This window comes from Hylobates moloch, unplaced genomic scaffold, assembly GCF_009828535.3.
Source record: "Hylobates moloch isolate HMO894 unplaced genomic scaffold, HMol_V3 SCAFFOLD_1, whole genome shotgun sequence".
NCBI lineage: Eukaryota > Metazoa > Chordata > Mammalia > Primates > Hylobatidae > Hylobates > Hylobates moloch.
Genome location: NW_026652276.1, coordinates 216,501,339 through 216,780,310, shown reverse-complemented (window position 1 = coordinate 216,780,310; position 278,972 = coordinate 216,501,339). Strand labels below are relative to the sequence as shown.

General features: G+C 42.7%; 5 protein-coding genes, 1 long non-coding RNA gene and 2 pseudogenes across 10 annotated transcripts; 3 read left to right on the top strand and 5 right to left on the bottom strand.

The window, feature by feature from the left end:
- The first annotated feature begins 35,430 nt into the window (after window positions 1-35,430).
- FAM180A (family with sequence similarity 180 member A) lies at window positions 35,431-55,582 on the top strand. The gene is made up of 3 exons (XM_032761858.1): window positions 35,431-35,739; window positions 48,289-48,389; window positions 50,861-55,582. Exons 1-3 carry the CDS (start codon window positions 35,664-35,666, stop codon window positions 51,203-51,205), a joined length of 522 nt encoding a protein of 173 aa, XP_032617749.1. The 5' UTR covers window positions 35,431-35,663; the 3' UTR covers window positions 51,206-55,582.
- Window positions 55,583-56,983: 1,401 nt separating this feature from the next.
- SLC13A4 (solute carrier family 13 member 4) lies at window positions 56,984-103,911 on the top strand. Of its 3 annotated transcripts, none has more exons than XM_032761854.2 (16): window positions 56,984-57,773; window positions 63,608-63,736; window positions 76,752-76,888; window positions 78,709-78,881; window positions 79,359-79,413; window positions 82,088-82,124; window positions 83,200-83,280; window positions 85,698-85,882; window positions 89,426-89,545; window positions 90,675-90,776; window positions 92,493-92,594; window positions 93,266-93,363; window positions 93,572-93,696; window positions 99,224-99,385; window positions 100,639-100,776; window positions 103,202-103,911. In XM_032761854.2, exons 1-16 carry the CDS (start codon window positions 57,675-57,677, stop codon window positions 103,337-103,339), a joined length of 1,881 nt encoding a protein of 626 aa, XP_032617745.1. In that variant the 5' UTR covers window positions 56,984-57,674; the 3' UTR covers window positions 103,340-103,911. The 3 variants fall into 3 exon arrangements, with proteins under 3 accessions (XP_032617745.1, XP_032617744.1, XP_058283035.1); XM_032761853.2 differs by having other exon boundaries at window positions 82,085-82,124; XM_058427052.1 differs by lacking the exons at window positions 56,984-57,773; window positions 63,608-63,736 and having other exon boundaries at window positions 76,451-76,888; window positions 82,085-82,124.
- Window positions 89,728-106,987, bottom strand: LOC116814397 (uncharacterized). The gene is made up of 4 exons (XR_004371246.2): window positions 106,645-106,987; window positions 97,581-97,654; window positions 95,869-95,993; window positions 89,728-93,340 (listed from the first exon to the last, which is right to left on the bottom strand). It is a non-coding gene; the product is annotated as an uncharacterized LOC116814397 (long non-coding RNA).
- A 3,246-nt stretch (window positions 106,988-110,233) lies between these two features.
- On the bottom strand, window positions 110,234-122,245 carry STMP1 (short transmembrane mitochondrial protein 1). The gene is made up of 3 exons (XM_032761857.2): window positions 122,146-122,245; window positions 112,059-112,112; window positions 110,234-110,775 (listed from the first exon to the last, which is right to left on the bottom strand). Exons 1-3 carry the CDS (start codon window positions 122,158-122,160, stop codon window positions 110,701-110,703), a joined length of 144 nt encoding a protein of 47 aa, XP_032617748.1. The 5' UTR covers window positions 122,161-122,245; the 3' UTR covers window positions 110,234-110,700.
- LOC116809847 (U6 spliceosomal RNA) lies at window positions 119,054-119,153 on the top strand (annotated as a pseudogene).
- Window positions 122,246-124,155: 1,910 nt separating the features above from the next.
- LOC116814395 (large ribosomal subunit protein eL15-like) lies at window positions 124,156-124,770 on the bottom strand. Its single transcript, XM_032761856.2, has one exon. The coding sequence runs from the start codon at window positions 124,768-124,770 to the stop codon at window positions 124,156-124,158; it is 615 nt and encodes a 204-aa protein (XP_032617747.1).
- A 7,958-nt stretch (window positions 124,771-132,728) lies between these two features.
- LOC116811768 (protein max-like) lies at window positions 132,729-134,650 on the bottom strand (annotated as a pseudogene).
- A 2,057-nt stretch (window positions 134,651-136,707) lies between these two features.
- On the bottom strand, window positions 136,708-230,414 carry NUP205 (nucleoporin 205). Of its 3 annotated transcripts, none has more exons than XM_058427035.1 (43): window positions 230,161-230,414; window positions 216,208-216,350; window positions 213,327-213,498; window positions 210,726-210,870; window positions 210,012-210,171; window positions 209,106-209,334; window positions 208,201-208,380; window positions 202,084-202,259; window positions 199,456-199,572; window positions 199,156-199,293; window positions 195,546-195,696; window positions 193,951-194,156; window positions 192,415-192,597; window positions 190,188-190,238; window positions 189,407-189,616; window positions 186,268-186,367; window positions 185,589-185,726; window positions 184,104-184,293; window positions 182,651-182,771; window positions 180,880-180,961; window positions 180,203-180,367; window positions 179,749-179,873; window positions 173,052-173,166; window positions 171,252-171,401; window positions 170,588-170,659; window positions 170,063-170,220; window positions 169,630-169,710; window positions 168,709-168,900; window positions 167,623-167,890; window positions 167,348-167,446; window positions 164,325-164,473; window positions 161,932-162,123; window positions 160,926-161,047; window positions 159,173-159,311; window positions 156,841-156,967; window positions 151,739-151,815; window positions 149,342-149,470; window positions 148,721-148,847; window positions 142,528-142,694; window positions 140,857-140,980; window positions 140,289-140,417; window positions 139,666-139,739; window positions 136,708-137,201 (listed from the first exon to the last, which is right to left on the bottom strand). In XM_058427035.1, exons 1-43 carry the CDS (start codon window positions 230,186-230,188, stop codon window positions 137,049-137,051), a joined length of 6,054 nt encoding a protein of 2,017 aa, XP_058283018.1. In that variant the 5' UTR covers window positions 230,189-230,414; the 3' UTR covers window positions 136,708-137,048. The 3 variants fall into 3 exon arrangements, with proteins under 3 accessions (XP_058283018.1, XP_032617743.1, XP_058283023.1); XM_032761852.2 differs by having other exon boundaries at window positions 208,216-208,380; XM_058427040.1 differs by lacking the exon at window positions 230,161-230,414 and adding an exon at window positions 229,555-229,565 and having other exon boundaries at window positions 136,710-137,201.
- Window positions 230,415-278,972: the final 48,558 nt, after the last annotated feature.

Below are 278,972 nucleotides of genomic sequence, written 5' to 3'. Positions count from 1 at the left end.
TCACTCTTTTTGGACTCACAGCATCACTGGGCGTTATTAACATCCCTGACTCACAAGCCCTGAATGAGCCTCTCTCAGGCAGTTCCCTACTCACCAATTTGCAAGCATGTCTGTGTTTGCATTTTGGCCCTCCCATAATTATGTGTGTATTTGTTTGTACATCTCACATCATACCACTGTTAGGACCTTGACCTTTGATTGAATTCGGTTTCAATCAGGTGCCCAAACTTCATAGAAATTACATCTTTTCTTAGTCAACTTTTCATGGAAGACCAATGCTTTCAAATTGCCTTACTCAGAAGGAAAAAGCAGCTCAGGCTAGAAATATTCTTCCAGAAATACACTCCCTGTCCCAAACCAAGTCAACATGGAGAAGGAGTCCTTGGAAAGCCCAGGGCCCAGGAGGGGTGGAGTAGTGGTGGGGGCTATTTTTAGGCTGTGATGTGGGCTCCTGACAGCCACTGGCATCAGAGGGTGAAGGAGTGCCGGCCCACTGGACTGTGTTCCTCAGCCCACACTCTAGGAGCTGCTGGCTGGTCATAGGTTATTTTCTACAAGGAAAAATGCACTGTCCAGATGAATGGTGGGTCTGTCTAGGACTTGCTAAAAAAGATCTTGGTATATTTCAAATGAAATCCTGGCTCAGGGACTAAAGAGATTCACTAGCAGGTCTGCCTGGTCTCTTCGCCCTCACAATCCCCCACTCTACTCCTTCCCTGTCCCCCAGTGCCTTCCCTCATCATCCTCCCTCCTACCCTTCGATATCCCACCAGAACAGGAGATGGGAAAGGAGGGAAGTGGGGGATGGTGAGGGGGGAAGAGACCAGGAAGTCCTGCCAGGGAAGACCGCCTTGGCAAGGAAGGAAGGGGGACAGCCACCAGAGCTCCATGTGACTCCACTCAATGGTGAGCAGAAGCAGCTGCAGCCCACATGACACATGATCCCTGCCAATCTTCCCTTGGCTACGGAAAGGACGGGACCAAGTTTACTAACATTCGCTCTGATTGTACCCAAATGTTCCCTGGTACACGTCTCACATCACATCCTAGATTTTGAAATTTAAAAATCGTATCATGTCAGTATAATGTAGATGCAAGATAAAAGAACCCTGGGGCCAGGCGCAGAGGCTGATGCCTGTAATCCCAGTACTTTGGGAGGCCAAGGCGGGTGGATCACCTGAGGTCAGGAGTTCAAGACTGGCCTGACCAACATGGTGAAACCCCATATCTACTAAAAATACAAAAAATTAGCTGGGTGTGCTGGCGGGTGCCTATAATCCCAGCAACTTGGGAGGCTGAGGTGGGAGAATCACTTGAACCCCAGAGGCAGAGGTTGCAGTGAGCCGAGATGGCGCCACTGCCCTCCAGCCTGAGTGACAGAGTGAGACTGACTCAAAAAAAAAAAGAAAGAAAAAGAAAAAAGAACCCTGGAATCAGGGTGATTGGTTTACACAAGACTAAATTCATGTCAAGCCACCAAATTTGCGAGTTAGGGGTCTATACATTTTCTCTGCCTAAAATATGGCCCAGCTCAATCCTGGAGCCCAGCATTGGACTGAGAATGAAGATAGAGACTACGAGCCGGCCCCGTCTTTTGGGATGGGAGAGTTCAGACAGCCAAGCTGGTCATTGTGGAGTTATTTTTGGTAACTCCCCAGGTGAAACAAGGAACATGGGTGGGCCTGAGCCTCCCTGAGGATGCCTGAGGTCCTGATCCGGGTCCACTCATCTCCCAAAAAGGCAGCTAAGGGTCCTCTTGCCCAAAGTGGTAGTCATCCAGCAGCCTACCTTATATAATGTGTCTCTTAGGAGGCTTCCCCCAAGTATCTTAGCATCTATTTATGTATCCCTGAATAAAACCCTATTTGGTTTTGCACATTTGCAAACTTCATATAAACAGAATCACTGGGTTTACATTGGTTTGCAAATTGCTTCTTCTACTCAACATTGTGGCTGAGATTTTTTTTTCCAGGTTAATGCATGAACTGTAATTCATTTATTTTTCACCGTATGTAGCACAATGTATGTGTTCATTTTCTCCTGGGTGGACATTTGTGTTGTTCCCAGTTTTTCTGTTATTAGCAACAATTCTGCTATGAAAATTCTCGTGCATCTCTCCTGGTGCTCATTTGGGAGAGTTTCTCTAGGGTATAATAGTGAAATGTCTGGGTCATGCGGTTATTTTGCAGCTTTCCCTTTTCTAGATAATGCCCATTTTTTCCCAAAAGTAATTGTACAAATGTACACTTCCACTAGTAGTACTTTGCTCCTCACCTTTGGTATTGTCTGAATTATTGATTTTTGCCAGTTAGGTGGTATAAAATAGCATCTCTGCTTTGTTTTAATTTGCATTCTCCCAATTAATAATAAAGTTGAACATTTCTTCATATGCCTTTATTCATTTGTGTTTCCTTTTCTGTAATGTTCCTATTCACATCTGTCTTCTCTATTTGCATATCATGTTCTCTATCTTTTTCTTAACAATTTTTATATTCTGGGTAACGATCTTTTTTGTTCATCTGTGATACAAATATCTTCTCCCTCTTTGGAGCTTTAAATTTTCACTCTTTTTGTAGGGTCTTGTGATAGTTCTTAATTAAAGTAGCAAAATTTATCAGTCTTTTCCTGGATGGCTTGTATGCTTGTGTCATGTTTAAGAAATCCTTCCTTATCTTGAGGTCTTAAAGATGTTCTGTTTTTTCCAAAAGGCTTAAAAATGCATTTTGCCGTTGACTTTTGAGTCCTTAGTCTAGAATTAATTTTTGTGCTTGGTGTGCTATAGGACTTCAGTTTCATTTCTTTCCCATGTGGATAATTATCACATAGTCTAGCACTTCCCCACTTTTCTTAATGCTTTTTTTGTCATCTATCCAGTTTCCAAATATGCTTAAGTCTGTACCTGCCTCTCTATTTTGTTCCAATGGTCTTTTTGTCTATCCTTGCACTAATACCCTACTGTCATAAATACTATTGCTTTATAATGAGACTTAATAGCTCGTAGGCAAATCCCTGCACTCTGTCCTTTTTTCTTCTAGACTGTGTTGGCTATTCTTGGACCTCTGCTCTTCCACGCAAATGTTAGAATCAGCTTGCCAACTACCATGAAAATCCATGTTGGTATTTTTATTGGAAATACTTTAAATCTAGAGCTCAAAGTTGGAAAAATGGACACAATTTCCAAGACTGTGAACTCTCCATTTATTTATGTCCTCTATACAGACTTTCAATAAAGTTGGACAAGTTTATCGGTGTAGATTTTACACATTTTTATTAGATTGATTCCTAGGTACCTTACATTTTTATTGCTGTTGTAAATGATAGGTTTATCTAATTAAATTTTCCAAATGTTACTGGTGTATAAAAATGCAATTGACTTGTTTATATTGGGCTTATAGTTGACAAACTTGCCAAACTCTCATTAATTCTAACAAATTATCTGTATTTCTATGCAAAAATCATATCAGCTATGAATAACAAGTTTTGTGTCCTCTTTTCTAATCCTTGTACCTTGTAAACCTTTTTTCTTTTTTTGCTTTATTATAGACTAAGAAGTGGTGAAAGCAGAAGCCCTTGACTATCTTTTTAAAATTTTTAACTTCTTTCTAATTTTATTTTTTATTGAGGTAAAATATATATGTGAAATTTATCATCTTTATCATTTTTAAGGGTACAGTTCAGTGGTAATGAATTTATATTCTCAGCTGAGCAAGGTGGCTCATGCCTGTAATCCCAGCACTTTGAGAGGCTGAGGCAGGCGGATCACTTGAGATTAGGAGTTCCAGACCAGCCTGACCAACATGGTGAAACCCTGTCTCTACTAAAAATATAAAAATTAGATGGCTGTGGTGGCACGTGCCTGTAATCCCAGCTAGTCGGGAGGCTGAGGCAGAAGAATCTCTTGAACTCGGGAGGTGGAGGTTGCAGTGAGCCAAGATTGCACCACTGCACTCCAGCCTGGGGCAACAGAGCAAGACTCCATCTATAAATAAATAAATAAATAAATAAATAAATAAATATTCTTCCCCCCTCCCCTTATCTCCCTGCCCTCCTCTTCCCAGCCTCTGGTAACCACCAATCTATACTCTATCTTCATGAGATCCACTTTTTTAGCTCCTGCATATGAGTGAGAACATGCAATATTTGTCTTTCTGTGCTTGATTTATTTCACTTAATATAATGTCCTCCAGTTCCATCCATGTTGATGCAAATGACAAGATTTCATGCTTGGTTATGGCTGAAAAATATTCCATTGTGTATACATAGATAGATAGATATAGATAGATAGATAGATGATAGATGGATGGATAGATAGATAGATAGATAGATAGATAGATCCACATTTTCTTTATCCACTCATCCATTAATGGGCACTTAGGTTGATTCCATATCTTGGCTATTGTGAATAGTGCTGTGATGAACATGGGAGTGCCAATATCTCTTCAATATATTGATTTCCTTTCTTTTGGATATATACCCAGTAGTGGATTTGATGGTTGTTCTGATTTTGGCTTTTTGAGAAACCTCTATTCAGTTTTCCATAGTGGCTGTAGTAATTTACATATTCACCAACAGTGTTCCTGTTTCTCCACATCCTCGCCAATATCTGTTATTCCATCTTTTTTCTAAAAGCCATTTTAACTGGGGTGAGATGATATCTCTTCATGGTTTTTATTTCATTTCTCCAATGATTAGTGATGTTGAGCATTTTTTCACATACCTGTTTGGCCATTGATATGTCTTCTTTAGAGAAATGTCTGTTCAGATCTTTTGCCCATTTTAAAATCAGATTATTTGGTTTTGTTTTTTTTTTGGCAGTTGGGTTGCTTGAGCTCCTTATATGTTCTCATTATGAATCCCTTGTCAGATGGACAGTTTGCAAATATTTCCCCATGTTCTCTGGGTTGTCTCTTTACTTTGTTGATTGTTTACTTTTCTGTGCAGAAGCGTTTGTAACTTGATGTAATTCTAAGTGTCTATTTTTATTTTGGTTGCCTGTGCTTTTGAGGTCTTACACACACAAAAATCTTTCCCCAGATCAATGTCCTGGAGCGTTTCTCCAATGTATTCTTCTAGTGGCTCCATGGTTCAGGTCTTAAAGTCTTAAATCCATTTTGATTTTGGGGCATATTAAGAGACAGGGGTCTAGTGTCATTCTTCCGCATATAGTTATGCAGTTTCCCAGCCACATTTATTGAAAAGACTGTCCTTTCACCACTGTATGTTCTTGGTGCCTTTGTCTAAAATGAGTTGGCTGTAAATGCATGGATTTATATTTGGATTCTCTTTTCTGTTCCATTAGCCTATATGTCTGTTTTTATGCTAGTACCACACTGTTTTGATTACTAGAGCTTTGTAGTATGTTTTGAAGTCAGGTAGCGTGATACCTCCAGCATTGCTCTTTTTGCTCAGGATTGTTTTGGCTATTTGGGGTCTTTTGTAGGAACTCTCGTCTTATTCCTGCTTTTTCTATTTCATCATTAAGTATAGTGTTTGTTATAAGTTATTGTATGTATATAGATGTCCTTTACCAGGTTCAGTTTTTTTAATTCCTGGTTTTCTAAAAGTTCTTTTCATAAATTGATATTTTATTGAACAGTTTTCTGCTTTTTTTGAGAGAATGCCATGTGGATTTTTTCATTTGACTTGTGAATATGGTCAAGTATATCAGATTTCAAGTGGTGAATCAATCTTCCATTTCTAGGATAAGCCTCTTTCCAATGTAGTCATGATTGGTTGTCTTTTATATGCAAATATTATTTGTTCAGTTTGCAAATATTTTGTTTAGGATGTTCACATCTAGATTCTTGAGTACGATCAGCCTATAATTTTCCTTTCTCATATTGTACCTATTTGCTTTTGGTATGGAAATTTTTTTACTAGCTTCATCAACACAGTTGGGAAGCATTTCCTCTACTCTATTCTCTGCATGGGCTTCTGTAGTATTTTAGTAACCTGTTTCTTGAAGTCTGATAAAACCTTCTTCTAAAACTATCTAGGTTGGCAATTTCTTAATGGGAAGATTAGTTATACTAGTCTTATGTATTTAATGATTATGGAACTATTCAAATTTTCTTTTAATTTTAAATCAGCTTTAATAAATAAATCAGCTTTAATATTTTCCTGTTAATTTGGCTATTTCTCCTGTTTCTGCTTTATTGGCATAAATTTGTTTACAGTAGTCTCTTATGATTGTTATAATCTCTGCTGCATCTGCTACCTGTTCCTTTTTTTATTCCTAATATTGACTTTCTGTCTTCTCTCTTTAGATCTTTATCAATATTGCCAGAAATTTGTTAATGTTATTACTCCTATCAAAGAACTAATTCTTTGTATTAATCATTTTTATTTTGTATTTTAGTCTATATTTGTTTACTGTTTCATTAGTTTCTCCTCAAGTCTTTCTTGTTTTCCTCATTCTATTTTCTTTGGGTTATTTTAATGTTCTTTTACTAATATCTTAGATGCTCAGTTCCTTGAGTTTTAGCCATTCTCGTTTTATAAGCATTTAAGGTTATAAATTACCCTCCAAATGCCATTCTAGTTGCATCTCACAAATTTAGATATGTAGTATTTTATTATTTTACAAATAAAAGTATTTTATTTTATGCAAAACAACATATAGTCCACGATTCATTTTAAAATGAGCTTTCAATCCTACCACTTTGGGAGGCTAAAGAAGGTGGATCTCTTGAGTGCATGAGTTCAAGACCAGCCTGAGCAACATGGCGAAACCCTGTCTCTACAAAAAATACAAAAATTAGCCGGGCATGGTGGTATGCACTGGTAGTCCCAGTTACTCAGGAGGCTGAGGTGGGAGGATTACATGAGCCCAGGGAGGTCAAGGCTGCAGTGAACTGTGATCGTGTCACTGCACTCCAGCCTGGACAACAGAGTGAGAGACCCCATCTCAAAAAAAAAAAAAAGAGCTTTCAAGTAACTACCAACTAGGTCAAGAAACAGAATATTGCCTGTACCATAGAAAATCCCTGAGTGTTCCTTCTCATTCACTATACCCTCCCACCCTCCACAAAGCTAACCATTATCCTGAATTTTATGATTATCTTTTCCTTTTTTTTATAGGTTTTTGTTTTTTGTTTTTTGTTTTCTGTTTCTGAGATGGAGTCTCCCTCTGTCACCCAGGCTGGAGTGCCGTGGTGTGATCTCAGCTCACTGCAACCTCTGCCTCCCGGGTTCCAGCCATTCTCCTGCCTCGGCCTCCCGAGTAGCTGGGATTACAGGCACATGCCACCACGCCTGGCCAATTTTTGTATTTTTAGTAGAGACGGGGTTTCTCCATGTTGGCCAGGCTGGTCTCAAACTCCAGACCCCAAGTGATCTGCCTGCCTCGGCCTCCCAAAGTGCTGGGATTATAGGCGTGAGTCACTGTGCCCCGCCTGGAATAAGATTGTTAAATTAGATACAAAACTGGCTCATGTGCTATGTGCTGCTAGAAGCTAAAACCATAATGTCTGGTTCTCTTTCCTACCAGAAAGAAATTATTTGCATCTCTACTGCAAAGGTCGACAAGTGAGCATGTAATTTCACAGAGTCGGGGCCTTTAATAAGTGATTGAAAGTGAGTCAAATAAGGGTACATTCCCCTGGATACTTAACCCTGAGGGGGACTAGGGGCGGTAACTCATGCCTGTAATCCCAGCACTTTAGGAGGCCAAGGCAGATGGATCACTTGAGGTCAGGAGTTCGAGACTAGCCTGCCCAACATGGAGAAACCCCATCTCTATTAAAAATACAAAAAATTAGCTGGGTGTGCTGGTGGGCGCCTGTAATCCCAGCTACTCGGGAGGCTGAGGCAGGAGAATCACTTGAACCCAGGAGGCGGAGGCTGCAGTGAGCCGAGATCACACCACTGCACTCCAGCCTGGACAACAGCAGTCTCAAAAAAATAAAAATTAAAAAAATTAAAAAGAGCCCTGAAGGGATTAAACACCACTCCAACATGACATTGAAAGAAACAAGGCCTTCCTTTGGCCTTGTGTCCAAAACTGAGATAATTTTTCTTAACAGCCAAATCCCTGTCGGCTAAAATGAACCACAGCAGGAATGGTACCACATGACTCTGGCCTGGCCACAGCCTATGTCACAACTTTCCTAACCTAGTCTTCTCAGCCTCTCCACCAACTATTTGGTGTTGGAACATCCTCAAGGCTCCCCCTCAAACTAGGCAGCAAAGTCTACCATTTTGTGGCCGCCATGTTTGTCCCTGCTCATGCCAAGGAAGTGAAAGCTGGTCTACAGAGAAAAAGCAGCAGGGATCAAATATGAAAAAAGAAACAAAGAGTCCAGATGACCAAGTGAGAGAGAGTCAGAGAGAGAAAAGTGAGGATGAAATAACCTCTTGAATAGGTTTTTGAAGGTTTTGTACTCACTTTGTGGTTCCAGGTCTTCACGTAGCTCCGGCTGTAGTTCTTAGCCTTGGGTTTTGTGTGATACTCCAGGACTCTTCCAATAAATTCCCTTTTATGCTTAAAGGAAGTTAAATGAATTTTAAAAACAAACAAGTCCGGGCGCAGTGGCTCATGCCTGTAATCCCAGCACTTTGGGAGGCCAAGGAGGGCAGATCACTGGAGGCCAGGAGTTCGAGACCAGCCTGGCCAACATGGCAAAACCCTGTCTCTACTAAAAATCAAAAAAAATTAGCCGGGCATGGTAGCACGCACCTGTAATCCCAGCTACTCGGGAGGCTGAAGCACAAGAATCGCTTGTACCCGGAAGGCAGAGGTTGCAGTGAGCCGAGATTGTGCCACTGCACTCCAGCCTCGGGGACAGAGTGAGACTCTGCCTCAAAAACAAACAAGAATAAGCCACAATTTGAAAGCCCAGAGAAGTCAAGACAGAGAACAACGAGAGTTATCTTTCTGATCAACACAGCTCCACAAGTCCAGGTGCAAGACCCCCTTGATATGTCAGAAAACATCAGTTCTTATGAGCTTCCTGTTAACCAAGGGTAAGGCTACTCTGCTATGCAGAAAGTGCCACACAGTAGACAGTTAATTAGGACTTGCTTTGAGCCAAGAACGCCACTGGGCTGAGCTCATGAATTTATTTACACAACACACGTGGTAGATCCAGGAACACAGTCACATCTCTTTCCTGCTCCCTATTATGCATTCATACCGGTTCCTGCTGGTATCTAACAGCCTGTGGCGTGTCCTCCATTGCTTCTATTGGTATAAAGCAAGCCAACTACATCTCCACAGCTTTTTAGCTTCATTTATCAGGTCAATTCAGAGGGGTGCAATTATGAAATTAAAACACCCGCATTTTAGGTGGATATTTTTCACTTTTATATTGAATTTTTTTTAAATGTTCAAGCTTCCAATACTAAACACTAGGCTAGCTCTAGAAAGACCCAAGGAAAAGGAAAAGGGACCCACAGGGAGGCAGTGGTAAATAAATAGCAGGTGGCTGCAGATCTCGGGAGGGCCCTTGTGAGGAAGAGGAGGTGGGGCAGAGATAACATAAATTGAACCTGATAATATTAGAACAAAGAAGGGAAAGACAGATTTTACCAATCGTTTACCCTGTATAAATCTTTTTTAAATTATCTTGGTGCATGTGACAGCAAATAAGAAACAAGAAAGGGACTTTTACGAAAAAGCTTTTTAGAATGTGTGAAATAACAAAAGGTCTAGTTTTCCATCTCAGCTCTTTTGTGCAATCACATCAAATAGAAGCTCAGCAGGCCCGAGGGCCACTGCTGCTTCTAATTAAGGCCCCAAGGTAAGGCAGCACATTAGGGGGCATCATCCCAGCAAAACATAAATTCTACCTCTGTCTTTAGCAGCAGAAGGCCGATTTGGGCTCAGTATGCCGTGTTTGTTCTCAGCTTGCATTAGAAGTGGCAGGCCGCACCTGCCTTCCAGACACCCTACAAGCAAGTTTATTCTGACACTGATTCTCTTGTTCAAACAACTCGAAGCATGGCTAACAGATGGTAAACAGAGGAGGAAGGAGGAGCCAGGCATTCTTCCACTTTGTGTGTACTTTTGTGTGTGCGTAGATGAAGGGTGTTGTACCTAAAAGTTACTATTTCTTTCCTTTTCAAAAATGAGACCTCACCCATCACACAGGTGTCAACTCTGAAATTTTGGGGGCTGGTAGAGGGCCTTATTGCTGTCATATGTCTCAAAGAGAATGGTTTTCCAACTGGAGTGATCATTAGACTCACCTGGTGGGCTTGTTAAACATTCAGATTACCAGCCACACCCTAGAGTTTCTGATTCAAGAGGTTCAAGAATCAGCATTTCTGACAATTTCCCAGGTGATGCTGGTGATGCTGGTTCAGGGACCACACTTTGAGTATCATGGTTCTCAGACAATAAAAAGATAGAGAAAAAGCAAAGAAACATCAGCTAGGCCTCCAACCCAGCCTTTTTGATTTTTTGAGACACAGCTGGTAGACAAAAAAGAGACAGCTGTGTTTGCACGGGGGCAGATATGCAAAAGGACAAGCCAATGGCAGGCGGAGGACGGCTCTAAAAATGATTAGCACGTGTGCAATGATTTGTTATGAGGAGTGGGATTCACATTTGCTGTAGGAGGGGCTATGGGCCTCCTTCAGTCCAACCGAGCTTCCTAAACTATGAAGGCTGTAGGTGGGGTCCTAGCTCTTCATTTCCTCCCTGGCCTATTATAGAAGCTCTGCGTGCCTGACACCCCTGCTCCTCCCTGTCCCCTCCTATCTCCCCGAGTAGAAAAAATCCAGCTGGTGGAGAAGGAGCTTCCTCAGCTTGGTTCCTAGGGAAGAAGAGCTGGGAGTCAGCACATTCTAGGTTCTGTTGTTTTAGGCCTGAGCTACAGGACACTGTCTCCAGCCCCGTTCCCAGCCTAGCATCCCTCACACCCAGTTAATTCTACCAGAGGATTAGGGCACGTTGTTAATTACAGGGGTTGGGAGTATCTGTTCTTAAGATCTTTGAGGGGATCTGTCAGACAGCGGGAAACATGAATACAGTATTCAGTTTTCATGTGGTTTGTCCTTCCTTGCTGATGCAACTTCTCCACCTCGTCCCCAGTGAGATAGTACAGGCTGAACTAATGAAATAGCTGAGGCTCCTGGTCCCACCATACGAGTAGGAGTCACCAGCAGGACCAACTACTTAATGTTCAGGGCCCAGGACAAAATGAAAAGCCAGGGCTCCTTGTTCAAAATGTATTAAGAATTTCAAGACGGCAACAGCAGAACACTAAATTGAGCACAGGGTTCTTCTGTGTATGGGGCCCTGTGTGACTTCACTGGTCACAGGCCTATGGAACCGGGTCTGTCATGGGATTGTCTATGAGTGTATAGACTAAGAATCTCCTCGTTTAGGCTGGGATGCTGCCCCCAGTGGGGTAGAGGGAGCCTCTCTGTAGTAGACTCTCTAGAAGGAATGGAAAGAGGAGTGAAGCCAGACACACAGAAAATACAGTCCTAGACCTCAGAGAGCTCTCTGTGGCCCTGGGAGGCAGACAGACACTGTCGCTAAAAAATAGATTTTTGGAACAACTTCACATGGACAAGATGACATGGTTGACCATCCATACATCTTACTCTGCTTATGGGCACATTTCCAGTGAGGTTATCAAGGAAAGGTAAACACAAGAGACCCTTCACTGTCAAGGGCAGGGGAGGTAAAGCTGAAGTAAGGAAGCTCCAGCACCTTCTATGTGATTGCTGCATTTTGTGGTCAGTTTCTGGAGGCCTCTGACAATATTCAGAATTTTTTTTTTTTTTTTTTGAGGCGGAGTCTCGCTCTGTTGCCCAGGCTGGAGTGCAGTGGCGCAAGCAAGCTCCGCCTCCCGGGTTCACGCCATTCTCCTGCCTCAGCCTCTCCGAGTAGCTGGGACTACAGGCGCCCGCCACCACACCCGGCTAATTTTTTGTATTTTTAGTAGAGACGGGGTTTCACCGTGGTCTCGATCTCCTGACCTCGTGATCCGCCCGCCTCGGCCTCCCAATGTGCTAGGATTACAAGCGTGAGCCACCGCACCTGGCCCAATATTCAGAATTCTTATATGCAAATCAGGGAGTTGAAATAACTGACCTCTAGGTCTCTCTCAGCTCTGTTAACGTGTGCCCAGCCTTCTCTACAACAAAGTTCCAGGCATCTGTGACATAGCAAACTATTCTAAACATTGGTAGCTTAAAACCAATGTTAAGGATAAATATATATGAATATAATAAAACCACCATTTTATTATATGTCACCATTTTGTGAATTAGGAATTCACACAGGGCTCAGCCATTCAATTTTTCTGCTCCATATGGTAACAGCAAAGGTCATTTGATAGTGGATGGGCTAGGCTGGAGGGCCCAGGATGGCCTCACTCATGTCTTGCACCTTGATGCCTTGATGGGGATGGCTGGGAGGCTGAGCTCAGCTGGGCACCAATATGTAACCTTTTAAGCATGTGAACTCCAAGTAGTAAACTTCTTGCATGATAATTCAGGGTTCTCAGCAAGGATTCCAAGGAACCCAAAGAAGAGTTTAACCCCAGCCATGGAAATTTCAGAATGTCACTTCCACTGCATTTTACTGGTCAAGAAAAAAGCCAGCCCAGATTCAAGCAAAGAAAAATTGGACTCCACCTCTCATTGTGAGGAGTTGCAAAGGATTTATTTGTGGCCGTTATTGGATCCATTATGAAAGTGGCTCATACAAGAAAGAAGAGAAGGAGCTCAAATCAGCATACCTGTGGTCAAAGAAAAAGCCTAGACTCAAAATATTAGGAGATAAATGCACATTGGATGTTTTAAGTTAAAACATTTAAAATATAGGGGTCCTATTTTTGTACTGATTCCTCAATTTTTTTCCCCCTTATTTTGACCTATCACTTGACTCAATTGTATGGAATAAGAATCTCTAAGTTTTTTTTAAAAAATTCAAGAACTTAGATCCGTGACAATACCTTATTTGTCCTTAAGGATTCAAAGCGCAGAGTGTGTTTACTAATTCAATATAAACCAACAAACAAAAACTAAGTGCCCACTTTTGTTTGCACCAGAGCTTCCCGCAACAACCCCTGTGGTTTGTCCTGTGAAGCTCCAATTCTTGGTGCTAACTTGCCTTTGTTGTGGGCCATTTTCACCTCTTTCTTCCACTGTCACCTTAGCTGCCTGCCATTTTCCAGGGCACACTTTGGCCACATGTTTCTCCAACACAGAGGCTCCCTTCCTCTGCCTGCTTCTAGCTTAAGCTGGGAGATACTTCTTACACCATACTTTCAGGGAAAACCAATGTTTTCCTTACGCGGATGTCGAAATGCTGGCCATCTGCTAACCTCTCTCATGAAGTCATCCTTGCTCAGGCCCCTGAGAGTCTCCCTAATGATGCATCCCCAGGTGCCATCATCCCCTCATCTCCTACAGACCTTACCAATGCCCATCAGAACCTGCACCTCAGTGGTCCTGGCATCCTTTGTTGCCATAGTAACCATCTCTGGGCTTCCACACGCCCTTTCTCATGCCCAGAGTCCCTTCTCCAATACTCTCTGGCAAAACAGAGCCTATATTTTTCAATCATTCTTCCTCATTAAGCCTTTTCCAGCTCACATCACCCATAGTTGGCCTTTGCTCACTGAATCCTGGCACTCCTTGGCCCACTCTCCACGCCGTCTCTCTCTTGCAGCCCCTGCATCACCTTAGAATTCTCCTACCTTCCATGCCTGTGTGTCTTGCCACTCCCCACTGCAGTGCAGAGCCTTTGAGAGCACAGATCGTGGTTAATGCGTGTGTGTGTGTGTTTGTCTCATACAGCATAGGAAACAGGACTGGGCTTCACAGTCTATGCTCTAAAGAGACATACTGAAATTAAATGTCTAAAAAAGGTGCATAACTGGTGCCAGGTGCTGAACTCGGCCCTTTATAGTATATGAACTCTTCATTTTCACCTCATACCACTATGGCCTCCTCTCAGGTCCCAGCTTAACAAAATTCCACAACAGGAAAGAATTTGGAAGTCCCACGTAGTTAATTATAATTAGATTTTTTTTACTTTTATTTTTAGATTCAGGGGGTACATGGGCAGGTTTGTTACCTGGGTTATAATGCGATTTGGAATCTGGTACAAACACAGCTCAGAATGCCAAATAAAGGCATGAATATCATGAGGTGGGGTCAGTGGCACAACTTGTTGGCAGGTGAGCTTGAGCTTACGTGGCTCAGACTCCAGGCAGAGAGAATATTCTAGCCTAGAGAAGCCTCAGCCCTAGGAACCAGGCATTTGTGAGTGAGGAGTGAGAAAGAGGTTCCTGCTCTTGAGGAGAGGAACCGTGTAGGAGTTGTGAGGAATGAAGCCGTGGAAGGGAGGGGTGGATCCCAAATCCCATGCCCTCAAAAAAGTCAGACTTTGATTCTTATGTATTTTACAAAAATTGGAACCAGTGAGGAAAAGAACAAGCCACAGAAATTCATTCTTGGCTCCTGTCAGACAATTGAGCCCCAAACCATGATCTTAAAATCTGTTTGCTATTGAACAGGCAATTGGAAGACCAAAAGGCGCTGATATGTCTCGGGGCTCCTGGCTCAGCTGCCAGCTGGAGGGTTGGAACGGTCGCCAGCAGCCTGCTCTGGTACACTCTGTCCCACTCTGTCCCTGCCCAAGTCCACTGCAGTAATTAGCTCTGCTCATTAGTTTCAAGTAAATGATCTCCTTGTCACAGCTGGGATCCTTTACCAGAACAGTGGACATTAGGGTTTACAGAAGGAAAATGATTTTTTTTTCCCCTGGAATTCCCTGGAACACTAAATCATGACCCAGTAATCTGAATGAGGCAAGGAAACTTCCTAAGACATCAAAAAATTCCGAAGAACAGTTCTGCTTAAAAGGTGGAAGAGTTGGGTATTTAAAACAAACAGCCAAAATACAATAGCCACCGCCACCCTTAGAAGTGGATATTGATTTTTTTCTTCAGTTCAGTTTAATGGCTCAGATCATCAAAATGCACAAAGTATTTGTTAAGGGCTGATATTGAGGTATTCCCAACCCCGGGAGAGCATCCAGTCTAGGCAGAGAGAGAATGACAAGTAAATTGGTCTAAATGCACTAATAGCATTCTTGCACTAATAATGCATGCAAACAGCAGAATGCACAGAGTGAGGGCACTTTAAGCCAGCCTGGTTCTTCAGGGATGTCCTCCCAGAGATGTGGCGCTGATTTGAGAAAGATGAGGAGTGGCAGCCAGGAGTGCCTCTACAAGAGGGCTTGCACTGAGGAGGCACGGGCTGGATTCTGAGGTTTTCGAAACAACTGGCAAAATACATTTCCTTATCCTTTTGTCCCTTGGTATCACATCAGTTTTCCCACTTTGAAGAAGGGGAAAGTGAGAAGAGAAACTTCAGCTCTGCCCCTGGATGACCTGTGGAGCTGGGGCTCAGGGGACAGCTCTGACATTGTGGGGCAGGACCCCTGCCAGCTTCAGGAAGAGCCTCATGGTGACAGGGCATCTCATCCCTGGCCCCTTAAGCTCTGCCCTCCACGTCCCCACCCTAAGGATTTCAGGGGCATCTGCAGCACCCTGAGTCATTGCCAGAGACGGTGCCCAGTCTGCTCACAAGCCTGCATGGGCCACAGCTCAACACCAAATGCCAATCTCTTTCCAGTGTGGCAGAGGCTCGCTCTGGAGTTTAACACAGGGTTGCCCAAGAGCAGAAAGGAAACATGGGTAATTCAAGGACAAGAGGGATATGTTTTCTGATAGATTGATTGGAAATTACAAGAAGGGAAGACAAGGTAAAGAGGTAAATAATTGCGTGGGGGTTAAGAGGATGAGCTTTGGAATCAAATGGTGCTGGTTTTCAATCTCAGCCCTGCTACTTCCTAACTGCACAGGAATGTTCCTTGACTTCCCTGAACTTCAGTTTCCTCATCTGTAAAGTGGGTGAAATAATAGTACTTACACCAGGGGGTTGTTATGAGAATCAAATGCAGTAATATGTGTAGCCACTCCATGCAGGGTCTGGCACACAGAGGCTTTCAATGAACATTACCCATTGTTTTTTCTGTCCGTTTACATCTCCCATATCAATGCATAGGATACCCAAATCTAGCAGATTTACCTGAGTCATCTAGATAGTCACCTTCATTTGATCATTTTGGAGATAGCCAATGATATTTTACACTGGTAGTTTTTTTTTTAGTTTTTTTTTTAACCAGAAAATGAAAAGATACTTTTAGTAGCAAAGAAGAGTTTCTAGGAAGATCAGTGCTAGAGACAAACAATGGTATCCAAGTTCTCATGTCCTTTCCTGCAGAAAGGGCTTATTTAATGAAACTTTGACTAACTGGTACCCATCCCATGCCCTTGGGCACACTTAGTGATATGTGAGGTCCCTGAATGGATAATCCCTGTGAACAGCCTGGCTGGACCACAGCATCCCACGTCCTGGGATAAGCTGAAGTCGAGATGAGAAGGCCTTTACCATTTGTTCATTTGGATTAATGACATAAACACTTAGTGACATAAACACTTAGTGTCACTTAGTGACATAAACACTTGTTCTTTAATTAGCAGCTCTTACATTCAAGGCGCTGCTTTAGAGACCACTGCCCTCACCAGGGACCATAGAGGCAGAGCCACCGAATGGGCTTCCCTTTGATTAGGAAATTGACACTCTCCATCCACAGCTGTGGTCACAATCAGCAAACTCCACTTATTGACAACTGGGTAAAGCCCAGCCTGACCTCCCTGTGAAAGAGACAAACCGGGATTTTTACTCCTGTCTTGCAGAGCAGGAAACAATCATGCTTATTTGATGCCATTCTACTTGACAAGGAAAGAAACTAGGGCTTGCCCCCTGGTTTTCTGATTCTAAAGTCCATATTGTCACTGAATCAGGTACTTTTGTCACATGGAGGGGGAAAGCTACACATCCTTTGCCCTTTAAAACCTAGAGGACACATTTCAAGGACAGTTGGCAATAGGCTATGGTCCTGGAACCTCTAACCTTTATTCATGCCATGATCTAGAGAATTTTGCAACTAGTTTCATCATGCCCCAAATTGTGCTGTTACCTGAATTAGAAACATTCAGTCAGCTGGACAAATGAAGCAGAGGGAAAACGTTGGGACTCAGAAACCTTCTAGGAGGACAGAGACAACATGATTCATTCTCAATGGAAAATTGCATGGGTGGCTCCAGCTAGTCTCCCACTTCTTCCATTTTCCTGAACTATCCAGATCCTTCCGTTTCTGAGCTTCCTTTATATTCTCTCTCATGTGATCAACCTCTCGGTCACTCAGGACCTATAAAAATTACCTGTCCTAGGATCCAATAACTTTAAGACTCTGCTTTCAGCCAAATGTAGGGTTAGAAAAATTCCAAAGAACAATTTTATTCTAAAGGGATAATAACTTAATATGTTGTGTTTCTCCAGAATATTTGCTTTTTCTTTTTTTTAAAGAGAAGGTCAGGGGCCAGGTGCGGTGGCTCACACCTGTAATCCCAGCATTTTGGGAGGCCAAGGTGGGCGGATCACGAGGTCAGGAGATCAAGACCATCCTGGCTAACATGGTGAAACACAGTCTCTACTAAAAATACAAAAAAATTAGTCGAGCGTGGTGGCACGTGCCTGTAATCCCTGCTACTCGGGAAGCTGAGGCAGGAGAATCGCTTGAACCCGGGAGGCGGAGGTTGCAGTGAGCCCAGATTGTGCCGCTGCACTCCAGCCTGGGCAACAGCAAGACTCTGTCTCAAAAATAAATAAATAAATAAATAAATAAGAAGGTCATTAACCTTAAGACTACTGGCAGAACTTTAGGCATTACGACAGGTGGTGGGGCAGGCAGCACCTTACAGCAAGGGGCTCTCTCACCACACACATGGGAGGCTGTTGTAAATTTCCTTTCTCCCTCTGTCCAATATGGTCAGCCCTAGGTCACTCTTTTTCCTCTGAAATCAAAATCTCATCCAGCTGCTGGGAAGGCAGAACAAAGCTGCCAACTGATTATTATTCAAGGACAAAGCAGACCATTTATTTTAGCAGGTTCAGAGCCATTATCTCCCCAGGACACGAGCTACAGTGTGTGCCGGCTTTATCTACCCGAATTTCCTTCTGTCCTCAAATCCTTAAAGAGGGTGCTGTTCCTCTTGCTGGAGCAAGACAAAAGGGAACAGGAGAAAGAAATTTCTTATAGCAATGACCTATGAAACTTCTCTCTCCCTCCTTTGCTGCCTGGGCTTCTCAAAGGCAATAGGATTTCCTGACTCTTTGAGAAACTACAGACAGATAAGAAAAGGTATGAGAGAAGCAGGCTTGGGCAGGCATCTTCCATTTGAAATAAGGCAGAAGGCTGGGCATGGTGGCTCACACCTATAATACCAGCACTTTGGGAGGCCGAGGCAGGAAGATCACTTGAGCCCAGGAGCTTGAGACCAGCCTGGGTAACATCGTGAGACCTCATCTCTACAAAAAAAAATAGCCAGGTGTGGTGGCACACACATATAATTTCAGCTACTCAGGAGGCTGAGGTGGGAGGATCACCTGAGCTCAGGAGGTCGAGGCCTCATTGAGCCATGATTGCACCACTGCACTTCATCCTGGGCAACAGAACAAGACGCTGTCAAAAAAAAGAAAGAAAGGGAGAAAGAAAGGAAGGAAGGAAGGAAGGAAGGAAGGAAGGAAGGAAGGAAGGAAGGAAGGAAGGAAAAGAAAAGAAAAAAGAAATACGGCAGCCCAACACCACCAACCTCACTATTCACTATTTTTTTTTTTTTTTTTTTTTTTTTTGAGACAGAGTCTTGCTCTGTCATCAGGCTGGAGTGCAGTGGCGCCATCTCAGCTCACTGCAACCTCAGCCTCCCAGGTTCAAGTGTTTATCCTGCCTCAGCCTCCTGAGTAGCTAGGACTACAGGCATGTGCCACCATGCGCAGCTAATTTTTGTATTTTTAGTATAGATGGGGTTTCAGCATGTTGGCTTCTTTGAGAGTCTCAAGAAGGAATAGCCAGATAAAACACAGGATGCCCAGTGAAATCTGAATTTCAGATGAACAGTAAATAATTTTTCAGTATATGAGTATATCCCATACAATATTTGGGATATACTTATACTAAGCAGTCATTCAGTGTTCATTTTAAATTCTAATTTAACTGGGTATCCTATATTTTTATGTGCTAAATCTGGCAACACCATCACATCATATTTCTGCCCAATCTCCATCCCTCCCCAATAGCTGGCTCTGCCCCTACTCAGTCCCATACTGGTCACCAGAAGTACAGAAGAATTCCTTTGTTGTAGATGAGGCTTTGGAGGGGTCCATACCGGAAACACATAGGAATGATATAGATCTGCGTTCAGCATTGAACAGCATCAAAGATAAACCTCACTTGGAGTCACCTCCTGTCTGGCTGCTTCAGACCTTCTTGCCTAAGTGACATTGAACACCTGAAAAATCAATAAATTCATTTTACGCTATTAAACAGGGACCATTTTCTCCAAAGGAGATAGTGACGTTTTTGAGAAAGGTCTCCCACTTGTGTACAGAGAAGTTTCTAGAAACCACCCCTCTCTGTAAGCCTCATCTGAAAATTGCACGTTTAGGCCAAATTCCTGAAGTCCCTGCTCTAAATTCTGTGAGTCTGTGCACCCCCCAGCTCCCTGACCACTGTGCTGCCCAGGCCTGCTCAGTCCCAGGCCACCCAGGGGTCCCACTCCTGCCCCAACTCCTTCTCTCATGGGTGTCCCTGTAGCTAACTGCTTCCCAGCTGTTCCTGAAGCATCTGACACTTCTCTACCTTCCTAACCTTGACCTCCCATTCAGAAGATGGGTCCTGCTTGAAGATCCTCACTGCATTTGGGACCCCAAGTCTTCTGGCCTTCCCCCGGTCATGGTTTATCTCCTACTTCCCCGGGAGTAACCAGTCAATATTAACACTCATTATCCCTGATAAATAGTCACTTACCGGAATTTAGGCTGAAAAGCAATCATACTAATTCTGACACGGTAAAGACCAACATGTGGGCTTTATGCTGAGTCCTTCACGCACTTGGTAAAATTCACTTTTAAAGTAACACGAACCCAATACCACCCAGTTGTGCTTCTTTTTTCTTTTTTCTTTTTTTTTTTTTTTTTTTTTTTTGAGATAGAGTCTCACTGTGTTGCCTAGGCTGGAGTACAGTGGCACAATCTCAGCTGACTGCAACCTCTGCCTCCGGATTCAAGCAATTCTTCTGCCTCAGCCTCGTGAGTAGCCGGGACTACAGGCAAGCGCCACCACGCCTGGCTAATTTTTGTATTTTTAGTAGAGACGGGGTTTCACCATATTGGCCAGGTTGGTCTCGAGCTCCTGACCTCATGATCCGCCCGCCTCGGCCTCCCAAAGGGCTGGGATTACAGGTGTGAGCCACCGCGCCCGGCCCCAGTCACACTTCTAACACAATTATCTTCCCTCTCACTGCCAAGTCTTTACTCCTTTTTTTGTACTGATTGCTGTTTTAACTGTGTTCTCTTTCCAAATAATTTGTCCATTTGAATTAATCGACCAGTAAAGTTCATGAAAAGTCAGCCCATCCTTTTATTCTTAAACTGATTCTCTCGTAAGATCTATCTAACTGATAGCTTGTAATTTTTTTCTCTCACTCGGTCTCTTCCATTTTTGTTCTGCTCAAAGTACACCCACCCTTTCAAGATGCACTGGAATTTGTATTTTATTATCTAGCATACAAGGTCCTCTGAAGACACTTTTTTTTTCTTTTAAACAAATGAAGACTCTACCGTCTGAAGCATTTCATCTTCTGGAAAACAGACACAAAATTATTTAGTCATTTCCCCAAAGTCAACATTGGTGAAAATTTCTGGGATTAAGAAAAACAATATGACAGGATTTTGTGGTAGAGAGGTTGCCTTTTATGTTTTACTTGTGACTTTTCCCAGTACCAAAATTCTATGACTCTATGATCAATATTACCCCATGGCTCTCATGGCTGCTAATGGCTGTGTTTGGGGGACTTTTTCTTCTAACTGTAAGAGTCTCGAGGCTTAACATTCCAAAGCGCTGGCTACATCCCCAGTGGAAAAAAAAATTTCTACCATGTAGTAGCTATTTCTATTGTTTTATAAGAATGAAAAGAAGCCACATAATTAAGCCTGGAGCCCAGGGAAGGGAGCTCAAAAAGATGCCTTCTGTGGTGCCATGATAGTGGATGACAAAGCAGATAAACAGGAGTCCTTCCTGTCCCACAGATAGAAGGTCATATGAGTCGAGTCATTCTTCTGCATCTCCTGCCAGGCTACACCCGGCCAATGTGCTTATATAATACTGGATAATAGTGAATGAAAGTTTACATCTCAGGGTCTCCCAGTGAGTTTGTCCATTCGTTCATTCATGCAAACCCATTAATTGCATCTCTCACATGTCAGGTACTATGCAAGACACAGGAAACATAAAGGTCAATAAAACCCTGTCTGGACCCTCAAAGAACTGCAGACTGATGCATGAGACAGATCCACAAATAATAATGCATCCCAGTGTATCTCTCAGTGTTGAACTAAAAGAGTGGGCTCTCTGTCACAGCAACTCTCAACCAGGGCCAATTTTGTGACCCCAATCCCACCCTGGGACGTTTAGCAGTGTCTGCAGACTTTTTTGTTTGTTTGTTTGTTTTTGTTTTTTTTTTTTTGAGACCAAGTCTCTCTGTCACCGTGGCTGGAGTGCAGTGGCAAGATCTTAGCTCACTGCAAGCTCCGCCTCCCAGGTTCACACCATTCTCCTGTCTCAGCCTCCCGAGTAGCTGGGACTACAGGCGCCCGCCACCACGCCCGGCTAATTCTTTGTATTTTAGTAGAGACGGGGTTTCACCATGTTAGCCAGGGTGGTCTCGATTTCCTGACCTCATGATCCACCTGCCTCGGCCTCCCAAAGTGCTGGGATTACAGGCGTGAGCCACCATGCCCATCTGCAGACGTTTTTGATTGACACAGCTGGGGTGAGGGCTGCTACTGGCTTCTAGTGGGCAGAAGCGAGGGATGCTACTGGCTTCTAGTGGGTAGAAGTGAGGGATGCTACTGGCTTCTAGTGGGTCGAAGCCAGGGATGCTGTTAAACATCCCACAGTGCATAGGACGGTCCCACAACAAGGAATTATCTAGCCCCAAAAGTCAACGGTGCTGAGGTTGAGAACCCTCATCTAGTGGGATAAAATATGATGTAGTCTGCTCTGTCTGGTCATCTCTGGAATTTGGGCCAACTTGATCACTTTTGTTCTTTTCATAGTTGTGTCATTGATTGGCTTTTGCTCCTAAGCAAGTTACTGCACCTCACTTGGCTTAAGTTTCCTCATCTATAAAATAGATTTAGAGTCTCTGATCTCTAAATCCATTCTAGCCTAAGAAGCTATGGTTTTCTTGGGCCAATATTTATGCTTTCACTGAACCCTGCTTCCGAGAGGAGAATGCCTTGGCCAAAGACTGTTTACTCCACTCCAGGTCAAGGAGATAAACTAGTTTCCTGTGTTGATCTGAAGTCTCACTCAGGAAGGGCAAGCATGACCTCTGCCCGAGGACCCTGAGTTAGGACACTTCCATCTTTGGAGTTTTCTCATCAGCAAACAGGAACTACTTAACTGCTCTGCCTCTGTGTGTCCGGAGGAAACCTTTGAGTCAATGAAGAGATGGAAAATTACCCAGATGCTGTTCCTGTGACTAGGTCCAAACCACAAATGCCACTTTTCTCCCTTTGGGGGGCCTGTGGCAAGGACAGGGTGGGGAGACTCTGTGCTGTCCCTGTGGTGTAGGCTGGTTGGCTGGGCTGGGGAGGGGTAGTGTCTCTTTATATGTCTGTGGGGCTGCCTCAGGGAGGACCTTCGTCATTTCTCTCCCTGAGGACAAAAAACTTCGATTCTTGGCCACATATTTTAGGCTCTGGGGACTGGGTGGGGATCTGGTGCCCTCGAATTCTCACTCTCTCTCTCTCTCTCTCTCCCCCGCCGTGGCTTCAGCCTTAGTCACCAAACAGAAAGAGCTTTTCTGAGCCAGCCGGCTGGAGGACAAGAGCAGCGACAGAGACCAGTGGAAGCCAGGTCCCCACAGGACGGGACGCGCTCCTGCCTGGGCCTGAACAGAGGTCTCTACAATGCTGCTGCGGTGCTGCTGTAACCAGAAAGGCAGGAAAAGGGAGACTAGGGCGGGGCTGGAGACGAGGACGGGGTTGGTTTGGCAGCGACACTGAGTTTGGTGTTACTGGGCTCTCTGTCTTGGCAGAAACGCATCAAGGACGGCAACTGGAGTATCTTCGTGTCCTCTCCCCTGCTACACCAGTGCCACCTGAGGTAGCAGATCCTGTGTGTGATGAACAAATGAACTGTCGTTAAAAAAAAAAGAAGAAGAAGAAGAAGGAAAGAAATGGAAAAAAACTACAACTCAGAGACATTAAGTAACATGCCCAAGTTATTTAAACTGCTAGTCAAGGGGAATTTCTATCAAATTTGCTTCACTGAAATTATCAACAATAAAAGTTCCAAATCAGACAAATATTTCCCACTCTGTATGTTTTCATTGCTTGGGATTATGGGGGTTTTTCTGGAGGCAGCAGGGTTGGTATGATTTACATTAAGTAAAATGTGCGAATCTTAAGTACACTGCTTAATGACTTTTATATACGTATATACCCAAGAAACATGTTCCCAGATGAAGATATAAAACGTTCCCATCATTCTAGAAAGTGCCCTTGAACCCTATTTCAGTTGATAGCCACTTCAAGAAATTTTTCTACTTCTGTCACCATAAATTAGTTTTGCCTGTTCTTGAACTTCTTATTATCACCCTCATATTGTTTTCTTCAATATAATGTATTTGGGGTTCATCCACATTGTGTCAGTAATTTGTCCTTTTTGATTGCTGTGTAGTATTTCACTGTATAAATATATCACATTCTGTTTACCCATTGTTCTGTTGATGGATATTTGGATTATTTTCAGTTTTTAGTTATTGTAATACATTTATCCTAAAGCTATGAATTGGATAGGGATAATTTTTTGTTAATTTGTCTCAAAACATGTGCCTATTTTAATTCCCCTTCAAACTCTGATAAAAGTCATCCTCCAAAGCTCCCAGAAGTTGAGATAGAAAGAAGTATTTATTAAATTACCTCAAAGATCCTTTCAGACATGAAATCCTCTAATTCAATGTCTTCTCTAAGAGCTGCTGTTAAGCACCTACTTGCATGAATTCTAACATTTTCTCTGAACTGTAATACAGACAGTGGTTGTTTCCTTGTAGAAACAACCCCTGCATCTATAAATTCACCGACAAAGACTAGAGAACTTATTCAAGCACCAAAAAACATACTCATATCTCTTCACCAGATGGCACCTATTTCCAAATGAAAGATGTTCTCCCGTTCTGCACACTGGAAGCAACTTGGGAGTGATCAGAAGAAATGGTGGAATGTAAATAAATATATCTACTTCATTTCAATCCTTTTCTCCTCCATGGAAAGCAACGGTGGTTTCTTTCTTGAGATAGGTGGGAAAGAATGAAGCCCACAATGGACTATTCACCAGGCCTCCAAAGCATTTCTCAGAATTTTCAGATCCTGCAGTGAATTCCTACCACCCATTGTATTCAGATTTCCATTTCATCTAACACTAACTCTAATGAGTCTATACCATACCTGGTGAGCCGAACTGCAGTGCACACTCCATCACACCATCAGTCTTCTATTTAACCCAGACAAAGCGTCTTTTATACCCTTCCTGGACATGAAAATAAAAGATTAGAAACAATCATTTTAATGATATATTTATTTAAAAAAAAACTATGCCTTAAGATTTGTTCAACAAATATTCATTCATTCAGCCACAAGGACTGAACTCCCAAAGCCAAAGGTCGGAATCACCACTATTGTGGTACCTAACATCTTGTATGATGTCTAAAAGAGGAAAATTCAAAAGGAAATTTGCACAATGGCCCACGGTGGCTGTAGTCAGACATGTAAGTAATAAAACCTAGGCCTGTAAACTAAAGCTGACTTCTTGCCTGTGTAACTGCAGTTTGTTACATACTTCACTGACAGGTACTGGTTATAAACCTGTTTACCAGCTGTAGAACAAAGACAGGATGCAAAGAGTTGCCCTTCACCAGACCCTAAGGCACCTAACCTTTCTCCTACCCGCTCCACCATATATTTACCTTATCTTATGGACAGTGTTACCGAGCACCAATCAGAATCACAAGAATTCAACTACTGCTTCCCTCCTCCTTTCTCCTACCTTCTGTGCCATGCCTATCCCCCATTAGGAAATGTATCTATACTGTGTGCCTCCTGTAACCCACTTAGAGACACATTCTTAGTCTATACTGAGTCTGTGTTCCTGGGCTTCCGTCTTCAAGTGTGGCTCAGAATAAATCTAACCATGACTTCTCTAAGTTCTAGTACCTGTTATTTCACTTTTCAGCCAATGATGTATACCATCCAAACGCTGAAGTCCTACCCTCATCACACCTAAGACTGCAACCAAAAATACTATGGACAGGGCGGTGAGGCACACAGATTCCATCCCATCCCCTCTCTGTCTTCTCTCATCCCTCTTGGCTCAGCCCTGATCTCTCTTCTCCTCTCCCCCTCCTCTTCTATCCCTTTTCCTACTTAGTCTCCTGTCTGCCAATCTCCAAAGCCCTTTATGAGTTCACAGAAAAAAAGAAAAGGGGATGGGGGAATGGGGAGAGGACACACAGATGTAGCTGTTACAACTAAACAGCATTTATACTCAAGCCATTCAGATTCCTCTATCCCGCCTTTAGGTACTATTGGTTCCTCACCTTACCCCACATATAGCCCAGGAAGACCTTATCTGCTCTCCAGCTGGCCTAATGCACCATTATTTTCCCCAGCTCCTTCACATCAAGACCCAAACCTCCCTCATCCCACCCACTTGGCTTTACCAAGGCAGGGAATGCAATTCCTCCCTGGGACCCTAATGAGCGGTGGTAGTCCCTGAGCTGCCAATCTCTCATCCTCACAACAGGCAGGGGTGGTGCTTGTCTGTCATTACACTTGACTCCTTTCCCTTCCTTTCCCTAAGCTGGTCTCGCCCTTTTCTTAAAATGACAACACTGTGTAGAATCAGCTCCTGACAGCCTCACCCACCCCAATCAGCCCCGGCCAGCCAGGGCTCTGGAGGCGTCATCTGAAAACCAGGGTAATTTTTTCTAACCTCTCACCGCCCTCCACCCACCTCTTGTTCTTTCAGGAACAAATTCTTTCCCCAGGGTTTCTAAATTAAGAGGAAAAGAAAAGGAGTTTCTTCCATTTTCATCGTGGATGAAAATAAGCCAGTTGTCAGTTATTTACCCAAAATCTGATTCCGAAATGACCCAGTCCTAGACTGGATTTAAATTTTAAAGGCAAACCTAAAAAGAGTTTCTGAGATATTTTTTAAAAATTCACCAAAAGTGGCCAGGAGGTGAATTTGCTAAGCTGTGGTTATTGGCAAGACGAACTGCAAAGGCAGGAAATTCTCTGCATAACTAGCCCGTCTTCCCAAAGCCTGCTGGGAGCAGGAACAGGAGCTTCCAACTCCTCCCTGACTATTTCTCCTGAGTCCCTAGTCCAGGCACCCACTGGCTCTGGGCACAAGCCCGCCAGCCTCTTATTGCAAATCACAGCATATGTTCACATCCATTCATCAAATCCCATTTGGCAAGAGTTCAGGCAAGAAGGTGGGATTAACTTGCGAAGACACCAACCACTCCCTCACTACAGGCTGCACGATGTCCTCTCCTTCTATGTAATCCAGCCAGACAGCAGCCAAGATGCCCACCTCAGGGAACGTTCCACTCTGGAAAATTCCTTCTGAAATCACCCCATTCTGTTGCCCCACCAACTCCACCTCTCTGACCCAACTCCCACCACACACAGACAGAGTGTATTAGTCAGGGCAGGCTAGGTGCTGCAACAAACATCCCCAGCATCTCAGTCAATTAGCACAGAGAGTTTATTTATCTGTCATACTTAACATCTGAGCAAATATTGCTATGATTTTGAGGATTTTTCCAAATTATACTTCTAGCCTTCGAGGTCTTAATTGTTTGAGGAACTGTGACTTATCCATGTTTATGGAACAGAGATGTCCCTCTTTATAGTTTGCAGTGTAAAGAGCATACTTCAAGCAGGTCCCAGATGCAAGGTTTGAGCCTTCAAAAGCTGGTAGCAGCCGGAAATCCTATATTTTTATTTAATTCTATATTTTACAAAATTCCAATTCCTTTGCTTTTATATATCCAAAAGTATCTGCATTCTTACCAGTAGGTAAGATAGATAGGAAATGGGAGGAAAAGATGCAAAGGAAATGAGAAGTCAGAGAGGGATCCAAACTTATTCAGCCCTATCCAGCTCTGCCAAGAACAGCAGCAGGCTGGTAGCTGGGTGTGTAGTCAAGATAGACAACATACTCCCTGGAAGCCATAGTAGTGACCCTCCAGGGCTATGCTCAGTCAAGAAAACTACACTAAAGATCTAAGCCCCTTCCCACAGGGACTCTTTCAGCTACTTCCCTGGGTGAGCAGACCCCAAGAGACCTGGATCAGGATGGGGTTCAGCAAGCACCTCACAGATCCAGAACCATTTCTCTCTTCTCTCCTGCCTCAGTCAGGTGGATTTATCAGCTCTCCCTGTCTATCTATCCATCAGTCTAACCACCTCAAACCTCCTAGTAACTTCATTCTGGGGATCCAGTTTCCTGACTCTGCCACTGGCCACAGTTGGAGCCAGCATGATGCCCATTCAACAACAGATCTCCCTAGTTCTGAATCTCAGGGGAGGGTGTAAATGCCTATAGTAGATTGTATTCCTGTTCACCAATGATGCCATCTTTCCATGCTGTGGAAGAAGTATACATCCCTGCCCTGCTGGACTCAGAAATTGCCCTGCGACTTACTTTAGCCATTAAAATGGGTTGGGAGCAGGGGGGATGGAAATGTGGAATGTGTGCCACTTTTGAGCAGAAATTATGACAGCCAGAGCATGGTTTACTTGACCCTTTTTCCCTCTGTCATGATGACCAAGCAGTGCTTCATATAGAAGCTGCTGCATTAGCCCAGGTCCCAGAATGAGGACAACATGGAGGAAAGCCATAGCCAACCCGATGAATACGTTGCATGCATGAGAAATAAACCTCTACTGATTCTTGTTGTAAGCCCTTGGAACTTCGGGGTCATTTGTTAAAGTGGTGGAAGCTTGTAGATCCTGACTGATGAAGTGAATGTCCTGCCCTCCCTTCCCAGAATGCTCTGGGACTCCCTGTGTACATTACACCACCTTCTCCCCAGAGCTTTTCATACCCAAAGAGGCTTCTCAAAGAAATCATTTTGCATCTTTTCTCCAGGTCTGCTGCCTGCCTTCTTTAGCAAATAAGGAAGTCACAACATCTGCCCTGGCACGCCCTTCTAGTTTGGCCTCTATAGAAACTGATTGGCAGTTCCTTTTGCTAACGAAGGAAAAAACTGTAATCTCTGAGGGTACTGCCACTACCTACGTTTGCCCTACTGTGGTTTGTGCATGGTAGACACCAGTGGATGTTTGTTGTTGTCTGAAGAGAATGGGGATAATTTTGAGGAAGAAATTGGTAGCATCATTAGTAAAATTTAAAAGCCTGAGAGGTAGGTGGGACCATCTAGAATGTGTTCCATCTAAATTTCTACCCACACCATGTCCCTGTTTTAGCAATCTCCCTCAAACCCCTCCCCGCCATAAAAAAAAAAGAAGCACCTATAAGCAAAGGGTGTAACTCAGTTATTTTTAAACTGAAAATACAAAGATCCAAGGCTTTGGGACAAGTCAAATAAAACTGCAATTTTTATCTCCCTGTCCTCCCCTAGACAAAGCACTTGCATCTGGAGTGGAGATTACGCAGGCATTTGGTCTAGGCAAAGCCCAGAAGCTGAACTGATTGCATTGCAGATGCTTTAGGGACACCTAAACACGGCTTAAGAGCCTCCACCAGGGCAGCTGGTGTGTCCATCAGAGAAAAGACCTGGCCTACTTTGCTCAACTGGCCCATCCATTGGCGGTCCAGCATTTACTTTCCTGAATCACTGCTCTGGCTAGCGGGGCTGGCAGCAACAACTCGATATTCAAGCCTCACGTAGACACAGGAACTGAACTGCCCCAATGATTCTTTGATCTAGCGCAAAACATGCTATACACGGTGGACTCCACGTTGCAGGTGGATGTTCCGGCCCGGCCTGGCAGAGGCGCACACGTATCACCAAGTCGTATGCTGGCAACCCTTGAGGGCCAGATGAGTTTTCTGCTTTGGAGGCTGGCACTTCATAATTACAGCTGTGTTTGTGTTGTCATACCCAATTACCTCACTTACAGCCCTAAAATAGAATCCAGCCAAAGGTGCTGGCTGCGCAGACAAAAAGGGAGGCTTCACAGGACTCAGAACCTGGGGACTGAGCCAGAGGGGAGGGCTTGAAGCTAGACACAAACGTCCTAACTCTTAAAAACCCAGGACTCCTTTCCCTCTCCTCATGAGGGAAACAGAACAGTGCCACAAGACTATAATGAATGAATAGGAGCATGATGGAGACAGAACTCCAAGTCAATCTTGTTTCTAGTTTGGAAACATTCATTTACCCATGAATGAAGTCAACCAAAGAAGGGATCTTAGGTGTCCTGTTAGCTAAGGGAGAAAACCCAGAAGAGTTCTGTCACTGTGTTCATATGTCCCTCCAATGATGGGAATACTGCAGTCCACAAGTGACTCTTCTCTCCAAAAAGAATTTCTGCCATCTGCCATCCCCACAGCTGCAGGCCACAGCAGAGAACTCAATGCAGAAGAGAGCCCTCCAATTACAGAGCAAGAGCCATTCCCTAGCCAGGTAGGGAAAGAACAGCAGCTTATCTCTGAGGGCAAGGAGGAAGCAAACCTCTGTAGAAACCAAGTCGTAGCAATGCCCAGCACTCGCCTTGCTCTCAAGCTTTCTCCACAGAAACCATAAGCCCCTGCTCCTGAGCTCTCCGTCTAGGCTGGGGACACTCCGGAATTTTTTTTTTTTTTTTTTTTTTTTTTTGAGACAGTCTCACTCTGTCTCTCAGGCTTGAATGCAGCGGTGGGAACATAGCTCACTGCAGCCTCGATCTCTCAGGCTTAAATGATCCTCGCCACTCAGCCTCCCAAGTTGCTGGAACCATAGACATGTGCCACCACACCCTGCTAAATTTTTTACGTTTTGTAAAGAAGAGGTCTCACCATGTTGCCCAAGCTGGTCTCAAACTCCTGGGCTCAAGCAATCCTCCTGCCTTGGCCTCCCAAAGTGCTAGGATTGTAGGCGTGAGCCACCGCCCCTGGCCAGAACTTCTTGTCTGCTCCCTCTCTCCCAACCCGTCTCCCCCTCTCAGACATCTGCGCGTTTCTGATTTTATGTCCTCAATCTTTCTCAAATCCATGGCTTCTCTCCTTACCACTGGCTCCTGCCCTGATTCAGGTCTTTATCATCTGTCCCTGGAGCTTGGCATCTTCTTGACTGGTCTCCATCCCGTCAAATCCACCCTCCACGGCACAGCCAACCATAAAGCTGAACACCCCACCCCCCTGCTGGGACCCTCCAGGACTCCCAGTGACCGGCAGGGTGCAGTGCACATTGTAGCCCATGACTCTCCACCAGGCCCTCCTGGCCCACCAGCCAGCCTCCTACTGCTTCCTGGCTCCTACTTGATCTTCCAGCAAGGCTAAACGGCATGAGGTTCTGTACCTACATCAAGTTGTCTCTCCCCTCAGTGCTGTTTTTCAGGTTGTCCGCTCCCTCACCATTCCTTCTCCCACAACCTAGTTAAATCCAATGCATCTCTAAACACTTAATTCAGATTTCAGCCCCTCCAAGAAGCCTTCCCCGACACCTCTCTCCCTCTCATTTTCTACATGAGAATCCTCCAGCATTAAATGTAACATCCTGTTTTCTGGATATCTGCAGAGGAGTCTATTGCCCCCATTGTTATGAAGATTCTTGACAGCAGGGGATCTGTCTTATCTGATGTGGTGTATACCTGCTGCTGGCACAGAGGAGATTTCCAAAACCTAGATGAATGAATGCACGAATGAATGAGTGAAGGACAAACAAAGGGGTATTGACTGAGCCACTTTTGTGTTACAGCCTCAGAGAGAGCAGAATCTTCCCCCTCGTTACCATGAGAAGGGCCCAGACCAGAATTCCCTCCAATGCATTGCACTTCCCATGTCTAGAAGCCACAGCCACTCTCTCGTTTTTTTTGTTTGTTTGTTCTTTGCTATTATGGTGGGTTTTTGTTTGTTTGTTTTTGAGATGGAGTTTTGCTCTTGTTGCCCAGCCTAGAGTGCAATGACGCGATCTTGGCTCACTGCAACCTCCGCCCCCCAGGTTCAAGCGATTCCCCTGCCTCAGCCTCTCAAGTAGCTGGGGTTACAGGCAGCCGCCCCCACGCCCAGCTAATTTTTTGTATTTTTAGTAGAGACGGCGTTGCACCATGTTGGCCAGGCTGGTCTTGAACTCCTGACCTCAGGTGATCCACCCTCCCCAGCCTCCCAAATTGCTGGGATTACAGGTGTGAGCCACCGTGCCCAGCCTGGTTTTCTCATTTTCATCTCAGCCCCTGCTAGGCAGCATATGGAAGTGTCTACCATACAGTAGTTGTGTGACCCTCGTTACTTATCCTTTCTAAGCTTCAGGTTGCCATATGTTAAATGGACTGTATTTTAGTATCTACCAAATAGAATTCCTGGGAAAACTGAATGACATAAAATGAGATGTGTAGTCAGAACTCAGTAAATGGTAGATGTAACTAAGCTGGAAAATTGACTAAGAAATACAGGTAGGTGGGCCGGGCATGGTGGCTCATGCCTGTAATCTCAGCACTTTGGGAGGCTGAGGCAGGTGGATCACGAGGTCAGGAGATCGAGACCATCCTGGCTAACACAGTGAAACCCCGTCTGTACTAAAAAATACAAAAAAAATTAGCCAGGCGTGGTGGCGGGCGCCTGTAGTCCCAGCTACTTGGGAGGCTGAGGCAGGAGAATGGCGTGAACCCAGGAAGCAGAGCTTGCAGTGAGCAGAGATCGCACCACTGCACTCCAGCCTGGGCGACAGAGCGAGACTCCGTCTCAAAAAAAAAAAAAAAAAAAAAAAGAAATATAGGTAGGCGTAGTGGGAGTTCAGAGTGAAGATGCATTGGACAACTATTGTCTTCAGTAGAACACCTCCCCCTAAAGTATTCCTTACATAATCAATAGCTCTCAGAAGCTCCACTGTCATGATTTTACTGTGCTCTGCTACAAAAGGCAGTGTTATCCATTTCCTTACCAGTCTCAACCAGTGCACTCAGGATTGTAGCGGGAAAAAGAAAAACATGGGGAGAGAAAAAAATCAGTACTGTATACTAGGCCAGGCCTTTCTGAGACTTCAATCAGGCCCCTTGAGAAGCTGTAGATGTTCGCCTCCTGGTGCCAAGGTGTAGTGGTGAGAGAGAAGGCCTGGCTCATCATCTTAGGAAATGAAATTAGTTACAAACACATTCATTCCCAGCCCAAATCCAAAAGTTAATCCTCACCCCAGTTTAGTAATTAGTAGGTGACAGTTTGGAGATTTGAGCCTACAGATTCGAAAAGTCTGGGACTGGAGGCCAAGATGGTGATTTCTGGTCCTGGATTCCCCATGGCCTGGCAAGCCACATCCATCTTCCTCACTCACAAGAGTGTCGGCAGGAGAGCAGGGAGGCCTGAGTCTTCTTGGCTTCAGCATCAATCAACAAGTATTCAGTGGGCAACTGCAGGGTGCTTGCTACCCTGTGCTAGGTCTTTGGGCAATCCTTGCAGATTTACAAAGTACAAGAAGAAAACATTACAGCAGAAGCAAAGATAGTTAGAGCCAGTAAGACTAATCTGATGAGTAGAGGCCATTGCGTGTTGGAGCCAGCTCCTATGGACTTCCTGAGAGCCGATTGCTAATATTTCAGAAATTTTGCAAGCCACTTGTTAAATTATCAGTAGCTTGAAATCAGCCATGAGTATTTTCACCAGGGGAATTGGCAGGCACTACAAATCAAGGTTTCTCCCCACCCCTCTAGAACTGGTTTACCAGCACTCCAATAAGCAGTTCCTAAAATATAAGGCTTTAAGGCAGGCGAGGGGAGTGGTTTTGCATGCGGGCTATGAAATCACATAGATCTAGGTTAAAATCCCAGCTCTGTTAGCTGGATGACCTGGGACAAATTACTTAACCCCTCTGAGCCTGTTTCTTCATGTGTATAGAGCTCACATGTATTCAATACTTAGTATGTACTGGATATTATTCTCAACATTTATACATATTAACGCATTGATTCCTTGAAACAACCCTATGAAGAGGAAATTATTATTATCCCCATTCTATAGATGAAGAAAATCAAGCCCAAGATAGATTAGGGAACTCCACCAATATCACACAGCTAGTCAGTGGCACAGCTGGGATACAAAGACGGGCATCTTGCCCCAGAGCCTGCCCTCTCACCTTCTAGCTCTGCACTGCCCGATACAGGAGCCACTGGCTGCGTGGAGCTATCAGGTACTTGAAACAGGGCTGGTGTGACTTGAGAAGTGCTGTGAGTGTGAAATACACATTAGATTTCAAAGACCTCATGTAAAAAATATATATATATAAAATATCTTGCTAATACTATATCACTTACTTATAGAAATGATAATATCTTGGATATATTGAATTAAATGAAAGATATTATTACTATTCATTGCACTTGTTTCTTTTTACCTTTTTTTTTTTTTTTTTGAGATGGAGTTTCACTCTTCCAGGCTAGAGTGCAGTGGCACCATTTCGCCTCACCTCAACCTTCACATCCCAGGCTCAAGAGACTCTCCTGCCTCAGCCTCCCAAGCAGCTGGGATTACAGGTGTGCACCACCATGCCCAGCTAATTTTTGTATTTTTAGGAGAGATGAGGCTTCACCATGTTGGCCAGGCTGGTCACAAACTCCTGACCTCAGGTGATCCGCCTGCCTCAGCCTCCCGAAGTGCTAGGATTACAGGCATGAGCCACTGCACCCAGCCTCTTTTTACTTTTTTTTTAATATGAGTTGTAGAAAATGTTAAGTGACGTTTGTGATTCACATTACATTTCTGTTGGAGAGTGCTGCTGGCTAGTGCCCTAACCTCCTAGTTCGGTGGATGCATTAAATCAGTTAATGCAAGGAGGGCACCTAGCACACCGCCTGAAACAAATTAAGCACCTAATAGCTATTATTAATATTAGTGAGAGTACTGGTTTTCAAATGTTGTAGTCCAGTATTTTTCCCCCCCAAAAAAATGGTTTTTTAAATTTTTTTTAGAGAAAAGTTCTCACTCTGTCACCCAGGCTGGAGTACAGTGTTGTGATCATAGCTCACTGCAGCCTTGAACTCCTGGGCCTAAACGATCCTTCTGCCTCAGCCACCTGAGTAACTAGGGCTACAGGCACATGCCACCATGCCCAGCTAATCTTTTAATTTTTTTGTAGAGACAGAGTCGATTTTCCTTAGGTTGGTCTTGAACGTCTGGCCTCAAGCAATTCCCCCACTTCGGCCTCCCAAAATGTTGGGATTACAGGCGTGAACCACCATGCCCGGCTCCCAAAAAACTTCTTATAACAGATAAAAGAGGAGCTTTTGCAGTAGAGTAGAGCTTTGAGGAGCCCCCTCCAGGAGCCCATTCACCCTGGGCAGCACCTCCACAAACTGGAAAACCCACAGGATGACAGAATCTTTAAGTGTCCTTCAAGCTTTAGCGTTCCCTGTCTATCATTTCAGGGAAGTTGAGGAGGTGATATGGGAAAGAATTAAGGTGTCTATGGCAGTATATTACAATGATTATGGAAAAACACTCCCATTTTGCTTGGGAAAATCAAAGTGGCTTGGTCCCAGGCCTAGGCACAGCCCAGAAATGGGAGCATCACCAATGTGAGTTGGGGGTCCCCTGTGGGCTCCTGGATCATGACCTATGCACGTTCACACGGACAATACCGATGCACCATGTCACCTCTCCACTTCGACTCAGTCACAACCTGCCAACTCGCCACCCACCCAGAACCTGGGCAGACCAGACACAGGCTCTAGGTGCCAATGTCCAAGTCCAGCTCCAGGGCCAGGCAACAGTGACGCTCAGCCCAGGCACCACAATGATTTTGCTGTCCTGAAGGCAACTTAGGCTCAACCAGCCCTGGTGTCTGCCAGGCAGGCTCCCAACTCTGCCTCCAGCCCTCGCCCCTGGCTCTGGTATCATATGTGTGGACGGGGAGAGCAGCCAACTCTTCGCCGGGCTCTCTAACAAGTTCCGCGGGTCTGTTTGTTAAAGAAAAATTCCAGTGGGTGCATCCAACACATGGAACTCAAGTACAGAAATTATATTTATCCGCCCCACTGCCAAGGAGATCACATGCCCCATGAGTCACTCCAGATGTGCTCAAAAACAGAGTCTCTCTGTGGAAGCCCAGTCCCCCAATCCCAGAGAGAGTCAAATGAAGAGAGGTAACGACTCCTGTCCCACCCAGGACGCAGCCTTCAGCCTCCAGCCTTCTAAGGCAGAGTAGGCATTTCTGCACATCTGCAAAAGGAAGGGAGGGAAGCACTCCATCATCTCACTGGGAAGAACGGCGCGGGCATACCTGCAGCTACTGGGGTTCCATTGGGCTTGAGGGTCCATTTTTCACCTTTTGAAGGACGAGATGCATTGGAAGATGTTGCTGCTTCTGCTGTTGTATTACAATGCTGAGGCTTCTATGTGCCACAGGTGGAGCAGGGGTGAGTTGCTTTTTATTCATTTGTTTGTTTAATGCTCATTAGTCTTTCATCAATGCAATTCAAAATTTGGAGGGAAGGACGTCAGAAGCCCTGCACTCTCCTTTTATCTAATCTCTGTCAATTGCTTGATGCTTCTTGACATGTTCTCCCTTCTTAGAGGGTGATGGGGAAATGACACTGGAAAAAATCAAAGCCCCTGAGGGAACTAGGTCGAGGTGGAGAACCCAGAGAGCATCCTTTTCTGGCATCCCAGAGAGAACTCATATCTGCTTCATAGAAAGTAGAACTCATTTCTTCAGCTGCCCCCACCACCTGCAGCAGTTGGGCCAGACCATCTGGAGAGCAGGTGCCGAGGTCAGCTGCTAAAATGACGGAGTGATGGGGGCTGGGATGCCAAAGGCCTGCTCCCTGGGGGAACCAGAACAGAAGCTCTGCAGGAAGTTGCCTCCTCACCGGGAGGGGATGCATGTCTGCAGCCAGAGGTGGGCAGGTGAGGAGAGCAACCCTTCAACCTCCACTGCACCCACTGGCCCCGCCACCTCCTCACAAAGGAAGGGGCCCCAGCAAAGGCTGTTCTCTCATCACTGACTTCCTGCCCCTCAGGATGTAGTTCCTCCTAGCTGGATGGCATCTTTTCTCCATTTCCCTGGGACTGGCTCTGCTTGGTAAACACCGGGAGCACCTCGAGCCAGAGTTTGTCACTGTTAGGAAAGGAGGGACCCACAGCACTGCCCGCTCTTCACCAATATGAACGGAAATCTTTCCACTACCTAAAGTCAACTGAGTTAACTCTCCTAGAAAGAAATGCAAGAAGAATGGGCTCCTTCAAGTCAGGCCAGTAGGTGTTTCTAGAGATGCAAAATTGGAAGGCAACTGGCATGGTGGCATGGATGTGCCTCCTGCTTGCTTCTCAAGGACAGTGTCAGGGAAGGAAGGAGTGGCCAGAGTAGGGACAGAGCAGCGCAAGAGAAGGATCTGAAATGGGAGGGAGGCAAAAGCTACTGTACTTATGTTGGGTTTTATTTCCTCATGGTTAAACCTGACATTAGGGACTTACATCTCTAACAGGGATATAAGTCTTTTGAGCTGAGCTGTGAAGTGATCATTGCCCAGAAACAAATAATACAGCATTCTTCATTTTTCTCATAACAACATTGCATACACATGCACATACACACGTACACCCCTCCCTTTTCTTTTTTTAATTTTTAATTTTTAATTTCTGTGGGCACATAGTAGGTGTACATATTTATGGGGCCCATGAGATGTTTTGATACAGGCACGTCACATCATGGAAGATGGGGTATCCATCCCCTCAAGCATTTAGCCTTTGTGTTACAAACAATCCAATGATACTCTTTTAGTTATTTTTATTTGTTATTTATTTACTTATTTATTTATTTTTGAGACAGAGTCTCACTCTGTTGCCCAGGCTGGAATGCAGTGGTGCAGTCTTGGTTCACTGCAACCTCCGCCTCCCAGGTTCAAGTGATTCTCGTGCCTCAGTCTCCTGAGTAGCTGGAATTACAGGTGCGCACCACCACACCTGGCTTATTTTTGTATTTTTAGTAGCGATGGGGTTTCACCATTTTGGCCAGGCTGGTCTCAAACTCCTGACCTCAAGTGATCCACCCACCTCAGCCTCCCAAAGTTCTGGGATTATAGGCATGAGCCACGGTGCCCGGCCCTCTTTTAGTTCTTTTTAAATGTACAATTAAATTGTTATTGACTGTAGTCACCCTGTTTTCACACCTCCCTTTTCATGATGTGCACAAACTTTGAGGTAGCACTTGGAAGCAAAAAGCAAAGAGATCTTGGAGTTGGGGTCTGTCATTCCCCTCTTTGTCACACTGGGGATTTGCTTATTAAACGGAGTAATAGTGCCCACTCTTCCAAATGCACAGGCTATTACAAAGCCAAAAGGGATTATTTGACTTGCAATATGGCTTGTAAACATGACAGCCACATCATGAGCTGCTCTGCAAGGGTCCAACATCTTGGAGTGACTGTACATTGTGAAATTGTACCTCTGGATTTTGACATTGATCAAATAGAGCTATTTCTCACCCACCACCACCTCCAGCCTCTCCAGTGGAGATAAGTTTATTCTCTTTAGCTTGCCTCACACGGGGAGTCAGATCTGGGTGGCTGCTGAGCCACTGAGATGTCTGCCCTAGATCTGGCTGCACTCCAGCAGCTATCCCTACCCCTGCCCAATGCACAAGGTCAAAGCAGCCACAGAAATGTGAGGGGCAGCACTGCTTGGGCTGGTGGACCAGTACAGGGGTGGGGGTGAGGAAGGGAGGGAGAGACACCCATCTTTAAGATTCCTGTGCTTCCCACACATACATTCTAAATTTTACTTTTTAAATGGATTGGTAGGACCTCTTTTTTAGCTTCTAGATATTGATCCTTATCAGTGACATTCATTGGAAATTCTTTCTCCCATTTGCTTGGCTTTCTTTTTTTTTTTTTTTTTTTTTTTTTTTTTTTGAGACAGGGTCTCACTCTATCGTCCAGGCTAGAGTGCAGTGGCTGATCACAGCTCACTACAGCCTTGACCTCCCAGGCCCAGTTGATCCTCCTGCCTCAGCCTCCCAAGTAGCTGCCCTCCAGGAGGCTGGTTCAAGTTCCGTCTCTATCTGGCGATGTGATCTCAGACAAGTCTCTTAACCTCTCTGAGCTTTCACTCACTAACGGGTAACATTAACATCCATCACGTCAATAAAACCCTCATGGTGTTACTGTGAGGGTCATATTCAAAAGTATAGATGAAAATACTTTGTAAATGACAAAGCACAATATAAATATTAGCTATTGCCTACTAGTTTTTGAAAAATAAAGATTTTTCATTAAAAGAAGTTTGAGGCTCTTAACAAGGGAATCTACAGCAACATTTTGGGAGCAGCTTCTCTGGGCCATGTCCTTCTGCATCGGGGAAGGTCCTTCCACAGTGAGTTCACGATCCGCTGGCTCAAAGCCAGCCCATCTGATATTGAGGCCACTGTGAGGCAGCGGATGTGACGTGCTAGATTAATGGCTCAAGTCAGCGCTGATCAACAAATGATATGGAGTCCCTCCAACCATCATCAAATGTCTTCCACGTAGTTGATTTTTTTTCATTTTTAACATTTTTTTCTAATTATAAAAGAAATACACAATTCTTGCCATCTTTTTCCAAACGTATTATTCATTTCACCTTCATCCTTATCCCCACCCTACCTCCAGCCTCAATTCAAAGTACTCCCTTTGGAAACAGTCTTAGGGCAATCTCTTCCTGAGATTTTCCTCTTCCACCCCCTGCCCTTCGGGCCCCCAGCCCCACCACTACCCCGTGTCCATCCTCCCACCCTCCTGCTCCAACATGTAAATGTAGATGTAAACCCACAGGCAATATGCACCTTGTTGTTAGGACTGTCTTTTTCCTACCATCCTCCCAGCCTTTCCCTAAGCGCTCTCTAGGATTCCACCCTGGGAGGCAGCTTTCCACGCCAGGATCCAGGATCACCCATTTCAGCCCCACCAGCTTGATGAAGACCAAATGACTCACCTGTGGCCAAGCCAGGAAAGCCACATCTACACACACACACACACACACACACACACACACACACACACACACACATACACGTGGCCCACGTCCCAGCACATACCAGGTCCTGCCAGGGCACCACTGGAAGGGGGAGGACTAGCCAGACTCGAGAAAGAAATATGCATCTATTAAGGATATGAAAGAAATATGCATCTATTAAGGATATGAAAGAAATATGCATCTATTAAGGACATGAATAGCTATGCTTTTGTTGAATACATACAAATTATTTTTTAAGTAGTTTAATAGAGCAGCCCTTCCATTTTTTGGTGGAACTTGTGTCATTTTCAGGTGCCCACTTAAGGGTTGTGTGTGTCCTCAGTCATGAATGTTCCATGAGGGAAAGGCCTGTGGTCAGTACTCAGTAAGTACTCACTGACTGCCGGGCATGGTGGTGCACGCCTATAATTCCAGTGACTCAGGGGACTGAGAGGCCAAGAGGTCGAGACCAGCCTGGAAACATAGTGAGATCTCCCATCTCTTAAAAAAATTAAAGTTAAAAAAAAATTAGCTGGGTATAGGAGCATATGCCTGTAGTCCCAGCTACTCAGAAGGTTAAGGTGGTAGGATCACTTAAGGCCAGGAGACCAAGGTGATAGGATCACTTAGGCCCAGGAGGTCAAGAACGCAGAGAGCTATGATTGCGCTACTTCACTCCAGCCTGGATGATGGAGCAAGACCCTGTGTCCAAAAAGAAAATTGTTTTAAGTATTCACTGCCCAAGTGCCCCATACAGAGCCATCTCCTCGCTCCACAGTAACTCCATGAGGCAGGTGCTATCCTGACCATTTACAGGTAAGAAAATTGGAGAGTGAGGCAAGAAGTGAAGTGCCCCAGCTCCCCCAGCTGCAAGGGCAGAGTTGAATTTGATCCCCCAGGTTCACCTGCTGGCAGAGTGCCCCATCCTCATTCATCCGCTCTGCATATTTCTACATCCCCCATGGGCCACTCACCTGTTCCCGGCAGCCCCAAGCTCCCCTACATGGTGGAGCTTTCCAGCCAAGAGGAGCCAGCTGCCGGGGCCCTTTCAGGAGCTCTCCCAGAGGACCCCCACGCACAGGGCCGAGACCCTGGCTCGCTCAGAATAGCACTGTGTTTCCAGAGGGCTGGCCCAGGAGTCAAAAAGTAAATGACATCAGTCAGATCTGGCAAAAGATCTTTTACAAATGAGAGCTTTTCCTTTCCACACCCACTGTCCTTTCCATCGAGTTACTTCAACTGATTCATTAAAAATACAATTGGAGTTTGGCTTGAGATGGTCTGCAGCTTGAATCCTTTCCAACAAGCTCTTTGCCACAAATGCTATGCACAGTTCCGGGGAAAGCATGATTAGCCTGAATACCATGCTACTGAACATATCGGAGGGACGGGAGGAAAGAAGAAGAAAGGACTTTTAACCCAGATTACAGAAAGTCAAAGAGAAGGTCGGGCTGCCAAACAAAGGCAGGCTACTCCATTGGAGCGCCTCTGGCTGTTTGTCTAGGCAAGAAAGCTTTGAAGGGCTAAGGTGTGGGGGAGGTAGGGGACAGCACTCACTGAGATCAATTAAAATATAGCTTGGTCCGGGCCCAAACAGGGACTCCTCAGGGATAAGGGGAGGGTGTGGTGGAGACAGAAGTCAACATCTACTTTCTGATCATTAGCCAAGACCGAGAACCACAAATAAACTCTAGATTCACCCTATTAGAAAAGGAAGGATTTTGTAGGCACTCTATTTGGAAAGAATAGAGCTTAGTGACCAGGGCAGGTAACGTGTTCCTGTGGGATTATTTATTCATTTGACAAACAGGAAGGGGCATAATGCTAGGCACTGGGAATACAACAGTGAACAAAATAGACAAAATCCCATACCCTCTAGTGAGGGGAAACAGGCAACAAATATATTTATATTTTAAAATAGGTGATTTGTTGGATGATAATAAAGTAGGGACAGAGGCTAGAGAGTCCAGAGGGTTGTAATTTTAAACAGAGTCATCACAAACAGCGTTTTTCTCCAGCCACATTCAGGTGCACAGAGGCAGGTGTGGAATAGGTAGAGCTGGATTGTGTTTTTGCCAAGTGATTGCCAAGGAACAATAAGGGGCCGGGTGTGGTGACTCACACCTGTAATCCCAGCACTTTGGGAGGCTGAGGCAGGAGGATCACTTAAGGTCAGGAGTTCGAGACCAGCCTGGCCAACATGGTAAACAACCCCGTCTCCAGTAAAAAAAAAAAATACAAAAATTAGCCAGGCATGGTGGAGCCTGTAGTTCCAACTACTCAGGAGGCTGAGGCACAAGAATCGCTTGAACCTGGGAGCCAAGATTGCACCACTGCCCTCCAGCATGGGCGACAGAGCAAGACTCTTGTCTCCAAAGAAAAAAAAAAAAACAATGAGGGAGAAAAGGAGAATCGATGCAGGAGAGTGATCCTAAAAGTAGTCCTTTGACCTTGCATATCACATTATTATAAGTCAAAGTCAGAGTTTTGAAAAGTATGTGTGATCCATTTAAGAATACGTTTTCTATCAAATGCATAGGCATTCATTCATTCATAACTAACTACCATTTATCCTTTCTGTAGTTATTCAGAACTGAAGAATGCCCACTCTCTGGGCAGAGGTACCTACAATAAAGGAGCACTGTTCACTTATCAGTGAGATTGGGTTTTGGAGCCTTGGAGATCTGGATTTTAATCCCAGCCCTACCTCAAATAAATTGGATAGCCTAGGGCAATTTTCTTAACCTCCAAGTTTCTTCATCTATAAAATGGAAAGTTCATATTTACCTCACAAGGTACTTGTGGACAGCACAAGGCACACAGTGGGTGCCCCTGAGCTCTTACATTATTATATCTGAGCTCCACGTGTTAAGAGCTTTAGCCTGAGCTCCAGAGGTATCGCTCAGCAGAAGACATGGACAGAACACGCTATAACACATGAATCAGGAACTCCGGATCCAGCTCCTGGACAAACTTAGTCCATGTGGCATGACCTTTAGCAAGTGAGTCACTTGTTCTATGCTGGTCGGTCCCATGTGTCCTAGATGCTCATTTGTCCAGGGAGTCGAGGAGGAGCTGAGCAGCGCTTGGTTTCCCCACCCCCCGGCCAGCCTGGGCAGCCAGCTTCCATGCAAGCTGACCACTGAGTCTCAGAGCCCCTAGGACAGACATACCGAGTGGCCCTCATGGACACATTCACCTCCTGAGGAAATGCCTGGACAGTGGACTGGGCAGGGAGCATTGAATAGAGAAGAAGGTAAACAAATGGGCCCAATTGTACACAAGCAAAAGATGCACAAAGTCCATGCTTCTGACAAACACATCACACCAGCCTTCTTGTCTGAGGTTCAGTGCTCAGGCGGCACCTGGGAGGCGTGGGACCCTCCTGCCAGTCTCTGGTCTCTTGACCCGGCTCTTAGAGGGGCTGCCGTTGCTAACAGGCATCCAGGGAGGAGCACACAGGCCTCCCTCCCATCAGCCTTGCAAAGGCTGGGCTGCCCAGAGCACTTAACTCACAGCTCACAGGGAGCAGGGAGCTGAACTTAAAGCGACCTCCGTAAGTTTGAGAGATGGGACAGAAGGAAAAGGAAGAAAAACCAGCAAAGCCCTGAAGAGTCTCCAAGGCTGTTGTTTTGGTTTGGTTTTACCTAGTTTATGGTTTTTTAAACCATTCCAAAATATATCCTGAGACTGCACCCAGAGCATGGCATTACGTGCACACAGAGGTGAAGCAAAGGCTGCACACAGCTCATTTGCTCCCTCCCAGGGCCTGGCAACCCTGATGAAACTTTCCAGGGTGGTGTGCAGCAAGATGCAAAACATGCGGCCTGGATGCAGAAAGATAGAGATAGAGAAGGAAAACAACCGTGTACAGTGGGGTTCCCAGGAAAGGCTTCCTGGGGAAACAGGATTTTCTAAAATATAAGAGCAAGTCTAGTTTCCAGCTTTGCACATATACATCTTGGAGTTTGCCAGCCCTTGTTTCAGCCATCAGCATTTCTGGTGGGGTCCAGCCTTCGTCATTATGGACAAGAACATCTTGGAGTGACTGTACATTGTGAAATTGTACCTCTGTATTTTGACATTGATCAAATAGAGCTATTTCTCACCCACCACCACCTCCAGCCTCTCCAGTGGAGATAAGTTTATTCTCTTTAGATCTTGCCTCACACGGGGAGTCAGATCTGGGTGGCTGCTGAACCACTGAGATGTCTGCCCTAGATCTGGCTGCACTCCAGCAGCTGTCCCTACCCCTGCCCAATGCACAAGGTCAAAGCAGCCACAGAAATGTGAGGGGCAGCACTGCTTGGGCTGGTGGACCAGTACAGGGGTGGGGGTGAGGAAGGGAGGGAGAGAGACCCATCTTTACGATTCCTGTGCTTCCCACACATACCTTCTAAATTTTACTTTTTATGGATTGGTAGGACCTCTTTTTTAGCTTCTAGATATTGATCCTTATCAGTGACATTCATTGGAAATTCTTTCTCCCATTTGCTTGGCTTTCTTTTTTTTTTTTTTTTTTTTTTTTTTTTTTTGAGACAGGGTCTCACTCTATCGCCCAGGCTAGAGTGCAGTGGCTGATTACAGCTCACTACAGCCTTGACCTCCCAGGCCCAGTTGATCCTCCTGCCTCAGCCTCCCAAGTAGCTGGGACCACAAGCGTGTGCCACCATGCCCAGCTAATTTTTTTTATTTTTAGTAGAGATGGGTCTCACTATGTTGCCAAGACTGGTCTCAAATTCCTGGGTTCAAGTTATCCACCCGCCTCAGCTTCCCAAAGTCCTGAGATTACAAGTGTGAGCTGCCACGCCTGGTACACACTTACTTTTTTTTTTTTTTTTTTTTGAGACAGAGTCTCAGTCTGTCACCCAGGCTGGAGCGAAGTGGCATGATCTCGGCTCACTGCAACCTCCGCCTCCCGGGTTCACGCCGTTCTCCTGCCTCAGCCTCCTGAGTAGCTGGGACTACAGGTGCCCTGTAGGTGCCCACCACCACACCCAACTAATTTTTGGTACACACTTACATTCTAAAGCAATAGCCATTCCCCTTGTCTGAAGGCTGAAGCTATTTCTAAGACTCCACCAAATTATGTTACTATTCAGTAGGAGACCAAGAGCTGTTGGAAATGACAAAGTTTCCATTATCAAGCTCAGCTTTGAACCAGGAAGTATTTGCTTCTTGGCTCTTTGAGAACTAGGGGTCCACCTGGGGTGAGCATGTTAAAGGCATGTTGCTGTTCTCAGGGCAACAACTGAGTGAAGAAATTCTAGGTCTAAGATCATGAATAACTTCCAGGCAGGCAGCCACAGGCTGGCTGTGATTACAGGGAGCAGAAAGGGCTCCATGCCCTGACATTCCCTCCCTATCGCCGTCATCTGCTGGGACTGAGGTTTTGTTTTTTTTTTTAAGGTAACAATACCTTTAATTTGGCAATAAGAGATAAATTCTAGCAGAATTAAAGAAGTAAAGTCGCTCTTAGATCCTATCCTAAGAAGGGGGTTTCATCCACCTCCTTTCTTCCTGACGGGAAGAAAAGAAGAGCATGAAGAAAGAAACAGGCCACACCTTGACCTAGGACCAACTCATCTCATACCAAGGAGAAAGCAGAGACAAAGTCTGTGCCCTCTTTGTGCCTGCACTCCTTATCTCCAAGAACATGATGACCTTGGTCTCTTCAGATGACCTTGTAAGGCCCCATCAGATAGGCAAGAGCTCTGAATTGTTTTATGGTAGAAGGACACCATCGGCCTGTCTGTGTTGTGGATAACACAGATCTGGCTGCCTACTGGAGCCTGGGAGCTGGAAAAAGTCCCAGTGCCTACATTTCACTCCCAGAGATGCCCACAAATTGGCCTGGAGGCATTTGGGTTTCTAAAAGTGCCTGGATGAATCGAATGTCTAGTCAAGGCTGGGAACCACTGATCTAACCAGAGAGCGGCCACACAGCCTAGGGTCAGCGTCTTCCACACAATTTCAGGTCAAGCTCACTCTGACTAGGACAGTAGTTCTCAACCTTGGCTGTCATTAGAAGCACTTAGGAAGCTTTACAAAACCGTAATGTGTTCATTGCCCTCTGGTTCAATTAAATCAGAACTCTGGAGCCGGGTCCAAGAAACCGCTTTGGTGACTCTAACTGTTAACTAGTGGAGTCACAGACACCTCACTCTCCTACGTTCCACCTGACACTACAGGCATTGGCAACGGACAAACAGGGGCAAAGGCTTCCTCAAGCCCTAAAATCTATGATTCTGTGGGAAACTGGCGCTTTTTTGGCAAAGAGTATAAACTCTGCTGAAATGCCGGGCTAGAGAATACTGCCATGGAGCTCATGGCTCCTTCTCTGAGCATGGTCTGGCGAAACAGAGCTGGTCACTCTGCTGGCCGAGGCGACCATTAGTGCAGGGATTTGGTCATCAACAGCTATGCCTGGCACACACCCCAGAAGCCTGGCAGGCTCTGCCACAGGTACAGAAATATAAAACTGTATGTACCTAAGCCCTTGAGGAACTTGTGGTATCGATCATAGAAGAGTTACTGAGAAAGCAATTGACAGCAATACTGTAATACATCCATCAGGCTTTTCTGGAACATGGAAGATCCCTACCAGTGAGCTTTTCAGGAAAGTTCCTCTAAGTTAAAGATGTTTCCTTTTTTTTTTTTTAATCACTTCCGATGGCAATCCTTCTAAAATGATTTCCATCCTTCCCTGCCTTTTTTTTTTTTTTTTTTTTTTTTGGGCGGAGGTTTTCTTTCCACCGGGGTGGGGTGGCGGGGGGGGGGTTTTGGTCACGCCCAGCCCCGCCCCCCGGGGGGCCAGACCTCATGATCTGCCTGCCTCAGCCTCCCAAAGTGCTGGGATTCCAGGTGTGAGCCACCGCGCCCGCCTTTTTTTTTTTTTTTTTTTTTTTTTTTTTTGACCAGGCTGGAGTGCAATGTGGCACGATCTCGGTTCACTGCAAGCTCCACCTCCCGGGTTCAAGCAATTCTCCTGCCTCAGCCTCCCAAGTAGCTGGGATTACAGGCATGCACCACCATGCCCAGCTAACTTTTGTATTTTTAGTAGAGATGGGGTTTTACCATGTTGACCAGGCTGGTCTCAAACTCCTGGCCTCATGTGATCTGCCCACCTCGGCCTCCCAAAGTGCTAGAATTTTAGGCGTGAGCCACTGCGCCCAGCCTGCCTTTTTTAACTGCGTACACTGAACATAATTTGACCTTTTCTCAATGGCTCAAGGGCACTGTTATCAACTAGCAGAGCTGCCATTTATGATTAAGCAAAATATGCCTGTACAACTTCAAGGGGTGCCAACACCTTGTAGTCTCCAATTTTTACCGTTATTTCCCCAGTTTTCTGGTAGATCACAATCAGGTGTCTTAAAGAAGCTGTACCTTTTTCTGTCAGCTGGCGGAGGGCTTACCAATCATTTCTGCACAGTGCCTGCTCCCCAGAGAGGCTGTGGAGGTGACTGGGGCTATTTGCTCCTAGCCTGACATGGTCCTGAAGAACTGCAATTTATAATGATCATTCCTATACCCTCTGATGTCTGTCTTCTCCTTCACTTGTCCCCAGTCAGTGCCTAATTCTTGCTGTCCTGTGTACCTCTAATAGCAATTCATCTTCCTCCAGTTACCACTTCTACATGCAACCACCGGGGAACAGCATTGTCAAGTCACTGACTTTATACTAAATGCATTCCTAAAGGGCACGGTAGCTCATGCTTATAATCCCAGCACTTTGGGAGGCTGAGGCAGGCGGATCACTTGAGGTCAGGAGTTCAAGACCAGCCTGGCCAACATGGTGAAATCCTGTCTCTACTGAAAATGCAACAATTAGCCGGGCATGGCGGCACACACCTGTAATCCAAGCTACTTGAGAGGCTGAGGCAGGAGAATCACTTGAGCCCACGGGGGGCAGAGGTTGCAGTGAGCCAAGATCGTGCCACTGCACTCCAGCCTGGGAGACAGAGCAAGACTCCATCTCAAACAAACGAACAAACAAAAATCAGGCAGCCCTTGGGGAAAGCTCTGAGTTTGACCCCACAATGATGCCCTAGATCCAAGGGCCTGGGTCTCGTGCAGCTCTCTTCCTTTATTTTGTCACGTGTGTTCAGATTCTTGGCAGCTGTATTTTGGATGCCTGAGGCAGCCAGAAGCCTGACCTTCTGATTAAAACGGGCAGTGAATCAACATAAACCAGCACTTCATACTGATATGAATGTGTGCAGTACTATTAGGGAACAGTGTTTTCAGGGAACTCACTTACTGACTTTGGGGCTTTTTGTTCTCACTCATTTCTACTTTCTTTATTTTGCTTTGGTTAATATAAATTCCCTAAGGCATGCATATCCCCAGCCATATAGATTTTGCAAAACTTTCTCAGATGGTTCTTCCTTTTTCTTTTTTTTTCTTTTCTTTTCTCGTTTTCTCAGACTGTTCTGATGAGCAGCCAGTTTTTAAGCCACTGATCTGATATGACTGAGAGCTTTCTGGGCCACACCAGGGGAGTACGTCACCTCTCTCCTCACTCTGTGTCCACCACCACTTTCCAGTCAGTCCTTTTCTTTTCTTTTTTTTTTTTTTTTTTTTTTTTGACATGGAGTCTCGCTCTATTGCCCAGGCTGGAGTGCAATGGCGCAGTCTTGGCTCACTGCAACCTCCACCTCCTGAGTTAAAACTATTCTCTTGCCTCAGCCTTCCACGTAACTGCGATTACAGGCACCTGCCACCATGCCCAGCTGTTTTTTTGTAATTTTAGTAGAGACGGGGTTGCACCATGTTGGCCAGGCTGGTTTCAAACTCCTGACTTCAGGTGATCCGCCCGCCTCGGCCTCCCAAAGTGCTGGAATTACAGGCATAAGCCACCGTGCCTGGCCAAGTCAGTCCATTTTTAAGACTCCTTGACTACCTTCAAGGTGGACCAGAGGGAGAAGGTCTGGGTGCACACTGCAGCCGGGAACTCACTGTTTTCTTTCTTTCAGCTGTGCTCTTCCCTGCTGCCCACCGGCCAAAGAGGTCCTCATCACTGCCATTGAACCCAGTCCTGCAGACCTCCCTGGAGGAGGTGGAGCTGCTCTACGAGGTAGGCAGAGGGGAACATGCTCCATCCAAGTCACCTAAAAGGCACTGCACTTTCTCTATCTTTTTTGGAAAAGGAGAAGTGACCTCTCAGCCCCTGACCATGAGTGACCACTGCTGTGGTAGAGAATAGCCTAATTTGTAAAGGTCACAGAACCTGCTCATTCGTGAAGTATTCCTCATGCCTCCTGTCTTTCCCACATGCTATAACAGAGAATGATGGCATTAGGAGTTCAGTTCAGTTTAAACTAAAGATTAGGTTTGGCCCATAGGCGTCACTCCTGGCACCCAGGCCCCAGAGTGTGGCAATATTCCCAAGCAAAGTCCTTGAGGCAGGACCCGCCAGGAAATGCCAAGCCATTGTCTGGGTGCAGCCTGTCTCCAAGGCCCCGCATGCTACGATGGCAATGCTGTCTGGCTGAGCTGCCAGCCCAGCTGGGTTTCTGGAAGCCACAGACCACCCTGCAGGCTCTCTTCCACTACCTCTCACCTTGCATCACTGAGACCCCACTCCTCCTCCAAACCACAGGGTCAATTTCCCGAGGCCACCCAGATTGGTTCAGTGTTATGATCCCAGGCTCAAGATCTGAGCTTTAGTCCTGGCTCTGTCACTCATCCACTGTGCCACCTTGCATAAGCCACTGTTTCTCTCTGGGCCTGACTCTCCTCAACTGTTAAATGAGAGAATTCAACTAGGCTGTCCAAAATTCTCCTCCAGCTTTGACATCCTCTGACTCCATGCACTAGGACTGTCTGGTTAAGAAAGAGACAGCTGGGCCAGGTGCAGTGGCTCATGCTTGTAATCCTAGCACTTTAGGAGGCCGAGGCAGGCAGATCACCTGAGGTCAGGAGTTCGAGACCAGCCTGGCCAACATGGTGAAACCTCATCTCTACCAAAAATACAAAAATTAGCCGGCCATGGTGGCATGCACCTGTAATCCCAGCTACTTGGGAGGCTGAGGCAGGAGAATCTCTTGAACCCAGGAGGTGGAGGTTGCAGTGATCTCAGATCGCACCACTGCACTCCAGCCTGTGTGACAGAGCGAGACTCCATCTCAAAAAAATAAAATAAAATAAGAGATAACTTGCTGTAGCCATGCAGTTAAGCGAGGGGGAGAGATTTCAAATCCTGCCTTGGGAACCAGACTGGGAAATGCAGAGTCTTTGCCTAGGCTTGAACATGGGAGTCATACGAAGAGATCTATATTTTGGAAAGATCATAGACAGTGCCATGGAGGATGAATTCAGGCAAGGGAAGACGGAGACAGAGAGAAGAGTGAGGATTTGGAGTCATTCCATCCCTACTGTGAACCTGGCACTACCCAAGGATGTGCATGGCAGACCCAGCTCCTACGCTTAGTGGGCAGGTCAGAGAGGAGGACAAATCTCTGTGTCCCACTTGATTCCTAACACAATCCTCTGCATCCTTCAAACTCTGAACATTTTTACAGAGGTCCTATAGTAAATATAAAGAAACTAGAGCTATACCCAAATAAATATATTGTTTACCAAGGACGTACTTCTTGACTTTTCCAAAAGCTGCCAAGAAGAATCAGTTAGAAAATCAGTCATTTGGCTCGGCGTAGTGGCTCATGCCTGTAATCCCAGCACTTTTGGGAGGTCGAGGCTGGTGGATCATCTGAGGTCAGGAGTTCGAGACCAGTCGGACCAACATGGTGAAACCCCATCTCTACTAAAAATACAAAAAACTAGCCAGGCATGGTGGCAGGTGCCTGTAATCCCAGCTACTTGGGAAGCTGAGACAGGAGAATTGCTTGAACCCAGGAGGTGGAGGTTGCAGTGAGCTGAGATCACACCACCGCATTTTTTTTTTTTTTAAGACAGGGAAGACTTCATCTAAAAAAAAAAAAAAAAAAAAAAAAAAAAACAGAAAATCAGTAATTTTATGACCTTTAAGTCTGAACTCCTCTTTTTTGAAAGCTGGTTTAACACAGAAGAGAAACAGGAAGGGGCCCACAGCCCAATCCAATCCAGTCACACCTTGTCTTTGAATAGAAAAACCAAGCTAATGCAGAAAGAGTCTCCCAGCTTCTGCCTTAAAATTATCGAAATAGTTGATGCTTTAGATGATCTTTGTTGGGTGGGAAAAAGAAAGGGAAGAAGGAATTTATCTAGGACACTAGAAACTATAATTAGTCCCTTAAATACTGGTTTTGAACCAGACACTGTATTAGCTTTGTCCATATTTGTCTCATTTACCTCCCACAATATCCCAGTGAAGTAGATGTTGTTACTAATTATTTACACTGAGAAGGAAAGTGAGGCTCAGAGAAGTTAAGTAACTTGTCCAAGGTCACACAGCAAGTGAGAAAGTCAGAACTGGAACTCAGGTCTCTTGAGTTCCAAAGCTCTTCTGGCAGCTGCCTCCCTAAGGGAAGGTGCGTGATAATGAATATAACTGTGCCCTCAGCAATGCCTCACTTCATATTTTTGCACATCCACATTTCTCACCAGTTCCTGCTGGCCGAACTTGAGATCGGCCCTGACCTGCAGATCTCCATCAAGGACGAGGAGCTGGCCTCCTTGCGGAAGGCCTCGGACTTCCGCACCGTCTACAACAACGTCATCCCCAAGAGCATCCCAGACATCCGCCGGCTCAGCGCCAGCCTCTCCAGCCACCCTGGCATCCTCAAGAAAGAAGACTTTGAAAGGACAGTGCTGACCCTGGCCTACACAGCCTACCGCACAGCCCTGTCCCACGGCTATCAGAAGGACATCTGGGCGCAGTCCCTCGTTAGCCTCTTCCAGGCCCTGAGGCACGACTTGATGCGCTCCTCACAGCCGGGAGTACCTCCCTGAGACACTGGCCCACACCAGGACCTCGGAGCAGGGACCAGCACAGTAATCCAGAAAGACTTCATTCTCTACTCCATTTACAGAGACCAGCAACAAAACACTTACTGCTGACACAGAGCAGCAGAGATCAAACAGAGTAACCCCGATGCTCTTTTCTCCTTGTAGTTTCCTGGAAGACACATCTGATTCATGCCATCATGTGACCTGGGCTGGAAGAAAGGGCTGGAGTGGTCATTCAAGACGCCTCCATGGGCAGAATGGTTTGCCTATGGCAGGCAGAGCTCTGATATGATTCAACCCAGAGCAGTGGCCACACACACTCAAGAGTGAGAACAGGCCGGGCACAGAGGCTCATGCCTGTGATCCCAGCACTTTAGGAGGCTGAGACAGGAGGATTATTTGAGGTCAGGAGTTCAAGGCCAGCCTGGGCAACACGGTGAAAACCCATCTCTACTAAAATCACAAAAATCAGCTGGACGTGGTGGCGCACACCTGTAATCCTGGCTACTCAGTAGGCTGAGGCAGGAGAACCAGTTGAACCCAGGAGGTAGAGGTTGCAGTGAGCTGAGATTGTGCCACTGCACTCCAGCCTGGGGAACAGAGCCAGACTCTGTCTCAAAAATAAAAATAAATTTTTTAAAAAGTGAGGAATGAGCTAGAAGAGACATCATGGCAAGAAGATGGGGGACAGATTCCTTTGGTCCTAAGGGACTAGGGTGCTGGGTTGAATGAACATTTTTCCAGAGGTTCTACAGTAAATATAAAGAAACTAGAGCTATACCCAAATAAATATATTATTTGCCAAGGATATACTTCTTGACTTTTCCAAAGCTGCCAAGAATAATCCATTAGAAAATCAGTAATTTTATCACCTTTATGTCTGAACTCTTCTTTTTTGAAAGTTGGCATAACACAGAAGAGAAATAGGAAGGGGCCCACAGCGCAGTCCAGCCATAACTTGTCTTTGAATAGAAAAACCAAGCTAATGCAGAAAGAGTCTCCCAACGAACAAGGTGGCATGAAGGCCTGTGCCTGTCTGTCTGTCTTCATGCGAAAATAATTTAGCATCATCAGAGAACTAAATGCTCCAAATAAAAATGATTTTCAGATGACAGAATTCCCTTTCGAATGCCAAAACTTTCCTTTTAGAGATATTGACTTGATATCTATTTAAACTATATATACAAATCACCTTAAGCTTTTGTTTAGTGTAAGATCATCATTTAAACATTCTTGTGTGTGTGTGTGTGTGTGTGTGTGTGTGTGTGTGATGGAGTCTCGCTGTGTCGTCCTGGCTGGAGTGCAGTGGCACTATCTCGGCTCACTGCAGCGTCCGCCTCCCGGGTTCAAGTGATTCTCCTGCTTCAGCCTCCCAAGTAGCTGGGACTATAGGCGCACACCACCACACCTGGCTAATTTTTGTATTTTTAGTAGAGACAGTTTTTCGCCATGTTGGCCAGGCTGGTCTCAAACTTCTGGCCTCAAGTGATCCACCCGCCTCAGGCTCCCAAAGTGTTGGGATTATAGGCGCGAGCCATTGCGCCTGGCCATATCATCATTTAAACATTCTAATGAAGGAGTTGGATAAGATAATCTCTAAGACTCCTACCTATGAAGTTCCTACAATCCTTTAACTGTGGGATGCCACAAGGAGAGCACCTGGATCTAAGAAGTCTGCTCAACTATTTGTACTGACCCTGAGAGGTCCCAGACTGCTCATTCTGTGTTCAGTTCTGAGTTTTTCTGCCGCCTCCCTCACTGGCAGACTATTAGAGCATATTTTTCTTTGTTACCAATGTAACTTGCCCTTCAAGTCTGTTCTTTCTTAGCTGGCCGTTGCCTACAAACTACGACAGCCAGGCTTGTTATAACTCTATGTTAAATAAGAGTTAATAGATGAAGGCCTCTGCTAGGGGTCAAGTGTCTGGGTGCTAATAAGGATTCCTCATTAGCTCAGAGATCTTTCTGTCTTCTCCTGTTTACAGCCAAGTTCGGCAAGCAAAAGCTGCAACAAGTCTGATCTTTGAATGAGTGAGGATTTACTGGGCTAAATTTGATTCTGAAATGGGTATTTAACAGTTGTCATTTGATAATGATGAGGTCTGGACTCCTTCAAAATCTTTGAGCAAATAAGCTTTGTCTAGCAGTGCTAGCCGCATGATCTTTTTGGAGAAATACTAGGATGCAGGAAGAAGGTATTTATCATCAGAGAAAAACACAGCTTTGCATCCTGATATTCTCAGGCTCAGAAGATTAGGAAGTCTCAGTCTGTCTTTCTCATTGCCTGACCATTCTGCTCTTTTACCTCCTCCAAATGCAGATTCTGATATATGCTTTTTTTGTTCAATCTTTCTCTTTCTAAATGTACATATTCTGTCTGACACGGTCACTCTGCTTGTCTCTGTCTTTCTTTTATTTTAGTTGGTATCTCTGCTGCTCTATATTTGGGCCCAATTCCAAATATCTTTGTATCTGTTTTTTGATGCATCTCCAAGACTCTTCTGCTTGACTTTTGCTCTATCTCTGCTGACCCACACTCTAACACTCACTGTCTGTCAGTCTTCTCTGGGTATCATTGTCTAAGTAAAACACAAATCAGTGTACAGACAGCGTTGGGATCGCCCAGAGGCAGATAAAGATGGTAGCCTATCTTCACAGTTTGTACTTTTCCTAGATGTCAGGTGGGGAGTGGATTAGCAATGGCCTCAGTCCCTAGACACTATGCAATACCCTGATAGTCAGTCTTGTATCCCACCCTGAGGCTCCACTCCCTTGACAATGGATCTGAAAGCTTTCTTGTACTCAGAATCATCAGATGGAAAGGCCCACCCTTGTAGTCCCTGACCACCATGTTATGTAGATGGCTGCTCCCGGTAGTAAGAAATCCATGAATGGGAGGATGGTTCCCAGGAACATTCACCCAGCAACAACAAAATTAAACACAAATTGGGGCCTGAATTTCTGTGGCAATCAATGACTGAAAAAAAAAATAGAAAAAAGAAGGACATGACCTTTTTAAAGACAAATGAAGACTGATTTTCAGTAACTAGAATCTTAAAAACTATTTTAATCTGAATGCAGATAATTGTTTACCCACAGAGAGTTTTATAACAATGACTTCACTGACATGCAGAATCAAATATTATGATCACCACCAGCAGCCAAAAAACCCTATTCTTTGCCCAAGGAATAGTAGACATGTAGACTAGACAGACAAACAGGGTCTCCTATTTTGCCTCATTAGTGCCACACTCTACACAACTATAGTCATGAAGGGGTCACATTTGGTTATAATTACTATTAGAATAATATGGGAGTGTGATGTTTGTAGTGGAAACTTGCCCATGACTTACATAACCATTTCTGCTGACAAATTTTAGGATCTAAAAACTTTGTGGGTTTTTTGTTTTGTTTTGTTTTTGTTTGTTTGTTTGTTTGTTTTTGAGACAGTCTCACTCTGTCACCCAGGCTGGAGTGCAGTGGCACCCCCGCCTACAGTGTTCAAACGATTCTCCCACCTCAGCCTCCCAAGTAGCTGGGACCACAGGCACACATCACCATGCCCTGCTAATTTTTTTGTATTTTTAGCAGAGATGGGGTTTCACCATGTTGGCCAGGCTGGTCTCGAACTCCTGACCTCAAGTGGTCCACCTGCCTCAGCCTCCCAAAGTGCTAGGATTATAGGCGTGAGCCACCGTGCCCAGCCCAGGATCTAAAAACTTTCTAAGTTTCCTCCATCGTTGGCATCCTCACAGCTATCTCCAGTGTCACTCAAGAGACATCAATAGACATTTAACTGCTGCAACCTTCATTGCTCTGTCACCTCACCTTGAATCTAACAAATCAAAGTATTTTTGCAGGTCCAACGGTCTAAAATCAAATGCTTGTTAAATGACTTTGTACAACACCCCTTACTTTTCTAATCCATTTCAATATCTTATTTTTTTTATTGTGGTAAAAAACACATCACGTAAAATGTACCATCTTAACCACTTTTAAGCATATAGTACAGCAGCGTTAACTCCATGCATGTTGTTGTGAAACAGACCCCCGGAACTTTCTCATCTTGTAATTCTGAAGTTCTATACCCACTGAACAACTCCCCTTTTCCCCTTCCCCCTGCCTGCCCCAGCTCTTGGCACCATTATTCTGCTTTCTGTTTTTGAGAGTCTGACTACTTAAGATACCTCATACAAGCGGGATCTGGCTTACATTTCTTGAGCATTGTATTCTGGAAAAGTGTTTCCTTCCTCTGAAAAATGGATAGAGTTCTGAAGGAGAACTACTGGTCTTATTGTGTCACTTGCTGTACCTATTTTTATTTAACAAATATTCATCTATGGTGTAATAAAGATGTCATGATTGAGTTGCTCACTGGAATCTTTGTTATCTCAGAGTATCTCACCGAGGAATTTGGAATGGTTCATGGGTTTAACAGTGGATGTTGACTTCCACAGCTGCTTATAATTATCCGGTGTCTTTAATGTTTGCGACCAAAACATCACACACGTGGTACTGTTCATTCTGAGTTTCAAAATCATAACCAAAAAAAAATGAGGCCAGAATGTAGTAAATACAGTAGCCAGTCTTTAACATGCATTTAAAGAGTTGAGTCATCCTAGCCCATGATGGCAAGATAATTTCAAAGGGGACCTGGGTTGTCCACAGTCGCACCTGCCTTAAAAGTCAAGAAGAATTTGGTTTTTGGGTCACTTCCCTGGTCACTTTAGCCTGGGGATCATTTCCAAGTAGTATAGCTGCAGATCTTGGAACGCCATTCCTGTGTTCTGTGAATTCAAGACAACGTAGGTTTTATAACCCTTTGACTCTGCTCAGCATCTCCCAGATCAAGGTAAGGTAATGTTGCCAAGAACCACTACTTACAGAATGTTTGGGCTTTTGCTTTTGCTTTTCTTCCTTGCCCCAAATCCACACGTCCGTTCTGAGAAAAGAAGCTAACAACTTCTTCCAATCTGTAAGCAGGAGAAATTCCAGAGTTCAACTGCAGCTAAGACCTTGTCCCTGAACTTGTCAACTTCTTCCCGGCCCTCCCACCTCCTCCTTTTGTACCAGCCAAAGAAGGTCTTCGGTTCCCTTTTTGGAGAGCCTCAGAGAGAAACATTTGAGCACCTACTTTAGCCAGAGAGACCACTGACATCTGGGCATGAGACTGGCATCTAGACTTTGCCAGGGAGGCAGCTATACTTCCCAAAAGATCTGGGGTCTTTCTCACGGGCTCATACCCTCTGCTGGCCTAGACCCTTTATATTCCCCCCTCGGTGCTGAGGCAAACGATCTTTGCCAGCAGGGAAGTCTGAAAGGCTTAACTTTGTACACTCTGAGGCAAATTCTCCAGAAGTAATGTTGCATTTTCTCCCTGCCACCAGCCACATTCCCTTCCTAAGGTCTAGATCAGCAGGTGGCCCTCCCGGCGAAAGCTCTGTGTCGTATGATCCGAAACAATAAAGCTGTGCTTGGGTACATGAGATTATGTTTACAATGATGGTCATCACTCCAGCCCTAGGAAGTTTGAGAAACTGAAAAATAAGCTTAGCAGGCTGCCTAGGTTCTGCGGAATCAGCAGGCCCCCGCTGTGACCAATCAAGAGCGGCCGCGGGGAGAGAAATTGACTCATTCTTTTCAATTTGCTGATTGGCTTTGAGGAGTGGGCGGAGCTACTGCCTCTGTCCCGGCTTCCCATTGGTGGATGAAAGTTAAAGGTGGGCCTCCAGCAAGTTTTTGTCCTTTGATAAAAAGGAATGTCTTGGGGACTTTTCTTTTCTGCTTTGCAGGCCCAGGCTCAAGGCAAATTATAAGTAGGGAACCAATTTGAGGGAAAGACATGTGAACAGAGTTAAGGTACCAGGTCCTGGGAGCCACCAGCAGCCCCACCTGAAGTCCGCATGCAACTCTGACAAGCTCAGGTGCTTGTTTTAAGGAAAGGGGCTACTAGATTCTTACCAACAGCGAGCCCAGGTGGGAGATGAAACAGGTACTCCCCAAAATAGGTCATCCGAGGGAGGAAAACTGATGGAGAGCACAATATGCTCTGAGCGTTTTTAATGTTTTTAAGCTTTTAAATGATTTCTTCAAGGCCGAGCAGCAGCAGCAGCAAAGGTGTGGTTTAAAGGATTAAGGGGGTTTTTGCTGACACCTACAATGAAGTTACTCTATTACTAATCAAGCCGAGAGGAGGCCCACTATGCCCCCGTTTATCATCCTTTCCCAGTTCCTTTTTGCTGGTCACAAAACGATGCTCATCAATCCCACCTAAACCAGGAGGCCGGGAGCCCAGCCTCTTGTAGAAGCAGCGAGGGTAACTGCCCTCCCGTTCTGCCCCCAAGACGAAGGAGGACTCTTGGAAGCCAAGAAAGGTTTAAGAAGTCTTTCTGGATAGAGAGCAGTGCCCAGGGAGAAAGCCTTTCGCCGGCAGAGCGGAGTCCCAGAACGAGGTGGAGAGGACAGAGGCGCGATGGGCCTGCTGCAGGGCCTGCTCCGAGCCCGGAAGCTGCTGCTGGTCGTCTGCGTCCCGCTCCTGCTGCTGCCTCTGCCTGTCTTCCACCCCAGCAGCGTGAGTACCGACCTGCGCCCGCCGGGGGTCGGGGAGTCTGTGGGAGGGCAAAGAGGGGAGGTCGGTGCCTCAAAGTGGCTTGTGGTGGGTTTAAAGAAATGGAAGGATTTTTCTGGAGGAAACCAAGACACCTTCTTCCTAAAAGCTGTCATGTTCATCTCCTATCCCAGTCCCATTCCCCCAACCCCATGGCCCCCACCAGGGGTCAGGACAGAGTAGGGGCCTTGGCAGAAGTGACTGATGGGTGTTGCACCAAGCAGCAGGCCAGCCCGCCCCAGCAGCGGGGCCAGCGACACCCATGCAAACGACGTGGTGCACCTGTGTTTGTTGGGAGTTCACCTGGGACTCTGGTTATCTGAGAGCCCCTGGAGACACAGAAAGAGCTCCCAATAGTGGCACTGAGGAGAAGGCTGGGGGAGGAAGAGAACCGTGGAGCCAGTCCGTGATCTGTGGTTGCGTCCTGGTGGGCTTCAATGACCACAGTTGAAGCTCTAATCCCGAAGGCTCCTATCAACTTCAGGGAATGAATGTTTAGAGAAGGAATGAAAGCAGAGCTTAGCAAGCTGCCCTGCTCCCATGCACGTGGCCTTGAACTATTTGTGTCTTCTGTGTTTTCTTCTCTGTGCTCTTGAAGGACAGACAAAAGTGACACTATAAAAAGAGATAAGAGCCTCAAACTCTAGCCCGTGACCTCATTCTTCACCTGGTTTGTGCGAACAGAGGAACCCGAGCTCTGGCTCCGCATCCAGCTTGCCTGTCACACCCTCCCCATGGTCACCTGCTTCCCTTCCCTTCCCTCCGCTGTTCTCTTCCTCCTGTCTGTGGCTTGTCCCCTTCCCCCAGCTGGCACTGCCCTGGAGACTGTAGGAAAAATAAGCTAAAACAGGTTAATCACGTTTGTAGGAGGGGGAGCAATTCTTCCACTCTGCTCCTTAAGTAACTTGGTAACCAAGATTAAGTTAAAAAATTAAACAGAGGGGATTAAGATGGTTCTTCTTAAAAACAAACTGGCTTAAATCTTGCATAGAATAAATACTCCAGAGTGCCAGGGAGACGCCGATTAAAACTGGGCTGGGATTAGCAGACAGTGATTGCTGCTGACATTCTTCCTGGACTGTACCCTAGTCAATTTTCTGCTTTGTCCAAATGGGCCTGATTTTTTTTCTTTTTGTGACTTTTCTTGTTTTTGTTTTCTCTCAATGTAGGTTGATATAAGGGACTGTTACCAAGAGACATATTAGCCTCCTCTCCCAAGCAGTATCAGGAACCTTTCATATCTCCTTGTTGAGTCGGCCCCATCTTTGGGGACCTTGGCCACTGCCCATAGAAGGCACAGACTAGGTGCCCAGCAGGTAGAGTGTCTTTCATCCATCTGTCACCCCTTTCATCAAACTTTTTTTTTGTAGACTCAGAGTCTCACTCTGTCACCCAGTCTGGAGTACGGTGGCACAATCGTAGCTCACTGCAGCCTTGAGCTCCTGGGGTTAAGTCATCCTTGTGCCTCAGCCTCCGGAGAAGCTGGGACTACAGGCAAGCAAGCACCATCACATGCAGCTCATTTTAAAAAAAAATTTTGTTGTAGAAATGGGGGTTTCACTATGTTGCCCAGGCTGGTCTCAAACTCATGGTCTAAAGTGATCCTCCCAAAGTGTTGAGATTACAGGTGTGAGCCACCGTGCCTGGCCTGCATCAAACTTTTAGATTCTGATATTTAACCCTTAAAATTCCAAATGGATTTTCTTGCTCTGGACTGGAGTTGAGAGCAGTGATGGAGTACCTGGGCAAGAGCTCCTGGTCTGCAGTTTTGATGGTTCTTCTAAGTGACAAGCCTCAGCTACATTTTAGGAGGAGTCAAAATGACCTTCCCCCTTTTTCTTGCCCAGCTCTCTAAAACTAGAGGTCCAGACACTGTTTATCATGTTATAGAAGAAGAGTGTACAAGAGAGGGCATCCATAACTAAGCCCTTCCTCAGTGCCCCCAGTGGGATAAAATTGCATCTCAACCGCCCAAGCTAAATTTTTTTAAAGGCGCCCCAGTCATTGATAATAACAGATAACAGACTTCAACCTCCTTCCCGTGAAGTTGGAGTAAGATATCATTGGGGTAGTCAAACTGCATGGAAAAAGAGCAGTTCCATGCCTAAGTTAGTAGCTGACTAGGAAACGTCCTACATAGGGAAATGCCACTTTCAAACTCTTTCCTTTACTTGTAAACAGGAGCCAAAAAATAGTAGATAGCACTGTCCCTTGAAGACATTGTCTGAACACTCACTAATGCCCAACCCCCACACAACTGTTACAAGGAACCAGTGATGTTGTTAAAGAGCCTGGGGGTTGCAGAATATTCTCTCCAGAAGATGAGCAAGAAGTGACAGCCAGCAGAGAAGTCCAGTGCAGGTCAGCCCACATGAATTGAGCCACCTGCTAGACATGGGATAGGCGTTGGGGACATGGGACTCCTTGTAAGCAAACTTTGCAGTATTTTTGGTTGTCTGAATACAAGCTTACCTCCTGAATTTTGGGAAGCTTTAGATGGGGAAAAAATGAAGTTTATGGAGATTCCATGGGTGAAATTAGTGGAAACTATATGGAAAGACTCTCTAAAGGTGTCTCTTGTCCATTCTTCTACTCTAAGGAAAATCCAGGTAAAAAAATTATAGTAATTAGTCCTGTCCTTAATACTGCTGGGTGAAAGTGGCCTGATGACTTACTTCTTCCAGTAAACTAGTCGCATGTCTAACAATATTTACAACCAAAATGTTTGCCTTATTTTACCCAAATTCTCCTAATTCAAAACTAAAGGTGCCTGACAGAGGGAAAGTCCTCTCTCTTTCTTTCTCTCTCTCTCTCTCCTCTTCTTTCTTCTTTTTTTTTCAAGACAGAGTCTCTCTCTCTCTCTCTCACTCAGGCTCTGGAGTGCAGTGGCACCATCTTGGCTCACTGCAACCTCTGCCTCCTGGGTTCAAGGGATTCTCCTGTCTCAGCCTCCAGAGTAGCTAGGATTACAGGCATGTGCCACCACACCTGGCTAATTTTTTTGTATTTTTAGTAGAGACAGGGTTTCGCCACGTTGGCCAGGCAGGTCTCGAACTCCTGACCTCAATTGATCCGCCCACCTCAGCCTCCCAAAGTGCTGGGATTACAGGTTCTTTTCCTCTTTCTCCTTTCCCTTTCTCTGCACCTTCTCTCCCCACCTCCTTCCCCTTAACTTGTAACTTATAGCCCTGTAATGACCAGATCAAGAAAGACTAAGGGTTCCAGGAAGAAATAAGGGGTCCCCAGTGAGGGGCAGACATTTTGTCTCTCAACTCTTTCTCTTCAGCTGTAGTTAAGATCTGCCACTCTGTCTCTTTCCCAGAAAAGAGATGAGAACACGTGGGTTTGAACTCCTTTAGGTAGTTTTATTTCTACAGCAAACGAGGTATTTCTCTAAATTGAATTCATTTCCAAGTGGAGCCTTTTTTTTTTTCCACCACTGGTTCTGTTGTCTTATCAGCACTTCCAAAAGTTTTATCTTCCCTCTGATCTTTTGGCCCCAGAGAACATCTCAGTGGGGAGCTACAGTCAACAATTGTTGGGCCCAGTTCCCATTTCTCAAACCCCAATCCCATAATCCACGAATGTCAGGAGGGCACAAGGTCCTTGCCAGCCCAGCTGATTTAATCACTCCTGCTGCCCCTCACTGATACAGCGACCTTTTGTAACTTTTATGCAAGAGTTTGAGGACGCGTGTTGTGAACTCAAGGGGCGATAAACAGCAAGATTTGTCAGGTTCCTTGATCAGCAGCCAGCCTCAGGGCAAGACAGACACGAGTCCTGACGGTTTAGAACTATGTAAAAATTGAGGAGCCCACAGCCAACTGGGATTTTCTATAAATGCTCTTCTGAGTCACGGAGCTTGGTGATGTTACCATTAACAAGGCCCTTGAACTGCAGCCTCTCCCTAGAGTAAGCCGGTAACGTAACAGCATTCATCAGCGCAATTCAGGGCAGTCCACACAACTAGAGGGCAAGCTGATGGAGGGCTGGCTTCTGATAAGAATGTTGTAGTTAATTACCCTGTGCACCCCTAGGTTGTCCAGCCAGCAAAGTAAGTGGGCTATGGAAAATGCTGGTGAATTTCCAGGCCTCCCCTTCCAGATAGATGGCTGTCTTTAGTCTTTGTAGATGGATGTTTCCATGGTGTCAAGCGGGTAGAATGGAGTCCAAGAGCAATGAGAACCAGACCCTGGTTAGGGCAGTGGCTCTCAAGCAGGAATCATTTTACCTCCCCAAGGGACATTTGGCAATGTCTAGGGATGGTTTTTTGTTGTCACAATGGAGGAAGTGCTACTGGTATTTAGTGGGTAGAGACCAGGGATGCTGCTCTTTTACAGTGCACAGGACAGCCCCCCTGCAACAAGAAAGTATGTGGCCCTAAATGTCAGTAGTGCCAAGGTCGAGAAACACTGAGTTAGGAGGTGATGCTTCTTCATCCGAAATGAGAGTCCCATGCTCAGGATCGCTGCCTTCCTCTTCAGTCTTCCCTTCCCTCTCCCAGGGAAGGGAGCTCCTTATTAACTCTTACAGGGGCCTTTGGGAGAAGGATTCAGTTTCTAGATGCAAAACAACATGATAGGACCTCAGATCCCAAACTGAAGGGGGAAATGGTCAACCAGTTCTTGCCTAACAATTTGTTTGATTAAAATTTACTACTGAATCAAGTTGTTTCAGCAAATAGTCTAAAACGGGGGATTTAACTTTGTTTATTCATTTTTAAAGCAATAAAGCTTTTTTTTTTCAAATCTCACATGTAATGTTCATATATGAATCAAATAAGAACAAAGCTACTCCATTTGGGATGAGGCTGGAGAGGGGGTCCAGATTCCAGGCCTTGCTGATCTCCCTGGGATATTCTTGAGACACACCCCAGATGCCCAGGGCTGTAAGAGCACAGTCCAGAAGCCAACTTTTGGATTGTTTGTAAATCTCACTTCTTACTGATCCACTTCTCTTCAGTCAGGCACACACCAATGCCACATATCTTAGGCACATGTGTCAAACTCAGGATGACTGATCTCAGAGCTCACAGGTGAACAAACTGTTCTTTTTTTTTTTTTTTTTTTTTTTTGAGACAGCATTGTACTCTGTAGTCCTGTAGTCCAAGCTGGAGTGCAGTGGCACATGATCATAGCTCACTGCAGCCTCAAGCCCCTGGGCTCGAGTGATCCTCTGGCAACAGCCTCCCAAGTAGCTAGGACTACAGGCCTGTGCCACCACACCTGGCTAATTTATATTTTATTTTTTAGAGATGGGGTCTTGCTATATATTGCCCAGGCTGGTCTCAAACTCCTGGGCTCAAGTGATCCTCCCACCTTGGCCTCCCAAAGTCCTGGGATTACAAGTGTAAGCCCCAGCCCCTACCACACATAGTGATTCCTATCTCCAACTACCCCAAGAACTTCTAATATCCAGTCAACTTAACACCAATTACATCCCAGTCCAAGTTAAAGCTTTGAACTCCACTTGTATGGTTTTGTGATCATGGGTCTGGTTACTGCAGTTAAGTTCAATCCCCACCTTGGCAGTTTCCAGAACCCTCAGAGCTGCCTGGCTACACACCAGTGCAAGGCCAGGCATCAGTCCCCCAAGGAAGAGCCATAATGTCACCCACCAAAGGATGGACTCACCATATATTCACCATGCTCACCTGCCAGTTCGGCTTTGGTCCCAGGCCTGTATGCTAGTACCCGCGTTAGAGTCTGAGTCTGCTGCCTCAGATGCCAGGGTTGCATCCGGATGCTCAGTGGCAGTGACTATTCCTGTGAATGACTGCCCCTTTCCTTCCCTTGCAGGAGGCCTCGTGTGCTTACGTGCTGATCGTGACTGCTGTGTACTGGGTGTCGGAGGCAGTGCCTCTGGGAGCTGCAGCCCTGGTGCCGGCCTTCCTCTATCCGTTCTTCGGAGTCCTCCGATCCAATGAGGTTAGACCACTTGTAGCCCCACCCCCTGCCTGGGTCCCTGCAGGGCCCCTGAAAGAGAGCCTCCAATGAAGGGAGATTCACCCAGCACCTGACGATGAGGGGGACTTGTCACCCACTGGAATGACCCCTTAACACTAAGCTTTGGCACCTGCAGTTCTAGACCCTGAATTCCTCTCCTTCCACCCACGATCCTCATCTCCTTCAAACTGGCTCAAATTGCCTCTTTCAGGAAGCCTTACTTGATGAAACACATCCAGTTGCTCCCTCCGTCTGAAGCCTTTTAGGAGCTGAGTGATTGATGCCTAAAACTCAGCTGCTATTGACCTTTTTCAGACTCTGCATGTCTATTTAGACGATAAGCACACAAAGGCAGGAATCAGACCTCCCATTAGAAAGCTGAGCCTGTATACAGTAGGTGCTCAATGAATGTTTGTTACAAAGAGACTTACCGTGTTTCCCTGAACCCTGACAATGTTTTCATCCACCCCTCCAAAAAACAACATTTCTGTTTCTTCTCCCCCGACTTAAGGTTACTTTCTTTCTTTGCGCCCTCCCTAGAGTGAGCCCTCTCCATTCACTATCTGTGGCATTCTCAAAAGCTCAAACAGAAATTGTCAGTGGGAAGCCCAGGTTGTGGCAAAATTTCAGAGCAAAGTTTAAGCCTGCCATGAGTAGGGAAAAAGAAAAAACAAAACAGCCAGGACCCGGGAGCAAAATGAATGATGATCTCACTCCGTAACACCTGGTTCCATTCAACTGTCTCATTATTAACACCTGGTCTCTGCTTAGGGGTTTTGATGAAAAAGCCTGAATCACAGAGATGGGGTAAGGTTATGGGCAGAGGCACAGAAGGAAGAGGAAAGGAAGCTCATATTTGAATGCCTACTAAGCGCCAGGCATTCTATCAGAAGTGCTGCATTTGTTATGTAATACTCCCAAGGGCTCTACAAGGCACATGCTAATATTTCCATTTTACAGATAGGCTCAGAGAATTAAGAGACTTCCCCCAAATCACAAAGCTGAAAGTAGCAGAATTAGATTCAAACCCATAACTATTAGAATTCAAAGTGTATACATTCAATCACTACACCATAAGAAAAAGACTCCATAAAGTGGTATACAGCTTCATGGCACTATGAATACATGGAGTTATTACTTAGAACTGTGAGTCTCTTCGCTTCTGTGATATGAGGAAGAATGGAGCTGGGCCTATGGATGCTTTAATGGACAACAGAACTTTCCAAAAATAGAATTAGGCAATCCTCTAATAGTTGTGCTTGATTGCAAATGAACACTTTGTCTTTCTACTGGATAGATTTAATTGAATAGTTTTTTGTTTGTTTGCTTTTAGGTTCCTTTTCTTTCTTTCTCTCTCTTTCTCTCTCCCCCCTACTCCCTCCCCTGTCTCTCCCCCCCGGCCCCATCTCTCTCTCTCTCCTCTCTCTCTCTCTTTCCTTCTTCTTTCTATCTAGCTATCTATACACACATATATATATGTGTGTGCGGCTATATATATATACACACACATACACATACACAAACATATGTGGCATTGAGTAGCCATAGCCTCAGGCTCACCAAAAAGAATAGAATCCCCAAAGTTCTCAGCAGTGCTTTCATTCCTGGAGATGGGTACAACCCCAATATCCTGGGGACCCATGTAAAAGCTAATCTGTGACCAGAATCACCGGGTGGTTGTTCTAATTGCCCCCCTTCTTTTGTGAAAAAAGGATAGGTAATATGGGGTTTTGTGTCTGCCTAAAGAAAAAAGCAATCTAAATGTGACTTTTCTTGAGAGCTATACAAGCTTGTTCTCCAGGCTTCTCTTTAAAATTGTGGGTTGAAAGTAGACAGTAGAGGGAAAAAAAATGACGTTTAGAAAGAACTGAATCCTAAATAACCTTTTAAAGTGAGAAAACTATTAATTAAGAAACCTAATCTTTGTATTTCACTATAGGCAGCCCAAAAGCCAACAGCATGCCTTAGCTTTCAAGCAGACAATGTCTCTATTTCTCCAAGGGCACAGGAGAGATGTTGCCAGGCAAAAGTTATCCCAGGGACGCCCCTTTGTCCAGAGAGGAAGGCCAAACCCGTAAGGAGAGTCTGCAGAGGCAGTCGCTTGGGAGGGTAACAAGACTCTGTGAGAAATAAAGGAAGACTGTCCAGGGAGGGACTGTGTGTCACTATTGCTAGGAGCTGGAGGAGCCAGAAAGCACATCTTATCATTTGAGGTGAAAAATCCAAATCCACCTGCCTGATGATGTGGCTTTGGCTGATGATGATATTTAGTAGTTGGGCTACAGGGAACAGCTTAGTCCAAATATAGTCTGTTTAGCTGACCTTCTTAGCTCAGATTAGAGGGAAATGCCAGTAAGGCAGAGCACATGGGTTATAGCCCTTTGTGAGCCAGTTAACTTTGCAGAGAAAACACCCATTCCACAACCACCTGTGCACCACTGTGACACCAGAATGTGCCATGGCTCACAGGGGGAAGCTAGGCTGGTGATCTTTAGGAGCCCCCAAATCCTTGTCATTCCCCAAACCCATCTACTTCTTGACCGTCCTCTTACTGCGACTTGGGTTATTCTTCCACTTTGGAAAGTTCTCTCCCGTTCTTTGACCTTTAAAGTCCTACTCAATTACTCTCTTTGGTGAAGCCCTTCCAATGACCAAAGGCTGAAAGTGTTGATCCCTTCTCAATGAGCCTATTTGATGTCTTTATCTTTTAAATGGTGCATCAGATACACCAGATATAAACTTTTCATAGACATGTGCTCTCCCCACCAAGATTCATGCTCTCTGGGATGTACAATGTCTACGTATATGGCCTGTCTGTAGCCCAGCACCATGTTTGCATCAGTCCTCATTCACAGCTCTTGATTGCAGTGTTTCTTGACAATGTGTCAGTAATGTCAACTTCAGTGAGGGAAGGAAGGCACGTGAATAGGATCAGTGTGACTCTGGGACTGTGGCTGGGTTCCCTCATGTTATTCATTTCACATTTAGAAAACAGTATTTTCTGAGTTCTACATCTACCAGGTGCAATATGGGATGATATGGGTACCCTGAGGGTGACAAAAATAAACAAAATGTCATCTCTCCCCTCTTGAATCTCATATCTGAGCTCTCACTGTCTGAAGCTGGATATGTTCTGCAGTTTCTCCAGAGAAACAGAATGAAGAGGAGACTAGCGTGTGTGTGTGGGGCGGGGGGGGAATTGGCTCACTTGATTAATTACGGAGGCTAAGACATCCCATGAGCTGCCACCTGCAAGCTGGAGACCCAGGAGAGCTGGTGATGTCACTCTGTGTGAGTCCAAAGGCCTAAGAACCAGGGAAGCCAATGGTGTACATCCCAGTCCCAGGGCAGGAGATGAGAGATGTCCCAGCCCAGGTAGTGAAACTGGAAAAAGGAGGCAAATTCCTGCTTCCTCCGCCTTTTGTTCTAGTCAGGCCCTCGACAGATTGGGTGATGTCTGTCCAGATGGCAGAGGGCAATCCACTGATTCAAATGCCAATCTCATCCAGGAACACCCAGAAGCAATGCTTAATCTGGGCACCCCATGGTCCACCCAAGTTGACATGCAGTTAACCATCACATGTACATATAAATGGTCCATTTTTACAGTGATGATTTGTCAGCCAGTGGGTATTAGGAGTTGTGTGCAAAGCTCAGACTCAGGTGCTGATAAGAGATACAAAATGACAGAAGGGCTCCTGACCTGGAGAAGTTTCCATTTTAGTAGAGAGAATGTACAAACCATGTGGAAAAATACAGAATGCCCTATGAAGTGATGCCTCATTTTCTGGCATTGCAGAGGATTTATACAGCTCCTCAAGAGGGGATGTTCTAGATAAATAAAATTTACACTGCCAACTGCCCAAACTTCATGTTGACTAATTTTTGATTACAGTCTTCCTAATGGGTTTTATAATTTCCTTAGTCTTTTAAACAGAAGTTATTAAATATAATTTAACTTATTCCTTGGAGCCTTCAAAATTTCCAGGGGGGAAAAAAAGAATTTCTCACTCAGAGGAGCCAGAGTGGGCTCCATGAGAAAGCACAGTTGAGTAACTTGAGGGCTGGGTGAACAGCTGAACCTAAAGAATCTTGAATAGCATGTTGGCATCAGACTAGGGTGAGATTGCAGTCGAAAATATAAAAGGCTTATTATCAGATTTGCAGGTGGCTAAGTTGGATGCGCTAGCTGGCTAATGTACGGTGCTAATGTACGGTGGCAGAATGAGACATGTGAACAGGAAGAGACAATGGACTGAAACTGACAAAATGAAGTCTAATAAGGATAAGTGCCAGCAGTTCATGCGAAAAAGACCCTTGGCTTTTAGCTAAGTACAGGCTCAGCATGAGTCACCATCAGTCCAACGTGGCTGCCAAATTCCGAGTGTTTACCATATGCCAGGCACCGTGGGAGGTCATTTACACGCACTATATAACTTAATCCTCTGTGAAGGAGCTATTATTTTTATCTTCATTTTAAAGAGGAGGAAACTGAAGTTCAGAGAGGTTAAGTAACTTACTTACCCGAGGTTATGCAGCTACTAAGTGGTGGAGCCGGGACTTGAATCCAAGATTGTGTGATTCCAGAACTTGAGCTCTTAACCCCCTAGGCAATGTGACCAAAATCTTCCCGTTGAATTAATAAATTATAGGCACGGTGGCTGACGCCTGTAATCCCAGCACTTTGGGAGGCCAAGGCGGGCGGATCACCTGAGGTCAGGAGTTTGAGACCAGCCTGGCCAGCATGGTGAAAATCCGTCTCTACTAAAAATAAAATAGAATAAAAAATTAGCAGGGTATGGTGGTGCATGCCTGTAGTCCCAGCTACTCAGGAGGCTGAGGCAAGAAAATCTCTTGAACCCAGGAGGCAGAGGTTGCAGTGAGCTGAGATCATGCCACTGCACTCCAGCCTGGATGACAGAGCGAGGCTCCACCTAAAAAAAAATTTTTTTTAATTTTAAAAATTAATAAATGATGTGTCCAGTGCATCAAATTCTGGATAAGGCACTCATCCAGAGGTGGGTGGCCAGGATGTTAAAAAGCTGGAGCCTGAGTCACATGAGGAATGAAGAGAAGACTTAATGGGACATAAGTCCAGGCTTCCATGGCTCCGCACTCCAGGCCCAAAGCGTCACACCAGAACCAGAGTCAGAGTGCCATAAAGGAATTTCCCGTTCTGTATAAAGGAAAACTCTGAAATGAGTTGCCATGTGTGGTCCTTGTGTTCCTGTCCCTAGATGTCTGAGCCAAATGACCATGCCAGATACACTAGACACAGACTTTGTGCCTTGGGAGATGGGTTAGACTCTAAGGTCCCTCAATGATCTTGTGAGCATTCAGCTGCTACTTCCTCTGCTGATGAGTCCTGTATTTTAGGTTTGTGTTTGTTTCTGTTTTGGCTCCACTGTGACTCTCACTTACTGTCATTATATCTGCCTCTGAAGTCCTCTAAGCCCCTTCTAATGTGTTGCTCCAAAAGTTTATAGCCTGGGCATGATACCCGTGTCAATCAAGTTAGCTAAGATTTACTGTCTATAGGAGAATGGCATAGAGGTGGGCACCACAGGGCTCTCTGGTGGAGTAGAAAGCATGGGTTGGATGTTGGGGATTGGGAACAAACAGCTGTCCAGGAGGCCCAGGGTTAGGGTGTACTTCAGGGAGTAATTGCATGTGCTCTTTATCTCTATCCTTTCCCCAGTACACACACACTCGCACACACTCACACACTCACATACACACACACTCACACACTCATACACACTCACCCACTCATGCACACACACACTCATGCACTAATGCACATTCACACACATTCACAGACACACTCATTCACACACGTTCACACATACATACACACACATACACTCATACACACGCTCACATATACATACACTCACACTCAGACACACACATACACATACGCTTACATATATGTACACTCACACACTCAGACATACACTCATACACATGCCCACACATACACTCATACACATACACATACATACACTCATACACACACATACACACTCATGCACACATACATTCATACACACATTCACACTCATACACACATATATACCCATATACACTCACACACACAGACACACATACACACATACTCATACACACATTCTCACACCTACACGCATACACACAAACTCACACATGCTCACACACACATACACTTATACACACACACATTCATACACACGCATTCACACACTCACACAAATACTCATACCCTCACACACACATTCACACTCATACACACTCACATATACACAAACACACACTCACACATACACACACATACACACACACTCTCACACACACACCCCCACCTCCGCGCAGCCAGCGGTCTCTGGCCCTGCGCTGCAGGCCTCGGGCTGCTGTCACTCAGCTTCCAGCTCCCGCAGGGGCAGGAGAGGAGTACAGGCCGCGCCCGCTGGGATAACCCGCAGCCTCTGCCGCCCGGTGCCGGTGCCGCTGCTGCTGGAGTCGGCTGTCATCAATCCGCTTCCCTGCTGGCTCCTGATCTTTCTGACCCGCCAGATTCCTGCCCTCTGACTCGTTACCCTGACTTTCTCTGTTTGAGTAAGCCTGGGGGCATTTCATAAAGCACTCTCAGCTCTGCCTTTCCCACCTCTCCTCGCCATGGAGGCTGACCGGTCCTCTGCATGCGGGCCCGTGGGCATGTGGGCTGGCCATCCAGCTGGCCACCTGCCTGAACCCCAGGCTGCCCTCACCCTCAGCCACCCAGACGCAGCCCAGAGCTGAGCTCCACACTGGGCCTTCAGTGGGAGCCTACAGGCCTTGCAGCCTTTCGAGACCAAGCTAATGTTTCTGGGGGGAAGAGCAGCGCCCTGTGAGCCACAACCTGACCAGCAGCCCCTTGGCTCGTGGCTCAGACCCCTGCCTCAGCTTCCCCATCTGGGTAGTTCATACAGTCCCAAAGGAGAAACTGGGCAGGGGTGGTGGTGGTTATGAATCAGTGTCTCCAGTCATGCAGGAGCTGGGCCAGCCTCTGGGTCATGCCAGCACCCATCTGGCTCTCTCTACTTTAGAATTCTCTAGGGCAGGATTTGCAAAGAATGTGTTCTTAAGCAATGAAACCTTTTCTTTAAACCAAATCTTAGAAGACTCAATATATAAAACAGATGGAAGCAGGAATGCAAATCAGGTGATGAGAAGGGTGTCTGAGCCCCTGCTGGGGGCTTACCCGGCAGAAACAGCATTCCTGCCCCCAGGGAAGGTGGAAAGGAGACACTGCTGGCGTGGCTGCGCTGCTTGGACACTAACTGGAATGGAGTCCTGTGGGGCTTCAGCCCTGGCGGGGCTTAGCTTAGCACTGAGTGGGAGCCAAGCCAGGTATCTGCTCCCAGCGTTCAGAGAACTTCACTGCAAAATTGTTCAGATGAGGCTGGGCACGGTGGCTCACACCTGTAATCCCAGCACTTTGGGAGGCCAAGGCAGGAGGATCACAAGGTCAGGCGTTCAAGACCAGCCTGGCCAACATGGTGAAACCCCGTCTCTACTAAAAATACAAAATTAGCCGGACACAATGGTGGGTGCCTGTAGTCATAGCTACTGGGGAGGCTGAAGTAGGAGAATCGTTTAAACCTGGGAGGCCAAGGTTGCAGTGAGCCAAGATCATGCTACTGCACTCCAGCCTGGGCAACAGAGTGAGACTCTGTCTCAAAAATTATATAAAATAAAAAACACACAATTTAAAAAAATAAGAACCTACCTGCATTATCTTATGCATAAAGCCCATGTCACAGCAGATTAAATTAGCTATGTAGCATCACTATGGCCCTTAAAGAATTGGTGACAGAGGTACAGAGGTTCATTAGCTTGTCCAATAGCAGGTAACTCATCTGAACTTCAGAGCCCAGGATTGCTATAGCTATTCCTTGTCAAGGGGACTTCCTTGAGCCCATCTTTCCTAAAACACAATCCAGAAACACCTCTGCTCTCCAAGTTCAGTGAGGTGGCATACTGAGAAAAACCACAGAGCAGAAAAGCAGAAAAAGCAATCAAACCACCAATGCAAATGTCCTAAAATCCATGCACTTTACTCCTGGGGAGGAAGAGCCATTTGGAATCTAATTTCTCTTTACAAATAACGCTAACAAGCTTCGTTATCTGGCTTCCCAGCTCACAGGATATGAGTCTGGGAAATTAGAAAATGGGGAAAGGAATGCTAATGGCAAGCATCCTCACATCGGGAAAATGCAGCCGCCTGAGAATGAGATGGGAAACCAGCAAAATGCAGACCCAGGGACCAGAGAAGGACCAGCAGCCTGGACAGCTGGCCAAGGGCAAGAGCGATAAGGGGCTCCCTGGGCAGAGGCTATGATGAGGAGAGTTGGCACATGCCTCACAAGAAGCCGGGGAGAATGCACAGGGTCTGTTGATAAAGGCAGGAAATCTGCAACACACTCTAGAAAACAATTACAGTCATCCTCGACAATCCTGGAAGTCTGGTGTTCCCTGGGAGGTTCTGAATAACCCAGGTGTTATTGTGAAAGAAAAATCAATGGGCTAGAAAACTAATAAAAACCACCACTGAACAGAATTTTAATTTCTAAAAATGAAAAAGCAGCCCTGTGGCTTTGCTCTGTGCATGGATGAGCCCACTCTGTGTGCTAATGGCCTCAAACCAGGTCAGCCTTTAGATGGAGCACTTCACAACAGGAAGAGTCACCAGGGATCCTGGCCATCAATGTGGCAGGCCATGCCTGCTGGTTTGCACGTGTCATTTAATCTCTGTAATAACCTTACGAGGTAGGGACTCACATAACCTTCCTTTCTTTTTTTTTTTTTTTTTTAGATGAGAAAATGAAGCCCAGAGAGGCTGAATAACTTGTCTAGGGTCACACAGTGGAGTCCCGGCTGACTCCAGAGTCCTCCCTCTTCCCCACTCAGTGATGTTACCTCTGTAATCACAAACTATATCCTGAGCCCCAGGCCATGTCTCCCGAGCACATGGTATCACTTACAAGAGAGCAGGAAAGACATGAGAATAGAGCTGAGCCCACCAAACACCCAGCACAGAGCCAATATCCCACTGAAGCTGGGCCTGGAGCTCAGACTGACCCTGCCCTGAGCATTTAAGGCCAGTGTCAGGACTGCGATTATAAATGAAGATAAAAAATGTGTACCAGTGGGCTGGGTGCAGTGGTTCATGCCTGTAACCCCAGCACTTTGGGAGACTGAGATGAGCAGATCACTTGAGGTCAGGAGTTTAAGACCAGCCTGGCCAACAAGCTGGTTAAAGCTCGTACCTACTAAAAAAAAAAAAAAAAAAAAAAATCCAAAAAACTTAGCCAGGTGTAGTGGTTTCACTAAGGAGGTTTCCTTAGTTTTTCTAAGCACCTGTAGCTCCAGCTACTTGGGAGGCTGAGGCAGGAGAATTGCTTAAACTCAGGAGGCAGAGGTTGCAGTGAGCCGAGATTGCACCACTGCACTCCAGTCTGGGCCACAGAACAACTCTCTGTCTCAAAAAAAACAAAAACAAAAACACGACAAGAAATGTGTGCCAGCTCATGCTGTCTGGGAGACCCAGAAAATCCCCCTAGAGTGGAATCAGATGGGGGTTTCCAGTCGGCTCACCGTGTGGCAGGCTGTCTAGGAGGCTTCGGATTCAGAAGGCCCTGGAGTGATATCCTGCCTCTGCCCTTACACTGTGACCTGGGAGATGCTCCTTAAACCCGCAGTTTCCTCATCGGTAAACTGAGATACGGATAGTGCTGCTTCACAGCATTGTTGTGGAGTTCAAATGAGAAAGTGAACCCAACATGCAAAATGCCGGCACTGGAAGGCTCTCCATATTCCTGGTTCCTTTCCTCTGCCTCCAAGCAGAACCCAGAGAAAGTGGCCCACCTGTCATTTAGGCACTGAGCATCCTAAAAGGCCATCACAGCCAAACCGGTGTTCTAGAGTGGGATATGATAAAGAGGCAGAAAACGTAGCTCTTGTCAGTCATTCCCCGGGGAAAGTAACCCCAGTCGCGCTGACTTGAAAAGCTTCGCAGGGCTGTGTCATGGGGCTGGTGGAAAGACCATCTCCCACAACAGTCCTGCATCTTCTGTGGGTTTCTCTCCTCGCTAGACAAGAAAATAAAGCTCCGGTTGTGCCACAAAGCCGCCTCCACAAAGCCTGGGAAAGTAACCAGGGAGTGAGAAAAGCCCTTGACCTCCAAGTTCAGCCGCTTCCCTAGGACAATCCTGCAGTGCCTCCTGCTCCCGCTAGGGGGCCGCTCCCCAACCCCACCCCCGCCCCCACCACCATGATCACCGCCCTCTCAGAGTGGACTGTGCCATGGAGTCACAAGCTGTCCAGAGCAAGGGGCCTTCCTTGCCCCCAGGGGGCATTCGTGACAGTAGTCCGCTGAGGAATGGGCTTAGAGACAAGAACTGGGTTAACCAGAAGCAGGGGCTCTTCCTCCCAGGAAATGGTCACAGTGAGGGCAGATGTCCCTTCTCCTACCCAACCCTCATCAACCAGATGCAATGAAATATCCATGGGGCAAAAGAGAGAGAGGAGAGATGGAGCAGCCTGCCTTTACTTTGGTTTTGATGTTATCAAAGTGTTTCGTGCACAAAGTTGAAAAATCAAATACTTTAATACTGAATGCTAATAATGAAAAGTCAGCAGTCTCTTTCCTCATCCCTCCCACTTCCCCCCCTACCAAGTCCCACCCCACCCTCAGAGTCAATAACTTGTAAATTTGTTAACAGCTTCTTCTGTCATTAAGCTCCATTCCCACATGATATTCTTATATGAGTCCTTGAGTTCTCACTTTAAGCAGCTATCAGTTGACTTCTTGTTATAGCAGATGAAGATTTTTTCTTTTTGTTTTTGTTTTTGTTTTTTTTTGAGACCAGTCTCACTCCGTCACCCAGGCTGGAGTGCAGTGGCGAGATCTCGGCTCACTGCAAGCTCCGCCTCCCGGGAAGATATTTTTCTTTTACATACCCCACTTCGCCTTCCACCATCCTCCCAATATGCTCATATCACAATTTTTGTTAATTCAATAATCCAAATTAGTATGATTATGTACATATTATTTCAAATGCTATGTATTTTACTATATATTTCCTTTCCTGTTGAATTTTTATTTTTGCTACAGTTAAAAATGTTCTTGTTTTCTCACTTTAAGAGGGTTTTTCAATTAGAAGTTAAACTTTTCTATATCGTTTCCTCTCAATTTCTGTCATGGTTCCTCCAGTTGGAAGCAATTCTCATGTATGTGACAAATATTTATTGAGCATCTACTTTTGCATATTATTCTACTAGGTGTTAAGATATATAGAAGGGAACCATTCACAGCCGAAAAATTTAGTTGAGAGGCGAGAGGTATACATACAAAAATAAACGGACAACAGTACAAGCAGGAAGCAATCATTCAAGCATTGCTCCAAGTGCTCTGTGGTGTGTGGAATTAATGGTGCCCAGGAGGAATATTCTGGAGTCAGCGGCTAGGGCCACAAGAAAGGTTTTTCTGGAGGGTGCCAGGCCTGAACTGGGCTTCAAAGTCTGATTGGAATGTACAGGCAGAGATGGAAAGAGAGAACGTTCCAAGTGAGAGAATCAACAAAGATTTGGTCCATGAACCTCAAACATGTGAAACATCTTTTTAACTGCCCTATGTCTCAACTTCCCCATCATTAAATTAAAAAGTAGAAAGGAGTTTATAACTGGTACTGTGGCCACTAAGGAAGAGAAAATCCCTATTCTTAGAATATATACCCTGAGCCTGGGAGGTTGAGGCTGCAGTGATCATGCCACTGCACTCCAGCCTGGGCGACAGAGTGAGACCCTGTCTCAAATTTTTTTTAAAAAAAAGAAAGGAAAATATACACTGAAGTATTTAGGGGTAAAGGACCAGCCAAAATGTACGTAACTTACCCTCAAATGGTTCAGGGGAAAAAAAAAAAGAGTGTATAGGTATTCCTTATACTATTTTCATTTTTGGAATTCATTGGAACTTGAGAATTATTGGGAGTTATTTAAATTTTTAAAAATAAGGCTGGGCGTGCTTCATGCCTGTAATCCCCACACTTTGGGAGGCTGAGGTAGGAGGATCACAAGGTCAGGAGATTGAGACCATCCTGGCTAACACAGTGAAACCCCATCTCTACTAAAAATACAAAAAAAAATTAGCCAGGCGTGGTGGTGGGCACCTGTGGTCCCAGCTACTCGGGAGGCTGAGGCAGGAGAATGGCGTGAACCCAGGAGGTGCAGTTTGCAGTGAGCCGAGATCGCATCACTGCACTCCAGCCTGGGCAACAGAGCGAGACTCCATCTCAAAAAAAAAAAAAAAATTGAGCAAGACTCTGTCTCAAAGAAAAACAATAATGAGGATATGATGTTAAATGAAAAAAAAGGCAAGATATGAAAGTATACATACTGTATAAATCCATTTATGTATATAGATATAGGAAAAATGGAAGAAACTATAAGTATTTACAGTAGCATGATTAAGGGTAATTTTGTCTTTAACTTTTGCTATATTTTGAAGTTTTCCATACTGAGCATGTATTAATTTTCTAATAGAAATGAAATGAAAATAATTTTCTAATATTTTCTAAAAACATTAAAAATTAGGTTTGGGGAGAAACTTAGGGTTATTTTAAAAGATCAATATAAAATTATATGTGTTTATTCTTTAAAATCATATTCACATCATATTTAAATACAGTGGTTTTATGTTTTCCAAAGTGGAGAAGAACATCTATCCTATAGAGTTACTGGCCAGATTGAATGAAATAATCTGTAAAGTACTTAGCAGAGTGCCTGCCCACAGTGAACGCTCGGTAGATATGACTCTAGGATGGTCAGCTATTTCAATAATCCTCACCTCCCTGCTTCCTCTTCGCCAGCCTCTTTGATTGAGAACAGGTTTTATTGGGTATGGCCCATTCTCCCAGCTGGTGCTGGGCCCTGGGTCCTTGGTCCGGGAGGGTGGCTGACCTGCCTGGCCTCCCTACAGGTGGCGGCAGAGTACTTCAAGAACACCACGCTGCTGCTGGTGGGGGTCATCTGCGTGGCGGCTGCCGTGGAGAAGTGGAACCTGCATAAGCGCATTGCTCTGCGCATGGTCTTGATGGCCGGAGCCAAGCCAGGCATGTAAGTCTTATTTGGGATGCCAGGCCATAGGGCATCCTTCTAGCTCCCAGTGTGCCACCAGGACAGTGGTCTCAGGTCACTGCGGGATGTCCACTTCAGCCTGTTTTTTTACCAAAGGGATGGGCTGACACCAGAGCCATAGGACCCGTCCAGGGAGAGGGTCTGTGATCATGGAGTAGAGATTTGAACCTGTGACCTTGCTATCATTATTCAAAGAACTTACCCATTGACCTAGGCTGCAAGGGCAGCAGCTTACAACATATAGGGGCCCATTAGGTAAAACAGGATGGACCAAGAGAAATTGTTTCCCAACCTGTTTCCTGTGTATCAGGCAACAGGCTGGACCGGAAGTGGCTGTCTTCTCCTTTGTCACTGAAGGAGATGTGAATGTTTCCTCCCATCCACCCTGAGTTTTTGTCATCAGTTCAGACCACAGACCCAGTCAGAGACACTGCATTTGACTGTGATGTGAGAGGGAGTCCCACCCTCAGGGAATGTGTTGCGGTGTCAAGGTTGAGTTTTGTGTTAGCTTCACCGATGCTCCATTTGGATTCCCCTAACTGTACCTTCCCTTTTGGAATATCCTGCCCACCTCCTTCTAGTTTACAACTTTCTTGCTATATTGTATGTAAGCTGCCCTGACTCCTAGAGGAGTCAACGCAAGTATAAATAAATAATATAGTATTGGTTCTCAACATGAGTCATTTAGATGACTATAAGTTATGCTTAAAAGCATGTTCCTGTCTCCCAGATTGTCAAACAGGTCTGATAACTATAGCTTAATCCACCCCCTACCTCAGTAATAATCTTGTCCCTACACTCAACCTCCCAGGCACACAGTGGCATTTCGTCATATCATATGGAGATTCTGTGGCTCTTTAAAATCTCTGTGTACTATCTGCAAGAATTTTTATCCTCTTGCATTTCCATTCCTCCCTATTTACATCAGTCAGCAAGTTGCCACCCCCATAGGCAGTTACCCGTGTAGGTACAGAATCGGCAAAGTCATGTCGCTGTCAGCCAATGGAGTCCACATGATAAACGTACTGTCCCCAAATTGTGCAAAGTCAGTGATTCCACCTAAAATAATAAACACAGTAGTCTTTATGTTGGCTTATCTTATGGAAACTAGGACATGTCTGTACAGGCACACATTGCACAATGTTCTCAAAGCCAAAGAGAAATAATTAGAAGGTTAACCTTGTTAGTGTTTTTCTCCAAGTGTTGACGCTTTAAGATGTCAGCTGGAAAAGTGCACACAAACAATGACACAGGACACTTCTGTGATTTTGGGGGCTGTGCCTTCAGCATGTTGACAGGTAGTGTGGGTGGGACTGTGAGCTCCAAACATTCATCTCTATTGGGTCACTGATAACTATGGTGACTTGGCAGCAAAGCAAGGAGAGCCATGGCACTCACAAAATTGCTGGCTGCGAGGGCAAACAAAGTATTCCCTTCCACACACAAACACACATCACCGCCAAGCTCTAGCCAATGTCCGCAGAGACAGAAAAGCAATATTAAGTCTACACCCTGTGGCCCTACTACCAGAGCTATTCTTTGCTTCACTAAGGACTTTTTTCTGGCTAAGGCCGCTAGTCCATGAAGTGTGATTCATTCATTCAACAAGTATTGCTTTAATACTTATGCTGTGCCAAGCATTGGGAGTACAGAGCTGAATGGCACCCTGCAGGACAAATGCCTGCCTTTCCAGCCACAGCTGTCTAGACCAGCCCCAGCAGGTTGGTAGGAGGCCTGCTGTGGGGCCGCAGGGATGCGTGTTCCATGGACGCTCTGCCTCAACCCTCCCTGCCTTCCAGGCTGCTGCTCTGCTTCATGTGCTGTACCACGTTGCTGTCCATGTGGCTGTCCAACACCTCCACCACCGCCATGGTGATGCCCATCGTGGAGGCCGTGCTGCAGGAGCTGGTCAGTGCTGAGGACGAGCAGCTTGTGGCGGGCAACTCCAACACCGAAGAGGCCGAACCCATCAGTACAGTTTGCTGGAGTTCATCTCTCCTTTGCTCCTCCAACCTCCCCTGGGGTCCTCCTGCCTGGCTCCTCTAGGGAGACTGCCCAACTTTGTGCCTGTCCCAGAAATCCCTCAGCCATGCCCCCACCTTCCCCTTCCTCTTCCCTTTCCCCTCTTTCCCATCCCACCTCTTGGACTCTGAAGCTTCCCTGAACTCCCTGTTCTGGCTCTTCCTTCCTCCTTCACTTCTGGGCTCTTTTCCGCCAAATGCTCAAGGGCACACACTGCTCTGTGCCCCCAAATGCTCAAGGATCACTACAAAACCCTGGGGCCAGTCTGCATCCATAAGCCCCACTCTACTTACAGAGCAACGGGAGGGAGAAATGTCACCCACTCCATATGCCCCACCCCTGCCCTAAGTCCTTGAGCTATGCTCCAACCCACAGGGTCAGCCCCAGCCTCCACCTCTCACATACTGCTTTTCTTTGCTACTCGTAGGTCTGGATGTAAAGAACAGCCAACCTTCTCTGGAACTCATCTTTGTCAATGAAGAGTGAGTATGACTGCCCTCTTCCCAGACAGAGCCTCTCAGAGTCCATAGGGGAGGTCAGAAAAGAGGGGACCTGGACCCATAAACAGCTCTTTGAGATGTACGGCCCAAGCTCACCACCTTGCCACACCTCCCCCCACCTCCCCCATTTCCTCTCCATACCTAGGAGCCACCTGTCAGGACCTGGAGAGTCACTCCCTTAACCATAGTGTTACAGTGATGAGGAAGAAATGAAAAGGCCACACTGAATCTCAGCGGATATATGAACTGTCCACACAGCCACCATGCAGAATCTCATCTAAATTCATGTCCCTTTTAGGAAAATAGTATGTTTAATTTGTAAATGGAAAACCATTCACATCTCGATGCCACTGCAGATTCTTGGAGAATCATGAAATATTTTCTAGATATTAGATAAGGTCTTACTAGATTTGGTCTTGTTAGATATGGCAAAGAAAACTTAGGTGACAGGTAGGGGATGAGGGGACAGGAGGTGAGAGGGCCTTGTGATGATGGGAAGCAGAGCTGGAAAAGGAGAAACAGCCTCAGACATTCCTGGGAGGAAGCTCCATTAACGGCTGATTCCATTTGGAGATTCTATTTCAAAATGTGGCCCACAGGCACGCTGCAATGAATAGTCCACATTTAAAAGCCAGATTTGTAATACAGCTCAGCTCTGTCATTTGCCCGTCGTAAAAAAGGAGAACGCATATTGGGTGAAATCAGCGTTCGCAGTGGGGCAGATGCGGAAGGGTGCCATCAGGAAATCGCTTTATTTTTCTCCACCACTATCTTCAATCATAGCATATTGGATTTGTTGATGACATCACCCTTGATGATATCTCAGGCAAATCCCATAGCTCTCCTGGTTCCTTTCAGGTATTATAACAATCTCATGTTCAGACATTTGGGAGACTAGTCCAAATTCAAATCAAAACTTCAACTTCTCATCCAAAGCTTCTCCCACACCCACCCACCCCTCACCCTAGGCCTGCAGAAGAAAGAAGGTGAAAGTAAGTGGGGGAGGGAGTTGAGCTTCTTTCTGTCTTCCTCTACCTCCCTCTTCTCCTCCTCCCCTAACTGCACCCTCATTCTGCTGCTTCTGACTTTTCCGGGCTTAGGACAGCAGCTCTAGGGTACAGGAAAGATAAACTGGTGAGAAGGGTCTGGACGGGGACTTATTGAGGTCTAGGATTGGTGCCCTCTCTGAGATTTCAGTCCCTGGCTCTTTCATCTGTGGGGCAACTGCCTTCAGGGGCTTTGGAGCATCCCCTTATGGCGCCCTCTGCAGGGCCTCAGGCCTGATGGCAGGGCCTTGCTCTGGGATTAACACTCAGCCACCCTCCTGGGCGTGTGCTCTGGCGGTTAACTCCCCCACAGCCCCTGTGTTGGGGCTGCCTCTGCCTCCGGGCAGGCCTTTCCCAGGTGACCCAGGAAAAGGCCATCCTCACTGTGGCCTTTTCTCCTCCCTGTGGCCTCTCTGGCATCACCCTGCTGGCTTCTTGCCTTTGCTCTTTTCCACACAAAAATGTATCCCCAAACTCCAAAAGAAAAGCCTGAGTTGTCCCTAGAACTCTAAGCATCTTTTGTGCTGGTGGGAACTGGGTCATTTGCTGGGTGTGCAGACAGCACTCTTGCGGCCACCACCTCCCATGCTACCTGAGGATCCTCGCCTGCCCTCCTCACCCGGTTTGGGAAGAAGGGAGGGGAAACATCACAGCACATTCTCCTCCCAGGCTAAGAACTCACTCCAAAGAACACTTCCCTCTGCACGCCTGTCAGCTTCTTATCCTTCCCTGACAGAGCCTGGAGAGGGGCCATGGCCGCAGGACCCACATCCCGCATGTGTGTGCCCAATATGCTGTCTTCACAGTGGCTGAGCTGGTGGCTCCCACTGTCCTCGAAACTAAGACAAACTGGAAACATTCACTGATTACTCAGTGTGTCAGTTACACTGATGGCTAAGTTCTCATCTTCTTCTGTCCTCAAGGCAAAGGTTGGGGACCAGCAGGGGTGGGAGAGACTCGCCCCCTGAGGTGTACTTGCTGATCAGAAGTCCTCCCCCTCCCCCACCCTCCCTCTCCCTTGACTTTCCCTGAGTACAATCCAGGCCCTCCCTGCTCCTGTCACCTCAGATAGGCATATCACAAGTTCCCTTTTCTAGATAGTGGTCTTCCCAGAGTCAGCCAGTGAGAATATGAGAGTCAGCCAGTGAGAACATGATCAGGGGGCATAGGATCTCCAGAGAGACAGACTCTTGGACTCCTACCCTCCTCCACCACTTAGCATCCCTGTGCTAAGTACTGGTGTAAATGGAGGTATGAATGCCAGGACCATAGATCTGTGATGAGGATTAACAATGCCTGGGGGTTAAAGCCCATATATGTGCACTCTGTATCTAATATCCACTCCACGTCTGCTGTTAGGACGATTGTTAATATCAAAGGAAAGTGTTGCCCCTGCCCTCAGAAGGAAGCAGGCCCCTGGCCCCACTAATCTTTACAGCATCTCAGAAGGCAAGGAAGACAAGGGAGAGATTAGTCTTCTTTGGAGGCTAGAAAACTGGAGTCCAGAGAGTTTAAGTCCCTTACACCAAACGCCTGATGCAGGGGGACCTCCCCTCCCAGGAGTCAGCCTCACTGACGTGGCTCCTGTGTCCTCTGCTTGGTTCCAGCAGGTCCAACGCAGACCTCACCACTCTGATGCACAACGAGGTATGGCCTTGGGGTTTTTCTGTGCTTTGGAATCACTTGAAAATCCCTCAGCACTTCATGGAAACCCAAGATTCAGAACCAGGTTTTCAACAGCCACAGATCCACCTCAGAGTTCCTTTCAGTGAGGATCCCATTGACAAAATGTTATTATTAAAAAGGACACATTGGCTGGACGTGGTGGCTCATGCCTGTACTCCCAGAACTTTGGGAGGCCACAGCAGGAGGATCACTTGAGACCAGGAGTTCAAGACCAGCCTGGCCAATATGGTGAAACCCCGCCTGTACTAAAAATATAAAAATTAGCCAGGATTGATGACAGGCACCTGTAATCCCCGCTACTTGGGAGGCTGAGGCAGAAGAATCACTTGAACCTGGGAGGCAGAGGTTGCAGTGAGCCCCAGATCGTATCACTGCACTTCAGCCTGGGCAACAGAGCGAGACCCCCATCTCAAAAAATAAAAATAAATAAAAATAAAAAGAACACATTTACAGGGGAAAGCAGAGTTTACCTGCACACAGTTACTCGAACTTACTTCACTCCCCCAAGTCTGGTTATACATCTTTTCATGAGAACTATAAAAGGCCAATAAAACATTGGACTTCAGCTGGATACAATGGTGTGCACATGTACTTCCAGCTACTGGGGAGGCTGAGGCAGGAGGATCGCTGTGGCCCAGGAGTTTGACCCCAGCCTGGACAACATAGTGAGACCCTGTCTCTAAAACAAACAAAAAAACTGTGGACTTGGTTGTGATTTTTCATTTTCTTTTTTTTCATCTTATATATAAAGGGTTCTTCATTAGCTAATAAAGTCCAAGAAAGGCTGGCTCTCCTCTAAGGGCAGAGCCATGTTCTGCCTAGTTTCAAAGTCTCTTCAAGTGGAGAGCTTGACACCAGGCTGGGCGGGGCAGGCCTGGCTGAGGTGCCCTGGTGTACATGCTCCCCCTGGCTTCTGGCCTCTGGTTCCCACAGTGCTGAGGCATGGGGTGGCCCTGGGATGACTAGGTAGTCCTTCTCGAGGCACCTGGCTCACCACTTCCTCTTCCTAATAGTGAGATGGCCTTTGTCCCAACAGAACCTGAATGGTGTGCCCTCGATCACCAACCCCATCAAAACTGCAAACCAACACCAGGGCAAGAAGCAACACCCATCCCAGGTAATAGAACCGCCCCTTCTGGCCCTGTTTCCTACATGAAACGCTGTGAACTGCTTCCCAAGGGCACTGGTCTTGAAGTCGTAAGAGAGTCAGGCTAGTGAGCTGTCACCAGGCACTCATTACCCACATACATGTCTGGCCTGTGTGCACCATGGAGATGAGACATCGAGCTCACTTGACTGTAGCAAGACAGTCCACTGCCTGAGCCCCAGTGTCTTCAACTATAAAAGCTGAGAGTTGGTGTAGATCAGAGGTCCTCAAACTAGTCTTCAAAGGTGCTTCAGGGACACTGCAAATATTTTATTTGAGTATCCTAAGATTGTAAAGCACCTGCTTTTCTGCACTAATTGTCTTCCTGGCACGATTCCTCTGAAACAAAATGCAGAAGTCAAATGAATGAATGTTGAGGCTTGTATAAAATAGCAACTGTCACTTACGACCCTTGATTTCAAATGTCTGTGTTCATCAGAACAGTCTCACTTGTTTAATATCCATCATCATAAATAACTGCCACCATATATTAAATGCTTATTATGTATCAATCATTGCAGTCAGCATTTTTCTATGGTCTTGGCTCAATGAGGTAGCGATTTTGAGCTCCATTTTTGCAAACAAGGCAGAGATGAAATCATAACCCAAGGCCAAGGAACTAGATAGGGGAGCATTCTGATTCAAATCCAAGTCTCCTTGACCACATGCAATTAACCCATCAATATACTTCCAATTACAAAATTGGATGCATGCCAGCCAGGTGTGGTGGCTCAGCACTTTGGGCTGAGCTCAGGAATTCCTTGAGCTCAGGAATTCAAGACCAGCCTGGGAAACACAGCCAGACCTCGTCTCTACTAAAAATAAAAGTAAAATCATTAGCTGGCATGGTGGTGCATGCCTGTAGTCCCAGCTACTCAGGAGGCTGAGGTAGGAGGATCACTTGAGCCCAGGAGGTCAGGGCTGCAGTGAGCTATGATGGCACCACTGCACTCTAGCCTGGGCAACAGGCCTGTCTCAAAAAAAAAAGGATGTATCCAATTGCTACACTTATACTATTCTGTGTAAAATTTCACTAGAAGAAAGGATTGTGGAAAACCACTGGACCAAAGAATCTCTGAGGTCTCTTCCAGCTCTGTTGATCAATGGATCTTTTAGAGGTCTGGAAGGGTCAGCCATACTTCGGCCCCACTAGGAAGACGGGGCAGTGGGAAAGGGCTTTGAGAGATGTGGCAAGGTGGCGCTTCCCCATTGGTTCTTTCATGACTTGACTTGCTGACAGTTGCACCAGGACTTTCCTAGTCTCATGAAGAATCAATGAAGGTGGCCAGGTGTGAAGGGAACAGGAGGGACTTGCTTCTTCAGACAACACTTGAGACCAGAGTTCAGCAAACTCTCTGACCCTGAAAGGCTGTCATCTGGAGCAAGCAGGCCCAGAGAGGACCACAACTAAGCTGAAGTTTATCTGCAAGGGGGAAGAAAAAAGTAGAGAGGAAAAGTCAGGCAAGGAGAAAAGAATCACACTTCAACCCTCTTCCCAATGAAGACTAGGGTTTTTATGTAATCCAGGTGTATTTTTTAGTCATCTCTCCATCAGGGCTTGATGGACTCGAATGGCCAGATTTGAGAGATATTCAGAGGTAGCTTGATGGGTCTTGGTAGGATTAGAAAGGGCCTGAGGGGAAGTCCAAATCCTGTCATTCTAACTCTACAGGAATAACATCTGTTTGTTATTCAAACACAATGTGGAGTGACACCAGTTTTACTGGAGTTCAAATAAAAAACAAGCCATGCTGTCAATAATAACATTAATCACAAAAATAGGCCGGGCATGGTGGCTCACGCTTGTAATCCCAGCACTTTGGGAGGCCAAGGCGGGTGGATCACGAGGTCAGGAGATCGAGGCCATCCTGGCTAACACAGTGAAACCCCGTCTCTACTAAAAAATACAAAAAATTAGCCGGGCGTGATGGCGGGCGCCTGTAGTCCCAGCTACTCGGAGAGGCTGAGGCAGGAGAATGGCGTGAACCCGGGAGGCGGAGCTTGCAGTGAGCTGAGATTGCGCCACTGCACTCCAGCCTGGGCGACAGAGCGAGACTCCGTCTCAAAAAAAAAAAAAAACATTAATCACAAAAATAATAATAGCCTACCATTCATTAAATGCCAGGAAGTGTTCTAAGCGCTTTACGTATATTACTTCATTTACTCTTCACAACAATTCAGCAGAGAAAATACGGTTTCCACCATTTTACAAAGAAGAAACTGCAGCTCAGATGCATGCCCAAGTTGATAAATGGTAGAAACTGTGATTGTCTTTCTGACACCCAGGCTCAAATCCTTTCTGCTGTACCATGGTGCCTCCTGCCTCTCATGCTTCAGCCAGACAGCCCAAGCTGGGTTGGAGAGATTCACTGATTTTCCTTTGTCAGGAAAAGCCACAAGTCCTGACCCCCAGCCCCAGGAAGCAGAAGCTGAACAGAAAGTACAGGTCCCACCATGACCAGATGATCTGCAAGTGCCTCTCCCTGAGCATATCCTACTCCGCTACCATTGGCGGCCTGACCACCATCATCGGCACCTCCACCAGCCTCATCTTCCTGGAACACTTCAACAAGTAAGTGATTCACTTGGTCAACAAATATTTACTAACCACCACTGTGTGTCAGGAACTGGACTAGGTGCTAGAGATATGGTAGAAAATGATAATAGAAGAGTTTCTGTAGAAAGAGGGAAAAACAGGCTGAGCACAGTGGCTCATATCTGTAATACAGCACATTGGGAGGCCAAAGCGGGGGGATTGCTTGAGCCTAGGAGTTCGAAAACAGCCTGGGTAACATAGTGAGACCCTGTCTCTAGAAAACATTAAAAAATTAGCTGAGCATGGTGACACGCACCTGTATATAGTCCCAGCTACTCAGGAGGTTGAGACAGAATTGTGGAGCCCAGGAATTTGAGGTTACGGTGAGCCATGATCCCACCACTGAACTCCAGCCTGAGCGACAGAGCAAGACAGTGTCTCTATTTAAAAAACAAAAACAAAGAAAAGGCTGGGCGCAGTGGCTCATGCTTGTAATCCCAGCACTTTAGGAGGCCGAGGCGGGCAGATCACAAAGTCAGGATCTCTAGACCAGCCTGATCAACATGGTGAAACCCCATCTCTACTAAAAATACAAAAATGAGCCAAGTGTGGTGGCGCACACCTGTAATCCCAGCTATTCAGGAGGCTGAGGTAGGAGAATCACTTAAACCCGGGAGGCAGAGGTTGCAGTGAGCCAAGATCGTGCCACTGCACTCCAGCCTGGGCGACAGGGCAAGATTCCATCTCAAAAAAAAAAGTCCCAGCGTGGTGGTTCACACCTGTAATCCCAGCACTCTGGGAGGCCAAGGCGGGCAGATCACTTGAGGTCAGGAGTTCAAGACAAGCCTGGCCAACATGGTGAAACCCCATCTCTACTAAAAATACAAAAGTTAACCAGGCATGGTGGCAGGTGCCTGTAATCCCCACTACTTAGGAGGCTGAGGCAGGTGAATCACTTGAGCCCAGGAGGCAGAGGTTGCAGTGAGCTGAGATCGTGCCACTGCACTCCAGCCTGGGTGACAGAGCAAGACTCCATCTCAAAAAATAAATAGATAAATAAAAATTTAAAAAAGGAAAAAAAGGGGGAAATAAGTCATTATAGCTAAGTGAGACTGGAGAAGTCCAGGACTCTGCAGGGAGAGCCTTGCTGGGGGAGCTCGCCCATTTGCAGGGAGGAAATGCCTCCCTGAAGAGGCGACCATGTGGAAACCTGAAGGACGGGAGTAAACTAGATGAAGGGAGATTATCCAGACAAAGAAAACAGTGCGTAGGAGGGCTCCGAGGCAGGACAGCAGAGCACATAAAAGAAAACGACAGAGGGTAAGAGGAGGCCAGAGAGCTGGACGGGCAGATCTCCAGGGCTTGGCAAGACCCACTGAGGAACTTGGACCACATCTGAAAGGCTCTGAGATGCTTTTAAAGAATTTTAAGCAGGGAGTGAGGTGGTCAGATTTATAGTTTTGAAAACTCATTCTGGATGAAAAAGAAAAAAAAAGGAGAACAGATTGGAAAGGAGAAAGCAGACAGCAGGAAGGCAATTCAGGACACTGCTGCAAAGTTGTCCAGGGCAGCCGGTGGCTTGGCTGACAGCGCGGTGGGGAGGAGGAACAGTCAGGTTTAAGGGAAACTCAGAGGTCACTTGCTGGGTCTTGGGAAGGTTAGACAGGGCCTGAGAGAGGGACAGGCCGCGTCTGCCTCTCAGGCTCCTGCCCTTGGCAGGTGAAGGAATACAGGGGAAAGAGGAGGAATGGAGTGTTGGAAAAATTGGCATAGAGGCTGAGATGTCCAGGTGAAAACAGACCTGTGAATGTCAAGGGAAATATTAATGTTTAGGCTGAAGGCATAGACTTGAAGACCCCTGCAGGGCTGGGGTCATGGGCGTGCTGCCTGCACAGGGACACAGGGCCACCATGCCCAGACAGGCGTCACACTTGGTTTAATGCTCTGCTGTCCCTGCCTGGATATTCATAATAACCTTTGGGTAAAGGGGCCACATATTCATTTTGCCTCCTGGTAAGGGAAGCTACGGGAGTGGAAGAAACTACTTAGAATATACAGAGTAAGGAGAACAGAGGACATAAATATTAAGCTCACATATTTAATGGACAGAAGGAGACAGTATTAGACAGCAGAGAGGAAAGGGAAATCTGGTGCCACTCTACCCAAGGGAGGAAAGTATTTCAAGAAAAAGGAAGTGCCTATAATATTTAATGTCAATGAATGATGATGCAAAGGAAGGATGAAAATGTATCCATTAGATTTGGTGACGTGGAGATTACTAATGATGTAGGCAAGAGGACCTTGGTCAAGTGGTAGGAGAAGCAGCCAGATTCTGGTGAGTTGAGGACTAAGATAGAAGTGAGAAAATGGAGAGCTGACTGTGAAGGGAAGGAGAGAAGTGGGATGATAATAAAAGGAAAGCAGGGGACGGGCACTGTGGCTCATACCCGTAATCCCAGCATTTTGGGAGGCCAAGGCAGGCAGATCACCGGAGGTCAGCAGTTCGAAACCAGCCTGGCCAACATGGCGAAACCCCGTCTCTACTAAAAATACAAAAATTAGCCGGGCATGGTGGTGTGCTCCTGTAATCCCAGCTACTTGGGAGGCTGAGGCAGTAGAATCGCTTGAACCCAGAAGGCAGAAGTTGCAGTGAGCTGAGATCATACCACTGCACTCCAGCCTGAGCGACAGAGCAAGACTCTGTCTCAAAAAAAAATAAAAAATAAAAGGAAAGTAAAGCAGGGTCAAGATGGAGTTTTCAAGATGGGAGACATTTAAATGCTGGTAGGGATGATCCAGAGGAGAGGGAAGGTAAAGATCTGGGAGAAGGTATCATTGATAGAGGGATGTCTCACACCTTGAGGAGTTTTATGCCCAGCCCCAAAAACAGAGACCCAAGGAAAACACAGCATAGGTCATTTAGGCTTGAGCCTTGCCTAGGCAAAAGCCACAGCTCTCGCGTGGTCCATCCAGGCTCCCCAGGAAACAGCACTTGGGCTGGGAGGCCACAGCTCTGCCTGCTGATGAATGAGCAGTTCCTCATACAAATCCCCTCTACCCTGAGACCAGTGGATGTTGATAAAGATGTGGAGACTCCAAGTCCTGGTTCTCTTATGGGCACTGTTAATATCTAAAAACTTCATTAAGCCCTAGAGCTCCAGATTCTCCAGAATTGTCCCCCAATCAAAACTTACATTCCTTTGGTGATTTTAGAAACAAAGTATACCAAGCTGCTCCATTTTCTGTTGGCCTTGAAAACAAGATGAATAAACTTAGCAGAATCTTTAAGGGCAAATACGTCCTGAGTCATTCTCTTGAGTGCAAAGTATATACACTTTAATGATATTAATTTTAGTTGCTTTGATTCCTTTTGTTAGCTAGTTTCATGATTCTTGTCTGGGCTCTGTACAATTGCAACTGTCAACTAAATGAGTCCTAGACAATGTTTTACCATATCGTTATCATTATCTCCCCACTTAGCCCAGCTATATGTTTTAGGGAGCATTTGGCATACTACCCCAAAATACCATAAGGAAACCCTTCCTTTTCTAATTGCTGACCTGGTTCTTTACCCTCCAGCCAGTATCCAGCCGCAGAGGTGGTGAACTTTGGCACCTGGTTCCTCTTCAGCTTCCCCATATCCCTCATCATGCTGGTGGTCAGCTGGTTCTGGATGCACTGGCTGTTCCTGGGCTGCAAGTGAGTCCCAGGGCCCTTTCGGCAAAGCACTGAGGCCCCCCTGTTGATCCAAAGGCCATGGCATGGGCCCTGGATGGCTCTGTGCAAGGGTGACTGCCAAGTAACCACAGAGGATGCCCAAGGAGAATGCAGTGGTCTGGTCTGAGAGTCAGGCGCTGTCTCTTCTAGACATTCTAAACATTTGTGAACTCTGCACTTCACTCTCAGCTCTACAATGAAACGTTCTTAATTCCAATTAAATGGTTAGAGAGCCTGTCCAGTTTATACAAAGTCTGACGTGAAGAGTATTTAATGTCGTTTTATTGCTCTCAAAGCATATAGAGCACTTCCAATTACTCCAAGAAATAGGAAATAAAAAATATGACTCCAAGTAGAATTTGCATTAGGTTAAACTTTATAGGCATGGGTGATTTATACTTAGTAGCCTGAATAAAATATGCTCATATGCCTCAAAATAACAAGTCAGTCTACTCCAAATTTCATCAGTTTCAAACACATAAGGGAAGATAATATAATGTTTTGCTATTAGTCCACATAACCCAATGCTCCCATTGGTCAAGAAATGTTCTCTGACTTTTCTTTTTACTCAGACTGTTGTCAAACCAATGATAACTATACACTTCTTAACGCCAGTATTGCTAATATAAAACTAACACTGTGTGTTCCATATATGCAGATGTTTGTGTGTTTGTTTGGCTAGAGACAAAGCTTCTCTGGAGTAAAAATGTTAGTTATACATCTAGACACATAGCGGAATAAAAGTTTTAGTTTATACATCTAGACACATATACCACATTACACTGATTATTTTACTTACGTAAAAGACAAGTAGGTAGAAATGACCCCACATGAATACACTTGCACAAGTCCCTGAGACATCACTTCACACCAGTATACCAGAGACAGACCCAGATGGATATCCCCAGTAGGCTACGGGAGAAGGTTGATGAGAGGCCGGATAATGTGGCAGATAAAAGCCATATGAATAGGTGGCGGATAGAGGGATAGAGCATGTGAAAGAGGAGAAAAGTGACCACAGCAGGCAAGTGGTTTAGTATTTACCTAATATTTGATCTCTGGGCCTCAGAAGTGTGTTTTCTTTAATCATTTGCTCATTCTCCCTTCTCAGTTTTAAAGAGACCTGCTCTCTGAGCAAGAAGAAGAAGACCAAAAGGGAACAGTTGTCAGAGAAGAGGATCCAAGAAGAATATGAAAAGCTGGGAGACATTAGGTAAAAATCAGCCATTCCTCTTCTCTCCTCCTCCAGCAGAAACACAGCAGGTAAAGTGAGCACAGGAGCAGCCTTGTTCTTGACAATCCCTGACACTGGGAGAATTTTCCACAACTCTGAATCAGGCCTTTAGAAGATGCTATTTAACGCCAAAGCCAAGCTGGCCCAGATTTCAGGTGGCCACCCTTCCCCTTTGCTCTATTCGGAGTCTAAGGTATAACCATGGCATGGGGTGGAGTGCTGACCATGGGGCAGACAGAGGCAGAAGAAGGGAAAGACAGCACAGCCACCCTCTTGGAAAATGTGAATTCCTTCCAAAGCCAGGCCACCTCTCATTGCTCAGACGCACCACCACAGTGGTCCAGTTATCACTCCCAGGGAGATGGGAGACTCTGTGCTATATTTAGGGTATAAGGCAGTATCAAAGACAGACTTGGAGAGAGAGCGTCCAAGAAATCACGAACCAATCCTCAGCCACTTCCATCAGCTTTTCCACGGGGACCTAGCTTCCTATTTAGTGCTATTTCTCCTTTTATAGCAACTGGCACATACAACTTTGCATAAAACAATCCAGGTAGACACTGTCTTATTTACAGTTTTAAGTTATAAAAGGAATACATGTTCATTATAGAACATTTCAAAAATACAAGACAGTACAAGAAAAAAATTAAAATTGACTGGATTCTTAGCACCCCATGTTAACAAATGTTAATACTTCTTTCCATGCTTTCTTGTGCAAAACTCTTATGTATTTTTGGTAAAATTCAGTCCACACTGAAACTGTTGTATACCTTGCCTTTCCCAAGCCAACATTGTACTCTCAGTACAGTATGTTCTACATCCTTAACTCTGCTGTGGAAATGGAATTATCAGTGGATGCATCTCATTTTAACATAGAGTTGTATCAAAATGTATTCAGTGTCATGAAATATCATTGGATATAGAGGATGCTTCCATTTTTTAATAGGTAATTAATGTCTCAGTATGCATTTCTGGTTAGATGATGGGAATGACCAACTTTTTTTTTTTTTTTTGGAGGGGGGATGGAGTCTCGCCCTGTTGCCCAGTCTAGAGTGCAGTGGCATAATCTTGGCTCACTGCAACCTCCACCTCCTGGGTTCAAGTGATTCTCCTGCCTCAGCCTCCTAAGTAACTGGGACTACAGGCACGTGCCACCATGCCCAGCTAATTTTTTGAATTTTTAGTAGAGATGGGGTTTCACTGTGTTAGCCAGGATGGTCTCCATCTCCTGACCTCGTGATCCGCCCACCTCGGCCTCCCAAAGTGCTGGGATTACGGGCGTGGGCCACCACACCCGGCCAGGGAATGACCAACTTTAAGGCTTCTGATGTGGATCATCAAATGGCCTCAAAAACGTTGTAGCAATTCCTCCTCCCACCAGCACAGTGTTTGGGGCTGCCTATTTCACTGCACTCTCCTTGTAGGCTGTATTTGAAATTATTTTACAAATGTACAGTGCTGTGTTCTCTTGCCCTTTCTACCGAAGTTTCTCCAGGAACATGGTTAATGTCATATTTTCTGGGGCCACTCAGTCTTCTCCTCATCTCACTGTCAGCCATTCATAGTGGTTAGGCAGTGAGTGTGTTTTATGTCTAGGGTATTGAAACTCTAAATACAGAAGCTTCCAGAAGCAAAGTGAAAAAGCTAGGAGAAATTTCTCAGTTCCTGAGTGGGTCTTTCTGTTTTATTTTATAGCTACCCTGAAATGGTAACTGGATTTTTCTTCATCCTGATGACCGTACTGTGGTTTACCCGGGAGCCTGGCTTTGTCCCTGGCTGGGATTCTTTCTTTGAAAAGTAAGTGATATCATTTCCTCCTTAAGAACAACCCCCTCACCCCAATTCTTCAGGCAAGACCTCATAGACTCTCAGGGGCAGATACGAAGCCAGGAAGATTTCATTCCCCGGGACTCTTTTTAGGGAGGCTGCAGTGTGAAATCAGGAAGGAAAAACACTCTTTGAAGTCCCGGTCTGGGGTTGGGATCCAGTGCTGCATGTAGTCTCATTACATAAGCTCTTGGAACCTTGGTTACCTCATAGGTGGTTATGAAAGTTAAAGGAGGAAACATCTATAAAGTACCAACTGTAAAGAAGAAATCAACTTCTCACTTGAGAAGGGAGGCACATGGAGGTGTGGCCTTCATAGGAAAGAAGTCTCATCCTCTTCTATTCTCTTTTATCTAACCAACTCCACTCCTGATCACTCCATCTAGGACTTGCCCCAATTAACCGGCTCACAAATTCACACTAAGACATCTACTCTAGCCAGGCCCTGCCTCCAGACATTCACCATTGCCCATTAAATCCAAAGTGGATAGCGTGGCAGCAACTGGCAAGAAGTAAGGTTAATGTCACCTCTAGATAAGTCCTAAAAAGAGGCACTGTGTTCAGACAGACTGCTCCGAGACATCATGTTACTCCTGAAAATTCCTGACCCTTCTCCTCAGCTATGCTTGTCTCTTTACTAGGAAAGGCTACCGCACTGATGCCACAGTCTCTGTCTTCCTTGGCTTCCTCCTCTTCCTCATTCCAGCGAAGAAGCCCTGCTTTGGGAAAAAGAATGATGGTGAGAGAAGGGAAGAAATTGCGGGTAGCTCTAGTTGAAGAATACCCAAATCAGACTAATACTCCCAAAGAGATTTACCAAGGTCCTTCAGATTCCCACCCCCCCCAAATAGCCGTATCCCAAATCATCCACTTCACCAATTAGGCTCCTATCTCCACAAATCACGCCGATCAGGGTTTATCTGGCTTTACATCTCTCTCTAATCCAGGAGAGAACCAGGAGCACTCACTGGGGACCGAGCCCATCATCACGTGGAAGGACTTCCAGAAGACCATGCCCTGGGAGATTGTCATTCTGGTTGGGGGAGGCTATGCTCTGGCTTCTGGTAGCAAGGTAATTCTTGAATTCTGTTTCTTTGGGTTTGTTTTTTTTTTTTTGTGGGGGGGACAGAGTCTTGCTCTGTCGCCCAGGCTGGAGTGCAGTGGCACAATCTGAGCTCACTGCAACCTCTGCCTCCTGGGTTCAAGCAATTCTCCTGCCTCAGTCTCCCAAGTAGCTAGGACTACAGGCGTGTACCATGATGCCAGCTAATTTTTGTATTTTTAGTAAAGACAGGGTTTCACCATGTTGGCCAGGCTGGTCTCGAACTCCTGACCTCAAGTGATCCACCCGCCTCGGCCTCCCAAAACGCTGGGATGACAGGCATGAGCCACTGCACCCGGCTTGAATTCTGTTCTTATGGGTCAAATACTTTTCCAGCATCTTTACCTAATGAGTCATTATGGGCATGGGAGGAAAGACTCAAAGCAGCTGAGAATGTTCACAGAGTCCCTGGGAATGGAAGCAATAGAGCAGGATGGATGTCCTCGCCTGCCCTAAGCTTCTCAGTTAGCACTACTAGGAACAGAGGAACAGATCAGCTGTGCCACACAGTCATGACACGTGGGCATTGATAGTTCATCTATGGGGCCCATGCTGCTACAAGCAAAAGGTTTATTAGAGTTTGTAGCCATCTCCTTCTGGGATTTGACAGTGGCAATAGGAGATGGTAACAGGAGATAGACATAGGTAATAGGTAATAGGAGTGGTAATAGGAGATCTCTGTAAGGGACCAGAGGTGCTCCAAGTGACACATGGTGAACTGTCTGTCCACAATACATAGACTGAGCCCCTTTGGAAAATCTAGGCTAAAGCTGATGTAAATGCTTCTTGATTTTCTGATTGGGAGGATTTTGGATGAGATCTTTTAAGTGAGGTGGGGATGTGAGGGGATGGTTGAATTTCCTAAAGTGTTGGCCCTCCATAAAATAGAAAACAATCTTAAGAATGAATTAGGTTAAGGTTCAGACTATTTCTCTCTGCACCTTGTCTACATGCATTATCCCATGCTAAACTTGGTTTTTTTTTTTTTTTTTTGAGACAGAGTCTCACTCTGTCACCTAGGCTGGAGTGCAATGGCGCCATCTCAGCTCACTGCAACCCCTGCCTCCCAGGTTTAAGCAATTCTCATGCCTCAGCCTCCCGAGTAGCTGGGATCACAACACATGCCGCCACACCCAGCTTAATTTTTGTATTTTTAGTAAAGATGGAGTTTCACCATGTTGGCCAGGCTGGTCTCGAACTCCTGGCCTCAAGTGATCCACCCACCTTGACCTCCCAAAGTACTGGGATTGCAGGCACGAGGCACTGCGCCCGGCTTGGTTCACTTTTGATGGCCCAAAATACTATCTGCATTATTAATAATAAGGTCCCAGAATACTACACTAAGGAGAACCTTAGAAAACAATAAGTCCTATCTCCTGTCAATGGTGAGATTCCCCTCCATGGCACCTCTGGCTTGGACACTTCCACTGACAAGGTACTCCCTGTGCAGGGAATGAGAATAATTGTTCCTTATTTCCAGCTCAGGTCTTCTGCATGTTGTCTGTCCACTGTTGGCTCCAGCTCTGTTCTCTGGGACCTGCTCCTAGCTAATAATTATTAACATGAAAAAAATCAAGAAGTAGTGACCCATACCATCTGGTCTCTCTCCTCAGGACTCACTACACTTGGCCTTATTCAAACATGGTCCACGAGGTGGTCAGTCTACTGCCAAGTAGAGTAGTTATATTACCCAAGCCCCATCTCTCACCTCTGATTCAAGCAGCACCCTGCATTTTTATGGAAGCTTTCATAAAGCATCCTTGGCACTCATGACAACAATTATATTAAAACTGCAGTCAATTCGAACCCTTCATTCTTTTAACTGTTCATCATTGCTGGACCTTCAACCCATCCTATATATATGCTATCAATATTTCTCATTCCAAGTTGGGGATATTTATATTTATCTTTATTGAATTTCAGTTGTTAGTTTTGGCCTCTGACAAGATTGGCCTGGCAAGATTTTATTTTTTTTTTAACCAAAATTGGGCTGGGCACAGTGGCTTAAGTCTGTAATCCCAGCACTTTGGGAGGCCATGGCGGGAGGATTGCTTGAGTCCAGGAGTTTGAGACTAGCTTAGGCAACATAGTAAGATCCTATCTCTACAAAAACAAAAATTAGCCCAGTGTGGTGGTGCATACCTGTAGTCCCAGCGACTCAGGAAGTTGAGGTAAGAGGATTGCTTGAGCCCAGGAATTCAAAGCTGCAGTGAGCCAAGATCCCACCATTGCACTCCAGCCTGGGAGACAGAGGAAGACCCTATCCCCTGCCACCAAAACAAAAAACAAAAACAAAAACAAAAAAACAAAAAAACCAACAAAAACAAAATTGTGCACACATTAGAGATAGTACAGTTATTTCTGTAAAGCCTACTGCCTCTACTAATTCTAATAATAATTTAGGTAGCATATATGTGATTCCTACAGAGTTTGAAATAATTTCAGTTTTGACATTAGTGAAGAAAATCCATTGTGAAATGTTTTCATACCAAAAGTTTAAAGAATTAAGACTTCCTTTGATTGTGTTTTTGTCTAACTTTGAAGTCTAATTTATTTCAAATCATAGTATAAAATAGTTCTGCTGGAAAAATAATTGCCAATAAATTATTTCACTTTACTAGGCTGGGCATGGTGACTCACGCCTGTAATCCCAGCACTTAAGGAGGCTGAGGCAGGAGGATCATTTGAGGCCAGGAGTTTGAGGCCAGCCTGGCCAACATGGTGAAATGCTGTCTCTACTAAAAATACAAAAATTAGCTAGGCGTGGTGGCGGACACTTGTAATCCCAGCTACTTGGGAAGCTGAGGCAGGAGAATCACTTGAACCCAGGAGGAGGAGGTTGCAGTGAGCGGAGATCGCGCCACTGCACTCCAGCCTGGGTGACAAAAGCAAAACTCCAGGGACTGGGCACAGTGGATCATGCCTGTAATCCCAGCACTTGGGGAGGCCAAGGTGGGTGGATCACCTGAGATCAGGAGTTTGAGACCAGCCTGGCCAGCATGGTGAAACCTCATCTCTACTAAAAATACAAAAATTAGCCGGGTGTGGTGGCAGGCGCCTGTAATCCCAGCTACTTGGGAGGCTGAGGCCAGAGAATTGCTTGAACCTGGGAGGCAGAGGTTGTGGTGAGCCGAGATCACACCACTGCACTCCAGCCTGGGCAACAGAGTGAGACTTCCTCTCAAAAAAAAAAAAAAATTTAGCCAGGGATGGTGGTGCATGCCTGTAATCCTAGCTACCCGAGAGGCTGAGGCATGAGAATCACTTGGACCTGGGAGGCGGAGGTTGCAGTGAGCTGAGATGGTGCCACTGCACTCCAGCTTGGGTGACAGAGCCCAACTCTGTCGCAAAAAGAAAAAAAATTATTTCACTTTACTTACCAGTACTATTTGGATAACATGTTAAGTAAAACTCCATCTCTTCATATAATGTACCATTTCCATTCAACTAACTGCTGTTCCTCCCCTGCCTCTGTCCAATGAGCGAGGTTTAATGTGTTACCAGAGGGAACAATTACAGAGTTCCTGGAGGCCTTGGGGCTCTGAAACAAGCATTAATTGATGCAGTCTGCACATACTGGGTTTGTAAGCTCTCAGTGAGTTGAGAGGAAAAAAAGGAAGAAAAGTTCTACAAGGTGAAGTGGCTACAACAAAGAGAATTCTGAAGGCCTTTGGTCCTCAGTTGTCTATGAGCTTGCCAGGAGGTGGCCAGGGTACTCTAGAGATGAAATGAGCTTTTGATGAATTTGGAAGAGAGGAGAAAAAGTAACATGCTGGCAGTGTAGGGAAGGCAGTCTTTAATAGTAAAACATGCGTAGCAGGACTTAAGGGCTTGAGGAATCATAAATGTCTCACCTTGCTTTCTGCCCCTGCTCTCCATATTGTCATTGCATTCGCAGTTTCTGGGGTACCATGGGAAAAGGCAGAGCCTGTCACCACAGAAGAGAGAGAGGAAGGGAGGCAGGATGCATATGGCAACCTGGAGTTTTTAATACAAAACTCAATGATACCTTTCATTTTTTAGGAGAGGGAGGTAGCCCTCCCTGTTTGCAGGTGAACGTCTTCCAACCAAATGAATCATTCCAAGTGGGAATATTTATTTATTTTTTTATTTTTTTGAGACAGGGTCTCACTCTGTCACCCAGGCTGGAGTACAATGGCACAATCTTGGCTCACTGCAACCTCTGCCTCCCGGGTTCAAGCAATTCTCCTGCCTCCGCCTCCTGAATAGCTGGGATTACAGGCGCATGCCACCACACCTGGCTAATTTTTGTATTTTTAGTAAAGGTAGGGTTTCACCACGTTGGCCAGGCTGGTCTCAAACTCCTGACTTCAAGTGATCCACCTTTCTCAGCCTCCTAAAGTGCTGGGATTACAGGTGTGAGCTACCTCACCCAGCCAGAATGTTCATTTATTTAAGTGGATGTGTGTAACTGCTGCTAGTGGAATAAATTCAGGATGGTCAATATGCCTTCATATCTGTGTCTTCAAAAAGCACTGGCAGGCCAGGTGCGGTGGCTCACACCTATAATCCCAGCACTTTGGGAGACCAACGTGGGAGAATCGCTTGAGCGATTGAGGCCTGTCTCAAACAGGCCTGGGCAACATGGAAAGACTCTGTCTCTACAAATAAAAAGAACAGGGTGTGATGGTATGTGCCTGTGGTCCCAGCTACTTGGAAGGCTGAGGTGGGAGGATTGCTTGAACCCAGGAGGTTGAGACTGCAGTGAGCTGTGATCATGCCGCTGCACTCATCCTGGACCCTGGGCAATAGAGCAAGACCCTCCTCTTAATTAAAAAAAAATTCCTGACAGAGAGTAGAACTAATGTCAGCCATGATGAGATTTGAACCTAAAACAGGTTGGGGCTGAATGACCAGCCTCCATGGCACTTAGGAGGCACCTTCTCCACTAACTGGAAATAGACTTTTATCCCCCTCTATTTTATTACTCCTGTAAAACCTCCAGTGCTCAGCCCTGCCTGTTCATCTCCCTAAAAACACAGGAAAGGATACTATCTATAGATGTTGATAAATTTTTCCCTTTTTTAGGTAACAAAATAAACTGATTTCAAAAGCAGAATAAAGGGCTATACTTGGCACTTTGTGAAGGGCATTGTCGAATCAATGCACAGGGTAAGGATGTCAGAGGCTAGAGAAAGGGTAATGAGATTGAAGTTGAGGAGCAAAGATCTCTAACCTCTGACAAGTTGTCATGGCAAAGTCCTAAGAAGGATCATGGCAATTAGGGTAGGTGGCTCTCCACATCCCATGACGAAACCCAAACACTCAATGTTGTGCAATCATAAAAACCAGTTTTCTGAACTACAAAAATGATCGAATCATAAAAATTAGGAACACCTCTGGTTCCAGCCAGACTAAAGATCAGAGGATCCCTGGTCATCCAGCCTTCCAACATCCCTGACCTTCTGAAGTCTACGATCTCTAGCTGGGATGTGCTTCTCCTCCTTTCTTCTTACTGTAACACCTCTTCCTACAGAGCTCTGGCCTCTCTACATGGATTGGGAACCAGATGTTGTCCCTGAGCAGCCTCCCGCCGTGGGCTGTCACCCTGCTGGCATGCATCCTCGTGTCCATTGTCACTGAGTTTGTGAGCAACCCAGCAACCATCACCATCTTCCTGCCCATCCTGTGCAGCCTGGTGAGTAGTGCAGGGCTCCCAGACATCCAGACAGGCTGTCCCAGGGGCCTGGAGTGGCAGGCCTGGCTCAGGGCAGCTTCTAGTAGCTGTACCCTCTCCTCTGGTTACTGCCCACAGCCTTCACTCATTGGTGTTCAATTCCTATTTTGAAAAATGAAGTTTTTCAAATAGCAACTAGTAAATAAAAAGATACACTAACAAATCATAGCAAGAGTTCTAGAAACCCTTGTCCAAAAGAGTAGGATTAGTTTAGGGGCAGCCCTGAGTGGAAACCAAAGAACATGCAAAATAATCTTCAAACTCTATCATTTCAATTCCCTGCAATCATTATCAAACTTTCTCTCCTGAGATAAAACCTGAGTAGGGCCAAAGAGGTAGCCACAGAAAATGGAGGTAAAACACACACAGCTGCAAAGACTGAGATCACAACTCAGACAATCATCACAGCCTCCACTGAATTTCACTGTCCTCCGGGAAGTTCTGAGGATTGGGAGTAAGGTCAGCTTTGCTCCACAGCCTCAGACCAATTTGTTGTGAATAGAATAAGGGAGGGGAGCAATGGCCAGATCTTAGCCTGGCCAAGCAGCCGGAAAGGTGACGCATCTGACCCAATGCTTCATCTGTCCCATTCTGGGAGGCAGAATCCAGGAAATGAAGGCCCCTCCCGACCCCAGCAACATAGTCTCCTACTGCTCTTTCTAACCCCAGCACCATACTCTCTGCTCATTGCTCAGATGACCCCAACTTCTCCTCCCTTCCATCATCTTGCTTGTGCGAGCAAGAGAGTGCAGTTAAAACTTGGCAACATTGAGAGCAGGACCATGGATTCAAATCCCATATAAAACAATTATCTTCCCTAGAAAAAAACCCACCTTAGTTCTGTACCCTAAGACTGAGGGATCCCCACTTCAATCAAAAAAACCTATTCATGAGATTTGAGTTTAAGGAAAGGAAGTCTCAGCTAAAGAATAAAGTTTAGAAACCAATTCCTTAGAATAACACCAAAAAAATCAAACATCCCTTCTAGGGAATAACTCAAAGCCATATTTCCATGTGGAGCAAGTGAGCAACGTCAGCCTATTCAGGTTGTCAAGGGACTGCATGCCCCAGAGGGCAGAGACCTAACTACCCCTCCACATAGTGTCCTGCTAAGGTTAGCCAGCACCCAGTCATCATTAAAGCATGCTCGTGACATTAAGCACAGGAAATGCAAGCCTAATCTCGTGAATGTTTCTGTGAATTCTCTCTTCTAGTCTGAAACGCTGCACATTAACCCCCTCTACACCCTGATCCCAGTCACCATGTGCATCTCCTTTGCAGTGATGCTGCCTGTGGGCAATCCCCCTAATGCCATCGTCTTCAGCTATGGGCACTGCCAGATCAAAGATATGGTGAGTTGGGGTGCCCTCTCCCTGCCAGGCCCAGCTGCCATGAGGACAGGGATGACCAGCTCTGCAGCCTTCTTTCAAAGCTTATTTTGTAGCAGTATCCCTGGCCTGTCAACACTAAACCCAGTGTGGTAGCAAGAATAGCACCTATAAAAAGGTTTTTGGTTGGTCTATCAGCACCAAGGATAGCAAGAATGTGTTCTCCCCAACCCTTCCCTGGAATGAAGTGGGTACCTAGGTAGAGAAAGCTGGAACAGACAAGCTGTGGCCCAGTTCCAGAAGGCATGAGCCTGTGCAAACAAGTTTTGCCTTCGTTTCTTCATTAGGCCAGTGGAGACATTCATTGAGAAAGCTACTGGTTTACTCACAGAAGATGAGAATGAGAAAGTGTATGAACCTAGGGTGAAAGGTATTTTAAGAAAACAGGATTCCTCTGCTCAACTCACCCCTCACCCCGGCCCAGGCAAGAAACCCCTGAAGCAACAATGGAAAATGAAGCATCCACCATTCATTTTCATTTTCAGCTGGGCTCACAAAAGATGGCTTTGAGATATTTTGCTGCTCACTTTAGCGTTGGGCCTATCTACCTTCTACTCCTCTACCTATATACCTGCTGCTATACTTAATATCCAGGGCTGAGGGGGTGGGGGAGAGGATGGAAAACACTGATACAAATTACTGATGGTCTGACAATTTTTTTCATGGGAGGCAAATTTGTTCTCGGCAGCCCTGCAAAGTAACAAATAGAGGAAAGGAAGAAAAAGTTTCAGGCTGGTGGCAGATATTCAGGTCCTTTTTTATCCTTTTTTTTTTTTTTTTTTTTTTTTTTTTGAGACAGAATCTCACTCTCACCCAGGCTGGAGTTCAGTGGTACAATCTCAGCTCACTGCAACCTCTGCCTCCCGGGTTCAAGGGATTCTCATGCCTCAGCCTCCAGAGTAACTTGGACTACAGGTGTGCACCACCATGCCCAGCTAATTCTTGTGTTTTTAGTAAAGATGGGGTTTCACCATGTTGGTCAGGCTGGTCTTGAACTACTGGCTTCAGGTGATCCACCTGCCTTGGCCTCCCGAAGTGCTGGGATTACAGGTGTGAGCCACCGCGCCCAGCCTATTAAGGTCCTTTCGACTGTTCGAACTGCTCATCTAAGTCATCCGTGATACTTCCTGGAATGGAGTGTCCCAGCCATCCCTCTCCCCTCCCATCTTACTGTGTAACCCTCAGTCTGCTCACGCTGAGCTCTACCCCAGCTCTCCTGTCTCCCGCTTCCTCTGCTGTATGCCCCCACCACTGACCCCTAGCTTTCTACACTGGAATCAAATGATCAGAAGCAGTAATTTTCAAAGGTACTAGGTTGACAAGAAGTGAGCCAGTCTTTGGTTCTATTCCCAGCTTGGGCACCACCTTGACTTCAATTTCCTCATCTGCTAAATGACGAGGTTCCAGCTGGATGCTCCAAGGGGTCCCTTTCAACTCTAACACTCCTTAATTTAGCCCTGCTAGAACCTGCCCTCTCACCTGTGGGGAAACATGGGTTGTCCTCCATACCAAAATGCCCAGGGGGTCCCCACCAGACGGCAGGAGAGAGAGGACATGTCTAGCCATTTACTTGAAACAATTTCCCAGCATCCACTTTCCCCTTGCAATTTTCCCAACTTAATGCCAGCTAGTGACTTGTCTTGGCTACGCGCTATATACCTGGTTACTCCTTGGGATGATGCCAGCTATCCTTACAGGACACATTTTTCCATCTGGCTCTGCCAGCCCATCATCCCTCACATCCCCCACTTCAGCCTGTGAGTGTCAGTGTCAAGGCAGAAGTGAAAAGGGTCAGTCACTGAGGTGTAATTCCCTCAGAGGAAAGAAGCAAAGGCCCCATTCCAGCTAGCACGCCTGTGTCCCCTTCCTGAGGAAGAGCTGAGCAGAGGCAGCTGAACTGTTTCCCCAGGTGAACTCAAGGTACACTATTTCCACGAGCTGTTCCTTAAAAAAAGGTAACAGTAGCAAAGGCTTCATGTAATATAGCCCCTCCTACAAGTTCCCTGTATTAGCGCATAGGGGCTCTGAGAAGTTTCTGCTTTACAGAGATCTGGTTAGTTTTGTTTAGCACATTTCCCTATCAGTGAGCTGCAGAAACACCTCTTCACGTTCCACAGAGTGGGTGTTCCAAGTAACTAACATACCTTCTAGGCTTCCACTTGAAACCTAGTGAGAGTGCTGTAAGCATGAAGTGGAGACGACTCTAATTGTCCCTTTCCCGTCCTTCCACAGTCCTGTGCACCCTACAAGGCAATGCCACAGCACGCCAGGCAGCAACTGGGAACTAATCTGGGCCACAAGGCATAGGCTGTGGGAACAGAAGGGAGACTTGGGGATCTGTGCTGCTGCTGGTCAGAGTGACTAGGGTGTGCTGGTTTGTGTCCTACAGGTGAAAGCTGGCCTGGGAGTCAACGTTATTGGATTGGCGATAGTAATGGTGGCCATCAACACCTGGGGAGTTAGCCTCTTCCACCTGGACACTTACCCAGCATGGGCGAGGGTCAGCAACATCACTGATCAAGCCTAATGCCAAGTGTACAAACTGGCCCAACCACAGGAGCTGCCAGTACCCAGCAGAATCTGGACCACAGGCAAAGACAACCACTAGGACCACCAGGAGCACACAACCCCAGACCCACGCCAGAGGGCATCCCTCCACCAGAAGATTCTGCCACCTCGAGTGAACTGCAGGAATCCTCCAACAACCACAAACACATGCTTCGCTGTTAGTGTCTTCTTCCCACCCTCAGCACACAGCTCAAGAAAACCTAAAGTTTCAATACAAGCCATAGGCTCACAGAAAAAGAAGAAGAAAATAAAAATTAAGTTAAAAAAAAGAAGACAAAGAAAACCTAAAGTTGTATCTAGTCTTTGTAATCCATTCATTCTGAAGACAGGAAAAGAAAGCCTGTCTTAGTCACCCTTCAGAGGCTAAGCCTTGCAAACTCACTAGGTTTTATGTTATTCTTAATACCTTCTTAGGAGTGGAAAGATACCCAAGTAATCCTACCAAGGCAGAGTGAAACCAGTGACATCTTTTTTGTGGAAAACCTCTCCCAGAACTTGAAACCTAATGTCAGCTCCTTTCTGTCTTTTTTTTTTTTTTTTTTTTTTGAGATGGAGTCTCGTTCTGTTGCCCAGGCTGGAGGGCAGTGACACGATCTCAGCTCACTGCAACCTCCACTCCCAGGTTCAAGCGATTCTACTGTCTTAACCTCCTGAGTAGCTGGGATTACAGGTACGTGCCACGACGCCCAGCTGGTTTTTTGTATTTTTAGTAGAGATGGGGTTTCAACGTGTTGGCTAGGCTGGTCTCCAACTCCTGACCTCAGGTGATCCACCTGCCTCAGCCTCCCAAAGTGCTGGGATTACAGGCGTGAGCCCCACGCTCAGCCGTCAGCTCCTTTCTCTTAAGTGCTTCTATCCTAAGTTCTCTCCACAAGAAGGCATTCGTAGTAGGTCTTCTTCATTGCAATCAGTACTCTTTCATCACTACTTTCATTCCCTTTTAAGCATCTCTCCTCAATGGCTCCCCTTTACCTTGGCACCAAATTCCCATAAAGATATAGTGCTCCCTTTCAGAAAGAGGCTGGTGTTGTTCTATTAGTCAAAGGAAAGGGAAGTTGGCCAGGCGCGGTGGCTCATGCCTATAATCCCAGCACTTTGGGAGGCTGAGGCAAGCGGATCATGAGGTCAGGAGTTCGAGGCCAGCCTGACCAACATGGTGAAACCCTGACTCTACTAAAAATACAAAAATTAGCCAGGCGTGGTGGGGCACACCTGTTATCCAGCTACTCAGGAGGCTAAGGCAGAAGAATCGCTTGAACCCGGGAGGCAGAGGTTGCAGTGAGCTGAGATCGCACCATTGCACTCCAGCCTGGGCAACAGAGAGAGGCTCTGTCTCAAAAGGAAAGGGAAGTCAAGAAAGAAGATACACTGCGATTAACATCTCTCTCTCCACCTGTGACTAACCACCTTGGTTAAGTTTTGGGAGGGAGGGAAAACTTTCCTACGTGTCTTATAAGGGAAACCAAAACTATAATTAAGACTACAGCACTATTATTATATTAGACTGGCTTGCTTCTGGATTTAATAAGTAGTTTGTTCCTGAGAAAACAAAGTATTAGGTAGTAGCCAAAGGTCCAAACACATCTGTCACTTCCTACACGTCACTACATGAGCCCCTTGAGGGAGAAGAGCTGTCTATGGCTCTTGAAATCCCCCAGCAACTTCTACAATGTGGTGAGCTGTAAATGCTCAATAAACGTATCCCATGAGAAAAAAACTGTCTGGAAATCAAGGCTTCTTTCTCCTCCTGAAGACCATGCCATTTTCTCCATGACGGATATCCTTGCTACGTGACTGGCGATAGCTCTCAATCCCTCTAGTTTGTTAGTGTTACATATTTTTTATTTCTCCCATCAGTTGCTTAGGAGAAAGGTAGTCCCCTACAATTACTGCACTGTTTTAAGTGATTTTAAGTTACTACTGAGAGCATGTGCAGTTTTCCCATAATAATTTATCTATAAAATCACTCCCTTAATTGATCAAGCATCCATGAGTTGTAAAGTTTCTTTCGGAGCAAAAGAAACCACCACAAACATGTGCTCCAACCGCAGAATGTGACTGACCATGGTTAACGGGAACATCAGTGCTTCTGCCCTGTGAGTTAGACCAAAATTATTTGTCCAATATAATAGTTAAGACCTCACAAGCCCAAATGAAATACCAATGTTAGGTACACTACAGCTGATTTGATCCAGCCAACATCTCTAAAGTCATTTGCTTTAAATTTTCAAAAGAGTCAGGGTGTTACTCTTATTATCAGAGCAGCCAAATATCACATTTATGAACCATCACAGAACACAGATCCTTTGCCCCTAAGTCAGACAATAGGACAAAGGTGCAATCAGTAAGATTCTGGGAGTATAAGTAAAAAGAGAAAGAAAAGTTGATTTAGAATTAAGTGGACTTAGAATTACTGGCCAGTATTCAACTATGTGAGAACCTGACTCACTCCTGAAGGGAAAGCTGTGCCAGCAACTGCTGCCAGGTGCTCCGAGTAGTGAATGCATTCAACTAGCCAATTTAGAAAGCGCGTTTATTTGAGTCTGGTCTACTAAACTGCTCTCAAGCACAGCACTGTTCTTTCCCAGATCTGGAGATTCAAGCCAAGCAAGGTTACCCATTCCAGTGACAGGAAATGGCAAATATGATTAATAACTCTTTGTCATCTAAATCACTCCACTATTGGATAACTTCTAGCCCTCCTTAATAGTCTTGTGTCTCTTGCAAATATAATTTAATTTTATCTTCTAATATTTTATGGATGATGAAATTGTGAGCCAAAGTCACTAAGTATAGTTGCATCTTATTCTTAAGTCAATTCTTTATCAAATTTGCTTAGTCAAAGTTGCCTTTGAAATTCCACTAAGTCAGACATTAAGTACATGGTATACAATCTTTCACATTAGCATTTACATATCACAGACACTCATATACCATCTTTTAATAAATCAAAAGCAGCTAGTTTTCCTTCCAACATCAGAACAAATCTGTTTGTTCATCTATACAATAAATGAGGTAGTTGGCTTCACATCTGGGGACCGTGATGTTTGAAAAAGTCTCTAAACACTAGAATCACTCTCAGTACAGCAAGAAACTCAAACCATTAGAACGCAAAGGGAACCAAGACCACCTGAGTACACAGGTAGCTCAGTGGGGCTGTCCTCACTGAACAAACACTGAACACAATTGCATGCACTATTTACATGGCATCTTTTTTGGTCCCAGTCCTGTACAATTGTGTATGATGATGCAACTGCACTGTACCTTTCATAAGATCCTCCCACTGAGGCTGTGATTCAGGCAGGCCCAGGACCCAGGGTTTGCAACGTCCCACCCTGGGAACTTCCACAAGGTCTCACTGTTCTCAGTTCGTTTTTCTTTCCCTGTGCCTTGCAAAACACGCCATATGTTAGGTCTTCAATGCTTGACTAAATACACTGCAACCAGATTTGGGAAAGGTATAAACTGAACGATTGAAAATCTAAGTGTCACAAACTCCCTATTAAGAGCAGGCAAGATCTCAAAATATTTTCCCTTCACCACCCTATTCCTTTCCGCAAGGCAAAGCCCTAATAGTCAATAGGGAAAAAAGAACTCATTCATCTGTAAGGAATGGAAATGCTACATGCAAAACCCAAGACTGGAAGTTTAAGAAAAGCCTCATTTGCTCCAGTACAGTATATAACGTTCCTTCAGGAGGAATAACTCAGAAAAGGCATTAAAAATGTGGGAGACCTCAGCAGAAAAACAAACACCAGCATAGTATCTAGGGAGTGAATGGGTTAGTGGAAATGAAAACATTACACATGTGTACATATGCTCTATGAGGCAACGTGTATAGACAACTAGAAAAACCACACAGCCCACTTTTCTCTATAGTCACACAAACTCATTGGGTAAATGAGTTAGAAAAAGAGAAATAAAATTGCTCCTTTAAGTCAGAATCAGGTAACTGCTTAAATACATAAAATACCAAATCAAAAGAAAAGTCTAAAGACATAATTTTGGTAACTTCATAAAATTCAGCCTCTTCTGACAACTTTAAATAAGGCTTTTTTTCTTGCTTTGTTTTTGTTTTGTTTGGGAGGATTACAGTTTAGGGATAAGCTTTTCAAGTTCACTGTATTTATTAAGTTTCCAGCATCAATCCAGAAGTCTTGTATTTCACATGTCAGAGTAATCTGCACGAGTATTTTGAGCAACTCTCATTTTATGGTCAGATGCGGCAGAAGTTTTCCTAACCATATTAGTAGGAGCTTTCAAACATTTTTTAAAGGAAAAAAAAAGGCCTGTCTTGTGGTGCTTCTTCCCACTGCTCCATTGATCTGTGTGGCAAGGGTTCCTACAAAATTTCTAGGGAAGGGGTAACTTTCAGTGCCACAAACCCCATTCACAGTAAGGATTTTCAACTACACCCTAAAACTATGATGGTTCTGGGTTCCTCCAACATATAGCTCAGTGAAGATCATCTTGCCTGAGAACTCTGAGGTCCTTTTCACTGCTGCCAAGAACATAAAACTAGGAGAGGGTATCTGAATCGTGAATGCAAAGTCAGCCTGCACTGTGCAGCCGTTTACATGATGAAGCTGAATTTAAGAACTGATCTGCTAGATGGATCCCACTGGTAGAAATGATCCCCTTGGCAAGGTTAAGTGTCACCTCTAAGGGAAGCCCTAAGTCCAAATGAGCCTTGTTTACAAGGTATAATATAAAGAGACCTATCCTTCTAATAGCTAAGTGACCTCCAATTCCAAAGCAGCCACTCTGGGAGACGACACACACCATAGCAATGCTATCATGGTTGGTAACAAGGAATCCCTCTTTGGAAACAGCTTTCTAAGCTTCTAGCATTTTTAATACCCACAAGGTAAACTTTCATCCTTTGAGGCTGTAGTTCATTGTGCTAACAATTCAAGATCAAACCTTGTGAGCCAGATGGTGATCCAGGTGGATACTGTAAATTTTCATCAGTATCAAAAACAGTGACTACAGAATAATGACAAATTTTTTGTGTGATTCATAAGCTGATTCCAAAAGTGACTGCAGAACTAGCCAAAAAGCAACAAGTTTGTACTGATAGCTACTATTTATTAGATAGTCTGCAAAGCACTGTGCAACATTACATACATTATCTCAATTATTTTTTATGAAAACCCTATGAGGTGGATATTTACGTCCACGTCTACAGATAATGCAAGAGTTTCTGAAAGAATAAGCTACAAACCCGTGACACGCAATTTACCTATTAAATGAATCTAAATGTTTAAAAAAGCCGGGCGCAGTGGCTCACACCTGTAATCCCAACACTTTGGGAGGCTGAAGTGGGCAGATCACTTGAAGCCAGGAATTTGAGACCAGCTTTGCCAACATGGTGAAACCTTGCCGTTACTAAAAATACAAAAATTAGCCAGGTGTGGTGGTGATGCCAGCCACTTGGGAGGCTGCAGCACGAGAATCACTTGAACCGGAGGCAGGGGTTGCAGTGAGCTAAGACTGTGCCACTGCACTCCAGCCTGGGCGGCAGAGTGAGACTCTGTCTCAAAAAATAATAATAATAATAAGCCACTTGCCCATGATCACGCTGCTAGGAAAAGTCAAACCATAATTTAATCCTAATCTGTCACACACAAAGACAACATTGACAGGAATAAAACTTACTTCCATATAGGAGAGATGCAAGTTGTAAAAGAGAAGCAGAATCACTTTATCACATACAGAATCAATGTCATCACTGTCTGAAAAAAGATGCTCTGAACAATTCTTCCAGTTTATTGATTCTGAACCTGCCATGTCTTCAAAAATGGCATTATTAGTGAAGCTGCTCAACAAGTCCTCTGAAACAAAACAGCTAGCGAAATGAGTATTTGTATTTAGCCTAAATTATACTTTTAGGACTTTATCTTATAGCTATACCCTGAATCGATATGTTTAATAACATTAGGATTGAGGTTATCACTGTAATAGCAAAAGAACAACCTAAGCATTCACCAGTAGCAGATTAAATCAATTACGTTGTATCTATTCAAAAAAATCTTAGGCAGCCAAAAAAAGAATGAGGTTCCTTGCTACTTACATGCTGATATAGAATGATCTCCATTAAAAAAGATAAAAAGAAAAAAAAAAAGGCAAGGGCCAGACCTCTATGTATAGTTACTATTTGTGTTACACATGTTTGTTTAGGCACAGACTCTTTCTCAAAAGTATAAGGCAAAGTGGTAACAGTAACTTGTCAAACAGGAGCCAGGAGTCAGAGAACAGGGGGTGGGAGAGGCCCTTTATATGAAATTACTTTTGTATCTTGTCCCATGGCAAAAGTTAATTATTCGAATTTTTTTAAATTTAAAAACAATACAAGCTGATTATACATTTGACAAATATAAGGAATTTCTGACTGCAGGAAAAAACAAAGCATCAACTACGAAGAGAAGCAGAAATTCTTCTTGAGCTGCTGATTTTACTATACATTTGGGCTATATTTTTTCTTAAGACAATCACTACAAACTAATAATATAAATACCTTTTTTAATGTGAAAAGGTATAAAATCTCCTTTAAAAATTTTTCACTTATCCATCATATAATATCAAATGTACCTGTAATACCAAGTATGATTCTTTTGAGAAGGCAAAAAGTCAGATCAAATACATCATTAAGGAAAAACATGCACACTAAATAGACTATGAACTCTACTGGGACAAAGACCATTATTTTGCGTATTTTTTCATTCCCCAATTCCTGACAGGATTCTCAGAATCTCAGTTTCTTAATGAATAGCAAATTGACTTATTGGTTAAATTAGCAACTTCAGAGCTGCCTAACAACAGTACAAAAATAAATGAATAATTCACCAGAAACTAGCTCTAGATATTAATTTTAATTACTTTGCAGCAACATAATTTAGTACCAAATGTTTAACAAGTACCCATTATAATTACTAAACTGTGAAGTCACTATTATTTGTATCTGACCAGCTATACAAAACTCATCAATTTTTCTCTTGACAAAAGGTAGTAAAAATCGCAAACAATAAAGAAGACACTACTCATTAAAAGTCATGTTTACTAATCTAGCACCCTAATTCCAGTCTTAGAACCTCCCATGCAGTTGGAAAGGGATTATGGGAAGAGGTGAGTATGTTGGAAATGTGGGGTAGTTCTCAAATTGGGGCCCCATTTTGCTTGCTTTAAAGCAAAAAACACAGGGTCTAGCAAAGAGAAGTGCTGAGGCTGGAGATGAAAACAAAAGCTTTTGGTTCAGATAGTAAAGGAGGCCCTCAAGAGCAGTAGAATCAGTGTATCCTGAAGGCAGTGCTGCAGGCAGTCTCATGCACTAGGGGGTTTCTTCTTGGCATCCAAGTCCTTTTTAATTTCTTCAAGTTTTTTAGCCAGGTTTGGTATCTTTAAAGAGAAAAAAGATTATTATAATTTTGCATCTACCTAATCAATATTCTTTTACTTCTCTTCCTCCAAAGATAAATGGTTTTACAAGCTTTTATCTTCCTCCAAAAGAGATCTGCTAAATAGTGGTTATTTCTTTTTGCTTTCTTTTTTGAGATAGGGTTTCACTCTGTCACTCAGGCTGGAGGGCAATGGTGCAAACACAGGTCACTGCAGCCTTGACCTCCAGAGCTCAAGTGATCCTTCCCACCACAGTCCTGCAAGCAGTTGGGACCACGGACATGCCACCACCCGTGGCTAATTTTTGTATTTTTTGTAAAGATGGGCTTTCGTCACACTGCCCAGGCTGGTCTCGAACTCCTGAGCTCAAGCAATCTGCCCACCTCGGCCTCCCAAAGTGCTAGGATTACAGGCGTGAGCCACTGCACCCGGCCAATAGTGGTATTTCTTAGCCTTATAACTGCATATGAAAGATATCAGAAGTTGTCAGATAAGTATGCTCCTTCTCTGAAACCCACTTCTATTTTTGTATACCCACTTCCGCTCGATCTGGTGCCAAGTAAAGGTTGTACCTATAAACAATAAATGTGACATAATATAGCCTTTGCCTAGAAAACTGTATGACTCAAACGAAGGTTGACAAAGGAATTCCCTTTGTCATATGAAAAGCTTTATAACAAATCAAGTTAGAATCATGTTTCCCTTGCTTGTCTTTTTCAAACACCTGTCCAGAATCCCCATTCATAGGCTGCTGCACCACTTGGTTTTCAACGTCACCATCTATAAAGCGAGGTTAATACAACTTCACAAAACTCTGTCCTCAAATGTGCTACACTTAGAATTTTGAGATGGAATATAGATCTATATTTTTCAGTCCCCCTACCCAGATGCATCTCCAAAATTCTAAGTCATCTCTACTACTGGGTTGTGGGGCTGAAAATATTATCCAATTAATTTTTAAATTCTCACTTATCACATGATTTCCCAAAGAATTTTAAGAGCCCAACTTAATATTACTCTCGGCTAACAAGCCACAGCTGAGGATGATCATAAGCCCAGCTAAACTGAAGGGATTTTGCCCTCTTGTGGTGATATGGAGGACAGCTGTTTCATGAGTTGGATTACTTTTTCAAACAATGGCAAACCATTCTACAATATTCAGGAGTTTTGCCTCAGCCCTATGGACTGCATTTATGCTGGAAGTCACACCTCACCTCAAACAAAGAAAAGTCACTCTAAAACAGTTACATGGAATCAAGGAAGTCATGGATATGGCCACTTACGTCATAGTTCTGAGCCAGATACATTCCAACCACGTTGCCCAATGTAAATCCAAGCTGAAAAAATAGAACAGTAAGAGTTATAGTGCCTACCGAGTCCTGTGCCAGTCTGATTCCAAACTAAAATAACATAGACAATATCTTCCTAAGAAGCTTAGGACAGTATCTTCCTAAGAAGCTTAGGACAATATCTTCCTAAGAAGCTTGATGTCCAGTCTAGGGCTGTGTACAACATGAGAGTCACATTTTTCTTCTATAGACACAGCGATGCCCTCTCCAGAGGCTAAACAGCATACAAAAGAATAAATGGTGACACCAACCAAACATAAGAAAAAAATAAAACAACAAAAAAGAATAAATGGTAACACTGTATAAAGCTACCCTAAATTCTCTTATCCCCTCACAACCCACATAAATACTTGACTACAAGTTCTGGAAACTCAAGCCAAAGTTCTGATTTTTCTTGTTGAATGCTGCAATTTTTTTGTCTTTTTTTGGTTATGGATATTGTTATTCCTTTTTAAATCAAATAAAAACTACTCAGTTTTTAAAGTATTCAGTCAAGGCCGGGCACAGAGGCTCACGCCTATATCCCAGCACTTTGGGAGGCCAAGGTGGTAGATCACTTAAGGTCAGGAGTTTGAGATCAGCCTGGCCAACATGGGGAAACCTCGTCTCTACTAAAAATACAAAACTTAGCCAGGCGTGGTGGCTCACACTGTAATCCCAGCTACACGGGAGGCTGAGGCAGGAGAATCACTTGAAACCGGGAGGCAGAGGTTACAGTGAGCTGAGATTGTGCCACTGCACTCCAGCCTGGGAGACAGAGCAAGATTCTGTCTCAAAATAAATAAATATTCAGTCAAATCATAGGATCTCAGAGAATGAAGGGACTCGTCACAGTTTACAATCTCTTCATAGTTCAAAAGAGGAACCTGAGGCCCAGGATGGGAAGGGACTTCTCCAAGGACATTCACAACAAGGAGGACAGGACAATCTACATTAGCTTCACACTCAAAAACTAAAATATGTGATGACAGAAAAGAAGAGAAAACTCTGACACACCACTGAGAGCACATATGGCTTAGCACTCTGCCACAGGTACAGTCTAACAGGCAGGACATTTAAGGCCGGTGGGAAACACAGTGACAAGAAACAGGTGCAATTTTTAGAAAACTTTAAATATTTATCCCATTTGGTGACTATTTTCCTAAACAAAAACCGGTTCATGAAAATTTAGATAAACCCAAAAGGGCCAAGACTCCTCAGCTTTGAGTTTTAATGATAATAATTCCCTGTTTTCCTCTGGTAACTAAGAGGCTCCATCTGGAGCTTAATTTCTCATTTTATAAATTCAAACTAGCATCAGTTTTTTTCATGATTTTCTTTAATCATTGTTGCTTTTATTCAATTAATACACAGCAGAGAGGTTTAAAAAAATAAAATGTGGCACTTAACACCATCAATCACACATGGCATGACTGAACCTTCTCTTCAAGTTGGAGATGCACATAGGGGAACAGAATGCAGCTGGGTCCTTAGTACACTTTAAACTTACTAAGCTTGAAACACCAAAAGCATAATTTAAATTGGTTTGTTGTTAGCAATAAGAAACATAGAAGAGGCTATCTAATCTCTAATCATAGACCATTCTGATCATTTGATTAATCAGATATGGCCTGCAAAATCCTACTTTTACCAATGTTGCACCTTGAAGGAGAATGATTTTTTTCTCCTATGGGTTGAAACCAGGTAGGAAGTGGTTTTCCAAATCCAGAAGGAGTATTAAATTTGCTTAAAAGAAGAGAAAACAAATCAAATGAAAGTATTAGCTCTAACACCAAAAAGAAAAACCATGGGATTTAAAAACTTTCAAAAAAAATAATCGAGTTCTGGTTCCACCACTATCAAGCGGTGTGCCTAAAGAAAGACACTTAACCTCTCTGGAGCTTTGCTGATATGAGCTTCCTGATTTATAAAACATTATACTCACAATGTAATGTCCAGCTCCAACATTCTAAGATTCCTAGTTCTTACCATATGTGTCTCTAAATAAATGTGGCATGCCTAACGTGGCTTCATTTTGGCAAATTTGCCAGGTATCAGGGCACAAGAAAAACTCATGATTATTTTAAAACACAACACAAAACAAAAACCATGAGCCTCTAAACAAGTCATATCAATTCCAGTTTCAGAATACTATCAGATCTACCAAAGGAGTATCATAAGATTAAATACACAAGAAAAATACCACTAAGAGAAATGTTGGGAAAAATGCATGAAGCCAGAAAAGCATATACAGTATGTTGTTCATGGGATGGTCAATAGGCAAGTTTAGACAAAAAAGTGAAACCTAAATCTAAGGAACAGTGACTCAGTCTGAGAGGTTAGACTGGAGTCAGATTATAGGAGGTCTTGGATGAGTCTGAAACCTCCTTGCAGGCCAAGAATGCCTAACTTCTTCCAGGCCAAGACCTGGAAACCTCATCAGTAGTTCTGTCAGCTGAATGCCATCACAATGCCCTGCTTCCCCCATATCACATGGTCACCCCTTAGTATTCCCTGTAGAGAAGACTGTGGCATAAGGAGTGCAATGCTTTCTTCCCAAGCTCAACACTAAGTGCATTACTATCACACCCTCTCTGCAATAATTTTGAGACTTTAGGGGTATGAAAAAGTAGCTTCTTTTCACAGGAACATTGGGGACAATTAATAGTAAAACACTGGAAGTTTGAGAACAGAGGACTGAGATGAGGAAAGTAGTGTACAGGAAAAATAGATGGGAAGAAGATGCTGGAGCTAAGAGCCCCAAAAGAGAAGTCTGGACTGGCACAGAGCAGTACACAACAGAAGAATCACATTGTCAGCTCTATAAATAGAGAGTACACTAAGAATCAGTGAAGCGCCACAATCCATTATCCACAATTCTGAAACCCAACTCAATCCAAACTACATTTCATCATAACTAATTTGGTAGCAAAAGCATACCTGACCTGAACTAATAGGAGACTACAGTCATTATCACACTTCAGTGTGAATAATCATTTTTTGCTATAGAAACAGAAATCTTTAAATATAGGATCCTGCCTTAGACCTCCTCGCTGGAGAATATGTCTCACACCAAAAATTTTAATACATTTGGTTACAAAGTGCTATCCCAGATGCTGCTGGGGGTGTTAAGTACCGAGGTACATGATGCAGCTTATTACTTTTCTAAAATCTGAAAGAAATCTGATTTCCCAAATACATATGGCCCCTAAAGATTTTGATTAAGGGACTGCAGACCTTAATATACTAAAAATCAACTTAATATTTAGCCCCATGAAAGGATTAAAAATGATCTCTGCCCTTAGAGAACTTATATGATGAATAGGAAGAAATGCTAGGTAAAATAGTTACATAACAACAGAAGGCAGGACCCTGCACAGGATTTTCAATGATAACAGATGCTCCAAAAATCAGAAGTAGGCCATGCATTAAGTGGCAAAATGAATGATACAGAAGTGATTAAGAAATCATATTTGAAAAATATGTACCTCAGGTTGATATTAAAGGCTCTAAATATGCTAAGTGTTCACATTTAAACTGGTGATACGGTTTGGCTGTGTCCCCACCGAAATCTCATCTTGAATTCCCACATTGCAGGAGGGACCCAGTGGGAGGTAACTGAATCATGGGGGCAGGTCTTTCCCATGCTGTTCTCGTGATAGTGAATAGGTCTCATGAGATCTGATGGTTTCATAAAGAAGAGTTCCCCTGCACAAGCTCTCTTTGTCTGCTGCCATCCATGTAAGACGTTACTTGCTTCTCCTTGCTTTCTGCCATGATTGTGAGGCCTCCCCAGCCATGTGGAACTGTTAAGTCCATTAAATCCTTTTTCCCATATAAATTACCCAGTCTTGGGTATGTCTTTATCAGCAGTGTGAAAACGGACTAATACAACTGGTAAAGGAAATGCAAAGAAAACTGAATGTGGAAAATCAACGCACAAGATGGGAATGGAGATGTCATGACTGGCATAAAAGAAACAGGCCTGACTGGAAAAGAGAATTTGAGTTAAAGAATGGAGAGAATTAAGTATGGAAAGCTGGGAAGGTCTAGATGTTGGGCTTCGACAAGCAGGTAGGGCAGCCAGGTACAATGGCTACGCTTGTAATCCCAGCACTTTGGGAAGACAAGGTGAGAGGATGCCCTGAGCCCAAGAGTTTGAGACCAGCCTGGGCATCATGGTGAAACCACATCTCTACCAACAAAATGCAAAATTAGCCGGGTGTGGTGGCATACATCTGTAGTCCCAGCTACTCTGGAGGCTGAGGTGGGAGGATCACTTGAGCCCAGGAGGTAGAGGTTACAGTGAGCTGAGATCATGCCACTGCACTCCAGCCTGGGCAACAGAGGCAGGGGAGTTTTCTTCACATGCAATCGTGGTAGGGAGCCACTGACTACTCTTTGCCCTCAGCAACACGATGAAAGCACTGCCTGAGAAGCACTCTCCCAGTACCTATACTCAGAAAAGGCTGAGGAAGCAAGGACCTACTAGATGATGAAAAGATGTAGAAATTTAAAAAGTTTTTTTTTTTTTTTTTTTTAAGAAAATGAAGTACCTATTAGAGAAAAGCCGATTACTGTGGTGGCAAGCAAACAAGACTGAACTGTTTCTATTGATCAATAAAGATCAATGGAATAGAGTGGAGAGCCCAGGAATACACCGTAAAGGCTTATAGTCAAGTGATTTTCAACAAGAGCGCCCAGGCACTCAATATGGAAAGAACAGTCTTTCCAAGAAATGGTGCTGGGAATAATCTTTTCAAGAAATGGTGCTGGGACAATGGGATATCCACATGCAAAGAATAAAGTTGGACTCCTACCTCACACTATATACAAAAATTAACTCAAAATGGATTAAAGACCTAAATGTAAGAGCTAAAACTATAAAACTCTTTGAAAAAATCATAGGCGTAAACCTTCATGAGTGGGGCTGGGCAAATAGTTTTCTTAGCTATGACACCAAAAGTACAAGCAACCAAAAAAAAAAATTAGACCTCATCAAAATTAAAAATGTCTGTGTTTCAGAGAATACCATCAAGAAAGTCAAAAGACAACACACAGAATGAGATAAAATATTTTCAAATATATATCTGATAAGGGATCTATATCCAGAATATATAAATAATTCTTACAACTGAGTGACACAAAAATACTCAATTTAAAAATGGGCAAATTGGCCAGGCACAGTGGTTCACACTTGTAATCCCACACTTTGGGAGGCCAAGGTGGGTGGGTCACCTGAGGTCAAGAGTTCAACACCAGCCTGGCCAACTTGGTGAAACCCTGCCTCTACTAAAAATACAAAAATTAGCCAGGCATGGTGGTGGACGCCTGTAGTCCCAGCTACTCAGGAGGCTGGGGCAGGAGAAATCGCTTGAACCCACGAAGCAGAGGTTGCAGTGAGCCGAGACTGCACCACTGCACTCCAGCCTGGGCGACAAAGTGAGACTCTGTCTCGAAAATAAATAAATAAAATAAAACAAAAATAAAAATGGGCAAATGATGTGAAAAGATTTCTCCAAAGCTACAGTCAACAAGCACATGAAAAGATGCTCAACATTAGTCACTGAGGAAATGCAAAGCAAAACCATAATGAGGAACTACGTTACACCCACTAGAATTACTTTAACAAAAACAGTAAGAGCTACACGAAATGTTGGCGAGATGTGGAGAAACTGAAAGCGTCATACATTACTGGTGAGAATGCAAAATGGGGCAGCTACTCTGGAAAACAGTCCAAAAGTTCCTCAAAAAGTTGAGCATAAAGATATCATATGATGTAGCAATCCCACTTTAGGGTATATACTCAACAGAACTGAAATACATATCCACACAAAAGCCTGTATACAAATATTCCTAGCAAGATTACTCAACATAGCCAAAAGTGGAAACATCTTGAATGTTCATCAACTGGTGAAATAATTAACAAAATAGAAATAAACATAACAAACAAGGTGCAAGATAATTATTCAGAAGTTAATGAAAAGACATGAGACCTAAATAAATGAGGAAATGGATCATAACAGTGTAATAGTGTAAGGCCAGGCACAGTGGCTCACACCTGTAATCCCAGCACTTTGGGAGGCAGAGGTGGGCAGATCACATGAGGCCAGGAGTTTGACACCAGCCTGGCCAACATGGCGAAACCCTGTGTCTACTAAAAATACAAAAATTAGCTGGGGATGGTGGCACACGTCTGTAATCCCAGCTACTTGGGATGGTAAGGCACGAGAATCGCTCAAACCTGGGAGGCAGAGGTTGCAGTGAGCCGAGATTGCACCACAGCATTCCAGCCTGGGTGACAGAGCGAGACTCTGTCTCAAAAACAAAACAAAAGACATAATAGCGTAAAGGTTTCAGGAGCATAAGTCATCAGGACGGCCTCATGGAAAAAGATCAGAGTGGGGCCATGAAGAGTATTTAGGAAGGCAAAAAGGATAAAGGGAAAACCGGCTGGGTGCAGGGGCTCATGCCTGTAATCCCGGCACTTTGGGAGGCCGAGGTGGGGAAATCACTTGAGGTCAGGAGTTCGAGACCAGCCTGGCCAACATGGTGAAACCTCATCTCTACTAAAAAATATAAAATTAGCCAGGTGTGGTGGCATATGCCTGTAATCTCAGCTACTTGGGAGGCTGAGGCAGGAGAATCGCTTGAATCCAGGAGGCGGAGGGTGCAGTGAGCCAAGATGGCACCAGTGCACTCCAGCCTGGGTGACAGAGTGAGAGTCTGTCTCAAAAAAAAAAAAAGCAACAGATTACAATAACACAATAACAGCATCATAGGCAGTGTGCACAAAGCCCCCAGCAGTGCCATCATGTTAGCTTCTTGCCAAAAGCATCCTTAAAATAACTCTAGCTAAACCTTACGATTAAGGAAGCAGTAGCTTTCCTCAGGTAGTGTTGGTAACTATCTGCAAAGAGGTGTCTTTTACTGCAGTAAAAGAAAGGGTGGTGCTCACTTTGGCAGCACATACACTAAAACTGGAATGATAGATCAGAATGGCCCCTGCGCAAAGATGACATACAAATTTCTGAAGCACTGCATTTAAAAAAAAAAAAAAGTCTAGGAGCAGTGGCTCAAGCCCATAATCCAACATTTTGAGAGACTGAAGTGGGAGGATTGCTTCAGCCCAGGAGTTCAAAACCAGCCTGGGCAATATAGTGAGACCCTATCTCTACTATTAAAAAAAATAATAATAAAGGGGAAAAACTGCAGTAAAAGAAAAGGGGAAAATCACAGGAGCAAGGTCTCTTCAAGATAGGGACAAAGCGAGAATATTTTAATCTGAGGAGGAATATGAACAATGGAAGGAAGTTATCACCAACACAAGCAAGTGCAGTGGTTTTCAAACTGTCCACAAATCACAACTGTAGGAGAAACATCTTAGAGGGTTCCAAAATGTGTAATGACAATGCACCTGCTTAACCTGTGACTGTTTCATCACTTCTAAACCTTTTCTATCACCTACCCTTCTGAGAGAAGCTAATCCCCACTTGAGAAGAAACTCATCAGGGTTCAAATGACACCCTGCAAAAGAAAAACTGAACACTATCTGAATCCTTGTTGAGTGCTCCTGTTTCTAAGTTCTTTAATGTGTTAACTCATTTTTAATCCTCACAACAAAAGTGTGAGGTGGGTTTGCATTTTCAGATGTGGAAATGGGAGCACAGAAAATTTCAACAGCCCACCCATGCTACCACAGCTTGAAAACGATGGGAGGCAGGGTTCAAACTGAGAAGTCTGACTCTGAAGTTTAACCTCTTAAACACTAGAACATGATGGTGATTTTTTTATAGATGAAATGACTGAACACAAAGAGAAATACTTGCTCAACTTTAGAGTCAGTGGCTCATTTGACAGAGATGGAATCAATGTGAAAAGTAATGCTATCCACTTATTTAATTAAAAAAAAAAAAAAAAAAAAGCAATGAGGTGGAAGACCAGAAGGGGAGAGTTACTTCTGAGCTAGGAATATAATGGACAGCTTTAGCATCTCTCCTTAAATACCGAGAATTCTGAATTCTCAAATCAGAATCTGACCAGGCACAGTGGCTCATGCCTGTAATCCCAACAGTGTGGGAGGCCTAGACAAAACCTGTCTCTACAAAAAAAAAAATTAAAAATTAGTCAGGGGTGGTGGTGCGGGCCTGTAGTCCTAGCTACTACTAAAGAGGCTGAGGTGCGAAGACTGCTTGAGGCCAGGAGTTAAAGACTGCACTGAGCCATGATTGTGCCGCTGGACTCTAGCCTAGGTGACAAAGAGAAACCATGTCTCAAAAAAAAAAAAAAAAAAAAAAAAATTAACACACAGTAAAAGTTTATTGCAAAACCAAACAGACTCATTCTGCAAAACCACTTAGAAAGTTAACTGTAATTGAATCATGTCCTCTCAGTTTATCAATGAGCAACAGATATAGCAGGCAGCTCAATTACATCATCCTATACTCTGGAGGTAAGTGATACCGCTTTTAATCTAGTGTTTACTACAAGAAAATGACTGTCATTATTCTGAACTCCTAAACTAACATCTAGTTAGGACACTACAGAAACTCCTAGAGGCAAAGGAGCAGCCCTGTCTTGGCTGGGCAGATTAAGGACACTCTTTTGACTAACTGGATTTAACAAACCATTACCATCTTTCAAAAGGACAAAAGGGGTGCATTTTGTGTTTTAATCTCTTTGATAAAGATACAGCATTTGGGGCCAGGCGTGGAGGCTCACGCCTGTAATCCCAGCACTTTGGGAGGCTGAGGCAGGCGGATCCCGAGGTCAGGAGATCAAGACCATCCTGGCCAACAGGGTGAAACCCCGTCTCTACTAAAAATACAAAAATTAACTGGGACTGCTGGCGCGCGCCAGCTACACGGCAGGCTGAGGCAGGAGAATCGCTTAAACCCAGGAGGCGGAGGTTGCAGTGAGCCAAGATCGCACCACTGCACTCCAGCCTGGCGACAGAGCAAGACTCCGTCAAAACAAACAAACAAAAAAGATACAGCATCCGGGCAGGGAGCGGTGGCTCACGCCTGTAATCCCAGCACTTTCGGAGGCTGAGGCGGGTTGATCACTTGAGGTCAGGAGTTCGGGACCAGCCTGGCCAACTTGGTGAAACCCGTCTCTACTAAAAATACAAAAATTAGTCGAGCATCCTGGTGCGCGCCTGTAATCCCAGCTACTCCGGAGGCCGAGGAGGGAGAATCGCTTGAACCCGGGAGGCGGAGTTTCCAGTGAGCCGAGATCGCGCCACTGCACTCCAGCCTGACGACATAGCGAGACTCCGTCTCAAAAAAAAAAGAATTAGAGGTTGAAAGCATCAAGTTTTGAATGCACAATAGCTTGGCAGAAAAACTTTCACTTGAAAATTTGATGAGCAACTCCTCCTGGAACCTTCACCAGGCAATCTTTGAAATATACCGAGTTTTGCCAGAAAACTCGTTTTTAACTCAAATAAGGAGCCAGGAGAAATAGTCTGCTTACTCATGCTTACTCATTTTGGGAAAAATTACTTGTATACCAGTGTCTGACTCATTCCTCCAACTCCGAAAGGTCTGATGAGGACTTAGCCTCTTGGACTTCGTGAGGTGGCTAATTTACGATTTATTCCTGGCCTTCCTACCTCCTCAGAAATGCCAACTAGCAGGGCTCCACAGCAGGGACCGGCCGGCGACTATGTAATGAAACAGGAGCGCAGAAAGAAAGGGGGGCGGACTACGAAAAGTCATCAAGGACCACACAAGCTTTAATGCGAGGATTACACAATGAGCGCGGGGCGCGGCACACAGTAAGTAGCTCTGGAAACGCACACTCTCTGACACCTCAAAGTTTTAGGGACTTGGATGGCTGCAGAAAAATATTGGCAAAGGGATTTTCTGAGGAGGCAGGAAGAAAACGGCCGCCCTGCGAGGCGACGACCAGGCGCGGGGGCCGAAGGGACCGCGGGACCCACGCCCAGGCCGGGTCGGCGGGGTCAGCAGTCCTCAAGGGGGAAATGGGGTCCGAGGCACGCCCCACGCAGCGGGCCCCGCTCTTCGGCAGCTCCACTCACCAGGAACTGGAGCATGATGTCGGTGGGGAGGGCGAGGACGGCGCGAAGGACTGCAGCAGCTCCGCGGGCCGGTCCGAGCCTACCTCCCCATGCGCGGGGGGGGGGGGGGGGGGGGGGGGGGGGGGGGGGGGCGGAACCCCCGTCGACTTCCGGGTCACGCCACACCACGCCACGCCACGCCCCGCTCCTCCTGCTCAGCCCGCGCCCGGAAACGACTCGCAGCGTCGCAGCTCCCAGGTTCCCCCTGGCGGAGCGCGTCGGCCTCACCGCCTGAACTGGCGGGGCAGCGAGCGCGCGACAGGACTTGCGAGGAGCAAGTTCCGATTCCGGCTGGGCAGCCTTGAGCATCCCGCCTCTGTAAACCTGGGCCGGGGCCCAGGAATCTATATTATTCTCAGCACGCGGACTATTCTGATACACAGCCCAGCTTAGGGCTCTCTGGCCTAGAAGGACGGCATGAGCAGCGGGTCCCATCCCTAGGTTCGCAGCTGAATCGTGGGGGCTTTTGCGACATCTTCTACTTGGGCCCAGCTGGACTTTGCGGGGAGGAAAGGAGGCTTGTGGCTCTCAAAGCTCCGCAGGTGTGTTGTGTAATCAGCGTTGAGGACCCAAGGTAGAGGCTGGGTGCTTAAGAAGCTCGGATGGCGGGCTTTGGAGTCTGGTGATACCGTATGGGGCCCATGCTGCCGTGTGCCTCACGCCAGTCACTGAGATGATGAGTTTTGTATCAGAGAAAGGGTTTATTCACCAGGCAGCCAGCCGAGGAGACGGGAGAACAGATCTCAAATCTGCCTCCCCAAAGATGGGTTTTAGGGATATTTATGGGATAGAGGAGCAGGGTGGTCTGAGGTGTGGGGAAAGGCGGTTGGAGGTAAGGAAAAGTTTGGCAATGGGTTATCTGTGCGAGGTAGTCAAGCTTCATGGCGCTTCATATGATACAGGGTCACAAAATGACATCCTTAGCATGATCTGAGGGTGGAGGTTTTGGCCCTCTAATGTCAGAAGGACACCCATCGGGCTTTCATGCAGGCCCAGTTGAGGGGTTGGTGGTCCCAGCTGGTTTAAACTGTACAAGAACTGACCCCAAATTCCTGAAAAACAAGAAACCTTTATCAAGCAACCCAGATGTCAGAGATGTTATCCGTAAGGAAGCTAGTGGGAGCTTAGATATATATTGTTTAGCTCTGTGACTTTAGCTATATGGGTTTTTTAATCCACTAAGAGCAGGTGACTAAAAACAAGTGAGAGAAGTTACCTTTGGCAGGCCTCATCAGGTTGGCCCTCAGTTTCACTGGCTCAGCTGGGTTTCTTGCCTGGGATAGCCATAGGTCCTGTTGACAATTTGGTATCATCGCCACAAAGAGTCTGTTCTGTCAGTCTTCTAGTCTGTGTATGTGTGTGTGTTTTTCTCTCTCTCTTTTAAAGAATTTATTTTAAGCCTATTATACCACACAGTATGTTTTAAACACTAACTCCCTAATAAGATATATAACTCCCTAATAAGATAAAGCAAAGACAAAAAAAGTTCATCTTATTAGAAACAAGATACACCATCACTTACTGTCTTCAAACATTATTGTGCTTTAATTTTCATAATTTGACAAAGCATTCATGAAACAATTTGCAGACTAGTTTTAACAGACAAATAACACCTGTAAGCAGACAAGACTGTCCTAAATTGTTTAGTAGGTATGAATTTTACAAACTTTTTTTTTGAGACTGAGTCTCGCTCTGTCGCCCAGGCTGGAGTGCAGTGGCGCGATCTCCGCTCACTGCAAGCTCCGCCTCCTGGGTTCACGCCATTCTCCTGCCTCAGCCTCCCGAGTAGCTGGGACTACAGGTGCCCGCCACCACGCCCGGCTAATTTTTTGTATTTTTAGTAGGGACGAAGTTTCACCGTGTTAGCCAGGATGGTCTCAATCTCCTGACCTTGTGATCCACCTGCCTCGGCCTCCCAAAGTGCTGGGATTACAGGCATGAGCCACCGCGCCCAGCCCAAATTTACTTATATTAGTGGTAACGGTGGAGCTGGAGAGTATCATGCCTTCTCCAAGCTGCCAAGCAAGAATCATCAATAGTGTGGTGGAACTTATGGCACTTTCCAAGGCCACAGCTCCTTTGGCCTGCAGATGTCAGCCCACGCATCTCCCTCTGCTTGTGGACTGGTTTGGTGATCGATTGGGTGTTAGGATTTCTTCTGATAACTTCATAGAATGGATCAATGAGGATAACCTCAAAAAATTTGTATGTGGAATCTTCACCAACCCAGTAAGAATTCAGGACTCTTAGAGCCCCACAGTTGTGTCCAACTCGCTCCTCTGCAATGGACTGAAGGCTTTGAGCAAACTTTAGCTGGTTAACACCATGATGGACAGGCTTGCCATAAGTTGCACCCTTAGGAACTGGGCATTTTCGGCCACCATGGTGAACATGAATCCTATATATAATGTAACCTTGCTTGGCCTTGTAGCCCAGCTGGCGTGCTTTATCAGGCCAGGTGGGGCAGGGAGCCCCGTGGACAGCAGAGAGCTGGCAGTACTGCCAGCAGCGGACCCTCAGAAGAAAGCGCATGACATCAGACTGCTTCTTCCTCCATTGCTCCTGGATATACTTGTATGCATCCATTTTGGCTTACCTGATGGCTGCTGCCAGACAGAAAGGAAAGAGCCTTACTACCCCGGTCTGTGTTTTAACATTAATGCTGATCAGTTGTTGCATTTAAACTGCAAAGGAGAGGGGATATAACGAAGCACGTCTGACCTCCCATACCATCATGTCTGGGAACTCAGTTTTAAGGTCTTTCTGGAGTCCCTTTGGCCAAAAAGAGGGTCTGTTCAATCAATGGAAGGGATTTAGGATGTTTAGTTTACCTAGGGAATAGGAAAGCTATAGGAATCTAAGCAACATTTCTTATTTCTGCATTTCTCCAAACATCTCTCATTGTTCTCTCTGTCTTCCCCACCCACTTCTTGTTTTTTTTTGCTTTCCAGCATATTGCCACTGCAACTGACCTGAGTTTATTTATTAAATGGCTAACCAATAGAGACACTCTGTAGTTAGCCATTTGTATTAGTCTGTTTTCACACTGCTATAAAGAACTCCCTAAGACTGGGTAATTTGTAGAGGATAGGTGTTTAACTGACAATTCTGCATGGCTGGGGAGGCCTCGGGAAACTTACAATCATGATGGAAGGCTAAAGGGAAGCAAGGCACATCTCACATGGTAGCAGGAGAGAAAAAGGGAGGGGGGGAGCTGCCAAACACTTTTAAACCATCAGATCTCTTGAGAACTCACTCACCATCAAGAGAACAGCATGGGGGAGTTGCCCCCATGATCCAATCACCTCTCACCAGGTCCCTCCATCAACAAGTCGGGGCTACAGGGATTACAATTGGAGATGAGATTTGGGAGGGGCCACAGAGCCAAACCATATCACCATTTAACAAGTAAACTCAAGTAAGTTGAGTTTACTCATAGGATCTCTCTCTCTTTGCCATTCTCGAATGCCAAGGAAAGGAAAACTGATGGGTCAAGATGGTGTCAGATGCTCCACAATCAACTACAACTAGAAAGGGCAGGGTCTCTTTGAACTAAAGTGGCTGCCAAGAGGGAAGAGGGAAGGGATACTAGGAGATGGCTACAACACACCATACTTTCCAGTCTGTCCAGGTTAAAACTTGACTCACTCAAGACTTAACCAGTGCTTCTCAACTTTAATCTTCATTTACATCACCTGGGCATCTTATTAAACTACATGTTCTGATTCAGTATGTCTATGGTAGGGCCTAACTTTCTGCATTTCTTTCAACCCCAAATGATGTTGCTGGTGTATGGACCAGACTTCGAGTTGCAAGATGCCGGACTGTGAGCTACACTGAGGGTGAGGACTTCACCTGTTGAGCTCATGACTCCATCCTCAGCGCCCAACAAGTGTCTGGCACAGCCTCTGAACACAATATAAGGATAGTTGTTAAAATTTCTTTCATAGAACCTTATCCTCTCCTTAAGATAAGGCTTAAATGAAGCCCAGCTTTTCCTCTAAGGCTTTTTCAAAGGTGTTTTCTCTAAATAACCACAGGGCATGGAGAAGCAAGGCAAGACTCTTTTGCTCCCCACTGCTACTTCCTGATTATCCCTTCAACATCCATATATAAAACACTTCCTTTACTTTCCTGTTTACCATTAGCTCCCCCAACCTTTTTTTTTTTTTTTTTTTTTTTTTTTTTGCAGTGGGGTCTAGCTCTTGTCACCCAGGCTGAAGTGCAATGCCACCATCTCGGCTCACTGCAACCTCCGCCTCCTGGGTTCAAGCGATTCTCCTGCCTCAGCCTCCTGAGTAGCTGGGATTACAGGTGCCTGCCACCATGCCCAGCTAATTTTTATATTTTTAGTAGAGACAGGGTTTCATTGTATTGGCCAGGCTGGTCTCAAACTCCTGACCTCGTGATCCACCCGCCTTGGCCTCCCAACATGCTGGGATTACAAGCGTGAGCCACCGCACCCAACCTACCTTTAGCCCTTCTTAATGTCTTAATCTGTTGCTTTCTGAGGCAGTCTCCTCATTCACTGAAGGCTTTGGCATCTAACCCACAGCCTTCCTTTCAGTGCCACATTATCGTAATCTTGGGTGACTTCAAGGCCATATACACTTGTACTTTCCGGAACTCCTTCCTTCCAGTGACCTTCACCTTCACCCCCCTCAGCAGTGTTCTACCATGATCGTAACACTTTGTCATATCCTAGACCTGTGAAGTGTACTCCCAAATCCTACCTCCTCTCCTATCAGCCCTTTGACCTTAGCCAGATCTCCACTCAGCTATTCCATATTCTCATGAGCTATGAGCTCCCTTCTGGAAGGCTTCAGTCCTTTTCTGTCTAGTCTATACCCCAAGAGACCAGCACTTTAAGGACCATTACTCAATTCTCTTATCCAGTGGTCTTCCTGCTACTTGTCTTTTAAAATCCTAATTTTTTGATCTTCACCTTTTCCAGTCCCATACCAGTGATTCTAAGCACTAAATGGAGAAAAGATGGATCATTCAGCAAATGATACTCATCTAACTAGGATCATTACCTGGAAAAAATAATGATGTTGGGTTCCTACTTCACGCTTTGCACATAAATTACAGATAACATAAATGGCACTGCATACATAAGTAACAGCTTAAACAAGACAAAAAAATATTAAAATCATTAGGAGAAAAAGAGAGAAGTTATTTTATAATCTACAAATGAGAGTGGAAGCTTTTTCACATGACCAACATTATACAAAACCCAGAAGCCATAACAGATTGAGAAAATCAACTACATAAAATTTTAAAAATTCTGTAAACACTTTTTGTGAAACAGGTGACAGTGCTAACTTCCTTTATATAAAGATCTGCTACAAATCAGTGAGACCAATGGCTCAGTAAAATATGGCCAAAGGATTTGAACAGTTCACAGAAAAGGAAATACAAATGGTTCAAACATATGAAAAGATACTGTGGGTGGCATTTATGTTAACACTAAGAGAAATGTGGATTAATACTATAATGAGGTATCATTTTTCTCCAAATTGGCAAAAATCAGAAAGCTTGACCAGGCGCGGTGGCTCACGCCTGTAATCCCAGCACTTTGGGAGGCTGAGGTGGGCAGATCACTTGAGTCCAGGAGTTTGAGACCAGCCTAGGCAACATGGTGGAACCCCATCTGTATGAAAAAATACAAAAATTACCTGGCTGTGTGATGTGCGCCTGTAGTCCAGCTACTTGAGGGTGCTGAGGCAGGAGGATTGCTTGAACTTGGGAGGTGAAGGCTGCAGTGAGCTGTGACTGCACCACTGCATGCCAGCCTGGGTGACAAAGTGAGATCCTGTCTCAAAAAAAAAATAAATGCAATAAAATTTAAACAGCTTGATGACATACTATGTTAGAAGTAGTGGGGGAAGAGGCACAGTTTACACAACATTGAGGGGGGAATGAATTGTTAAAACTTTCATGGAGGCAGTTTGGCCAGAACTATAATTTTAAATAAGCTTAACTTTCTCCTAGCAATTGCTGAAATTATGCTCAAAAACATTCATTGTAGAAAAAGGTTGGAAACAATGTTAACCAATAAATTAACGATTAAAATCATGCTATATATCTACATTGAAATACTTGTGCAAGAGAAAAGAGCTTTATGTGTTGATATGGAAATATCCTCAAGTGAAAAAAGCAAGGTGTTGGTATGCTACCATTTGAGGCATTGACAAAGGTATCAGTGGGAAGGAATGTGCTATTCAATAAATCATAAAATTATCCATATGGAAAAAAGTAAATGTAGATTATACCATTCACAAATATCAATGCCAGAGAAATTAATGACCTAAGGAGGAGGCAACATTTTTAAATGCCAAAAGAAAATACGGAAGACTATCTTTATGATTTCAAGTGGGAGAAAATTTTTAGATAAAGAGCATGTACCATCAAGGAAAAGATTTGACACATTAAAATGTAAACAAGTATACCATAAAAAAGTTGAAAAGATAGGCTGGGCACAGTGGCTCACACCTGTAATCCCAGCACGTCGGGAGGCCGAGATGGGTGGACCACGAGGTCAGGAGATCGAGACCATCCTGGCTAACACGGTGAAACCCCGTCTCTACTAAAACTACAAAAAAAAAATTAGCCAGGCATGGTGGTGGGCACCTGTAGTCCCAGCTACTTGGGAGGCTGAGGCAGGAGAATGGCGTGAACCCGGGAGGCGGAGCTTGCAGTGAGCCAAGATCGCGCCACTGCACTCCAGCCTGAGCGTGAGAGCGAGACTCCGTCTCAAAAAAAAAAAAAAAAAAAGTTGAAAAGATAATCCAACAGACTAGTTGTCTGAAAACAGAAAACTAAAAAAAATTGAAGCCATTCTGAATGGCTTCAATTCAGCCATGCGTAATTCAGCAGTTACATATAAATTCAGGATGTGTAATTACCTCCTACACATCAAAAAGAAAAAACCCAATAGGAAAAAAAAATGGGTAAAGCTTTTTAAAGGGGGGAAGAATGGTACACAAAATATGCAAATCAATTGAGATAATATTTTATACCCATTAGATTGACAAAATTAAAAAGCATGACGACTGGGCCAGGCGCGGTGGCTCACGCCTGTAATCCCAGCACTTTGGGAGACTGAGGCAGGTGGTTCACGAGGTCAAGAGATCGAGACCATCCTGGCCAACATGGTGAAACCCTGTCTCTGCTAAAAATATGAAAATTAGCTGGGCGTGGTGGCATATGCCTGTAGTCCCAGCTACCTGGGAGGCTGAGGCAGGAGAATCGCTTGAACCCGGGAGGTGGAGGTTGCAGTGAGCCAAGATCGCGCCACTGCACTCCAGCCTGGCAACAGAGCGAGACTCCATCTTAAAAAAAAAAAAAAAAAGGGCCGGGGGCCCATCCCGGTTGCAAGGTTTTTTAAAAACAAGATATTTGAAGTATCCCTCCATGGATCACTTATTATAATGGGAAACATATATTTTACAACAAAGATGTGTGTCAAATACCACCTTAACCAAGTGGTCAAGCTTAATATAATTGGACACACTGATATGCACCTCCTCCTGATGTGATACACTGAAGGCACAAATCAACTGTACAAGTGTGGGTCTGGCCACAACTGTTTAACCTGAGTCTAATCAAAAGAAAACAAATTGTAGGACCTTTTCCAAAACAGCTAAAAAACATCAGTTATAAAAGCCTCCCATCCTCCAAAAAGCCAGGGAACTGTTTTAGAATAAAAATTGACTAAAGAGATAACTAAATATTGGGCTGGGTGTGATGGCTCACACCTGTAATCCTAGCACTTTGGGAAGCCGAGGTGGGCAGGTCACTTGAGGCCAGGGGTTCAAGAGCAGACTGGCCAACACAGTGAAACCCTGTCTCTACTAAAAAAAAAAATACAAAAATAGGCCGGGCATGGTGGTGCATGCCTGTAATCCCAGCTACTCTGGAGGCTGAGGCATGAGAATCACTTGAACACGGAAAGCAAAGGTGGCAGTGAGCCAAGATGAAGCCACTGTACTCCAGCCTGGGCAACAGAGCAAGACTCTGTCTCAAAAAATAAAAAAAAGAGATAACACCATTCTCCTGCCTCAGCCTCCCGAGTAGCTGGGACCACAGGCACCCGCCACCATGCCTGGCTAATTTTTTTTTTTTTTTTTTTTTTTTTTTTTTGAGACAGAGTGTCGCTCTGTCGCCCAGGCTGGAGTGCAGTGGCGCGATCTCGGCTCACTGCAAGCTCCGCCTCCCGGGTTCACGCCATTCTCCTGCCTCAGCCTCTCCAAGTAGCTGGGACTACAGGCGCCCGCCACCACGCCCGGCTAATTTTTTGTATTTCACTGTGGTCTCGATCTCCTGACCTCGTGATCCGCCCGCCTCGGCCTCCCAAAGTGCTGGGATTACAAGCGTGAGGCACCGCGCCCGGCCTTTTTTGTATTTTTAGTAGAGACGGGGTTTCACCGTGTTAGCCAGGTTTGTCTCTATCTCCTGACCTCGTGGTCCGCCCACCTCTGCCTCCCAAAGTGCTGGGATTACAGGCGTGAGCCACCGTGCCCAGCCAATGTGTGATTCTTAATTGGATCCTGGGTAAAAAAAAAAGTTATAAAGTGCATTTTTGGGACAATTGAGGAAATTTTAATGGACAGATTAGATATTTTTATTGTATTTTATTGTCAAATTTCTTGGATATGATAATGGTGTTGTGGTTAGGAAGGAAAATATCCTTGTTCTTACTTGCTAAAATATTTAGGGATAAAGCGTCATAATGTCTACAATTTAGGGAAGAAAACCAGCATATATATATATATATATATATATATACACATAAAAAAAAAAAAAAAGCAAATGTGCAAACTGTTGACAACTGGTGAATCTAGGTGAAAGCTGTATGGGTTCATGGTACTTTTCTTCCAACTCTTTTGAAGATTTAAAATTGTTCAAAATAATTGGGAAGGCCAGGTCACACCTGTGATCCCAGCACTTTAGGAGGCGGAGGCAGGCAGATCACCTGAGGTCAAGGAGTTGGAGAACAGCCTGGCAAACAAGGTGAAACCCCGTCTCTACTAAAAATATAAAAATTAGCCGGTCATAGTGGCGGGCACCTGTAATCTCTGCTACTTGGAAGGCTGAGGTAGGAGAATCACTTGAACCCAGGAGGTGGAGGTTGCAGTGATCTGATTGTGCCACTGCACTCTAGCCTGGGCGACAGGGCAAGACTTAGTCTCAAAAAAATAAAGAAATAAATAAATAAGTTGAGAAAACACTAGACAAATATTTAGAAAAGGTTATGTTGTATATTAACAGCTGTTACAGTTCAGATTAAGTTCAGACATAATTTCTATATTACTAACTGACCAAAACTACAGTAGTAATGACTAGGAAGAGAGTATGTACCTCTTTTTGATTTTCTAACCCACCAAACTGATTCACTCAGTAAAAATGTCATATTTAAATCCTACATTTATTTAAAATTTAAATGTAGCTTTTCAAAACAAACTATCCAACACTGGTTTTATCCTCTTTGCTTGCTTCGCTGAAGAGTGCGTGCTGCACCTGGTGCCCTCTCTCCATGCCCCAGGTAACAGAATGCAGAGGTCAGGCTGAATGTCAGCCTCTCCCTGCTGTGTCACACAAGCATTTCTGGTCAGCAGCACGATGCAGCTGCAGGCCTGCCCGCCACTCCCTCCCACACACTTCTCCACTGCCCCAGATTCTGATCCACAGTCAGTGGTAATTTGGGACAAAATGATAAGAAAACAATATGAAATGTAGTAAATCCAAAATCTTTATTTTTTTAAGACTATAGTCTTGTGGTCTGATAGTAAAGGGAGGAAGCCTTAACTTGCAAGACAATTCTTGCAAGGATATGTACAACATACTTTTTATTTCTATGGAATGGAATCAAACCCAGACAGAGACTACAGAATATATGCTAGAAATTAGCAAATGCCAGGAATGGAGCAGGAAAAAGACAAATGAGGCCTAAACACACAAAACCCTTCACTGGGATCTGTTGACTGCAGCCAGAACCAGGGCTGGATCACACAATGGAGGCAGGTACCAGAGCTGCAGGAAGGGAAGTAGCTGGGGCAGGGAAAGGCCCACACTGGGATACCGGTTTAGCACCAGGTAAATCACTCTTGGTATTTATATACAAAATCAGTTGGCTCTATTTCTTAGACATACACACAGAAAGCAAGATTTGATCATTACTTTATGAATCTGTCATTTTGCAATACCGGTATTATCAAGAAATAGGGACAACTCACTCAGATTCAAATTTCAGTTGCAGGAAATAGATATCGAAACACCATCATTGGCCCTCAGTACAAAACCTCTACACCACCCAATATTGCCCTCCCTGCCCAACCCCAAAGGACCACTCCCTGGTGGTTGTGACTTCACTGCTGCCATCTCCAATACATACCACAGGTGTCATGCAGCCCTCCTTAAGGCTGGCACCGCAGGCTTAAACAACTGGCTGAGAAGCAGGAGAGAAACATGCCAAAGGCTCTGTGCTGCAAACACGACCCCTCTTTTTTTTACACCACAAACTTCTTTAAGGATCTGGTCACTCAATTGGAGCGATAAATAGCTTTTCAGAAAAAGAGAAAAAAGTCCTTAAAAAGGAGAAAGTGTAAATCTGATTACTGCAAACCAGTCATCTTTCTTTTTTTTTTTTTTTGAGATGGAGTCTTACTCTGTCACCCAGGCTGGAGTGCAGTGGCACAATCTCGACTCACTGCAACCTCCGCCTCTCGGGTTCAGGCGATTCTCCTGCCTCAGCCTCCCGAGCAGTTGGGACTAAGGGCGCGTACCACCATGCCCGGCTAACTTTGGCATTTTTCAGTAGAGACAGGGTTTTGCCATGTTGGCCAGGCTGGTCTTGAACTCCTGACCTCAGGTGATCCACCCGCCTCTGCCTCCCAAAGTGCTGGGATTACAGGCATGAGCCACCACGCTCGGCCCAGTCATCTTCTTAAAGTCATCTTCTGTTTTTTTTTTTTTGAGATGGAGTCTCGCTCTGTCACCCAGGCTGGAGTGCAGTAGCACAATCTCGGCTCACTGCAAGTTCCGCCTCCCGGGTTCACGCCATTCTCCTGCCTCAGCCTCCCGAGTAGCTGGGACTACAGGCACCTGCCACCACGCCCGGCTAATTTTTTTGTATTTTTAGTAGAGACGGGGTTTCACTGTGTTAGCCAGGATGGTCTCGATCTCCTGACCTGGTGATCCACCCGCCTTGGCCTCCCAAAGTGCTGGGATTACAGGCGTGAGCCACCGCACCTGGCCTAAAGTCATCTTCTTAAAGTCATCTTAAGAGCAGTTCACAGATTCTCAGTCTGTTAAACAGAGGTGAGTGTGGACCTGGAGGCAGCCTGGGTGGGGCAGGTGTCCTCCAGGCATGTGCCTGGGCAGGGCTGCAGGAGCTGGTGGAGTGGGCAGGATACTGTGCTCAGAGGTCAGGCTGGCCATCTGTCCTCCACAGAACAAGCTGCCAAGCTAGGGTGTTTTCGTCTAAAAATTCTTGGTGGGGACAGGGAATCCCTGAAGGGAATACTTTTTTTTTTTTTTTAAAGTTATAGTGGAAATGGGGAAGGAGGACAAGAGCTTTTTTGGGGGGTGGGGTAGGGAGGGGGACAGACTCTTGCTCTGTTGCCCAGGCTGGAGTGCAGTGGTGCCATCTAGGCTCACCGCAACCTCCATATCCTGGGCTCAAGCAATTATCCTGCCTCAGCCTCCTGTGTAGCCAGGATTACAGGCGTGCGCCACCACGCCAGGCTAATTTTTGTAATTTTAGTAGAGACAGGGTTTCACCATGTTGGCCAGGCTGGTCTCGAACTCCTGACTTCAAGTGATCTGCCTGCCTCAGCCTCCCAAAGTGCTGGGATTACAGGCATGAGCCACTGCGCCAGGCCCCAAGAGCTTTTACATAAAAATTAAAAAAAAAAATTTTAAGGGAGAAAGAGAAAGTGTCTGAAATGGTTCTGAGGAAAGGGAAAGGAGGGTGATGGAGACAGTATTTATTGCTGGCCTCCATCTGGAGTTGCTTCCTACCTCAGGGCTCTTCAGGCTCCAATTCTGAGCTGGAGTTGGAGCCCCCATCAAAGGCAGAGGTGGTGCTGCCCTTGGCATTGGTGTAGAGGATGCTGTCTGAGGAGGGATAGTTGGCCTGTGGCTGGGCACTTGACCTCCCCTCTGGTAAACGGACTTCCTGCCTCAGAAGAGCATTCTGCCGCTGTGGTCATCAATATCTCACTGGCGTGTGGTTTTTCCCTTCGCATATGATGGATATACTCTATGGCTTTGTCTAGGATTTGGGCCCAGGATGCCTTCTCTCCTTGGAGTGTTGGGACTGAGTCCCACAAACTGAAAGCTGCCTTTGATGTGGTCCCTACGATTTCATTCCAGTGCATTATGATGGGCCCGTTTGTCAGCCGCAGACTGAAATCTGTTGTTGCTTGTCACTCTCCACCTCGATCTCATCATTATCACTCATTTCCTACAACCCAGGGAGCAGCCACTGCAGCAGCAGTAGCCGGGGAGGCAGAGGGATAGAGGAATCTGAGGAAGTCACTGACAAGAAGCAGAGTTCCCCTGCCTACACACACACAATCACTTGCTCTCACTCACATACAACACAGGCAAGAACCACCTCCTCACTCCCAAAATCCCAGTTCCAAATTTGTCTTGTCTGTTAAGAAGACTTCATACTTCAGAAGTTTATAAAATGCTTTGATTTCACGCCCAGGCTCTTTGCTAATTATTTCTAGGTTCATGCCTGTGCTCCAGATGATAGAGAGAACCATATACCTGACCAGTGGAGCACTATGCACTATAACTACATTTTGGATCAATTTATTTATTCTTTCGCATCCAGGACTTCTATTTATTAACAGAATGTTTTCCAGCTAGTGTTTATATCTGGTGGGCAGTATATTAATTACAAAATGTAACACTGACAAAGCCTTTATATTTTTCTTTTTTTAAACCTAACAGCATAACTTCCTCTAAGATAAAGCTGTTTTAAAAAGATGCTTGAAGGCCAGGTGCAGTGGCTCACGCCTGTAATCCCAGCACTTTGGGAGGCTGAGGCGGGCAGATCCCTTGAGGCCAGGAGTTCGAGACCAGCCTGGCTAACATGGTGAAACCCCGTCTCTACTAAAAACACATTAGCTGGGCATGGTAGCACAAGCCTGTAATCCAGCTACTTGGGAGGCGGAGGCAGGAGAGTCACTTGAGTCCAGGAGGTGGAGGTTGCAGTGAGCCATGATCATGCCACTGCACTCCAGCCTGGGTGACAGAGTAAGACCCTGTCTCCAAAACAAAACAAAATAAAAACCCCAAAAACCAAAAACCAATGCTTGGAAGCCATAGAAGTTTTATTGTAAGCATTTAAAAACAACGACAACACTAGGCTGGGCGCGGAGGCTCACGCCTGTAATCCCAGCACTTTGGGAGGCCGAGGCGGGTGAATCACAAGGTCAGGAGATTGAGACCATCCTGGCCAACATGGTGAAACCCCGTCTCTACTAAAAATACAAAAATTAGCTGGGCGTGGTGGCACACGCCTGGAGTCCGAGCTACTCAGGAGGCTAAGGCAGAAGAATTGCTTGAACGTGGAAGGCAGAGGTTGCAGTTGAGTCGAGATCATGCCACTGCACTCCAGCCTGGCGACAGGGCAAGACTCTTTCTCAAAAACAAAACAAAACAAAACAAAAAAACACTTTAACACTATAGAATAAGTATCAATTTTATTCTATAGTGTTACAGCGTTTATTCTGTTACTACATGAAGTGAAGACTTTCTCCTCTCTGCAGTCTCTCCTACGTATTAGGCTGAAGTAATTGCTGGCTGGAAAAGGAAATTTGCAGTTTCAGATGATGTAGTTACTTGAACATGAAAACAACTGGATAAGAAATAGAGTGGTGATCATGTAAATGTTTTGTCCTAGTGATAGCCATCATATTAATTATATGAGAAATATTGGCAGGTGATTAATTTGAGAAATTTCACAATCATTTCTAAGGAACAAACACAAATTACTGTAGAGTCAGCTCTCCATATCCCCAGGTTCAACATCTGCAGATTCAACCAACCACACAGATCACAAATATTTGGGGGAAAAAAAAATACAACAGTAAAAAATAATACGAATTTAAAAACATAGTATTAACCACTATTTATATAGAATTCATATCATATTAGGTATTGTAAGTAATCTAGAAATGACTTAAAGTATACAAGAAGATGCATCTATATTATATGCAAACACTATGCCATTTTATATAAGGAACATGCATACCAAAACATAGGTTTTGGTATCTGTGGGAGCCCTGGAACCAGTACTCACCAGATACCAAGGGACAACTGTATTGTCAACTTACGTGCAGAAAAGAAAAAAAAGAAAAAAAAAAAGGCAAAACCTAAATAATTTTATTTGACTTTTTCAGACATTTTCACAGTATCGAGTACACTATTCTATAAGAGCATGGCTATAGTTTAGTAACCCTGAATATTGTTAATAGTGTAATGTAGCTACAAAGGGTGAAAAAATTAGAATTTTCAGACTATGCCTTTAATCTGGCATTCAGAATAATATCTCTATGGGAAAATCACCACTGTTGAAGGTTTATTTGTTAGACTCCTGATAATGCTGATCAAAAGATAAAAGATCAAAAGATTAACCATACATTTGTTTTGTTTTTTTTTAAAAAGTATTTATTTTTTACTAGTGAGGATGGAACTTGGCAAAGAAGTTTACAGAAAAGATGTCCATATACAAAGAAAGAAATAGCAAAATATTTTTGGTCATAATTTAGAAAGACACTAATCTATAAAACGGAGACAGTTCTTCCCAATTCATCTCTCTCACAGAAGAGCATAAGCACGGGCTCTCAGTTCCTTGATATCCTCAAGATGCCACGGATACGTCTGACAAGAGCCTGTATGAAACTGTATCGAGATCGAACTTTTGAATATAATCCTTCAATGTCCAGAAGTTTCTTCTGTAGTGATTCTCCAAAAGCGTTGATTGCATCAGCCTGCAGCTAGCAGTGACACAAAAGACATTTTGTTAAAATTTTTGTCTCAAATATGTCTTTTATTCTAAGTCTTCCAATTTATTTTATTTTATTTTATTTTATTTTTTGAGACGGAGTCTCGCTCTGTCACCCAGGCTGGAGTGCAGTGGCGCGATCTCGGCTCACTGCAAGCTCTGCCTCCCGGATTCACGCCATTCTCCTGCTTCAGCCTCTCCGAGTAGCTGGGACTACAGGCGCCCGCTACCACACCCGGCTAATTTTTTGTATTTTTAGTAGAGACGGGGTTTCACCGTGGTCTCGATCTCCTGACCTCGGGATCCGCCCGCCTCGGCCTCCCAAAGTGCTGGGATTACAAGCGTGAGCCACCGCGCCCGGCCTAAGTCTTCCAATTTAAAACACCTTAGAATTTTTGTAATGTGTTACTAAATTAACTAAACATTCACATTTTCTACCTTAGAATTTTTTGGTTTAATTCTCGTGTTTTTCCTGCTTTCTTTTCTTGTATAAATTTAAAAACCTGCTTTAAGTAGCAATGAATGTTGATGCTGATGCTGATACACTAACATACACACAAAAACATTTCCTGAAGGGCCATACAAGAAGTCAGTAAGACTCGGGGGAGGGAGGGAAGGAGGATGTGGGGAAGGAAGGGAGGGAGGGAGGACAGGAGGGTAGGTGGGAAAGAAGCTTTTACTTTTTACTTCATTTTGCAATTTTTAAAAACCCACTTGCATGCTTTTGTTTTCAAAAAATATTAATGCGGGGATAAAACTGGTATATGCTTTAGAATTCATATATATTCTAGAATGCATATGTAGTTTCAGATGGATCTTTTTGATGTTATACTAAAAGACTAAAATTAAGTACAATATTAGATGAATCTACCTGTTTTCAGTTTTGCATTAAAATCACAGCACAGTGTGAGATTATTTATTAATCCTGCATTTTTTTCTAGCTTTTTCACAAAGCAGTCTAAATGAAATAGTAACAGTTATTACTTCAAAACATATTTATTTTTGTTGTCATAGCTACTCAGGATGCTGAGGCGGGAGAATCACTTGAGCCCACGGGGTTGAGGCTGCAGTGAACTGTGGTCACACCACTGCATGCCAGCCTGGGTAACGGATTGAGACCTTGTCTCTCAGACAAAACAAACAAACAAACAAACAAACTTCTGAATAATCTTCTTTGGCTAATTTTGCACATGGCCTCAATTAACACTAGTTCTCCTAAACAAGCCTAGCCACAAAACGAATTCCTTTTATAAAGTCACTAAGGGGCAAATGTAGTCTGGATTGGGATGGAAGTGTGGTATCCATGACATCCAGCAAGCTGTACTTTGGAGGCTGCTGTAACTGCACCTTTCATTCCCAACCTTGTTTTAAGAAAAATAGCAAAAAGAGGGATTTGGGAGGAGCACAGGCTTTATCAAATCATGGCTAAGGACATTCAGATGGCTAGTAGAGGATCTAGCTATAATTAATTTTCCCTAACATCACATACCCTGATACCTGCTTTGTTAGAAACATAACTTTGCTATTAGTTTAATATGAGGTTTTTATTGTAATTGTTTTTGGCATACTCTTCATTCATTCCAACACTACTGATCAACAGGTTAGTAAGAGCACAGTGTTGTGTACTATGGTCTACTACAGTGGGATTTGTATTGGCTGCTCTCAATCTCACCATTAAATTATTTCCGGAAAAATAAGTGCTGAGCGATACTTTGTACCTAAAAAGTTCTACAAAGCTAATCAAAAGATATCAGGAGTTTCCAGATCATAATGCCTACCAATCACGGAACGCTTACCATGTTCTAGGTACAACACTAGCAGCCTCACATACATGAAACCTCACTTAATTCTGACAAAACCCTTTGAGGTTGAATCCTCTTATTTCTTAGATGAAGCAATTGAGGCTCGGAAGTTAAGTAAGTTGTTTAAAGTCATATAGCTGTTAAAATGGTCAAGCTAGAGTTCAAACCAGGTCTCTGTAAGCAACCCTGAAAATCATAATCTTATTAACATACCAGGCTTTCCTTTTTACTTACTTACTTACTTACATTTATTTATTTATTTATTTATTTATTTATTTATTTACTGGAGACAAGGTCTTGCTTCACTCTTTCATTCATTTATTGGAGACAAGGTCTTGCTCTGTTGCCCAGGCTGGAGTGCAGTGGTGCAATCACAGCTCACTGCAGTCTCAATCTCCCAGGCTCAGGTGATTCTCCCACCTCAGCCTCCCAGGTAGCTGTGACTACAGATGCATGCCACCACAGTATGCCAATTTTTTTTTTTTTTAAGAGACGGGATCTCATTATGTTGCCCAGGCTGGTGCCAAACTCCTGGGCTCAAGCAATCCCCCTGTCTCAGCCTCCCAAAATGCTGGGATTACAGGTGTGTACCATCACATCCAGCCTTTTTACTTTAATAAAGAAAAATAAAAGAATATGAGAATAGAACCTTACCTGGTCTAAATCATGTTGGCTCACTATAGCCAGCCCACTTCTAAAATCTAGATTGGTTTCTGAGGCGAAGGAATCTAGAGATAAAAAGCAGAGTCATACTGGCTGTGCAAGTACACATCTACCACACAGTGCAGGAACCTGATGACAATGAACAATAACAATAGCACCATGAAAAACACGGCTCAAGATTGGGAACTCAATTTTCAACTTTTAGCAAATGGAAGCCCCTAGAAAGCATTTCACTGGTCCAGACCAGGGTTCTCAGCTTTTCTCTTTTTCTTTACACCTAAGGGATCCAATATATGGCCATCAGTCACAGAGGCCCATTCCAGCAATAAGAATCAGCATAATAGCAGACCTACTCCATTCTTCTAGAGCTGGGTCAGCCCCTAACAGCAGCAAGAAGCTAAGGAACAGCTGATGAGCAGGCTCTAGAATATTCTTATGCTCAGCACAATGTCCCGTGAACAGAAAGTAAAATGCAAGAAATAGCTACGTCTAGTGACTAAGCAGCTCTTAATTCACTCTAAGTAATCTGGAAACAAAAATAAAAAAAACTATTACTAGCTTTTCAAGGCACAAATAGGTATTTATGGTTCATTAATTTTTAGCAGAAAGTTTACCTTGCAGTCTTCTGCTTTTAAACAAGGTTCTCGAGGCAAATAAGGAATCTTGAGAATCCGTGGGCATGCAATGTAACAAGTAGTACTCCAGATGGCGCCAAAGAATAAATAGGCAGGTCTCTATGATAACTATACCAGAGCTCAGATTAAAGGAACATAATCTCATCAAATATTTTTTACAAACCAGTTTTGGAGGAGGAGAAAAAAGGACAGACTGCACTCACTTAATGAGGTACCCACAGCCTCAGTCTAACAGACAGGGTCTCACTGAAGGCTCCCCAAGAGGAAGCAGCAAGGTGTGCTGAGGAAAGAGGTGGGGACCTTGGGGTCCTGTGCAAGCAGTCTCATGTCCCTACCTTCTTCCCTGACAGAAAGTGCCCATGTATATTATCAGTATTACCAGCTACTCTAAAACATAAGAACAAAAACTATGATTTGGAAATACATTAGGCATTTACTGGGAAAAAATTAAGTTTATCTCCTTCCACCTGGTTTTGGTGCCCAAATAATATGAGAGTAAGTGAACATTCAAGGTCATCATTCAAGTGCATGATTTCATAAAGGATACAAGAACAAAGGGAAAGCAGTTTAGCTCGATTGTTGATCACCTTCACCAAGCGCCGTCTTGCTAGAACATATTTCTGGGCAGTGGAGATTTTATCAACACCAGCAGGCATCACAGACTGACACAACTAGAAGAAACAAATGTGGTATTAGAATGACATCAACTGGAACAAAATTTTTAATGAAAAACTACTATCAGCAGGTCACCATGGTAAATGCTATGAAGAACACTCAAATTTAAACATCCTTGCAGATAAGAGTTTTTATCTAAGAAGCTAGCAATTTTTAAAAATTACAGCCAAAGAAGCAAATTCACAAATGAACATTTATCTGCTGCCTTTTGAAAAAGTCTGTCCCTGAAACATAGTCAGGGTTGCTGATCAAACCCTGAATTTCCTGTCACATTAAAACAAACCAAGACAAAATGATAGGTTTTTCAAGCAGTAGCTATAACAATCCCATGGAGAATTTCTAACAGTTGTCAGGTGTCTTCTGCAAAAAATACAAGGTAGACACCTAGAGCATAACTAAAATATGATCATCAACCAAAGCTCCCATGACCACTTGTCAATGTGGTACACACACGAGCACAGTTCTTCCAGCTAATGTTCTGATGCTGGGTTCCAAGGAAGGCGTACTGAAGTGAGGCTGATGGAAGGCCACACGCTTCATGACGATGATGCAATTCCTCTTGCAAGGACAAGCATCACTGATTAGCTACACATTAGAGGAAGGACTGCCAGGCATAAACCCAAAATTTCAGGGGTTACCTAAACCCAGTCATTGACTCCTGCCTCACCCTGTTCCTGCCAGCTACATGCCTTTGGGTAAGTTATGCAAGTCTTCTGTGCCTCAGTTTCCTCACATGAGAAATGACAACAGAAACAGTATCTGCCCAGGTGTTAGATAGAACATGTAGTTCAGGGCCTGGCATGTTGTAGACACTCAATAAATGTCCCCTGAGGTTACCAGAAAAGTGGTAAGAGGGAGTAGGCACGAACTACTCATAAGAGTAACATGGAAGTTTTTAGAAAGCTTGGTGCAAACCAGGAATGACAAAGTGGCTCAACATCCAGGCTGCCACAGGACACCAGGAAGCTTCAGCACTGCCTTAGGAACCGGCCAAGAGATGCCTTACATTCAGCTGTGCCAAATGGAAAAGGCAGCAAGCTACTTAGTAGCAATCCTGGTAATTCAGCGTCTTTAGTTATTAATACAGTAAGTAGAGGGAATGATTCTGGGTCACTGAGGGAAGGCAGTCAAGTCTCATATGCTATCCCATTTGTTTGAAAAATTTGCTAAACAGATATTGAAGATGCTGAAGGCACAGAGACATTTACCCAAGTTCTATTAAAAAAAAAAAAAAAATCTGCAACAGAAGGCTTTCTCAGCACAGATTTTAGAGTATAAATGACCCAAAACTCTTCATTCAAAGGCCAGCTGCCTATCTATTTTCTTGAACAGGTGCTACACTTCACTGTTTTTCAGTCAAGAGTTTCTATGCTTATAAGCCTGGTGCTACGGCGAAAGAGTCTTCTTCAAATCACACAGAAGAATCATTCCAACTCCTTCAGTCATACTGCATACGTTGTCTTTACTCAGTCTGAGACCAGTACCCTGGCCTAGTAACAGCAATGATTTCTCAAGTCCCCCCAGCTCATTATAAGATTCATACCTCTTTTATCTCATCTGGGGGAAGCTGCTCTACATTTTGTAGCTTGCTGACACTCTGTCGATGACTGTCGTAATAGCTGAAGAAATCATTAGCACTCTGTTTCAGCAGGTAGATGATAATGCCTAAACCAGGCAGGCGCCAGTATGGAACCACTGGAGCTTGGGTATCTAATAGAGGTGATGACATAAAACAATGTTCCAGTTATTATAAGCATTTCATATGAATTTCAAATGACCTGTTTTAAAACAAGGGATGCCCCAGAATTTAAGGACATGTAACCTGTCATTAAAACCAACCCAAGATTACTTTTCGATATCACTGATAATTTAAAGAACAAATGGTTAGGAGCCACTGTAATCAGGTACATACATAAGGCTGGAAATCCTGCGAGAATAAAGAAATCTGACTGATGCACACTGGCAGAGCCTACCCTTTATTATGCAAAGAGTACTTTGAGAACTCTATCAAAGTATAAACCTTACACACACACACACACACACACACACACACACACACCCCTCCACATCAAAAACAATATACACAATTGTGGGGTTTCTTAACACCAAGTGACTAATTCCTGCTTTGCCTGATGGCTCTAGTTGTATGGATTCATTTCTGGTCTGCATCTTTCTGGTTACTAAATTGCCAGCTCAAAATCATTCTTTCAAAGAGACAAGAATAGTAACTGAAATATTCACAAAATATAAATGGATTTAAACTTTAAGAAATCTTTTACCACAACAGCTACATTACGGTAGTAAAACAAAATGATCTGCCTTTTACCTGGCTACTGACTAATGAAGATGCAAAGGAACAGTCGGATGTCATAAAAGCTGTTTGCAGAGGGAAAACTAGAAAGCAGTAACAGTGTTATCCTAGGACAGGCACGGTGGCTCACACCTGTAATCTCAACAATTTGGAAGGCTGAGGAGAGAGAATGGCTTGAGGCCAGGAGTTTAAGACCAGCCTGGGCAACAGAGACCCCGTCCCTACAGAAAAGAAAAAAAAAATCATCCTAGAGATAGTCTGTGTAATGCAATTAGAGCAATCTCCTCTAGTGACTAAGGGATTTCGTGGAAACATTGTGGCAATTTCTTTCTTTTTTTTTTTTTTTTTTTGAGATGGAGTCTTACTCTGTCATCCAGCCTGGAGTGCAGTGGTTTGATCTTGGCTCACTGCAACCGCCACCTCCCGGTTTCAAGTGATTCTCCTGCCTCAGCCTCCCGAGTAGCTGGGATTACAGGCACATGCCACCACACCGGTTATTTTTTGTATTTTTAGTAGAGATGGGGTTTCACCATGATGGCCAGGCTGGTCTCGAACTCCTGGCCTCAGGTGATCTGCCCACCTTGGCCTCCCAAAGTGCTGGGATTACAGGCGTGAGCCACCACGCCTGGCCCAACACTGTGGCAATTTCAAGTTCAATTTGGAGATAATCTTTGTTTAATGACCCAAACTGCCATGAATACTGAAGGAGAGATCTGCATTTGCTTTTTCTTCACTATCAACTCCCTTAACTGCTCTAAAGTCTGACTCATAGATCGTTTTCTTTCTTTCTTTTTTTTTTTTTTTTTTTTTTTGAGACAGGGTCTCACTTCTTTGTCACCCAGGCTGGAGTGCAGTGGCACAAACAGAGATCACACTGCAGCCTCGACCTCCTGGGCTCAGGTGATCCTCCCACCTCAGCCTCCCAAGTGTCTAGGATTACAGGTGCACGCCACCACACCCAGCTAATTTTTTGTATTTTTTTGTAGAGATGGGGTTTGCCATATTGCCCAGGCTGGTCTCTACCTTCTGGGCTCAGGCAATGCACTGCCTTGGCCTCCCAAAGTGCTGGGATTACAGGTGTGAGCCACCACACCTGGCCAATCCCATAGATATTTATACAGATGGGAAGAGACTGAAGAGTCCTTTGTCTGTGGATGCTGCCACCAACTAAGACATCCTAGACAAATTCGATTTGCCAGGTATCCTCTTCTAGTCTACAGCAAAGATGTGACAGTTTTCACAATACATTGTTATAGAGAGCCTTCTCCTAGTGAAATTAGGTATCCTGGTCCCCAGATAACATTTGTGTGATCTCTACCCTGGTAGGAAGATACCCACAAGGAGGACTATTGAATGCTTGGAAGACTCCAAAGCATTTCAGGAGTTCTCACCATACTAACTTGCCCAAGTCTAGAAAATATTTGCACATTCAGAGGCTATCAGGTTTGCACAAAACAGCCGGGCACAGTTGCTCGCGCCTGTAATCCCAGCACTTTGGGAGGCCAAGGCAGGTGGATCACTTGAGGTCAGGTGTTTGAGACCAGCTTGACCAACATGGCGAAACTCCATCTGTACTAAAAAATACAAACATTAGCCAGGCATGGAATGCGTGCCTGTGGTCCCAGTTTCTTGGGAGGTTGAGGCATGAGAATCGCTTGAGCCCAGGAGGTGGAGGTTGCAATGAGTCAATATCGCGCCACAGAACTCAGCCTGGGCAACAGAATGAGACTCTGTCTCTAAAATAAAACAAAATAAAATAAATTCATCGGAAGAGAGCTTGTTATTGCTTCCATTTTACAGATAAGAGAACCAAGGCACGAAGAGGGTGATTAACTTTTCTAAAATCACACCAATAAGTTATTTGTAGAATCAGGATTCAAATCCAGGCAGTTTGTCATTAGTCGATGTTCTTAACTACCAGGTTAAACTGCTTCTCTATAATTATCCTCAAACCTACCACATACCTACTCACCTAGAATTGGAAGAGAAAAATACAGTTGTTGACTCTAAAAAAAGCCTAAGAAAAAATGGAAAAATAACAATTTCTAAGACTCAATGGGCCACACATGGTGGCTCACACCTGTAATCCCAGCACTTTGGAAGGCCGAGGTGGGCAGATCGCCTGAGGTCAGGAGTTCGAGAACAGCCTGGCCAACACGGTGAAACTCCATCTCTACTAAAAATACGAAAAATGAGCCAGGAGTGGTGGTGGGTGCCTGCAGTCCCAGCTACTCGGGAGGCTGAGGCAGGAGAATGGCGTGAACCCAGGAGGTGGAGCTTGCTGTGAGACGAGATGGAGATCCACCACCACACTCCAGCCTAGGCAACAGAGCAAGACTCCGTTTCAAAAAGAAATAAAAATAAATAAAAAATTAGCTGGGCATGGTGGCAGGCACCTATACTCCCAGCTACTCGAGAAGCTGAAGCAAGAGAATGGCTTGAACCCAGGAGGCAAAGGTTGCAGTGAGCCAAGATCGCGCCATTGTACTCCAGCCTGGGGGACAAGAGTGAGACTTCGTCTCAAAAAAAAAAAAAAAAAGACTCAATGAGTCTGCCTTCAAGTATTAAAGATCAAAGAATGATAGGATATGGAAAAGATTAGCTCAAAACAAGAAGCAACTAAATAAAATTTTAATAATGACCAATGACACATTATTAGCACATGATTAATACTAAAGAATACAAAATTACATTTTTGTTTGAAACATCTTATGTTCAGGTTAAATTTGTGTTACAAGGTTAGTTTCAAGGGGGAAGAAAGGAGCCCTTTTGAGGCAGAGTTAGAGGTCTCCATCAAGCCATAGTCCTACAGAGATTAATAAACAGATTGATGTTCATTTTCAAACTGCCAGATGGAAAGGGGATAAATCAGGTTATAAGTCACTGCTGGGTGACAGGTCTTTGGATAGGATTCCCAATCATTCCATGCCCTTCCAAAGTGAAATGATCTCTTCTTTCACACTGGTTGAGCCACTTGGACTAGAAGGATAACTTTCCCCTCATGCCAGTGAAGACATCCAGATATTGCAATTCCCCCATGGTGGCCCCTTTTTATCCTATCTTCCTGGCAGCAAACTTTTTTTTTGTTAGAGGCATGATCTTGGCTCACTGCAGCCTTGAACTTCTGGGCTCATGTGATCGCCCTGCCATAGTCTCCTGAGTAACTGGGATTACAGGCTCAGCCATCATGCCCGGCTCCAAATTTCTGAATATAGGAGAAAACAAGAACTATATAAAATTAACTTGTTTAAGCTAAAGGAACTACTTTACATGTCCAGTCTAATTTAACTATTTTACTCTATAAAATAGAACTACAAATCTTTGTAGCTACTTCCCCAGTTTCTTTAAGACATCCTGTCACCTAAGACTACTCGCTTTCAATCACTGAAAGATACCTTTAAATAAAGGTTATTTTATTAGCTATTAAGGACTTAGTTTGTCTCAATATGACAAACTAAGATTCTACCAGTCAGTACTCTTATCCCCCATCCATGGCATAAAACGAAAAAGCCTAGACATAATACAAACAGAAGCAGACACTGGTAGGACAAGGCCGAACTTTTGTGACAAAAATCAGAACAGTAGATGTCTGGGACGGAGTGGAAGGAAACAGTCAAATGCAATCAAAGGCAAGAAGAAATCTTTAAGGAACAGGGAATTGTCCTGTATTTTGGTTGTGGTGATGGTTACCCAACTTCATATAATTACCAAAAAGCATTCAAACTGTATACCTAAAATGGGTGAATTTTGTTGCACATAAATTACAACAACAAATTTAATACTACTAGCTAGGACATTTTATAATAGAATTTGTCTAACCAAGTTCTTAGCATAATTTATATAGGATAAGGTTGAATGTTGCTAAACTAATATATTTTTTTCTTTTACTTGAAGTTCTGGGATACATGTACAGAACGTGTACGTTTGTTACATAGGTATACATGTGCCATGGTGGTTTGCTGCACCTATCAACCTGTCATCTAGGTTTTAAGCCAAACATGCATTAGGTATTTGTCCTAATGCTCTCTCCCCTGCCCCCTATCCCCCGACAGGCACTGCTGTGATGTTCCCCTCCCTGTGTCCATGTGTTCTCATTGTTCAACTTCCACTTATGAGTGAGAACATGTGGTGTTTGGTTTTCTGTTCCTGTGTTAGTTTGCTGAGAATGATGGCTTCCAGCCTCATCCATGTCCCTGCAAAGGACATGAACTCATTCTTGTTTATGGCTGCATAGTATTCCATGGTGTATATGTGCCACAAAAAAATTTCTTTATCCAGTCTATCACTGATGGACATTTGGGTTGGTTCCAAGTCTTTGCTATTGTAAATAGTGCTGCAATAAACATGTGTGCATGTGTTTTTATAGTAGAATGATTTATAATCCTTTGAGTTAAACTAATTTTTTTTTTTTTTTTTTTTGAGACAAAGTCTCACTCTGTAGCCCAGGCTGTAGTGCTGTGGTGTGATCTCAGCTCACCGCAACCTCCACCTCTTGGGTTCAAGCGATTCTCCTGCCTCAGCCTCCAGAGTACCTGGGATTACAGGCGCACACCACTGCACCTGGCTAATTTGTTGTATTTTTAGTAGAGATGGGATTTCACCATGTTGGCCAGGCTGGTCTTGAACTCCTGCCCTCAGTTAATCTGCCTGCCTTGGCCTCCCAAAGTGCTAGGATTACAGGTGTAAGCAACTGCATACCCGGCCACTAATATATTTTTCATAATGTCATTTTATACTATTACTCTACTAAACACATATTTTTTGTGATTAAGTAATTTTCAGGGACAGTAAGATCTTGAAGAAGATGAAAATGTGACAAAATTTTTCTCACAGATCTCAAACAAAGACTTCCTGAAATCACCAACAGTCAATTCCATTATCCCCACCAAGATACTAATGGGCTTTTTCTTCTGAGTGTTCCATAGGATAACAGCTTTACCCATTATCCTGCCCCATATTCAAACATTCCCTGCTGAGTCATTAAAGAATCACAGGGTAAGTTGGCCTAATTAGTATCTAAATTGTATTTCGTTATGTTATAGAAATTCGGAGCTATAATAAAAAACCCAGTTTAGACACTGAATTCAACTTAACATGATTTAACATATAAAACTGTTTGTTGTATTTTCATCTTTTTCACCCAGCCACCTTACTCCCCAATTTAGATCCTTTGAGCCCTCAAGTGCTATTCAAAACATGGTTCCTCTAGATTTACTCTCAGTAAATCTTGAATTTCTCTATTCTCTCCAGTCTTGTACATAGGTCTAATAATAATACCGCCCGCTCAACTTTAAAACTTATTTAAAATGTTTCCCACTAATGGCACTTAAAGAAAATACTGCATCTTACTGGAGCCAAGCTGGAGAGCTATGTTATAACCATAGCAACTTAGTTCCTTCAATACAGAATGAAAAACTAAGCTCACCTTGCCGCGGTCCATCTCTATTAACTGTTTCTGAAAGGCTAGGAGTGAAGAGACACACAGCATGCTGGAAGGTAGGGGAACTTTGTAACATGAGAGACTGGCAATATTCCATTACATTGGCACAAATCTATAATCAAAAAAACAGCAGTAACAAAAATATTAGACCCTGAAGTGTCTTAATTAGCATGAAAATCGAGATTTGAAGAAGAAAAGGTTATAAATCAATTTGTAAAATGACTCGCATCTGTTTTTTTTTTAAGATGGAGTCGCCCTCTGTTGCCCAGGCTGGAGTGCAGTGGCATGATCTTGGCTCTCTACAATCTCTGCCTCTTGGGTTCAAGCAATTCTCCTGCCTCAGCCACCCCAAGTAGCTGGGACCACAGGCGCGTGCCACCACACCCAGCTAAATTTTTTTTGTATTTTTAGTACACACAAGGTTTCACCATGTTGGCCAGGATGGTCTTCAACTCCTGACCTTGGGTGATCCACCTGCCTTGGCCTCCCAAAGTGCTGGGATTATAGGCGTGAGCCACCACACCGGGCCCATATCTGTTATTTTTATCAATGTTTTCCAAAAACATAAAAACCTTAGAGAAGTCACATGGTTCTTGCCCCTCTTACCTGCTGCATAGCCAGTTCAATCTCATCTTTCTTGCTTACTTTATCTCCCTCCACATTATCGTCTTGAAATTTAAACTGACGCAGTCTGTCAGAGCCACCAAAGCGACTTAGTAGTCCTAAGCACTGGCGCTAAGAAAGAAAAAGATATCTTGTTAAATGTATTTAAAATTAGTAACCTCTCTTTCTTGAGGGATAGAAAAAAGAAAAACTCAGTGGAGAGTGGAATCATTCCTTAAGGCATCTAGTATCTTACTTAAAATGGAGCCAACTAAAAGTAGCATTATTAAAATTCAACTTTTTGCAAAGGTATTTGGTAGCTAACAGATGAAAAGAGTACCATTTTTTTAAAGCAATAAATCCCAATATCATCTAAATGTTTGCCAAATAACTTTCTGCATTATATCAAAGTAGGTATTAATTCTTTAGAAGACACTCATTAAATGAAAAACAAGTTTATAAACAAAAGACAAGCAAAATGAGAGGGCAGTCACAAGATGGACACGTCTGTGATAATTGTGTCTACCAAGGCACAAATCTAAAAGCTGTTACTCCTGTGGTTGCTCCCAGGGACTTCATAAAGGGGTTACAAACACACAGATCGCCTTGGAAGATAAATGCAAATGTCCCCAGCTTCAAATGTTAATACTTCTCACCTGAGAATACAGTATTTCCCATGGTTCTCAAAGAGAAAGGACAAGATTTCAATATTGGCAGTATATCTAGAGGTTAGCTGATGGCTTTCAAATTAGAGACATGGGTTCCAATAACAGGTACAACTTTTTGCTCTGTGACCGGGAATAAGTTACTTAATTTCTCACGCCTGTATGTTCACATTTCTAAAGTGGTAATAACAATTCCTATCTTATAAGATGGCTGTCAGGATTCCCTAAGACATGGTATTATATTTAAAGTGCTTAGCACAATGTTCTGCACATAATAAATGTATTTTAAGTGAAATATGTATTTTAAAAATTGGGAATATCATATACAGATTTAGATATATAGAGAGCCATACACGTACATAATATACAATGTCTTATTATTTTATTTATTTATTTTTGAGACAGTCTCTCGCTCTGTTGCCCAGGCTGAAGTGCAATGGTCTGATCTCAGCTCACTGCAACCTCTGCCTCCTATGTTCAAGCAATTCTTGTGCCTCAGCCCCCCAGGTAGCTGGGACTACAGGCATGCACCACCACACATGGCTAATTTTTGTATTTTTAATAGAGATGGAGTTTAGCCATGTTCCCCAGGCTGGTCTCAAACTCCTGGCCTCAAGCGATCCACCCACCTTGGCCTCCCAAAATGCTGGGATTACAAGAGCGAGCCATCCCACCTGGCCACTGTAAGTTTAGATAACGCAAAACATATGAATGAGACTATAATATAAACTTATTTTGCCAAAATAGTTATATCTATGTTTAACATTTATAAATGTGTTTGCCGCTTCTCTTACAGATAAAATAGATATACTCAAACATTTCTGAAGCTCATCTTATGAAAGATCCATCAAAAAGGTGTCTTCCTCCATACCAATGAAAGATGACTTAAAAAGCCCAAAGTATTTGGGTTTTGTTGGTGAGAGTACAATCTTTTCTGGAATGCTGTTTGACGATTATGATGTCAAAATGATGTACTATGTGTATACCCTTGGTCCCAGTGATACCATGTGTTATTTAATCCAGAGTAAAATATGTACACAAAAATGCTAATAGTAGCATTTTTCTTTTGAAATCTTGAAAAACAGTGCATGAAAAAAGGACTAGTTAAGAAAACTGTTGTATCAATATAAACGCTAGTACATAAATACAATTACTCTGCAGTCAATAAAAAGTAAAGATGCTCAGACCAAACCAGGCCAAGAGGCTCCCAGAAAGACTGATAAAATATCTAATTGACAAACTAATATGTTAGAACATATTGAGAGGAGATTACAGAGCTTGTAAAGAATCTGGGGATAAATCAGTAATAAGTACATAAAAACCAAGCAAATAAAAAAGAAAACTCTAGGGCAAACAGTCTGCTCGTGGCTTATTCACAAATGACATTTACACAGTCATAATAATGTAACACTAAATATTAATGTAACCAAAGCTATGATGTAATTATATTGAGTTTCAGGGGATGTTATGGGAAATGTATACATTGTATGATGGAAGAAAAGGAGTAAAAACGTCTAAATTCTCATCTCCTCCCCATCCCCCAACAATGGAAAGTCAACAGATGATTACTAAAATTAGAAAATCAAGAAGCAGCAATATAAGCATATTATTTAGAAAAACCAAAGCACTAAAACAGTTGAAAGGGGTTTCCCAAGTCTAGGGGGCACAATGGGGAAGATGGTATATTTCGTAACATGTCTTATAACTGCTATTTAAAGAAATAAGAATCAGTTACCTGGAATCTTCCAATATGTCCCTGTAGCTCCATTAGAGACCCTTCATTTACATCAACGTCGAGTTCACTTAATATCCCTATAAAATGTAGAATGCTTTAAAACATATTATTATATAAACAAAAACATTAAAAACTAGGAAGAGAGGTTCTAATATTTCTAATATTCTTTATGTGCATGAACAGATATTCTTGCCATAAAAAAGTTTAGAGAACTATGATTTTACAAAGACTAAGTACCTGTTATATATTAATAACAGCACCGGTATATGTGCATTCAAAGCCAATCTAAAATGCAGAGTGAAATGATCTTAAAAGGCATTTTTAGTTTTCAAGAAAAATCTAATTTTTTTATAATGATAAAAGTAATTTTCTAAATTACTTTCTCATAAAGGAGTTTTTAGAATATGAAACAGTAAGAATAAAATGCATTTCTTTTTAACACCTCTAAATATACATAATTTGCTTTTTCTTTTCCCCTAGGCAAAGTACAATTTTCAAAGAAAACAAAAACATTTCCATTCAACTTCTTAGTTTGGACGCCTTACAAAATTCCTAAATCGAAATGACCCACCTCTAATAGTGCCATAGCCTCTCCTGATTTCTAATGAGCCTGCAAGTGACCGTAACATGTCATTCTCCCCATTAGTTTGTTTCCTTGTTCCATCACTAATCATGCTGAGGAATACCCACCTAAACCTATCCTAGCCACTCAAACTTCCTATGTGTTTTCAGATTCCTTTAATTCACTTCATACTCACTTCCAAGCATAGACTCCGTAGTACATAACCAAGAACCTGATCCTTCTCTCCTCATGACAGGTCATCCTCTTTTTAGATTAGCTCAGCCCTCAACACAAACTGACAGAAAATCCTATCATCTGGTACATGCGGTCTCGTTATACCTCCACCTGTGCCTCACCGCTTCCCGAGAGCCTATCCTGTCCCACCTTCAACTCCTCTGAGAGTCTCCTCCCAGAATCGCTTTCTCTTCTAACATACTAAAATCTACCCTGCCACAGAAGAGTTTTCCTATTTGAAAATAGGCTAAAGTCGTTCTTGTACTCCAAAACAAAACAAAACAAAACAAAACCAAGCAAAAACTTGGTTAGTATCAACTTTTGGAAAGTTTTTCTTCAGTTGCTGCTTGTATTCATAAATTTTATGCCCTCCTTTCCCATCTGAACTCCTTGAAACCTTGATTTTGCACCTAACACTATCATGAAACTAAGACTTTTTCCTCTTTGTCCTCAAACTTGCTGAACTCTGCACCAGGTATTGCTGTTCCAAAGTTCACTTTCCCCTGCATGTCAACTGCTGCCTCAATTTAAAAGGACTTCCAATTCTCAGGTTCTGTAATATCTTTCTGCTAAATGCCATCTAACTATTCTATGTATATCAATCACTCTCAACTCTAAAATACTTTTCAGAATATCTGTGAGCCAGCTGGGCATGGTGGTTCACATCTGCATTTTGGGAGGCTGAGGTGGGAGGATTGCTTGAGTCCAGGAGTTTGAAACTGGCATGGACAACATAGTGAGGCCTCGTCTTTATTTGAAAAAACAAAATTAAAAAATATATATATCTGTGAGTCACAGAAACAAAATAAATCTGCTGATAAGATTTGTGGAGGTACAACATACATGGTAGTGGGCTAGGCAGCATGGGGGATACAAAGTTACAAACAGAACTGCAATCTAATGGGAGCATTTAAGACAAACATGCATAAATTATAGCAAATTATAGGATAATACAGGGCTGAACTATACACAACAGGGTTGATAGGAGTATAACTTGTTTAAAAGTGTTTTCAAAAGTTTGGGAGGATATTTGGTATTATTTTTAACAAAAACGTTAAGCACATATATTTCCGATAAAGTACTGCCAGGAATTTATCAAGTCTTATCAGTTCAAATGGACAAAAATGGGGCTAAGTTCAGTGGCTCACGCCTGTAATCCCAACACTTTGGAAAGCTGAGGCAGGAGGATTGCTTGAGGCCAGGAGTTCAAGACCAGCCTGGGCAACATAGTGAGACCTTGTCTCAACAACAACAAAAAATTAAAAATTAAAAAAGTAATAAAAATAAAAACAAATGTACAAAGATGTTTATGAATGCATATGTAAATACATAGAGATAAATAGATAAGTACACACACACATATACACACAAAGTTATTAAATGCCATACTGTTTAAAATTTTAAGAAGCTTGGAAACAGTCAACATGTCATAGAATCTGATTAAAAAACAAAGGACTGGTTAGGCGTGGTGGTGTGTGCTGTATTCTCAGCTACTTGGGAGACTGAGGCAGGAGGATCATTTGAGCTCAGGAGTTCCAGCTATGATCATGCCACTGCACTCCAGCCTGGGTGACTGAGTAAGACCCAGTCTCTGAAACAAACAAATAGGCCAGGCGTGGTGGCTCATGCCTGTAATCCCAGCACTTTGGGAGACTGAGGTGGGAGGAATGCTTGAGGCCAGGAGTTCGAGAATACCTGGGCAACATAGCAAGACCCTGTCTCTACAAAAAATAAAAAATTAGCTTGGTGTGACAGCATGTGCCTGTAGTCCTGCTTACTTGAGAAGCTGAGGTGGGAGGATCACTTGAGCCAGGTAGGTCGAGGCTGCAGTGAGCCACGATTGCAGCTTTGCACTCCAGCCTGGGTGACAAGAGTGAGACCCTGTCCCCCCAAAAATAAAAAAACAAACAAATAAATAAAACAAGGGTCTAGTTAACTATCTCACAACTGGAAAACCAGGCGGTCAATTAAAAAGAATGGGCAGGAGCTATATGTGCTGATGAGAAAAAATCTCATGGAGACCCTGAAATTTACAGAAGTACATTGAGAGTAATTAGTTAAGTCCTGGAAAAAATCAAAGGAAAAACCATTAGCAGTTCCACCCCACAACACTACAGGACCTTAGTAGAGGCAAGAAGGGTGGCCTGACTTGGTATCATCTTAGGACACTGGAATGAACTGGTGAACGAAGCACACCACAGGCTGAGTAGAATAGACCCTGGGATCTCCTTGGAAGAAGAAGCACAGGCTCCAAGTAACTCAGCCGGCACTGTACTCAGCCCTGGCCAACTCTCAACTTCACTCAACCCAGAGGGCTCAGCCACCGAGCAAGCCCAAAGAAAAATATTGGGGATTATAGGGTGGATTCAGAGGTTGCCTCATACATCTCCAAAGCAACATAAAAATGGAGGTAGCGTAGCCTAGTAGTTACATATATAGATTCAAAAGACACACTGCCTGGGAAACTCTATACTATGCAGTTTTATCTGTGTGACTTTGGACAAGTTAACCTCCTTGTGCCTCAGCCTCCTCAGCTGTAAAATGTGGATAATGACAGTTCTACCTCATAAGACTGCTGTGTCTTCCAATCAATTAACATGTCAAGTATTTAAAACAGTACCTGGCACATACATGCTTAATAAATGCCAGCTACTATCATTTATATTACATATTCTAAGCAAAAGAAAATCATAATCGGCCGTCCTGTCATTAAAGAACAAAGACAACCTTCAGACATTCTTTTTTTTTTTTTTTTGAGACAGAGTCTCGCTCTGTCGCCCAGGCTGGAGTGCAGTGGCGCAATCTCGGCTCACTGCAAGCTCTGCCTTCCGGGTTCACGCCATTCTCCTGCCTCAGCCTCTCCGAGTAGCTGGGACTACAGGCGCCCGCCACCACGCCCGGCTCATTTTTTTTGTATTTTTTAGTAGAGACGGGGTTTCACCGTGGTCTTGATCTCCTGACCTCGTGATCCGCCCGCCTCGGTTAAACATTAGAGAATTTCAGGAATATGAGACAGCATGCTTTTTCTTGAGGGAAGGAACCTCAGTACAAATTAAAAATACCAACAGATAAATCAAAAGAAAGAACTGGTGAATGGTGACGCCATGGTGGGGAACACAACTGGTGTTTTGCAGTGAATCTATGTAAATATACAACTAAAACTAAGTAGTTGAGGATATTTTGGTTGCATACAGATGTAAATGTTACAAAACCTGACAAGGTTAAAATGATATAAGCAAACATCATCTGAGAGTGGAAGAGGAAGTGTAAAAGAAGTCATCATTTCATCTTTCCCATCAGGGAGTTAACTGATTCAAAATTTACATGTAGTAAAGAAATTATAAGGGGGGAAAGTAACCAAAGTATCTTAATAATGTTTCATAATGTTTTTCCTTACTGGCAGTGATCTTTTAAAAGGTTACATACTCTAGTAGTAAAGAAACATTTGTCTGGAATTTGGCAATTCCTTTCGTTTCTCTTCAATTAGATTTTTGTCTGTGTTCATGTAAAATTCACATGTATACCTATGTAACAAATCTGAATGTTGTGCACATGTACCCTAGAGCTTAAAGTGTAATAAAAAATAAATTCATGTAAAATTAAATATTTGTTTAAAACAGCATGTAAAAGGTCATCCTATTCTCATTAGTTGCCTCTCTATGTCTCTGTTGCTTTCTTTCTCTCTCTCCACCTCCCTCTCTCATATGTATGTACATATAAAGCAATGTTTGAAAATTTATCAAATGTCAACATTTGGTAATTTCTAGGTGGTGAGATTTTGAGTGTTAGTTATCTCCTTTTGAATATTTTTATAATGAGCCTGTATCTTAAAAACAAACAAACAAAAAAAACAGAGACAGAGTCTTGTTCTGTTGCTCAGACTGGAGTGCAGTGGCATAATCTTGGCTCACTGCAGTCTCAACCTTCTCAACTCAAGTAATCCTCCTACGTCAACCTCCCAAGTAGCCAGGACCACAGGTGAATGCTCCAACACCCAGCTAATTTTTAAAATTTTTTTGTAGAGACAGGGTGTCTCTATGTTGCCCAGGCTGGTCTTGAACCCTTGGCCTCAAGCAATCCTCCTGCCTCGGCCTTCCAAAGTGATGAGATCACAGGCATGAGCCACCACACCCAGCCAAGCATGTATCATTTTATAAACATAAACTTATTACATAAATAAAGGCTCTGTTAGCAGTACCAATTTCAAGTAAGTCATATATAGCTGCAAAGTAACAAAAAAACTCATTCTATTAATTTGTCAGTCTTTAAAGAATTATTAAAAATCCTTTCAACATAATCAACTCACCAGGAAGTGCTGCTTTACTTATAACTCCTGTCAGCAGAGCCAATTCCTGCAAAGACCCAGCACTAACATCCTGACAGCGCAGAATTGCTTGTATGGTATCAGAATGTGAAATAAGAAACTGCAATACCTAAGCCATTGAAAAGGAAGAGGAATAGAAAAAACAGAGGTAGAAGCAGAAGATTATATATAAATGCATAATTCATTTTATAAATAATGTTGAAGGAAGTAACCTTCAACATTACAATAATACTCAATAATACAATACTCAACCTCGCAATAAGTGAGGATGAGTAACAGATAAGCAATTTTTTTCTGCACTTACACATTTATTTCCTCAGGAAGTAAACATTTAAAATTCACAAGACTAAAGGATTATTTTAAAGCATATAAGTTAATACATTTGGAGACTACTGTAGAAGAATATAACTCAGAACTACTGTATGAAAACCATTATCTGACCCCTATTTTCTTTATTGTTTGGCCAAATGAACTAGAGTAAGAATTTAATATAAGTGGGTATAAAAATGACTAGTGAATTCAAGAAGCTGTTCTATGAAAGGGTAACTAGCATGACATGGGGAAATCACATAAAAGCTTTTGTCTAATTCTTTTTTTTAAAAAAATCATTTTTATTATAATAGAGATAGGAGCCAGGCATGGTGGCTCACTCCTGTAATCCCAGCACTTTAGGAGGCCGAGGCGGGTAGATCACTTGAGGTCAGGAGTTTGGGACCAGCCTGGCCAACATGGTGAAATGCCATCTCTACTAAAAATACAAAAATTAGCCAGGTGTAGTGGTGCACAACTGTAATTCCAGCTGCTCAGGAGGCTGAGGCACGCAAATCACTTGAACCTGGGAGGTGGAGGTTGCAGTGAGCTGGAATCGTGCCACTGCACTCCAGCCTGGGTAACGAAGTGAGACTCTGTCTCAAAAAAAAAAAAAAAAGAGAGAGAGAGACAGAGACAGAGACAGAGAGATAGGGTCTCGCTATGTTGCCCAGGCTGCGCTCAAACTCCTGGCTAAAGTGATCCTCTCACCTTGGCTTCCCAAAGTGCTGGGATTACAGGCATGGGCCACCACACCTGGCCATAACTCTCCTTTTGATGCGGTTAAAAGAGATATAAATCCTGACCTCCCAACTCTACTCTTCCACTTTGGCATTTTATAATGTACACTCATGGAGTCCTCTTTCAGTATTTTCACTTAGGAATATCTCAACTAGCTTACAAACATTTTAAAGCCAGACTATATGCCAAAACAAGCCAAGGATATGAATCACTTAGAATTGTGATCATTTTTGTTTTTTAATAAAGATTCCTAGCCTAAGCTTATAATGGCTGGTCACAGAACTCAGTCACCTGTGCTTCTCTAAGAGGCTCCTCAGGTGATTCTGCTTCAGTCAATACAAGATTGGTGTTAGGGAACCAGTGTCTTATATCATAATGTCCCACTTCTACTAAAAAATCTTACTCTCAATCTAGGAGAAGACAGGCAAAGTCTCTGAGTTTTAAAAAGTACTAACTTGAAGACCACATAGGCCTAAAAGAAGTAGGACGTCCACCCAGATTGCTACGGTATAAAATAAGGTGCCACTTTAGAACAGCAGCATCTACCTTGGTGAGATGGCCTAACGCCTGACGGTAGAGAAAGCAGAAAAAATTACCAGAAATCAAAGTGCTTTAGGACACAGTTCCAAAATACAATAAAGCAATACAAGGTTGTAGATTCATAATGCTAAGCCTAATTAATCAGTGAAAGGCTAAATTACATATAATATTAATTTTTTAAAAACGTGTGTTAGAATGTTAGTGTTTCACTGAAAAGCAATCAAAATAAAACTAATTTCTGGTGTTTAAAAAAATTTTGACAGCAAAATCACTCATTTAAATTATTTCATTCTCTATCATATATAAATGCAGTATTATCATCTATCAGTCTCCCAAAGTGCTGGGATTACAGGCGTGAGCCACCATGCCCAGCCTGCAAGGCCTAGCATAGCCCTCTCTCAATAGATACCTGGTTAAATTACATTTTAGAAGCCAGCTTATTCCTAACACAATAACTGCTTTCTTTTATAGAAGAACAAATTTCAATCTCTTGTTTTCTGTCTCATGATTCTATTAATTAGCTACAGTGTTTCATTCAAACAACAGTATAAAAATGGGCCAATGTAGTTAAGAACAAAGTACAGGGGCCTATTTTCTCTACCCTGCTCTGCCACAAACATTAGGACTAACGTAAATTCACTTAAGCATTCTATGTGCAAGGTTTCTGTACTTGTAAAATGAGGATTTTGCTCTAGACAATATCTAAACAAAGGGTTCACCTTACCTGCCCTGCTGCCTGCAAGTGCTGGGCCATACTAGATGTGAGGATGACCTGGCACAGCTGGAGAGCTGGGAGGAGAATCTGGCGGTAGCGATCCACTGGGGTAGGGATGAACATTGGAGAGTCTCTCATGCCAAACATGCTTGATTTGTTTCAACCAAACAAGAAGAAAACATTCCAAGAATTAAGGTATACTCTCGGCAATTCCTTAACATTGATATGGCAAATAAATCACAGCCAGCTGATTAAGATATGAAGCTACTAGTGAGTACTCTGCATCTCATATATACATCCGGGGTCCAAAGAAAGTTGTGTCTTCCTAAACTCATAGCTTAGTTAGTAAAAACAGTTATTTGAATTCTGAAAAATCTTATCAAGGAAAACCTATGTAATTTGACAAGATAAGCCTTGAAACTTCCCAAACATTTTTATTCTTCTCTAAATGCTTCCTTGGGCCATACAGGCTGTAAGTAAGAAACAGATTTAAAAAGTTACTTTCCCTAAAATTCCCTCTCCTCTACCCAAGCCAAAAATCCACTATGCTGCCCATTTTACAGGGTGAGTACCACTACCCAAAATGCTTGGTACCAGCAGTGTTGCAGATTTTTTTGGATTTTGAAATATTTGCATTATACATACTTACTGGTTGAGCATCCCTAATCTGAAAATCCAAAATCCAAATTGCTCCAATGGGCACTTCCTTTGAGCATCATATTGGCACTCAGAAAGTTTGGGATTTAGGAGCACTGCAGATTTCAGGTTTTCAGATTAGAGAAGCTCAATCTGTATAAAAATAAAACAAGATTTAAGAGTTAAAATGAGGCTGTAAAATCACTTAACCTTTAAGAGTAGGTCTCAGAACATTGTATTAATAAGCTAATATTTATTGTAAATGTTTATATTTAAATTTTTAGACCAAAAAAATGGCTTCCTATTGAGGGGGAATAAAAGCAGAATATGAAAATAAGAGAGAGGCTTTGCACAGACAAGTGATAACAGCATGCCATGAACTAAAGCGTATTCAACTCAACCCACTTTACCTAAGGTGAAAGTAATAACTCTCATGTTTGAAACTTTAGACCGCATACTAAAATAAATTTTTTCCCTGGAGGTAAAATAGTTCTGTAGTTAAGCCTTAAAAATGTAAACATTCAAGTTGGTAATAGATCCTTCTAAAACAATTACTAAACTCAAACTAAGTATTATTTACTTCTAGGAATGTATGCTGTCTGCCTAACAATGCTGCAGTCATGTAAACAAAAAAGAAAATCAAATCAAATTTTCCACATTCAAATCGAATGTGGAAAATTGAAACTAAAAAATCAGCTGAAAAGCTTACAAACAATTCCATTTGAAGCTTTTGAATTAGCAAGCAGTAAGCAAAATACTGAAATAAGAAAAAATATATATAAAATCTGAAATTCTATTCAAATCATCCGGAACAGGAAATCCATAACAAATTATAATTTTACTACAACTCTTTAAAAGATAGTGTAACTGAAAACAAGTATTTCAATTGAACAAAATAATAACATTGGGCAAGTACACATTTACTAACTTCTCTCCCACCCCTACCTACTTTTTCCCTAGTAGCAACTTCCATTTATTAGTAAATGACAGGGGAACAGTATGACCAAAAAAACCCACATCAAGATGAAAGAGAATTGCTAAGCGGCAAAATTACGTTTGGAATTTTTTTTTCCCTTAATTATCCTTTACTGAGAGTTTAACCAAATTAATCTATATAGACACTTACCTCTGCGGGTCTGTTTCTGGGCGCATGTCATAGACTTGGCATTGAGCTAGTCTCACAATCACCCCTGATCTTAGCAGCTCTAATGCACCCTGCTGTATCTTTGCTACTCTTGTGAGAAATGCCTGAGGAGTTACAAGAGAAAAATCATCAGTGCTGAAATCATGTCCAAGGGCCTCAGAGAAAAGTGCAACACTTTCATGGCAAATTTCTCATCCTTAGTTATCACTGAAGAGAAATCTGGGCTAGTGACAGGTTACATTATACTGCTTTCTTCCTAGGATTTTCATGAGGCCTCAGTGTTCAACATATCTAAAGTGCCCACAGACAGTAGCTTGCATGATTCAAGTATTCGTTTACAGTGTGGGTCCTGTTATTATCATGTGGGCCCACGGAGGGCAAGGAATTTTGTCTGTTTTGCTAACAACTGTGTCTCTAGTACCTAGTGCCATGACTGCCGTTTTACAGGTATTTAATAAATACCTGTTAAATAAATGAAGGAGGAAAAGGAGTAAATGAAGAATCTAAAACTTCAGTGCTTCTATTATCGTAACATTTGTGATCCTTTTAACCAGGAAGAAAAAGAAATTGAAACAGATTTGCAGGCAAAGAAACAAAGAATTATATACTATATTGAAAATGCTGTGTTTAGAACAGAACTAGCATATCTACATGGAAATTTTCAATAGGCCACTACTATAGTCTAAATTGTATTGTGAGAGGACAATTTTGCTCTGTCCTCATGGAGCATTGGCTGTCATATTGCCATCATGAGCAACCTGAGTGAGTGAGGGAAGCAGCAGTCCCATTATCCAGCTATCCCTTTGAGGATCATTTCACCCATCTTTTGCACACTAGAAAGATTCCGAAGTTTAAAACTCCTTAAAAAAAGGATTCCAGCTTATGACAGAAATATTCAAAATGTATGCCACATTAATTTTCTTTAATACATCTGTAGCCAAGAGAAAATGACTTCTTGATCTAACATCAAATGTCTAGAAAGCCTTACCATTTTAGATTCATAAGTATAAAGTGCTTTTAAAAGGGGAGGCTGTGGCGTGAGTAAGCTCTGCAAAGTACGGTCATCTTCTACCAAGCTGTCTACGAGGACCTTCAAGTAGCCACTGTTGGAAAGATACAAAAGCCACTGCTGCTGTTTATCCACAGAGACAATCCTATCAAGTAGAGCCAGGGCCAGCATCTGAAGAAAGAATAAATTAAAGTCCAAAACACGTAGATGCTACCAAAATCAACAACGGTAACTGACTTTATCTGACGTCAGGTATGAAATATGAAGAATTTTTTTCATAAAGAGAATGTTACTTGCAATAACATTTCCTTTTTTTTTGAGAAGTTAAAAACTATGGCTCCAGAACCTCACTTTATCAATAAAGGAAAGCTCTCAGGTAAAGATGTATTTCCAAAACAAAACATGCTAAAATAGCGGCATTAGGTGTATTTTAGTAGACTCTAACATTGCTTGTTAGAGAAAAGAAATGTTTTTAACAGCTGTTTTTTCTCACTGTGAAGTTTTATAATGCTCATTACAGAAAACACAGAAAAATAGTAACTAGGTTGGGCGCAGTGGCTCACTCCTGTAATCCCAACACTTAGGGAGGCAGAGGCAGGTGGAGCACTTGTCAGGAATCCGAGACAAGCCTGGCTGTTAAAAAGATTAGGCCGGGCGCGGTGGCTCACGCCTGTAATCCCAGCACTTTGGGAGGCCAAGGTGGGTGGATCACGAGGTCAGGAGTTCAAGACCAACCTGGCCAAGATGGTGAAACTCCATCTCTACTACAACTACAAAAAAAAATTAGCTGGGCGTGGTGGTTGGCACCTGTAATCTGAGCTACTCGGAAGGCTGAGGCAAAGAACTGCTTGAACCCGGGAGGCAGAGGTTGCAGTGAGCTGAGATCGTGCCACTGCACTCCAGCCTGGGTGACAAAGCGAGACTCTGTCTCAAAAAAAAAAAAAAAAAAACTACCCCGGCATGGTGGTGTATGCCTGTAATCCCAGCTACTCAGGAGGCTGAGGCAGGAGAATTGCTTGTACCTGGGAGGCGGAGGTTGCAGTGAGCCGAGATCGTGCCACTGCACTCCAGTCTGGGCAACAGAGCAAGACTCTGTCTCAATGAAAAAAAAAAGTAATAACTACACAATCTGATAAATACAGTTCATCCATTTTGGTCTGTCTCCTACCAGTATTTTTTCTATGCATACAAATATTTTAAAATTTTTAAAACATAACTAAAAGGTGGCCGGGTGTGGTGGCTCATGCCTGTAATCCCAGCCCTTTGGGAGGCCGAGGCGGGAGGATCACGAGGTCAGGAGATTGAGACCATCCTGGCTAACACGGTGAAACCCCGTCTCTACTAAAAATACAAAAAATTAGCCAGGCGTAGTGGCAGGCGCCTGTAGTTCCAGCTACTTGGGAGGCTGAGGCAGGAGAATGGCGTGAACTCGGGAGGCAGAGCTTACAGTGAGCCGAGATCACGCCACTACACTCTAGCCTGGGCGACAGAGCGAGACTCCATCTCAAAAACAAACAAACAAAAAAAGTAACTAAAAGGTTATGACAGTTTATTTTTAAAAATCCTATTTCCTATGGTCTTCAAAAACATGATTTAATTGCTACATAACTTTGCTACATAATTTTCCATTAAGAAGTTATCTTCTCACTGCAGTGAGAAGATAACCAGTGTGCCACCATACTGTACAAGAAATATAAATACAAATTCTCCACAAAGCAATTAGGCAGACAAAGATCTATTCAGTACAAGGCAATTTATTCAGCATTCTCTTAACCAAAGATCTTTAGCCAGCAGTGTTTCTGTTGTTTCTACCAGTCAACCTCAAAATTAGCAAGATAATTCTGAAAGGCAATTCTGAATTAAGATTCTAACAAAATTAAACACAACATATGAATAAATAAAATAGAAATCTCAAATTATAGCAAATAAGAAAATACACTATATTATAAAAAATAATTCTTAATATGTACCATACATTATTAAAAGTAGAATCAATTTATTTTATTTTATTTTTTGCAGCAGGGTCTCACTCTGTAGCCCAGGCTGGAGTGCAGTGCCTTGATTACAGCTCACCGCAGGCAACCTCTGCCTCCTGCGCTCATGCAATTTTCCCACCTCAGCCTCCCAAGTAACTGGGACTACAGGTGCATGCCACCATGGCTGGCTAATTTTTTGTATTTTTTGTAGAGATGGGGTTTCACCATGTTGCTCAGGCTAGTCTCAAACTCCTAGACTCAAGAAATCTGCCCACCTTGGCCTTCCAAAGCACTGAGATTACAGGCATGAGGCACCACACCCAGCCATGAATCAGTTTATACCTTAATAAGTCAAAATACTTATTCAATTATAAAACTAAATAAGAGTTGCTTTACCCTTCCAATCTCATGACCATCACAAGCATCTCGACAGACCACTTCCATGAGGGCAGCGCCATAACTTTCAATAATGGCTATGTTTTCTCGCTGTAATTTGCTAAATACATCTTCAGGGGCTGTCAGCCTTTCCCACATGGTTTTCTTGGCTAAAAGGATTAAAACAGAAAAAAACACTCCAGTAGAAAGCAGTGTAATAACTGAGTAATTATACCTCACATGCTAGGTATGAGCTGAGAGAAGGAAAAAAAAAAAACACACACAACAAAAAAATCCTTCCATCACTGCTTGTACACAAAGGCCCACTTACCAGTGGGTCCAAGCAGGTTAACTCTAATAACACAATGCACCTATTTCATGCATGGTTCATAACACTAAGATAATAATTGTACCAGGAAAAGGATAAAACATTCTTAAAGAGATCAAAATGAATTACAAGACTCCATGAGAACCAATGTCCTGTATTTATCCTGCTCATCAATCTTTCTTTTTTCCTTCTTTTTTTTTTTTTTTTGAGACAGAGCCTCGCTCTGTCTCCAGGCTGGAGTGCAGTGGCGCGATCTCGGCTCACTGCAGCCTCCGCCTCCCAGGTTCAAGCGATTCTCCTGCCTCAGCCTCCCGAGTAGCTGGGACTACAGGTGCACGCCACCACGCCCAGCTAATTTTTGTATTTTTAGTAGAGATGGGGTTTCATCATGTTGGCCGGGATGGTCTTGATCTCCTGACCTCGTGATCCGCCTGCCTTGGCCTCCCAAAGTGCTGGGATTCTAGGTGTGAGCCACTGTGCCCAGCTGCTAATCAATCTTTTATCTTTTATTGAGATCTTTTAAAATTGCCAGGCATGGTGGCTCACACCTATAATCCTAGCACTTTGGGAGGCCAAGGTGGGTGGATCACTTGAGGACAGGAGTTCAAAACCAGCCTGGCCAACATGGTGAAACCCTGTCTCTACTAAAAATACAAAAAGTTAGTGGGGCGTGGTGGTGCACACCTATAATCCTAGTTACTGGGGAGGCTGAGGCAGGAGAATCACTTGAACCCAGGAGGTGGAGGCTGCAGTGAGCTGAGATCGCGCCACTGTACTCCAGCTTGGGCTACAGAGTGAAGCTCTGTCTCAAAAAACGAAAGAAAAGAAAAGAAAATTTAGCTAGAAAGGATCAGGTACAGTGTAGACAAAAATCTGCCTCCAAAAAAATCAGATATTTTTATTCTTTTTTTTAGTTGAAATCCTTATTAAAAATAAAAGCACACCCATTATAAAGGTAATTTAAATATACAATGATTAGGAACAGTATGATCATATATTTTATGTAAGACCCACAAACATACTCTTATGTAAGACTCTTTAAAAATTTTCACAAGTACATTAAATAAAGCAATAACTTGCATTTGAAACTAATCTCATTTTTTCCAACTACTACATAGCAGCAGTTTTTAAATTGGCATCTTGATGACTTCTTATAAAAAGCCTATTGTAGAGCCCCACCTAGTGGTTAAGTGGTGACTTGGCCAATTCAACTAAATGGAATGTTAAAAAAAACACACACAAAAGAAAAATGTGGGAGGTGCTGAGAGTGGAGAAATCCCATTACTATCTCTTTTCTTAAAAGAAGCTTGTGTTTGCTTAAAAAACTTCTCTAAACTATTCTGTTATTTTTCCTCATCTTACAGATACTCTCATACATTATTTATGTGGGTGCTACATGCCTATAAATCTACCATTTGGCTATTACTACCTTGTAGGATACTATGTATGGCATAAAATACAACCACCATAAGGATAATAAGATCAATTGAACCTTATGTACACAGTGGTTTTTAACAGTCTATACAAAATAGCACTCACAAAGGTGAAGAGCCCAAAGAAAATCCATTATCAGAAGGTGCTCTGACAACTTCTTAACAAATGGCAGAATAACTCTGAATGACTTGATTGAACATCAAATGTCTACAAAGTATATAAAGCATTATATACTGATGTGTTGAACGCTTAATAACATTTTCATGTCTTACGATTAGTTTCAATTAAAAATGCTAACTATATTTTAGAAAGCAGCATTTAGGAATATTTTAAATGTGCCTAACTTTTGACCAAGAAATTCCACTTCTTGGAATTTATCCAAAGAAAACCTCACTAGTACAAAAAGATACATGTATACTATTGATGAGTTTATACTGGAGAAGGTCATTCGTTCGAATCTTTTTAAAATAAAAGCACATACTTTTTCACATGGAAATTCCACTATTAAGCAGCATCCTTTTTTAGAAATATAGGCATATAAAAAAAGTTGATGTAGCATTTTTGTAATAAAAATTTAGAAACAATTGAAATGCCTGTGAATAAGGGAAATGGCAAATAAGTGTTTCATCCATATCATGGAATAACAAAGACTTTTGTGTTTCTTTTTGAGATGGAGTTTCACTCTTGTTGCCCAGGCTGGAGTGCAGTGGCACAATCTGGGCAACCTCTGCCTCCTGGGTTCAAGCAATTCTCCTGCTTCAGCCTCCCGAGTAGCTGGGATTACAGATGCCTGCCACTATGGCTGCTAATTTTTTGATTTTTAATAGAGATGGGATTTCACCATATTGGCCAAGCTGGTCTTGAACTCCTGACCTCAGGTGATCCATCGGCCTTGGCCTCCCAAACTGCTAGGATTACAGGCGTGAGCCACCACTCCAGGCCGAGATATTTTAAAAGAATCAACTAGATAAGTACTCTGATGTAGTACAAAGGAAAGAAAGACATTGGACTATTCTATGTAGAGCATACTGTTCAGTGGGACTTAAGGCAAGTGAGGGAGTTACAGAAGTATATAAAAGCTTAAGTATTATTTGAAGGTTTTCTATAATTCTTAAAAACTAAACATTCTTCCTCAACTTTTGAGTAAATGCTTTAAAAATGACACTAATATTCATTTATTACAGTTTTGATTAGTCAAAAGATGGAGAAGTGATTTTTTTTTTTTCAATTTAAAGTAACCATCTCCCAATCCAGAAAAGATTAGAAATTGATCTCATTCTACCTGCTTCTAAGGTGTCTGGTTCATCAGGTCTCTGGGCAATCTGTAAGTAATAAAGCAGAGAGCCATACAAGTGAGTCCTCACTCGTTGGAATCCACCACCTAGGGAGATTAGGAAGATGTCAAATGAAAATCTTTTCTCATTAAAAAAAAAAAAAAATAAAGAAAATAAAATAAAATTCAGGAAAAAATAAAAAATAAAAAAAAAAGAAAATCTTTTCTCAAAGTTAAAACAAATACAAAAGATAGAATTTATAGAAAATTTAGATGAAAAAAACCTGTCTTCAAAATGAAGTCTAACAGTTTCTTCAATATGATGTAAAGTGAAGAATCTCCAATAGAAGCAAAACCCACTAATGGGTTCTCTTCTGGAGGAGGTGAGGTGAAGGAACTATCAAGCATAAAAGCGTAATGGGCCTCTGCTGGTCCCAAGACTGATGTTTGCTTCTGTTCGGTGAGGACGGCCTGGCTTAGGTGAGCAGTCAGTGTGAACACCGCCCCGGCGACCACAGGCATTAACTCTTGCGCTGCTTCATCATCCAGTATCTTAAAGGACAAGGGCAAATTAGAGTGAGAATCCTGCTTTCAGCAATAATCATTAACAAATTTCATAGCTTTTTTTTTTTTTTTTTTTTGAAGACAGGGTCTCGCTCTGTCACCCAGGCTGCTTATTCTCAGCTCACTTCAGCCTTGACCTCCTGAGCTCAGGCGGTCTTCCCACCTCAGCCTCCCGCAACTGTGACTACAGGTGCAAACCATCATGCTCGTAGAGACGGAATCTCACTATGTTGCCCAGGTTGGTCTCAAACTCCTGGGCTCAAGCGATCCTCCCACCTTGGCCTCTCAAAGTTCTGGGATTACAGGCATGAATCACTGCACACAGCCCATTAACGAGTTTTATATACATTTAGCTTGTCAACTATGATAACAGTATAAGAATGGAATACAGAAATTAGTCAAAAAAAAAAAAAGAAAGAAAGGAATCTAATATATACAGAGAAACTTAAATATGATGCTAGTTAACGGTTGTTCTTAACCAGAAGGGATTCCTATCAGAATTCCCTAGGGAGGTTTCTTTTTGAAATTCACATAAATGGTCTCACCACCACATTCAGTAGGTCTGGGGTGGGCTCTGTCCATGTGAATTTTTACAAAGCTCCCTAGATAATTCGGACATACACTCTGGTTGAGAGCCACTACTGTACAGAATTAATCCCTTTCTCGAGGAAAAGTCTTAACGTTGCTATTGTGCAATTCTATTTTACTCCCAATCAAAAATGGAAAACAATTAGGGTGCCAAAATATATTTGTTTAAATGATACATATTTGTTCAGCAGTATAAAGTAATTTAGGAAGTATGTCACCTTATCATGCACATCTTGTAAAATATCACGAATAATCAGTTGTCGATCCTCTGCCTGAATGAGGTCCTGGGGACAAGCTGTCAGTATAATTTCTACCAGTTGCCTCCACGACTCCAGAGCATGACGTTTTGCATGAAGACACTGCAGCAATTTATTTCTTCCTACCACATACTGAAGTACAGTGCTGATTTCCTAAAGCCACAGGAATTGAATCGTAAGTTTAAACAGGCAAATAAGATCAGTTATCTGTCAGTTACTCAGAAAATATTTATTTGGAAACCTACTACATGCATGCCAGGAAGCAGATATCTCTTCATATTATTTCAGTAGTAGCCAGGGCTATACAAAATATTAATATGTAAGGTGTGTATGTGTGTGTATATGTGCATGAAAGGTAGGGGACAGAGGTGGCATAGATAAATATGTATTTTTTGATATCATATTCTTTCTCCTTGTACCCATCTACTTATACTTGCTTACTCTAGAGCACTAGAATTATCTAAACTCCAAGTTCAATGGCATGTTTCCCTGACATCTATTTCTTTGCCTCTTGCTTTGGCCTGGCCAGCTATATCTCCATGCATGTGGTTCTTCCCACCTAACCTCTTACCTGTAACTTTCCACTTGTGATGACAAATGACCCTCCTGTCTCACTGATGGGGACCAAGTGAGGTCTAATACGAAATATGGTCAGGTTGCAAATCCTTAACTAGCCTAGCAGAAAAGGTGTTATTTATTTTGGCATACCAGATAGTTCAGTTTATAAAAGTTATAAAATCAAAAGTGAAAGACTCCCTAAATGTTTAATTTTTAGGCAGCTTACTAATTAGCAAACTACATGTCAATATACTACTTTAGTCTTTTCACCAGCAACCTAAGCAGTTAAAAGGTTGAAACGAACACATACTCAACAAAGCTTACCTCCATGAGTAGAGGTCTCTGTCCTATGGCTGCCATACCCTGAAGGGCATTTACTTCAGCTACAAGAACCCTATGAAGAAGCTGGATAATTGGGAAAAGAAAAATAAGACATTTCTGACACTGGTAGAACAATAACACCTAGCAATTACCATAAACTGCCCTAAAGGGAAAGGTGTCAGATACCTTTATATATAATCTAACAAAAGCACTGTCCAATTTCTAGACCAAAATATTAAGTATCCCTTTTCAAGAAGTTAGTGTGATATATTAAGTTTTATTTCAGGGATATTTTACAAAAACCACAGTCCTTCCTATAAACTACTAAACCAATGTCTCTATCAGAAAGAAAACCTGTATGGTTCTATTTGTTTCTGATGACTTAAGGTCTGAGCCACTTGACACTGCAGATACGTACTTTTAAAGCAACCCTCACCTTGACATTGCAGACTGTCTGTCCCCGTAAATTCTTGTGTTCACAGTTAGCAATAACTTGTTCAATCTGGGCCCGATCAAAAAAATCCAACTGCAAAGGCTCAGGGATCTCCTGACTGAAGTCAATCGAGTCAAGAATATTTAGAATTTTTCGACGTACTAGAAATAATAAAAAGTAATTTGATTTTACTTGGGACATTGAAAAGAAGGGCAAACCACCATATTCAGTTGATTTTCAAAGACAGTGCTATTTTCAGAAAGAGCATAAAATAGCCAAGAAACTGAAAACTGTATTGGAATCTAAATTTGATTTTATTTCTGATACATCCATTAGCAAAAATATTTTCTTTCCTGTTGTATAATCCTATTATAAAAAAAATTTTTCAGGTGGCAAATAATCCTTTATGTAACTTTTCTATACCAGTTCAGAGTTTGCAGGCACAGGCATAATAATCCCTTGAAGTTTTAAGCCATGTAATATATGTCTATAAAATAAATTTATTACAAATTCAAAGGGCATTATTACCTTTTGTAGCAGTGTCAAAGTGAAGGAACCCAGAAACAGACCTGTTTTCATCTTCTATTCCTCCTTCACCGTCTGTTGGAACATCAATAATATTGAATCACAAAAAGAAGAACATACTCTTAAAACTACATTTATTTGGAAATAACAAACATAAGGTATTTTATTTCTAGGTCATTGTTTCTACATCAAAGAGTCCTGTGCAAATGGATAATTAAAATGCAAAGACTGATGAGGACTTACTACCAACATTCATCTAATTCTTTCCGTCCCTATGGAATCCACTGCACAATTGTAAAGAGAATAATCAGATTCTCAAAAATGGCAAGACCCAGTCATGCCAATGAGATGATTTTAAAAGTTTATGCTTAATTTGCATGAATAATACATCCTGAAATAGCTTAGGTCATGCTGGCTCAGTATGACAAACTCCACTGACAATTTTGTATATAATACCGGTATGACTATAGTGTAATGTGGATGCTTAAAATAATAATAAATGACAATCATAAGATGAGTTAAAATTTTTGTGTTTTAAGAAAAAAAATATTCTAAAAGTGAGAAGATAGTTTTGGTCTATAGTCACATACTAAGCACAAGCTTCAGATTTGTGCTTGTCTTCACGACAACTAGTCACCAGCACAATGAAACAAATACTAATACTCACCCGAGTATGGTTTCACCGGCATGTCATCCAGTAAGAGGTGTAGGAGCCTCTGGGTATGCGACCGCTGACGATTCAGAGAGGTTACCCTTAGCTCTATTGAGGCAGTTTTCATAAGCCATGACATCTGGTTCAGCATAGATATTTCATATTCTAGAATTTAAACATGTAAATTTTGTTTCCCAGAGTAATAACACAGTATCAAAACAGACTTAAATTCTGTAACTCAACAGATATTTTCCCATGTAACAAAGTCAATAATTTATGAAACTCAGCAACATAATAATTTCTCACTCTGTAAAATTACAAGAGGAAAAAAAAAGATACCAAGGAAGAAAAAAATAAGCTAGTATAAATTTATGAAAGATGGGCTAAAGTAAATGAAGAGTAAAAGAGAATCAAGTTTTCATTACTGATTTTAATTTCACAAAGATCCTGAGTCTATCATATTTTGACACTGATATATAAAACAATATTTTAAAGTAATTTTCAAATACATAACTCAAAAAACTATCATAGTTTGGTTTTGATTTCACAAAACAAATACTTAAGAAAAATTAAACTTAAATTGCATGATTTTATAATACCTCAATTAATGATGTGGTTTAACATTTAATTAAGGCTGAGAATCACTTATACAATAGTTATTTATTTATTTATTTATTTATTTTTTATTGTAGAGACAGGGTCTCACTCTGTTGCCCAGGCTGTACTTGAGCTCCTGGCTTCCGTGACCCTCCTGTCTCAGCCTACCTAAGCACTGGGATTACAGGCGCGAGCCACTGTGCCTGGTCCTACAATAAGATTTTTTTAATCCAATACTATTTTAGTATGCTTGACATTGAAACCCTAAACTGTGACAGTATAAACATAAAATTAACCAAATAACAATACTAATAATAATTTCAGGCAAAGCTAAATGAAGTTTTATAAAACACATACCATAATAGGTAAGACGTTTTTATTTTTAATTAGTTAGGTGGGAAAAGAGGGTTTCTAAAAGCTTCGTACATAAACAAAATCCCAGAACTAAAAATAAGACACTTACGAAAATAAAGTGAAAAACCTTTTGCCAATAGATAATTCTCAGAGGTCTAACACCATTACTCTAAAAGGTAAATTAGATGTTGACAATTACTAGTAATAGAAATTTGTTTATGGCATGTGTGAGCCTCAATTTCCTAAAACATAAAGATGACACAAGCTAAACTTTTAAAAAACTCAATAGACCAAGACTGAATATAATCCGAATTCAGAAAACTGTTAAAAGTTGGTCAAAAAAAAAAAATAAAGTAGAATCCTGATAAGACTGCATTAGCATGGAATAATTGTTAGTCATGTCAATAAACTAAGTTAAAACTGTTTTCTACCATAATTAGTTTTCAACTTTTCATTTCAAGATATGAATTGGTTTCAATACAAACACAAGAACCAAGAGTAAGTCGAGATTTTTTTTTTTCTCATAAACAGCCTGGGAAGAGAAAATCAGAAATCTTTGTAAAACAATTTTCATTCAAAAACTTTAAATTCCCATTAATTTTCTAATCCCTTCAACACAATCTTTAAATTTTATTTGTTGTAAGAGAATCAAATTCCATCCTTGATAGGCTATATTTAAATAAATTTTTGCTAGCAGTTAAAATATCAGCCTTCTTTAAGCAGAAATTACAAAAAGAACCCAAAATAACAAAGAAGCCACAGTATCAGAATTAGAACAGAATTCCCCCAAATATTGTATAAATAAAATCACTTAACATGGAATCATAAATGTGTTCTTATAAATAAGGGAAAATAATGGCCTACCTTTGTTAGAAAATGGTAGATACTGCAACTGGGAAAATAAGAAATCCTGGCTGGTTCTCAAGTACCTCATAGTAGGACCAGATGTATCAGAGCATGCACATAACTGATATATGACCTAAAGCATTAAAGTAAGAAAAATCCCTAAATCAGTCTTTCTGTGTTATACATATTAAGGTAACAAAATATGAACTTAGACCTACTAAGTGAAAAACTAGGACCCATCAACAATTCAAGTAAAATGGACAGATGCACAAAACATAACCTCAGAGTTATGAACAGTCCTAGGCAACCTAGCTCAAGAAAATACACTGAAATACAATTGAGGGCTGATGACGTTATTGTAGAACTATCATTAATATACTTACTAATATATACACATATAGTTAATTTTACTATACACATATAGTACATTTTAGTATTTTAGCTTAATTATTAGTAGCAGGCTGGGCATGGTGGCTCACCTCCCAACACTTTGGGAGGCCGAGGTGGGCAGATTACCTGAGGTCAGGAGTTTGAGACCAGTCTGGTCAACATGGTGAAACTCTGTCTCTATAAAAATACAAAAATTAGCCAGGCATGGTGGCATGTGCCTGTAATCCCAACTACTCGGAAGGCTGAGGCAGATTAATCACTTGAACCCCGCAGGTGGAGGTTGCAGTGAGCCAAGATCATGCCACTGTACTCCAGCCTGGTGACAGAGTAAGACCCTGTCTCAAAAAAAAAAAAAGAAAAGAAAAAAAAATTATTAGTAGCAAATTACTTGGAAGTAACTTCTGAGAACCATACGAGTTACATCTCAACCTCAGGAAGATTAAAATTACCGAAACTAAAGCAAATGCAGAAATTACAAAGAAGATCCATAAATTCAACTAAATAACAATAAACTGAATAAAAATTTAACAAAAAATAGATAAGAGAAAAAAGTTCTTATATTAAATATAAGAAAAAGTTGCTAGCTCTAATATATATAAAGATCTCCATTGCAGATATGAATAACATAAATATCTAAGTAGCCCAAATGGTAAAAGACATTTTATATGAGAAAAATAAAAATAGCCCATAATAAAAAATGTCTATCTGTTTTCAAGAATTAAAAAAAAAAAATCAAGATGATAATAGGTAGGCATCATATTATAAATCAGCAAAAAAAAACTTTTTTTGAGTCAGGGTCTCACTCTGTTACCCAGGTTGGAGTACAGTGGTGCAGTGATGCAATCACAGCTCACTGCAGCCTCGACCTCCTGGGCTCAAGCGATCCTCCCAGCTCAGCCTTCTGAGTAGCTGGGACTACAGTAATTGCATGCCATGATGCGTGGCTAATATGAACATTTATTAGATGCTTTCCATGTACCAGGCAGTTTAGACATGTTTATTCTAAGCACTATTAATACCTAGTATAATTGTTATGACTACTTGTGAATTAAAATCTAAAGTCAAAACTCTTGATAGCCTTTGACCCAACACAGTCAATCCTCATTATTTACAGATTCCATATTTGCAAATTCACCTAACATGCTAAAATTTATTTAAAATCCCAAGATCGATACTTGCAGTGCTTCCATGGTCCTTCATGCACGGGAGAACAGCTACAAACTGCAGTCACCGAACTCTCATGCTCTCAAATGGAGCAATGCTTTACCTGTTCCAGCTATCATACTACAAAACGGGTCCCTTAAACGGTCTATTTAGTGCCACGGTTTTTGCATTTTTGTGCTTTCTGTTGATTTTGCTGTTTAAAATAGCCCCCAAGCGTAGTGCTGAAATGCTGCCTTGTGTTCCTAAGTGCAAAAAGGCTGTGATACGCCTTTAGGATAAAATACTACATTAGATAAATTTCATTCAGGCTGAGTTATAGTGCTGTTGGCTATGAGTTTAATGTTAATGAATCAACTACATTAAGTAAGGTGTCTTTAAACAGAAACACACATAAAACATGATTATGAATTCATCAGTTGACAAGAATGTTGGAACCAGAAGCTTGCAGGAATCCTAGCCTGTATTTTCCATAGGGGCAATGAATTCACCAATTCAGTGTTCACAATGACTTTATAAAACACAACTACTGTGAATAACGAGAACTGACTATAAACCCTTGTCTGGAAATACATTGTTTTTTCTTTCTTTTGTTTTTTTTGAGACGCAGTTTCGTTCTGTCGCCCAGGCTGGAGTGCAGTGGCGCGATCTTGGCTCACTGCAAGTTCCACGTCCCGAGTTCACATCATTCTCCCACCTCAGCCTCCTGAGTAGCTGGGAATACAGGTGCCCATGACCACAGCTGGCTAATTTTTTGTTTTTGTATTTTTAGTAGAGACGGGGTTTCACCATGTTAGCCAGGATGGTCTTGATCTCCTGACCTTGTGATCCACCCGCCTCAGCCTCCCAAAGTGCTGGGATTACAGGTGTGAGCCACCACTCCCACCTGGAAATATATTCTTAAGAAAAATATAAAACCAAAGGTAATCTATTTATTTATAACTCCATTTATTTACAACCTCCATCTCCCCGGTTCAAGCGATTCTCCTGCCTCAGCCTCCCAAGTAGCTGGGTTTACAGGCACATGGCACAACGCCTGGCTAATTTTTATATTTTTGTTCGCTAGAGCAGAGTAAAAAAAAACTGGAAACAACCTGAATGCAATTTACATTGTTGCAGCACAGAAAGTTTATACACAGAGGAGTAAAAAAGACACAAAATTTCATGTATACTGAATACAACTATAAACAATGTATATACACAAAGAGAAAGAAGACAAGGAAAAGAGTAAGCAGCTCTGCTACAGATGTACATTGACCTTTCAAACAGTTTTGATACTGTTTTGATATTCTATAAACGAACAAAAACTTAAGCTAATACTGAACTTCTCAAAACAAAACCAGTTAGGTGTATTACTGGGGGAGTTAAGAAAACACAAGAAGATACTCTAACAAGTGGAAAAAATAATACTATTAGAAGAGAACTGCGTGTAATCCCAGCACTTTGGGAGGCCAAGGTGGGCGGATCACCTGAGGTCAGGAGTTTGAGACCACCCTGGCCAACATGGTGAAACCCCATCTCCACTAAAAACACAAAAATTATCCAGGTATGGTGGCCCAAGGATGGCTGTAATCCCAGCTACTTGGGAGACCGAAGCACGAGAATTGCTTGAACCTGGGAGATGGAGGTTGCAGTGAGCCGAGACCACACCACTGCACTCCAGGCTAGGCGACAGAGCAAGACTCTGTCCCCCAACCAAAAAAAAAAAAAAAGAGAAGGACACAAAAAGTGAGTTCAAAAAGCACTGCAAGCCATTTTATTAAGATGTGGCCTATATCCTTCCTGGTTTCCAAGACCAGGGACCAGGTAGAAGAAATCTCCGTTCTTAAAGAAAAGAGGGCAAAGGCACGAGGCCTCAACTTCTTCACCCAGAAGCCCTTGCGTTGCAGGACAAGGAAGATATCAATAAGAACCATTTCCCTTTGCTACAGTCAGATTTATTTAAACTAATAAGCTCTTCTTACTTAGAGGTTTAAATTTTTTTCTGAAGCAGGGTGAAGTACAAACATACAGGTAAAGGGAGTATATTTAGTTATAAATGGAGCAGTGATTGCTGTAAAAATGCAGATCCTGACTCATCAGGTCTAAAGTGGGGCCTCAGATTCTGCACTAATAAGCTCCTAGGAGATAATGCTGATGATACTGGTCCCTGGGCCATATTTGAGTAGCAAGGTCACAGAGCATATGTTATGGCCAGGCGCAGTGGCTCATGCCTGTAATCTCAGCACTTTGGGAGGCCAAGGCGGGTGGATCATCTAAGGTCAGGAGTTTGAGACCAGCCTGGACAACACGGTGAAGCCCCATCTCTACTAAAAATACAAAATTAGCCAGGCATGATGGCACATGCCTGTAATCCCAGCTACTTGGGAGGCTGAGGCAGGAGAATCACTTGAACCCACGAGGTGGAGGTTGCGGTGAGCTGAGATCGCACCACTGCGCTCCATCTGGGCAATACAGTGAGACTCCATCTCAAAAAACAGTAACAACAACAACAACAACAACAACAACAACAACAGTGAGTAGGTTATAAACTGGTAAACTGCTGGTATGGACATGTTTTCCTTGGCCAGTATAGTGTTCTAAAAATTAGAACAACTTTCACAAAAATTCAGATTTCCAAATCCTTTTAAAAATGAATAAATAAAAATAAAAATTCAGACAATCTGGCCCAACAAATCCTGCACTCTGGCATGGTAAAATAAGCCAGGGATGAGTAGGAAGGCATGTGCTCTCCAGTCTGCCAGATTCTCCTTTCCTCCCACTCCCTTAACTGGACCCTGGCTTCATTCATTTACTTCACCTGCCATTAATCTAGGTGTTAAGCTTATCAACTGTTTCTACTTATATATCAACCATAAACTAAGATTAGTGATCAATTTTTTTTTTTTTTTTTTGAGAGGGGGTCTCCCTGTTGCCTAGGCTGGTGCATGGTGGACACCTCCCGGGTTCACACCATTCTCCCGCCTCCACACCATTCTCCCGCCTCAGCCTCCCAAGTAGCTGGGACTACAGATGCACATCACCATACCCGGATAATTCTTTTTTTTTTTTTTTGTTTTTTTTTTTGAGAAAGTCTCGCTCACCTAGGCTGGAGTGCAGTGGCAAGATCTCAGCTCACTGCAAGCTCCGCCTCCCAGGTTCACGCCATTCTCCGGCCTCAGCCTCCTGAGTAGCTGGGACTACAGGTGCCTGCCACCATACCCAGCTAATTTTTGTATTTTTAGTAGAGATGGGGTTTCACCATGTTAGCCAGGATGAATTTTTGTATTTTTAGTAGAGACAGGGTTTCACCATGTTAATCAGGATGGTCTTGATGTCCTGACCTCATGATCCACCATTTCTTATCATAAAAAGGTAAATTTAGGGTAACACTTAAATTGAGAAATTAGTCCCAGCTTATAAAGCCTAGTTCTTTTTTTTTTTTTTTTTTTCTTGAGACGGAGTTTCGCTCTTCTTGCCCAGGATGGAGTACAGTTCCATGATCTAGGTTCACTGCAATCTCTGCCTCCCGAGTACAAGCAATTCTCCTGCCTCAGCCTCCTGAAGAGCTGGGATTACAGGCGTCTGCAACCACACCTAGCTAATTTTTTTTGTATTTTTAGTAGAGATGGGGTTTCACCATGTTGGCCAGGCTGGTCTCCAACTCCTAACCTCAGGTATCTGCTCGCCTTAGCCTCCCAAAGTGCTGGGATTACAGGCGTGAGTCACTGCACCCGGCCAAGCCTAGTTCTTAAAACACTTATAAAATGAATAAAACAATAAATAAACAAAAGTGAACAAGTGAAACGAAAGTTCTCATTATAGTTTATTTATTTATTTTTATTTTTTTGAGACAGAGTCTCACTTTGCCACCCAACTGGAGTGCAGTGGCATGATCGCAGCTCACTGCAACCTCTACCTCCTGGGTTTAAGCAATTCTCATGCCCCAGCCTCCCAAGTAGCTGGGATTACAGGCACGCGCCACCACGCCCAGCTAATTTTTGTATTTTTAGCAGAGACAAGGTTTTGCCATGTTTCCCAGGCTGGTCTCCAACTCCTGGCCTCAAGTGATCCAGACCACCTCAGCCTCCAAAGTGCTGGGGTTATGGGCGTGAGCCACTGTGCCCAGGCTCAGCCCTCATTATAGTTTAAATCTTAATCTGACATTCTACCACCTACCATAGTTGTATACAGGACTTCTTAATTTATTTGGTTATTAAAAACTGCTTTCTGGCTGGGCGCGGTGGCTCATGCCTATAATCCCAGCACTTTGGGAGGCCGAGGCAGGTGGATCACAAGGTCAAGACATTGAGACCAGCCTGGCCAACATGATGAAACCCTGTCTCTACTAAAAATACAAAAATTAGCTGGGCATGGTGGCGTACACCTGTAGTCCCAGCTACTTGGGAGGCTGAGGCAGGAGAATCGCTTGAGCCTGGGAGTTAAAGGTTGCAGTGAGCCACAGTTGTGCCACTGCACTCCAGCCTAGGTGGCAGAGCGAGGCTCCGTATCAAAAAAAAAAAAAAAAAAAGTGCTTTCCCAGCCTGGGCAATGTGGCAAAACACCATCTCTACTAAAAATACAAAAATTAGTCAAGCATGGTGGGACACACATATAGTCCCAACTACTTGGGAGGCTGAGGTGGAGGATCATCTGATCCAGGGGATGTTGAGGCTGCGATGAGCTGTGATCACACCACTGCACTCCAGCCTGGGTGACAGTGAGACCCCTTAAAAAAAAAAAAAAAGTGCTTTCACTTACATTCCCATTGAAGTCTCTCAAGAGTCCATTTCACAGCTTTAAAAACTCAGATTCAGAGACATTTCATGCCATGCCCAAGGTGACTTTGCCTGTTGTGGGGCAGAGATGGGAACCAGAGGTCTTCTGACCCATCAGAAGGAGCTACTTTAAACACAGCACTGTTGGAAGTTTCTACGCTACTGGTAAAAATCCATCACAAAAATCTAATTTCCTCCATTTTTCAAGTGATTAACATAAGATTTGGGTCTGTAAGAAACTGGGGTTTGTGCTTTATGGATTTTATCCACAAATGAAAGACAGGTCAAATTGCTAAATGAACTCATTTCAACTAAGTCCTACTGTTATACTGTCATATCTATGGCGTACTCATGCACCTGGTCAAGTTTCTTCTATTCAGTACCACAAAACACAGTTTTCTGTGTACCTGGTAACATAGCTCAGCCAGTTGAGGAGATTCTCGCACTGCCACTGGGCCTGTTCTCCCTTCCGTTCCTTTCTCCAAGATGTTTAGGATGGCATGAAGGCATGTCCGAGGGCAACCTAACACTCCTACATGAAACCAAAAAGAAATTCAACTTTCAGTTTAGAATTTCTGCATTAAAATCTTGGACTGCCTTTTCAAAAGTTAAATTTTGTAAATATATGCTGTACTGTAAACACTCTTTCAAATACTGATACAGAAAATTGTTAAAGGCTGATTCTCTATAGCTCAGTTTGTCCAGTCTTGTTCTAAGCCCTAAAGACTGACCCATCCATCACATTACCTTTCTTACACTTTTTCTTTCAATGAATTATCCCATGAGCCCAGAATGCAATCAGTGACCCATGAGATACACAAATATGGAAGGAAAGAAATGCCTTTATGTCTTAGGCTATACCTGGATCTTGTAGGTTTGTAGTACTGACAGGTTTCTTCAATTCAAAGCCCAACAGGTAGAGAGCAAGATTGGGTGGATTGCATTCCAGAGAGGTAATGAGAAGATTCAAGATGTGGATTCTTGTTTCATGACGAATTGCAACTAATTTCTTTTCAAGTTCTGATCCTTAATACAGAAATCACAAAACAAAATTACAAAACAATGGAAAGTTAACATAAGTCAAATAAAAAATACAAAACTTGTATTCCAACTCCATGTTTTCTTTAGATCGTTTGCCTGATTATCTATCACTTTCATTTCAGATTTATTTAAAGAGGAATCCTAAAACCCTTATAAATTTACGAGTACCCTTTATCTGAAATGTGTGAGACTAGAAGTGCTTCAGATTTCAAATTTTTTGAATTTTAGAATATTTGCATTATACAGGTTAAGCATCCCTAATCCAAAAATCCAAAATCCAAAATGAACCAATGAGCAGTTCCTTTAAGAGTCATGTTGGTGGTGGTCAAAAGGTTTTAGATTTTATTTTGGATTTTGTATTCTCAACCTGTATTCTAGCAAATTCTCAATTTCTTTTACACCATTACTAAACAGTTAACAATTACAAGTGTTTTCTTTAAATTAAGCATTTATAAAAAGTAAAAGAATGCATGTATGCACATTAATCTAAGACATACCCTCTTCCAGACGTACAAATTCCTCTGCATCCTCACAATCCAAACACTCCACAAATCCAGCCATTAGTTTCTGACTTATACTCTGAAGTAACATGAAGGTAAAAAATGACAAATTATTACAGGTTTCTAAATATTAGAAAAACTATGATTGATACATATAAACATTCATCCATAAAGAAAAATAGGCAAATCTGCTTAGGTATTTACGTTTTGGTTACATTTTTAATAGAAAACTCAGTTCCTTAAGCTGCCGTAAGTTAGCTCTCTATACAAATAATTAAAGAAACAAAAGTTTTATAAACTCATTGATTTCAAAACTTGCTTCCTAATTTTCCTTCCCAAAGCATCAAGCTAGTCAAAAAGAAAAAAAAAAAATCACATGAAATTGCTGTTTACTGACCTCTTCATTATATAGTCAATGTTACGAGATCTTAACTAAAATGTAAAATAAAATTTTCATCTTCTCTCTTTAGAAATGTATTACTTATCACCCGTTTTCTATTTCTGAGCTGATTTTGCCTTTAATAATCTAGGATGATGTTAAATCAGTAATAACAATTTATACCAAAATCAACACAAAAATCAGCACATCAAAAACCTTCAGCATCCCCTGATTATCACATGGTTTCATAAACCTCATCGATAAGCCACAGATGAGACTTATACTTCTTATGGTGTTTCTCATGCTGGGTGGTACCACCACTCCAAAGGGAACTTAGAAATAAGTGGAGTCATCTAAGTAATCACAACTAGAAGTTACTACTGACAGATAGTGGTATCTAGGGATGCTAAAGGTACTAGATGTGAGGGACTATAACACACAAAATAAGATCTGTGCCATCCAACATGCCAGAAGAGTCCTTATTTCAAAATAGGGACTCTATGAAGGACTACACAATAAAATCCTTCAACAAGGCCAGGCACGGTGGCTCAGGCCTGTAATCCCAGCACTTTGGGAGGCCAAGGTGGGCACACTGCTTGAGCTCTAGAATTCGAGACCAGCCTGGGCAACATGGTAAAACCCAATAATACAAAAAAACTAGCTGGGCATGGTGGCATGCACCTGTAGGATCGCTTGAGCCCAGGGGCAGAGGCTGCAGTGAGCTGAGATTGGGCCACTGCACTCCAGCCTGGGTGACAGAGCGAGTTCCTGTCTCAAAAGAAGAAAGAAAAAATTCTTCAACTAGCTAAAGCAGTGATTTCCAACATAAAGATACAATGGGATGAAATGTTCATAAAGAAAAAAAAAAGCAGATTCCGCAATTGTAGGTATTCAGTGAACAGAACTATTATAACTTGAATAAAAAGAGGAACTCCTAAAAACACTCTACAGTGTTATCAAACGAAGTGACACACAGGTGGATCACAAGAAAACCAGTGAAGTAGACAACTTACAACAACGGGATATTCAGAACTTGCAGAGGGCTCACTTAGAACACAGGCAACTGACAGGTCGGGAGCAGCAAACAAACAAGTTAACAGCAAACCTAATCATTTTGAACGTGCCCAGAGTAGCAGTGGTCATGTACCTAGAGTAGCAGTGTGCCACATTATCATAATTATGCAGTATCACTGTGAAAAGCATTATCTTCAAAGATAAGTCATAGCCAAGTTCGTGGGTAGGTTTTCACCCATCCTATACAAATATACTTACTCTTAATGAATTTTTCCACAACCAAGAATATGATTCCTCCACAGACACTAGAAATTCCATATGTAGTCAAAACGCAAAATGCACCAAAAAAATAACAACAGCAACAAAATCAGTTACCTGGTCATGTGTGAAATCTCCAACCAACTTTATCTGAATATTAGAGTTGCAAGAGATACAACAGAGGATCTTGGCACTTTCAAAAGCCAATTCTGGATTAGTATTGCCATGATATAGGTATCTTTAAAAAAAAGAAAACATTTGAGGAACAGTGATAAAATTTTTGGTGTCTCACTATTCTCAATAAAGAAAATTTAGAACCAGGGCTTCCCCTGCCCATATAGCACTTCAAGGTAAATTAGAAAAAGCTGTCCCCTTCTAAATAGATGCAGTCTGTTAGGGGTTGAATCATGTCCCTGCCCCCAAAATCCTTATGTGAAGTCTGGCTAACCCAGTGACCTTATTTGAAAGCAGGGTCTTTGCATATATAGTCAATCGAGTTCAGACGAGGTCATTAAGGAGGCCTAATAAAATATGACTGGTATCCTCATAAAAAGGGTAAATTCAGACACAAACATACACACACAGGGAAACTGCCATGTGACACTGAAAGCAGACATCAGGGTGATGCTTCTATAAGCCATGGAACATCAAACCACCAGAAAGCTAAAGTTTTCTGTGAAAAGTTTGCTTCCTTTCCGGCCCTATCCTCCAAACACCTAGTTTCCCTACAGGAGACAGACAATATTGTCATTTTAGACTTAAGAGATTTTGGGTGGGCACAGTGGCTCACACCTGTAATCCCAGCACTTTGGGAGGCTGAGGTGGGTGGACTGCTTGAGGTCAGGAGTTTGAGATCAGCCTGGCCAATATGGTGAAAGCCCATCTCTATTAAAAATACAAAAATTAGCTGGGTGTGGTGATGCACATCTATAGTCCCAGCTACTAGGGAGGCTGAGGTTGGAGAATCGCCTGAGCCTGGGAGGCGAAGGTTGCAGTGAGCCAAGATTGTACCACTGCACTCCAGTCTGGGTGACAGAGCGAAATGCTGTCTCAAAAAAAAAAAAAAAGTCTTAGATTTTTAGAACACGGAAGAGAAGAAATTGTAAAGTTCAGAGTAATTAAAATCAGGGTAGCTAGAGAAGGCAACAGTAAAATGAGGCCAGGCATGGTGGCTCATGCCTATAATCCCAGCACTTTGGGAGGCTGAGGCAGGCGGATCATGAGGTCAGGAGTTCGAGACCAGCCTGACCAACATGGTGAAACCCCGTCTCTACTAAAAATACAAAAATTAGCCGGGCATGGTGGCGCTCACCTGTAATCCCAGCTACTCAGGAGGCTGAGGCAGGAGAATCACTTGAATCCAGGAGGCAGAGCTTGCAGTGAGCTGAGATCATGCCACTGCACTCCAGCCTGGACGACAGAGCGAGACTCCATCTCAAAAAAAAAAAAAAAGTAAAATGAGGCAAAAATTAAAAAAATGTGATGCACTAGATACCTAACCAGATTTGAAAATCAAAGCTAGAATGTCTAATCTGTTTACTTCATTTCTCTACCTACAAAGGTAACTTACCTGGCAATGTTTACCACATTATCTGCCTTCTTAGTTCTGGGATTAATTCCCTGCAAAAGCTGTTCTAAAGGACAGACTATTAGAGCCAGTTGACTCTCTCTTAGAAGGTCCATAAAAAGATTTTCCTTTTGCAGAGTAAGATTGAGAAGTGCAAGGCAATGCTGTACTGCTTTCTCCAGGTGTTTTTTCCCTATTAACCAAAAATAAAGTTAGAAAGTTCTAAATTTATCTTTAAAACTCACAGTCAATTCTTAGGAAAACAAGACAAATGACAAGTTTTAGATTTTCAAATCTAGAGATTTAGACTCTTGTTTCCAACTTTCGGCAGCAAAACCTAGAGATTTATGCTCTCATTGTTTCAAAATTTCAGCTCCAACTTCACAAAACCATTCATCTTTGCAAGTCATGGTTATTTTGCAATCCAGAAAACTCCCATGGAATGGATTCTCAAGTCACTTCTTTATCTTTTCCCTTATTGTTTAGATCAGTGGTTCTCAGAATGGGGTGGCTGAGCCCCAGCGCACATTTGACAATGTCTGGAGACACTTCTAGTTATCCTAACTGGAAATGTGCTACTGACGTCCAGCTTACAATACACAGGACATCATCCACAACAAAGAATTATTCAGCCCAAACTGTCAATGGTGCCAAAATTGAGAAACTCTGATCTAAAGTAAGACAAAATCATTATGGAAAATAAAGCAGAAAATAGAAACAAGGATCACCCATAATCTTACCAATCAAATTTAAAATTGTGGCCTAATTCTTCCTATAGTGTCTTATCTGTATATTCTGACTATACAGTTATTGTTCATATGTTTAGAATCTCTTTTCTCATTTTGATTATAGCCACATTAAGTAGAGGTAATATAGCATTGTGGTAAAAAGCATGAGCTCTGGCGCCAAGCTGACTAGGTTCAAATCCCAGCTCCCATACCTGATAGGGAAAGCCAGTATAACTTCTTTGTATTTCAGCTTCTTTATTTGTTAAATGGAAATAAGACGATCTAACACATTTTTGAATAGATTGAATGCGTTAATATATGCAATGTGCTTTTAAAAGAGCCAAATACATAGTAAGCATTCAATAAATAATAATTAGTGGTAATAATAACAAGTAAAATTGACCACTATGTATCAAGCACTATAGTAAGTGCTTTTAAAAATATTATGAGGTGGGGGGTGGACAAAAAAGTACTTTAAAGTTAGGGATGTTAAAGATGTTAAAATGATAGAAAGATCACTTTACCTACAAAAGACCCTGCAGCGAAACACAGTTACAGTGAGATTCTCTCTGTAGTTTGGTCTGTTTTTACTTACAATACACTCTCGTTTAAATGATTCACTGAAAACACCACTTCAGATACAGAGAGAGAATCTTACAGTGAAAAATGACTTCAGAGATCATCTATTTCAAATTCTCAGTTTACAAAAGATGAAAACATCAAAGCTGTTTGCAAGACATGAAGACTTTTAAGCATATACCAGGAAAGGGAGCATAGGTGTCAAGCTGCTTAACTCCTTCTTCCAGTAAACTGAGAGCAAGCTCCAACATTGGTGACTCATTCAGCAGATGATACATCAGACTAAATCCAGGTGGCTTATAGGCTATGATTTCTTCTCCTAAATAGAACATAACATATTCCAAGAGATGATGGGTTAGTATTTTTGTCACACCCTTGATTTATATGAAATGTATGAGACTTGTAAATTACATGGCATCTAAATAGATAAAGGCAAGTTTCAATTTAGAGACACAGCAGTAATTCTCCTAAGGGCAAATCTGCACAAAGCAGTTAGCTTTGTGTTAACTCATTAAAGAAATTGTAATGCAGTGTTCTTGATCTTCCATTCAATAATTTTTTCTCTTGAACAGAAAAATTAAAATGATTAAAACAATGAAACAAAAGATTAAATTCTAATTTAAAAGTATAATTTTTAATTTATGTATTCTGTTAACTCATTAGAAATTGTAATGCAGTGTTCTTGATCTTCCATTCAATAATTTTTTCTCTTGAACAGAAAAATTAAAATGATTAAAACAATGAAACAAAAGATTAAATTCTAATTTAAAAGTATAATTTTTAATTTATGTATAACACAGCCATAATTTATAAATTATAAATAGTTGACACCTTGTTTGAAAGTGACAGAATTAAATTACCTTGTAGTTCCACAAACTGGTCTACAAAATCTTCAAGCTGAGGCTCATAATCTCTGAGCAATTTATAAAACACCTCCAAAACCACCTCAGCAACTTCCCACTATAGAAAGATACAAATATGTCAATAACAATAAAACAGACCAAGGTGGTGGCCTTGCAAGGCTTTTCACTCTTCCCACTTCTTTTTCCAGAAAATGAGTGAAGTTTCTTGTCTACTTTATTCACTTATGCTAAGCAATATAGAAATCCCAATTCATTTTGCTTTATTTTGCTAAAAGATAATGAATCGGCTCATTTTCAAGGTAAAATATTTTTAATGCATTATTCTTAAAGACACATTTTTATAGGAGATGTTTGGAATTCGTTAATACATTGAAAACATTTAGTATCTAGTCATATTCAATTTATAATTAAACATCAAATTTAGACACTTTTCAAGTGCCAAACATTTCACATTTTCTCTAACAAGCTCGCCTGCAAAGAATCTGAGAAATCATCTCATCTAAATTCCTTATAAGTGAAGCAAGTGAAGCTCAGAGCAGTGAATGAATTCCCCAAGATCATAAAGCCTGGAAGCAAACAGGCTAAAAGTCGAGCCCAGGCCTTCTCAATTCCCAGACCAGGGTTCCATCCATGGCTATAGTCAAAGAAGGTTAAGAAGACACAATCACTGGTAGGCTTGCCCCAAATATTCCCATTATCGCCTTCTTATTCAAAATGTATTTAAAAGCTATGTACCAGTAAAGAAAAATACTTATGCCAAAAAAAAAAATTATATACAACTGCATAGCCAGTAAAATTAAAAGTTTGTTTAAAAAATCCACTACATAGAATTTTAATAAGACTGGGTTTGGTCATTGTAGACAGGGTGGTTTCTTGAATTACTATTTTAAGATTATTATTTCCACTGCACATAATTGTATCAAGGCTGAGTTAGAAAATGGGACTATAAAGAGACTTTTTAATTATTTTTATATTATTCACTGTTTTGCATTTTCCAAAATTTTCAAAAAATTTTATTTAAATAAAAAAGGCATATTAACACATAATAATGGATTTAGGACTGGTAAACATACCAATTGCCTCTAACACCCTGTTATTTATCTCAATCCAAAGCACTGTTTGTGTGAGCAGCTAGTGTAGTAAAATAGTCATATAAATTACAGCTCAAGAACACTTTCAGGTAAAATAAATTCACAAAATTGAGGGAAAATTTTTTAGAGTAAGTTGGGGTGGAACTGAAATCAATGGCAGCCAGGGAAAAGCAGTAACACTTGAAGTGTGGCTCTGCATGGGTGAAAAGTGATAGCATCTGGAGAGAATATGGCTGACTAATGCTCTAAACACTCAGATCACAATGACCTTTTTAAGAAAAAGCATATAAGACATTTAAAACAACTGTAAAAAAGTATCAGAACATTTTGATGAAATGAGTGCTGTAATTATCAGCACTCATTATTCATCTGAAATGACTTTATTAATGAGGCATGGTTGCTGTTATTGTTTTCTTCCCATCAGGAAATACATGTTAATAAGGTAGTTCTAGAGCTTAAGTAAAGTGTATACTCCATCTCAGTGTTTATTTTTACAACTTGGCAAGCAAAAATTCTAATGCAATGAACAAAAAAAAAGAACTTCAATTATTTGTGACTAAATATCAAAAACAAGCTATATCCAATGACAGGGCAGTGAATAAACTATGCTAGATACAAGTAATAGATTTTATGCAGTCACTAAAAAAAGACTATTTTCAAAGAATATCTTAGGACATGAAAAAAATACCCATGATGCTAAGTGACAAAAAAGAAATACAAAGTAATATAACTAATTATCTCAATTGTTAATTAAGTGTACAGGCATAGGAAAAAGACTAAAAGTAGTTATCCTTCCTTTGGCAACAAAATTAAGGATGATATAATTTCTATATATATACTTTTTTTTTTCCCAGATGGAGTCTTGCTCTGCCGCCCAAGCTGGAGGGCAGTGGCGTGATCTCAGCTCACTGCAACCTCTGCCTCCCTGGTTCAAGCAATTCTCCTGCCTCAGCCTCCCAAGTGGCTGGGATTACAGCTGTGCACCACCACACCCAGCTAATTTTTGAATTTTTAGTAGAGACAGCGTTTCACCAGTTTGGCCAGGCTGGTCACTCCTGACCTCAAGTGATCTGCCCGTCTCGGTCTCTGAAAGTGCTGGAATTACAGGCGTAAGCCACTGCACCTGGCCTTTTTCTTTTTTTTAATATATTTTCCTAATTTCTCCAAATTCGCATTAACTAAATTATGTTTATCATCATTAACACAACTACAAAAAAACCCAACAGGTTCAAAAACAGCCAATTACCAAAATAAAGCAGAAATGTTCCTACAAGATACAACCAAGGGTATTCTGTAAGGTTAATAAACAGTATTATAGACTAACGTGAATTACATCAGAACCTGGTAGAGTCTCTTACATAGCTTAGTGGCTACGAGCTTGGATCTGGAATCAGAGTCCTAGGTTCAAATCCTGGTCCTGGACCTTAGGCAAGTTCCTTAACCTTGCTAAGCCTCCATCTGTAAAATGGGAATATTAAATAGTACCTGCCTCATGGTAATATTGGAATTATATAAAATGATATATATAAGCTCAGTGGTTAGTGTCTTGCAACCAGAGCAAATGTGGCATAAGAACCAGTGCTCTCTCAGCCTCCATCCATGGCAGACATGCCTAATGGATTACAATACTCCTTCCTGCTAAGCCAATACTCCACAACCCAGTGCCACTAATCAATAGAAACTGCCGTGCAAGTTTAAACTTATTTCAATCCCTAACCTAAACCATTCCAATAAGCCGTAGTAGTGTGTTTCCAACAAATGTGACACTTTTTGTTCCATTTTAGTCAAAACTTGTTAAACTAAGGATATGAACATGAACTCCTATCAATTAGATTACTGATGACAAATATCAGTGCTTGGGTTTTAATGACCAAACTTATTTTTTAGTGCACATAAACTAATCAGACCATTTCATAGATATTTCAAAATAAAGACAGTGAATTTTACTACCTTTCAAAAGCTAACATGAATTTAGCACCGTATACTTTTGATAAAAGAAAAGCAGTAAATGCATAAGGAGAAAAAAGTTTTTCTGTGAACATAACCTTTTCAGCTGCTCTCCGGTAAGCTCTCGTACGGAATCGTAGAAACACAGAGTCTCTAAGGAACTGCAAATAAGGGTCAAAGCCAGGGGGCCGCAGTCCAGCACCCAAATTAGAAGGAAATGAGCTCTCCACCAGGGTACTAATAAGCTGGCAAAAGGCCCGAGTCAACGGGTATTCTTCACACCGGGATTCTATTTCATTTAGCTCAACCTTCCAAAGAAAAAGAAAGAAAACTTAGTAATAAAAACTACTAGCTATGAAATGAAGAATATTATGCAGACATTAACATATTAATAGTGCTAACTCACACCAAAAGACATAACAGATATTTCTGTTTTTCATTTAGAGGAAAAGATAAAAAAGTGTTATATGAACCTCAGATGGAAGAACTCCAAATTCACACTTATTGTCCCCAAACTTGAATTAAAAACAGAAATCTCTAATGTTTCTTTAAAAGAGAGGGAGAGTTAGAGAGAAAAGAAAAGAAAATAATTTATTCTCATTTCAGGTTGACTCAAGTAATCTAAATTGAGTTAAAATCACGAACTTTCCATTTGGATGGCTGCCATGTAACGTCCTTTTCCAACTCTGAAACACGAAATATTTTGGTTCCTTTTATTAAAAGTTTCATCTCTATTTCAACACTGATCAGAAAATCTTTCAAATAAAAATACATTAAATTTGATAATTACGGAAACGTAAAAGGGTAAGAATGATTCATAGACTTCTTATCATTACATGCATGAATGAATTAACATTTAAACTAAAAGGAAAACTTTACCTCAATACCAATAGCTTGCCTCTGGCTTGGAATCCTCACGGTCTGCAGTATCTTAAAACAGTAAGAAGTAGATGTCAGGAGCATTCCTCATTCATCAATGAATATTAGTGGCTTTGCAATATAATAGTCACATACCTCACCCACCGGACCCACAGATCTCACAATGTCCACCAAAATGACAATCAATTAGTCCCTGGATGGACTTTCAATAGCAGTTCTGTCAGGTTGAGATAGAACTTTTGACTGTCTGGGGTTCTGAAAATTGGTAGTTTCTAAGAGCACACAAGACATTTCTTCAGCAAATTTCCTCTCAGATATTCTAGGAAATGAATCTTTAAAAAGGATTTATGGGATGAAATCTCACCAGTGTTCAAGACACTGGACTGTTTACAACTAGCCCTAATGATGGCACAAAAAACCCCAAAAAGTAAACTTCTTTTTTTCCTTTTTTTTTTTTTGCGACAGAGTCTCACTCTGTCGGCCAGGCTGGAGTACAGTGGCATGATCTCAGCTCACTGCAACCTCCGTCTCCTGGGCTCAAGCAATTCTCCTACCTCAGCCTCCCAAGTAGCTGGGATTACAGGCGTGTGCCACCATGCCCAGCTAATTTTGTATTTTTAGTAGAGACAGGGTTTCTCCATGTTGGTCAGGCTGGTCTTGAGCTCCCGACCTCAGGTGATCCGCCTGCCTTGGCCTCCCAAAGTGTTGGGATTATAGGCGTGAGCCACCACTCCCAGCCAGAAGCAACCATTTTGAGGCAGTAAAATACTCTAGATTATTTTCTAACATACATATCCTGAAGACGTTATTGATACTTTGTTAACATAATAATTAACGGAGTTGGGGTTTGCTGAGTGGCTGAGTAACTTTTGGCTTACTATTGATACTTCACCTTTTGATTCCTGACTGTACCAATACTTACTAGTGTCTTAAAGGCTTAGTGTTTCTTTACACTTGAAATCAAGTGTGATTGGGTTTAGACATTTGTATCCTCAGAGCAACACTATGGTTTTTAAAGGATTCTACCTAATTAGTATACTTTTGATTTGCAAGAAAGTAAAGTATCATGACAGTAGGATTACTTATTATACCATAGACTATTTAGGCCCATATCAAGGTCTGGACAGAACATCTTAAGTCAAAACTTCAGCCTCCTTTAAAACATATAAAATAATTCTACCTGATAGAAAATTTTTAATGGAGCTTATCTCTAGAGAAAACAATGCTAATATTTTGAAGTTATTGAGACTTCAAACATTATATCATCCATTTATTTCCCCACATCAGCATAGGTACATTCCCTCAGGGTATAGAAGTCAAAAAATCCAACTGTCACATTCCCATTCTGCCCAAAGTTAAGTTTATGGTCCTGGCAATAAACCTTCATAACCACCAATAAAAAGTATTTTAGATGCTATTAAAATTTCTCTGCAGGCTGCAGGCTGGGTGTGGTGGCTCACACCTGTAATCTCAGCACTTTGGGAGGCCGAGGCGGGCAGATCACTTGAAGCCAGTTCAAGACCAGCCTGGACAACATGGCAAAACCCCATCTCTACTAAAAATACAAAAGTTAGCTGAGCGTGGTAGTGCAAGCCTGTAATCCCAGCTACTCAGGAGGCTGAGGCACAAGAATCGCTTGAACCCAGGAGGTGGAGGCTACGGTGAGCTGAGATCACACAACTGCACTCACTCCATCCTTGCCAACAGAGCGAGACCCTGTCTTAAAAAAAAAAAAAAATCTGTGCAAACTTGACAAACAGTTAGACCTGCCCTTCAATGGAAAAACAACCCCAGTGACCATGTAGCTATATAGAGATACTTCACTCTTCTGGTATAGGGCAGGAAAGAGCAGATAAGAAAAACAAACATTCCCCACATTTAATGAGTGCAGGTGACTTGTGAGGGCTTACATCAGCCTGGTTTAAAGACAGAGTGGACGAATTCTGTCCATCTAGTAATATCTTAATAGACATTGAAAAATAAGGTCTTCAGAGAGGTACAGTACATGAAGAACCAATCTCTGGTAACCTAGTGAAGTTATCAACCAATCTAAAAGAAAAACCCAAGCCTATTAGTTTCTATTGCTATGCCTAGTCCCTAAACCGTAACTCTAGTTGGGATGTTCATGATATACTATAAGTTCCAATCGCATGTTGTTGCTTCTACGGTATTATCAAGCCCAACTTTCCACACTGGGATAATATAAATAAGGGACTTCAGAGCCTACCTGAGTGTATTCCAATGACTGCCAGAGGGAAGCAGCAATTTCAGGAGATTTTCCAAAAGCTGCGAGTGTCTTCAGCAGCTCAGCTTTTAGGACAGGGGGAATACTGCATTGGAGGAGTCCCAGAATCACCACAACAGGGGTCCACTGAGGGTGTTCACAGAGTGCCAAGCGAGCGTTTTCACTCTAAGAATTGACACAAAAAGAACAAGACTTTCCATTTTTAAGTTACAAAAACGACCAGCAATCATCTAAATTGCTATCATTTATACTGAGTCCTCATAGGCTTAATATATACTAAAACAAAAATAAGCCTATTATTTATGTTTGAAGTCTACCAACACATCAAATCAGATCACTCACTCATTCAAAGTAAAAAACTGGAGGAGAAATAGACTTTGTAGAATTACTTTTGCAGTTCTAAGTATGAGAAATAATACAAACAGAGATAAATGGTCTGCAAGGGTTGGATAAATCTTACCTAAGCATCTTAAATCCTTTCTGGAACAATATATTATACTGTAATATGAAGTATGAATGAAAAAAATACCTTGTCCTTTTCTCAAAAAAAAAATAGAGATATACAGTATCAAGTATCACAACTTTTTTTCATTTTTAGCTGATATGTAATAACTATACATATTTATAGGGTACAGAGTCATATTTTGATATATGTGTACAATATGTAATGATCAAATCAGGGTAATTAGGATATCCATCATCTAACATTTCTCATTTCTTTGTGCTGGGAACATTCAAAATCCTCTCTTCTGGCTTTTGAACATATACAATGAATTACTGCTAGTTATATTCACCCTGTAGTGCTATAGAACACTAGAACTTTCTTCTTCTCTATCTGTAACTTTGTATGTTAACCAACCTTTCCCTATCTTCCCCTCCCATCTCCATTTTAATTCAGTGAGAAATAGTTAATAACTGACATTTTAATGCCTAATAATGTTAAGTACTATTAGAAAAGCCAAAAACTTAGAAGTTCCTATTCCTATCCTTCAGAGAGAATGTCAGACTATGCTAGTGAACAACAGACATAACTAAAAGATATTTCTGAGTTAGGAAATTATATACAGTCATGAAAATAATGTTTTTTACAAAGACCAATTTGGTAGTGGCAGGTAAAATAGTTTGGTATAAGGAGAGAAAAAATAATTCAGTAAATAACTTTTAATTACAATATTCTTTATGTATACACACATATAAATGCACACATGTATCTCTACACCTATGCTGGAAACCTAGAAGCATATGCATCCAACAACTGGTTCTTATTTGCCCTTCTGACTATCTTCTTTCAGGCTCAGGCTATTATTTTTATACTAAGATTATGCCAATGAGCAGGGCTACCATAACTTACACACTCTAGAGGTCAAAAAACAAAAAACTTAAGGGCAGAATGCTATTTATCTGTCTATCTATATCGGCTAAGTTTATTACTCTTAAATTAAAAGAAAATGTTTAGGGGTCTTAAAATGCTACTGTGCTATAATAAAAATAAAATTAGGCTGGGGATGAGTTACCTACCCAAGTAATGATGGTAGACGTGAGCTGCAAAAAAGCAATCAATCCATCTTGTTCCTTCTGGGTGATGCCACGGGAAGGAAGGTGACGGTACTGGACGCTATCTGCACTTGGAAGATCCTTCCGAAGGTGTTCATGGTAAAGCATCAAGGAGTGAAAGAAATGTTCCCAGGAAACAGGACTGCCACCTGCTCCCTGAATATTTTCAACTATAAAGAAAAACAGCACAGAATTTTATTTAAAAAACATCTAAGCATTTGCTGGGAAATGGAGAGAAAATTAATTTAAAACAATATACTTTTTTCTTTTTTGAAATAGAGTCTCACCCTGTCACCCAGGCTGGAGTACAGAGGGGCAATCTCAGCTCACTGCAACCTCTACTCCCCAGGTTCAAGCAATTCTCCTGTCTCAACCTCCCAAGTAGCTGAGATTACAGGCATGCACCACAACGCCTTGCTAATTTTTGTCTTTTTGGTAAAGACAAGGTTTCACCATGTTGGCCAGGCTGCTCCTGAACTCCTGACCTCAAGTGATCTGCCTGCCTCGGCCTCCCAAAGTGCTGGGATTACAGGCATGAGCCACTGCACCCAGTCTAAAATGATAAACTTTGTTTGCCTTTGTCTTAACACAAAGGCAATCTTTGTCCTGGGTAAGTAGTGTGCTGAAAATGGGTTAGAATCCCTCTGTGAGCTAGAACTCTGGATTAATTTTTCCTCTGGATTAACTTTTACTCAAGAAAGGGGCTACTGCCCATGTAAATGTAAAGGTAATTTACTTTGGATGTCGGTTACCTACTTCACATCCAGGAGAGTTCTCTGTGCTCTCATGTAACTGTACAGAGCTGCTTTTTCCCCCAGAATAATTCACAAATGTTGAGCTTGAATTCCCAAAGAGATAACTACGGTCTTAATTTGGGAATTACAATACTCCATTGCATACCAAGCATCGGAAGCAAAAGCATAGCACACAAGACTGGCAGGCTTGACAGAGTAGTCAGAACACTGGCTTTGGTGCCAAGCCGATTTCAGCTCCCATCATGGCTCCCCAAGTAGCTGTGATGTTGGGTAAATTCCTTAACTTCTCTAAACCTCAGTTTCTTCACATGTAAAAATAAAAATACCTACCTAACAAAGCAGATGCTTAATTTCTTTTCCCTTTTACAGTGTTTTTGGTCTAACCAAACCAGTCTGAAAATTAAATAAGAAAACTGGGAGACAGTCAAGAGAAAAATTCTAAGTACTGATATTAAGAAAAAAAAAATATAAAGATAAATTAATCAAACTTATAAGGCAAGGGCATATGCTTTCTTTGTGGACCAGATGTGTTCTGGAAAATTTTCATACATTAATTCTGATTTGCCAAAATGAACTGTATTTTACAAAGCAGAATGGCAAAACTCCCCAGTCTGTGAGACCATAATCACAGCATCACTATGCATAAAGCTGTATGTATGCACGCTTCTTTCACCCTATTGTTATGAAAATAATTTATACCTCTGGTAGAACCTAGTTCAAACACCAGTGTTCTTAATAGGTAGTGGGATACTGAACTTAAAAGAGTATAACAACAAACTTTAACAACATCCACATATTCCTTACCATGACTACTACCATTGACTTTGAGCAGGCTGAAACAGTAGTGGGCACACTGAGGCCCATTGGCCAATCCCTGGAGCATCTTCAAATAAGGAATATAAATAGTTGGAGGCAACAGGTCACCCATTTGCCTAACAAACTTTGACAAGACAACCTGAAAAAGAGAGAAACAAATGGTTTATATAATGTGTATCTTAATTTTAAGGCAACATGGACTAGCTAATAAAGACTACGTATAAACTAAAAGTAGTGCTCTGACTTAACCCTCACAACAGACAAATTTAACTGATATTCTATTTATGAAAAATTGTTTAAGCTTGTCATTAGCAATTTAATGCAATTATAAAATAATACCTTTATGAAATAAAAGTACATTTTTAAAAAAATATCTCAATGTCACAAAATATAAGACCACTCAGATTTTAAAAATATAAGACATGTGACATTTACTCATCCAAAATCAACCAGCAATTCAAAGGTACACTTAAAATCCAGAGTTCCTATATACCAGCCAAATTTGTATGAAGACCTAGGAACTTTAAATCATTTTTGATGGTAACAAGCATATTCTGTTATGTGGTCAAACCAATGCCACATTCCCATACTCCTGTTCTTTAAGTCCATTTCTTAATTTTCCCTTTTTTCTTCCTTATGCCTTAAACCTATTATCAACAACTAACAATATTACTCAAACTCACTAGTTGGAACTGAGAACTGAAAACACTACAGATGTCTGGAAATTACTGTTAAATCAGCTAGGTTTAACAACGGTTTGGCTGGGCGCAGTGGCTCACACCTGTAATCCCAGCACTTTGCGAGGCCAAGGCAGGCAGATCACAACATCAAGAGATCAAGACTATCCTGGCCAACATGGTGAAACCCCGTCTCTACTAAAAATACAAAAAGTAGCTGGGTGTGGTGGCACACACCTGTAGTCCCAACTACTCAGGAGGCTGAGGCACGAGAATCAATTGAACCCGGGAGGCAGAGGTTGCAGTGAGCCAAGATTGCACCACTGCACTCCAGCCTGGCAACAGAGAGAGAGTCCATCTCCAAAAAAAAAAAAAAGGTTTTATGATGATGCAGCAAAATATCATTTTTAAGACAGATATACTTACTTAAATATTAAGGGGTGGAATTCATGTATTTGCCTATAATTTACTTTAAAATAAAACAAAAGTAAAAATAATATAGTAGGCTGGGCACGGTGGCTCACGCCACTTTGGGAGGCCAAGGTGGGCAGATCACCTGAGGTCAGGAGTTCGAGACCAGCCTGACCAACATGGTGAAAACCCGTTTCAACTAAAATAATACAAAAATTAGCCAGGCATGATGGCGGGTGCCTGTAATCCCAGATCCTTGGGAGGCTGAGGCGGGAGAATCACTTAAACCCAGGAGGCGGAGGTTGCAGTGAGCTGAGATCGGGCCATTGCACTCCAGCTTGAGTGACAAAGTGGGACTCTGTCTCAAAATAAATAAATAAAAAATAATAATAATAATATAGTAGATGAAGCAAACATCACAAGATGTTAACTTAAGATGTGAAATTAAAATGTGGGGCATTCCTTATAATAATTCCCTCTTCCATATGTTTCAAATTTTTCCTAACAGTGAGCTTTCTTAAAAACTTTAAAAATTTTTAAATAACTCTTTCTCCAAAACATTCTTTTTCTTTTCAGACAGGGTCTTACTCTGTCACTCAGGCTGGAATGTGGTAGCACAATCACAGCTCACTGCAGACCAAATGATCCTCCCACCTCATCCTCCTGTGCAAATGGGGCCATAGGCATGCACCACCATGTCTGGCTAATTTTAAAAATATTTTTTGTAGATACAGGGTTTCGCCATGTTGCTCAGACTAGTCTAAAACTCCTGAGCACAAGTAATCTGCCTACCTTGGCCTCCCAAAGTGCAAGGATTACAGGTGTGAAGCAGCGTGCCCAGCTCAAAACGTATTTTTTAAATGGGAAAAACACTGAAACAATACAGTTTAAAAAGTGGCATCTGGGCCGGGCGCAGTGCCTCACACCTGTAATCCCAGCACTTTGGGAGGCTGAGATCGGTGGATCACCTGAGGTCGGGAGTTCAAGACCAGCCTGACCAACATGGAGAAACCCCGTCTCTACTAAAAATACAAAATTAGCCTGGCGTGGTGGCACATTCCTATAATCCCAGTTACGCGGGAGGCTGAGACAGGAGAATCGCTTTAATCTGGGAGGTGGAGGAGGTTGTGGTGAGCCGAGATTATGCCACTGCACTCCAGCCTGGGCAACAAGAGTCAAACTCCATCTCAAAAAAAAAAAAGGCATCTCATCTGGAGTCCAGAAAAAATAAAAAAATAAAAAATATGGCATAAAAGCTTCTAGAAGAGAAATCCCCCAAAATGAACACTTACATGGCAATCTCCCTCCAACTCTTTTTTTTTTTTTTTTTTTTTAAAGAGACAGGGTCTCACTCTGTTGCCTAGGCTGGAGTGCAGTGATGTAACCGTATCTCACTATAATCTCAAACCCCGGGGCTCAACAGGTCCTCTTGCCTCAGCCTGAGCAGCTAGGACTACAGGCTCATGATAGCACACCGAGCTAGTATTTTTTGTAGAGATGGGGTCTCATTATATTGCCCAGGCTGGTCTCAAATTTTGGTTTCAAGCAATCTTCCCACCTCAGCTTCCCAAAGCACTGGGATTACAGGTGTGAGCTACTGCATAGCAATTCATTTTATTTGCCTCTGCACATCATACTTTAGTTAATACAGAAAGAACTTTTGCCTGTATTATCTACAGACTCATAGGCATTTTGCCATCAATTAAAACATCTAAGACTTCTCCTTTAATACTTGTACCTCTCCTATCCTCCCAAACTTGAAAAGACTGTCATGCCTATGGAGAACTAAAATACTAATAAAATTCAAGTGGGGCACAATGGCTCATGCCTATAATCCCACTGCTTTGGGAGGACTGACTGAAGCCAGGAGTTATAGACCAGCCTGGTCATCATAGCAAGACCCTGTCTTTTAAAAATAAGTAAATAATAAAGAGACTAGATGCCTTTCTGCCTCTAATAATTCAACACATATCTAGTATCCAATAAAGGGCTGACTACATTAACTTCAAAATCAACAGAACTTAAATTTTAAGAGTTTCAAATTTTCTTTTATAAAAGAGAAAAGTAGGCTGGGCACAGTAGCTCATGCCTGTAAATCCAGCACTCTGGGAGGCTGAGGCAGATGGACACTTGAGCTCAGGAGTTACAGACCAGCCTGGGTATCATGGCGAAACCCCATCTCTACAAAAAATACAAAAAATATCCGGGTGTGGTGGTGTATGCCTGTAGTCCCAACTACTCTGGGGGCTGAGGCGGGAGGATCACTTCCACCTGGGAGGTCAAAGCTACAGTGAGCTGAGATCGCGTCACTGCACTCCAGCCTAGGTGACAGAGTGAGACTTTGTCTCAATATAAATAAATAAATAAATAAAATTTAAAAAGTGTAAATCTCTAAAGGTTACACTAGTGATCATTTGTGTTAACAGCAATAAAATCAGGAAATAACATCTTTCATGTTTTCAAGACTATCACAGTACCAGAGTATAAAAGAGGAAAACCTAAAGACTCACCTGGCGTTGAGGGGGCCGCTGATGAGCCACCCCTAGATAAGAACCCATAATAGTCGGAGTCTGAAGAGGCTCTGTGGGACACCAATATTCTAGAGCAAGCTCCAGATGAAAAGGGTTCTTTTTATATAGCTCGCCAATCTGCAAAGAGTAAGCAAAGACTGTAGGGAAATGTCTATGACTCAAAAATTACTTTCAATAAAAAAAGGACATTTAAAATATTACACCTGAAATTTTCCAAAGTTAGGGGAAAAAATAATGAAAGGAGGGAAAGAGGAAAAGCTTTCTAATATAATGGCTTACCAATAGCATTAAGTGTTCCAGGTCCCTTCTAAGTGAAATGGGGGGTTCATTACCCATCTGCATACTCATGTGAATCATTCGAGCATCTTCATCTGCCCGATTCCTCAGCTGTTTCACCTATTAAATTTATTATAGTTTTAATATGTACATATATTGTACATGCTAATAATAATGAAATCAGGCAACTGTCTTAAAGTGATTACATACAAGAAATATATTTTAAACATGCCAGGAATCTTATTTGCAATATTACTATCCATAATGTATAATATCTTAAAACTTGAATGCATTTGCCACTATAGAAAAGTTGAACTTAACTGTAGTGTTTCTCAATGGGGACATTACTGACATTTGGGCACAACGTTTCTTCACTGGGTTGGATTATCCTGAATATTCCAGGACATTTAGCATCCTTGGAACTACCTACCAACTATCAATAACAACACCAGAGTCATCATAACAAGCAAAACTGGCCCCGCTCATTTCCCAAACACACTCTGAAGAACATTATACCTCAGTTGAGAATCACTGCTTCACAACATTTGTGTGAACTAAATGCCAACAAAAATAAGAAACAAATTCTGTTAAAAAAAAATATATATAGCTAGACCAATCCACAATTATAGTTGGAAATACCAACCCTCCTCTCTCAATATTCAATAGAACGAGTACACAGAAAATCAGTAAGGATATGGAAAACTTGAAAAACAGCATCAACCAACTTGACTTGATTGACACTTATAGAACATTCCACAGAACAGCAGCAAAATCTGTGTTCCTTTCAGGTGTACATAGAATATTTACCAAGATAGGCCATATTCTGAGCCATAAAACAAACCCCAACAAATCTAATACAACTGAAATTCTACAAGGTATGTTCTCTGAGCACAACGGAATTAAACTAGAAACCTGTGACAGAAATCTAAAAGTCTCCAAACTATCTGGAAATTAAACAACACACTTCTAAATAACCCATCAATCAAAGGAGTCTCAAGGAAAATTAGAAAATATATTAAACTGAACAAAAAAGAAAATGCAACATATCAAAATTTGTGTGGCATAGCTAAAGCAGTGATTGGAGGTAAATGTATATAGCATTATTAAATGCTTCTATTACACAAAAGAAAGACTTAAAATCAGTAAGCTTCCATCTTAAAAAACAAAATTAAAGGAGCAAATTAAACCCAATGCAGAGGGAAGAAAATAATAAACATAAGAGCAAAAATCAATAATGGTGAAGCAAAATATAAGAAAATCAATGAAGCCGAAAGCTAATTCACTGGAAAGATAAATAAGATCAATAAACTTCGAGCAGGGTTAATTAAGAACTGGGGGAGAAGACACAAATTACCAATTTTAGGAATTAAAGAGAAAAATCACTATAGATCCTATAAAAATAAAAAGAATACAAGAATCCTAAGGGCAAATTTATGATAATCAATTTACACTTTTCAGGAGATAGGGTATCAAAACTGCACGATCTATTACAAGTGTAGACCTTTCAGGGTGCTTTTAAAAAATGTACATTTGAAATAGGTGGTTTTATAATATAAACACACAAAAAAGATGTTTCTCTCTCTCATTTACTTCCCGCCAACATCTGATGGCTTCTTTGGCACAAAATAGCACACAGAGCATATACTGTAAGGAACTGTTTGAAATGGCTCTAAGAATCGCTTTTCAGATGACAGTTACAGCTCAAGCCATCTATTCAAGAGTAGCCTTTGTGTTACGGTTTCTTAAATTCATTATTTTACCTGTATCCATGCTGAAGCCCTTTCATACACTGCAATTCAGAATCTAAACAATCGGGCCAGGTGTGGTGGCTCACACCTGTAATCCCAGCATTTTGGGAGGCCGAGGTGGGCAGATCACCTGAGGTTGAGAGTTCAAGACCAGCTGGCCAATATGGTGAAACCCCATCTCTAATAAAAATACAAAAAATTAGCCAGGCGTGGTGGCAGGCACCTGTAATCCCAGCTACTTGGGAGACTGTGGCAGGAGCATCATTTACCCAGGAGGCGGAGATTGCAGTGAGCCAAGATCACACCACTGCACTCCAGCCTGGGCGCAATAGAGCAAGACTACAATTATCTGTAAAATGCAATTTTTCCACTGTGCCTCTTCCAAATCATGTATAAAAATATTAAATAAAGCAACCTTAGCACTAATCCTTAGGGCAACATGAGGTTAGTAATTTTCTACTCACAGAAGCATTTTCATTTAATTACTTTCTCACTTATAAACCATTCACAGTGTCAAATATTTCTTTCTACTGACTTACCCCAGTTAAGAGGACTTATTTCCATAGAACAACAGCAAAATGTGTCCTCTCTTCAGGTGTACACAGAACATTTACCAAGACAGGCTATATTCTGAACCATAAAACAAACCTCAACAAATTTAATACAACTGAAATTCTACAAGGTATGTTCTGATACCTTGTAGAGACTCATGACTTATTTCATGAGTCACAAACTGGTTCACAAGATGTAATACAGCTACTGGCAAATTTTAGTCTGTATTAAAAATTTTTATTAGTTTCCAAAACATAAATCTAGTTAATCAGTTTTAAATTATTTTATAAAATTCTTCTACTATTTACTCATCCTACATTATTACACTTACCTTCATTGGCATAAGTGCAAGGAAATCTGTGATGAGATTATGGACTCTGCGAATATAAAATTCTTCCTGATAAAAGTATTCCGATACCACCACAGATTCCGTGAGGAACAGGAAAACGTTGTCAGCAATTGCGAGTTCTGCCATTGCTTCATCTGCCTCTGTGAATTCTGCCAGAGCTAGAAATAGATTTTAAAACACAGTACATGGAGGAAAAGTCATTAACCCAGATTGTAATTATATCTCATAATACTCCGCTGATAGTTCAGACATCTTCCCAGCCTTCTAGCATGTGCTGTGCACAAGATGAGACTATATATAACTGTAATTGACTCATAAACCCTGAAGAACTCATACACCCCAAATAACAATATACTCTGAATGTGTATTAGAAAAATACATACTCTTTGAAATAATAACATAACTAATGAAAATTATTTTAGAGATGTGTGATGCAACACTGATGTAGTCAGGGAGCTATCATCCAAACATTCACATATTAAAATGATGTTAAGACTTTAATCCCAATGAAATCTCATGGGTCATCTGAAAAGTGTTCAATCCAAGACCAAAACCTGAACATGAATAGGTAAGTAACTGTCCTAATTTGGTAACCAGGTAGCTAAAATTTAAAAACTAAATTTTAACTTGAATGTAAACTTGTCTAACTGTAATTTTTTTATATTTTATTTGGAAAATATCCAATATATATCTAAAAATAAGTATAATAAACCTCTACATACTCATCACCTGTTTCAATACTACCAATTTATGGACAATCTTACCTCATATATATCTTCCCCCTCTGCACTCATACATATCTCATTAAAGCAAATTCCAATTTAACATTTTACCAGTAAGTATTTGCAGTGTACAACTCAAAAATATACTTAAGAAACAAGGCCGGGCGGGGTGGCTCACGCCTGTAATCCTAGCACTTTGGGAGGCTGAGATGGGCGGATCACCTGAGGTCGGGACTATGGAGAAACCTCATCTCTACTAAAAATACAAAAACTTAGCCGGGTGTGGTAGCACATGCCTGTAATCCCAGCTACTGGGGAGGCTGAGGCAGGAGAATTGCTTGAACCCAGGAGGCGGAGGTTGCGGTAAGCCAAGATCATGCCATTGCGCTCCAGCCTGGGCAACAAGAGCAAAACTCTGTCTCAAAAAAAAAAAAAAAAAAAAAAAAAAAAGAAAGCAAAAGTAAAAATTCACTACATATTCACACACAACACCATTATCGTATCTTTATTTTATTTTTTGAGACAGGGTCTCGCTCTGTCACCCAGGCTGGAGTGCAGTGGTACAATCTCAGCTCACTGCAACCTCTCCCTCCCAGTTCAAGCAATTCTCAGGCCTCAGCCACCCAAGCAGCCGGGATTATAGGTGTGCGCCAACACGCCTGGCTAATTTTTGTATTTTTAGTAGAGACAGGGTTTCACCATGTTGGCCAGGCTGGTCTGGAACTACTGACCTCAAGTAATCCTCCCACCTCGGCCTCCCAAAGTGCTGGGATTACAGGTGTGAGCCACTGCGCCTGGCCATTATCATATCTTTAAAACTAATTCCTCAGCTGGGTGCAGTGGCTTGATCTAGAATGACTTAATCTGACTTACATTCAACTATTAAGAGTATGTCATAGGTTATGGTGTATCTTTCCATCAAGAAACATATTGCTGATTACTGCTTTTAAATTTTGAATATAAAATTGCTAGGTAATTGTGTGGCAATCTGGCTTTGAAAAAGACTACTACACAGCCTATTCTGTTTGAGTGTCATACAGACCAAATACATAGTCTGTTACCGAAAGTACATTTTCACTGCCTTGAAAAGGGCCAGGAACAGATAAAAGCCAAGATAGTCTCAAACAGAGGAAAACATGATTTGTAGTATTTTATTTTTATTATTTATTTTATTTATTATTTATTTTGAGATGGAGTCTCGCTCTGTCACTGAGGCTGGAGTGCAGTGGCACGATCTCAATTCACTGCAACCTCCGCCTCCCAGGTTCAAGAGATTCTCCTGCCTCAGCCTCCCGAGTAGGTGGGACTATAGGCACGCACCACCACACCTGGCTAACTTTTTGTATTTTTAGTAGAGATGGGGTCTCACCATGTTGATCAGGATGGTCTCGATCTCTTGACCTCACGATCCACCCGCCTCGGCCTCCCAAAGTGTTGGGATTACAGGCATGAGTCGCCATGCCTGGCCTGTTTTTTTAATGTTTTGTTTTGTATTTTGAAATAAAGTCTGCATATCAGCCAGGTGTGGTGGCTCATGCCTATAATCCCAACACTTAGCCAAGACAGGAGGATTGCTTGAGCCCAGGAGTTCAAGACCAGCCTGGGCAACATAGTGAGACCTCATCTCTACAAAAAAATCAAAGAATTAGCTGTGGTCCCACCTACTTGGGAGGCTGAAGTGGAAGGATCACGTAAGTCCTGAAGGTTGAGGCCACTGAGCCATGGTCACACCACTGCACTCCAGCCTGGGCAACAGGGAAGCCCCTATCTCAAACAAACAAACAAAAACCTGCATATCTACCCATATTATACAAAATCCTTGAGAATAAAATATTTTCTTTATTCTTTAGTATGACTAGTAATAACAATTACTAAAATTACTAATTATTAAATATTTTTAATAACAATAACAAATTCTTTCAAAACTTTACTTGAATTCAAAAACACTGGAATTAAAAGAGAGTCAACTCAAAGATTACATCTTTTATATTTTTTGAAACAGGGTCTTACTCTGCTGCCCAGGCTGGAGTGCAGTGGTGCGATCTTGATTCACTGCAACCTCTGCCTCCCAGTTTCAGCGATTCTCCAGCCTCAACCTCCTGAGAAAGTAGGATTACAGGCATGTGCCACCACACCCAGCTAATTTTTGTATTTTTAGCAGAGTCAAGGTTTCGCCCTGTTGGCCAGGCTGGTCTTGAACTCCCGACATCAAGTGATCTGACTACCTCAGCCTCCCAAAGCACTGACATTACAGGCATGAGCCACTATGCCCAGCCAAAAATTACTTCTTGAAGACCATTTAGGTAATAAGGCATCATTAATGTCTTAATATAAATTGAGTTTCAATGCCTAAAAACAGTATGCTAAAATTCTGTAAAGCTTAGTGAAATTACAAAGATGCTTGGTTTTTTTGTTGATTTTTTTTTTTGGAAACAGAGTTTCACTCTGTCGCCCAGGCTAAAGTGCAGTGGCATGATCTCAGCTCACTGCAACCTCCACCCACTAGGTTCAAGCAATTCTCCTGCCTCAGTCTCCCAAGTAGCTGGGATTACAGGCACGCACCACCATGCTCGGCTAATTTTTTGTGTTTTTAGTGGAGACGGGCTTTTACCACGTTCGCCAGGCTGGTCTTGAACTCCTGACCTCAAGTGATCCACCTGCCTCAGCCTCCCAAAGTGCTGGGATTACAGGCGTGAGTCACCACACCCGGCCGATGCTTGTTTTTTTAATTTTTTTTGAGATGTGATCTCACTCTGTCACCCGGGCTGGAGTGCAGTGGAGCAATTTAAGCTCACTACAGCCTCTGTCTCCTGGGCTCAAGTGATCCTCCTGCCTCAGCCTCCTGAGTAGCTGGGACTACAGCCAAGTGCATGTCACCACACTGGGCTAATTTTTAATTTTTTGGAGAGATGAGGTTAATCACTACATTGCCCAGGTTTGTCATGAACTCCTGGGCTCAAGCAATCCTCCCACCTCGGCCTCCCAAAATGCTGGGATTATAGGCATGAGGCACTGCACCTGGCTTCATGCCTTTTATAGAATAACATAATAAACATATTTGATAAAAGTTTCAGAAGTCTATGAAGAGAACAGAAACCAATTTTTCAAATTGGAGATCTTAGTTAAAACTCGTCTGGATTATTTCAAGAAGTGACCATTTCTGCAAAATAACACAAGCTAGTCATTTTTTCTAACAATTTTTAAAATGCAAATTAACAGGAAAATTTTTATAGTTTAAAAATTCTAATTATAATACCCCTAACTATTAAAGCTTATAAAAGGATATGAGCATATAAAATCAAAGAGATTTAAGTAGCCAAAGATCTGGGACTTGAAACTAGGGCTGTGATTCCTAACCTATTTTTACTATTATTCTACAGCAAACTATAGCATATTCTATTAAACCTTTCAAAACTAGTGCAGTGGTATGGGCAATTATAGCATAAGACTGTGACTATATTACATAATATTATAATAACTATCTATGTATAACTATATTATATAGTTAATGCATTAACTATCACACCCAGGCATGGTGGCTTGTGCCTGTAATCCCAACACTTTGGGAGGCCAAGGTGGGCAGATTGCCTGAGCTCAGGAGTTCGAGACCAGCCTGGGCAACACAGTGAAACCCCGTCTCTACTAAAATACAAAAACTTAGCTGGGTGTGGCGGCGTGCGACTCTAGTCCCAGCTACTCGGGAGGCTGAGGCAGAATTGCTTGAACCCAGGAGGCAGAGGTTGCAGTGACCTGAGATCATGCCACTGCACTCCAGCCTGGGCAACAGAACGAGACTCCACCTCCAAAATAAAAAAAGAAGATATTAACTATCACATAGCCACTTCAAAGGTTAAAGGGTAACTTTATGTCAGAAAAGTAGTGAAATAAGACTTATAAGTGAAGAGGGTACGTACAGGTGAGAAACAGAATTTGTACAGGAATGTAAAAGTCTAATTCGCTATCAGCATTTAGATATATAGATTGATAGACAGATAGAAATTAAGTGGCCAAAGAAAGACTCCTAACACAAAAAAAGCTTTCTGCAAACACCTTGGGAGCAGCATGACACTAGTGAAAACAAAATGTTCTGGAATTACACAATTGATAAGATACTAGAATCTGTTGATACTTAAGGATTAGAAAACTGACATAAATTGTAAACTTGAATAAAGCCTTTCCAGATTTACCATAAAAAGATACAGACAACGACAATTCTTTGGGCTTCGTGTTCCACGTATGGTTCTCATTCTGTTAGAATAAACCCCTACTAATATGACAATTAAACAATGTAAATGTAAATAGCAGAATAATATATGCTACAGTGAGTTAACAGGCTGTTAAAAGTCAGTATTCTGGTCAGGCACGGTGGCTCACGCCTGTAAACCCAACAATCTGGGAGGCCAAAGCAAGTGGATCACCTGAGCTCAGGAGTTTGAGACCAGCCCAGCCAACATGGTGAAACCCTGTTTCTACTAAAAATACAAAAGATTAGCCGGGTGTGGTAGCATGTGCCTGTAGTCCAGTTACTTAGGAAGCTGAGGCAGGAGAATCACTTGAACCCAGTAGGCGGAGGTTGCAGTGAGCCGGGATCGAGCCACTGCACTCCAGCCTGGGCCACAAAAAAGAAAAGTTGGGATTCCACATCTGTTCTTGACTGATCCAAATATCTCCTTTTTAATACACTGTATGGAAAAATAATTGTTTTTAATTTGACACAATGTGAAAAATTAGTTTGTGAACAAATCAAGAAGGAAAATGTATAAAAATAAAAGGAATAGTATATTTTAATTTTAAAAAACATTTAAGGCCGGATGGGATGGCTCATGCGTGGTACTCCCAGCACTTTGGGAGGCCAAGGCAGGTGGATCACCTGAGGTCAGGGGTTCAAGACCAGCCTGATCAACATGGAGAAACTCGTTTCTACTAAAAATACACAATTAGCCAGGTGTGATGGCACATGCCTGTAATCCCAGCTACTTGGGAGGCTGAGGCAGGAGAAGTGCTTGAACCCGGGAGGCAGAGGTTTAGTGAGCTGAGATCGCGCCATTGCACTCCAGCCTGGGCAACAAGAGCAAAACTCCATCTCAAAAAAAAAACAACAAAAAACATTTAATGTGACACTGTCATTCCACATTTTAAACTCATACCCTGAAGGTAAAAGAGCATTGTCAGTGGCTCCAAGAATGGGAAACAGTATTTCATATAACATTTTTGAGAGACAAAGAGAAAAAAGTCTGTATTTCACTACTACACTAAAGGTTTCATTTAATACAACTCTGGATATCTTCCTATGCTTATGCTTATGTATGTCAAGGATAACACTCCTTCCCAAAAATGTCATTAAGTGCTAACATGCTGTTTCTCATAACAAAATTACCTACAATCAATTCACCTGTCACATCAGGTAGCTGGGATATTCCCCTCAATGCCAGCGCCCAGGCAAGTCTAACAGTGGCTTGGAGCCCAGGCAGTTTCCAAAGCTGTGAGTCCTGAAGACGAGAGTGAATTGTTGCAATGTACTGTTTTTCTGTCAAGAGTGGAAGTTGATGAATCATATCTGAAAACACAAAAATAGACCACTTTACCGATCACCAGATAAATTCTCACTTCTGATACACAGGAATAATGTCCAAAAGTCAGAAAATCTGAGCATTCTCACAGAAGAATAATGACCAATTAACATTAATTTCTATATACCAAAAGGTACACTACTGTTGATTGTACACATACTAAAAACAAAAAAAGAAAATGACAATAATCCTAAATTTCAATTTCACTATTTTCAGTTATTTTTATAAGTGTACTACAAATAAACTAGAAAAAAGTTAGACACTCATTTTTTCTGCACATATATTCTAAAATAGAAATCATGCTATCTAAAGATCATAAAAATCTTATTTACTTCATAGAAAACACAGATCAAAGATAACATTACTGAAATGACAGTCACTGTCTCTCAGAATGTTTTAATAAAAAGTTTGAAAATGTAAATGAATGGTAAAGAAACAAGCAATTAAGTAAATAAGGCATGTGCAATCATGAACATGTATAATATATGCTTTAATACTTTCCATTCCAAATCCCTCCAAAAAACAGAAATAATTAACAGGACTCCAGCTGTTTTTTAAATGTGATCTTATATATAAATATTCAAATATGAACAGATTGCAAACAAAGGAACAGAGCAGTCTATCTTAGTAGCTAAAATATCACCTTTTTTAAATGTTATCCCAATTTTAAATCTGATTTTTTAAATGTAGGAAAATGTATAAAACTCGATACCATCTCGTTCCTCTGTGCTTTGCTCTATAAAACTGATATCAAAACAGTATAGAAGCGCCATAAGAAGAGCCAGATTCACTGCATCCAGTGAGCCATTAGCCTCAACTGTCACTCTTTCCAAATGTCCAATGAGGAGGAGAGTGTCTTCTTTGCCTAAGGGTGACTGGCAAGCCCAGGCAAAAAGGCTTTCTGCAAGAGACTGCCTGCACTCCTTAATGAGATCAGAAACCTAGAAATAAAAACATATGACTATCAGTATAAATAAATTACAGTGAAGCCTGGTCTTATTCCAAAGTACAAACCACCTTTTACAAAGGCTAATAAAAAAACCTATCTAAACCCACAAGTGATCCTAAGATGTCACCTCTGGAATTCTGAACAAATCCTATTGTTTATTCCTTATCCTTAAGTTCCTTAAGAAATTGGGATGACCAATTTCTTGTTCATTTCATAAAAAGAGCTAGAATGGCACATAAATGACTATACAGAAGCTGAAACAACTGCAAGTCAATTTTATGGACACAGCTGACTACAAACTTTAATATACATTATGAGCTGACTACAATTAACAACAATTTATTGTATACTGTACTGTCGAACAATAGTACAGTGAATTTTGAATGTTCCCAACACAAAGAAATAATAAACGTTTGAGGTGATGGATATGCTAATTATGATTTGATTATTACATATCATACATATGTATCAAAATACCACTGTACCCTATACATATGTACAATTTTGTGTCAATGAAAAATAATAAAAACAAAAAAAAAAAAGAAAAGTGGCAATCAGGCATGGTGTCAGCTACATAATTCATCTTGAAAAAATGAATATTCTAATTGCCATGTTACTGCCTCTGAGATTTGACAGACAACTCATGAATTGATTTCACTGAATCCTTGCCTCTTTGCGATGTTTTTCACTGCCCAAACCTCTCTCTCGCTGTAGTTTCTCAAACTCATTATTCACATCAATCTGTGACACCAGGGTAAGAACTTTATAAGTCAATCCTTGCTCCATCAGCTCATCTGTAAAGCGTGTTGTCATGGAAGCCAGCTCTGGACTGTAATGAAAAGAAATCAATCAACTATGTTAAACAATATTGTTTATGCTTCTTCATAATAATAGGTATAGCAAACGCTCTTTTTTTGAGACAGGGCCTTGCTCTGTCACCCAGGCTGGAGTGCAGTGGCGTGATCACGGCTCACTGCAGCCTTGACTTCCCAAGCTCAGGTCATTCTCCCACCTCAGCCTCCCAGGTAGCTGGGACTGCAGGTGCATGCCATCATGCCCAGCTAATTTTTCTATTTTTTGTAGAGATGGGATTTCATCATGTTGCCCAGGCTGATCTAAAACTCCTGAGCTCAAGACTGTAATCTGTAATCCTAGCACTTTGTAATCCAAAAATAATTTGGGCCACTGCACCTGGGTCCAAATTATTTTTTATTTATAAACACAATAAAATAGGTTTAAATTGTTACATCTGTCTTGGCAGAATAAGGGAGTATACTACTCAGCTTATGTTACATATTGCTCAGATTGTATATAATAAGGGAAATATTGTCATACTTCAAGTAATTTCAAATTAACCCCTGAAATCCCAAGAAGTAAAAAGACCTGAGTTCTAGGGTCCATGTCTTTCCCCGTCTAGACTGTATCAAGGCTTTCAAGGAATTCGCAATGCATCGCTTTCCATCCCAGTACAAAAGAACAGCTACTAATCCTCTGGTAAGGCCAGGAAAATGTGGCTGCTGATGCTCTCCTAAAAAAGGAAGTTGAGAAATAATATTGTTAATAAACACATATGTGTTTAGGAAGAGACAAAAATCAATATAACAATGTTCAGTTCAAAGAATCACAGTAGCTCAGGGCTCAAGGGGCCCTGGGGTCCTCTACTACAAACATCCATCCACTGTCTAACTTCTTGCTCAACATATTCGAGGGCCATCCAACTTATCCCTAAACACCAGCAGAGACATGGAATTCACCATTTTCCAAACTCTCAATTTGTAACTGTTACACTTACCTGTGATTTCTGCATACTGGGTGAGAATCTTTTGGTCTCACTGTTGTCCACTAAATTTAATTTTATTCAATGCCCATTTTACCATCTCATATGGAATCTTTCAAATATTTCTAAGTTTCTTCCCTCAGAATCTTCTCTGAATAAACAACCTTTTTATAATTCAAGTTCAGTCACCATTTTAACTACTCTCCTTTGAATGAGTTCTACCTTTTTTTTTGAGATGGAGTCTCACTCTGTCGCCCAGGCTGGAGTGCAGTGGCGCGATCTTACTGCAACCTCTGCCGCCTAGGTTCAAGCAATTCTCCTGCCTTAGCCTCCTGAGTAGTTAGGATTACAGGCGCTTGCCATAGCGCCCGGCTAATTTTTGTATGTTTAGTAGCGATGGCGTTTCACCATGTTGACCACGCTGGTCTTGAACTCTTGACCTCGTGATCCACTTGCTTTGGCCTCCCAAAGTGGTGGGATTACAGGCGTGAGCCACCACGCCTGGCTAAGTTTCACTTTGTTTTTAGAGTACTTTTCCCAGAGTTTCAGTTTCATTTCCTATAGCTTTCTTTTCCCCTTACTGCACTTACTCCTCCACTCTACTCCTTTCTGTTCCCCAAATTCATCACCTTGCTTCACCCTCTTGCACAGGCAATTTCTTCTGCCTGGATGCCCCTCATCCTCCCAAATAACCACCTATTCCACCTGATGTATGCTTACTCATTTTGCAACATCTACCTTAAACTTCATGATGTTGTTAAGAGTTCTCTGTACAATCAAGGTCCATCTAATACCATCTCTAAATCTCTTTGGACCATCTCTAAATCTTGCACAAAACTGCATTAATTGTACTTAATTGTGTCAAAATAATTTGTTTCCACATCATTCTCAATTATTAGAGTATGAGCTTATTTACACTAGTTGAGATTTTATTCATCTTTATATCACTGGAGTGATATAATTAACACCACGCCTGGCACATGGTAGGTATAGAAGAAATGTTTGTTAAATGAAAGTTCTGAGTTAAACTCAAAACTCACGCATGTCTAGTGAACATCCCCCTCATTCTCAATATCATACTTCTTTTAATGCAGTCTTAGGTCAAAAAGGATTTTGGCAGCCGTATATTATTTTTAGACATATTAAACTTTTGTTCAACTGACATGCCCATATTTTCTTCAAAGGACTCCTCCATTATAATTAAAACAAACTGCTTATAGTATAGAAATTTTTCTCTCTTTTCTCTACACAGCAGCCAGAGAAATAATTTCAGAGTTAGAATGAATTATGTAATGTCTCTGCTTAAAGCCCTCATCAACAACTTTCCATTGCAATTAGAATAAAATCCAAATACCTTTCATATCATGCAAAACCAAACACGCTCTGATTCCTGCTGTATCTGCATCTTCCTTTGCTCTCCCTCTCATTTATGATGCTCTAGCCACAATGGTCTTTTTATCCTTTATTCCCTTTATTCACGCCTTTATTCCCACCTCAAGCACTGGCTGCCTGCTCTGCCTGGAAAAGCCTTACCCAATAGGTCTGGGTGGCTGGCACCTTCTCATCATTTGGGTCTCAAGGCAAATGACCCTATCTTAGAAAGGCCTTCTCTACGGACCCTACTTAGAGTTGCCCTAGCCAGCCTCCACCTCTCTATATCCCACTGCTTTATTTTATTTTCTTCCTAGTACTCTGTATTATTGAAATCATCTCTTTTTTTACCTATTCATGGATTATCTGAATTACTCTCTCAAAAGGAAATTCCAAAAAAGTGGTGACCTTACCTGCCTACTCACTGACAGTAAATGCTTTGTGCTATAAAATTTCTGAGATGTCTTTAACAATTCTGATCACTAAGCTGAAGCCTTCCTTTCAATCAAAGGTTAAAAAAGGATAGCCGGGCATGGTGGCACATGCCTGTAATCCCAACTACTCGGGAGGCTGAGACATGAGAATCACTTGAACCCGGGAAGTGGAGGTTGCAGTGAGCCGATATCACGCCACTGCACTCCAGCCTGGGCAACAGAGCGAGACTCTGTCTCAAAAAAAAACCACAAAGATTAAAAAAGGCAATATTTTGAATATGGTTTTACCAAATTGCATCCTTAGAAACTATGATAGAATCTAAACAATAAACTATTTTAAACTATGAGTGATTTTATAATTTTGCATTATTTTACCACTGTTTCAATTAAATGTCAACCTACCAGCAAGAAGAAGCTCAACAGCTGCCAATTCTCCAATATCAAAAAGGTCACTGAGAATAAAGGCTTCTTTAATGAGCTGTTCAGGAAGAAGTCTAGTTCCCTGTTGACCCTGAATGGCGACTCCCTCTGTACTGGCTTTCTGAACCTTCTCATGCTGTTGAACATTTTTTGGCTACAATGAGAAAATTGTAATTGTTATGAAAATAGCACACTGGAGACAAGGTTCCGAAGTGTTACCTACAGAAGCTTATTCATGATAATTCAGCCTGGTAACATGACAAACAGAAGTATTTCTTATCAGGTAATTTAGAACAGACTTTTATGAGGTAATATTTTGCATAACCTTAAACTTTTTATTCCAATGCTACCTTCTCAATAACTGTGACTGCTAAACTCTAATCTGAAAATTTTGGAGAAAATATACAAAATAGCATACTATTTTTCAAGTTTCTACAGAACTTTTCAATAAATGGCCGGGCGCGGTGGCTCACGCTTGTAATCCCAGCACTTTGGGAGGCCGAGGCGGGTGGATCACGAGGTCAGGAGATCGAGACCATGATGAAACCCCGTCTCTACTAAAAATACAAAAAATTAGCCGGGCGTGGTGGCGGGCGCCTGTAGTCCCAGCTACTCGGAGAGGCTGAGGCAGGAGAATGGCGTGAACCCGGGAGGCGGAGCTTGCAGTGAGCCAGGATTGCACCACTGCACTCCAGCCTGGGCGACAGAGCAAGACTCCGTCTCAAAAAAAAAAGAAAAAAAAAAAATAATAATAATAATAATAATAATAAGGTCTTCAAATGGTACATAATAAATGGATATATGAACTGTTTAATTAGTAGAGCAAGTAACAGTTTATTAATGTTATATAAAATGTGGTCTTATTTCCTAAAAGATAATTTGGTGCAAATATTTAACATATGACATACAGTATAGAATTACCTGATAGATCATAAAATCTAAAGTTTCAGAACTTAAAGGTTACACATTGGTCATTGAATCTAGCTCCTCTATTGCAGACAGAAAAACCGACATCCAGCTAAGTCAAGTAACTTGTCTGTGGTCATAAAACTCTCAGTGGTACAGCCAAGACTGGAAATCAGCTCAACTGGCTCCCAGGCTGGGGCTCTTTCTACTAAAGAAAGCAAAAAAAAAAAGCTAAAAAGCTAAAAGCCATTTTTTGTAACACAATCCCATAAATAGTTCTTAGATGGCTTCCTTGCTGTATATAAAAGAAAAGTGCCAGACTGGGCATGGTGGGTCATGCCTGTAATCCTAGCACTTTGAGAGGCTGAAGCCGGCAGATCACTTGAGGCCAGGAGTCCAAGACCAGCCTGGCGAACATGGTGGAACCACGTCTCTAATACAAAAAAATTAGCTGGACATGGTGGCAGGCGCCTGTAATCCAGCTACTTGGGAGGCTGAGGCAGGAGGATTGCTTGAACACGGGAGGGAGGTTGCAGTGAGCCAAGATCGCACCACTGCACTCCAGACTGAACGACAGAGTGAGACTCTGACACACAAACACACACACACACAAAGGAAAAGTGCCAAACAACAAGAAAAGCATTTCCCAAGTTTGAATCCCCTCCACTAAAGTACCCTATTGCTATTGCAAAGAATTTCAAGATGCAGCAATTAAAGATACACAAGAATTAATTCATTCCATTAACACAACTTACATAATACTATAAACTACTATAAAATAATACTTAAAATTTTAACGTATATCTGGAAATAAACAAAATAATCAATCTTACCAAGCTTAGATGTATTACTAACTAGAGGTCAGAAATTCTAAGGCAGTTAGTATTTCTGGAATATACTAAATTTCTTAAATAGTCTTCAAATATTATTAAGTTTATCTCCTAGCTAGAGATAAACATAATATTAACTTCTATGGAGAATAACATTGCTCCAAGGAAAAATTCCATTAAAATCACAGCAGGGTACAGTGGCTCACATCTGTAATCCCAACACTTTTTGAGACCAAGGCAGGAAGATCACTTGAGGCCAGGAGTTCAAGGCCAGCCTGGGCAACATAGCAAGACCCTATCTCTAAAAAAAAAAATTAGCTGGGCATGGTGACACACCTGTAGTCCCAGCTACTTAGGAGTGAGGAGCCAGGAAGAACGCTTGAACCCAGGAGTTTGAGGCTATAGTGAGCTATAATCAGGCCACTGCACTCCAGTTTGGAGGACAGAGCAACACCCTGTCTTTAAAAAATATCTAGAAAAGAAAATCATTGAATCACTGGAGCGAGACAGGTAACATGTTTTCGTTACGTACATTAAGAGTTTACTTGCAAAGACCTACTATTTGATAGCACAACAGGGTGATGATAGCCAATAATAATTACACATTTTAAAATAACTAAGAATATAAATGGATTGTTTGGAAAACAAACGATAAATGCTTGAGGGGATGAATGATACCCCATTCTCCATGATGTGATTATTTCACATTGCATGCCTGTATCAAAACATCTCACGTACCTCATAAATATATACATCCTTTATGTACTCACAAAAATTAAAAATTAAAAAAAGTTTTTAAAATAGTTTTTGCAGCTGGCATGGTGACTCACGTCTGTAATCCCAGCACTTTGGGAAGCTGAGACAGGAGGATCACTGAGGCCAGAAGTCCAAGACAAGCCTGGGCAACAAAGTTAGACCCTGTCTTCTTTTTTTTTTTTTTTTTAAACGTTTAGGGGCTCATGTCATCAGGACCTCAAAAGACTGTGTCACAGTAAATAAATTTCTGAATAAAATTTGAAAACTAAGAAAAAAAAGAAAAAAAGAGTTTACTTGCTTCCTCAATCTTAAAAAAAACAAAAACAAAACAAAAAAAAAAACCCAAAAAACTGAAAAAGAAAATTTCTTACCGGATTTTTGAACAATGAGATGAAGTCAGGTTTGTGTTTCTTCAAAATCTTATCAAGAAGGTGAACAGCTTCAGGTTGTCTCCTCCAAAGAGCATTTCCCACTTTATGCCAAATGTCTTTGTAAGGACCCCATAGACTAGCAGCTTAAAGAAAAAATAAATGAAACCACCGTCAAAGAAAACACACACTTGAAAAATAATGTGAGGTTACCATCTACACCTTTTAGTTACACTCACAGCTACTTTTTAATCTAGGAAGTTATCTTAATTAATATAATTATCAATTATATTATAAATAACTATAATATAATTAGTATGTTACAGTAACTATATTATATTTATATATTATGTTAATTACTGGAGCTTAAATTTTTTATTTTTTATTTTTTGAGATGGAGTCTCACTCTATTGCCAGGCTGGAGTGCAATGGCACGATCTCGGCTCACTGCAACCTCCACCTCCTGGGTTCAAGCAATTCTCTTGCCTCAGCCTCCTGAGTAGCTGGGATTACAGGCACATGCCACCATGCCTGGTTAATTTTTTGTATATTTTAGTAGAGATGGGGTTTCACCATGTAGGCCAGGCTGGTCTCAAACTCCTGACCTCAGGTGATCCGCCCGCCTTGGCCTCCCAAAGTGCTGGGATTACAGGCGTGAGCCACCGTGCCCAGCCTTAGTACTATTTTTGAAATACCTAAATTCTTCCCAAACACTTTCACTTTTTAAGTATTATGAATATGTAATATATTAATATAATAAATGATTAATAATAATTATATAAATATCAATGTCCTAACTGATTGACACTAATATAAAAGCATAGTTTATTAAAATTCTCAAGCAATGATAGAAACACATCACTTTATCTGACTTACTATAAAATAAATCCTGACTTTAGGTCAGGCACAATGGCTCACACCTGTAATCCCAGCACTCTGGGAGGCCGAGGCAGACAGATTACCTGAGGTCAGGAGTTTGAGACCAACCTGGCCAACATGGTGAAACCCCGTCTCTACTAAAAATACAAAAATTAGCCAGGTGTGGTGGTGCGCGCATGTAGCCCCAGCTACTTGGGAGGCTGGGACAGGAGAAATCACTCGAACCTGGGAGGCGGAGGTTGCAGTGAGACAGGATCGTGCCACTGCACTCTAGCCTGGGCAACAAGATCAAAACCCCATCTCAAAAAAAATTTAAAAATTAAATAAATAAATAAAATAAATCCTGACTTTAAATTGGAATATCAGCTGAACCTAGCTTTACCACTTTATTAGCTATGTGTACTGGAACAAGGGAAATAATCTCTTTAAACTTCAGTTTCCATATATATATATAAAATATAAACACCATCTGCTTCAAAGAGCTGTAAGTTTTCAAATGAGATAAACTAAGGAAAACACACAGTCCAGTGCCTTTCATATCATAGGCACTCAATAAAGGTAAGTGCCTTTCCTTCCTTTCCTTCTTGTCATCCAGATGAAAAGCAGCAGTAGGGAAATAACTCAGATTTTATAAAACTTAGAAGCTGAAAATGTACTTTGGGCTGAGACACTGGCTATTATAAAACAGCATAGAAATATCGAATACTTCTATAAACTCATATAAAAAGGATCACATTTTAATTGACAAACGTGATAACAGTAAGTAATAATGACTGAACTTGTGCTGTGTGCTACTAAGCATGGCCCTAAGCTCTTTACATGTATGATTATGTCTTACAACACCCTATGAGGTCAGCACTGTGGCTTCCTCCATTTTATAAATATGGAAACTGAGGCAGAGAGGTCAAAATATTCACCACCTGAGGTTACACTAGATAATGTCACAATTTAAGCCAAAGCAGTCTGGGCATCAGAGTGTGCCCTAACCAGTAAATTGTACTTTCACCATAATTTACTGGAAAGTAAATGACACATTTATACTATAATACATAATACTTAAAAAGTGAAAGTGTTTGGGAAGAATTTAGGTATTTCAAAAATAGTACTAAGGCTGGGCACGGTGGCTCACGCCTGTAATCCCAGCACTTTGGGAGGCCAAGGCAGGCGGTTCACCTGAGGTCAGGAGTTTGAGATCAGCCTGGCCTACCTGGTGAAACCCTATCTCCACTAAAATATACAAAAAATTAGCCAGGCATGGTGGCACGCGCCTGTAATCCCAGCTACTCAGGAGGCTGAGGCAGGAGAATTGCTTGAACCCAGGAGGCGGAGGTTGCAGTGAGCCGAGATCGTGCCATTGCACTCCAGCCTGGCAACAGAGCGAGACTCCATCTCAAAAAATAAAAAATAAAAAATTTAAGCTCCATAAACGAACAGTAAAGTATCAAAGAAGATAAGACAAACAATCTTTGTCTTATAGCTCACAAGTTGCGGAGATAAAATGTACATAAGTGAAATATTCCAGTAAAGGAATATGATTGTTGGCACAAACAATAATTTCAGAAGATCAAACTGATGGTCAGAGTTGGCTAAGGAATGGTTGCACTTGTGCAGCATTTGAAGGATGAGGAAAACCTGGGCAACAAACATCAGCCAAGAACAAGTGTGAGCAAAGGATCAGAGACAGATGTGAAAGTATGAAAGAGAATTCACAGAGCAGTAGCAAGATTAAAGAGTTAGGAGTAGTGCTTTCAAACTTTGACTATAATCCATAGTAAGAAATATTTCACGTTTCAACCCAGTACACATGTATACACAAAACTGGAACAAAAGTATTATATAAAATACTAAAATTCAGGCTGGCTCTCACCTATAATCCCACCACTTTGGAAGGCCGAGGCAGGCAGATCACTTGAGGCTAGGAGTTTGAGACCAGCCTGGCCAACATGGTAAAAACCCGTCTCTACTAAAAATACAAAAATATTAGCCAGGAGTGGTGGCGCACACCTGTAGTCCCGGGTACTCGGGAGGCCAGGCACCAGAATCGCTTGAACCTGGGAGGTGGAGGTTGCAGTGAGCCAAGATCATGCCACTGCACTCCATCCTGGGCAACAGAGCAAGACTCTGTCTCAACAACAACAACAATAAAAAACTAAAATTAATTCATTTATTATATTCAATGCCCTATGATATTTTGTGTTCTGTCCCATTTTTGGTAAGGGGCCCATTAAATTGACTTTATCTTTATTGTTTTTAAGATGCAGTCTCACTCACTCTATCACCCAGGCTGGAGTGCAGTGGCACAATCTCCGCTCACTGCAACTTTCACCTCCTGGGTTCAAGTGATTCTCCTGCCTCAGCTTCCTGAGTAGCTGGGATTACAGGCGTGCCACCACGCCCGTCTAATTTTTGTATTTTTATTAGAGATGGGGCTTCACCATTTGGCCAGGCTGGTCTTGAACTCCTGGCCTCAAGTAATCTGCCCACCTTAGCCTCCCAAAGTGCTGAGATTACTGGCATGAGCCATGGCGCCTGGCACCTACTAAACTGATTTTAGACTCACCATTTAAAAAATATGACCCTAAAGCCAAAGGTTTCTGTTTGGAAATAAGCAGATAAGGTACTCATATGTGTTTAAGACTCTGAAGGAAAAAGTGGTCAAAACCAATCACTCAACAGATGAAACTCAGAACTAACTATAGCCTAAACATTAAAGACTGTAAACAGGTTAAACTACTGAGAAAACCCAAATCCAAATAAAGTTACCAGGATATAAGAATAACATGAAAGATAACTGTAATGTAATTAAATACATTATAACCCAATGAACAATGTCAGATGACCCAATGTAATTTAAAAACATTTTTTTTTTTTTGAGACAGGGTCTCACTTTGTCACCCAGGCTGGAGTACAGTGGCGCCATCTCAGCTCACTGTAGCCTCAACTTCCTGGGGTCAAGAGATCCTCCCCCTTCAGCCTCCTGAATAGCTGGGACTACAGGTATGCAACCACACCCGCCTAATTTTTGTTTGTTCGCTTTTTTTTTTTGGTAGAGACAGGGTTTCACCATGTTGTCCAGGCTTGTCTCAGACTCTTGGACTCAAGCAATCTGCCCTGCCCACCTTGGCCTTCCCAAGTGCTGGGATGAAAGGCATGAGCCACTGCACCCAGCCTGAAAAAAAAATTTTTTAAAGCGGAGATATGCAGGGAGAGGACGGACTAAACCAGTGGAGCTGGATTACTTATTCATACTTTCATTCACTATCAAGTATTTACTGAGGGACCTTATATATATATGTACAGACTGAGCAAGACAGACAGAATCCCAAGCCTCATGGAACTTATAAATTGATAAGACTGACAGACATTAAACAAAGAATTCCAGGCCAGGGGCAGTGGCTCACGCCTGTAATCTCAGCACTTTGGGAAGCCGAGGTGGGTCGATCACGAGGTCAGGAGTTCGAGACCAGCCACCTGGCCAATATGGTGAAACCCCGTCTCTACTAAAAATACAAAAATTAGCCAGGCATGGTGGTGCACACCTGTAGTCCCAGCTACTCGGGAGGCTGAAGCAGAAGAATCACTTGAACCCGGGAGGCAGAGGTTGCAGTGAGCCGAGATTGCGCCACTGCACTTCAGCCTGGGCAACAGAGCAAGACTCCATCTCAAAAAACAAAACAAAACAAAAAAACAGGCCGGGCGCGGTGGCTCACGCTTGTAATCCCAGCACTTTGGGAGGCCGAGGCGGGCGGATCACGAGGTCAGGAGATCGAGACCACGGTGAAACCCCGTCTCTACTAAAAATACAAAAACTTAGCCAGGCGTGGTGGCGGGCGCCTGTAGTCCCAGCTACTCAGAGAGGCTGAGGCAGGAGAATGGCGTGAACCCGGGAGGCAGAGCTTGCAGTGAGCCGAGATCGCGCCACTGCACTCCAGCCTGGGCAACAGAGCGAGACTCCGTCTCAAAAAAAAAAAAAAAAAAAAAAAAACAACAACAACAACAAAAAACAAAAAAACAAATAATTCCAAAGATATCAGTATAATAAAAGATATGATGAAGTACAGAGTGCTATGAGAGTACATGAAAGAGCCTAAACTAATCTGAAGATTAGGGAAGGATGCAAAGCGTCAGGTCTTTGATGTGGGGATGTGAGAGAATGGGAATCTACATGTCTAGATCTTCCTTACATAAGAGAGATCATCCAATTCCCTGCTTTGCTTCTCCTGCTTTGGTCCCACACTTTCCAATCTTCTGATTAAAAAATATAGCTCGACATATAAATTTCTAGCATGAAGGATGTGTTGACAAGGCAACATGAGTACCTACGCAGACATACGTCCCATTAAAGAGCAATAACTCGCAGACAGGGGTGGTGGCTCATCCCTGTAACCCTAGCACTTCGGAAGGCCAAGGCTAGGAGTTCAAGACCAGTCTGGCCAACATGGTGAAACTCCGTCTCTACTGGAAATACAAAAATTAGCCAGGCACAATGATGCACACCTGTAAATCCAACTACGAGGAAGGTTGAGGCACAAGAACCGCTTGAATCTGGGAGGCAGAGGTTGCAGTGAGCCGAGATCACACTACTGCAATCTAGCCTGGGCAACACAGCAAGGCTGTCTCAAAAAAACAAATAAATAAACAAATAAAATAAAAAAGAGCAATAACTGGCATACTGGTTTACATATCTGTCTTTTCTGAATTTGATTAGAGAATAATCAATGAATGGGACCTAATCAACTCTGGATACACTGAAAAAAATCATATTTCTCTGCCTGCCAAAATGAGGACCTACATCCTGGTGACTTGCTGACTTCCCTCAGGATCATTTTCTTGGCCCTCTCTCTAACTGCAAAGGATAGAATAGGTTTCAGCCTTGGATTCCAGGGCCATGATGGAATTTTTCCTATTAATAAATGGCAAAGTTTCCAGTAGTAGATGACAAAATGAAACTGGCATTGTAGGACAATGGTGTTCTAGTGTGGTTGATGGACTAGAACAGGCAGTGTCAAGAAAACAAGGATAACAGGTAAGTAAGCAACTTATAAGAAAATGGAACCAGGAGGCCAAGGTGGGAGGATCACCTGAGGTCGGGAGTTCAAGACCAGCCTGATCAACATAGAGAAACTCCATCTCTACTGAAAATATAAAATTAGCCAGGCATGGTGGCAGGCACCTGTAATCCCAGCTACTCAGGAGGCTGAGGCAGGAGAATGGCTTGAACTCTGGAAGTGGAGCTTGCAATGAGCCAAGATTGCGCCACTGCACTCTAGCCTGGGCAACATGAGCGAAACTCCATCTCAAAAAATAAAAAATAAAAAAAAATAAGAAAATGGAACCTAAACTAGGATGAGGGCAGTACAGGAGGAAGAAAAGGTCTCTTAGTAACAGAAAGGACTCAGAATTGGTCATCAAATGGCATAGGGTATAAAGGGAAGGTATCAATGATGACTCCTATGCAAATCTGAAATATACCTTACCACAGACATTTCAGAAATCTGATAAAGTGCTGACAAAAGTTAATTTTCTCTCCTTCATTTTAAATATTAATACACAGTAGGACCTCTGAAAAACTAATAAATTTCCTTGTACTATACATATTTAGTGTAATAAGCTCAGTGAATGGTAGAGAAAAATCCAACTTTTCCCCCAATAATGGTAGGCATCCAATTAAAGGTCAGAACTCTACAATAGGCCGGCTGCAGTGGCTCACACCTGTAATCCCAGTACTTTGGGAGGCCAAGGCGGACAGATCACTTGAGGTCAGGAGTTTGAGACCAGCCTGGCCAAAATGTCGAAACCCTGTCTCTACAAAAGGTTAAAAAAAAATTAGCCAGGCATGGTGGCGTGTGCCTGTGCCAGCTACTCAGGAGGCTGAGGTAGGAGAATCACTTGAACCCAGGAGGCAGAGGTTGCAGTGAGCCGAGAGCACACCACTGCACTGCAGCCTGGAAGACAGAGTGAGACTCCATCTCAAAAAACAAACAAACAAAAAAACTCAACAATAAAAAAACAGGTACACTGGCCTACTTAGTTCGTCATTAATGTCAACGTAGCACCAAAGGGCCAGGCAAGGTAGCCAGTCACATGGCAAAACCCTGTCTGTACTTAAAAAAAAAAAAAAAAAAAAAACAGGCCGGGTGTAGTGGCTCACGCCTGTAATCCCAGCACTCTGGGAGGCCAAAGTGGGTGGATCACAAGGTCAGGAGTTCAAGACCAGCATGGCCAACATGGTGAAACCCTATCTCTACTAAAGACATGCAAAAAAATTGGCTGGGCATGGTGGCTAACACCTGTAATCCCAGCTACTTGGGAGGCTGGGGCAGGAGAATTGCTTGAACCCAGGAGGCGGAGGTTGCAGTGACCTGAGATCATGCCATTGCACTCCAGCCTGTGTGACAGGGCAAGACTCTGTCTCAAAAAAAAAAAAAAAAAAAATGTTGGGCATGGTGGCTTGTGCCTATAGTCTCGGCTACTCATGAGGCTGAAGTGGGAGGATCACCTGAGTCTCGGAGGGTAGAGGCTGTAGTATGCCATGACTGAGCCACTGCACTCCAGCATGGGCAACAGAGTGAAACCTTGTCTCAAAAAAGAAAAAGAAAAGAAAACTCCAAAGGTAGCTGCAACAAAGAGTTATCTTCAATCTGTCTTGAGTTTGACCAATTTCAGTAAACACCTTTTTTTGTTTGTTTTGTGTGACAGGGTCTTGCTGTCACCCAGGCTGGAGTGCAGTGAGGCAATCACAGCTCACTACAGCCTCAAACTCCTGGGCTCAAGCAACCTCTTGCCTCAGCTTCTCCGGTAGCTAGGATTACAGGCGCGCATGCACCACCAGACCTGGCTAATTTTTGTATTTTTTGTAGAACTGGGATGTTGCTATGTTGCCCAGGCTTATCTTGAACTCCTGGCCTCAAGTGATCCTCCCTCCTCAGCCTCCTAAAGTGCTGGGATTACAGTAAATATCTTTTTACTGATTACAAATGAAGGGACACTATAAATTTTTCAAAATTACTAAATATATATTTTTACCATGTAGTTTAGTCAGTTGAGAAATACATTTATTTTCCTTAATGTTTAGGGATACCTCCAGCAAATCACATTTACTCACTCATTCACCATGTGTGAGGTATTGGTAAGATTACACTGCAGTGAGGAAAAACATTAATCATAATCATACATAAATGTAAAATCTGGCCGGGCACGGTGGCTCATGCTGTAATCCCACCACTTTGAGAGGCCAAGGCGGGCCAGATCACGAGGTCAGGAGATCAAGACCATCCTGGCTAACACAGTGAAACCCCGTCTCTACTAAAAATACAAAAAATTAGCCAGGCGTGATGGCATGCGCCTGTAGTCCCAGCTACTAGGGAGGCTGAGGCAGGAGAATCGCTTGAACCCGGGAGGCGGAGGCTGCAGTGAGCCGAGATCACGCCACTGCACTGCAGCCTGGGTGACAGTAAGACTCCATCTCAAAAAATAAAAATAAAATAAAATCCAACTGTGGTCAGGATATGAAGGATATGAAGGAGAGGTAGCCAGGGCAAGAGATAACATAATAGGGGAATCTGACCTAGCCAGAGAGGCAGGAGGAGAGAATTATCCATGAGGAAGTGATAACTAGGCTGAAATCTGAAGAACAAAAGTGGTAGTTAACTGACACGCATTCCAGGAAGAGGACAACCTGTGGGTTTCCGTCGCAAGAGGGAATGCGACATGTCAAAGAACTCAAAAGGCCAAGAGAGCTGCAGTACAGAAAATGGGTTTGGCAAGATCACCACGCAGGGCTCACTTGCCCACGTTAAAGAATTCTGATGGCTGGGCGCGTGGCTCAGGCCTGTAATCCCAGCACTTTGGGACGCCGAGGTGGGCGGGTACGAGGTCAGGAGATCAAGACCATCCTGGCCAACATGGTGAAAACCTGCTCTACTAAAAATACAAAGATTAGCTGGGCTTGGTGGCGCACGCCTGTAGTCCCAGCTACTCAGGAGGCTGAGGCAAGAGAATTGCTTGAACTCGGGAGGCAGAGGTTTCAGTGAGCCAAGATAGCACCACTGCACTCCAGCCTGGCGACAGAGCCAGACTCCATCTCAAAAAAAAAAAAAAAAAAAAAAAAAAGGATTTTGGTCTTTACTCTAAAAGATCAAGCCAAATGAAGATTTAAAACATGGGGACTCATGCCTATAATCCCAGCACTTTTGGAGGGCGAGGCAGGTGAACCATTTGAGGTCAGAAGTTCAAGGCCAGCCTGGCCAACATGGTGAAACCTCCATCTCTACTAAAAATACAAAAATTAGCCAGGTGTGGTGGCGGGCGCCAGTAATCCCAGCTCTTGGGGAGGCTGAGGCAGGACAATCTCTTGAACCTGGGAGGCAGAGGTTGCAGTGAGCTGAGATCACGCCACTGTACTCCAGTCTGGGTGACAGAATGAGCCCCTGTCTCAAAATAAAAAAATAATTTTTTAAAAAGGAACTTTCTGAACTGCAAGAAACAGAAGTTAAACCTATTGAGAGCTGTTTACAAGGATGGAAGAGACCAGAATGGGTGGAGGAATAGGAGGTATGAAAAGGGAGTCAGTAGGCTGGGCATAGCAGTTCAGGCCTGTAATCCCAGCTACTAGGGAGACTGAGGCAGGAGAATCGTTTAAACTTGGGAGGTGGAGGCTGCAATGAGCTGAGACTGCACCACTGCACTCCAGCCTGGGCAGAGGGAGGGAGGGAGGGAAGGAAGGAAAGAAGGAGGGAAGGAGGGACAGAAGGAAGGAAGGAAGGGAGGGAGGGAGGGAGGGAGGGAGATGGAGTCCGTGAATACTAATAAATCTTTTGAAAGGTTTGACTAGGAAGAGGACAGTAAGTGTAGTGAGGCATGAGATCATTAGTGGAGAGAAAGGAAAGAACAAGAGATAGAAGTGAATATACAAGACAAAAAGGAGGTAACAGGTGAAGAACACGATGGGTGGGATTTACATTAGATAGGAAGACAGAGGAAAAATGATTCAAAAGGATGCAGACACACCTAGGTTTGTAGGTTTGAGAGTGCATAAAGGGAGTTCATACATGTTGGCTCCTATTTTCTCTGTAACTAGAAGTCTGAGGGTTTAGTTAGTTGCAGGTTAAAGATTTGAAGAGTGTAGAAAGGTCTGAAGTAGTCACTGCTGTGAATGGACGAGGTGACCAGACTATCACAGAAGGACTGCCAAGCAGTGTTAATAGTTGCTTATTCACAAGTCTGTGAGTGTACTCGGCCGGGTTGATACAGGTCACAAGACTAGTTAAGTTATACAGCTGAAATACAAGCATGGGTTTTTTGTTTTGTTTTGTTTTGTTTTGTTTTTTGAGACAGAGTCTCGCTCTGTCGCCCAGGCTGGAGTGCAATGGCGTGATCTTGGCTCACTGCAACCTTCGCCTCCCATGTTCAAGCGATTCTCCTGCCTCAGCCTCCTGAGTAGCTGGGATTACAGACACCTGCCATCATGCCAGGCTAATTTTTGTATTTTTGTAGAGACAGGGTTTCACCATGTTGGCTAGCCTGGTCTCGAACTCCTGACCTCAGGTGATCTGCCCACTTCAGCCTCCCAAAGTGCTGGGATTACAGGCATAAGCCACCACACGTGGCCAACCATAGGTCTTAGAACTCTACAATCTCTATATTTTTTCCTTACAACTCTAAGATGTTTGATTTTTTAAAACTGTAATTTAAAGGAAGCACATAACATAGAACGCAATCTCAACAAATTTTAAGTGTACAGTTCAGCAGTGTTAAGTATGTTCACATTGTGCAACAGATCTTCACAGCTTTTCTCATCTTGCAAAATAGAAACTCTATGCCCCCTAAACAACTCCCCATTTTCCCCTTTCCCAGCCCCTGGCAACCACCATTCTACTTTCTGTTTCTATGAGTTTGACTACTTCAGATACCTCATATAAGTGGAATCATGTAGTATTTGTGTCTTGTGACTGGCTTATTTCACTTAGTATGTCCCCAAGATTCATCCACGTTGTTTTATGTGACAGGATTTCCTTCCTTTTTAAGGCTGCATAAGGATACTATGTATATGCATGTATATGTTATGTTATGTATATGCATGTATATGTATTATGTATATTGCATGTATATGACACATTTCCTTTACCCACTCAACCCTACATTCATTCCTTGATGGAAAGAGTTCCTTCCCTAAGACGTTTAGTTTTTTAAAAATACTATCTCCTGACTCTTGGCTTTTAAAAATGTTTCCTAAGTTGCCAATTAAACACTCCTGACACAAGGCTTTATTTTATTTTTTATTTTTTTTCAATTTATTTTTTTTTTTTGAGACGGAGTCTCGCTCTGTCGCCCAGGCTGGAGTGCAGTGGCGCAATCTCGGCTCACTGCAAGCTCCGCCTCCCGGGTTCACGCCATTCTCCTGCCTCAGCCTCTCTGAGTAGCTGGGACTACAGGCACCCGCCACCATGCCCGGCTAATTTTTTGTATTTTTAGTAGAGACGGGGTTTCACCGTGGTCTCGATCTCCTGACCTCGTGATCCGCCCGCCTCGGCCTCCCAAAGTGCTGGGATTACAAGCGTGAGCCACTGCGCCCGGCCAAAAGGCTTTATTATACAATGTACACTCTTTGCTGCTGTTGGCAACTCCTTTTCCCTCCAATGATTCGTTTAATAATTATAATAGCTTAGGGCGAGTATGTACTAAAGAAATGTATATAGGCCAGGCACAGGGGCTCGCGCCTGTAATCCCAGCACTTTGGGATGCCGAGGTAGGCAGATCACCTGAGGTCAGGAGTTCGAGACCAGTCTGGCCAACATGGTGAAACCCTATCTCTACTAAAAATACAAAAAAATTGGCCAGGCGCAGTGGCTCACGCCTGTAATCCCAGCACTTTGGGAGGCTGAGGGGGGCGAATCATGGGGTCAGGAGCTCGAGACCAGCCTGGCCAATATGGTGAAACCCCTTCTCTACTACAAATACAAAAAATTAGCTGGGTGTAGTGGCGGGCACCTGTAATCCCAGCCACTCGGGAGGCTGACGCAGGAGAATCGCTTGAACCCAGGAGGCGGACGTTGCAGTGAGCCAAGATCGTGCCACTGCACTCCAGCCCGGGCAACAGAGTGAGACTCCGTCTCAAAAAAAAAAAAAAAAAGCCAGGCTAGCCAAGCATGGTGGCGGGTGCCTGTAATCCCAGTTACTTCGGAGGGTGAGGCAGGAGAATTGCTCAAACCCAGGAGGCGGAGGCTGCAGTGAGCCGAGATCATGCCACTGCACTCCAGCCTGGGTGGACAGGGTGAGACTCCATCTCAAAACAAGAAAAAAAAAAAAAAAAAAAGGAAGAGAAATGTATATACCCTGCGTACTGGCTCACACCTGTAAACCTACCACTTTGGGAGCCCAAGGCAGAAGGATCATTTGAGGACAGCAGTTCGAGATCAGCCTAGCCAACGTGGAGAAATCCCGCCTCTACTAAAAATACAAAAATTAGCCCAGCGTGGTGGGGCGTGCCTGGAATCCCAGCTACTCGGGAGGCTGAGGCAGGAGAATTGCTTCAACCTGGGAGGCAGAGGCTGCAGCGAGCCAGGATCGCGTCACTGCACTCCAGCCTGGGAGACAGAGCAAGACTCCATCTCAATAAGAAAAAATTTAAAAATCAAATAAAATAGAGAAATGTATTATATATAACCACACGTATAACATGCAACCCTTGCTTTTAAGCATATCTAATTGGGAAGGAAGGACAGCAATATTAAGCATGTAACTTCATTACTAACCTTCTAATATATACGTCTAATATCATAAAATGAATTAGGTTGTGCTTAAGTAGTAGCACTAAGTAGTTTAGGCACCTAAGACTGACTTAGAATCATTAGATGTTTAACTCTGGGGACATTACGTAACTATATGAAGCCTCTATTTCCAAATCTGTAAAATGGAGTATTTAACAGCAACTACTCCAAAGGTGTATAAATGGGAACTGAATGAGATAAGCACGATAATAAGTGCAATGCCGGGATATAGTATGTGTTCAGTAAACATAGCCTTCATTATATCATAGCGTTTCTGAAATGATTTGATTTACAAAACGTATTTAGACAACATTTCAAGAATATCAGTCCTATGGAAAACAGAACCAATACTTCAAAAAAATGACTGTAAACAAACAGAAAATGCACCCAGAAAAGAGTCCTTTTCAGTGAGATTCTTACAAGCATTTACCACACAGATATACTCTTACTCTTGCCCGCGAAGTTCAGAGCATCTCAATCGAGGCATTAACATTCTAAGCGCCAAATTATTTTCCCGGACTGCTCTGCCCATGAAGGACTTTCTGCATCCTTGCCCCGCCTACTATGCGACAGCCGCGTACCCCAGGAAATACGACAATCAAAATGCGCTCACTCATTCAAACACCACTGGAGGGCGGTACCGCCCGAATTGAGAATCACCAAAAGAGGATCCACCCCAAATCTTCCAGAGTTCCTTTACTACCTTCTAGATTCAATTCCACCCCGAAAATCTACAGCTCCAAAGGTACAAGAACATCCAGGGCCCAACCACATCCGCAGACTTAGGAGACGTCCGCTGAAGTCCCGCCACCCTCTTCCTGACCACCTTTCAGATGGCCGACTTCATAATAGGGAGTATTCGCTGCCTGCAAGATCCCCCCACCCTATAAGAACTCTGACGCCTTCTTGCAGCTTCTGCTCATGGCTGGAAAATATCTAGGCTCCTCTGGCTTCACTGCCGAAGACCTGACGCGTATTCCGGCGAAATCTGGACCACCGACGCACAGTGGAACTTGGGGGTGAGCGGGGCCAGGCTCAGCCCTGGGCTGTGAGAGATTACATACCTGGGTCCAGCGGCCCAAGCCTCACTGCCTGGAATCTCAAACCCCAACTTAAGGGCTGGAGCCGCAGCATCGACGCGCGCCATTCAAACTGGGGAGGGGTGGGACTCTAGGCCCAGAATTAGGGAAAAGCAGGCACCGCACATAGGTGGGGTCCTAGACACCGAGAAACCCCACGGTCTCATCTCTCCCTGAAGACCTGGTCATCGCTCAGCTCAATCGTCTCTTTTCTGTCTGGCCACACTTACCCGAATTTACCGCCAAAGGCGTCGCCATCTTAGAGGCGCACTAACAGAGCCCTTCTGCCGCATGGAGGCCCCAGGAAAGGGTGAGGCTGCCCTGAGGGAAGCCTGAACAAAATGGCACCACGCTGTTCCCTCCACGCTGGGCCGTCCCAGGCGTACAAAAGGCTCCAGAATCTCCTCTGGGTCACAAACATCAATTTTCATTGGGATTATTCCCATTCAAATAAGGCGAGGGCAACCACTTCAGAGACACGAGGTCCTCGATCCGACGTCCATCGTGTAGTGCATCCTGGGACTTGTAGTTTCTTTCTACTGATGAGTTGGTTAAGTGGAGAGGAAAAAGTAAAGTGGAATAGAAAAAGATATTCTGAGAGTAGTTATTAAAATGACGCCCATTTATGACATTATAAAAGCCGTAAATTCAAATCATTATCTCCGTTTCAAGTTAAATCTTCCTTACAGTGGGGAGTGAAGTAAGGTGTGAAGTGTCTAGACCTCAATAAGCCATTGACCGGTTACAAACTAAGTTTCCGTGACATTTCAGTTTACAAAATATATTGTGTCAACATAGTTGCGTAGAGCGAAACAAATCATAATTTTAACTATAAAATTTTCAAACGAATACAAAATTAGAATAGCAAACACTCAGCATCAATAACGTGGCCAATTTCACACCACGGCAGCCCCAAACCACCCTTACCACCCCAACACCCTACCATCCCCATCCCCCGCCCCCGATTATTTTGAAACAAATTCCAGACATATCATTTCATAATCACCAAGTATTTTTCTACCTGAGTACCCAAAGTAGCTGAACTCTCTTTCTCCAGTTGTTAAATTTTAGTTTGCTGATTTTCAAACTAAAATATAAATAATCATTGCTATTTACAGCTATGTATTAAGAATTTTGTGGCCATTATCTCATTTAATCCCTGCAAACCATTCTATTGGGAAAATGATATGATTATAGCTATTTATGTCAGAGACGCTCCATGTGCGTTACAATCTCATTGTATCAACTCTCCATCATTCCCATTTCACTGTTGGAAATCAGAATCAAATAATTTAGACAAAAGCATAGAGTATGTTAAGAATATCCAGAACTGGCAGGGCGCAGTGGCTCATGCCTGTAATCCCAGCACTTTGGGAGGCCAAGGCAGGCAGATCACTTAAGGTCAAGTGTTTGGGACCAGCCTGGCCAGGATGGTGAAACCCTGTCTCTACTAAAAATACAAAAATTAGCCAGCCATGGCGGCACGCACCTGTAACCCCAGCTGTTCGGAAGGCTGAGGCAGGAGAATCCCTTGAACCCGGGAAGTGGAGGTTGCAGTGAGCTGAGATCATACCACTGCACTCCAGGCTAGGCAACAGAGTGAGTGAGACTCCATTTCAAAAAAAAAAAAAGAATATCCAGAACAGAACATTTATTCTTTTGAACAAATAATATCAAGTGACACAATGTACATTAGGTTTGAAACACAAAAGTCACTGGTGATTTTTTTCTAAAAGTCATTGTTATATAGAGACAAATGTCAAACTACAATTAAAGTAGTTTTAAGGAGTGAAGTGGGGAAGAGAGAAAGTAAAGGCAAAGGAATTTTTCAAGAAGTTTATCACGAAACTTAGAAGAGTACTGAGCAGGAACTTGACAGGAAGTGGCATTCAAAGATTTCTCTCTCAGCACAACTATTATGAGCCTTTCCCTCTCCACACGCACTTTTTAAGCCCACACACTTCCCTCTCAGTAGATAACTTTGCTTTCTATAAAGTAACTCTTTAACTTCCAGCAACTCCTCTTTGCCCATCATTACACTTTACAAGCATTCTCTCACAGGCTTCTTCAATTCATAGCAATTGGGATATTGCCATCATAAGCCCTTCTAAAACTGCTCTTGGTATGTTTACCAGTTATCAGTCATCAAATTCCATGGGCACTTTTCTGAATTATGATAGTTATAGGCCAGGCGCAGTGTCGCACGCCTGTAATCCTAGCACTATGGGAGGCTGAGGTGGGAGGATCACCTGAGGTCAAGAGTTCGAGACCAGCCTGACCAACATGGTGAACCCTTGTCTCTGCTAAAAATACAAATTAGCTGGGCGTGGTGACAGACTTCTGTAATCCCAGCTACTTGGGAGACTAAGGCAGGAGAATTGCTTGAACCCCAGAGGCAGAGGTTGCAGTGAGCCGAGATCGTGCCATTGCACTCCAGCCTGGGTAACAGAGTAAGAACTGTGTCTCAAAAAAAAAAAAGAAAGAAAGAAAGAGAGAGAGAGAGAGGAAGGAAGGAAGGAAGGAAGGAAGGAAGGAAGGAAGGAGGGAGGGAGGGAGGGAGGGAGGGAGGAAGGGAAGGGAAGAAGGAAAGAAAGAAAGAAAAAGAAAGACAGAAAGAGAAAGAAAGAGAGAGAGAGAAAGAAAGAAAAGAAAGAAAGAAAGAAAGAAAGAAAGAAAGAAAGAAAGAAAATAAGAAAAGAAAAGAAAAAAGAAAGAAAATTATATTATCCTGTGGCTACTGGGGCACCACTGATACTGGTTTTCTTCCTCTCTCTCCAGTTCTTTTTTAGTGTTTTACGTGGACTTCTCTTCCTGTTCTACCCACTAAATCTAGCTCTTCCCCTATAGTCATCTCTAGTTTCTGTCCTTTTCATTCTACATGCTTTCTCTGGGACATCTTATGGTTTCTTACTACCACCTGCTTGCTGATGAATTCTGTGTTTGTATCTCTAGTCCGGTCCTCTCTCTTGAGCTTCATATTTGTAGAACCAACTGTCTACTTCATATCTGTATGGATTGTCACACAGGCATTTCAAAACCAACATGTCTGAAATGTAAATGATCACTTTTCCCCTAAAACTCTGCCACCTGTATCCACCCAGTTGCCAAAATCAGAAATCTGGGATTCCTTCTGTATTCTTCCTTCAATTGTCAAATCCTGTTCATTCTACCTCACAAATATTTCTGGAACCCTTTTCCTCTTCTCTGCTTTCTATGCCATTGTTCAAGTCTCATCTTCTTAAAGTTGGTATTTTGCAATAACCTTCTCATTTGTCTTTCTTATTTCCATCTGATCTTCCTTTCATGGACTCCCAAGGTGATTTTTATTTTTTATTTTATTTTATTAATTTATTTCAAGACACAGTTTCACTCTGTCACTGGAGTGCAGTGGCGCAATCTTGGCTCACTGCAGCCTCCACCTCCCAGGTTCAAGTGATTCTTGTGCCTCAGCCTCCTGAGTAGCTGGGATTACAGGTGCACTTCACCACATCGGGCTAGTTTTTATATTTTTAGTAGATGGGGGGAGGGGTTTGCCATGTTGGCCAGGCTGGTCTCGAACTCTTAACCTCGGCTTCCCAAAACACTGGGATTACAGGCATGAGTCACTGCGCCCGGCCTGAAAGTGATTTTTAAATTAAAAAAAAACATGACTGGACACGGTGGCTCACGCCTGTAATCCTAGCACTTTGGGAGGCCCAGACGGGCAGATCACCCGAGGTCGGGAGTTCAAGACCAGCCTGACCAACATGGAGAAACCCCGTCTCTACTAAAAATACAAAATTAGCTAGACGTGGTGGTGCATGTCTGTAATGCCAGCTACTAGGGAGGCTGAGGCAGGAGAATTGCTTGAACCCGGGAGGCAGAGGTTGCAGTGAGCCGAGTTCGTGCCATTGCACTCCAGCCTGGGCAAGAAGAGTGAAACTGTGTCTCAAAAAAAAGAAAAAAATACAGCTGGGCGCGGTGGCTCACACCTGTAATTCCAGCACTTTGGGAGGCCAAGGCGGGCGGATCACGAGGTCAGGAGATCGAGACCATCCTGGCTAACATGGTGAAACCCCATCTCTACTAAAAATACAAAAAATTAGCCAGGTGTGGTGGTGGGTACCTGTAGTCCCAGCTACTCAGGGGGCTGAGGCAGGAGAATGGCATCAACCGGGGAGGCAGAGCTAGCAGTGAGCCGAAACCGCACCACTGCACTCCAGCCTAGGTGACAGAGTGAGATTCCGTCTCAAAAAAAACAAAAACAAAAAAAAACACATGATGTGGTTGCTCTGATCAAAATTTCTCAATGATCTTTTATTACTAAAAGTATCATTTAAAATCTTCTTAGCAAGGCACTCATGACACTTCCTGATGTGGTTCAGCCTCGTTCTACAGCCTTCCACACTCTTCCTCAAGAGCCCTTCACTCTAATCATTCTGAACTATTTGTTATCCCCAAATACAACATGTTTTCTTTTGCCATGTATCAATGTCTTTGCACCTGCTATTCTGTCCTCCTGGACGGTGCTTCCTTCCCTTCCTTATCCACCTGTGACCACCCACCAAGTTAACCTCCAAACATGATCTGCTCTCCAAGTCTCAGGGCCTGTGTTAATGCTGCCTTCATGATGCTATCCTTGATCCCCTCCCCCATCAAATTCGGGTGTTTCTTTGCCTACAGACCTATTGCGCTTTTTCTCTCCTTTATTACGGCCCAATGTGCTTTGACAATTGTCTCCTCACTAAAACTGTTAGCTTCTTGTGGTAGATTGTTATTAAAAGGCCCTCAGTGAATCACAGGTCCCCGAATTGAAGCCATTGTGTAATCATCTGCCGCATTGAATCTGGGTTGGCCTTTTGACTTGCTTGGACCAGGAGAATGCAGAGGAAGTGATGTTGGGCACTCCCAAGCCCAGGATTTAAGAGACCTTGTTAATTCCTTTTTGCTCTTTTGCCCATGTAAGGAAACTCGAGCTTGTCTTTTTGAGGATGAAAGACCATGAGGAGAGAGGCTTAGCCAGCCCTTAGCCATTCCAGACCCTAGCTGAAATGTTGAACATTAGTGAGGCTATTTTGGATCCTCAGTACTAGTTGATCCGCCAACTGACTGTAAATGTGTGAGTCCAGACCAGGTTGTAGAATTGTGAGCAAGTAAATGGCTATCGTTTTAAGGCACCATTTTCTGATTTGTTATGCCCAAGAAATAACTGATATACTCCTAGAAAGCAACAGCTGTGTATTTTTATATTTATATTCCATGCTCCTACCACATCTCTGGCTTGCAGTTACAATTCAGAAAAATAATTTGCAGAGCTTGGTGCTTCCACTGCCTAGTGGGAGAGACCACATACAATTGTGATGAAGTGCATGGGACTTAGAGCCAGGCTTCCTGAATTCAAATTGTGTTTCAGTTACTTATTAGCTATGAAACCATCCTGAGTACCTTGGTTTTTTCCTCTCTAAATAGGGTAGCAATATTAGTACCCATATCACAGGGTTGTTAAGAAACTTATTTGTAAAGTCCTTAAAATATGTCTAACATGTAGTGCTTACATGAGTATTTGTTACATAAAAATAAACTATTTCTAAGGCGAAATAGGTATAAATGGAGGTATAATTAATTACTCAGGACTAGCTTAGCTAAGTTGTTAGAGTGCACTACAGACATGGCAGCATTCAGCAATTAAATAATTGTGCCCCAGTCTAATTGATCCATTATTGGTAACTTCCCTCATTACCCTCGGTGAATTGAGTTTCAACCTATGCACAAAGTTCTTTGCGATCTTAAAATAAGGATAGCTAATTCTTATTTGGAGTCAGGGAAATGAAAATTAGGGGAAATTATATGAAGTAAGTCGCATTTGAATGGACAGATGATAAGACTTTACATAGTCATCAAAGTGTATGGGATCGGGAGAAGGGAAATAGACCAGGGAAAAAGTGACAAAGTTCAAGGTTTGGTATTTACAGAGCTACAACAACTCCTCTGGACAAGACTTAGAAATGTAGATGAGTTTCAAGCTCTATAATTTTCCATGTGGGCCCAGTGGAGGACCCAAACACGACTGGTCCATGTTTTGACCCCCAGTCAGTGGCCAGCTATAGGCTGTAGTTGCAGATCCACTGACCTTGTGATACTGGCAGTAGCTAGTGGAGTAGGGACCCACAGCACAATGCAGCAAATGGGTCCTGTGTAAGAGCTTCCTTCCACAGGCTGGATCATTCCAACAGCCTCCTAACTGGCCCTTCTGCCTCCAGTCTCACCTATTTCCAATTCACCTTCCATCCTATTAGAAGGCTCAAAGTGAAGCTATGTTTGTACAAAGAACAAGAAAGTGCAGCCCGGGCACAGTGGTTTACACCTGTAATCCCAGTACTTTGGGAGGCCAAGGCAAGCAGATCACCTGAGGTCAGGTCAGGAGTTCCAGACCAGCCTGGCCAACATGGCGAAATTCCATCTCCACCAGGCATGGTGGTGCACACCTGTAATCCCAGCTACTCGGGAGGCTGAGGTGAGAGAATTGCTTGAACCTGGGAGGCAGAGGTTAGAGACAGCCCAGATTGCACCACTGTACTCCAGCCTGGGCGACAGAGTGAGATTCTATCTCAAAAAAAAAATAAAATAAAAAGAGGACTTTTCCTGCACAAGCTCTCTCTTTTTATGCCTTTTTTTTTTTTTTTTTTTAAGTGAAGCTATGTTTGTACAAAGAACAAGAAAGCATAAGCCAGGTGCAGTGGTTTAACTTTTTGGGAGGCCAAGGCAGGCAGATCACCTGAGGTCAAGAGTTTGAGACCAGCCTGGTCAACATGTGAAACCCCATCTCAACTAAAAATACAAAAATTAGCCAGGCGTGGTGGTGTGTGCCTGTGTAATCCCAGCTACTTGGGAGGCTGAGGCATGAGAATCACTTGAATCCGCGAGGCAGAGGCTGCAGTAAGCCAAGATCGTGCCACTGCACTCCAGCCTGGGCAACAGAGTGAGACTCCGTCTCAAAAAAACAAACAAAAAAAAGAAAGTATTAACTGAAATAAACTGCACACTTTAGGACATGATGGAAACTCAGAATCTTTGTGAGTGATGTCTTCTCTTTCTAGAACACCTTTAGCCCCTTCTTCATCTGATTAGTCTTACTTGGCCATCAAGCCTCAACCCAACCCAAGCATCACCTTCCCCCACTCCATTCCTACCCCCAGATTGGATTAAATGCCCGTCCCATAACGTATTGTTATTTTTCATAACTCTGTCCCCTTGGACTGAAGCTCCACATAGAATAGAGGTACCCAATAGGTAGCCAATAAAAGTTTTTTGAATGAATAAGGATGACAAAAGATCAAGCTGCTGTCTATTACCAATTGCCAGACTATATTGTGGGCTCTTTGAAGACTCTTCATAAGCTAACGTAAATCTTGCAAGTACCTGAAAACTCTAGGATAAGAAGGCTGGGTCCCTCTTTTCCTGCTACATGAACTATCAATGTGGATCTGAAGGAGGCAAGGTACTCCCTATTTCCTTCTATGTCAGGTCCTTGGTCCTGAGAAGGGCGTGTGCCACCATGGAGCATGACGTAAAACAGGAAATCAGGTAGGAGTAGAATAATGTAAAAGTGCTGGTTGCAAAGTCAACTTATATGATCAGAAATAATCTGGGCCAGGCTCGTTGCCTCATGCCTATAATTCCAGCACTCTGAGAGGCCAAGGCGGGTGGATCACTTGAGGCCAGGAGTTTGAGACCAGCCTAGCCAACACAGTGAAAGTCCATCTCTACCAAAAAATACAAAAATTTTGGGGCATGACCTACGCCTGTAGTCTCAGCTACTCAGGAGGGTCAGGCAGGAGAATCTCTTGAACCTGGGAGACAGAGGTTGCAGTGAGCTTAGATCATGCCACTGCACTCCAGCTTGGGCGACAGAACGAGACTCCGTCTCAAAAAAAAAAAAGGAAAGAATTTGGATTGTACTCTGGGAATTAGCATGAATACTTGGCTCCGGCCCTGGGCAGCAGTGTGTGGAGGAGAATGGGGAGCTCCTGAGGAAAGCAGAACTCTGTCTGAGTGTGATGAAAGAGCAGAGGCTTCATCCTATCCAAAGGCTCAAAGTGAAGCTATGTTTGTACAACGAACAAGAAAGCATTAATTGAAATAAACTACTGTACTGCTCAGGACATGATTCAAACCCAGAAATAAGGGACAACAGAAAATATTCCCAAGTGAAAACAAAAGCAAAAAGTAAGTAAATAGAGAAAGAAGTTTTGTTTGTTTATTTGTTTGTTTTGAGATGGAGTCTCTCTCCCGTCCCGCAGGCTGGAGTGCAGTGGCATGATCTCAGCTCACTGCAATCTCTACCTCCCGGGTTCAAGCGATTCTCCTTCCTCAGTCTCCAGAGTAGCTGGGATGAAAGATGTGTGCCACCATACCTGGCTAATTTTTGCATTTTTTTAAAATTTTATTATTATTATACTTTAAGTTTTAGGATACATGTGCACAACGTGCAGGTTTGTTACATATGTATACATGTGCCATGTTGGTGTGCTGCACCCATTAACTCGTCATTTAGCATCAGGTATATCTCCTAATGCTATCCCTCCCCCCTCCCCCAACCCTACAACAGTCCCTGGAGTGTGATGTTCCCCTTCCTGTGTCCATGTGTTCTCATTGTTCAATTCCCACCTATGAGTGAGAACATGCGGTGTTTGGTTTTTTGTCCTTGCGATAGTTTGCTGAGAATGATGGTTTCCAGTTTCATCCATGTCCCTACAAAGGACATGAACTCATAATTTTTTATGGCTGCATAGTATTCCATGGTGTATATGTGCCATAGCCAAAGAACAAAGCTGGAGGCATCACACTACCTGACTTCAAACTATACTACAAGGCTACAGTAACCAAAACAGCATGGTACTTGTACCAAAACAGAGATAGAGACCAATGGAACAGAACAGAGCCCTCAGAAATAATGCTGCCTATCTACAACTATCTGATCTTTGACAAACCTGACAAAAACAAGCAATGGGGAAAGGATTCCCTATTTAATAAATGGTGCTGGAAACACTGGCTAGCCATATGTAGAAAGCTGAAACTGGATCCCTTCCTTACACCTTATACAAAAATTAATTCAAGATGGATTAAAGACTTAGATGTTAGACCTAAAACCATAAAAAACCTAGAAGAAAACCTAGGCAATTCCATTCAGGACATAGGCATGGGCAAGGACTTCATGTCTAAAACACCAAAAGCAATGGCAACAAAAGCCAAAATTGACAAATGGGATCTAATTAAACTAAAGAGTTTCTGCATAGCAAAAGAAACTACCATCAGAGTGAACAGGCAACCTACAGAATGGGAGAACATTTTTGCAACCTACTCATCTGACAAAGGGCTAATACCCAGAATCTACAATGAACTCAAACAAATTTACAAGAAAAAAAAAGCCCATGAAAAAGTGGGCAAAGGACATGAACAGACACTTCTCTTTTTTAAAAAAAATTATCACAAAAAACATGAAAAATCTCATCACTGACCAGAGAAATCAAACAAAAACACCAGTTAGAATGGCTATCATTAAAAAGTCAGGAAACAACAGGTGCTGGAGAGGATGTGGAGAAATAGGAACACTTTTACACTGTTGCTGGGACTGTAAACTAGTTCAACCATTGTGGAAGACAGTGTGGTGATTCCTCAGGGATCTAGAACTAGAAATACCATTTGACCCAGCCATCCCATTACTGGGTATATACCCAAAGGATTATAAATCATGCTACTGTAAAGACGCATGCACACGTATGTTTATAGCAGCACTATTCACGATAGCAAAGACTTGGAACCAACCTAAATGTCCAACGATAGACTGGATTAAGAAAATTTTTGCATTTTTAGTAGAGATGGGGTTTCACCATGTTAGCCAGGCTGGTCTCGAACTCCTGACCTCAGGTGATCCACCCACCTCAGCCTCCCAAAATGCTAGGATTAAAGGTGTGAGCCACCATGCCCAGCAGAGAAAGAAGATTTTTAAGAAAGATTCCAGATTCACATGAAGCTGCGTGTGCACCATTTCTCTTCTTCCCTTGGCTCAGGCCAGTTCTTCAGTGATGTGTATTTTGTGTCTTCTCTTCCGCCATCATGGGAGAATTGAGATTTCAGAAAGATAATGATCACCAGTAGAAGGCATCTCATGCTGGTGGAGTTGAGAAGAGACTCCTGAGACATACTGCCCTGAAATTAAATTTCTACTCCGCCGGGCGCGGTGGCTCACGCTTGTAATCCCAGCACTTTGGGAGGCCGAGGCGGGCGGATCACGAGGTCAGGAGATCGAGACCACGGTGAAACCCTGTCTCTACTAAAAAAATACAAAAAAATTAGCCGGGCGTGGTGGCGGGCGCCTGTAGTCCCAGCTACTCGGAGAGGCTGAGGCAGGAGAATGGCGTGAACCCGGGAGGCGGAGCTTGCAGTGAGCCGAGATTGCGCCACTGCACTCCAGCCTGGGCGACAGAGCGAGACTCCGTCTCAAATAAAAAAAAAAAATTTTTTTACTTCATCCAGGACTTACTGTGTGTTATCAAGCAAGCTATGCAACTTCTGTGAGCCTGAGTTTCCTCATTGATTAAAATAGAAATAATAATACTTTCCAATAATACTTGGATTGCTGTGAAGATTCAGTGAAATAACATGAATTTAACATAAAATACTAGTAATAGGATGATCCAACTGAAGAATGATGAAGGTAAAGTATAGGGATTAAAGAAAGGAAAAAAAGAGCTATTGAATGAAATGTCTGATAAAGATGTATTAATTCAGTACTAATAATAGTATAACATCACTGATTCTATTAATGAAGTTCCCATGGCAGTGTTCACCACATTGCACAACCATATACATTTTAAATTGCACATTTAGTAAGCACACAAGTAATAATAAGACTAATTTAAATGCTTTCAAAATTAGATAGGAAATTGATGTGGCTGTAGGAACTTGGAGTTGAATTTTACCATAATTTTAAGGTTTCAATCTCCAGCCATAAGCATGACAACTCCATAGCAAGGAAGTCATTTTAAAATTTAACTTAAGAAGAAAAATGGTACTATCCAGCATTGAAATATTCTTGCTTCTTTGTTTCTTAAATTAACTCTGCATAGTACCTATAGCAAGGCTGAAGTACTCATTCTCATACTTTTTATTGTGGTAAAAATATACATAATTAAAAATTAACCATTTAAACAATTTTTTTTGAGACAGAGTCTTGTTCTGTCACCCAGGCTGGAGTGCAATGGCACTGTCTCAGCTCACTGCAACCTCCACCTCTTGGGTTCAAGTGATTCTCCTGCCTCAGCCTTCTGAGTAGCTGGGACTACAGGTGTGTGCCACCACACCTGGCTAATTTTTGTATTTTTAGTAGGGACAGGGTTTCACTATATTGGCCAGGCTGGTCTTGAACTCCTGACCTCGTGATCCGCCTGCCTTGGCCTCCCAAAGTGCTGGGATTACAGACGTGAGCCACCGTGCCTGCCTTTTTGTCTTTTTTTTTTTTCCATTTTGTGGAGAACAGGGTCTCACTATATTGCCCAGGCAGGTCTCCAACTCTGGGCTCAAGCTATCCTCCCACCTCTGCCTCTCTGAGAGCTGGGATTACAGGCGTGAGCCACCATGCCAGGCTGATTTAAACCATTTTTAATATACACTTCTGTGGCATTAAGTACATTCACACTCTCCTGCAACCATCCTCACCATCTATCTCCAAAACATTTTCATCATCCCTAAGTGAAATTCAGTACCTGTTAAATACTAACTCCCCATCCCTCCCTTGCCGCAGCCCTGGGCAACTAATAGTCTATTTTTTTCTCTCTAGGAATTTGAATACTCAAGGTACCTCATATAGCTGGAATCATAAAGTATTTGTCTTTTTGTGGTATATTTTCATTTAGCATAATGTCTTCAAAGTTCATCATCTTGCAGCATGTGTCAGAACTTTCTTCCTTTTTAAGGCTGGCTGAATTATATTCCATTGTACGTATAGACTACATTTTGTTTATCTATTCATCTGTTGATGGACATTTGGGTTGCTTCTACTTTTTGGCTGTGTGAATAATGCTGCTATAAAATTGGGTGAACAAATATCTCTTCATATCTCTGCTTTCCATGTGACTGGGCTTATGCTCAGAAGTGAAGTTGCTGGATAAGGTAATTCTGCATTAAATTTTTCACGGAATCACCATACCATTTTCAACAGAGGCGGCACCATTTTACACTCCCACCAGCAATGCACAGGAGTTCCAATTTCTCCATATTCTTGCCAACATTTGTTATTTTCTGGGTTTTTAAAAATAATAGCCATCCTAATAGGTATGAAGTAGTGTCTCCTTGTAGTTTTGATTTGCATTTCCTAAATGATTAATGATAGTGAGCATCTTTTCATGTGCTCATTGGCCAGTTGTATATCTTCTTTGGAGAAATATCTATTCAGGCCTTTGCCCTTTTTTTTTTTTCGAGACGGAGTTTCACTCTTGTTGCCCAGGCTGGAGTGCAAAGGCATGATCTCGGCTCATGGCAACCTCTGCCTCCCAGGTTCAAGCGATTCTCCTGCCTCAGCCTCCCAAGTCGCTGGGATTACAGACATGCGCCACCACACCCAGCTAATTTTGTTATTTTCGTACAGACAGGGTTTCTCCATGTTGGTCAGGCTGGTCTCGAACTCCCGACCTCAGGTGATCCACCCACCTCGGCCTCCCAAAGTGCTGGGATTACAGGCGTGAGCCACCGCGCCTGGCCTGCCCATTTTTTAATAATTTTTTTTTTTTACTGTTGAGTTGTAGGAGTTCTTTATATATTCTGACATTAAGCCATTATTAGGTTATTTTTATTTCATTTTTTATTTTTGAGTTTTTAAATGCATTACTTTAAAAACTAGGATCACTCCACAAACAACCAGGAAAAGTTGTCAATTATGTTCAAAATTTTAGGTGCACATTTAATAAACACACAAGTAGTAATAACCCTAATTTAAATGCTTTTAAAATTAGAAAATGGACAGAAGAAATCAATTTTCTTCCTTTATTCATTTTTCAAACGTAAAAGTACAAAAGATAAAAATTTAAATCACCATAATATCAGCCTAAGAGATAGCCTCAGTAATTTTTTTATTGATAATGTCAGGAAATCTTAGTGATGTTAAAGGTAGCTAAAGCTAGAAAGATGCTTATGAAAATTGGTCTGTCTTTCTGACTTCAAACCAAACAAGGCATAAATATGACAGAGGAGAACACATCTCCCAATAAATACTGTCTCTCTTAAAAAGATGACTATAAATTCAGGAGATACACTAGACAGGAGATCTGTATCAGTTGTTAGGGCATTTTATAGTTGCGAATAAGTACTAGAAGTTATAGTGGAGATACAGGAAGAAAGGAGTACGTCAAGACTTCAAATGGAAGAGAACCCTTGGTTAAGGATAAATATAGACCAAACGAAAAAATTGTAATAGCATGTATCATCCATGTGGGCAGGGATATTATTTTATTCACTCATGTCACTCAAGTACTTAGAACAGTACCTAGCACCTTGTGGTAGATGATCAACAATTATTTGTTGAATGAAAAATTTACAGGAGAAAAAAGTTGGTACATGAGACAGAGTGAGATCGAGTGAGAAAGAACTATCCAAAAGGCTTCAAGAAAAAAAATCACAGGCAAAATCAGAAAATATTTTAAACTGAATAAAAATTATGCACTTTGGAAAAGCAAAGCAAATTAAATATATAGTGAGGCCAGGCGCAGTGGCTCACACCTGTAATCTCAGCACTTTGGGAGGCTGAGGCGGGCAGATTATGACGTCAGGAGATCGAGACCATCCTGGCCAACATGGTGAAACCCTGTCTCTACTAAAAATACAAAAATTAGCCGGGCGTCGTGGTGTGCACCTGTAATCCCAGCTACTCAGGAGGCTGGGGCAGGAGAATCACTTGAATCTGGGAGGTGGAGATTGCAGTGAGCCGAGATCGCCCCACTGCACTCCAGCGTGGCAACAGGGAGAGACTCTGTCTCAAAAAAAAAAAAAAAAAAAAGAATAAATAAATATATATAGTGAGGAAGAAAACAATAAAGCAATGGAAATCAATCAAACAGAAAATGGGAAAAGAGAAAAAGAGAGAAAGTCAATGAAACCAACCGCTATGGTTTGAATGTGTTCCCCAAAGTTCATGTGTTGGCAACTTAAACCTCAATGCAACAATGTTGAGAGGTGGGACCTTTAAGAAGTGATTAGGTCATGAGGGCCCTGCCTTCATGAATGGATTAACGAGTGGGCTCATTATCTGGAGAGTAAATTTGTTATAAATTGTGTTCCTTCGGCCCTCTGGCTTTCTCTTGCCATGTGATGCCTTTGGCCATGTCATGGTACAGCAAGAAGGCCTTTAGCAGATGTTGGCCCCTTGATCTTGAACTTCCCAGCCTCCAGAACTGTAAGAAATAAATTTCTGCTCTTTATAAACTACCCACTCTCCATTATTATGTTATTAAATACTGACCATTAGTTCTATGAAAAATAAAACTGATAAATTTTTAGCTTAATTGATCAAGAAAAAAGGAGAAAATACAAATACATCACTTCAGATCCTACAGATATTTAAAAGATAACAAGAGAATATTATGGACAACTTTATGTCAATATATGTCCATGGGCAACTTGGATGAAATGGTCAACTCCCCTAAAAGACAAAATTCCCAAATAGAAAACCGAAATAGCACCAGCCTGGCCAACATGGTGAAACCCCGTCTCTACTAAAAATACAAAAACTAGCTGGGTGTGGGCTGGGCGTGCTGGCTCACTCCTGTAATCCCAGCACTTTCAGAGGCCGAGGCAGGTGGATCACAAGGTCAGGAGACCGAGACCATCCTGGCTAACACGGTGAAACCTCACCTCTACTAAAAATACAAAAAATTAGCCGGGCATGGTGGCGAGCACCTGTAGTCCCAGCTACTGGGGAGGCTGAGGCAGGAGAATGGCGTGAACCCGGAAGGCAGAGCTTGCAGTGAGCCGAGATAGCACCACTGCACTCCCTCCAGCCTGGGCGACAGAGCAAGACTCCGTCTCAAAAAAAAAAAAAAAAAAAAAAATTAGCTGGGTGTGGTGGCATGCACCTGTAGTCCCAGCTACTAGGGAGGCTGAGGTGGGAGGATCACTTGAACCTGGGAGGCAGAGGTTGCAGTAAGCCGAGATCGTACTGCTGCACTTCAGCCTGGGCAACCAAGTGAGACCCTGTCTCAAAACAAAAAACAAACAAACAAAAAACCAAATAGCTTCTTATCTGTCAATAAAATTGAGTTTGTAATGAAGAATCATTTTACAAAGAAAACTTAATGTCTTCATGGCTTAATTGGTAAATATTAATAAATGTTTAAGTTTTTAAAAAGATAATCCTACACAAACTCTTTCAAAAAATAGAGGTGTAAATGCTTTTCACTTAATTTTATGAGACCTATTAACCTGATAGAGTCAAAGACATTGCAAGAAAAGTACACACCAATATTCCTTGTGAATAGATGCCAAAATCCTTAACAGGAACACTACTAAATAGCCAAACAAATCCAGTAATATATAGAAAAAAATATCGTGACCAAATCGGCTTTAAAATTTTAATTTTAGCAGTTTCTTTTCAATCACAGAGGGAACTGACTTTCATTAATTCAATTTTTTGGGGAGAGGCCCAGCGCAGTGGCTCATGCTTATAATCCCAACGTTTTGGGAGGCCGAGGTGGGCAGATTGCTTGAGGCCAGGCATTCAAGACCAGCCTGGCCAACATGGTGAAACCTCATCTCCACTAAAATTACAAAAATTAGCCAGGCTTGGTGGTGCACACCTCTATTCCCAGCTATTTAAGAGGCTGAGGCAGGAGAATCGCTTGAACCCGGGAGGCGGAGGCTGTAGTGAGGTGAGATCACACCATTGCACTCCAGCCTAGGCAACAGAGCGAGACTCTGTCTCCAAAATAAATAAATAAATGATTCATGGGGAGAGTAAATCCCAAATGAAAATATTAGTTTTTTTACCCAGAGATATCACTAAGCCAGCTGAAATCTTTGGAGAGGCTGGTCCAGGCACTCTATAGGGCATTGTGTCACTCACAAATCCAGCTCGTTTGCTCCCTTTTTCCCAAGAAAACAAACTCTATTTCTGGTAACTTTTTGTTGTTGTTGTGTTTCATTTTTTCCAGAACTGATTCATTCAGCAACCTCTTGATGAGATTAAAAGCACTCCTGTCTCTGGATTGGACTGGGTCTTCTAAATTTCTATAACAAATTTGTACTCCATCTCTTAGAATTTCTTGCAGCTGATCATTTAAACCACTAAGTTGCGTGATCGCTATTTTAGTTTACAGTTTAAAATAATCACTATTATTATTTGGCAGACTGTTTCATGGCTAGCCCTCCTACTAAAGAATATGAGGGCAGAGGCCATTTTCCATTCACATGTAATCACCTTCAGGAACTAGCATGGTACCTGGCTCAATAAACAGCTGAGTAAATGGATCTGGGGATCTCAAAAAATAACCTCCTCCTGGCCAGGTGTGGTGGCTCATGCCAGTAATCCCAGCACTTTCGGAGGCCGAGGCAGGCAGATCACTTGAAGTCAGGAGTTTGAGACCAGCCTGGCCAACATGGTGAAACCCCGTCTCTACTAAATACAAAAAACTAGCTGGGAGCAGTGGCACGTACCTATAATCCCAGCTACTTCGGAGGCTGAGGCAGGAGAATTGCTTTAACCCAGGAGATGAAGGTTGGAATGAGCAGAGATCTCGCCACTGCACTCCAGCCTGGGCAACAGAGTGAGACTCTGTCTCAAAAATAATAATAATAATAATTTTTTAAAAAAGGATAACCTTTTCCTGACCTCATTTCCCCAATTCTAGGACATCTTAATATCCTGTTACTATTTTGTTAGACACAATTTAACAAAAAGTCCTCTTTCCTTTTTGCAGTATTTTGAGTACTGTGAGTAGGAGTCATCTTGTCTCAAAAACTTGAGGATGGGAAAAAGTACAAAAAGCCTTTCAACAACCAAGACTAGTCCAGGACCTGGACATATAGATGGAAGGTAGTACTATTTACTGTTATCCAGGAAAACATTTCTACTTAGGGCCAACCAAAAAAGGTTGTCAAGAAATGACAGCATCTAAATATGGGCCACCCTAGAGGATCACTCCCCACAACAGGCCATCTTGGGTTCCTTGACCTTTAGCCCGTCTCAGCCTTGCCCTCACCCCTAACCTGCTCATGGTGACCGAATGGACCTCTGAGCAGCATTTGTCCGCTGAGGAGGTGGGAAGCTGGGATCCGTAGCAAGTAGAGTCTCTCCAGAGTGAAACCTCACTTCCAGGTACTGCTGCCCTCCTGCTAGCTCCTGGGTATTTTGAATCATGGCTCTAATTTCAGGGTCCTCAGGTGGATTCCTGTCTCCTGCAGCCCGAGGATTCGACTAATTCTCAACCTCTGCTGGAGGCGAAACTGAATTCTTCTATGTAACCTCAGTTTATTTGTTTTTTCCTTTTTAAAAAATTGATACATAATGGATGTACATATTTTTGGGGTACATGATTTAATACATTCATATAATTTGTAGAGATCAAATCAGGGTAACTGGGATATCCGTTGCCTTAAATATTTGCCTTTTCTTTATGCTAGAAACATTCAAATTATATTTTTCACTCTTTTGAAATATACAACAGATTATTGTAAATTAATAGACACCCTACTGAACTATCAAACACTAGGTCTTCTTTCTTCTATCAAACTGTATATAGTGAGTCTTAAGATAGATTAAAGAAAAAGAAAAAGAAGAAATAAAATGTAAAAAGAAGAAAAAAATGTAAAAAGAAAAAAATTTTTCAAGCTGTATATTTGTACCCATTAATCAACTTCTCTTCAGCCCCCTCTACTCTTTACCTTTCCCAGCCTCTGGTAACTACCAATCCTCTCTATCTTCATGAGATCCACTTATTTTATTTTATTTATTTTATTTTATTTTCGAGATGGAGTCTCGCTCTGTTGCCCAGGCTGGAGTGCAGTGGCATGATCTCAGCTCACTGCAACCTCTACCTCCTGAATGCAAGCAATTCTCCTGCCTCAGCCTCCCAAGTAGCTAGGATTACAGGCGCCCACCGCCATGCCCAGCTAATCATTGTCTTTTTAGTAGAGACGGGGTTTCACCATATTGGCCAGGCTGTTCTTGAACTCTGACCTCAGGTGATCCGCCCATCTTGGCCTCCCAAAATGCTGGGATTACAGGCATGAGCCAATGTGCCCAGCCAGAGATTCACTTTTTTTTTTTTTTCTTTTGGAGACAGAGTCTTTCTCTGTCTGCCAGGCTGGAGTGCAGTGGCACAATCTCAGCTCACTGCAACCTCCGTCTCCCTGGCTCAAGCAATTCTCCTGCCTCAGCCTCCTGAGTAGCTGGGATTACAGGCATGTGCCACCACGCCTGGCTAATTTTTGTATTTTTTGTAGAGACTGGGTTTCACCATGTTGGCCAGGCTGGTCTCGAACTCCTGACCTCAGGTAATCCACCTGCCTTGGCCTCCCAAAGTGCTGGGATTACAGGTGTGAGCCACTGTGCCCGGCCACATTTTTAGCTTTCATATGAGTAAGAACATGCAGTGTTTTTCTTGCTGTGCCTGGTTTATTTTAGTTAACATTATGACCATCAGTTCCATCCATGTTGCTGCAAATGACAGGATTTTTATTCATTTTTCTGGCTGAATAGTATTCTACTATGTATATTTACTACATATTCTTTATCCATTCATCCATTGACTGGCACTTAGGTTAATTCCCTATTTTGGCTATTGTGAATAGTGCTGCAATAAATATGGGAATGCAGAGATAGCTTCAATATATTGATTCCCTTTCTTTTGGATATATACGCAGTGTGGATTTGCTGGATCATGGGGTTTTAATTTTAGTTTTTTCAGGAACCTTTATACAGTTTTCCATAGTGGTTGTACTAATTTACATTCCTACCAGCAGCGTACTAGAGTTCTTCATTCTTCACATCCTCACCGGCATGTGTTATTTCCAGTCTTTTCTTTTACTCCCAAGCCCTTGACATTTTTCCAGTCTTTTTTTTTTTTTTTTTAAGACAAGGTCTCACTGTGTTGTCTAGGCCAGAGTGCAGTGATGCAATCTCACTGCAACCTCTGCTTCCCCAGGTGATTCTCCCACCTCAGCCTTCTGAGTAGTTGGGATTACAAGCACATGCCACCACATCCAGCTAATTATCATATTTTTATTAGAGACGGGGTTTCACCATGTTGCCCAGGCTGGTCTTGAACTCCCGAGCTCAAGTGATGCACCCACCTTGGCCTCCCAATGTGCTGGGATTACAACCATAAGACACCATGCCCGGCCTTTCTACTCTTTTTTTTGGAGATAGAGTCTTGCTGTGTTGCCCAGGTTGGAATGCAATGGTGCAATCTCAGCTCACAGCAACTTCTGCCTCCTGGGTTCAAGCGTTTCTCCTGCCTCAGCCTCCCTAGTAGCTGGGATTATAGGTGTCTGCCACCACACCCAGATAATTTTTTTTTTTTTTTTGTATTTTTAGTAGAGACAGGGTTTCATCATGTTGGCCAGGCTGGTCTCAAACTCCTGACCTCAGGTGATCTACCTGCCTTCACCTCCCAAGGTGCTGGGATTACAGGCGTGAGCCACTGTGCCTGGCCTTTTCCACTCTTTTTGATAAAAGCCATTTTAACTGGGGTGAAATGATATCTCATTATGGTTTTGGTTTGCATTTCTCTGATGATTTGTGATGTTGAACAATTTTCATATATACCTGTTGGCCATTTGTATGTCTTCTTTCGAGAAATGTCTACTCAGATCTTTAGCCCATTTTAAAATTGGATTACTGGGGGTTTTTTGTGCAGTTGAGTTGTTTGAGCTCCTTATATGTTCTGGTTATTAATTTTTTGTCAGATGAATATTTTGCAAATATTTTCTCCCATTCTGTGGGTTGTGTCTTCACTTCGTCAATTTTTTATTTGCTGCCCAGAAGCTTTTCAGCTTGATGTAATTCCATTTGTCTATTTTTGCTTTGGTTGTCTGTACTTTTGAGGTCTTACACAAAAAATATTTGCCTAGACCAATGTCCTGGAACATTTCCCCAATGTTTTTGTCTAGTAGTTTCACAGTTTCTGGTCTTAGATTTAAGTCTTTAATCTATTTTAACTTGATTTTCGTATATGGTGACCTAGTGTCATTCTTCTGCATATCATTACCTGATTTTCCCAGCATCATTTATTGAAGAGATTTGGCTTTTCCCCATTGTATGTTCTTGGTGCCTTTGTTGAAAATTGAGCCAGCTGTAAATGCATGGATTTATATTTATTTCATTCTCTTCCATTGGCCTATGTATGTGTCTGTTTTTATACCAGTATTCTGCTTCTAACCCTAGTTTGCTGAACCTAAACTGCGGATCTGAGCAGCTCAGTTAAACTATGGGGCACTGGCCTATTCGCTGTGCAGGCAGCCCATTCTCTGCTTTTGTTGCACCCAGAGTGGGAGGGGCCATGTTGCTCAAGAGGATGAAAGAAAGGCCAGGTTAAGAATCAGAGGCAGTTCATGCAACCATTCATCACCTAAAGGCTAGGCAGAGAACCAGAAACCAAAAGCTGACAAAACTGCTGCAACGGAAGAAGATCTCCAACAGGTTTTGGAGCATAAGAAGAGACAGAGTCTAGGGAGATGGCCTATTGTTCTGAAACCTGAAAGCCAGGAGGTTGTTACAGAGGGCAGCCAGCAGCCTTACCCAGAAGCACCAGATCTTGGCTGGCTGCAACCTCTGCCTCCCAGGCTCAAGCAATTCTCCTGCCTCAGCCTCCCGGGTAGCTGAGATCACAGGTACGCACCACCACACCTGGCTAATTTTGGTATTCTTAGTAGAGATGGGGTTTTGCCATGTTGGCCAATCTGGTCTCGAATTCCTGGCCTCAGGTGATCTGCCCACCTTGGTCTCTCAAAGTGCTGGGGTTAAAGGTGTGAGCCACTGCGCCAGGCCATGTTAACTTTTTAATACTCTCATTAGATATTGTAAAGTTGTTTTAATGATGATTTTTAATTTACATTCCTGCTAGAGAATGTACTGGTTTTCCAAACTTCGCCAACACTAAATACTAAAATTTTTAAATGGATGTTATTTGGAAGTTATTTTTTTTTAATGGTATCCTCTTCATATGGTTAAATAGATGGAGGAAAGAAAGAAGAAAGTAAGCGAGGAATGGAGGGAGGGAGGGAGGGAAGGAGGGAGGGACGAAGGAAGGAAGGAAGGAAGGAAGAAAAGAAGGAAGGAAGGAAGGAAGGAAAAGATATTCATCAGCCAGGAGCTAGGATGGGAAAAAAGAGAGAAAAAATAAGAATAAAAAGCAGAATCTTGCACTTTTATTGCTGGTGAGGTTTTGAATTTGTTCAAATACAAATACTTTCCCCACGCCACATATTAAAACATAATTGAATAAAGCATAATGTCTTAAAAATAATGTGACAGTAGTTTTCTAACAAATGATTTATTATGGGATCTCCATGAACATGAACCAAAAATGGGATGAAGTCTGATACTGAGAGAGAATATTTTAAATCAAAACTGGGGTGAAAAAGCCAGGACATATAGTTGCCATATTTACATGCCATGTTGACTTCAGAACTATTGGCGGGGGAAGGAATCACCAGGTCATAATTTCAAGGGATCAGGATTCAGAAAAATATTTCTATAAATTTTGCTTATTTATTATGTGCTACTGGGTTAAGCCGTAGGATTAGAGACAGGAGGGGAAGGGAAAGAAGTGTATTCCAGACAGACATGCATCTCTGCCAAAGGTTCAAAAATACCCAGACGTTTTCCTGGAGGTATTTTGCAATTCCTCCTATGTTGCATTTTTTTCCCATAACGAAGACCCTAGCCTGCAGCCAGAGCTATTTAACTCCCCCAAAATTCTCTGAACAAAATTGCCTGAATCCAGATCTTTATTTTTAACCAAGCTCTCTGAAAGTCTCAAATAAATCACTTGATCTGAGTGTATGAAATAATCACTTGATCTGTGTGTGAAATACATTCTGAACTCTGAATAGCTTCAATTACATTATAGTCTGTTCAATCCAACAAGCATTTATTGAGAACCCACCATGAAAAACAAATAGGGAAAAAAAAAAGAGATTCAGTAGTAGTGACAAATACATCAACACATGACCACAATACACTGTGACTCTCTGTATATAAAGCACCATAGAAATCCAGATAAGAGACAGGGAGGAAAACTCATTTTACCTCTTCCCCTTTTGTTGAATGGGTGAATCAAGGGTTTTTTAGGAAGTTCAAAGGACAAAGAAGAGAAAGGGAAGGGAGTAACAAAGAAAAAAAAACAGTTTCAGTTTCTTTCCCATTCTCACAAACCTATCCCTCCCAGCAATTTAAGCCCTAGATAGGCTTCCTAGATTGATCTGGAATTCAGGTAAGCAGCGAAAGCTTTGGGGCACATGGCTGAGGATTTGTTGAGCAACATGAATGGCCCATGGAAGTGGCCAGTTATATAGGAAACTGGATGAGATCTTATGAGGCAAATGCATGTGGCTCTATTTCTAATTGAATGGATCTTTGCAGATTACAAAGTCCTTCTTCCTCCCTGTATTATTTCATTTGTATTCATAACAACCCAGTAAATCAGGAATTATTATTTTCCCATTTTACAGATGAGAACACTGAAGATCAGAGAAATCAAGTAACTTGCCCAAGACAACCTCGCAAGTGGCAAAGCTAGGTATGAAACCTAAGCTGTTTGACTGCAATTTTCGTGTTATTTCTAGAAGAGGAAAACCAAAATACATTATCAACAGTGCTGTTATTATCTGTTCATGCAGTGGCTCCAATTTCTAGAATATGCTTTGATATTTCCCAAGAGGTCCCCCTTTAAACCTGTACTAAACTAGACTTAAAAGGGAAGGGGTAGGAGAAGAAATTTTTTGTTATAACATTAATTTAGGCAAAAGATGCAGGACAAACATAATGCTCTAAAATTTTTACCAGTCTCGTAAAAGAAGAGGTAAAGCTAAAAAATAGACCTAGGCAAGATCAACTGCGACAATATTATCATATTATTATGTTAATATATTATCCTATTTTCATCATGCAATAATACTTAGTATTATGTAATAATACTTAATATTCAAGTAATTCTTATTATTAAAACATGTAGATGTTGCTTACCATATTCCAGGTACTTTTCTAAGAGTTCTCAGTGTACAAACTTATTTAGTCCTCACCACATCCTAAGACACAGACAGAGTTATGATTCCCATTGTATCAAAAGGAAATCTGAGGCACAGAGAGGTTAGGCAGTTGCTCAAGGTCACGACCAGTAAGTGATGGAGCCATGATATTAGGTTGAAGCAAAAGTAATTACGGTTTTTGCTGTTATAAAAACTGCAATTGGTCAGGGGCAGTGGCTCATGCCTGTAATCCCAGCACTTTGGGAGGCTGAGGTGGGCAGATCACGAGGTCAGGAGTTCGAGACCAGCCTGGCCAATATGGCAAAACCCCATCTCTACTAAAAAATACAAAAATTAGTCAGGCATGGTGGTGTGCCCCTGTAGTCTCAGCTACTCGGGAGCCTGAGGCAGGAGAATTGCTTGAACCCGGGAGGCAGAGGTTGCAATGAGCCGAGATTGTGCCACTATGCTCCAGCCTGGGTGACGGAGCAAGACTCCGTCAAAAACAAACAAACAAACAAACACCGCAATTACTTTTACACCAAGCTAATACAAACCTAGAGAGCTGGACTTGCCAGGGCTGCTTAATCACTATACTGTACTGCCTCTTTTGGTCCCTGCAAAGCTCCTTTCTAGAACAGCCAGATTTCCTTTTGACTTGGGTTAGAGAGGTTCTTCCACACCATGATCTCATAACACCTTACACACCCGCTGTCAAAACACTCCTCACATGTTATGTGATCACTTGTTTGATTGTCTTTCTCCATAGTCCAAAAGTTCTAGAGGCAGATGCTGTGACTATTTCACTCACCACTGTATCTCAAGCACCTGGTTCAATGCCTGGACCATACTAGTTGCTCAATGCACACTTGTTGTATTAGTCAATTTTCACGCTGCTGATAAAGACTTCCCTGAGACTGGGCAATTTACAAAAGAAAGAGGTTAAATGGACTTACAGCTCCACGTGGCTAGGGAAGGTCTCACAATCAAGGGAAGGAGAAAAGCACTTCTTACATGGTGGCGGCAAGAGAGAATGAGGAAGAAGCAAAAGCAGAAACCCCTGATAAACCCATCAGATCTTGTGACTTAATCACTATCACAAGAACAGTACAGGAAAGACCAGCCCCCATAATTCAATTGCCTCCCCCTGGGTCCCTCCCACAACATGTGGGAATTCTGGGAGATACAATTCAAGTTGAGATTTGGCTGGGGGCACAGCCAAACCATATCACTTGTCAAACCATATAACTTGTCAAACTTACTAACACTTGTGAGTGTTAATCTCACAAACACTTCTATAATGTTTACTATGTGACAGGCACTGTTCGAAGAACAAATTTTAAACAACCCAATGAGGTATGTACTATTTTGCAGATAAGGAAACTGAGGCCCAGAGAGGCTGAGTAATTTGAACAAGGTCACATACTGTAATAAAGAGCAAAGTTAGGATTAAAACAGGCAGTCTGGCTCCATTGTCTGTGTTCTTAACTATTAAGCTGAATGAATGAATAAACAAAGAAACAAATGACATATCTATCTTTATGCACCATATAATCTGTATCATCATTATGAGATTACTGTTCCTTAGGCTTTCATGGTCCGTTTGTTTTTCTAGTGGCCTCTTGATGGCTTCCTTTTTGGCTTGGGTTTGTTATTTTTCACCAGCCTTCCCCAGTGGAAAGATGATGAACATTACAATTGCAGCTTGGCTGGATGAAATACCACATATTTCTGTCTCAGTTACTCTGCTTTTTATTTAGTCTCTACAGATGTCTCAAGGTGGAAATAGTTGTCTAAATCTTAGGAAAATAACTGAAGAACTGGATTCTCATAGCATTGCTTGATGTTGGTAGAGTGCCAAATGGGGGGAAAAAAGGCTAAGAGAATTATTTTATTTCCAATCTTGTAGCATTATTTTGCTGAAATTTCTATGATCCCAGGTAAACTGTGAAAAGTATTCAAATAAAATTAAATATATATATATTTAAAATATTTAAGCAGAAACTTCTGCTATGACCCCCTCCCCTCCCCTCCCATCTTCTTTTGAGACAGAGTCTCACTCTGAAGCCCAGGCTGGTGTGCAGTGGTTTGATCTCTGCTCACTGCAAACTCTGCCCCTCTGGTTCAAGTGATTCTCCCACCTCAACTTCCCGAGTAGCCATCACGCTCAGCTAATTTTTGTATTTTTATTTTATTTTATTTTATTTTTATTTTTATTTTTATATTTTTTGAGACAGAGTCTTGCTCTGTTGCCCAGGCTGGAGTGCAGTGGTGCGATCTTGGCTCACTGCAACCTCCGTCTTCCGGGTTTAAGCAATTCTCCTGCCTCAGCCTCCTGAGTAGCTGGGACTACAGGCACGTGCCACCACGCCCGGCTAATTTTTTGTGGTTTTAGTAGAGATGGGGTTTCACCGTGTTGGTCTGGCTGGTCTCCATCTCCTGACCTTGTGATCTGCCCACCTCGGCCTCCCAAAGTGCTGGGATTACAGGTATGAGCCACCGCGCCCAGCCTAATTTTTGTATTTTTAATAGAGATGGGGTTTCACCACATTAGTTGGGCTGGTCTCAAACTCCTGACCTCAAGCAATCCGCCCACCTCGGCCTCCCAAAGTGCTGGGATTACAGGCGTGAGCCACCGCGCCCGGCCATGCTGTGACATTTTCTATAGTCTTTTGCTTACTTGATTTGTTCTACAAAATCTCATGACATGAAAAAAATTGCATAGTTTGGAAACAGATTTGCCTGAATATACAAGGTTGTTTTTTCTTTTTTTAAATTCTTTTTTTTAAAGTCTCTCTACTGGTATTTCAGGGATTTAGAATGAGAAAAATCGCACAGAAATGTGCTCTCAATGATAGAGCAAGAGTTAGCATTACCAGCTTTATATTTTCTTCTACTTTATTCTCATCAGAGGATCTGAAACCTGCTTGCAGCATGTGGGCCACTTCAATGTGTAGCACTGACCCTGGTGCCTCTCGAGGGGCTCAATAAATACTTGCCAAATGAGTGAGTAACATAGAAGGGAAGATACAGTTAGATAGCCAACCCCTAAATGCAGATCAGCCTCTTCAAATAGATTAAAGTGAAACCCCAAATCCTGTTTTTCCCAAAGTTTTTGTGGCAGTCAAACTGAGAGCAGAAATGAAAAAACACTTAAACTATGAACCAGATCATCCTTAAATAGAGTGATTTTTCAAGGTCTTTCAGATGAATCATAAATTATCACAGTTTTTGTCTATGTCTCTGGATTTTCCCCCAGTAGAAATAATTTATTTTGGTACCATATTGAACATGTAATGAAAAGAATGTCTCCCTCACACCACTTCCCCCTATCCAAGATTCCATCTCCAGAGGCATTGCTATTGCTAGTTTCCTGTGTCTTTTATTTTATTTTATTTTTTTGGAGACAGAGTCTCGCTCTGTCACTCAGGCTGGAGTGAAGTGGCACAATCTCTGCTCACTGCAGCCTCTGCCTTCCAAGTTCAAGCGAGTCTCGTGCCTCAGACTCCTGAGTAGCTGGGATTACAGGCACAAGCCACTACACCCAGCTAATTTTTTGTATTTTTAGTAGAGTCGGGGTTTCACCATGTTGGCCAGGCTGGTCTTGAGCTGCTGACCTCAAGTGATCCACCCACCTTAGCCTCCCAAAGAGCTAGGATTATAAGTGCGAGCCACTGTGCTCAGCCAAGTTTCCTGTGTATTCTTGTGGAGATATTTGTTGTATATACAAATTTCTTCACAAATAGTAATAGACCATACATATAGCTATCCCCCTGCCTTTTTTCACCTACCAGGATGTGTTGGACGTGGCTCCATACAAACACATATAAATTTGTGTCATTCTTCTAATGACTATATGGAACTCCATTATATGCATATACCATAATTTCTTTAGCCAGTATTCTATCAATGGACATTTAGACTTTATATTTTGCTATTGTATATAATACGGAAAAAAACAAACCTAAACATATTGACCACAGATGTGTCAGGGGAAAAATAACATTAGATAAACACTGAAAAAGAAGGTCTTTGAAACCTTATTTGGAGTACTTATTTCCAAATTTTTTAAAAATGTAGGCTAGGCACAGTGGCTTACACCTGTAATCGCAGTACTGTGGGAGGCCAAGGCAGGAGGATCGCTTGAGCCCAGGAGTTCAAGACAAGCCTGGGCATCATGGTGAAACCCTGTTGCTGCAAAAATTCTAAATGAACCAAACATTATGGTGCATGCCTGTGGTCCCAGCTACTGACGAGGCTGAGGTGGGAAGACTGCTTGATCTTTGGAGGTCAACAGTGCAGTGAGTTATGATCCACTGCGGTCCAGCCTGGGCAACAGAGCGAGACCCTGTCTCAAAAAAAAAAAAAAAAAACTAGGCCGGGCACGCTGGTTCACGTCTGTAATCCCAGCACTTTGGCAGGCTGAGGCAAGCAGATCACTTGAGGCCAGGAGTTCAAGACCAGCCTGGCCAATATGGCAAAACCCTGTCTCTACTAAAAATACAAAAATTAGCTGGGTGTGCTAGCAAGCACTTGTAGTCCAAGCTACTTGGGAGGGTGAAGCAGGAGAATTGCTTGAACACAGGAGGCGGAGGTTGCAGTGAGCTGAGATCATGCCACTGCACTCAAGCCTAGGCGGCAGAGTGAGGCTGTTTCAAAAAAAATAAAATTAAAAATTTTTAAATGTAGTAATTTACAGGAAAGAATGAAACATAATGGAAATGAGAAGTTTGTAACATGCAAAAGAAAAGTGAATTTTTGGTAATGAATTATTCTCTTTATGAGTAGAATTGTTCAAGAGTTAAGTGAAGTGTTTCAATAGCAGCATAAGATGGCTGAAGAGAAATAACTTTAGCTACAGGTGCACAGATTTTTCGAGTGTAAAAATGCCGTAAAGGTGAAAAAGATATAGCACAGTACAGGACTGCAAGTTTGAAATGATTAAAGCTAGGAGAAGGGTCTTAGTCATGAAAACACAAGTTCAAATAATGTTGCAGAGAAACATGGCAAAGAGAAAGGAGGAGAAAGCCAGCGAGAAGGAACTAAGGGTAGGTAGGGATAAAAAAGAAATGACACTATTCTGAAAGATGACTATACAATGATGGACCTAAAAAGAGTCAGCATGAAACCCATGGAAGCCCATTTGCAAATATGATTTTGCACCTCAGTCCATGGTCAACCCTGATTCTTCGATTCCTCAGCCAGAAGATTTGGAGGAGTATCAGCCAGGGGAAGCTGGGAGCAATAAAGAGGGTAATCAAGCATTATGCTACTGGCCGGGCATGTGGCTCACACCTATAATCCCAGGACTTTGGGAGGCCGAGGTGGGCAGATCACTTGAGCTCAGGAGTTCAAGACCAGCCTCGCCAACACGGTGAAACCCTGTCTCTACTAAAAATACAAAAAGATTAGCCAGGCATGGTAGTTCATGCCTGTAATCCCAGGTACTCAGGAGGCTAAGGCAGGAGAATTGTTTGAACCTGAGAGGTGGAGGTTGCAGTGAGCCAAGATTGCTCCACTGCACTCCAGCCCGAGAGAGTAAGACCCTGCCACAAAAAGAGAAACTGAGTACCTGGGATTACAGGTCTGGGCGCAGTGGCTCATGACTGTAATCCCAGCACTTAAGGAGGGTGAGGCAGGCAGATCACCTGAGGTCAGGAGTTCAAGACCAACCTGGCCAACATGGTGAAACCCTACCTCTACTAAAAATACAAAAAGTATCTGGGCGTGGTGGCAGACGCCTGTAATCCCAGCTATTTGGGAGGCTGAGGCAGGAGAATTGCTTTAACCTGGGAGGCAGAGGTTGCAGTGAGCTGAGGTCGTGCCACTGCAAGCCTTGGTGACAGAGTGAGACTCTGTCTCAAAAAAAAAAAAAAAAAAAAAAGCGACTGAATTTTGCCTGCCTTTGTGAACAGGTAAAGTAGAGGTATGACATAAGCTCTGCAACTAGAATGGTCTTTCTAGGACTCACAGTGAGTGATGTAAGGAGGAACAGCAAGCCAGGCTTTATTTGGGTAGCATGCAACAGATATAACAGTGCTACTGTTCAAGCTATGCAGAACAGTGGTGATGGATGTCATGCCAGGATCCTGCTATCCAGACCTCTCCAGCTGCCAGCCCTATGGTTCCTGCCTGTTTTCCAAGCCTGGTTGTCCATTTCCCAGCCAATTCTATGAGTCATCCAATATCCTTCTAATAAATTTATTTTCTACTTATGTTAGCCATGGTTTATGGTTGTTCTTTGCATTCAAGAACGCTGGCTGGTACAGTGAACAGGAAGGTAAGCAAGCAACTTCAAATGGCCCCAGCCTCTGAGAGAATTAATCCCAGAGGCAGAGATCCCCAGAACTAGGGTCCTAAATGGGTTAACACTAGGCTGTAGACTTGGTCTTTTCATGGAAGGCCAGAGAAGCAAAAAGCAAGGCAAAGGCAAATAAGGGCCGCACTCTTCTCTGCAGATTATATAACTTTCTTTCCTTCTGATGAGGTTATCAGGGCTGTCAGAAGAGACATATGTGAATGCTCTTCTCTCCAGCAAATGGGAGCTGATTGGGTGCAGGAAAGGGGAACGGCAGAGAGTCAAGAGGAAATTAATGAAGGTATCCAGGACAAAGCTACTGAGTTCAAATCCAACTGTCAAAAGGGAGCTTGGTGGAGAGGTGACAAAGGGTCTATATCTTGGAAATGGTAGAATACCATGAGCAGGCAGGAGTGATTCTTTGTGATAATAGCACAGTGTAAGTCAAGCTTTTGCACTTCACCCATTAGCAAAAGGAGCTCATTTTCTTTGCCCGCTACCATATCCTCCATGGTGCCTGATACAGTGTGGGTCTTCAATAAGTATTTGTTGAATGAATGAACTGTGATAGATTGGATACCCATTATCAGCCGGCACATGCATTCTATCAGGGACCTCCATGTAGGCAGGATGGAATGGCATTTGGGGTTTGAATCCACATCTAACTCTGAAGCTCACATTCTATGTTATATAGTCTATTTCCTAGACTCCAGCAGCAGGAGTTGTTCAGAATTCTGCTGCCTGCCAAGCTGCATAAAGGCACCCATCACAACTTCTGGTGCTCACCGCACTGTCACTTGGCCCTGGTTGCCACCTTCTCCCTCTCTGGGCATCATCATGGTGGATATGATGAATTTTTCAAGGTGCCAAAGTTCTTCTGAATTCTGCATCATTGTGCTTTGGATGTCATGCTTTAGGAATGAGTATTAAAGACATAAAGCTTGTATACCAATGTCATACATAGATTTTAGGAAAATTGGCCTTTCAACGTTGACTCATAGTTCACATGGGTTTATGGAGGGGGCTGAATGGGGACACAAATCTGAGTAATAAACTGACTCAGTGACATCCCCTGCCTCTCCAATGACTACGGCTTTGTTACAATCTCATACGTCAGGTCCTTGCCTAGAGATTCATCTCTCAGGAGATTTCTTGGGATCTTCTACAGGTAGACTTCTGTTGGCTACTCCTCAGTCTCCCAGAGGTGCCCGGACTTGTCCAAATCCCAGGAGTAAAATACAAACAAGGTTCTCCCTGGGATCCTTTTGGATCAAGTTCGCAGTTTCAAACATAAATAATACATTTTTTTTTCTTGAGATAGGGTCTCACTGCCACCCAGGCTGGAGTGAAGTGGCATCATCATAGCTCACTGCAGCCCCAAACTCCTGGTCTCAAGTGATCCTCCCACCTCAGCCTCCTGAGCTAGGACATACAGGCATGTTCCACCATGCCTGGCTATTTATTTATTTATTTATTTTGTAGAGATGGGGTTGTGCTATGTTGCCAGGCTGGTCTTGAACTCCTGGCCTCAAGCGATCCTCTCACCTCGGCCTCCCAAAGTGCTAGGATTACAGGAATGAGCCATTGCCAGTCACCCATATATAATAAATTCTTTTAAATTCCCATGCAATAAAAGCAACAAGATGAAAACTTTTTCAATAGGGCCTGAGATTCTGCATGTCTAACAAGCTTCCAGGTAGTGCCAATGATGCTGGTTCATGGGATACACTCTGAGTTGCAAGACTATACTCACACAGCTAAAAAAATCTATTATCCATTGCTTCCTTTTGACTCTTACGGTGCTTAGTTCTTTCTGCCATCCGATTCAGTTCTCACCTCTTCTTCTTCCCAAACTCTTACAGAGTCCTTTAGTATTTCTACTCTGTGATCAACAAATACTCTCAACACCTTTCCAGATCATTCTCTTTATTTACTGCCCTTAACTAATATATACATGTATTCCAAGAACACCACATCACCATAAACGGAAGGTGCTTCTTTTCTCTTTCTTTCTTTCTTTCTTTCTTTCTTTCTTTCTTTCTTTCTTTCTTTCTTTCTTTCTTTCTTTTTTCTTTTTTTTTTTTTTATATGGAGTTTCACTCTTGTCACCCAGGCTGGAGTGCAATGGTGCAATCTCCGCTCACTGCAACTCCCACCTCCCGAGTTCAAGCAATTCTCCTGCCTCAGCCTCCTGAGTAGCTGAGATTACAGGCGCCTGCCACCACGCCTGGCTAGTTTTTGTATTTTTAGTAGAAATGGGGTTTCACTATGTTGGCCAGGCTGGTCTCAAATTCCTGACCTCAGGTGATCCACCCACCTCGGCCTCCCAAAGTCCTGGGATTACAGGCATGAGCCACTGTGCCTGGCCGAAGGTGCTTATTTTCTTATACCCCACATATTTTAGGAAACAGAGATAGCATGGTGTTCTTCTTGATCTTATTTTTGCTTTCAGGCTTTTATTGATTCTTCCACCAGGCACAGGTTCACACCTGTAATCCCAGCTCTTTGGGAGGGGTGAGGCAGGAGGAACACTTGAGTTCAGGAGTTAGAGACCAGCTTGGGCAACATGGTGAGACTCCATCTCCACAAAAAAATTTAAAAATGGGCTGGAATATTTTGTAGATGTCTAATTGGTTGAGTGTTAAGTTTCAAATTTAGAATTTCTGCCCGGTGCGGTGGCTCACGCCTGTAATCCCAGCACTTTGGGAGACCGAAGTGGATGGATCGCCTGAGCTCAGGAGTTGGAGAGCAGCCTGGCCAACACGGTGAAACCCTGCATCTACTAAACACACACACACACACACACACACACACACAATTAAAAAATAGCTGGGCGTGGTGGTGCATGCCTGTAGTCCCAGCTGCTAGGGAGGCTGAGGTAGGAGGATTGCTTGAGCCTGGGACTTTGAGGCTGCAGTGAGCCATGATTGTGCCACTGCACTCCAGCCTGGGTGACACAGTGAGATCCTGTTTCAAAAAATAAATAAAATTTTTAAAGTAAAATAATAAAAAATATTGTTTCTTCCTCTCATAAACCTGTTTCTTCAGAATTCATGACATTTGGCTATATTACCCTCTCCTTCTACTCTTTTTGTTTGCTTCTGGAGTACAGTGAGTGGCACAATCACCAATCACAGCAGCCTTAAAGTCCTGGGCTCAAGTGATCCTCCTATCTCAGCCTCCTGAGTAGCTGCTGGGACTACAAGCACACGTCATCACACCCAAGTGATTTTAAAAAGTTTTTGTAGAGGCTGGATCTTGCTTTATTGCCCAGGCTGGTCTTGAACTCCTGCAATCCTAAAGCAATCCTCCCACCTTGGCCTCCCAAAGTGCTAGGATTACAGGCCTGAGCCACCATGCATGGGACCTCTCCCTACTCTTTAATGTCATCTACATTCTTGGTCTTTCTCCCTCATCCACTTGCCCATACTGTTATTTTGCTATCCAAGCCAACTCCTGTCACATGACTTCTCAGTTCCTCGACCTCCTCACCTCAATGGTCATTTTCTTCATTCCACCTGAGCCACTCCTCCCAAAGTCACACCTGGTTATGACTAGAAACTGCTGTGGACCCAAAGGTGTGTGAGTTAACTGTGGTCCCCAAGGCAAGTTTTCTTTTTTTTGTTGGGATGGGGTCTTGCTAGGTCACTCAGGCTGGAGCACAGTGGTGCAATCACAGCTCACTACAGCCTCAATCTTCTGTGCTCAAGGGATCCTCCCACCTCAGCCTCCCGGGTAGCTGGCACTACCATACCTGGCTAATTTTTAAATTTTACTTTTAGAGACAGGCTCTTGCTATGTTGTCCAGGCTGGTCTTGAATTCCTGGGCTCAAGCGATCCTCCCACCTTGGCCTCTTAAAGTGCTGAGATTACAGACATGAGCTGGCCTCATGCCTTGCTGGCCACACCTGGCCAGCAAGTTTTCTTGAAGGGACATCCGTGCAGCAAAACTTCATGACTGTCACTGTCCACCTCTTACACTGCACAGATCCATTTTCCCATATGTGTTTAGGGAACAACTCTTCCCAATTTCCTGTGGGCCTGTCTTCCTGAAGGTAAACTTAGAAGATGGGGGTTAGTGGAAAGAAATACAGTCCCTATTAGGGGATGCATATGGTCACGGAGCTGCAATAGGTTTTCTCTCTTTCCTTCACTATCCATTCTAAATTCCTCTCATCCACAGCCCTCATCTTGGCTGGTCTTAGAGGCTCTCCAGAAGGTGTAATTAAAACCTTAATTACAGAGGCATTTGAGTACTTTATAACTATCACCTCTTCAGGCCAGGACTGCTGCATGTGCCCACTCTCAATTAAAATTGGGCAAGGAAGCATCAAGATGATGCCCAAGTGTTCCACGTGTATACTCCCATGCCCCTTGTGTAAAAGTAGCCCACATCCCCCTGCTGATCAGGTCAATTATCCCTGCTGAGATGGTAACTCTTCTTTTTTTTTTTGAGACTGAGTCTTGCTCTGTCGCCCAGGCTGGAGTGCAGTGGTGCGATCTTGGCTCACTGCAACCTCCACCTCCCAGGTTCCAGCGATTCTCCTGCCTCAGGTTCCTGAGTAGCTGGGACTATGGGCACGTGCCACTACATCCAGATAATTTTTTTTTTTTTTGTATTTTTTAGTAGAGACGGGGTTTCACCGTATTGGTCAGGCTGGTCTCAAACTACTGACCTCATGATCAGCCCGCCTGGTCTCCCAAGTGCTGGCATTACAGGCATGAGCCACCACGCCCAGGCCTTTTTTTTTGATATGGAGTTTTGTTCTTGTAGCCCAGGCTGGAGTGCAGTGGCGCTATCTTGGCTCACTGCAATGTCCGCCTCCCGGGTTCAAACGATTCTCCTGCCTCAGCCTCCTAAGTAGCTGGGATTACAGATGTCCACCACCATGCCTGGCTAATTTTTATATTATAAAGAGATGGGGTTTCACCATTTTGGCCAGGCTGATCTGGTCTTGAATGCCTCACCTCAAGTGATCTGCTCACCTCGGCCTCCCAAAGTGCTGGGATTACAGGCGTGAACCACTGTGGCCGGCCTGAGATGGTAACTCTTCTTATCTGTTGGTCCCTGGTCATAAGGGGTTCAAAGTGCACTGGTGGCAGCAGTAGCTTATAATTCAATGGTACCCTTGCTATTTCCTCTGGCAAGCAAGTGGCCTTTTTGGGTACTAGGACCTATAACCCTCTAGAGCCCAGCATCACAGAAGCACAAAATCCCCAGTAGGTCATTGGGAGTGAGGGAAATGGGGCCGCTCCTGCTTTCACCCTCATTTCCTGGACCCACATATTTTTAGTGAGGACACTATGCTACATCGACTCTGATTTAATGTTTATGCTGCATCTGGAAGGATGGCATCCTACTCTTACGGCGTACTGTCTCTAAGCTGGTGCTTAAGCTGTGCCTTCAGTGGCTTTTCCAGTGCGTTATGTAGCTGAATGGTGTGGTAGATTCAAAGATGAAGCATCTGGGATTATCCGTCAACTATGCTCTCTGCAGCAGGTTCTCTCTGAGGGACATATGAGTGGTGCACCTCCATAGCTAACATGATATTTAAACTGTTAACTCTGAATTCATACACAGGGAAAACATCTTTCAAAAATTATGTCAAAGTAAAGCCTTTTTTAAGCTAACAAAAGCTGAGAGAATTAATTGACAGAAGACCTGCATTACAAGAAATGTTTTTTTAAAATTTACATTTGAGCTTTTTTTTTTTTTTTTTTTGAGATGGAGTCTCGCTCTGTCGTCCCAGGCTGGAGTGCAGTGGCGTGATCTCGGCTCACTTCAAGCTCCGCCTCCCAGGTTCACACCATTCTCCTGCCTCAACCTCCTGAGTAGCTGGGACTACAGGTGCCTGCCACCACGCCCTGCTAATTTTTTTGTATTTTTAGTAGAGACGGGTTTCACCATGTTAGCCAGGATGGTCTCAATCTCCTGACTTCGTGATCCACCAGCCTCAGCCTCCCAAAGTGCTGGGATTACAGGCATGAGCCACCACGCCCAGCCATATTTAAGCTTTTTAAGAGATGGAGTCTCATTCTGTCTCCCTGGCTGGAGTGCAGTGTCTCCTGGCCTCAAGCAATTCTCTCCTGCCTTCCTGCCTTAGTCTCTTGAGTAGGGATTACAGGTGTGAGCCACCACACCTGGCTAATTTGTAATCTGCACCTGACAAATTACAAGAAATGTGGAAGTTATTTGAGCTGAAGTATGATACCTAACATTTATATATCCATATAAACAAATAAGAGCTAAACGTACAAAGGTAACACAAAGGTAATTGTAAAATACAAGTTTTTTATTATTTTAAAGAGATAATCGGGCCAGGTACAGTGGCTCACGCCTGTAATCCCAGCACTTTGGGAGGCCGAGGTGGGTGGATCACAAGGTCAGGAGTTGGAGACCAGCCTGACCAACATAGTGAAACCCCGTCTCTGCTAAAAAATACAAAAAATCAGCCAGGCATGGTGGCGGGTGCCTGTAATCCCAGCTACTCAGGAGGCTGAGGCAGGAGAATCGCCTGAACCCGGAAGGCAGAGGTTGCAGTGAGCCAAGATTGTGCCATTGCACTCCAGCCCAGGCAATAGTGTGAGACTGTCTAAAAAAAAAGAGATAATTGATGTCTAAAGCAAAATAGTAACAATATATTGGAGCTTTATAACTTGTGTAAAAGTAAAATATATGACAAAAATAGTATGAAGATGGGGAAGAAGGAATTTAAAATACATTGTTGTAAGATTCTTATATGTGAAACGGTACAATATTATTTGAAGGTAGGCTGTGATGTATTAAAAATGTATTAAAGATGTAAACTCTAGGGCACCCACTAAAATATTTTTTTTTTTTTGAGATAGGGTCTTACTCTGTCACCCAGGCTGGAGTGCAGTGGTGAGAACATGGCTTACTACAGACTCTACCTTCTGGGCTCAAGTGATCCTCCTGCCTCAGCCTCTCAGTCTCTTGAGTGGCTGGGACTGCAAGTGTGTGCCACCAAGCTTGGCTATAGTTTTTAGTTTTTGTAGAGCTAGGGTCTCGCCATGTTGCCCAGGCTGATCTCGAATTCCTGGGCTCAAGTGATCCTCCCACCTTGGCCTCCAAAGGTGCTAGGATCACAGGTGTGAGCCACCATGTCTGACCTAAAATAATTTTAAAAGAGCTATAACTAATAAGCCAATAGTGGAGATAAAAATGAATAAAATATACCCAATACAAAAGAAAGTAGGAAAAAAGGACAAAAAAAGGATGAGACAAATAGAAAACAACTAGCAATATGGTAGATTTAAATCCAACCATATCAATAATTATATTAAGTGTAAATGGTTTAAACAGCTCAGTTAAAAGGTAGTGATCAGGCTGAGTGTGGTGGCTCAAACCTGTAATCCTAGTATATTAGGAAGCTAAGGCAGGAGGATCGCTTGAGCTCAGGAGTAAGAGATGAGCCTGGAAAACATAGCAGGACCTTGTCCCTACACAAATTTTTTAAAAATTAGAAAATAAAAAAATAAAAGACAGTCACCATCAGATTGGATTAAGTTAGACTCAATACATGCTGACTATAGTAAACACTGCTGCCCCTTCAGTCTGGGCCCCAGAATGAACACACATGGCTTTCTTTCCTTTCTTTTACCTTTTTGGGAATCACTGGGCATCTTGAGTCAATGAATTGAGGTCCCTCATCAGTTCTGGGAAATTCACAGCCATTATCTCCAAATACTGCCTTAGCTCCATTTTCTCTCTCTTCTCTTCCGGGATATTAATTATACTGGACCATTTCTTTGTATCATATATATCTCTTCTTCTCTATTTTGTATTTTACTTCATTTTATCTCTATGAGTTTTACTATGAATAAATCTTCTACCATCTAGTTCACTAATTTTCTTTTCAGCTCTGCCTAATCATCTGTTAAAGCCATACACTGAGTTCCTCTTTGTATATTTTTTTAGATGGAATTTTGCTCTATCACCCAGGCTGGAGTGCAGTGGTGCGATCTCGGCTCACTAAAACCTCTGCCTCCTAGTTCAAGTGATTTTACTGCCTCAGCCTACTGAGTAGCTGGGATTACAGGTGCCTGCCACTACGCCCAGCTAATTTTTGTATTTTTAGTAGAGCTGGAGTTTTACCATGTTGGCCAGGCTAGTCTCAAACTCCTGACCTCAAGTGATCCACCTACTTGGCCTCCCAGAGTGCTGGGATTATAGACTTGAGTCACCATGCCCAGCCTGAGTTCTTAATTTTGGTGATTACCTTTATCAGTTTTAAACTTCTAGTTAGATCTTTTTCAACTCTGTAATGTCACTTTTAATAGTTTCTAGTTCCTTGCAGAAATTTTAAAGTTAATCTTTTGTTTACACTAAAAGAGAAAATGTAATTGTTTTACAACTTTAGTAATTCTAATACTTAGTGTCTCTGTGGATTTTGTTGTCTGTTGTGTTTTTATTTGTTTTGTTAGGCCCTGATTCGCACTGTCTTGACTTCACGTATATTCCACAATTTATTGTTTCTTGGACTTACTTGTTTTTTTTTTTTTTTGAGACAGGGTGGGGTACAGTGGAACAATCACAGTTCACTGTAGCCTCAACCTCCTGGGCTCAGGTGATCCTCCCACCTTAGCCTTCCAGGTAACTGGGACTACAGGTGCACACCACTATGCCTGGCTAATTTTTGTATTTTGTATTTCTCTTTTCTTTTTTTTTTTTTTTTGAGACAGAGTCTCTCTCTCTCGCACAGGCTGGAGAGCAGTGGTGCAATCTTGGCTCCCTGCAACCTCTGCCGCCCGGGTTCAAGCGATTATTCTGCCTCAGCCTCCCGAGTAGCTGGGATTACAGGCGCCTGCCACCGCGCCTGGCTAATTTTTGTAGTTTTTTTTTTAGTAGAGACGGGGTTTCACCATCTTGGCCAGGCTGGTCTTGAACTCCTGACGTCGTGGTCCACCCACCTCGGCCTCCCAAAGTGCTGGAATTACAGGCGTGAGCCACCGCACCCAGCCTAATTTTTGTATTTTTCTTAAAGAGACAGGGTTTCACGATGTTGCCTAGACTGATCTTGAACTCCTGGGCTCAAGTGGTTTTCCTGCCTTGGCCTCCCAAAGTGCTGGGATTAAAAGCATGAGCCACTGCGCCTAGCTGACATTTTATTTTAAACATTTCTTTCAGGTATACTTTAAAAGCTAGGATAATATAGGCTTCCTCCAGGGAATTTTTGTTTCCTTCTACCAAGAACCCGGTGGTTGCTAGTAGTGCAAGGCAATGCTGCAATGCCAGTTACCAAGATTACTCTCTAAAGTTGAGTTCCTATCCTTCCTTTTTATTTTTTTGTTTTTGAATTTTCTGCATTGCCTGAGGACCTACCCTTACTTTCTTTTTTCTTTTTTTAGAGACAGGGTCTCACTCTGTCACCCAGGCTGGAGTGCAGTGGCATGATCATAGCTCACTGCAGCTTTGAACTTCTGGGCAATCAATGATCCTCCTGCCTCAGCCTCCTGAGTAGCTGGGACTATAGGTGTGCCAGGGTGCTCAGCTCAAATCTTTTTTTTTTTTTTTTTTTTTGAGACAGGGCCTCCCTATGTTGCCCAGGCTGGTCTGGAACTCCTGAGCTCCAGCGATCCACCTGCCTTGGCCTCCCAAAGTGCTGGGATTACAGGCATGAGCCACTGCGCCCAGCCGCCTTACTTTCTAAAGGAGGGCATTTCAGGGTCCCAGTCAAGGGCAGAAAGCCCCCACCTTCAGCATGTGTTGACCTCCAACTCCTGTTCTGCTAGCCTCAGTTTCCATGAAGCTACTCATTTTCAGCTGCTCCCCTTAGACTAGCAAATGGCCCCTGGGTAAAAGCAGTAGTATATTTAAAGAGAATATTTAACAAGGAGGTAGATCTTTATCTTTGGCTGCCAGAGGATTCTTTACCTTTGGCAATTGGCAGAAGGCAGCCTTGTCTCTCAGATGCCTTTTGTGGATGACCAAATGCCCCTTGAATGGAAATAGCTTCAATTCACTTACTTAAGCTCCAACTTTTTCTCATTTCAAGGCCGACTATATTTTTATGTCTTTTTTTTTCTTTCTTTCTTTCTTTCTTTCCTTTTTTTTTGAGATGAAGTCTCGCTCTGTCGCCTAGGCTGGAGTGCAGTGGTGCGATCTCAGCTCACTGCAAGCTCCGCCTCCAGGGTTCACGCCATTCTCCGGCCTCAGCCTCCCGATTAGCTGGGACTATAGGCACCCGCCACCATGCTGGGCTAATTTTTTTTGTACTTTTAGTAGAGATAGGGTTTCACCGTGTTAGCCAGGATGGTCTCGATCTCCTGACCTCGGCCTCCCACCTCACCCGCCTCGATCTCCTGACCTTGGCCTCACCAGCCTCGGCCTCCCAAAGTGCTGGGATTACAGGCCTGAGCCACTGCGCCTGGCTATTTTTATGTCTTTTATGCTTTTTAGTAAATGCCTCTGGTATTTATCCAGCCTCTTGTTAGTTATCTTTAATGAAAGGATAAAGGACTTATATTTAATGACCTTCAAGAGCCAGAAAGTGAAGACAAATCTGGATGGTACTGGAAAGTCATTCGTTTCTCTTTCATTATTGTGGTACATTAATTAGTGTTCAGTAAATATTCACTCATTTCCCTCACCCTCCAGGAGAGGACTCTATTTCCCAATTATTATAATGTTGAACTTGGCCATGTAACATGCCTTGACTACTGAGATGTTACCAAATGTGGTGTAAAGAGAGGCTTAAAATATGTTTGCAAGGCTGGGCGCGGTGGCTTACACCTGTAAATCTAGCACTTTTGGGAGACTAAGGAAGGTGGATGGCTTGAGCTCAGGAGTTTGAGACCAGCCTGGCCAGTATGGTGAAACCCCATCTCTACTAAAAAGACAAAAATTAGCCGGACATAGTGGCAGGTGCCCGTAGTCCCAGTTACTTTGGAGGCTGAGGCAGGAGAATCATTTGAACCCAGGAGGCGGAGGTTGCAGTGAGCCGAGATCATGCCACTGCACTCCAGCCTGGGCGGCAGAGCGAAACTCCATCTCAGGAAAAAAAAAAAAAAAAGTTTGCATATTTGGGCTTGCCTTTCTGCATCTCTGCCATTGCCATGAGAAGAGCTTTCCTCAGGAAGCTGCTGCCTCTTGACCTTGGGCCCCAGCATGAACAGAGATGAAAGCAATCCTGAGCCTAACCCACAGAGAGGAGCCAATCCCAGCTGGACTTACAGCTTGAAGCAGAGTTGCTGAGATGAACCCAGCTTAGATCCATTGACCCTCAGCTGACCTGCAGTTGGAGAGAATAACTGACTATGCTTTAAGCCATTATATCTTGGGAGTAGTTATTACACAGCACTTTTGTGGCAATAGCTAATCAGACAAGTAGCCTAGCAAGAACCTGCTTCAGCAGGTCCGAGAAAAAACAATATTATCAGAATCTGAACTCCAGGAGCTGCTCCTTTCTAACAAGGTTATTCCCAACCAGGAAGTTCTCATTGTTATATAATTGCCTACTCCCTATTTCCCCTTCTCAGTAAGTAGGTAAAACATCATAGGAGTGAGGTCTATCACCTGGAATCACCCCTTTTTTGGGAGGGGAGTATACCTAGCCTATTTATGGAAGGCTTCAGATGTGTCTCTGTGGGATAATAGGGAATAATGCTTTGCTGCATCTCTGCTAGTATTTTTTCCCCACTAAATCTTATTTAACATTTATACTATGCAGCATTTGTGGTGTGTGTTCTTCTGCTCCCTTCGCATAATAAGAGAGAAGTTTGGTCAGAATCACCTTGCATGCTCTTTATTACTGGAAGCCACAAATCCCAATGACTCTGTAAACACTCCTTACCAAGATTTAACAAGTCTTACTATTTAGTCATGTGCATTTTTCATATGGTTTTGTATTCTTGTGGCTGATATATAGGAATACTGCTGGTTTTTGTACGTTTATATTATGAACTGAATTGCTTTTAGTTTTTGTTATTTATTCATATATTTTCCATACTGACAATCATTATATCTGAATATAGTGAGTTTTTTCTTTCTTTCTAGTTTATATATGTCTTATTTCTTTTTTATGTCTTTTTGCATTGGCTAGCCCCTCTAGTATGATGTTAAATAGTAAAAATGATAGTAGTGAGTATCCTTGTCATGTTTTAAAGCAAATGCTTTTAAAATTCTGCTATGAAGTGGCTGGGTGTGGTGGCTCACATTTGTAATTCCAGCACTTAGACAGGCTGAGGCGGGCGGATCACTTGAGGTCAGGAGTTCGAGAGCAGCCTGGCCAACATGGTGAAACCCCTTCTCTACTAAAAATACTAAAATTAGCTGGGTGTGGTGGCATGCGCCTGTAATTCCAGCTACTCGGGAAGCTGAGGCACAAGAATTGCTTGAACGTAGGAGGCAGAGCAGAGGCTGCAGTGAGCCGAGATCGCACCACTGCACTCCAACCTGGGTGACACAGCAAGACCCTGTCTCTAAATAAATAAATAAATACATACATAAATAAATAAAACAATTCTATTAAGTGTTATGCCTGGCTAATTTTTTTTTTTTTTTTTTTTTTTTTTTGAGACGGAGTCTCGCTCTGTCACCCAGGCTGGAGTGCAGTGGCGCGGTCTCAGCTCACTGCCAGGGTTCATGCCATTCTCCTGCCTCGGCCTCTCGAGTAGCTGGGACTATAGGTGCCCGCCACCATGCCCATGCCTGGCTAATTTTTTATAATTTTTGTAGAGATGGGGTTTCATCATGTTGCCCAGGCTGGTCTCGAACTCCTGAGCTCAACTGATCCACCTGCCTCGGCCTCCCAAAGTGCTGGGATTCTAGGCGTGATCCATCATGCCCAGCCTTGGATTTTGTCTTTATCTTATATTTTAATATTTTGTTCATCATGGATTTTTTGCATTAATTTTGACTTTTTAAAATGTTTTATCTAAACATTATTGACCTTAATTACTGAGTTTTTAAATGTTTGCTTAAATTTTGTGCCCTAGGGCCAGGCACGGTAGCTCATGCCTGAAATCCCAGAACTTTGGGAGGCTGAGGAGGGAGGACTGCTTGAGGCCAGGAGTCTGAGACCAGCCTGGGCAACACAGTGAGACCTCACCTCTATAAAAAATAAAAAACTTAGTCGGGCATGGTGGTACTGCATGCCTGCAGTTGGGAGGCTGTGGTGGGAGGATCCCTTGAGCCCAGGAGTTCAAGATCTTAGTTACCGCGTGCTATGATCATGCCACTGCACTCCAGCCTAGGCAAGACCCTGTCTCTAAATAATAATAATAATAATAAATAAAATAAATAAAAATTTTTAAAATGTTGTGCCCAAGGCAAGTGCCTCCTTACTCCCCTCACCTAGTCCCAGCCCTGCCCTGGTCCAAGCTATGCATTATCTCCAGGCTGCACTTCTGCAGTAGTGTCCTCACTGGTCTCTCCACTTCTCCATTCACCACCTATCTCTGATCTGCTCGCCACATGACAGCCACAGTGGTCTTTTGAAAAGACAAATTGAGTCGTGTCACTCTCCAGCTTCAAATCATTCAATTGTCTCTTATCCAAACTTCATGTAAAGCCCTGCATAATCTGGATTTTACTTTCTTCCTTAACCTCATCTCCTACCACTCTGCCTTTGTGTTCTCTGCCCCAACTTCACAGGCTAACTTTCCATTCCTGGAATATGCTCAACTTCTTCCTGCATCAGGGTGTTGGCACAGGCCATTCATTAAACGGATAATCTCTTCAAATCCTTTTAATCTCAGATTAAGTCATCTCTTCAGAGAGGCTTTCCAATCTAAAGTAAATCCCTTCCTGATATTTCTTTTATCATTCTGTTCTGCGTTCTTCTAATACTTTGACAATATAAGTAATTTGCTTATTATTTTACTTGTCGTCTGTCTCTCCTTTTCAACCCTAATATCTCTTGAGTTTAGTGTTTTGCTTACCACCATATACCCAATATTTAACACTCAAATTCTAAGTAAATGATTAAAACTAACTAAATAACAGAAAAAAACCCATAAAATTAATGGGTTTTTGGAAAAAAAAAAGTCCCACGAATAAAGTGGCTTTAGAATGCATTGATATTAAAGCAATCTAGCCATAACAAGGGTCATAAAACTGATCATTTCCTTTGGCCTAGTACAGGGGTGTCCAATCTTTTGGCTTCCCTGGGCCACACTGGAAGAAGAATAATTGTCTTGGGACACACATAACATATACTAACACTAAGGATAGCTGAAACAAAAAAATCACAAAAAAAATCTCATAATGTTTTAAGAAAGTTTATGAATTTGTGTTGGGACACATTCAAAGCTATCCTGGACCCCATGTGGTCTGTGGGCTGCAGGTTGGGCAAGCTTAGCCTAGTAGGTCTGTATTTGAGACTATATCCCAAGAATGTAACTTGAAAATGATGTTATTTATTTAAAATATCTAGCTGGGACAGCATTAGGAGATACACCTAATGCTAAATGATGAGTTAATGGGTGCAGCACACCAACATGGCACATGGATACATATGTAACAAACCTGCACATTGTGCACATGTACCCGAAAACTTAAAGTACAATAAAAAAAAATATCTAGCTGGGTGTGGTGGTTCATGCCTGCAGTTCCAGCGACTCTGGAGGCTGAGGCAGAAGGATCACTTAAGGCCAGGAATTTGAGAACAGCCTGGATAGTATAGTGAGACCCCCATCTCCAAGACAAAAAATCTAGGTCAGATGCAGTGGCTTATGCCTGTAATCACACCACTTTGGGAGGCAGAGGTGGGTGCATCACCTGGGCCAGGAGTTTGAGGACAGCCTGGGCATCATGGGGAAACCCTGTCTCTACCAAAAAAATTGAAAAATTAGCCAGATGTGGTGGTGTGCACCTGTAGTCCCACCTACTCAGGAGGCTGAGGCGGGAGGATTGCTTGAGCCCAGGAGGTAGAGGTTGCAGTGAGCTGAGATTGCGCTATATTGCATTCCAACCTGTGTGACACAGTGAGACCCTGTCTCAAAAAAAATTAAAATTAAAATCTATATATTAATAATTTTAAAAGGCTTAAAAAATGGGAAACAATCCATAATTCTGGTTGCCCATTAACCCTCTCTTGTTTTTATTGTCCTCCAGCCTAGATAAACCCAACTGTATGTAGTTTCTTTGGCAGAAACTAAGCAAATACGCATTATTAAGAAAAATCACTAAGTTGGGGAAGATATAATCATTATGATTTTTAAATTCACGAGTCTCAAATGAGAAGCCATTATTTCCCTGAAATCCTGCTGTTTTTCTGATAAAGTTGCTCTGCTTTCTACAGATGCTATTTCAATATTCGCCATTCTCTTTTTACTAAAGAAGCCACTATCTACAAAGCCATTGAAGCCAGAAAATTTGGGAGTCATTCATGAGAACTTCATATGCAGTGCATCACCAAGTCCTATTATTTCAACTCCAAAAAAATATATCTTGAATTCATCACCTTTTTTTCCCCCTATCTTTACTGCAGCCACCACAATCAGAACTACCATCTGGATGACTGAAATATTCTCTTAATTAGTTGTTCCATTTTCATTTTTGCCTTTCTCCAATCCATTCTCCACAAAGCTGAGTGATGTATTTTTTAAAAATGTATAAAACTAATTCATATGCAAAAAAATCAATGAAGTAATTTACAAAGAAAAATTTTTTTTTTAAATCAACTTCCTCAGGTTGAAGAAAAGCTTTTGTTTTTGCTTTTTCCATTTTGTTTTGAGACAGGGTCTCTGTTGCCCATGATCACAGCTCACTGCAGAATTGCCGAGTCAACCTCCTAGGCTCAAGTGATCCTCCCACCTCAGCCTCCTAAGTGGCTGGGACTACAGGCATGGGCCACTAAGCCTGGTTAATTTATAAAGCAAATATTCTGCTTTCCCTCTATGCCTATCTAATTACAATCCTCCCAGGTAACCAACATACACTAAATGTTTGATGTGTAATGAATCCTTCTATTCTTTTTTCTGTGATTATACAGAAATATATTTGTATTATTTTGCACTGGTTCTTTTTGGTTCTAAAAAATGTATTACATTACACAATATATTATGTTATAATTATTTATTCTTTACTTGATAAACATGTCATGGGCATTCCTCCATGTCGACATGTCATTCCCTTTCTTTTTTTCATATAGCCATGTAATATTCCAGAAAATGGAAGTACTGAAATTAAATTTATAACTTTCCCATTGATGGACATTGGGTGGCATTGTCTTTTCAAGATGTTAGTCAGATCATGACTCTTTCCTCCATAGGCTTTCCTTTTCCTGTGGAATAAGAGCTGTGTTTCCTATCTACAAGGGCCTGGATAATCTGGCTCTTGCCTTTCTTTATACTTATTTATTTATTTTTGAGACAGAGTCTCACTCTGTTGCCCAGGCTGGAGTGCAGTGGCGTGATCTCGACTCACTGCAACCTCCGCCTTCTGGGCTTAAGTGATTCTTGTGCCTCAGCCTTCCAACTAGCGGGGACTACAGGCGTGCACCACCATGTCTGGCTAATTTTTTTTTTTTCTTTGAGACAGAGTCTCGCTCTGTTGCCCAGGCTGGAGTGCAATGGTGCGATCTCGGCTCACTGCAAGCTCCGCCTCCCAGGTTCATGCCATTCTCCTGCCTCAGCCTCCCTAGTAGCTGGGACTACAGGTGCCCGCCATCACGTCCGGCTAATTTTTTTGTATTTTTTTGTTAGTAGAGACAGGGTTTCACCAAATGAGCCAGGATGGTCTCGATCTCCTGACCTCATGATCCGCCCACCTTGGCCTCCCAAAGTGCTGGGATTACAGGTATGAGCCACTGTGCCCGGCAATTTTTGTATTTTTAGTAGATACTGGGTTTCACCATGTTGGCCAGGCTGGCCTTGAACTCCTGACCTCAAATGATCCACTCACCTTGGCCTCCCAAAGTGTTGGGATTACAGGCATGAGCCACCATGCCCGGCCTGGCCCTGGCCTTTCTCTAAATTCATCTCATGCCACCCTTCCCCTTACTCATCATAGTCCATACATGCCTTCTGGTGAGGCGTTTGTTTTGTTTTGTTTTTCTTTCTGTTTTGAGACGAGGTCTCACTCTGTCACCCAGGCTGGAGTGCAGTGGCACAATCTTGGCTCACTGCAGCCCCAACCTCCCAGGCTCAAGGGATCCTTCCACCTCAGCCCCCCTGAGTAGCTGGGACAACAGATGTGTGCCACCACGCCCGGCTTATTTTTTGTATTTTTGGTGGGTTTTGGCAGGTTGCCTAGGCTGGTTTTGGCAGGTTTGGCAGGTTGCCTAGGCTGGTCTCGAACTCCTCGGCTCAAGTCAGCTTGCCTCTGCCTCCCAAAGTGCTGGGATTACAGGCATGAGTCACCATGCCCGGCTGTGGTGAGGTTTGTTTGTTTTTTGAGATGGAGTTTCGTTCTTGTTGTCCAGGCTGGAGTGCAGTGGCGTGATCTTGGCTCACTGCAACCTCCACCTCCCGGGTTCAAGCAATTCTCCTGCCTCAGCCTCCTGAGTAGCTGGGATTACAGGCACCTGCCACCACACTTGGCTAACTTTTTTGGTATTTTTAGTAGAGACGGGGTTTCGCCAGGTTGGTCTTGAACCCCTGACCTCAAGTGATCCACCCGCCTTGGCCTCCCAGAGTGCTGGGATTACAGGTGTGAGCTACTGTGCCCAGCCTGTGGTGAGTGTTTTTTTAAACCACCTCCTGTCTCTGCATATTCTCCACTCTTAACCTGGTAAAGACTACCCTCCTCTCCCCACCAATCTAAATTAGGCTCCCCTCTTAAACTTTCTCATAACATCCTTTAAACATCTTCTTGGTACTCATGACCAGTTGTAATCATATATACGAAATTCTGTTTATATGCTTGTATTTATTTATTTATATGATTATTTAATCTCTGCTTTTTCTAGCAGGCATTATGCTCTATGAGGACAGGGACCATGTTTTGCTGACCATTGTTTTGCTATACCACCAGCATTGAGCACAATGCCTAAAGGTAAAATACATTTATTAAGTGAATAGATAGGTTCCACACTTAGGAATCATTAGGTAAGCAAAGTAATATAACTGAATGGTTTTTTTGTTTGTTTGTTTGTTTTATTTTGTTGTTAGACACAGTCTCACTCTGTTGCCCGAGCTGGAGTACAGTGGCATGATCATGGCTTACTGCAGCTTCGACTTCCAAGCCCAAGTGATCCTCCCACCTGAGCCTCCCAAGTAGCTGGAACCACAGGCAGGCACCACGATACCCGGCTGTTTTTCAAATTTTATCTTTGTAGAGACAGAGTCTCCCTAGGTTGCCCAGGCTAGCCCTGAACTTCTAGGCTCAAACAGTTTCCTCCCCAGCCTCCCAAAGTCCTAGGATTACAGGCATGAGTCACCACACCTGGCCCAATTTAATGTTAACTTTAAAAATTATATGAGAATGAAGTGTTACATACATAAGTCTATATGAAACTATATATACACACATATGCATACATAAACATATGAAAACTGGCAACGTAGTATAGTAAAAGGAGTACTGGCCTGAGATGGTAGTGACTCTCACAATTGGTGACCTAGGAAGGGTCACCTCCTTACTGTCAGTCTCAATACAGGGATGGCAGTGCCCCCTAGTGTTGGAGATTTTATTTGTAAGTGCTAGTAAACCATGACTTGACTGTATTTCTAGAATAGTCATGCTGAGCATTTATATATTGGAATACAATTTTATTATAAATTACTTTCTTCATATCATTTGTATTATAAATAAGATATCATTTTGATTTAAGATGAAATCATGTACATAGGCAGTTTATATACCTATGAATTTCATTTTAGGCTAACAAAGAGCATATTATAAAAACATTTATTAAAAAAAGGAATGTTGGGTAAGATAAGGTTGTCACTGGATTAGGTGATGCTTAAGATCGCTTCCAGTTTTTACTATGATGATTCTAATCTTTCATAATGGGAAGGCTTCTTTTTATTTTGTTCTCTTCATTACTTTGTTCATATACGACTATAAAATCGGTAATATATACAAGAACAATAAACACACATTTTAAATAAAAACGTCAACCATATTGAATGTTTAGGCATTTAATTACCTAAAGGGAAATCCAAATAATTTCCCAAGTTTCCTTGCTAGGTAATCATGCCATGATTCTATAATTTCAAACTTTGGGTAAAATGTGACTTCATTACATATTTTAATTTTTACCCAAATAACCGTTGTCTCTAGGTTTGATAGTGAGGAAACTGAAACACAGAAAACCAATGTATCAAAAGAATGAGGCCGGGTGCGGTGGCTCACGTCTGTAATCCCAGTACTTTGGGAGGCCGAGGCAGGCAGATCACCTGAGGTCAGCAGTTCGAGACTAGGTTGACCAACATGGTGAAACCCCGTCTGTACTAAAAATATAAAAATTAGCCTGGTGTGGTGGCATGTACCTGTAATCCCAGCTACTCGGGAGGCTGAGGCAGGAGAATCGCTTGAATCCGGCAGGGGGAGGTTGCAGTGAGCCGAGATCACGCCACTGCACTCCAGCCTGGGTGACAGAGCTAGACTCCATCTCAAAAAAA

Bases quoted from the DNA above. Each gene is read 5' to 3' on its own strand.
- FAM180A (XM_032761858.1), top strand. From the start codon at position 35,664: ATGCATTGGAAGATGTTGCTGCTTCTGCTGTTGTATTACAATGCTGAG. The intron at 35,740-48,288 runs GTGAGTTGCTTT...TCTTTCTTTCAG, and splicing joins GTGCCACAGGTGGAGCAGGG to CTGTGCTCTTCCCTGCTGCC. The intron at 48,390-50,860 runs GTAGGCAGAGGG...ATTTCTCACCAG, and splicing joins AGGTGGAGCTGCTCTACGAG to TTCCTGCTGGCCGAACTTGA.
- SLC13A4 (XM_032761853.2), top strand. From the start codon at position 57,675: ATGGGCCTGCTGCAGGGCCTGCTCCGAGCCCGGAAGCTGCTGCTGGTC. The intron at 83,281-85,697 runs GTAATAGAACCG...TTCCTTTGTCAG, and splicing joins AGAAGCAACACCCATCCCAG to GAAAAGCCACAAGTCCTGAC. The intron at 100,777-103,201 runs GTGAGTTGGGGT...TGTGTCCTACAG, and splicing joins ACTGCCAGATCAAAGATATG to GTGAAAGCTGGCCTGGGAGT.
- STMP1 (XM_032761857.2), bottom strand. The intron at 110,776-112,058 runs GTAAGTGGCCAT...TTCTCTTTAAAG, and splicing joins ATCTGGCTCAGAACTATGAC to ATACCAAACCTGGCTAAAAA.
- LOC116814395 (XM_032761856.2), bottom strand. From the start codon at position 124,770: ATGGATGCATACAAGTATATCCAGGAGCAATGGAGGAAGAAGCAGTCT.
- NUP205 (XM_058427035.1), bottom strand. From the start codon at position 230,188: ATGGCGACGCCTTTGGCGGTAAATTCGG. The intron at 199,294-199,455 runs GTAAGCCATTAT...TACTCTTTGCAG, and splicing joins TGGAACACTTAATGCTATTG to ATTGGCGAGCTATATAAAAA. The intron at 190,239-192,414 runs GTAGGCTCTGAA...TACTGTTTTAAG, and splicing joins AGTCATTGGAATACACTCAG to ATACTGCAGACCGTGAGGAT.